The sequence below is a fragment of the Carcharhinus amblyrhynchos genome, chromosome 8 (genome assembly GCF_965287045.1).
Source record: "Carcharhinus amblyrhynchos chromosome 8, sCarAmb.v2.hapA, whole genome shotgun sequence".
Taxonomy (NCBI): domain Eukaryota; kingdom Metazoa; phylum Chordata; class Chondrichthyes; order Carcharhiniformes; family Carcharhinidae; genus Carcharhinus; species Carcharhinus amblyrhynchos.
This window is the reverse complement of record NC_137331.1, coordinates 23,119,722-23,408,079: the sequence shown is the minus strand read 5'-3', so window position 1 is coordinate 23,408,079 and position 288,358 is coordinate 23,119,722. Positions and strand designations below refer to the sequence as shown.

Here is a 288,358-nt window from a genome sequence, read left to right as displayed (position 1 = left end):
AAGGAGCATTCAAAGTGGTGAAAGCCTTACAATATTACAGGCTAACATGCTGAAACTTCTTACATAGAACATAGAACATTACAGCGCAGAACAGGTCCTTCGGCCCACGATGTTGCGCCGACCAGTTTTTTTTAAAAAAAACACTGACCCACAAATCTAAACCAATCCCTTTTCGTCCATAAACCTATCCATAGATCTCTTAAACGCCCCCAAACTAGGCGCATTTACAACCGCAGCAGGTGGGGCATTCCAATCCCTCACCACCCTCTGGGTAAAGAACCTACCCCTGACATCCGTTCTATAACTACCACCCCTTAATTTAAAGCCATGCCCCCTCGTGCTAGCATTCTCCATCCGAGGAAAAAGGCTATCACTATCCACCCTATCTAAACCTCTAATCATCTTATATGTTTCAATAAGATCCCCTCTTAGCCTCCTTCTTTCCAGCGAAAACAACCCCAAATCCCTCAGTCTCTCCTCATATGACCTCCCCTCCATACCAGGCAACATCCTGGTAAACCTCCTCTGCACCCTCTCCAAAGCCTCAACGTCCTTCCTGTAATGTGGGGACCAGAACTGCACACAGTACTCCAAGTGCGGCCGCACCAGAGTTGTGTACAGTTGCAACATGACGCTGCGACTCCTAAATTCAATCCCCCTACCAATAAACGCCAAGACACCGTATGCCTTCTTAACTACCTTATCTACTTGATTCCCAACCTTCAGGGATCTATGTACACATACACCTAGATCCCTCTGCTCCTCCACACTATTCAAAGTCCTCCCGTTAGCCCTATACTCAACACATCTGTTACTCCTACCGAAATGAATTACCTCACACTTCTCCACATTAAACTCCATCCGCCACCTTGCGGCCCAGCTCTGCAACCTATCTAAGTCACCCTGCAAACTATGACACCCTTCCTCACAATCTACCACACCTCTGACTTTGGTGTCATCAGCAAACTTACTAATCCACCCAACTATACCCTCATCCAGATCATTAATAAAAATTACAAACAGCAGTGGCCCCAAAACAGATCCCTGAGGCACACCGCTCGTAACCGAACTCCATGACGAATATTCACCATCAACCACCACCCTCTGTCTCCTATCTGCCAGCCAATTCCTGATCCAAGTACCTAGATTACCCCCAGTCCCATACATCTGCATCTTCTGCAGAAGCCCACCATGGTGAACCTTATCAAACGCCTTACTAAAATCCATATATACCACGTCAACTGCCTTACCCCTATCCACCTCTTTGGTCACTTTCTCAAAGAACTCAATAAGGTTAGTAAGGCACGACCTACCTGCTACAAAACCATGCTGACTGTCTCTAATCAATTCATTACTCTCCAGATAACTATAAATCCTATCCCTAATAATTCTTTCTAAAACCTTGCCCACAACAGAAGTAAGACTCACCGGTCTATAATTCCCGGGGAAGTCTCTGTTCCCCTTCTTAAACAATGGGACAACATTCGCTGTCCTCCAATCTTCCGGTACTATACCAGAGACCAACGATGACCTGAAGATCAGAGCCAGAGGCTCTGCAATCACCTCTCTAGCCTCCCAGAGAATCCTAGGGTAAATCCCATCCGGACCAGGGGACTTATCTATTTTCAAGCCCTCTAGAATACCCAGCACATCCCCGATTTCAACTGCAATACTTTCTATTTTACACCCCTGCACCCCAGTGTCCTCCACAACTACATTCATGTCCCCCTGCGTGAACACCGAAGAGAAATATTCGTTCAATGCCTCTCCAATCTCTTCCGGTTCCACACACAACTTCCCTCTACTGTCTATAACTGGCCCTAATCTTGCCCTAACCAACCTTCTGTTCTTGACATACCTATAGAACGCCTTAGGATTCTCCTTAATCCTATCAGCCAAAGTCATCTCATGTCCTCTTTTAGCCCTTCTTAACTCCCTCTTCAACTCCCTCCTAGCCAATCTAAAGCTTTTTAATGCACTACCTGAGCCCTCAAGCCTCATCCGAACATAAGCCTCCTTTTTCTTCCTAACCAACGAATCAACTTTTTTAGTACACCACGGTTCCCTAGCCCTACCAAATCCTCCTTGCCTGACAGGGACATACCTATTACAGACCCGCAGTAGCTGTTCCTTGAAAAAATTCCACATTTCGGACGTTCCCAGTCCCTGTAATCTCATAGTCCAACCTATGCTTCCTAATTCTCTCCTAATAGCCTCATAATTACCCTTCCCCCAGCTAAAACTACTTACCCGAGGTTCATGCCTATCCCTATCCATCACTAAGGTGAACGTAACCGAATTGTGGTCACTATCACCAAAATGCACACCAACTTCCAAGTCTAGCACCTGGTCTGGCTCATTACCCAGCACCAAATCCAACATAGCCTCACCTCTAGTTGGCCTATCAACATACTGAGTCAAAAAACCTTCCTGCACACTTTGAACAAAAACTGACTCCTCTAACGAGCTAGAGCTATAGCAATTCCAATCAATATTAGTAAAGTTAAAATCCCCCATAACAATTACCCTATTACTTTCACTCCTAACCAGGATCATCTCTGCAATCCTTTCCTCAACCTCTCTCGAACTTTTTGGAGGTCTATAAAAGACTCCCAGCAGGGTGACCTCTCCTCTCCTATTTCTAATCTCCGCCCATACTACCTCAACAGACAAGTCCTCATCAAACTTCCTCTCTGACACTGTAATACAGTCCTTGACCAATAATGCTACCCCACCCCCCCTTCTACCTCCTTCTCTACTCCGACTAAAGCATTTGTACCCCGGGACCTGCAACATCCATTCCTGACCCTGCTCTATCCATGTCTCTGAAATGGCCACAACATCAAAGTCCCAGGTACTGATCCACGCTGCAAGTTCATCCACTTTATTGCGAATACTCCTCGCATTAAAGTATACGCATTTCAAACCCTGCTCCGCCCCACCTCCAGATCATCCACACAAAATTAAACCATGCCTGCTTTGACCGCACTGGGTCTAATGATGTTGATGGATGTTGGGCATCAAGCTTTCTCTGGGATGATACAATGAGATCTGCTGCCATCTAGTGGAACAGTTGAAAATTGCCATGGCTGTGACAAGCACAAATGATACAAGTTGACTTAATAACACAGGTTTACTAGACCTGGTTTTATGAATATATGTCTCAAATGCAGCCAATAGTTAATTTAATGCACGTTCATTATTGTTTGGGTGAAATTTTGATTTTCACCTATTTCTATGTCAAACAGTTCATTGTGTAACGATTTCAACAAGATACATGATGTGGACTTCTTGTAATATGAGCTTCCAATCCAATCAGGGAGCCCTGCATGTGTACATAGGTCCGGGTTACCTGAGCTTATACTCTGTATGAGGAAATGCTCGTCCGAGTGTTGCTTTCCCTGTAAATAAATCTAAATTTGGTGAAGGGACACCGGCCTCGGAGGAGTTATTTCACATAGAACAGTTACAATTACAGAAGACGGCCATTTGGCTTGTTGTACTGGTTGGGTGTATAAACAGCTCAACTAGTCACACTTTCTCACCTATTCCCAGGGGCCTTTCTTTCCTTTGGTTCAATTCCTTTTAAAAAAAACAACAAATGAATCGAGCACCACCTCAGGCAGTGCATTCCAAATCCTAATCACTTGCCAAGTTAAAAAAAAACAAATTTTTCCTCATGTCACTCCACTTCTTTTCTCAATCACCTGAAGTTAGCGTTTTCTGGGTTCTTGATCCTCTCATCAAAGGGAACAGTTTCTCCCGCTACTGTGTCCCAGGCTCATTATGATTTGAATACTATGGACTATTTTTGACCATTTGATTCTAAGTGCTGGGCAGACTTGAAACTGAGAATGTTTCAAATCCAACTTTTAGACCCGTTCTCCAGTGCCTCCATACGCACTCTGTCTGAAAATATATCAACAATTCCAAATCGTGCTGTACAAGCCTGTGGACGGGGCTTAACATGCCTGAAACCCTGTAGTTCTGATTGGTGCCTCCAACTGTGCATGACCAAAAAAAAGGTAGAATAACGATCCCTTGCCACATCGCTCCCAGGCTGGATAATGCCTCCCACTGGCCCCCACAGACATTGCCCTATCACCCACAACATTACTGACCCCGTTATCCCCCAACCCCGCACCAACCAGACCAATCACGGGTCATTCCCCCACTTCTCCCCATCAATCACAAACAAATTGGCAGTGGATCCCTCTTCCCCCACCCCCCACATCCCCCCACCCCCCCACACTGATCTCAGGCAGAGTGGCAGTTGGCCCCCCTTCCTCCCCATTGATCTCAGGCAGAGAGGTCAACCTTCATCCCCTCCACCTTACAGATACCAGGCACAGTGATCCCCCTTACCCCCATGCCAGACCCTCCTGCACAAGGCGCCCATCTCCTCTGGACCCCAATGTCTGTGTGACACCTCTGCCTCTCAAGCACTCACTTGCCTTCCCCTCAATGCTAACAAGCAAACTGCATGGAACTTGCTGGAGTTGTCTGCCAAACTGCCTGCAGCTGATCTGCCCTAAGGAGGGGCAGCTCCCTTAAAAACTCAAGAACGGACAGACAGGTAGTACAAGTCAATGTGTGCACGAGCAGCTCCCCTGTTTTTCTGAGGGCGACCTGGGGAGGCTGGCAGATTAAATGAGATATGGGAGGGCTCAGTTGGAGGCGCCGATCAGTGTTAAGTCCTGCCCACAGGCTTGTGCAGTGTGATTCAGACTCACTGATATTTTTTACCACCAGAGTGCATACGGGGGCACAGGAGAATGGGTCTAAAGGTCTGATCTGAAACACTCCCAGATTCAAGTCCACCCAGCACTTAGAATCAAAATAGGCCCCAATATGTTGGCCTTCCTCACAAGGCGATTTGACAATAGGAATAAAGATGTCTTGCAGCAGTTTTATAAAGCTGTGGAGTGACCTCAGCTGGAGTATTGTGTGGCGTGTTGATCCCCTTATGTAAGTAGGGAGAGAGGGAATGAAACAGAGATACGTCAGATTAACCCTGAGAGGGCAGGATTGTGTAATGAGGAGAGATTAAAGAAGCTGGGTCTGTATTCCCAAGGGTTCCCAAGGGTGCGGGGTGATCTCATTGAAACTTACAAAATTCTTATAGAGAATGATAATATGGATTTAGATAAAATATGTTTCCCTGGCTGATGAATCTAAAAGAGGTGACATAATCAGAGGATAAGGAATAAACCATTTAAAACTTTGATGATGAGCATTAGGAAAGTAAAGGTAGTTTTAAGGGATTTATGTTTGAATGGGTAAACATTAAAAATAAGGTATAGTTTTAGATAGGTTTAATTTAACGTTTCTGTGCCTGGAAGGGAGTTGTAGTTAGCTTTTGTTCTGAAAAAAGTGTTTGTCAGCTTCAGCTAAGATACTATTATGTTTAGAGAGCTATGGCTTGAAGAAAGATAGTTGCTTAGCAACTAGAGGGGCTCTGTAAGGGGAGCAGCAGATTTCCCAGGGAACTGTGACAGAAAGAAGATTTCAGAAAACTGGAGTTAACTCAACGGAGACTAAGATATTATTCAGAAGAATTCAAGGAAGAAGGAACCAAGTGCTTGGAGTTAGACAATCGCATTTAACTGGATTTAAAGTAGAGTTATTTAAAGTAGAGAGCAGACCTTCAGAGGTAACAGAAACATTTGAAGTAATTTTAATAAGATGGGACTTGAAAGTTAAAGCAGTTCTGGTCCATTGAAACAGTGGAAGACAGTTCAGGCAGAGAAACCAAAAGAGGTTGGCCCAGAATGCTGGCATAGACTTATAGTTAAAAGTGGGGCAGAAGCTTTGGTTGAAAAGGGTTGTTTGGAAACCATGAACTACATTGTGGAATGCAAATAGAACATAGAACATAGAACATTACAGCGCAGAACAGGCCCTTCGGCCCACGATGTTGCGCCGACCAGTTACAAAAACAATGACCCACTAGCCTATACCAATCCCTTTTCGTCCATAAACCTATCCAGAGATCTCTTAAACGCCCCCAAACTAGACGCATTTACAACTGCAGCAGGCAGGGCATTCCAATCCCTCACCACCCGCTGGGTAAAGAACCTACCCCTGACATCCGTCCTGTAGCTACCCCCCCTTAATTTAAAGCCATGCCCCCTCGTGCTAGCTTTCTCCATCCGAGGAAAAAGGCTATCACTATCCACCCTATCTAAACCTCTAATCATCTTATATGTTTCAATAAGATCCCCTCTTAGCCGCCTTCTTTCCAACGAAAACAACCCTAAATCCCTCAGTCTCTCCTCATAGGACCTCCCCACCATACCAGGCAACATCCTAGTAAACCTCCTCTGCACCCTCTCCAACGCCTCCACATCCTTCTTGTAATGCGGGGACCAGAACTGCACACAGTACTCCAAGTGCGGCCGCACTAGAGTAGTGTACAGTTGCAACATTACACTGCGACTCCTAAATTCAATCCCCCTACCAATAAACGCCAAGACACCGTACGCCTTCTTAACAACCTTATCTACTTGATTCCCAACTTTCAGGGATCTATGTACACACACACCTAGATCCCTCTGTTCATCCACACTATTCAAAGTCCTCCCGTTAGCCCTATACTCGACACATCTGTTGCTCCTACCAAAGTGAATTACCTCACACTTCTCCGCATTAAATTCCATCCGCCACCTCTCGGCCCAGCTCTGCAACCTATCTAAGTCTCCCTGCAGACTATGACACCCTTCCTCACAATCTACCACACCTCCAATTTTGGTGTCATCAGCAAATTTACTAATCCACCCAACTATACCCTCATCCAGATCATTAATAAAAATTACAAACAACAGTGGCCCCAAAACAGATCCCTGAGGCACACCACTCGTAACTGTACTCCATGATGAATATTTACCATCCACCACCACCCTCTGTCTCCTATCTGATAGCCAATTCCTGATCCAACTTCCTAGATTACCCACAATCCCATACATCTGCATTTTCTGCAGAAGCCTACCATGGTGAACCTTATCAAACGCCTTACTAAAATCCATGTATACCACATCAACTGCCTTGCCCCCATCCACCTCTTTGGTCACCTTCTCAAAAAACTCAATAAGGTTAGTAAGGCACGACCTACCCGCTACAAAACCATGCTGACTATTTCTAATCAATTCATTACACTCCAAATAACTATAAATCCTATCCCTAATAATTTTTTCTAAAACCTTGCCCACAACAGAAGTAAGACTCACCGGTCTATAATTCCCGGCAAAGTCTCTGCTCCCCTTCTTAAACAATGGGACAACATTCGCTATCCTCCAATCCTCCGGGACTACACCAGAGACCAATGACGACCTGAAGATCTGAGCCAGAGGCTCTGCAATCACCTCTCTAGCCTCCCAGAGAATCCTAGGGTAGATCCCATCCGGATCACTAAATCACTAAATCACTAAAGTTTCTAAGTTTATTTATTAGTGTCACCAGGAGGCTTACAATAACACTGCAATGAAGTTACTGTGAAAATTCCCTAGTCACTACACTCCGGCACCTGTTCAGGTACACTGAGGGAGAATTTAGCATGGCCAGTGCACCTAACCAGCACGTCTTTCAGACTGGGGGAGGAAACCAGAGCACCCGGAGGAAACCCACACAGATGCAGGGAGAACATGCTAAGTAAATGAATTACTACAAGAGAAGATTTTAAAATGTATTTTGGGAGTAGAGTTTAGATACTGTCATCTCAGAATCATTTAGGGGGATTCTGAGGAGAAATCTGCAGAACAGGAACTCTATGCGCTGCTGAGACCATTGTGGCTTCAAATGGACAGTTCCTTCTCTGTTAATCTTAAAACCTGTGTGTTGTTGTTAACTTAATGGAGGAGTAAATGTGTCTTACTTGTTGTTACAATGCATTAGCGGCTCTGCAACTCTGTTGCTCCTTGCTTGATAGCAAAAAATGAAAGCCATAGTCCTTTGAGCCAGGGTTCCATTCTGGGACCTTCCCGTCTAATTATAACATCAACTGAGATTGTAACAAGAGGAATTTTGTCCCTCAGAGGGTGGTGAATCTTTGAAATTCTCTACCCAAGAGAAGCTCAATCATTGAGCATGTTCAAAACAGAAATTGATACATTTCAGGAACTAATGATGTGAAGGGACACGGAGATAATGAGGAAAGTGACATTGAAGTTGATGATCAATTATGATCAAACTGAATGGTTTGCTGTGGCTTGATTTGATTTATTATTGTCACATGTAATAACATACAGTGAAAATTATTGTTTCTGGCGCGCTATACAGACAAACCATACCATTCATAGAGAAGGAAATAAAAGAGTGCAGGATATAGTATTACATTCATACCAAGGGTGTAGAGAAAGATCAACTTAATGCAAGGTAGGTCCATTCAAATGTGTAGTGGCAGCAGGGAAGAGGCTGTTATTGAGAGGGTCGGTACACGACCTCGGACTTCTGTATCATTTTCCCAAAGGAAGAAGGTGGAAGAGGAATGTCTGGGGTGTGAGGGATTCTTAATTATGCTGGCTGCTTTGACGAGGCAGTGGGAAGCATAGATAGAGTCAATGGATAGAAAGCTGGTTTGCATAATGGATTGGGCTACATTCATGACCTTTTGTACTTTCTTGCAGGCTTGGGCAGAGCAGGAGCCATTCTACATTGTGATACAACCAGAAAGAATGCTTTCTATGGTGCATCTGTAAAAGTTGGTGAGAATTGTAGCTAACATGCCAAATTTCCTTACTCTTCTGAGAAAATAGAGGCATTGATGGGCTTTCTTAACAATAGTGTTGGCATGGCGGACCAGGATAGACTGTTGGAGCAGCCTTGATGGGTCAGGGGGCCTACCCCTGTTCACGTGTTCCTAAAATCAGATGAAACAGAGACGGGATGCAAATGGGAGGCCGAATGGCCTTCTTCTGCACCATAGGGATTCTATAATTCTATGTCAAGATGTTAGTGCAAGAATGATTCACAAGGATGATGCAGAAATGTGTGGGTATTAAAATAGGAAAGGATTGAGAGGCTGAATCTCTCTCTTGAAAAAATAAGGCTGAAGAGTGATATGAGAGAGAGATTGTTGAATTTATGAAATGTTTGATAGAATGTTTTTTGTGTGGGGAACAGCAGAACTGGAGGTCATTGATATAAGATAGTCATGAGGATATCCAATAAGGAGTTCAGAAAAAATATTTCTTCACCTAAAGAATGGTAAGAATGTGAAATCTGTTATCACATGAAGTGTTGCATCAAATAGTAACAATGCATTGAAGGGGTAATTAGATGAGCATACAGGGGAGAAAGGAATAAATGGTTACAGTGATAGAGATAAGAAAAGATGAGGGGCAAGGTTCTCTGGCCTCCCAGTCGCATGTTTCCTGGCAGTGGAAGGCAGCAGGAAGAGGTTTGTGTAGACCATTGACACAGGGGTGGACTGATTTGGATGAATGACCACTTTCCGTGTCCTATATCATATGTATATCTATACGTACAGAAGTGAAATGTTTGTTGACAAACTGAAGTCCTGAGTCAATCTCAACCAAAATTGGTGGTATAATACCTTATACCAAGCGCCATGTAGGAGGGAGTTAACATCTAACCATCCCCACTGCAGGGGGATTTTGGCAGGGGATCACGAAACCCCATGGACACTAAGACATGCTTTAACCAAAAATTCCACGAAAGTCTGTGATGGATTGATATCATAAATCTCTAACTTTCTTTCATATTTTCACCTGTCCTTCCATTTCAGATTTTACTTTTTTCAATCATGTAATGTCCAGAGGCACTATGTGTTATCACTTGCTAAGGCAAAGCAACAGGAAACATACAGAACCAGGGGAGATGAAGAGGCTCGAGCAAAAGGGTCAAAAGTTGATAGAAAGCAAAGGGCAGTAATTAGAGAAAGGGGAGATGAACTGCCAAAAGCAAGAGAATAAGAGCTTGACAGAGAGCAACACAAACCAAAAAGAAGCAGTATTGTCAGTGAGCAAAATTCTTTAAGGGAAATTTCACTGATGATCCTCATCATAATTATGCGCCATACCCAGAATAGATACTGGCATTAGATCAGAGGCATGTTGAATAGTATGGTGCAACAACATAAGAACATAAGAACATAAGAAATAGGAGCAGGAGTAGGCCATCTGGCCCTTCGAGCCTGCCCCGCCATTCAATAAGATCATGGCTGATCTGTCGTGGCTCAGTTCCACTTTCCCGCCCTCTCCCCATAACCCTTAATCCCCTCTCTTATCAAAAACCCATCAACCCGCTTCTTAAAAATATTTAGCGAGGCAGCCTCCACCACTTCAACGGGCAGAGAATTCCAGATATTCACCACCCTTTGAGTGAAGAAGTTCCTCCTCAACTCCGTTCTAAACCGCCCCCCCTTTATCTTGAGGCTGTGCCCCCTAGTCCTACTGTCTTTTTTGAGCGGGAAGAGTCTCTCCACCTCTATCCTATTCATCCCATTCATCATCTTATACGTCTCAATGAGATCTCCCCTCATTCTTCTAAACTCTAACGAGTACAAGCCTAGTTTATTCAGCCTCTCCTCATAGCTCAACCCCCTCAACTCCGGTATCAGCCTAGTAAACCTCCTCTGCACTCCCTCCAAGGCCAAAATATCCTTGCGCAGGTGCGGCGCCCAAAACTGCACACAGTACTCCAGCTAAAAAGAGCCAACTTCGGTATGTTGAGCAAATAGTAAAGTGTGATTGCCATCATTCTATAAGCCACCTCACCCAGTCAATGTTCCTCTCATGAAAAGAGCAACAAAACCAAAACATTTGTTGAAAAACTTTAGAAAGTATAACAATTGGATAGAATCATCAAGAAATCCTTTTTTCCTTGGATCAAGAAGGAAGGACTTTGAACGTTCTCGATCATGAAATGTTAAGGCCAGAATGTTTTTGGCCATTCACACTGGTGGGATTTTCCCATCCCGCTGCAGTGAACCGAGATTTGGCTGGGTACCAAATTCTCTGAACTCACTATAGCGGAACCATGGTGTGAACAGCTGGTAAAATGGTGGCCAATGTTTCAACAAACATTGAAAATACAAGCAACGACTCCTAAACTGGAGTCTTTGACACTAATGGCAGAATATTCAGAATATTATCAGACATTGAAGAAGTAAGTGATGGAGATGTTGATCCTGAGGGTCTTGAGAGTGGCACTGAGGGTATAGATAATGATTAATAGAAGATATAAAGTAAAATTGTAGATCTAACTAAACTAAAGTCGAGACAAATAAATTAAATTAAAGTAAATCATTGTGAAAATAAATATTTCTTGTCAAATAATATTTTTGATGTGGGAACCACATTTGAGAAAAGATGTGAAGGTTTTATCAATGGTGCAGAAACAGATTCGGGGATGAGAGGTTTCAGTTACTGAGACAGATCAGTGAACCCGAAACTGGTCTAAGAGAAGAGAAGGAGATTTGATCACAGGGCCCGACTTTACCATCGCATTCTGTTCTGTTAACCAATTCTCAACCCATGCTAGTATTTTTCTTCCAATCCTATGGGTTATAATTTTATTTACTAATCACCTGTGAGGGATCTTATCAAATGCCACTTGAAAAGCCAAATTCACCACATCCAGTAGTTATTTTCTCAATGCCACAAGTAATGTCCTGAAAAAAACTCTAACAAGTTTGTCAGAAATGTTTTCCTTTTCATAAATCCGTGTTGACTTTATCAAATTTTGCCATTTTTTCTAACTATACAGTTATTACATCCTTTTATAATAGATCCTGACATTTTCCCTACCGTTAACAGGTCTGTAGTGCTCCATTCTCCTTATCCCCATTATGCTGTTAAATAATGGGGCTACATTTGCTGCTTTCCATTCCCTCAGGACTTTTGCAGAATCTATGGCATCCTGAGAGATATTCGCCAATGCATCAATTAGCTCCGTAACCATCTCCTTTAGCACTTTGGAATGAAGCTAATCTGGTTCAGGGGATTTATCCAGCTGCCTTTCAATTACTACTCCTTTACTATTTTCATTTAGTTCCCTAGTTTCACAAGTTTGTTGGTCACCTAGAATTTCTGGGAGATCTTTTGCATCTTCTTCCGTGAAGTTTAGTTGCTCCACCATCTCCCTGTTCTTCAATACAAATTCTCTTGTCCCCACCTGTAATAGGTCCACTTTTGTTCCAACTAATCTTTTCCTTATCACATACCTAAGAAGCTTTTACAGTCTGCCTTTATGTTCTTCATTAGTTTACATTCACATTCTCTTTTCTCTTTCTTAATCAGTTTTTTGGTTTTCAATTCCTGGGTTCTACGATGTTCCTAATCCTCAAGCTTACCATGTTCTTTGCATCCTTATAAGCCACTTAGTCTGATCTAATGCATAATCAACCATGGTTGACTTACCTTTTTCTTTTCTACCATTTTGACTGCCTAGGGAACTCTGACTTTGCTTGTCTCATTTTTCTCCCTTGTGGGAACTATATTGCCTGTACCAAAGTATCTCCTCTATAAAGGCAATTTAAGTTCAATTAAAGTTTTGACTGATGAGCCCATTTTAACTGGGCCAGAATTGTTTTCGCATGATTGAAATTTTCGCTCAATCATTTCATTGTCTGTGTGGAGTTTACACATTCTCCTCACGTTTCCTCCGAATGCTCCGGTTTCCTCCAACAGTCCAAAGATGTGCGGGTTAAGTGGATTGGCAATGCTAAATTGCCCCTTAGGGTCAGACGGGCCAGCTAGGGTAAGTACATGGGGATAGGACCTGGTAGGACTGTGCAGACTTGATGGGCCAAATGGCCTCCTCCTTCATGTAGGATTCTATGATTATGTTTACTCTCCATTGCTCCTTATAGTTTGTCAAAGCAGGTTAGGTTGATTGGACATGCATGGGGTAGCATGGTGGCACTGGGGTTAGCACTGCTGCCTCACAATTCTAAGAACCTCAGTTCGATTCTCAGCTTGGGTTACTGTCTGTGCGGAGTCTGCACATTCTCCATGTGGCCACGTGGGTTTCCTCTGGGTGTTCGGGTTTCCTCCCATAGTCTGAAAGACATGCTCGTTAGGTGCATTGGCCATGCTAAGTTCTCCCTCAGTGTACCCAAACAGGTACTGGAATGTGGCAACTAGGGGATCTTCACAGTAACTTCATTGCAGTGTTAATGTAAGCCTCCTTGCAACACTAATAAAAAATAAACTTTAATCTTTAAATTGCCCCTTTGTGTTCCAAAGTGTGTAGGTTAGATGGATTAGCTATGATAAATGTGTGGGATTATGGGGGTAAAGTCGGAGAGAGGGCCTGGGTAAGATATTCTGTCGGAGAAGCGGTGAAGACTCAATGGGCCGAATGGCCTCTTCTGCACTGTAGAGATTCTGTGATTCTATGATTGTATGATATATTATTGATAATAAATCATTCACTGTTAAAGCATCAACGAGTTGCTGTCGACTTTACCACAGTTTCCATGTGGCTCCAAATGCAATGCGGTTGACTCTTAAAAATCTCCCTGAAATGACCTCGCAAGCCATTCAATTCAAGGATCATCAGATCGTGGCATCTTATTACCACAGAATGACTAAGAGAGTTAAAAAGCAGAGAACATTTTGTTCATAAAAGGACAATCTTTGACTTTCTAAAACTGTCACATAAAAATATGGAACAAGTGGCTGAACAAGCTGGTTTCCATAGTGAAGCTCATTGGAATTTTTAAGGTCTCTTTTGGCTGTTTTCTTAATTTGCCTTCTCTTTTTGTTTTGCTGTTTATTGAAATGAAGAGAATAAAATTTTAAAAAATAAGCATCCATCTACTCAACTCTGCTACTCATCCCATTTTCTTGCCCATCCTGTTTTCGTTTTAATGCATCAGATTCCTCTTCTGTTCCCATTACTACGCCATAGCCTGTGGCATTATTTCTTTATCTTATGTTTCATTTTATTCTCCCCTCTGCTTCTTTGTCCAGACATCAGCAAGAAAGTCAATGCTTGTTGAAGTATAGCAAATGAATATCATATGGGATCTCTTATGAAATGGCTTTATTCCAAAACCTTGAAATGTAGACACTGGGGTAAATGCATATAATGTCAACAGTATCGAAACAGGATTACTTCAAATGTGACAAAATTAAAATCACTATCTATACAGGGAAAATTACATTTCACCACTCAATTTAACAAATGATAAAAGCAAATCTGTAAATCAAGTTTCCTATAGCCTATAATGAAAATTACAATCCTGTGTGTTATTTGGCTGACAGAATTGTTTTGAAATTCCTTAGTGATATTTATGGTGGCAGTGTTTAGTAATGCTGCCTCACAGTGCCAGGGACCCAGGTTCAATTTTGGCCTTGGATGACTGTGAGGAGTTTCCATGTTCGCCCCATGTCTACATGGGATTTTCCGGCTGCTCTGGTATTTTTTCCCACACTCCAAAGATGTGCAGATTAGGTTGATTGGTCATGTTAAATTGCACCTTTGTGTCAGGGGAATGAGCAGGGTAAATACATGGGGTTATGGGGATCGAGCCTCATTGTTGTTGGTGCAAGCTCAATGGGCCGAATGGCTGCATTCTGCACTGTAGTAATTCTATGTGCGATCTTACATCATTAGCAGCTTTTTAAGATACAAGTGTGAACTTTAACAACACCTTAGAAAAGTTTTTTTTATGATATAATTGTCCTATAATTTGTTAAGCCCCTTAATGGTACTTGAAGATGGTACTTTGATTTAATCAGAAGCTCTGTCTGTTGAATTGCGCCCACTCAGCAAGTAAAGATTTGAACTTCGCCATCAACACTGATGCTTCATTAATCTTGTCTGCTTTCTTGCATCTCTGTAAAAACTTGATGTTCACCTGGTGAAGGGGCAAACCTCAAAAGCTTGTGAGTTTACTATCAAATAAATCGGTTGGACTTAAACCTGGTGTTGTCAGGCTTCTTATTGTATTTACCCCAGTCCAACGCCAGCATCTCCACACCATGGCTTCATTAATGCCAGCCTTTGCCAGCTGGAGTGATGACAGAATTTCAACTCTGCAGTCTCTAAGGCTAAGGTTAGTTTGTTCTGTTGGTTTTCATGAGCCCTGCTGATCTTTTCTGGCTTAATCTGTCTGCCTGAACACAGTAAACCAATGCAAAATATTACAACCAATGCAATTTCAGCACAAAAGGACATGACTGCATCTGCTGGAATATGTTAGCAGCACTCAATGGATCCTAAATGTGATTGATGCAACAATTAAAATGTCTAGTGGTGTTCTGTACAGATTGGTGCTGGGCTCCTTGTTATTTGTAGTACACATTCATGATCTGGGCGTGAATGTAGGAGGTATGAGAAGCAAGTTTGCAGACGATACAAATATTGGTGTTGCAGTCATGGGGAGCAAAGCCTTAGATTGCAGGATGATATAGGCAGGCTGATTAGATGGGCAGAAAAATGGCAAATGGAATTTAACCCTGAAAGCATGGTGGCACAGTGATTAGCACTGCTGCCTCACAGCGCCAGGGACCCAAGTTCAATTCTGTCCTTGGAGAACTGTCCATGTGGAGTTTTCACATTCTCCCCATGTCTGTGTGGGTTTCCTCCACAGTCCAAAGATGTGCGAGTTAGGTTGATTAGCCATGCTAAATTGCCCCTCAATGTCAGAGGGATTAGCAGGGCAAATATCTGGGGTTACAGGGGTTATGGCCTGAGTGGAATTACTGTCGGTGCAGGCTCGATGGGCCAAATGGCCTCCTTCTGCACTGTTAGGGATTCTGTGAGGTAATGCATTTTGGGAAGATCAACAAGGCAAGGGAATATATGCAGAATAATCAAATCCATGGAAGATCAGAGGATGAGAAGGACCTTGGTGCACATATGCATAGATCCCTGAAGACAGCAGGACAGGTAGTTAAGGTGGTTAAGAAGGCAAATGGGATACTTGCCTTTGTTAACCGAGACAACGAATATAAGAACAGGGAGGTTGTGATGGAGCTGTATCAAATACGCATCAGGCCACATCTGGAGTACTGTGTGCCGTTCTGGTCACCACACTATAGGAAGGATGTTAAAAGCAAAATACTGTGGATGTTGGAATCTAAAACAAGAACAGAAAATCTCAGCAGATCTGACAGCATCTGTGGGGAGAGAATAGAGCCAACATTTTGTGTTAAGATGACCCTTTGTCAGAGCTGAGAGCCAAAGAAAGGATATTATTGCACTAGAGAAGATGAAGAGGAGATTCACCAGGATGCTACCTGGATGGAGTATTTCAGCAATGAAGAGAGACTGGATAAGCTGGGGCTGTTTTCCTTGGAGCTGAGTAGGCTGAGAGAGGACCTGATTGAGGTGTATGAAATTATAAAGATACAGAGAGGGCGGATAGAAAGGAAGTTTTCCCCTCCGTAAAGGGGTCACTATCCATGGGGTATAGATTTAAAATAAGGGCTGGAATTCTCTGCCCTACCAGCCAAGCGTTTCACGCTACCAGAAGGTGGTGCTTTGTTTGCTAGTGATAGGATTCTTTGGTCCCACCGCTGTCAATAGGAATTCCCATTGATGTCACCTATCATCAGCGGGAAACCCACAGGCAGGGATGTGCTGCCAATATACTGCTGGCGTGAACGGCTAGAGAATTCCATCTGTCTGCGTCTCTCTCTCTCTCTCTCTGGATGCTACTGTTTGAGACATTCAGAAAACACTCTCTCTCTCTCTACCCGTCTCTGACAAGAAGTGTTCGGAAGGCTCCAGGGCCATTAACGAGTACAAGTATGTAAGCTTCTGTGCTGCTAACTGACTTTGAACAGGGGTTTTAAGTCTGTAAGAAGAATATTGCTTGAATTGGAACTCATAGGGATAGGTTAGTGTTTAAGAACTTTTACTTGTCAAGTTTAAGCATTGTTCAATTGGTAAAATTTGTTGTGGTTAAACTATTGTTAAATTAAGTTTGTTTTGATAAAAGTTTCCTAGTGTGTCAATAGAATGACCCTTGGAGTGTAAGACCCTTCCCTCGCATAAATGTCAAAATAGCAAATAGTTGGGGTCCAGTCTAATTTCATAATATACCTTGGGGTTTCTGATCTTGTGCCGTAATACATGATTGAATGAAAACATTTGCCAAATTTCTTAGGATAAATAATTTGAATCCTGACAAACTCTTCAAATGGTGAGATTGTATCCATGTTTTCCACAAGATTGATGGTGTGAAACTTGTGTTTGCCACTCTTCGTCTCATCATGCACATCGTCGTCATACTCTGGTTTGTCAATCACCTTATTTATATGTTTCCAACAGCATACCAGATGATCTTACTTATTGCTTGAAGGACCGTTTTGTATACAGTATACAGCTCTTAGTAGCTGCATTAGCCACTGCTCTATCACATTACCACTGCCAGTACTACTTTCTGCCTTAAACCTAGCAGAATTGCTGTGAAGCTGGGTAGTTTCTTGATGCGTGCATCAGGCCACAACTTCCACATGTCTCTCTAGATCTTGGTGTTTTAGTAAGTACCTCAACAACTGGAGTTGTACTTATGACTTGTAAGTATCATTGACCTGCTAGTCGTAATTATGTCTATCCTTGAGTATTTCTGTGATGCTCTATAATTTGGGCTTGCCTAGCTTCCATGGGAGTAGATGTAATCACCAACTCTACCTGCTACATCTGCATTTCAGAAATTACATCTGCTGACAAAGTGGTCTATAGATTTTGTAAGCTGTTGTCAAAACGACATGAAGGCTAGTCATTTAATACAGAAGTTGAAGCTGATACCACCATGCCACTGCATCCCTGTTTATTAATTAAAATAAATAAAGATAAATAAAATTAAAATATGTGCAAATAAGAAACATACAACATTTAGTTGTAGGTAGTACTAACTTTGATAACGTGCTGAGGAGGAGGTGGCATAATAGTATTGTCATTAGGACTCAAGGTGATGCTCTGGTTTCTGGGATCGAATCCCGCCATGGTGAAATTTGAAAACAAAATATGGAATCATTGTAGGGTGACATAAAAAAACCTGTCTGGTTCAGCACTGCCTTTTAGGGAAGGAAGGAAATCTGCAAACCTTACCTGGTATGCCCTACAAATGCACAGCAATGTGGTTGCCTCTTAACTGCTGTCTGAAATCACACAGGGATGGGCAATAAGTGTTGGCCCAGCCAATGCTATACACATACATAAAGAGTAAAAGGATAAATAAATTGTAATGCATAAAGAAATTGATCTAAGCTAATTAAGAAAGTCCTTAAACTAAATAGCATCAGTAACAATGGTTGGACAGGTGTTGAATTGCAGATGTGGAATGTGAGAGTTTCTAGACACCAAGGCAATCCAGGACATACATGTCTGCGAAAGTGTAAGCAGCTAAATTATTGATCTGGAAGTTAAATTGCAGACACTGTGCAACATAGAAGAGGGGGAGAAATACCTGGACATTCTGTGACAGGAGACAGCCATCGGTTTTGGACAGAGGCGCGGGCAAGGAGGTTGTGACCTTGACTGAGGCAGGGACAAACACTGAGCAGACAGTAATGGAAGAGCCTCAGATTTGTAAATGTTAAACTGATTTGAAATGTTTACAATCCATGTGGATGAAAGCAAGGTCTGAAAGGAGGATAAGCAGGCTAGCCAAGGCAACATTGAACAGGAAGTTATCCAACCGAGGGGAGAAGCAGAAATGTAGTTGGAATAGGGAGCAATATAGTGAGGTGGAATGATTCTCCATTGCAGCAGGGAGTGAGAATCCGATGCTGCGTGGTCTGTCTGGTGCCAGGGTTCAGGACATGGATTCAGGGATGAAGCAGAACTTACACTTGGGAAGGGGAGGATCAAGTTGTTGTCGTATATGTAGGTGCCAATGAACATAGAAACATACAAAATAAGGCAAGTAGACCACTCGGCCCCCTGAGTCTGATCCTCCATCTGATAAAATTGTGTCCAATCTCTTTGTGTTTTCAAATTCTACATTCCCATCCACCACTGTTAACCTTTGATTCCCTTGTCAAATAAGATCTATCTGCCTCCTGCTTAAAAATACTCAATGACTCCCATCTCCAACTCCTTCTGAGGCAGAGAATTATGAAGTCAGACAACTCTCTGAGAGAAAAAGGTTCCCCTCATCTCTGTCCTAATTTGGAAAGTGTCCCCTAGTTCTGAGCATACATTGGAAAATCATTAGCCATCTCTTCATATCTGAGGATGAAGTCCATAGAGACCTAGAGACTTGTCAGTTGCTAACAGCTCCCAACACCTCTTAACAGCTTGAAGAAGGCCATAAAACATTGTATTCTACTGTTCAGTTTTACCTTTCAAGTCTGCAGTCCATTTCCATGCCAAAGTCACTGGATGGGATTTTTCAGCCACGCTTGTCCCGAAACCTTAAAACTCTGTCCAAGCTCAATGGTCATTTCCATTGTCTGCCCTTGCCTGCTCCCATTCTGGTGGTCCAGTAAAATTCTGTTCACTATTTTTTTGTGTACAGTTTAAGGTAAGCCTTGTAAGGCAGACATAGCTTCACAAAGGCAGTAATACAGTCAAGCAACAACCTCTGGTCAGCTTAGGCTATGGTCACTTATGTTACTACAACTCAGGGAGACAAATTAAGTTTTGAAGCCTAACTATTTGTTCCTGTTCTAAATAATCTTAATAATCCTGCAAAAATCCAAACATGTCAACTGGAAGACCACAGATTCCCCTGCCTGAGTTTACATTGTTCTGAGCGCCATGTTTTTTAACTTCAATATTTCTCTACCAGGCAAGCAAGCTAATGAGATTAAAATAGGTGATGAAAGCCTACACAGACCGAATAAACACTTCAGGTCTGAGAGATGATGACTGTAAAAATATAGACAAAATATGGTCAAAGCTCAAAAATCAATTAAGAGTGAAGCACAACTTTTCAATACAGCCTGGAAGACATCTCGGCCAGAATGTTACCATTCCGCCTGCCATGGAAATTGGAATTGGTGAGGGGTGGACCATGGAACAGTCTGTTGACCTTGGGTGGGATTTCACAGTTTTGGGATGAGTGAAGCCATAAAATCCCGCCCATCTTTTTAATCAGTAACCAGCAGGGATCATTGACCAATTCTTAAGTAGATGCAGAGACAAGCACATGATTGTGACTTTACAGTGTTAGAGTGTACAGAGTAATTGAAATCCATAGCTTACTGGCATGCAGGGATCAAATGCTGTTTATCATCCACAGCGTCAACAATTCAATGATGAAGCCAACAGAACACAAGGGTAATCTCCGTAGACAAATAATATCCCTATACCCAGATGAGTACAATCGGATTAGAAGTTTCAAGAGTGATCCAGAGTTGCACCTATATGTAGATGATACTCCATCCAGCGATCCACTGTAAAAGTGTAATATTCACATCCAAAACAAGATGAAAGCTGAACTGGATAGAATGGAGAAAGATGGCATGGTCCAAAAGACCCAGCACCACACAAATTAGTGTGAAACCAAAAGAGAAAACAATGGAAAATCTCAATAGGTCTGGCAGCATCAGTAAGGAGAGAAAAGAGCTGACGTTCCGAGTCCAGATTTGAGGAAAGGAAATGAAATAAACATAGGTGGCTGGAGCATAAATCCATTCAGGTGTCAATGGAATCTTTTTCAAGCCATTGCACTTGGAATTTATTAGAGATCAAAGTGTTCCATTGAACTGGAGAGGGTTTCAAAGAGCTCAGCTTGCTTGGAAGCTTCAGAAACTTCAAATCAAAGCTGTGTACATACACAGAGGCAGACTAGAACCCAATCACCTGTATCCCACCATTCCCTACACTCCCCAATCCCCCCACCCCCACACCCTCCTCTCCGCCTTGCCCCTGAGCTGAAATTGACATCTCCTCTTTGTCAGAGGGCTTCAGAAGTGTCTGCTCACACCTGCAGCTTCTGACAGGGAGGGAGGAAAATCCCTGCTGTAGTGATTTAAGATCCTTCTAGGTGGCTGGGGATGGGGGTAGGGGTGGGGGGAGCATAGACATTAATCTGACCTGGCCACTTCAATATCTTCACAGCTGATAGGAAGGAATGAAGATGTTGATCACAGAGCTGCCTGTAATCACCATGGGAGGGGTGACCTTCAGGTCTTCCAGGGCTAGAAGGGGCAGTCCATCCAATACAACCCCATCCTGGTGGAGAGTAGCAAAGTCAACCCCTTGTCCAAAGCCCGAGCATACCCAAACCACAGGGACCCCTGAAGTACCCTTCATCTGCAGCCTGGTAGCAGAAGAGGGGCAAATGGCCACTGGACGTACCTTCTTGAGCCTCCTCAGAGCCCAAACCACCAGATATCTCAATGTCAAGGGGAACAGCACCGTGGGCACTGCCAAGGTATATGGTCTATATATAGGGTTAATGTGAACTGAGTGCACTCCTGACCACACAGTGATGTAAGAAGGCACATGACCCAGAGCCAGCTTTAGTGTGCAGTTAGCCAGATGTGTTAAAATCTAGACATGGAGATAGCACCTTGCCTGTAACCTTTACATAAATAGGAGCAGGAGTGGGCCATTCGGTCCTTCTTTGCCACTCAATATGATCATGGCTGATGCCTTAACTCAACAACACACTCTCACATTCTTTCCGTACGCCTTGGTGCCTTTTGAATGTAGAAATCTATTTCCTTCTTAAATATATTCTGTGACTTGACTTCCACAACCTACTGTGGTAGAGAATTCCATAGGTTCACCACCTTCCAAGTAAAGAAGTTTCTCCTCACCACAGAGCTAAACCATCTATCCTGTATCTTGAGATTGTTCTGGACTCCACCACCCAGAGGAAACAATATCAGCCCTGTCAGAACTTTATACCTTACAATTAGATGCCTTCTCATTCTTCTAAATCACATTGAATAGAGGCCTAGACAATCCAATCTCTTCTCATACAACAAGTCTGCCATCCCAGGGATTCGTCTGGTGAATCTTCCCTCTATGGCAAGTATATCCTTTAAGTCAGGAGACCACTTTTAAGTAAGGAGACCAAAACTGCACACAATACTCCAGGTAAGGCCTGTAGAGCTGTAGTAAGACATTCTTGTTCCACTACTCAAAGTCCTCTTGCAATGAAGACCAACATAGCATTTGCCTTCCTAATTGCTTGTTGTGCCAGCATGTGTGTTTTCAGTGACTAGTGTACAAAGACACTCAGGTCCCTTCATACATCAACATTTCCCAATCTATCACTGTTTAAATAACATTGCATTTATTCACGTTATTTTCCACAAATTTACTGTATGTACTGTATGTGGATGCATATTGTTAGTAAAGACTTGTGGCCGACATGCATAAGACTGCAAAGATATCCTTAAGGGACATGTCCTGTACCAACACCGTTACAAGAATCACAGAAATACCAATAGCTTCTGATAATTCAGTGCAAACTCCCTGTAAGAGGGACACACTGCCTTTAAGTACAGAAACTAGCTGCACCACATGAAATTTGCCCACGCTGCTTGGCTCCACATAGAGGCATCCAGCAGCATGGAAAGGCACTACAATCAGATAAATGAGGTGGGAGCACCAATTTTGTGTGTTACTTACCACCATCAGAACTGACATCGGCAAATTGTGAATCGTAACTCTCGCACCCAAGAAATGGAGACCTGCAACTTTAAGAAGTGATCTAAAAGGTACATACAGAGAAAATATTTCTTCCGATGCAGCAATCAAGAAGAAGGGAGTAAAAAAATAAAGCTACGCCATTTAAGAAATAAGGAGGAACTATTTCTCCAATAGTGCATTGAAAATCTGGAACCATCTCCCTGAAAAGTTTACCCCAATTCAAATATTTAAGATAGAGATTGATAAGTTCTTGTTGGGTGAGGATATCAAGGGATATGAATCAAATCTGGGTAGACTGAGATATAGAAAAGCCATGGTTGAATAAAGGAACAGTCTTGTGGGGCAGCATGGTGGCACAGTGGTTAGCACTGCTGTCTCTCAGGGCCAGGGACTAGATTTGATTTCTGGCTTGGGTCATTGCTTGTGTGGAGTTTGCATGTTCTCCACGTGTCTGCGTGGGTTTCCTCTGGGTGCGCCAGTTTCCTCCCACACTCCAAAGATGTGCAGGTTAGGTGCATTGCCCATGCTAAATTGGCTTTGTGTAACTTGCTGCACAGGTAAGAGGGACTAAAAGAGTAAATATATAGGGTTATGGGGATAAATCCTGGGTGGAATTGTTGTTACGTAAGAACTAAGGGCAGGAGTAGGCCATCTGGCCCCTTGAGCCTGCTCTGTCATTCAATAAGATCATGGTTGATCTTTTAGTGGACTCAGCTCCACTTACCTATCCGCTCACCATAACCCTTAACTCCTTTACTGTTCTTCTGCACTGTAGAGATTCTATGAGAAGACGAATTATCTCCAACTGTTTTTATACTCTGAAATACGATGTAACAGCTTCTTTGATTTTGCTAAAAAAAATCAAGTCGTTAAGCAATAATTTAACTATTTATTTCAATTTTCAATAAAAAGCCCAAAGCAATGCAGTAACAAAAGTTTTAACATTTTAACATACATTTTAACAATGATGGTCGGCAGCTTGAGAACAGAATGTCTCGTGTGTAACTGGGAAAAAAACGGCAAAATAAGTTCAGTGAAACATCACATTTTATATTGCAGTTTTCAAATTTCAAAATGGAGCATGTTTGTCCAATTAAAAGACAGCATCTCCCCAATAAATACTTAAGTATGCAGATGTTCTGACATTTTCATGTTAAAGCTCAGAGGAGACAACTGAAATAATTACACACTTCTTTTGGGCATGGAGCAGAACAACAATATCAAATAAGTTTTCACTGGTGCTACTCTGTCCGAACGTGACTGTGAGGATGTTGATTTGGACTAACAAGCAAATTCTTTCTCTGAAAATACAGTTTGGTTTTGAAAATGACAGAAATTGCACTTTTGTCAGTAGAAACTTGCTGTACCTGAAAAAATAATCACAGCAAAAAAGAAGCGAAATATAATCACTCCGGGCTTAGATCACATGCGGTTAGGGTGTGATGGATCAAACCTTATCTTGGGCTGAGATGCCTACAGTTCACATTGTCGTAGTTGCACTGCAAGGAAGTGATTATTTCCAAACCTGAAACTTTCAATTGGTAAACACTCTTCCAGTTATCCAAGCCTTTCGATCTACACATATGGGCTCAGGCACTTAGATTTTGTTTTATTTTCTCTGCATCTATAATGTGCTGCAGAGTGCGATTGGTAATGGTGCTAACAGGAAAGACGTTGAATATTGTGATGAGCCTAAGAATGTGGTACTCATGTTAGTTGGCCAGCGTGGAGGTTGCCATGGGTGGTAATGACATTTTCAACAGTGGTGGAGGAAGTAAGATCCTGTTGGTCTTTCTTGATGTATTTCGCAATCATCACTGTCGTCACTGTCATTCTCTTCCAACCTCAGGGGTATCCCTCTGAAGAAGAGAATAAAAACATAATTAGCATCATGAAAGCAGCATTTGATAAAGTGCTCTCCCAAGAATTCACTAGCTGAAAAGATTGAATTATGAATGAAAGAGTAGCAAAGAATAGTTTGCTGTTGATTGATGTGCTATCTAAATATTGTTCTGCAATCACCTCAAATATCTATGAATCACTGAGAAATAATATTACAGAAACAAGTTCTACAGGAGGGATTGATATGTGGTGGTATCGTGGTTAGCACTGCTGCCTCACAGCGCCAGGGGCCCGGGTTCAATTCCAGCCTTGGGTCACTCTCTGTGTGGAGTTCACATTTTCTCCCCATGTCTGTGTGTGTTTCCTCCAAGTGTTCCAGTTTCCTCCCACAGTCTAAAGATGTGTGGGTTAGGTTGACTGACCGTGCTAAATTGCCCCTTAATGTTAGGGTTATTAGTAAGGTAAATAAATCAGGCTATGGGGATAAGGCCTGGGTGGGATTGTTGTCAGTGCAGACTCAATGTGCCAATTCTATGGTTCTATGATATCTACTTAATAACAGACATAGAGTACATTGCAGCCAATGAACACAATGCTCGAAAAAGTTTGCTGTCTAATAGACAATCCTCCACTCAACTCTCCACTGCAGTTTCCACAGGAATCTGTGCTCTTGCTCCTCATCCTGCTCCACTTACCTGTCTGCATTCAGTTTCACCAAAGCTCAAGATGTACTATTAGACATGCCCTTCCTTCTCTTGAGATCCTTGTGGTTTCTAAATCAAGAGTCATCTCACAGATTCCAACTCATACTCAGTCTTTCTCAGCATTTTTGAATTCTGGAACCCATCCTCATTCTTGACTTTTCTTCCCGCTCAAAATCTGCAGGTTGTTCAACAGACGCTTGGTATCATTTTAATTTACGTTAACTACTCCATCAGTTCCTTTTCATAGAACATAGAACATAGAACATTACAGCGCGGAACAGGCCCTTCGGCCCACAATGTTGCGCCGACCAGTCTTATTTTTTAAAAAAAACATTGACCCACTAATCTAAACCACTCCCTTTTCAGGCCTGAAGGTAACCCAAACAACCAATTCAGGCTCTCCACCTATGTTTTGGAGAATCGAATGGTGTATTTTTCAACGGAATGGGATTTCAACATTCCTGATGGAACTATCACAGTAAAATTCCATTCTGTCTGCTCACAACATATATTGCAGAAATAGGAAGAAAGTTTCTAATGTGTTGGAGCTTCAAATGTGGGTATTGAATTAGTCGCAGTGTGAATTGTTGTGAATGTCTGTAGGACTGATTTCTATTTTCTAAAAGTTTCCTAAATGCCACGACACATTGCTACTTTTTCAATTAAATTTTTCGATGCACAATGCACACAGAGGTCAAAATTAATGGCAAGATTTTCTTTACTACCCACAGGACCTGTGCACAGTTACTTTTTTTTAGTTTATTAGTGTTCCAAGTAGGCTTACATTAACACTGAAATTAAGTTACTATGAAAACCCCCTTGTCATCACAGTCTGGTATCTGTTTGGGTACACTGAGGGAGACTTTAGCATGGTCAATGCACCTAACCAGCACATCTTTCGAACTGTGGGAGAAAACCAGAGCATCTACTCGTGTAGACACAGGGAGAATGTGGAAACTCTGCACAGACAGTAACCCAAGTTGGGTATTGAACCTGGGTCCCTGGTGCAGTGAGGCAGCAGTGCTAACCACTGTGTCACCATGCTGCCCATCATTGTTCAAGCCAAGGTTATTGATCGTTTCAAAAAGAAAATAACAGGAATGTTTAACACAATTGCTTTGTATAAATGATTCTCTGTAAATCAGAGAATCATCCATTTTCATGCTGGAGATTTTAAAAATATTCTTTCATGGAATGTGACATCACTGGCAGCGTTGCATTTGCTGTCCATCCCCAATTGCCCTTGGAATGAATGGCTTGCTAGGTCATTTGGGGAGAGCAATTACAATCAATTACAATGCTGAGGGCCTGGAGTCACATGTGAGCTAAGCAAGGATTTCCTTCCCTAAAAGGGGCATTTGGTTTTTTACAGCATTAATGATAATTAGCATGGCCACCATTAAGAGACCAGCTTTATATTCCAGTTTATTAATTGAATATAAATTCCACCAGTCCACACTGGTGGGATTTGAACCTATGTACCCAGAGCATTTTGGCCTGGGCCTTTAAATTATTAATACAGTGACATTACCGCTGTGCCACCATGTCCTCAGTAGACCACTGAAGGAAAGAAAAACAACATAAGGCACATCTATAGAATAAATCACTGGGGTAACAAATCCTGCTGAAGCTGAAAGAGGTTTTAGGAAGGTTGAGATTGAGATTTGGAGGTAGGAGAATATAGAAATGGTGAGCTCAAGCTTGCTAGTGGGTGCTTAACTAAGTGAGGAGGTGCACAGTTGCAAGCCTTGTTCATTCATCCTAAATTCCATGTTTTCCTCACTGTGACGTCATCAGCATGCACATTCAGCAACTTGCAATGAAAAAATATTCAAATTTTAAATGTGCTCAAACAATTGGGGTGGCATGGTGGCACAATGGTTAGCACTGCTGCCTCACGGTGCCAGGGGCCCAGGTTCAATTCCGGCCTTGGGTTCCTGTGTGGAGTTTGCACATTCTGTGTGTATTTCCTCCAGGTGCTCAGTTTCCTTCTGCAATCTAAAGATGTGCAGTTTAGGTGGATTGGCCATGCTAAATTGCCCCTTATTGTCGGGGAAGGGAGGAGGAAATTAGCAAGGTGAATACATGGGGTTGTGGGGATAGGGTATGGGTGGGGTTGCTGTCAGTGCGGACTTGATATGCCAACTGGCCTCCTTCAGCATTGTAGGGCTTGTATGATGATTCACTGAAGTTAATTATCTCACTAATCCTGCCATGTTTGCAATAGTGTTGAATCCAGGCTAGCGACAGGCTTCCATTAAATATGAAGAATATGGGGATATGGAGACCTAACTAATCTTAACCAGACAGACTCATTGAAGTAAGTGTTTCCAGAGACAAATCCAATAGATCCATTACCTGGCTGGCAGGCAGGAGTGGGAATTTGATGTCAGTAGACCATAGCCAATGACTCTCAGGAAGGCTCCCTGACATTCAGCAGGATTCTATGGTGGTCATATCAGAGGTCATTGTAGGGGCATTTCCTTCAAGGTTAAGGCTGGGGAGGTCCAAGGGCTCCTTGAGGGGTTTGGTCATCTTGGCCCACGTGGAGTTCAAACATTAAACATTTTTTTAGTGATATCTTGACCTCTTCTAGTCAATTGGTTCCACAAAATGATTGCTAGGCAACATGTAAATATTGGACTCCACGGGCCCAATTTTATCATTTTGATTCTAAGTGCTGGGCGGACTTGAAACTGGGAGCGTTTCAAATCCAACTTTTAGACATGTTCTCAGGTGCCCTCATATGCACTCTGCCTTCAAAAATATCAGCGACTCCGGATCACACTGCCCAAGCCTGTAGGCAGCTTAATGTGCCCGAAATCCTGCGGCTCCGATTGGCACCTCCAACTGTGCATGCGCAGAAAAGAAAGATAGAATGCTCCCCTCTCACATCCCTCCTGGGCAGGATAATGCCTCCCCCTGGCCCCCATAGACATTGAACCCCCCGCCCCCACAACATTATTGACTCCCTTATCTCCCCCAAATCCCAGCCACCCAGGCCGATCGCGGGCCCTTCCTCCCTTCACACCCACCAATTTCAGGCAGAATGGCAGCAGACCCCCCCCTTCCCCCCACTGATCACAGGCAGAGTGGAAGCAGACCCCCCTTCTCCCCCACTGATCACAGGCAGAGTGGAAGCAGACCCCCCTTCTCCCCCACTGATCACAGGCAGAGTGGCAGCAGACCCACCATCCCGCTCCCCACCAATCTCAAGCAGAGAGCCATCAGATGTTCAGCACTTACCTCCTCACTAACAGTCACTGATGAGCACCCGAATGATGGAGCATAGTCCCCAGTGTGGCCATTTTCAGGCCTTGGTAAAGGGGGAACTGGCGTGGAGATGGACGTGGGCCGCACTACTCACCTCACGTTTGACTTCATCAAATTTTCACACCCAAAAATGGGCACAACGCAATGGTAAAACCGGGCCCAAGTGTCTGTGTGGGTTTCCTTTGGGTGCTCTGGTTTCCTCCCACAATCCAACGATGTGCAGCTTGGGTTGATTGGCCATGCTCAATTGCCCCTTAATGTCAGGGAAATTAGCAGGGTAAATGTAAGGGGTTACAGCAATAGGTAGAATTGTTGTCAGTGCTTGCTCAATGAGCCAAAAGGCCTCTTTCTGCACTGTAAGAATTCTATATTTCTATGAATGAGAGATAGATAAGGAGAAAAAGTAATGGAAATTAAAAGTTAATAAAATAAAACTTAAAATTGACATTTAAATTATCTATCAATCATTAAGACTTGAAAGAATGAGACTCCACACTTACAATAATTAATTTCCACTGCCAGAATAGTTGATTGGCAGCAATTAACCAATTATCAACCAAAATGATAATTGCAATCATGATGATGTAACTCAAATTTTTTTGACAAACTTAGTTTGCATTTGCCACACGAACTATGGCATCTCGATGCCATGAAATTCATGTCAGCAGTGAAACAAGCAATGAGATGCCGTTTTTCAAAAGTGAGCAGTGAAGTGATACAACTTGGGCAGGCATCTTTTAGATATTGATATTTAACTGTGCAGTGACCTCTTGCCTGATGTTGCTGCGCCTTTTACACACAAATAACATCTAATGCCTTTGGCCTCGACTGTAAGATTTGGCCCCAAAACTTTTTTTTTCCCCCAGAAAGATGTTCAGATGTCATCAGATTTATTAGACATCACAAAATATCCAGTTGAAAGGTTGGTTACGTTCCAGTTCTCAGGATAAAAATGTTCGTCTTAAGCAATGTGTTAGAACATACTTGATGATTTTGGGAATTATTATCTGCTTTTGGTTAAACCAAAGCAATGATTAGTAATGATCCAACTGTTATAAAAGATTGATGGTGAGAATTACAATGCATCTGTGCACTGTTCACCCAAACTAAACAGTTGAAAGCTGACATTAAAGCCATTGTTTATGAATGGCCTTGAGTTATGCCCAGAAGATTGATTATGCCTTCTCGGATGGGTCAAACAGTATGCTCTGATAAGATTTAACCAAAGTGTATTCCACAAATATACTTTAACCACTGGGTCATCTGTAATAATCTTTTATGCAACATGCACTGTAATTTCACTACATGTGTTACAGGTTGCAATCAAGCACGCTGAAATTGCTTATACATCTGCAAAGCAAAATATTCTAATGTTTAGTAAAGAGCTCGAGATTAGTATATCCGTTTTTGTCCCTGAGATGAAAGATCGACCAGTGGTGATTTGACTTAATGAGCCAACCAATCCATCAGGTTAGGAACTAGGGCTTTAGCATGCGGCAGCTCTTTAATTTAATGACCCAGTGAATAGAGACAAGGATAGAGAGCATTGTTGGTGTTAAATCAACATGCAAAGTCTTGTTCCTGGTAGTTTAGACAGAGAATAGAAAACGAAGGCAGATATGTGGAAAGCATCATTATAATGATTTAATGCAACAGGAAGGCATTGATATATGGAACAAGAATACTGGACTGAAGGCAGTAAAACAGGACATGTGCATGGCAAACCATAGAAACATTAAATCTCTACAGTGCAGAATGAGGCCAATCGGCCCACTGAGTCAACACTGACCCTCTAAAAGAGAATCCCACCCAGGCCCTCCCCTCTGCACTATCCTCAAAGCCCCTTGCATTTACAAGAGCTAATCTGCCTAACATACACAATGTTTGAACACCAAGGGGCAATTTAACTTAGCTAATCCAACTAATCTGCACACCTTTGGACTATGGGAAGAAACCAGAGCACCCCAAGGAAACCTATGCAGACACGGGGGCAAATGTACAAGCTCTACACAAAGAGTCACCCAAGGCCGGAATTGAATCCAGGTCCCTGGTGCTGTGAGGCAATAGTGTTAACCACTGTGCCACCCAAGGCGTTGGAAACATTAAAAGTAAAATTATATTTAATTATTCTAATGATGAACGTGAACTTTCTGTCAAAGACAAAAGAGAACTCTATTCCAAATAATTGTGATTCAGCACTGTTCTTAGTTTAATCGATGTTGGGTCATACATTAGTGACTAGTAGACCCATACTTGCCCACCTTATTCCCCAAGTGTTCTTATTCCCATGTTGAATTAATTGATCATTTATTTCACTTCATAATATTTCAATTCACTTTATTCTGTTAAAAGTTTTGTGACATTCAATATTGATAATCGATAATTATTCAATGCAGATTTTAAACGGTGCAGTTTTCATTTTCTTTTGCTTGTTGGTGGTATATTTCTCCACAAGACTAACATGTGCAAAAATAGCTTATTTTTACAAACAAGTTTTATACCTCCAGGTGTCCAAAGTAAGTAGAAATCATTATTACTCAATAGGAAAACTGACAGCAAATTTACATACAGCAAGATTCAATATACAGCAATGAAATTAAACTATTAATCTTTTTTTTGAGGGATTAATTGAAGGACACATGTTGGCCACATTCTTATCCTTTCATAGGACATTTGCATCCCTGGCTTGGCCAGTATTTGCTGTCCATCCCTATTTGCGCTTGACTGCCACCTTCTTGAGTCGCTGCAGTCCAATAGCACTCACAATGTCATAAGGAAAGGAATTCCAGGATTTTGACCCAGCGACAGTGAAGGAACAGTGACATAGTTAAAGTCAGGATGATGAGTGGCTTGGAGGGGAACTTGCAGGTGATGGTGATCCCATGCAACTGCCACTTCTGTCCTTCCAATGGGTAGAGGTTGTGAGCTTTGAAGTTGCTGTTAAAGGAGCCTTGATGAGTTGCTTCAGTGTAAATTGCAGATGGTAAACATTGCTGCCTCTGTGCACCGATTGTGGAGTGAGCGAATTTGAATGGCTGCTTTGTCCTAGTTGATGCTGAGCTTCTTGAGTGTACTTGGAGCTGCACTTATCCAAGCAAGTGGAGGTATTCCATCATACCCCTGACTTATGCATGGTGGATGGCGGGAAGTATTTTCTGAATGAGGAGATGAGTTGCTCTCTGCAGAATTCTCACCTTAGATGCGCTCTTGTAATCACATAAGATGGTCGGTTCGGTTTAATTTCTGATTAACGGTAACCCCCAGAGGATGGTGATTGTAGGGAATTCAGGAATGGTAATGTCATTGAATGTAAGGGGAGATGGTTGGATTCTTTCTTGTTGAAGATGGCCATTGCATGGCCCTCGTGTGGTGAGAATGATATTTGCCACTTATCAGCTTAAACCTGAATGTTATCCAGTTGTTGTTGCATGTGGATATAGATTGCTTCAGTATCCGAAAGGTTGGAAATGGTACTGAGCATTATGCAATCATTCTGATCTTGTGGTGGAGGAATTGTCATTGATGCTGCAGCTGAAGATAGTTGGGCCTAGGACACTATCCTGAAGAACTCCTTCAGTGATGTCTTGGGACGAAGATGATTGACCTCAAATAACCACAGCCAATATCCTGAGTGCAAGATATGACTCAAACCAGAGACATTCTCTTTTATTCACATTGATTCCATTTTCCCAGGGCTCCTTGATCCAATACTCAGTCAAATGCTGCCTTGATGCCAAGAACAGTCTCTCTCACCTCGTCTCTTGAGTTCAACTCTTTTGCTCATATTTAACGAAGGCTGTAATGAGGTCAGGGGCTGAGTGGTCGTAGCCGAATTTAAGCAGCAGTGAGCAGGTTATTGCTGAGTCAGTGTCGCTTGATAGTTCTTTCAATGGCACCTTCTATCAGGTCACTGATGACTGAACGATAATTGGACAGTTTGGATTTGGCCTGCCTTTTGTGGACAGGACATACATAGGTAACTTCCCACATTGCCAGGGAAATGCCAGTGTTGTAGCTATACTGAAGCAGCTTTGTTTTGGAGCACAACTAGTTTTGGTACACAGGTCTTCAATGCTTTGCTGGAGTTTTGTCAGAGCCTATAGATGCTACAGCTGTTGCACATCCAGTGCCTTCAGTTGTTTCTTGATGTCACATGGAGTGAATCATAAGAACATAAGAACATAAGAAATAGGAGCAGGAGTAGGCCACCCTTTGAGTGAAGAAGTTCCTCCTCAACTCCGATCAATCAAATTGATATCTGTGATGCTGGGGACCTCATGAGGCAGTCAAGATCAATCATCTACCAGGCACTTCTGGCTGAAAATGTTTGCAAATGTCTTGTCTTTCGCACTGCACTCCTCCTTCATTGAAGATAGGGATATTTGTGGAGCTTCCTCCTCCAGTGAGTTGTTCAGTTATCCACCAACTTTCATGGTTGGATGTGGCAGGACTGCAGAACTTATACCTGATCCATTGGTTGCGGAATTTCTTAGCTCTATCTATTGTATGCTGTTTTTACTGTTTAGCATGCAAGTAGTCCTATATTGTTGCTTCACCAAGTTGACATTTCATTTTTATGTATGCCCAGTGCTGTTCTGAGCGTGCCTTCCTGCATTCTTCAATGAACTTAGCTTGACGGTAATGGTAAAGTGGGGGATATGCCAGGCCATGATGTTAGAGACAATATGCATACAATTCTGCTGCTGCTGATGGCCCATTGCACTTCATGGAGTCCCAGTTTTGAGTTGCTAGATCTGTTCAAAGTCTATCCTATTCAGCACAATGGTAATGTCATATAACGGAGGGAATCCACAATGTGAAGACGGGACTTAGTCTTTGCAAAGACTGTGCGATGGTCATTCCTGCTAATACTGTCATAGACAAGTAGAGGACGAGGTGAAGTAGGTGTTTCCCTCTGTTGGTTCCCTTACCAGCTGCCACAGACCTAGTCTAGCAGTTATGTCCTTGAGGTAAGCTTGCTCAGTAGTGGTGCTACTGAGCCACTCTTGGTGATGGGCATTGAAGCCCCCTCCCACCCAGAGTACATTCTTTGTTCCTACCACCCTCAAGAAGTGTTCAACATGGAGGAGTACAGATCCATTAGCTGAAAGGGAATGGTAGATGGTTATTAGCAGGAGGTTTCCTTGGCCACCTTTGACCCGATGCCATGAAACTTCATGCGGTCCAGAGTTGAAGTTGGGGACTTCCAGGGCAATTTACTTCTGACTGTACACCACTGTGCTGCCACCCCTGCGAGGTTTGACCTGTTGATGGGACAGAGAATATTCAGGGATGGTGATGGCGGTGTCTGGAACATTATCTGGATTCCATGAGTATGGTTATATCAGGTTGTTGCTTGGCTAGTCTTTGGGACAGATCTCCCAATTTTGGTACAAGCCCCAGACATTAGTAAGGGGGACTCTGCAGGGTCGACTGGGCTGAGTGTGAAGTTAGTTCGATACCAGGTGATCTGCCATTTCAGAGTCAACTGCATCACCATGGGTCTGGAGTCACATGTAGGCCAGACCAGGTTAGGTCAGCGAACGCCCTTCCCTGAAGGGCATTAGTGAACCGGATAGATTTTTATAACCATTAAGGATGGTTCAGGGTCACTACTATGGAGACTGGCATTTTATTTCCAGGGCTGGATTGTTATTTTCCCTTGCCGCCTGGTTTTTAGGCAGGGGAAGAGAGGCAGGGTGTGGGGGTAAGTATAAAATTGAAGAGGCGGGATTCCGTCTAGGAATTTTATGCTGGGATATCCTCAGTTCACACGAGACTTTGAGCGTGGCAAAGCCTTTCTGCCACAGTGCTGCACTGCTTCTGATGTGCTGTACACCACTCCACTGGGACAGACCAGTTTCTGCCCTCCATCTCCATGTCGAGCTAGTCTTCATGGACAGCACCATGCTGCTGGACCCATGGACTCAACATTTCCAAACAGTGCTGCAACTGGGGTGGAGGGCACAGGGGTCACTTCCTTCCCTAGTGCACACAGCAATGTTTATCTGGATAACACTGAGGTCTCACAGGTTGAAGATGCGGTCAAGAAGGCGTATGGTGTGCTAGCCTTCATTAATCGAGGGATTGAGTTCAGGAGTCGGGAGGTAATGCTGCAACTTTATAAAACCCTTGTCAGACCCCACTTGGAGCACTGTGCGCAGTTCTGGTCACCTCACTACAGGAAGGATGTGGAAGCTATTGAGAGGGTGCAGAGGAGATTTACAAAGATGTTGCCTGGATTGGGAGGCATGCCTTATGAAGATAGGTTGAGGGAGCTAAGTCTCTTCTCCCTGTAGAGACGAAGTTTGAGAGGCGACCTGATAGAGGTTTATAAAATGTTGAGAGGTATAGATAGGGTGGATTCTCGGAGGCTATTTCCCAGAGCTGAAATGGTCGCTACGAGAGGACACAGGTTTAAGGTGCTGGGGAGCAGGTACAGAGGAGATGTCAGGGGTAAGTTTTTCACTCAGAGGGTGGTGAGTGAGTGGAATCGGCTGCTGTCGGTGGTGGTAGAGGCGAACTCGCTGGGGTCTTTTAAGAGACTTCTGGATGAGTACATAGGATTTAATGGGATTGAGAGTTATAGATAGCCCTGGTAGGTATGGATATGATTGGCGCAACTTGTGGGCCGAAGGGCCTGTTTGTGCTGTAGTGTTCTATATGGGACTCATACAATCACTGTAACAAAGGCTTGTACTTGTCCAGGAATGGAATGTGAGGTGAGGCCAGGTGGAGAGGAGGTGGGAAGGGAATGGCCTGATGAAGCCAAGGGGGGAGGGGGGGCAATGTAGAAGATGGGCTGTTCAAAAAAGAAGGGGGAAAGGGTCAGAGCACACAATTGACAGGCAGCCGGGCAAGGAGGTGGATGGCGAAGATGAACAATGGAAGGCAGAGGGAAGAAGGGAGGGAAGCTGGACCCCAACAAGGATGCATGAAAAACTTACAAACCAGGGGCGGCATGGTTAGCACTGCTGCCTGACAGGGACCCAGGTTCAATTCTCGGCTTGGGTGACTGTCTGTGTGGAGTTTACACATTCTCCCCGTGTCTGCATAAGTGTCCTCTGGGTGCTCTGGTTTCCTCCCACAGTAAAACACATTCCTCCCACAGTCCAAAGATGTGCGGGGTAGGTTGATGGCCATGCTAAATTGACCCTACTGTCAGGGGAATTAGTAAGGTAAATATGGGGGCGGGGGGGGTGGTAATGGGGATAGAGCCTGTATGGGTTTGTGGCCAGTGCAGACCTGATGGGCTGAATGGTCTCCTTCTGCTCTATAGGGACTCTATGATTCTATCTTTCCAACAAGGTTGAAGGGATACCACATCATTTACTGGAAGGGGATGGATATAGGCAGCATGAAAGTCATGGGCTAGTGGGAGAGTGGTTGAATTGAGGATCAGACTTCTTCATGAAGGTGCAAGGTTTTTCCCTCAGATTTCCTGACAGCTGAACGTTCTGATGAAGGTAGGTAGGTAGGAGAGAGCAATATGAGTGTTGGCCTGGTATTTAAATATGCTAGTCATGACATAGAGATGCCGGTGTTGGACTGGGGTAAACACAGTAAGAAGTCTCACAACACCAAGGTAACCAGGTGTTGTGAGACTTTTTACTTTATTTAAATATGCTGCAGGACCTTTGAACCCTCCAACAGACAGCGGGCAACTGAATCAGCTGCCTGCCCACCAGGTAAATCAGAGAGCAATTTACCTGTGTATGATTAATGAGGTTCCAAGCACATAGTGGCACAGTGGTTAGCACTACTGCCTCACGGTGCCAGGGACCTGGGTTCAGTTCTGGCCTTGAGTGACTGTGAGTGTGGAGTTTGCATGTTCTCCCTATATCTGCACGAGTTCCCTCTGGATGCTCTGGTTTCCTCTCACAATCCAAAGATGTGCAGGTTAGGTGGATTGGCTATGTTACATTCCCTCTTCGTGTCCAAAAATGTTTAGGTTAGGTGGATTTGCCATACTCAATTTTCCCTTAGTGTCCAAATATGTGTAGGTTCAAGGGATTAGCAGGATAACTGTCTCAGGTGTCCTCTTCTACTGTCCAATTCAGCACTGTAGGGACTGAAGCTGGACAATCTGACTGGCTGGCAGCTCTCTAAGAAGGGGCTTCATCCTGACTGAGGGGCAGAAGTCCCACTTGTAGCTACTTTAGCGCTCATTCAAGTGTGAAATGGCTGCAGGAACTCAGAATCACCAAGGTCAACTCTTCAGATCACGGAAAGTGAGACACTGTGAGAAAAATTACGCTCCAGGTTTATTTACTGAATTTACCAGCTGCAGTGTTGGGACTTAAACCCATTTGCCCAAAACATTAGCCTGGGCTTCTGGATTGCTAGTCATTTAATATCACCACTGTGAATATCCTGCATGCTGGGTGCACCGGAAAGGAAAGCAGGTCTATCAAACTGGAATTGTACTTCTGATCAGCATATTCACAAAAAACGTAGAAACATAGAAAATAGAAGTAGGAGGAGGCCATTTGGCCCTTTGAGCCTGCTCCGCCATTCATTTTGATCATGGCTGATCATCAAATTCAATATCCCGATCCTACCTTCCCCCATATCCCTTGTTCCAGTTAGACCCAAGACCTATATCTAATTCCTTCTTGAAAACAGATCTTTGTTTTTTGGAGAGGTTTCAACGAGAAATAGCATATGCCTATAGCACTGAGATAAATGTTGATGCATTGTTTTAAAGGAAATCATGAATAAACACATAGGGGGCAATTTTCCCATCTTGCCTCCCATTGTAGTGGGCAGGGGAGGGGGGTCAGACAATGCAGCACTACTTGGGCAGCGCTAGCTGACAGCTTTTGTTTCAATAGGTATGAAACAGAAATCGCCTGTACCATGCATAAAATAACATCAGGACCTTTCAAGCACCCTTCATAGAATCTCTACAGTGCAGAAGGAGGCCACTTGGCCCATCAAACCTGCACCAACAACAATTCTACATAGGCACTATCCCCATATATTTACCATGCTAAACCCCCTGACACTAAGGGCCCGATTTTGCCAATCGGAGCCTAAGGGCCAGATCCAGGCGAAATATGGATCCGAGCCCGGAATCCCCATTCCAGCGTGCCTCTACGCGTTTTGCCGGCTCCGATCCGATCCACGCTGCGGGCGGGGCTTAGCACTGCCGGACTGTTCGGATCTCTGAACTGCGCATGCGCAATTCAAAAAAAATCGGAGGCCGGTCGCTGGGCTGGAGCGCGTGGCTGTGGCGGTTTGTGCCTTCTGAAAGATTGCTTCCTGCTGTGTATCCTGTGTCAGCGTACCCAGGCGGAACGGTTCCAATACAACATCAGTAGTTCCCTTTGGAAGACAGGTCTCTGCCAGGCTGTATCCTGTTTTGGTGGTTCGACCTGATGGGTCCACTATCAATATCCGATACAAGGAGCCTAAAAAAATTAATATGATGCCAGTCGATGTTTCCCTTCTGCCAGAAGCTGAAAGGAAAGCAAAATTGTGCAAACGTGTTCCCAAAAGAGCTAGAATGAAAGAAGAGCAACTTGAAGATGAATTTAAAGTTGACAATTACAGCAAATTCTAGACGAAGAAGTAGTCTTCAAAATTTTAGATTTTAGAAACAACCATCACTGGACTGCCTGACTGGTGTTTACATCAGTGGGACTTTGATAAATGCACATATTATTGTGATGTCATTAATAAGATGTGTTTTTTATTTATGATCGACTCCATTTATTTTATTAAATTGTGTTTCTACAGGAAGGATACAGGGAATGAAAAAACAGATTCCTGTTTTTATTTCTATTATTACATGGCTTAAATGCAAGGAGAAAATGCTTTGAATGTTAATTAGACAATACCCATTCATGTTAATTCTGTGCCTCCTGTTCCTGACTACATCTGTGTGGATTTGACTGACGTATATTTAGTTGTTTGTGTGATGTATTAATAAAACCAGTTGCAGGAAAAAAAAAGCAGAAAGCAGAGAGAGCGGCTCTCTGACACAGATCATCCTCTGGGTGGGGTTGGGAGGGGAGGTGGTGTGGTGGGGTGGGGGGACCGGGCGCAGAGGGATCTCTGATTGGAGGGGAGGAGGGAGCTCAGATAGATCTCTGGCTTGGGGGGAAGGAGGGGGCGCATATGGATCTCTGGTTGGGGGGAGGAGGGAGCTCAGATGGGTCTCTGTTTGAGGGTGTGGTACGGGGGGTCCCCTGCCACTCTGCGGGCGATCCCTCCTCCCCACCGAAGGAACGAATCCCTCCTCCCGGAGTGGACATGCAGCCACGCCATCCCACCAAACCTTCAGGATCAAGCGATTCCTCGCTAAGAAGATGAAGCAGAACTGGCCAACTTCACAGTGGATCCACATGAAAGCCAGCAGCAAGATCAGGGACAACTCCAAGAGGAGACACTGGAGAAGGACCAAGCTGGGCCTGTAAAGGGATACACCATCACGGTACACTACCAGCCGTAGCCATCTCTCCCGCTCTCTTGCTCCTACCGGGAAGAGTAATCCTAATTTACCAAGGCCTATCAACATAATCCATGCACCTTTGGTGTGCGGGAGGGAACAGGAGCACCTGGAGGAAACCCCACGCAGACACAGGGAGAGCAGGCAAACTCCACACAGACAGTCACTCATGGTCAGAATTGCACCTGGGTCCCTGGCTCTGTGAGGCAGCAGCTCTAACCACTGTGCTATCATGCCACCACATTAAGGAAAGACAAGAAAAAAAAGCTCTGAAGTAATTTTCAAAAGAATTTTGAAAGCTTTTTTATGATTGTATTGCCGTTCCTTACCTATTCAGAAAGCATTCTTACAATTTACCTCAGCAAATTAGAAAAACAGACTTTAAAAAAATCTATTCCTCCATTAAAAGTTTAAAATCAGTTCAGTAAAAAATTAAACAATTTGAGGTGATTAGGAAAGATATTAAGGACATAATTAAAACATGATGACAGTATATAGGCTCAAGCATGGATAAAAACAAAGACATCTGTGAAGTTGACAAGAGGACTCTCTTTTTCAAAACATGATATGAATACATATATTTATACTTATAGCTAGATGAGAATTCCCACAGAAATTCAATAATTCATACTCAAAAAGGGCTTTAACAATATTCTAGATTGCCATTTCATTGGCTGATTGTTGTCAGAGGCAGGTCTTTACTCTTGCCTGAGTCAGTTAACAGCTGATAAATCTCTCTGGGGCCATCACCTTGGGGTAATATTCTGGTTAGAGCATGGTGGCAGCACAGAAGGAGGCTATTTGGCTCATTAACTTGTTGTTATCTCTCTGAAGAAGCAAACTAGCCAATCCCACTTCTTAGCCCTTTTCCAAAAGCCCTTCAGGTCAACTCCCTCCAAGTACTTACCTCATTTATTTTTAAAATTCACAAGCCTCCACCACTCTGTCAAGCAGTGAATTGCAGATTATACCTACCCGCTGCATAAAAATCTTTATCCCACATAGCGCCTTTGGTCCTTTTGACAGTCACCTAACTGTATGATTTGCCACCCTTCCACCTATGGAAATGATCTCTCTCTACTCTGTCTAAGCTTCTGAGCAATGGTGGGCTCCCCATGCTACATCACACCATGGAGACGCACAGAAAATCCCACCCCTTGTTGTAATACAGAATCCAATAAAACTTAAAAGCTGTTTGCACGTTTTGAATAAACCACAGCTGTCATTCAGACTTAGAATCTTTCTAAACATTGGTGGTGGGATCAATGGAAGTACTTGAGATGCATTCAAGCAGGAAGAGAACTAAAATAAACAGCTGACTGGAGTATGAAGAGAAATCCATTAAGCTGTTAATAGAAGCTTCTTTGAAAGCACTGCACATTGTAATTGACAGAGATCAAAGTATTCCAATAGAATTAGAGAGGCTTTATCTCTTGGTAGGAAGATTCTGACTTCAAATCAAAACTTTGCAAATACACTGGGGCTGAGTGCACATGGAAACTTCTACACTCCCCTCAATTAAAGTGACATCTCCTCTCTGTCAGAGGAGTTCAAAGGGATCAGCTCACACCTGATAGAGAAAAAGAGAAATCTCTGCTGTAGAATGAAGTGCTGCAATGATTTAAAACCCTGCTAGGTGACCAGAAGGTAAATTTGAGACAGTAGATTATTTTATTGCAAACATGACTAAATGATCAGGAATAGGCTATAAGAACCAACGCCAGTTTTCAGCTTCTATTAGTAGACCCCCATTTCTATCAGATGAAAAAAAAGCTTTCAAACTGATTACTGGTAGTAATATTGTCAAATACTTTACATGATTTCCATGAGATCAATTGATTGACCAGAATTTTCCAGCCATTCACTCTGGCGGGATTCTCTGGTGGCATGGAGGTTAAAGTGATCTGGCCACTTCTGAATTTTCACATCTGACAGGGAGGAATGCAGATGTTCATCACAAGACTGCCTTAAGTCGCCATGCCAGGAGTGATCTCCAGGTCTGTTAGTGCTAGAAGGGGCAGTCCAGTCATGAGACACACATCCAAGGGGAGAATGGTGGAGGTCACCATGTCCTTCACCCAAGTTCACCCAAACCCCAGAGCCTTGAGGGACTTTTCGTCTGCAGCCCGGCAGTGACAGAGGAGTAAATGGCTACTGGACTTACTTCCTTGACCCCCCCCTCTCAGGGCCCAAATCACCAGGCCAGGGTGTTGTTGCTGGTGCAACATTTGCGCTGTGAGGGCATGTGGCCTGAATTAGGGTCTGCGGATGTAGGCGGGGCTGTGTGTCAGGTCTGAGGGGATGGGAGGGCTGAATAGGGGTCTGAGGGTGAAAGGGACCTGGTTGGTGGGTCTGAGGGTGGAGGGGAGCTGAAGGAGGGTTGGGTCAGTTTACCCTCATCTCTATGTGGTGTGTTGATGGAGTGACCCATGATTTGAGTGTTGTGGGGGAGTGTGACACTCTTTTCTGAGGGATTGGTGGTGCTCCCCAGATCCTCATGGGCCAGCATGCCTTATCCCTACTTGTGATGAGCAACACCAAAGCCCATTCCTGCTGGGGGCCCCGGGTGTACGGCAGGGGGCTGGTGAATGGAGCATCAAGCCAGTGTGCATAATTATCGTACTACCCCGCCTGCTCTGGGTGGGAACCTGACTGGGGCCGGCAGGGTGAGTCAGGTGAATCCCGATCGCCTTTAGGTCTGTCGGAAATCCTGATTTTTGACTGACACCCCATTCTGTGGGGCATCAGGATTTCTGTCAGGCACCTCACAAAGTTGGAGGATCCAGCCCATTATTCCAGCTGAGATTGAACTAGTGTCACCTCATCATCGTTTCATTATTTTTGTACTTCATGCCTCAATTTATAAAGCCCACTTTCTTAACCAGCCCTGTAACCTTCTCAGCTTTGGACCCATATACTCCCAGGTTGCTTTGTTCCTGCACCCACTTTAGAATTGTAATTTTTTCTTATAGTACTTCTCTTTCTTTGAATGAAAATGTTTCACTTTGCATTTCTCTGCATTAAATTTCATCTGTCATCTGCCTATACATAATATATCCCCCTGCATTCTATTACCAACCGCCTCACTGTTCATTACACTTTCAAGTCTTGTGTAACATGTTAATTATGAAGTTCTGTCTTTATACCAGAGCCAAGATAAAAGTTACTCACATTCATCACGAAAAGTTTTAGTGCCAATCTTTGGGAAATCCACTCTGTACCTTCCTCCAGATGAATAGACAACCATTCACCATTACACTCTGATTCATGTCTTTAACTAATTTTGTATCCATGCTGCCATTGTTGCTTTTCTTGGGGATCTTTTACCTCCACCTGAGAGGGCACTCTAATATTTCATCTAAATGCTGGCACCCCTGACAATGCAGCACTCCCTCAGTACTGCACTGGAACGTCAGTTTGGATTTTTGTGCACTTGTCCTGGAGTGGGACTTGAGCCCTCAGTCTTATAACTCAAAGGACAGGAGCACTACCAACTGAGGTACAACTGACATCTGTAGAATAAAAATTCAAATGTAACCATCTATAGTGTGATTTGAACCTGGAACACCAGGTCATTGTTTTCGGTTTGTGGTATATTGGTGCAGCGACCTATACCAAAAGGTCACATGAGGAACTTATTGCTGTTTTTGGAGCTTCATGTACATTATATCAACCAAATTACTCTCATCAAGCATCTTTGTTAACTCATCATGAAAATCCATCAAGGCAGTTAAACACAATTTGATTTTAACAATCCTTAATTAATCCACACATGTCCAAATGACTGTTAACATTATCCCAGATTATCATTTTTAAAATCTTACCCATCACTAAGATTAATTGTAGTCTGGCCAGTGAGCCCGGCTCGGGTGCTGTTTTGCAAGGGTGTCCCGATCTTACTGTGCATTGGGAGACCCTCTCCATCTTCTCAGACACCAGGAACCAACCCCTCCCAGCAACCCCCCCTCCTTCCAATCGATGGCATGTTCCTCATCTCCTCTCTGATGGAATTTTCGGCATCATCCTAGTAGCTGCCCTATCATAAGCCACAACATGCCTCCCCCATCATGACCCCTGACATATCCCCCCAATCACCCTGTCATGCTGCCGGCCACCCAGGAGCATTCTGGGAGGAGGGACAATGGTGTGCTGAACTCACTTATGAGATTGAGATCAGCTGGAAATTTCCTGACGTTCACGCCTTGCCGTTCACACCCCGCTGTCGCTGCAAGTAAGGACGGAGCATTTGGCACTCAGTCAAATGTCCGTTCACTGCAGTGGGACCAGAGAATCCCGCCAGAGTGAATGGCTGGAACATTCTGGTCAATCAATTGATCTCATGAAAATCAGCCTCGCGCCCATCCAGCATCATGGAAAGTATTTGACAATATTAATATTAGTAATCAGTTTGAAAGTTTTTTTTCATCCGATAGAAATGGGGGTATATTAATAGAAGCTGAGAACTGGTGATGGTTCTTATAGTCTATTCCTGATCATTTGGTCATATTTGCAATAAAATAATCCACTGATCAAATTTAGCAATGTAAATAGCAGAATATTAGAATTCAGTGCCGACAAAAATGGATTTAAATTTGAAAATCTGAATAGATCTTTTTGTCACAAATCTTTGACCCACATAACAAATTCAAATCAAGAACATTGTGACTGTGTTGCCAGTATCATCAGGGTAAAGATTTTCATACAAATGAAGCAGGGAATTTCAAAATCTATGAGGCATTTTAGATGATTTAACCATTTTTTTCGATGAAGTATGGATTCCAAAGTAACATATCCATCAGGGATCTGCTGATGGTCTGCCACGGAATATCCATGGAAATCCAAGAGAGGGACTGAAGGCACTGTTGCTAATTTTGTAGAGGGATATGTAGAGGGACAGGTAGTATTGAGAAAGAAGTGGGGGGGGTTGTAGAAGCACTTGGACAGGTTAAGAGAGTGGACAAAGAAGTGGCACATGGAATACAATGTGGAAAAGTGTGAGGTTATGCACTTTGGAAGGAGGAATGGAGACATTGACTATTTACTAAATGAGAAAATGCTTAGGATATCAGAAACACAAAGGGACTTGGAAATCATTGTTCAAGATTCTCTTAAGGTTAATGTACAGGTTCAGTCGGCAAATACAATGTTAGCATTCACGTCGAGAGGGCTAGGATACAAGAGCAGGGATGAACTTCTGAGGCTGTATAAGGCTCTGGTCAGATCCAATTTGGAGTACTGTGTGCAGCTTAAGGCCCCATATCTAAGGAAGGATGTGCTCTCCTTGGAAAGGGTCCAGAGGAGGTTCACAAGAATGATTCCTGGAATGAAGAACTTGTCGAATGAGGAAAGTTTGAGGACTCTGGGTCTGTACTTGTTAGAGTTTAGAAGGATGAAGGGGGATCTTATTGTAACTTATAGGATACTGCAATGTCTGGATAGAGTGGACAAGGAGAGGATGTTTCCACTTGTAAGAAAAATTAGAACAAAGGGGAACAACCTCAGGCTAAAGGGACGATTCTTTAAAACAGAGACAAGGAGGAAGTTCTTCAGCCAGAGAGTGAATCCGTGGAACTCTTTGCCGCAGAAGCCTGTGGAGGCCCGGTCATTGAGTGTCTTTAACACAGAGATAAATAGGTTCTTGATTAATAAGGGGATCATGGGTTATGTAGAAAAGGCAGGAGAATGGAGATGAGAAAAATATCAGCCATGATTGAATGGCGGAACAGACTCAATGGGCTGAGTAGCCTAATTCTGCTCCTATATCTGATGGTCTCATGATCTTATGATTATAAATAAAATGTAAACCTTGTGGTGTTTCGGTGGATCTTATGCCAAAGTTACAGCAGGAACATAGCTAAAAATTCAATCACGAATGATTGAAGAGCATAAGGTTGAGAAAACTCCATTCAACACCGTCCATCAGAGTCAGGTACAGTTCCACTCAAATTATTTTTATCTTCCTATTCTCTTTATATCCTAAACAAACCAGAAACCTATTTTTACATGATCCTTTCAAGTAGATATGCCAGCACCATATTAAGCAGTCTGTTTCATAAGTCAAGCTGTACTGTTACTTCTTTGAGGAAAAGTTAAGTTCAGTGCATCTGAACATTTTTCAAGGTATTGCCCATGCTGTTCATACTACGTCCTATTTTTAATTTTTAAGAAATGTTCTAAGTAATTTTTTGGCTTGATAGTTTTGAAAGTAAAACAATGAAGGATCCATGTATCTTCTTCAACTGAGTCCTTTACGTCACATCCCAGCTGCGGCATCTTTGGATATTGGGGTTACCAACTGTTCATGGACTCATAGAATCCTTACAATGCAGAAACAAGGCATTTGGCTCATTGAGTCTGCATCAATGGCCCAAAACAGCATCTTATCCAGGCCCAATTCCCATATTTACCCCACTAATCCTACTACTCTACACATCTTGGAACTCTAAGAGGTAATTTTGTGTGGCCAATCAACCTAGCCTGCACATGTATGGACTGTGGGAGGAAACTAGAGCACCCAGAGATGTGGGGGGATGTGCAAACTTCACAAAGCCAGAAATTGAACCCATGTCCCTAGCGGTGTGAAACAACACTGCTAACCATCGTGTCACCATGCTACCGATGTTGTTTGGCGTACTTGTGGAGGGTTTCGTCGGCTGAACTCTCACCCCTAATTGTCCTGCCCAGCCACACAGCCTTTTGCTCTCATAGCCAATATGTAAATAAAAAAGTGTTTAAAAAAATTAAAAATAAAACACTATTTTTAATGACTTTCCTCCTGGCTTGCTGTGCCAAGGGGATTATTCTTTAAATCTTGGACACTCCTGGAGGATTGACAACTCCATATGTATCCTTGGGTCTCTAACCTCTTTACATTCCCCTGGAGGATGGGTTAAATCAGGAATACAAAATTACTGGACATGGTGTTGGTGGGCCAGGGTCTTAAACCTACAGAACAGCTCTAGCAACCCTTCCACTTCCTTTGGTGCCAATCTCAGAATATTGCCCCCTGCAGTATCACCAAAATTGCAAAGCAGAAAGTCAAACCCAACTTAATGCCCTTCAAATAGTGTTTAAATCATAACATAACCAAAAGAAGTCTGACAGAGGGCAGAATTTGTTGCCCCCCCCCCCACCCCCAACCTCTCACTCCCCAGCCCGCCATCTTTTTTCCAGTAACACAGGTGGCATATCATGGCCATTGGTGGGCTCTTCTGGCACTATCGATGTCTCTGCTGTTTTGCTTGGCTCACCCTTCCTACCTCCGGGGAACCTCCCCAGGGCAAGCGTTCTTCTGCAGGACTGAAAGATCCCACCGGCCAGAAAAAGCCAGAAAATCACGCCCAGAGAATTTTTTTGATTGAAGAAATGATTTGAACAAACTGGCCCATCTGAATTTAAGGTTTGGTAATTTAGAACTTCTCAGCTCAGAATTCATGGGCAGTATTTTCTCCCCTTAGCCCCTGCTGGAACTGTGGGACTACTTGTAGGTCTGCAACTCGACTGCCTGCACACCACAACTGGCTATTGTGCTTTACCACAGCAAACCAATTGACCTCTGGGCTCCATGGCCAGTTAGGCCAGACAGGCAGCATGCTGCATTCATGATGCGGTCAAAGGAAGGATTTATACTTAATGGCATTGCAACAGTCAGCAAAATTTACCAGCAGTTGGATTTTTAAGGCAGCAGAAGTCACAGGAATGGAGAGGAGATCTATCCCCTACCAGTCTGCAGTGAACTTCGGTGAAGTAAATTCTTTCAAAGAGGGGAGAAAGAGTTTGACAATCAAATAGGAATGAGTGCAAGTGATAAAGGAAATGAGTAGCTGGAGAGTCTTCCCTCCAATCTGAGACAGTACATAGGAGGATCTAGGAACTCAAGAAGGCATGATATGCCACTGTCAGGTGCCAAGCCCCACATTCTGATTTTCTAAGCACCCTCCTGCATGGCATTCCTCAAGTCAACACACTTTGCAGCTCTCTGTGGGCAACTCCCATCTGAAGAGGCAATACTCACCTTCTGCTTATTGCCTCTCAATGCCAAATACCTCATGGTGACCCTCCTCAAGTGGCATCATTCCCTCCTCTCCACACACCCCACTGTGACCACTCACATTGCTCTGTGTCATACCTTGCAGGTGAAGAGAGCACCCAATGCAGCGAGAAGCAGAGATGTGGAGGGAATTGGGTGAAGGGGGGGGGTGGTGGAAGACACTCCTGTGACAAACATCTTGTTGGCCACCCACACCACTGGGTAGGGTGTCATCCAGGAGGCTGCAGATGTGACCTGGTGTGAAATGCATAGAATCTCTGCAGTGCAGAAGGAGGCCATTCAGCCCATCAAGTCTGCACTAACTCTCCTTTACAGCTTTTTATCTGGGTTCACCAGTCTTATCCAACCACTGAACAGGTCATGGTTGGAGTCTTCAGTGATACTGATCAGAAGCTCCTCAGTTTGACAGTTTAACGGACGGAGCATTGCAGGCTTTGTGGCATGGTTTCTATAAGATCTCCCCTCATTCTTCTGATTTCCAATGAGTATAGCCCCAGTTTACTCAGTCTATCCTCATAAGCCAACCCTCTCAATTCTGGAATCAACCTAGTGAATCTCCTTTGCACCCCCTCCAGTGCCAGTATATCCTTTCTCAAGTAAGGAGAACAAAACTGTACTCAGTATTCCAGGTGTGACCACACCAGCACCTTTTACAGCTGCAACATAACCTCGCTGTTTTTAAACTCCATCCCTCTAGCAATGAAGGACACAATTCCATTTGCCTTCCACCTGCAAACTAACTCCTTGAGATTTCTGCACAAGGATAACCGGGTCCCTCTGCACAGCAGCATGCTGCAATTTTTTTTGCCATTTAAATAATAGTCCATTTTGCTGTTATTTCTTACCAAAATGGATGACCTCACATTTTGCAACATTGTACTCCATCGGCCAGACTCTCGCCCACTCACTTAGCCTATTTACATCCCTTTGCAGACTTCCTGCGTCCTCTGCACACTTTGCGCTGCTACTCATCTTAGTGTCATCCGTGAATTTTGACACACTACACTTGGTCCCCAATTCCAAATCATCGATGTAAATTGTAAACAATCGCGGTCCTAACACTGATCCCTGAGGCACTCCACTAGTCACTGATTGCCAACCAGAAAAACACCCATTTACCTCCACTCTTTGCTTTCTGTTAGTTAACCAATCCTCTATCCATGCTAGTATAATATCCGTGCACCTTTATCTTATGTAGAGTCTTTGGTGTGGCTCCTTGTCAAATACTTTCTGGAAATCCAGATGCACACATCCACAGGTTCCCTATTGTCGTTTGCACATGTAATGTTCTCAAAGAATTCCACCAAATTAGTCAAACATGACCTTCCCTTCATGAACCCATGCTGTGTCTTACTAATGAAACAATTTATATCCAAATGTCTCGCTATTTCTTCCCTGACGATAGATTCAAGCATTTTCCCTACTACAGAAGTTAAACTAATCAGCCTATAGTAACCCGACTTTTGTCTACCTTCTTTTTTAAACAGTGGAGTCACGTTTGCTGTTTTCCAATCTGTGGTAATTTACCACTAGTGCATTTGTTATTTGTCCCACCATCTCTTTCAGTACCCTGGGATACATTCCATCAGGTTCAGGAGACTTGTCTACCTTTAGCCCTATTAACTTGCCCAACACTGCCTCTTTTGTGATAATAATAGTTTCTAGGTCCTCACCTCCCAAAGCCTTCCTGTCATCAATTTTTGACATGTTATTTGTATCTTCCACTGTGAAGACCAACACAAAATACCTGTTTAATGCCTCAGCCATTTTCTCATTTCCAGTTATTACAGCCCCCTACTCATCCTCTAAAGGACTAACTTTTACTTTTGCCACTCTTTTTTGTTGTATATATTTATAGAAACCTTTGTTGTCTGTTTTTATATTCTGAGCTAGTTTACTCCCATAATCCATCTTACTTTTCTTTATAGCTTTTCTCGTGGCTTTCAGTTGACCTTTAAAGATTCCCCAATTTTCCAGTTTTCCACTAATCTTTACCACTTTGTATGCATTTTCTTTCAATTTTATATCCTCCTTAATTTCCTTAGATATCCATGGCTGATTATCTCTTTTTCTACTGTCCTTCCTTATCACTGGTATATACTTTTGTTGAGTGTTATGAAAAAATGGTTTGGAAGTTCTCCACTGTTCCTCAATTGTCCCACCATAAAGTTTTTGCTCTCAGTTTACCTTAGCCAACACCACACTTATCACTTTGTAGTCTCCTTTGCTTAACACATGACAGCTAGAAGTCTGCTTTGTCGACAGATAACGATTAATGCATGCTATCAACTTCTGATGTGCAGGAGATCACAACAATGGGAGAACCGGCATTAAGACAGCCAGGCTCCGTATAGTCTAGGGAAGGAATAGTCTTCTGTCACCAAGCAGAGGGGGGGAACAGTTAACACATTGTTGTAAATCGGTTGGACAAATACAATGCTTTGAGATTATAATCAGGTAAACAGAACTGTCCAGAGAACAGATTAACAGAGTTCTACTGAACAATGCATTCTGCATGACAAGATTAGAAGAACCATCTTGAGTCCAACTCAAGGGATTAATACGCTGTTAACCTTTGTGACTTGAAAAAGTATAATACCTTGTACCAATCTAACAGAGTCAGGGAAGAACTCTCAGGCAACCTGGGATTTCAATCCGGAGTCCAGCTCTCCCTCATGCACGTGGAATAAAAACTTTCCTTGAAGTTTGACACTGTCTCCAAAACTCGACTTGTTTTATTTCCCTCCTGCAATGGCACTTAAACAAGCCTGATCCAAGGTCATCACATTTGAAGGAAATGTATAAAATGCTGGGAAAACATTGCATAATTTGCCTTTCGTGGGTTTTCCCCCATCTGAATCAGCAACCAACTGTACGTATTGACTCCCTTAAAGCAGTTGCTTTAGAATACGGGATTAGCACAGTGGCACGATGGTTAGCACTGCTGCCTCACAATGCCAGGGACCTGGGTTCAATTCTGGCCTTGGGTGACTGTGTGGAGTTTGCACATTCTCCCCGTGTCTGTGTGAGTTTCCTCCAGGTGCTCTGGTTTCCTCCCACAGTCCAAAGATGTGTGAGTTAGGTTGATTGGCCACACTAAATTGCCCCTTAATGTCAGGGGGATTAATAGGGTAAATACATGGATAGGGCTTAGGTGGGATTGTTGTCTGTGCAGGCGGGATGAGCAGAATGGTCTCCTTCTGCATTGTGGGGATTCTATGATTTTATCTATTCTATAAATACAAGTCATGGTAATTGAAGTAGAAAACAAATTGTGGACTCTGTGAAGCCACAGAAGTGGTATTATTTTAACAACAGTAAAATGACCTTATATATTGCGCAAATTGACCCGGAGGCTGGAAAACAACCCTCTTTCAATAGCGGTCACACTTCATGACCCCAACCAAGAGACAACATGGGTTAAATTTGAAGGTTCCGAGTGACTTGCATCAGGGAGGCTAGCAGCACATCAAGAATCAGAAAGTTTCCTCAGTATATTTGTTCGTGACTTTTTAACTCAGTCTCAGCATTTGTACCTGGCTGCTGGGGTGTGAAATCATGAGTTTCCTGCAGCACTGATGCAAAGTCCTTTTTTGATTTGATTTATTACAGTCACTTGTATTGCGATACAGTGAAAAGTATTATTTCTTGTGTGCTATACATAATGTTCATCCAGCACATGGGGGACAAGGAAAGGGGAGGGTGCAGAATGTAGTGTTACAGTCATAGCTAGAGAAAGATCAACTTAATATAAGGTAGGTCCATTAAAAGTCAGATGGCAGCAGGGAAAAAGCTGTTCTTGAGTCAGTAGATACATGATCTCAGATTTTTGTACTTTTTTTCTGATGGAAGAAGATTGGAAGAGTATGTCCGGGGTGCATGGGGTCCTTGATTATGCTGGCTGCTTTTCCAAGGCAGTGAGAAGTGTAAACGGAGTCTATGGATGGGAGACTGGTTTGCGTGATTGACTGAGCTATGATCACAACTCTGTGTAGTTTGATGCGGTCTTGGATAGAGCAGGAGCCATACCGAACTGTGATACAACCAGAAAGGATACTTTCTATGATGCATCCTTTCCATCAGTGAAAATTAGTGATAGTCACAGTGGACATGCTGAATTTCCTTAGCCTCTTAACTATAGCATTTATAGGGCAGGTTGTTGGTGGGCCTAGATACCTAGAAACTTGAAGTCTCGACCAGTTTCATTTCATCCCCATTGATGTACTCAGGGACATGTCCTCTATTACGCTTCTTGAAGTCGATGACTATCTCCTTCATTTTGTTGACATTGAGGGACAGATTTTTGTCATTGCACCATTTCACCAGACTCCTTATCTCTTTCCTGTACTCCATCTCATCATTGTTTGAGATCCTGTCCAGATACTAATCCAGTGCCTGTATCTCCCCCCCAATGTGAGCTCTGTGCATGTTTCCCTCTGTCCTGCGAAGGCTGATAGTCGAGGTGAGGGCGGTTGTTTTTACTTCCCTGCCCCACCAGTATCTCATCAGCAATCTAGGGTACAGCTGTATAAGTAACTCCATTGTGGCATTGAAGGCTGACAGTTGGAAAGCACAGATCAAACATAAAACATTCCTAGATAGCAGAAATGTCTTCTAAATGATCAGAAATCACCTCCAAAGGAGTGAAAACTTGCTATTCAAATAAGTTTTGTGAGCAAAAATCTTTCACTAAAGTAAAGAAGCTGCTGAATTCTCAGTTTGCCCCATGACTGATGTAGAATGAATAGAGCCAGGCAGTGGAGGCCAGAAATATCATAGATAAAATGCCAACAGTGCAAAAGGAGGCCATTCAGTCCCGATTCTTATCCAGGCATATACCATAACCCCATGTGTTTACCCCCGCTAACCTACATATCTTGGGGTACTAAGGGATAATTTAGCATGGTCACTCCATCTGACCTGCACATCTTTGGACTCTGTGAGGAAACCTTAGCAAGAGTACGAGAAAGAGTGCAGAAAAGATTTACTAGGATGCTACTGGGGCTTGATGGTTTGAGTTATAAGGAAAGGCTGGAAAGACTGAGACATTTTTCCTCTGGAGTATAGGAGGTTTAAGAGTGATCTTATACAGTCTATAAAATAATGAGGGGCGTAGATCAGCTAGATGGTGAATATCCATTCCCAAAGGTCGAGGAGTTGAAAATTAGACGGCATAGGTTTCAGGTGAGAGGGGAGAAATACGATAGAGTCCAGAGGGGCAACTTTTTCATATGGAAATTGATGAGTATCTGGAACAAGCTGCCAGAGGTAATAGTAGAGGCGGTACAATTTTGTCGTTAAAAAAGCGTTTAGACAGTTACATGGGTAAGATGGATACAGAGGGATATGGGCCAAATGCGGGCAATCGGGACTAGCTTGGGAGTTAAAAAAGGGGTGGCATGGACAAGTTGGGCTGAAGGGCCTATTTCCGTGCTGTAAACCTCTGTGACTCTATGACACCAAGAAACCTACACAAACATGGGGAGAACATACAAAATCTACACAGACAGTCACCCGAGGCTGAAATCAAACCCAGGTCTCTGGCGGTGTGAGACAGTAGTAGTAACCACTGTGCCTCCCTATATTCCCATAGGATCTTGGAAAATACAACACTGGGGCTGTTGTGGGATATGTGAGCTAGCAATAATGGGACTTTGTGTGAAGATGATGAATTTAAAGGATTTTCTATCTATTAATTTGCTCAGTCCTGCTGCCTTCTAGCCGTGTTCAAACTGGTAGGTTCCAGAAATCTGTCCATCACAGTGCTAAAGTCAGGATCCAAGGTTCAAATTCCACTTTGAACATATCTACACAACAGAACCAACTTTTCTTTGATTAACATAAACTCCGATTAACTGTGGGAGTCAGAGGGTTCCTGTCACTCCCTGACATACTGGTCTATTAACCTGCCACCCAAACACAAATCAGTTGACCCTGACAGGTTAAAATTTAACCTTCTAAGTCAATGGTAATTTACTCTATGAAGAACGCTCATCTGGCCAATCAGTCTAAGCATTAACTCTACGGCCAGTTGCACCTACATAGAAACAGTTGCACTCAGACACAATGGGAACTGGGGGCCGCTTAGAGGGGTGGAAGAATTTTATCTGCATTCAAATTACATAGAAAAATAGAAACATAGAAAATAGGAGCAGGGGTAGCTCATTTGGCCTGTCGAGCCTTCTCCACCATTCATTACAATCACAGCTGATCATCCAACTCAGTAAGCTCAGTTCCCACTTTCCTCTTGACCCCTTTAACCCCAAGAACTATATCTGACTCTTTCTTGGAAACATACAGGAGGTGGGCCACCTTACAAAGAAAATTCTAAGTGCCTAACAAATGTGAAAATGGGAAGGAATCACACGCATTTATGGGCGAGCTTCCAGACGCAAAGTACGGCACTTAGAAAAAATGATGCAAAGTGTGATTTTCGCCAGTAGGGAGAGTGGGCGGAGCTGATTCATGCCTGGAAGCTGAATGCTGATGTAGGGCTGCCATTGCGCAGGTGCTCTAATCTCCCAATGCACTGTGCACAAATGGACACATTACACTGGGAGATCTGTCACTCCACCCCACCCACCCCCACAGACATAGTCCCTCGCATCTCTGCTCCCCACCCTGACTGCCCCCGGATATCGCCCCTTCTCACTGATCACTGCCCCGGAGATCACCATCCCAATCCCCCACCCCAGCCGATCATCAGCCCCAATTCCCCCCTCTGGATGAAGAAATTTATCCTCAACACAGATCTAAAAGGTTTACTCTGTATCCTTAGACTGTGACAACTGGGTCTGGGTTCCCCCACCATCGGGAACATCCCTCCTGATCTGCCCTGTCTAGTCATGTTAGAATTTTATAGGTTTCCGTTAAATTCCTCATCAGTCTTCTAAACTCCAGTGAATATAATCCTAATCTGCCCCCCAACCCCCCATTGTAGTAGACCCACTATGGAGCTCCCCCCACACATCTCCCAGTCATGACCCCACCCACTGCTATTAGTCCATCCCGACATGCCCTGCTCCTTCAGGACCCTCCCCTCAGGCCCCTCAGCCTGGCTCTGCCTGATACTGGCCAAGGGGAACTGCCTGATCCTGCCCATGACTCCCCATGGGGCTTCATTGCCCTCTTGTCCCACCAGCAAGGCCATCACATCAGGTCCCTTTTGCTGGGAACCATCCATAATTCTCGCCAGTGAAGACCTCCACCAGCGAGCAGTAAAGGACAAGTGAACCTGGACGATAGCGTCTGGGACTCACTTAACACATTGAAATGAACTACTGAATATTTAAATCAGCCTGATGGTTGTGCCGGCAGAACAGGGTCGGTAATATTGTGAGAGATGAGAAATCTAGTGCGAGCCTAAAATTAACGGCTTGCCATGCCAACCAACTGGCATGACAAACCAGTAAGTTTGCCCCCAAAATGTTTTTGCCTCAATTGCTCTCTGTAGTAGAGAACTCCACAGGCTCATCACCCTCTGGATGAAGAAATTTATCCTCAACTCAGATCTAAAAGGTTTACTCTGCATCCTTAGACTGTGACAACTGGTTCTGGATTCCCCCACCATCGGGAACATCCCTCCTGACCTGCCCTGTCTAGTCATGTTAGAATTTTATAGGTTTCTGTTAAATTCCCCATCAGTCTTCTAAACTCCAATGAATATAATGCTAACCATCTCAATCTTTCCTCATACTTCACACTCACCTTCCCAGCAATCAGTCTGGTAAACATTCACCGTACACACCCCATAGCTATAACATCCTTCCTCAGTTAAGGAGACCAAAACTGCACACAATATTCCAGGTGTGGTCTCAGCAAGGCCCTGTATTATTGTATAAAGACATCCCTGCTCCTGTACTCAAATCTTCTCGCTACGAAGGCCACATTCCATTTGTCTTCTTCACTGCCTGCTGCACCTGCATGCTTACTTTTAATGACTGGTGTATGAGGATATCCAGGTCTTGTTACACATTCCCCTGTCTCAACTTATAGTTAATCAGATATTAATTGCCTTCCTGTTTTTGCTACCAAAGTGGAAAACATTAACTTTATCCCATTATACTCAACTTGCCATGCATTTGTCCACTCTATCAGCTTGTCCAAATCATACTGAGGTGTATTTGCATCCTCTTCACAATAGGATTTGGAGATATTACATTTAGTTCCCTCATCTAAATCATTAATATACATTCTGAATAGCTGGGTTTCTAGCATAATCCTAAGGTACCCCACTAGTTACTGCTTGCCACTTGGAAAAAAAGATCTGTTTATTCCTACTCTTTGTTTCCTGTCTCCCAACCAGTTTTCTATCCATCTCAATACAGTACCCCTAATACCATACACTTTAATTTTGCAAACTAATCTCTTACTGGGGGTCTTGTCGAAAGCCTTCTGGAAGTCCAAATAAACCACATCCACTAGATGTGGATAAACCTCATCAACTCCATTACTTACATCTTCAAATAATTCCAGTACATTTGTCGAGCATGATTTCCCTTTCGCAAATCTATGCTGACTTTGTCCAATCATATCACTGTTTTCCAAGTGCTCTGCTATATATTTTTATAACTCAAGCATTTTTCCCATTACCAGCATTAGGCTTACCAGTCTATAATTCTGTTTCCTCTCTACCTCTCTTTTTAAATAGTAGGGTTACGTTAGCTATCTTCCAATCCCTAGGAACTGTTCAAAGTCTTTTGAATCTTGAAAGATGTTCATTAATGAATCCACTATTTCTAGGTTTTTTTTTGAAGAGATCTGGGATATAGATTATCAGGCCACGGGGATTTATGGCCTTCAATCCAATCAATTTCCCCAACATACTTTCCCTATTAAAACTGATTTAATACCTCTCATTAAGCCTTGTCTTCTGTTACATTTCTGTTGCATTGTTTTCTTTTGTGAAGACGGAACCAAAGTATGTATTTAGTTGGTCAGTTAACTTTCTTTTTCTCCCCATTATAAATTCCCCTGATCCTGACTAAGGGATCTGCACTTGTCTTCACCAATCATTTTTCCTTCACAAACCAACAGAAGGTTTTACAGCCAGTTTTTATGTTTCCCACAAACTTATTCTTGTATTATAACTTCCCTCAACTTAAGCAATCCTTTGGTCCTCCTTTGCTGAATCCTAAACTTCTCCCAATCCTCAGGTCTGCTTTTCTTTTTGGCCAATTTGTATGCCTCTCCCTAGGATGTAATACTATCTCTAAATTGTAAGTTATGGTTTCCTGTTTTACTTTTGCGCTAGATAGGAATGAACAATTGTTGCAGTTCACCCATGCGCTCTTTGAATGTTTGCCATTGCCTACTCAGTGTCAACCAATTGAGTAATGTTTCCCAAATTATCATAGCCAACATGCGCCTCATACTATAATAGTTTTCTTTATTTAGATTCAGAACCCTAGTCTCAGAATAAACTGCATCACTTAATGAAGAATTAGAATGAAGAGAGCCAGCCAATAGAGGGTAGAAATAAGACCATGGTTCTTGGAAAATAGGCTTGTGGTGGGACTTGTGAGGTAGTAATAGTGGAACTTAAGAGTGGGGGTAATGATGGTTAGATTGGGCCCAGAGTTACCAATATGGATTTTCTGCTTGAAAGGCTGATGATAATTAATCTGAAATGAATACATTTGACTTACAATTGGAAATGGTAGCCTAATAAGTTTAGAGCAGGCATAGCAACAGTAGCTGTTAATTACAATCAACTGAAGAGTTTTAATGTGAGGCACAGTTCTCCCTTCTCATTTTACAACGGGTTCAATGATTTAGATGAGTAACCATTGGAAACTTATATGGTTACAGAACTCCTTCATCACATGCACAGGTTTAATAGCATCAAAACATTAAACATTAGCAGTGCATCAATAAAGTAACAGTGCTTTTGAGCCATGTGCGATTCAGAGTCAGAGAACCTCAATCAGTATCCTTCACAATGGACAGCTATGAATTATAGCTAATGTTCAGCCAGTCACATTGATGGCTGCGGTACACAGGTTCCACTTTCAATAGGAAAGGAAATACAGCACCTTTAATCACCTCAAGATGTCCCAAAGTGTTTTACAGACAAATAAGTGTTTTTTTATAGTGTCTGGTAAGGTCACAGCTAATTTGCATAGATTGATTTACAAACAACAATGAGATACATGTCAGACAATGTCAAGAGATAAATATTGGCAAGCATATTTCCCCTGCACTTGTTCAAATATTGCCATGAGATCTTTTTATGTCCACCCAAGAGGCCAGATGGGGCTAACATCTCATCTGAAAGACAGCACCTCTACTGCACTTCACTAAAGTGCCAGCCTGGATAATATGATCAGGTCTCCAAAGTGCACTTTGATCCTTCGACCTTCTGATCTAGAGACTAGAGTGCCACTGCAGAGGCAAGAAAAATTTTATACTTTATTTCCACTTTATTAATGTAAAATTGACACCTTTTTCCCCCACCAGCTACTAATCATTTCTCAATAACATTCATAGACCCCATTAGAACATCACATTAAGATCTATTCTCTCGTTCAAGTACCTGTGTCCTGTAACACAGTCGTTTTAAATGCAGAGTGTGGGACACAGAACGGGGATTTATCAGAACAGGCTCCTTGGGCAAATCCCCAGCCTGTATGTCAATGCAGTTTGCTCACTTGTTAAAGGATCAAGATATAATACCATCAGTCCGTTCTATATCACCCACTTTTCCCCACCATGAAAAATTAAGATGCACAATGAAGTGGACATTGATCTGAACAATTGCAAAGTTCATCAGTCATATGCCTGTATTCACCCAAGTACACAATACTTTGTGCAAAGATTTTAGACAAAAGTAGATATTCATATAAATGCATGCAAAAAAGAGCAGTTTCCGGGATCTGTCATATCATCATTTCATACCGTAGAAACATCATATTGTTTTTTGCCTCGATTAATAAAAATACAACTTTATGCATCTGTCGAAAGAAATGGCTGTAATTACAGTGAAACACTCAGTATACAGCACAGTGTAATTTGTACCTATAGATGAAAACATTTTTGATACATGTCTGACATCCTAGACAATAAACAATTTGCAATAACTTTTGTCAGAAATCAACTGCTTTTGTCTTGTTTTCTTTTTAACTCGTCAATTTGGTTGATTTTGGCCAAAGTTACATTACTGACATAGATGAACTGGTATTTGTGAATATTCCTTAGCAGTTTTTGAAGTAGGTTTCCACTCCTCTCATCAGTCCTGACATAATCCATTCAAAAAAGCAACAGTATGAAAATGGAAGGCTAAAGCACAGATAGGGATGCAGTTAGAAAAATACATTTTTTTTAAGTTGTCTATTACTCCATTATTTTCAATCATCCCTGAAAATATATTAAGATCCCTTCGTAATTAATTGGGATCTCCTATAAGAACTGTCTTAGAATCTCAGGTGTAACAAAATGAGCATAAAGTAAAATCATCTAGGCTACTGTTTTATAGTAATAGGTGCTAGTAAGGAATTAATGTTAGTGAGTCAAGAAACGTTTTAATCTCCAAAAGCTACAAAAACAACCAAACAATTATTGCATATTGTGCATTGAACGCATAAAGAATAATTCGGTAACATAGTTTAAAGAAAAGCGAGTTATATTTATGACCGTATCATTCCCTGGCATAACAAATTAGGGAATTCTTGCAACTACAGGTAACTTTCTTGAAATAAAACTCTCCAAATTTAGATAACACATTATAGCAAGCATTTAAAGGAAGTTTACTAGATATAACTGAAATTTTAAGTAACAATAATTGCAATGAAACAGAAAATGTAAAATGCCTGGATTCTACAGTGCTCCAAGTCTGAACATATTATAGTTTTGCTTATTTTGCATTTGAGGAGTTACTCCCCAGTGCTGAGTAACATTGTTCTGGATCCTTGTCTTCCACCAACGAACTTGATCTTCAGCCTGTATTTGTCTGAAACCCATTCATAGATATCTGCACCATTCTGGATCCAACCGCAGCTTACACAAAAGGCTACACCAAGACTGGTCTTTATAGCATTATTGCACATCTACATTTGGTTCAGGTAACAGGCGATAAATTGATGTCCAAGAGACTCATGCTGGCGTATGTCCAAGGTCCACAATTTCAAAATTCTTGGATGCATGTTCAAAATCATCCAGCAGCACATTATTCTCAAGCAGTCTATATAATGAAAACAATGTAGATGTGATACAATGGTTAAAACCACATTGCTGCTAACACACTATGGAAATGGCTTTGACTAAAATCGCACTGCGCATCAAGTCCACTAAATGTATGTCTTTGAAGCCAGATGCAAATCTCTTATCTGTCATAGAACCTGCCTGATTTGCTTTATTCAATGGATTAAAATCAGGCAGGTTTTATAGCAGGTGGGTGATTTGTTCTATCAGATTATTGGTGAAAACAAGACATCGCCCCATTGAGTCTATTAAATAAATGAGATTCAAAGTATTTTTAAAAATTTCTGACTTAAGAAATCAAAATTATTTCATTTCATGAAATCCGTACTAATAGTTCTTACAATCAGTACAGAAATATTTCATATATCATGTTGATTACACAGCACATGTTAGAGAGTAAAGTTACAGAGCTAAAGAACTGAGTGGTGGTCATACAACTATTACTATGTTTAGATAGGAATTTGCTGTTTAAAATCCAGAAAATATGTTTTTAATTCATTACCTACTGCGCTGTGATTCTAGTGACAGGCTTCACAGTGTAACAATAACATTTGTTTATCTATCACCTAACTCATTCAAGGAATGAATCTGCCTGAATCTTGGTAACAATATAAAATCATAGTTCCCTTATAATTTAGCAGATCAACAGCAACACTGCTTTATTACAAATTTTAGAAATAAATAATATGTTTTTATTTAGAAAAGCATTGGTGATAAAAAAATAAATTTTCATAATAATATCTGTCAATTTCATGATTTCTTAACCGTACAGTTTATATTAGACTTTTCAGGAGCAGATAAGGTTTCGGACTCCCTTCGTTCCTTAATGCAGGACTTAAATTTGGCATTTTACAAAGCCAAATGCTGGTGATTTGTCGATAATGCAAGAGCAGTGGTTCAAATGACTAATTCTATCCCTTCTTCAGAACATGTGCCTATGCTGGATTCCTCAGAAGCTTCTCCTTACAGCTTAAAGTAATGCATTATTGATGTTGAGGGAAGATCTCCTCGGCATGCTATGTATATAAAAACACACGAACCTATTTACTATGAACAAATTTACATTTTGTAACACGGTGGACAAAAGATATCTTCCCCATGATATTTACATAAACACCAGTCTTTGCCCCAAGCTAACAACTAAATAATCAGCAAAAGAATTCCAGACAAACTCATTTAAGCATTCACACTTGAGTATCTACAGGATAATTTCAGGGCCACAGGAAGCTACGAGATTGTGTATTAGGCAAAAGACTGTACTCAAGTTTTCTATTTATTTCTGTTTGATTCTTGAGCAAACTCAGTTTATGACTACAATAATACGAAGGAAAGTCAAATTGTATATTGTGTATAGGCATAGGTCTGCAAAGGAAATTGAATGAGAGCATATACCTCTGCAAAAAGAGCACCATATAATGGAATCATAAGTGAACTAGGTCATTGCCTTCCACAGAGATACATTGTGCCTACTATTGACATTTCTGCTACATGGGTTTTGAGACCCCACTTGAATAGGCAGTCTGAATCTAGTGTAATTGGCCTCTTTATATGCTCAAGGTATAGTGAAGCTGCTTTTATTTATCACCAATGAATTTGCAAATGTAATGCTTTTTTATTGCTTTGTTTCAAATTTGAACCATTTTGTAATTTTTAAGCGTGTGTTGCTGTTTCAAATAGACAGTGCAATTCATGATTCCCTGTTATACGTGATGTGTAAAGTCTTCCTTTACCCAGATTTGTGCAGGTTGTTATCTACATATTTGCAGGTATTTATTTATGATTGATCTAAATATAATATGTAGTTATATATGACAGATAACATATATAGGTATTCATGGATAGATAGAATCCCAGGGGGCGACTCTCCCAAAAGTGCTAATTGGCAGGAAAACTGTTCTAAATCCCGACTATTCTGTCAGTTCAGCTTCTCACCTGAATCTCCACACTCTGTGCACTGAAGAGATTGTTGTCAGGTATCTCATCAAACACGCAGGAGGGCACGCACCGGAGTTTGAAAGTTCTGGAACTCTGTGCATGCACAGTGGCTCCAAGCTGTCAACTTCCCGAATGTTAGACAGCTTGGGACCACCGCAGTGCTGCCCCCCTAACCCTCCCACAGCCCAATCACTGCCCCCACAGCAATTCCCAGGCCAGCCCTGACCCCCTAACCCCCACCCGGCCCGGAGCTTCCCGATGCCCAGGCCCCACGCACCCCCCTTCCCCCCCCCCCCAGCAATGGAGATCCCCCATCCCCTCACCCGGGCAGACCACCCCCCTACTGATCCCCCCAGAGGCAGGCCCCTCACCTGGCAGACTACCCCTCCCTAAAGCCCACCCCAATCGCTTCTCTCCCTCCATCCCAGACCAATCCTGTGTGCAAAGTGGCAGCAGGACTTCCCATCGATCACCCCTAGGCCCCACCCACAACACGTCCCACCCCCTTGGCACTGCCCAGTGCCCCAATGGGCAGTGCCAAGTTGCCCTCTAGGTAGAGGCACTTTGCCCCTCGGGCAGTGCCAAGGGGGAACAGGTTGGCAATAGCAAAGTGCCCATGCCCAGGGGGCACCACCCCCACCGCCCAACACTGGGGGGCCCTGATTGGCCCTCCCTCATTCCAACAGTGTCTCCCACTAGCTCCCCGAACGTGATGTTAGAGGGATTAGCGGGTAAATGTGTAGGGATATGGGGGTAGAGCTTGGGTGGGATTGTGGTCGGTGCAGACTTGATGGACCGAGTGGCCTCTTTCTACACTGTAGGATTCTGTAATTTCTGTGAGGAGCAAGGCTGAGCCCCGCCAGAATGAAGGACTCGTGATGGCGTGGCAGATTCATTCAGGACCTGAAAGGTCCCGATAATTAACTCAAATACATATTTAAAACAGATTAAAAACAGGTTTAAATGACTTATCTGCCTTTCCACTGGTTTCCAGCATGTTCTGACTGGCAACTGTTCACCAGCTCTGGGAGATGCACATGCGTTCTTGGCGCCTGAGCAAATCCCTGTTCAAGACCACAGACATGCGTCTCCCACCACGACCCGACAGAAAAGTTGTGAGTCGCAATGGGAGAATCACGGCTCTACAGTGCAGAAGGAGGCCATTCAGCCCATTGAGTCTGCACCGACTACAATCTGACCCATAACCCCATGCATTTGCCCTAGCTAGTCTCCCTGAGACTAAGGGACAATTTAACATGATCAATCCACCTAACCCGTACATCTTTGGGCTGAGAAACCCACTCAGACACTGGGACAACGTCCAAACTCCACACAGATAGTGACCCAAGCTGGGAATTGAACCCGGGTCCCTGCCGCTGTGAGGCAGCAGTGCTAACCACTGTGCCACCATGCCGCTCATTCATCTCTATTTTGCCATGTATATATACACATGCATAAAGACATATTTACATGGTAACCTGAATCAAATCAGAAAAGTCAACATCCAATTTATAATGTGCAGCAAAACCCAAAAAAGATCCAAACACTGGGAAAAGATATGTTCCAGCTGACAGAGGCAACACATCTCATACTTGCACTGAAAAGTACGTATTTATACCAAAGGAGAAATTGTAGAAATAATGGAAAATGCACAGAAGGTTCCTGATAACCAAGGCTAGCCGATGTAAAACAAAAAGCAATGCACATTTATCAAACAGACATGGTAACACACTCGAAGAAAGAATGCTTGAAAGGTAGAATATTTCTCTGAACCAATTTCCTTTTTTAATTCTTGCTGAAATATCTAAGGTGCAGTATACAATAAAAATAGTTTATTTTTTTTATTAGATTGATTAAAACATTGGTTCATACCATATTTTTCTCCTTTACACTGCAGAATGATTAAATTAGCCTACAGTCATTATTAAAGTAATAATTCTGACTTAGTTGGTAGCATTCTTGCCTGAGTCAGAAGGCTGTGCCTTCAAGTACCATTCCAAAGACATGAGCACAAATTCTAGGCTGACACTCCAGTATAGTACTGATGGAGTGCCGCACTGTTGGAGGTGCTGTCTTTCATGAGAGATTAGCCCAAGGACCAGCCAACTATTCCACGTCCCTGGTATCCTGGCCAACGTTTATTCTTCAATCAGCATCTCTGAAACAAATATCTGGTCGTTTTCACATTGCTTTTTGTAGGAACTTGCTGTGTGTAAATTGGCTGCCACATTTCATACAATAACAATAATATTGACACTACCAAATAATTTAATTGAGTATAAACTGCTTTGGGACATCCTGGGGTTATGAAATATGCTATATAAATGCAAGTCTTTCTTGAATGAATGAATATAACATTTATATGCACTACATATGAATATATCTTGCCATATTATTTCACAACTGTTTGAGTGGCTTATATATCGACAAGATCAGCAAAGGTATGGCTGATGATATCATCACTGTTAATTTGAAAAATATTTATTATCATTGGTCTTGTAGAAAATAAAACAAATTTAAAAAGTAGCCTTGTATTTTTTCTCTCAAAATCAGGGCAACTATTTTACCCTTTAGCTCTTTCATGCACATCATGTGATAGAAAGATCATTTGGTTATACAAATAGCTTGGTCAAAAAGCAACATAGCAGTTTCCTATCCCATTAACATATGTATAACATGCAATCCACCTAGATAGAATTAAAACATACACTACAAAACTTTCTTTGGTTTTAGTGGAAGCTCTGTCTCAACATTATGAAATATTTTTCATTGCGCAGTGGAGCCCTACAAAGCTCACTCCTGTTGTCACTCAGCTGGCTGGACAGTTGGTTTGTGTGCAGAAGGATGCAAAGAGCATGGGTTCAATTCCTGTATGGGCTGAGGGTATTCGTGAAGGCCTGCCTTCTCAACCTTTCCCATCGCCTGAGGTGTGGTGACCCTCAGGTTATATCACCACCAGTCAGCTTTCCCCATCAAAGGGGCGAGGAGCCCATGGTCAACTGGGACTATGGTGGCTTTACCTTACCTTACTCCTTTTGTTACTAAAACCTTGAATTGTTTGATTACTTATATCAAGAGGCTCTTTTGCCTCTTCCTCTCCTTAAAGGTACTGACTCTTGTGGCTACTAACTCGCTGAAGTGTCTCACTGCAGCTTTGACCTTGGTCAGGGAGTGTTGGAAGATTATTTGGATACAGTGATGGGGGGAGTGGGACCTATTATTGCTGAGGTAAATCCCATCTATGTCTGACACCTGCAGCTATGACCTTCCTAAAATGGATCAACTGAGGCAACTGAATGATTATTTTTTCCCTTTCCTAGCTTGGATGCCTTAGAGGTCAGTTACTAGGGTGGCCAAGTGATCTCAGCTAACAGAAATTGGATCCCAATGTATCTGTACCACATTGGGGAGCTCAAACATCCCCTAAAATATTGGGAATGCCAATCGCACACAATACTTATTAGATGACCTTTTCCCCTTCATTTTCTGGTTAATATAACTGCTGACAAAGCTTCTCAAGGTTTCGCAGTGCATGCATGATATGTTAGCCAGAAATGAAAGGGGGAATTGTAAACAGAAAAGAAAGGGGATGTTTGACCCAATGAGTAAATAAGGACAATGCAGTTCTTGATTAAGAATAGCCTTTATCAAAAATCAATTGATACTGACCGCTGGACAGACTTATCATTTCTGGATAGCCTGTGACTCGTCGTCGGGACCTCTTCAATTTCATCAATATCACATGCATCCCCTGCGTCCTGTGAGTAGCTGTGCTTCATGACTAGAATACTCCGCCTGCTTAAGGACTGGACGCTGGGCTTCACCGGCTGTGGCTGTATTTCTGAGAGGATGGTGGCATCACGGGTGCTGAGGTTACTACGGCTACCTTTAATGCTCGATATCTGGGAACCACAGTGATGGTCATGAATGCATTTAGAAGATGATCGCCTCAGTTTATGGTAATTCTCAAAATCATCTACAATGTCACCTAGGTCAGCTGCAGCCCCTTTTCCTTTTAGTGAACAGAGTTCATACTGTGTAGGTTCAAAAACCTCCTGAAAAACTGTTTGGTCAAAGTCTGGTTTTCTTTGGATGAATTTTTTGCGTGGCTGTTTGATCTGAACTATAACAGAGATAACAATGAGAATAATCACAATGAAAGATGTGATCCCGATGATAGTCCCACTAGTGTTGGTAAGCTGGTCCAGCAGGCTAGCCTTTCTTTTCTCTGTATGAGAGAAAGAAAAGTGAAATTAATACAATTTTAAATGCAGAATTCAATAACAAGAACTTGACTTAAAACTGCAGTGTCCCTTTCTTGGACACAGTCTGAACTCAGTGATATTAACAAAACAAAATGCATCAACCACTGTGATCGATTTAAGATCAACTGTCTAGGCTCAATTTGTTTCAAAGAGATGAATTATACTCCAATATTCAGAAGAATTCAAACAATTCAGTATGGTCACATTTTCCCTTGGCTCCTGAGTGACACTGGGTCCAAATCCTTCACTTTTGTTTAGCCAACAATGGGGAAAGCTGTCAGTGGGGCCAAGGGATTTTTTTCTAGCTGCTGTGCCACTTTCCCAAAATATGCGAAAATTCTTGTAGAATCCCTACTATGCTGAAGGAGGCCATTCAACCCATCGAGTCTGCACTGACAACAATCCCACCCAGGCCCTATCCTTGTGACCCCACATATTTACCCTGCTAATCCCTCTGACGTTGAAGGGCAATTTAGCATGGCCAATCCACCTAACCTGCACATCTTTGGAGCATGGGAGGAAACCAGAGCATCCGGGGGGAACCCACGCAGACACAGGGACAATGTGCAAACTCCACACACATTACCCAAGTTTAGAATTGAGCTGAGGTTCCTGGTGCTGTGAGGCAACAGTGCTAACCACTGTGCCACCCTGTTGCCCCAATATCTTTACAGGTCTATAGCTGGGCTTGTATAAGACTGATCAACTGCTAAAGTATTTTGTCCGCTACTCTTTATGGTCATTTGTGAAGTGAATTTAGTGTTTCTATGCAATGTATCATTGGTTCTCAGCAGAAAACTTTATAATTTGGTATGAAGGAATAGGTGAGGGTATGTTACACCAGCTTTCTACAGATATGGAGCATAGGGAAAAAACACACATCCGCTGTTTGACATTTCTCAGTTGCTACAGTTGAAAGATGGAACATTCTAAGCACTGCCTGCAATTTTCAATCATGCACTGGATTTAAGACCCCCATTGACGGTGGGGGTGTGGGGGGGGCTATAAAATCATAAGGGGCATAGATAAGGTGAACAGCCAAGGTCTTTTCTCCTGGTAGGGGAGTCCAAAACTAGAGGAACTAGAGGGCATTGGTTTAAGGAGAGGGCGGAAAGATTTAAAAGGACCTGAAGGGCAACTTTTTTTCTCAGAAGGCGGTGCATGAATGTTGAGCTGCCAGAGGAGATGGTAGAGGTGAGACAATTACAACATTTAAAAGACATTCGGACAGGGGCATGGATGGTAAAGGTTTAGAGGGATATGGGCCAAATGCAAGCAAATGGGACTAGTTCAGTTTAGGAAAGCTGGCCAGCATGGATGAGTTGGGCTGAAGGGCCTGTTTTCGTGCTGTGCATCTCTATGACACAAGCCACTGTTGGGTCTCTTCAAGGAGGATAAAGCACTTCCACTGATTACATTGGCCAGGATTCGAGTGCTGGGCACTGCTCTTGTCAGCCTTTGAATATACTTTTGATCACCTGCCAGGAATACAGATAGCCAATACTGATGACCTTAGCCATCTGTCATTGCCAGAAAGTACACCAGCCTCCCCACCACCATCCCCCCCTCACCTCCCCCCACCTTGCCCCCTCAATGCTGCAAACAATTATCATGGCAATTAATTTCCAAAACACCTTGCCAGTCCTGGTACAGCAGATAAAACTTTGGGCCAGCACACTAAAGGGAGGCAGATATTTGAGATGAGATCCACAACCTCTTATGTTAAGTTGAAAAACTTGACCAGTGCTTCGCATCTCATGGACTTCCGAAAGTGCTTGTTTCAGATAATGGCACAGCTTTTACAAGCATGAAATTTCAAAATGTCATGTTTTCCAATGGGATAAAGCATATCAGAACTGCTCCATATTATCTCTCTTCAAATGGGTTGTCTAAGCGAGCAGTCCAGGCTTTCTTAGCTTGAACAAAACTAAAATAGCCTAATTCCTCTCAGCATATACAACCACCCCGCATTTGACTGCAGGTATATTCCAGCCTAAGCCTGGTATTGTAAAATTTACTGGGGAGTGTATTAACGAGAGATTGCAACCAAAAAAGGAACGATGATTCGATGCAAGATGCCAGATCATTCAAAATAGATAATCCAATCTATGAGAGGAACTTTAGGAATGGGCCAAGTTTTGTTCCAGAATTCTGGTAACGGGCCATTGTGAGATGAGATGGAAGTGCAAGACAGGATTTAGGAAAAATAAGTAGAGCACTTGTGAGGGTGAGAATCATCCCAAGACAGTGACACAGCCTGATTCTTTTGGTAGCAGCTGGAAATGTTATGGCTGCCAAAGAAGTGAAATGTCCAATCAGCCTATGACAGTTGATAGTATTATTCCGACTGAAACAGAGAAGGTTGAAGGGTCAGTACCAGAAGAGAGTCCAAGTGTGACCATTCCTATAGGAAGTTACCCAACGGAGACATCCCATGAGGAAATGGAAGCCATCTGAGGGACTGAATTTTTGATGGACTGATCGAAAACGTTCATTTTGTAATTATGGGGAACTGTATACATTAACTAATATCTTGTGTACAAAAGAACTTAGAGGGGAAAGGATGTGGTGTTTGGCTCCTTCAAGGATGTCCATTTCTTCTGAAACCTTCTGAAAAGGTCACATTACCCAAGCTGGGAGCCGAGTTGGGGCTTCACTCCAACTTGTCTGAGGTTGTCCCCACGTGGGGTGTGGAAAATCCCACTGCCAGCCATTGGCGTGTTGGAAGGATTTGCAGGTTGACACTCAACCTATTTGATGTGTTCTGAGCCTTCCTTGGCCATCGAGTCTAGCGGTGAGACTTGAACCTGAAGCTTCCAACTCAGAGGCAAAAGCACCACCCACTGCACCAAAAAAGCCTCCTGGTATTGTGTACAAGTGCCAATATCAATAAATTAAAATTCATCAAAAGGATAATTCTTGGTAACTATGTTCCCCTGTTCAGGATAAAATAGCATTAAAGCTTTCCTTTTCCTCATTCAACCCCTCAATCAAATTGTAGGAAATGTGTGTTTGTGCAAATCTGGTCCATTAACAGAACTGCAGAATGGGTCATCAAGCACAATGCACCTATTAAAAATCATCTCTAACTCTTCTCCGACAGCTGGCGAGGCACTTAACCAGTATTAATGTTGGAAAGTTCACTGATCCAGCTGCGGTGTACTAAACGATAGAACAAAAATTACACAAGTTCTAAATTACACAGGCGATGGTGCTTATCCAGGCATGCACTCACTGTTTTACAAGCAGTTCCTTAAAATTAACCATACAATCCTCATCTCCACAATGCAATCACTGCACAAAGTATTTGTCCTAGTTTTAATATTGGGGTGCGCAACTCGAAGGTTTACATTTCAGAAAAGCTAATTAAGATTTTCTTATCGGATTCAAATCTCAACCAGAAAAGTTGGGCATGGATCCAGAACACAGCATTCCTACCTACTTTATGCATTGTGCATATGGCTGGGGAGTGGAAAAAGGAGAAGCAGCCAAGAAACACTCAAAGCATGCAGCTGGGAACTGCATTGAAGTATTTAACTGTCACAGTGAATGTCCTTCATGCAACTTTCGAGTGATCACGCCAAGACAATTTGCAGGACTGATAAAGCATTTGAAAAATGGACATCGCAAGTAGCTATCAGGAATCATGGTGAAAAGTGTTTTTAAGCACACAGAAGTAAATTGATTCAGCAATTTTGCAGTCATTTCTAGATTTCATTTTTGCTGCCTCTTAAGTTGAGTGAAACCTTTAAGCCGATTGCTCTGTTTCTTTCTTCTCCAAAACACCCCACCTCCCATCAGCTCCATAATTGACACCCAACAGGAATCACTTAACTAAGGTGCTTAGAGGATCAAGTAGAGCACCAGAAGGATGTCAAGCTGTTCAGTGATCAGTGCCAAGTTGTCAATATGCAGAGAATCACAGCTACAAACAACACAAGGTGTGGAGGTTCACCTGCTCTCCCACCATAAACTTCAATTGCAGGACCCCAGAACAACTGAGCAAACATTGGGCCATAAACTTCCTCAGAGTGGCAAGTGGTAGCAGTTATCTGAGCTAAACTTCTAATAGAGCTTTCTAACCCAACCTTTCTAACTCAGACCAGGGAAGATTCAGGCCACACAGTAGGTCTCTGGCTCCAGTGTTGAAGAGGACAAAAATCAGCGTTCAGTGGAAGCAAAACTGAATAGCAAGGGACGGTGGCCATGTGGGCGATGGGGAGGAGGTGGGAGGGATGGAGGGGGAGGGTTGCATGAATGCATTGGGATAAGCTAAAGGAAATCAAAAAACCAAAGGAGGGAGTCAAACGTCAAAAGGAAGGGAAGTTCACACGTGCAAAGTTGTAGAACTCAATGTTGAGTCCAGAAGACTATAATATGCCTAATCAGAAGATGAATTACTGCTCTTTAAGTTTGCTTGGGCATCATTGGAGTATTGCAGCAGGCCAAGGATGGACATGTGGCATGAAAGCAAGATGTTGAGTTGAAATGGCAAGTGACTGGAAGCTTAGAGTCATGATTGCAGATGGAGGGAAGGTTTTCATATGAACTCGAAGCATTAACTCATTTTCTCTCTTCATAGTTGTTGCCAGACCTGTTACGTTTTTCCAGCATTTCCTGTTTTTATTTCAGATTTCTGACATTAGCAGTATTTTGCTGTTTGAGTATTGGTGAGTTGTCACAGTGCATCATGTTTACGGTGCACACTGCTGCCACTGTGCTCTGATGGATGAATATTTAAGGTGGTTGATTTTGTATCAAACGAATGAGCTGCTGAGTATTGGGTATTGTCAAGTTGCTTGCATATTGTTGGAACTATATTCATCCAGGTGACTGGAGAGCATCGTATCACATTCCTGACTTCCATCTTAGAGATGGTGAATAGGCTTTGGGGAGTCAGGAGGAGATTTACTTGCTGCAGAATTTCCAGTCTCTCAACTGCTTTGGTAGCCACATTATTTATATGGCTGATCCAGTTCAGTTTCTGATGGTATCAAAAGGTATTTTTCAATGGCAACTCCTAGGATATTGATAGTTTGGGGTTTAGCGATGGGAATGCCATTGAACATCAAGACTGTCAATGCATATCATTTAAGTGGCATGAACGTTACTGACTACTTATCAGCCCAAGCCTGAATGTTGTCCAATTCTTGCCCCATACGGACACAAAATGCTTCATTACCTGAGCAGTCACAAATGGTGTTGAATATTGTGCAATCATTAGCGAACATCCTTACTTCAAACTTTTTGATGGAAGGAAGGTGATGCCGCTGATGTCGCTGAAGATGGTTAGACCTCAGTAAGCACCCTATGGAACTCCTGCAGTGATGTCCTGGGACTGAGATGATTGACCTCCAACAGCCATCTTCCTATGTGCAAGATCTGACTCCATTTACATTGCTGGGTAGACTTCAGTGTTGTGGCTTTATTGCAACAGCTCGGTTGGAGGCGTGGCTAGTTCTGGAGTGTATGTCTGCAGTATTATCGCCAGAATATTGTCACAGCCCCTAGCCAATATATGGCAAATCTTTCAACATTGTATTATAAAGGAAGATGATGATTTGTTTTTAATATTCATTCATGGGTTGTGGATGTCACTGGCTAGGCCAGCATTTATTGCTGAATGGTTGGCAAGTAGACTCTGACTGGTAGAGGCATTGCCATGGAGAATGCATCAGTTAATGACTGACAGTTAAACTGCCATCAGCATCCTTTTCATATCCAATATAAAGCTGTTGTTTCCACTGACAGTAGTTTTCTTGTAATTGTCCTGATGTGCGCAGAATCAAAGTTTTGACAGAAATGTCTGTTTCAGCAATACCCAAGATACTTGTGAGCCAGTTATGTTGTTTCTCTGGGGTTTTCACTAGTATTTCAATGAATATATAATCTAGGGCCAGCAGAAGTTTCACAGAAAATGGAAACCAAGGGGCAGAATTTTCCCAACCAAGTGAAGACAGATTTGGGAAGGTGTGGGATGGGAAAGTCCCTGACAGTGACAATGCCTTGGCATCCCAATGTGATTCTGCTTTCCTCTGGCTTCTCTATGGATTGCTTTGAAGGCAACCAGTCCTGCCATTGTGGCAGGGACTATGGCGAGAAGATTCTGCTGGGAGTATGCAAATTTACAGGGGTGGTGCATCTTATGGCATGTCTGATCAGTTAAGTCTTTGTCCTCTATCCTTTAGCTCAAAATGCTTTGTCTTGGAATTTGTTAGAAGTGCAAGCTCATAATGGCACAGGGAAGACATCAGTGTATCAGGGACTTTGGTTAATAATAGGACCAAGGTTGAGAAATGAGTAAGAAACAAATGCATTGTACATTCAACAATGTCAAATCGGATGGAGATAGAACAAAAAAAAGGGGGAAAAGGACTTGATAAAATAAGAATAGACAATTACATTCATAACTAGGTTTATTTTAGAATCTCCAACAGTAATTCACTCCCTGAAGTAATGAGACTCCACACTTTTATTTCTTCCTGTTCTGGACTGGAGCAGTGTCTGAAGTACTTATGCTTAATTGCTAGACTTAGCTTCTAAAGGGTCGGGGGTCGGGGGGATTCTCTGGCACACCAGAGCTGTGTTTCTCAGTGGAGGGAGGTGACACGCTGTTCATTGGCAGCTGGATTCTCTGGTCCTGCCGCTATCAATGGGATTTCCATTGATGACACCCTACACCACTGCAAAATCCATTGGAAAGGATGCATTGCCAGTGGGAAAAGAGAATCCCGCCAGAGGAGGTTTACTAGGCTGATGCCGGGGTTGAAGGGGTTGAGCTATGAGGAGAGGCTGAATAGATTAGGCTTGTACTCGTTAGAGTTTAGAAGAATGAGGGGAGATCTCATTGAGACGTATAAGATGATGAATGGGATGGATAGGATAGAGGTGGAGAGACTCTTCCCGCTCAGAAAGGATAGTAGGACTAGGGGGCATAGCCTCAAGATAAAGGGGGGCGGTTTAGAACAGAGTTGAGGAGGAACTTCTTCACTCAAAGGGTGGTGAATCTCTGGAATTCTCTGCCCGTCGAAGTGGTGGAGGCTGCCTCGCTAAATATTTTTAAGACGCGGGTTGATGGGTTTTTGATGAGAGAGGGGATTAAGGGTTATGGGGAGAGGGCGGGAATGTGGAACTGAGCCACGACAGATCAGCCATGATCTTATTGAATGGCGGGGCAGGCTCGAAGGGCTAGTTGGCCTACTCCTGCTCCTATTTCTTATGTTCTTATGTTCTTATGTGAACAGCTGGCGAATTTCCCCAATGGTGAATTTGACGCGCAGTTGATGTGCAAACATACAGTGCATGATATTCCTAGGAAGGTTAAGACTATGATATCCTTTTCACTAAGTTATTGAATGGAGCAGCAAAAATTACCCATCTGCTTGTAGCAATTCATAATTCACAAGGTATCTCCTCCTTGCCATAAATTGCTGGCCAAACTGCACATTAATAATACACCGTTAATCATTCATACAACATTCTTTTTTTAAGAAACTGCAGCCCAATAGCTCTCAAATGGTTATTGGTTGGATTCAGGGAATTGAAATAGCAACAGGGCTAAAAGCACCATGTCCTCATTCTTGTAGTTGCCTAGATGTCTAGTGTGTGCTTCGGAATAATGCCAACAAGTGCAGGTTCAATTCCCATCCCGGAAAAGCTAGATGTGGGAACTGCCTCCTCATCCTTCCACTGAGAGTGGAAGGCAATGGCAAACCATGACTGAAAAAAAACATACCAAGGAAACAGTTCAGACTAGAGCGATCAGCAGACAATGAGCCAAGACTTGCCTTTGGCTGAGCACATAGATCATACCCTACTTCATTCTTCTGTTCTGCCTCCTCTGGCAAAAGAGAAAGGATATATTTATGGGCTGTTGAGGAACCTGTCACTTCAGTTCAAGGAGTGCGGAAGGTTTTCATGATATAGTTTGCACGCAGATAACGTGGACTAAAACAGGATGAGAAGGAAGGGAAGCAGATGTCAACACAATATGAAGCAGCCCTTAATCAGCCATTTAAATGGTTCAACTGGCCTCCTAGTGAGCATTCCACTGACTTCAAACAGAAGCATTTCCACGGATTAATCTGTGACCCTGGGAATCCTGAGCCCTGCTACAAGTCTCACAGACCTGATGAATGCTCTTGCAGGGAGAAACCTGTGCAAGTAAAATAATTCTAGCAGGCATTGTCCACTGCCAATATCTTGTCAAATTCTGTCCAGCTGCCAAATTGGGTCAGGGTGGTGGGAATAGGCTGGCACCTGGAAATTAAAGTAGCTGGCATTGTGTAATTGATGTTATTCACATGAGAAAGCTTCCAACCAATGACAGCAGCGAGGAAGCACACAGTAAATTAATATAAAGCTACCAAGGATGCCAGTAAGTATGGCATTAAGTGGTTGTACCTGAAGCTGTGAATGTGCTGAATAACCTGATCAATAACCCTTTATTACTTCAAAACTGAATTTCCTTGTCTTTCTCTCTGTCCTTGTTACTTTGCCCTCCACAACATATAGGATAAATCCACATCCAGTTTGAGCCCTACTGATGCTCTGCAATATATTCTGGACCTTTGCTGGTGAGCTGAGCAAAAGTAAGTTTAGAGCTACTCTGGCTTTACAATGGCGGCTAATCAAAACTAATAAAATCAGCTTTGAGTCTGTTATTTCCTCTCATGGTGGCACAGTAGTTAATACTGCTGCCTCGCAGTGCCAGGGACCCGGTTCACTTCTTGTCTTGGATGACTGCGCGGAGTCTGCGTGTTCTCCCCATGTCTGCACGGATTTCCTCCAGGTGCTCCAGTTTCCTCCCACGGTCCAAAGATGTGCTGGATAGGTGCATCAACCATGCTAAATTCTCCTTCAGTGTACCTGAACAGGTGCCAGAGTGTGGTGACTAGGGAATTTTTATAGTCACTTCATTGCACTGTTAATGTAGGTCTACTTGTGACATTATAGGCCGGTTAGTTTAACGTCTGTAGTTGGAAAAATGCTAGAATCCGTCATCAAAAAAGAAATAGTGAGACACCTAGAACAGAATGGTTTGATCGAGCAAATGCAGCACGGATTCGTGGAGGGGAAGTCGTGTTTGACAAATTTATTGGATTTCTATGAGGATGTGACTAGTGCGGTGGACAGAGGGGAACTGGTGAATGTGGTGTTTTTAGATTTCCAAAAGGCATTTGATAAGGTGCCTCATAAAAGGTTACTACAGAAGGTTAGGGTGCGTGGAGTTGGGGGTAAGGTGTTAGCGTAGATAGAGGATTGGCTGTCTAATAGGAAGCAGAGAGTTGGTATCAATGGGTGCTATTCTGGTTGGCGGTTGGTGACTAGTGGAGTGCCGTAGGGATTGGTGCCGGGGCCTCAACTGTTTACCATTTATATAGATGATCGGGAGGAGGGGGTTGAATGTAGGGTGACGAAATTTGCTGATGACACAAAGATAAGCGGAAAAGCAAATTGCGTGGAGGGTGTGGAAAGTCTGCAGAGGGATCTGGATAGGCTGAGCGAGTGGGCGAGGACCTGGCAGATGGAGTATAATATTAGCAAGTGTGAGGTTATCCACTTTGGCAGAAATAATAGTAGGAGGGATTATTATTTAAAAGGCGAAAAGCTGCAGTGTGCTACGGTGCAGAGCGACCTGGGGGTCCTTGTGCACGAGTCGCAAAAACCCAGTCTGCAGGTGCAGCAGGTGATCAAGAAGGCGAATGGAATGTTGGCCTTTATAGCGAGGGGGATAGAATATAAAAGCAGGGAGGTCTTGCTGCAACTGTAGGGTACTGGTGAGGCCACAGCTGGAGTACTTGTGCAGTTTTGGTCACCGCACTTGCGGAAGGATATATTGGCCTTGAAGGGAGTGCAGAGGAGGTTCACTAGGCTGATACCGGAGATGAGGGGGTTAGCCTATGAAGAGAGACTAAATAGACTGGGTCTGTACTCGTTGGAGTTTAGAAGGATAAGGGGGGATCTTATAGAGACGTATAAGATAATGAAGGGGATGGATAGGGTAGAGGTAGAGAGATTCTTCCCACTTTGAAAGGAGAGCAGGGCTAGAGGACACAACGTCAAGATAAGTGGGGGGGGGGGTGCAGTTTAGATCAGAGTTGAGGAGGAACTTCTTCACTCAAAGGGTGGTGAATCTCTGGAATTCTCTGCCCGATGAAGTGGTGGAGGCTACCTTGCGAAATATAGTGAAATCGCGGGTAGATAGGTTTTTGATAGACAGGGGAATTAAGGGTTATGGGGAGAAAGCAGGAAGTGGAACTGATCCACTTCAGATCAGCCATGATCTTATTGAATGGCGGGGCAGGCTCGAACAGCTAGATGGCCTACTCCTGCTCCTATTTCTTATGTTCTTATGTTCTTATTAATAAATAAACTTTTACTTTACTCACATCTATTTTTTTCTTGCAACTTTTCTTGAACAATAGGAAATACAAGTCTAAAGTCAGGTAATAACATAATTACCGCATTCATGCAGTCAACTAAGATAAAATCAGATCTTTACATAAGTGTGATAAATTTATAAATAACAAAGAGAATGCAACTCTGAAAACAGGGTTCATGAGAATGTCTTGGGGCTCGACAGTTCATGTGATGTAGCGATTCTGACGGATAGAATGAAAGGTCATTAATGTAGAAGCCCAAACCACTTCACTGTGTGAAATGATGTATAATGCATGATCAACCCCTGGTGGGTTTCCAATCACCTGGAGAGCACCCAACTCTGAAAAGGTGGCAAGACTTGAAGATACCACTACGTCATCACACAAGCTAGTGAGACATCCCAAAGGAGCAGAGGAGATTTTTTGACAAGATGAAGACTGGTAAATGTTTGGGATTGACTGGAGTATGAACTGAGTTGTTGTGACTCAAAATGGTCTCCAGTGTGTTCCTTACTGTAAGCCTCCACTCTTGGCCATCCACGGCCATCCTTTGTCCTTTCACCTGAAGTTTCCCCTCTTCTGCTGCTTAAGCTCCCCTGGTACTAATCTTGTGTGTATTTTAACCCTGACTACAAGTTAACTGCCCGTTTAAATTGGCATTCCCATCCTCTGTGTTTGATCTTTGTTCTTTTCAACGAGCACTGGATCTTTTCTCAAATTTTGAACGTCTAGATTTCTCTGGATAACAAGAGTCTGGGGAGCGGGGAGCACCATTTTCCACCCCCTGTTTTCGGCAGGCGGAAGTGCCTATAGGGGCAAAGAATCCAACCAGTGTCCCCAAATACCTGTTAGACTGAAGAGATTCCCACTTCAGATTGTCTCCACCACCATCCCCCCCATCCCTCAGACCCAGCCTCTTCCCCCAGCCCCTTCCACCACCTCCCCCCCGCCCATACCCCCCGACCCCCCGCAAATTAAGGATGCAATGGGGTTCTTGCAATGGAAGGTCAGGAATCCCATTTCCATACATATAAAAATCATTAACGAGCTTCCCCGTTGTTTTATCCCTCCACATTAGACATCGTCTCCCCTCCACCACCCCTTCCCCAGACTCCCTGTGCCCCCGCACCCCCTCCCCTCATTAATATGGAGCTGGCAGGGTTTACAACAGGTCCTGACAAATGAGGACCTGGTGAAGACAATCCTCCAGGGGCAAACAAGTAAGTGCAACTCCCCGGTGGTCAAGGGGGTGGTGAGGGAAATCAGCAGGTAGGAGGCTGGCATGGAGTGTCATGCCTGGGAAGTGCCTTAGCACTGCCCCATGGCATTTCCCCTGGAACTGCCCATTGGCATTGCCCCGCCCCTGACAAACAATCATCTTAAACCCTTTTCCCATCTCTTGCACCTTCACCTCCTCTGGCATTATCTGAGTCTGAACAAGACTGTTTAGTAAGTGTAGTAGTTACCCTTGAGGTGAGCTACTGAATGCATATCTGTACAATTACAAGTATCACCTACTTTCACCTCCATAACTTTGCCTGACCCCACTTTGGCTGGGATTTTATGACCTCGCTTGGGCAAGGATGGAAAAACCCCGCTCAAGGCCAACAGAGAATTCCATTCAGTGAGCCACGCCCGCCCTGATTCTGCGGAAACCTTCACCCTTGCCTTAATTTCCCCTACACTTGACTATTCTCATGCACTCCTGGCTGACCTCCCATTAGCCACCTCCACCCCCAAAAAACTGTCCAAAAACCCTGCTGTTCCTACCCTAACTGATATCAATGATCCCTATGCTCACCAAATTAAATCGGATCCCATTAAGCAGCACACGTTGGTTTTAAAATTCCGACCTCTGTTTCAACTTCCCTCCCTGGCCTCACCCCTCCCTATTTTTGAAATCTATTCCAGCTCTACAACTCTTTGAGATCCCTTTGGTCTTCCAAGCCTGGTCTCTTGACCACCTTGATTTAAACTTCTTCATCATTGGTGGTCATGCCTTACAACGGGCAAGGAATGCCAAACACTGTAGGCATTGGTTGGACCAGAAGATCTCACCAGCGGCCAATGGCTCAGCTGCCAGTAAACATGCCGTGATCAGACTGGATCACCTTTGATTCTATGGTTTGCCCCAATATCTTGCTTTTTGACTTAATGTAGTTGGGTAACACTCCTGTGAAGGTCATTCGAGCTATTAACTATGTCAAAAGCACTATATAAAAGTAAGTTGTTCTTTTCTGAGTAGCAAACTTTGCTTTTCTTCCACAGTCAGACATCACAAAAACAGAAAATCCCAGAAATTCTTAGGGTTATAGTTCTTGATGAAGGTCATCGATCTGAAACATTAACTTTGTGTTTCTTTCTCCACTGATGCTGCCAGACCTGCAGAGCGCTTCCAGTGTTCTGTCTTACTGTATAAAGAGGTGAACTTTGCTCCTCCGCAACAGTCAGATATCACCCCTTTATACAATAAGAGAGGCAATTGTAATACTCAGCAGGTCTGGCAGCATCAGTGGAGAGGGAAACACAGAGTCAACATTTCAGGTCAATGATTTTTGTCTTGAACTGCAGCCCAGAGAATTTCTGGGATTTTCTGTTTCTGTTTCAGGCTTCTAGCTTTTCAGATTTTGCTCAAAGTCTTCACAGTCACCTCCTGGAACCTTACTTTGGTGTGGCAGCTCTGGGAATGTTGCGTTGAGGCAGACAGGGGACAAGGTTGTGTGACTCATCTCCCCCTCTCCCCACCGCTGTAGCAAACAGGAATGTGCAGCTAGCAGAAGTTCTGGGAGGATATGAAGAGAGAAGGAATATCTCGGCGGAACAGGTTAGGCTGTGTTAGGCCTCAACACCTGAAAGTTTCCTGTTAAATTCTGACCCTACTTTAACTGCGATGGGAGGATTCCACCCATTCATTACCCGCAGCCCCTCACCCCTGCCCTCCACATCCCCCCCCCCCTCCCCCCCCCCCCCCCCCCACTCCCCATCCTCCCATCGATAATAAACAACGTTGATTTTTCAAATGGGGAAAGCGGGAGAAATTTATCCTCTCCTGCTTCAGTTTTCATGGGGTCTGGATTGTCTTGTGCAATCCTAATATTCAATTTCAAGATCTGACCTTTAATCTCCTAGAGGTGAAATAGCATTTATCACTTTCTTTCAAACCCAGTTTAACCTTGGCACTGCTGTGGATAAAGAGCTGAATACAATAGTGGAGGTGGGAGTAGATTCACACAATGCAGAGTAGCACCAGTCTGTCTGTGGGACTGCAATTTAATTTACATGTCTCTGCTTATCAATCAGTAAATCAAGACAACAAACCACTTTGTTCTATAGATCCAGGTCACTTTCTGCTCTTTAATTAAATGATACAAAAAAAAGTTCAGACTGTTTGATGGATGCATACAACAAATTGTTTTACCATCAACCCTATCTTGTCAGCTGATGTCCATGATCAGTAAATAGCAGTGTTTTTACATTTGAACAGTAAATCAACCACATAACCACTTTCCACATCATTCACAATCTTCCCCTACATTTGAGTCAGTGATCCCATTGGGGAAAAAAACATAGCAAGAGACAAATGGATCTTTTGTAGCCCAAAGTGGATGAGTTGAATATCAACATATTTAACAAACCTACAAACAAAACTTTTCTACATCTCACAGTTCTTCAGAGACACACATCTTGCACGAAGGTGCAGGAAGTTGAAAAAAGGAAGTTAGTGCGCACGTATTTCAGAAAGAAAAGGGAAGAGGCTGTTACCTTTACAATGATTTTCATCCCAGGGGTACACGCAGTTTTGCACACCATTGCAGACCAGTGTATTATTGATGCACATGTTACTGTGGCAAAAGAAAGCGCTACCTTCGCAGGGGGCTGGAAAAGAAACCAGGGTAAACATAGATAAGTTCAAACACATCCGCCTGCTAGGAAAGTGAGACATCAGCTCCACAGCAAACAGTTTTTGACAACTGCTAACCTCTGGCTGCAGGTAGAAATTTATTTTTCACTATGCCCTTTCCTAGATCCCAACCTTGGTTAATATTGATCTGTAAGCTCTATTCCAAGCACGGATGGATTTTCCTTTCATACCTGTTGGGCAACTTACTCATATATTTCCATACAAAGAACAACAGACTTACCAGCTGAAGTGTCCCTTTGGAAACAAAGGATTCCAGCCTATTTTATATGGCCTAATGGTATTATCACGAGAGTACTAATGCAGAAAATCAGCCAATGTTCTGGGGACCTGGGTTCGACTCAAGCCATGGCAGATGGTGGAATTTGAGATCAATAACAAAAAATCTGGAATTAAGACTATTGATGACCACAAAACCATTGTCGATTGTCAGAAAACCCATCTGGTTCACTAATGCCCTTAAGGGAAGGAAATCTGCCAACCTTACATAGTCTGGCCTACGTATGTGTGACTCTAGACCTACAGCAATGTGGTTGACTCTTAACTGCCCTCTGAAATAGCCTAGCAAGCCACTTAGTTCAAGGACAATCAGGGATGGGCAATGAATGCTGGTCTTGCCAGCGATGCCTGCATCCTATTAACAAATACAAAAAAGAAACATTTTTACAACAGTAATAAGGCATAAGTTCAGAAAGTTAGTTACACATTACCGTCAATGTTTCCATGAGAACATTTTTTTCCCCAAACCCAAACCATTTTACACTGGTAAATCAAAATGACAAGTTCATTTTAAGAACATAAAGCAAACAATTATGTTACATTCCTGCATTCCCTTTCAGAAAGCAAAATCATGTTACTTGTGCCTTACAAATACAAAACAATAAATTGCCAGCCCTTTGTATCTATGTGCAGTCTGACAGAATGGCCAGGTGGATGTCAAAGATGGGTGAGATCATTCAGAGGACCAGAGAGTTCTGTAGATGTTCCAGGAGTATTTCTCTGTCTCAGCACCAAAAACAGACAATTCTTTCACCTCACTAATTGCTGTGAGGTCTTGCTTTGTGCAAATCAGCTGCCACGTTTCACAGCACAACAGCCACTGTACCTCAAGATTGATTTTATGTGAAGCATTTTATGATGCCCTGAAGCATTGTTAAGGTGCTCAATAAATAGAAGTAATATTTTCTGTTCTATAACCACTTTCCACCAGATTGCTAGGCACACTCTCAGGCTGAATCAGGCTGTTTGCAAACTTTGCATCCGGTTTGACTCATCGTCATGTTCAATCTCTTCACGGCCTCACTCCTCCCTATTAACCCAATCTTCTTCAGCCTCTCACCCATTCAAACACTCTGTATTCCTCTAATTCAGGTGTCTTGACCATCTGCACTTTCTTCACCCCATGGTGGTGATCATGCTTTCAGCCTAAGTCATCAGCTATGGAATTCCTAAGCAAAATCTCTCCATCTCACTCAACTCCACCAAGATTCAATTAGAAGCTACCTCTTTGGGCAAGCTTTAGGTTAATGACACTGACTCAAATGTAGGGGAAGATTGTGAATGATATGGAAAGTGGTTATGTGGTTGAAAATGCTTTTTCTAGGTTTTAATTATTAGTGTCACAAGAGGGCTAACATTAACACTGCAATTAAGTTAATGTGAAAATCCCCTAGTCGCCAAAGTCCAGCGCCTGTTTGGGTTTAAAGTTTAATGTTTATTTATTAGTGTCACAAAGTAGGCTTACATGAAGTTAGGGTGAAAATCCCCTAGTTGCCACACTCCGGTACCTGTTCGGGTACACTGAGGAAGAATTTAGCATGGCCAATGCGTCTAACCAGCACATCTTTCGGACTGTGGGAGGAAACTGGAGGAAACCCACAGAGACATACAGAAAAAGTGCAAACTCCACACAGTCACCCAAGCCAGGAACTGAACCAGAGTCCCTGACATTGTGAGGCAGCAGTGCTAACCACTGTGTCACCAGAAGAAGGCTGATGTGTGTATGAAAATATCAATGCACAGATGAGCAAAAAGTAGCAAAATGGAATTCAATCCAGAAAAAAAAGAGGGAATAATTTTATCAAGGACAAATACACAAAGTAATATCCAACAGCTGCTAGGTTCTTGTACAGCACAAAGGAAAACAGGGACCTTGGAGAATACGTCCACACATTCCTGAAGGAAGTATGACAGCTAGACAAGGTGGTTTAGAAGGCATATGGGATACTTTCCTTTATTAGCTGAGGCCCAGAGTTTAAGAACAGGAATGTTATGTGTGAACTTTGGTAGTGTTGTCTGGAAATTCTGTTAGTTTTTGCAAGATTTTTCTTGTGGCTCCCATTTTATGCTTGTTGTACAGCTGTACCTAACAGGAGTCGAGAACCATATCAGGAGGAGGTAACACTTGTCACTCAGCAACCAGCTTTCAATTTTGGATCCTGGTTGGGATAAAGGGGGCACGGAGACAGACAGAGAATGAAAGAGTCATGACTGCCTCCAGGACAGCAGAGACAAAGCTGCATGATGCGCTTGCTTGGTTATGGTTGCAGGCTGAGGGGGCCAGAGTTCTTTTCAAGTGATGAACATTCCTGGATTGTGATAAGGAGCATGCATGGCAGTAAATGGCACATTGCATCCTAGGGAAGCTTTCTATGCAGGGCAAATCTTTACATATTCTTGTACTGCTTCACTCTGTCCACAGGGAAGGAGATGTAAGTGTTTCATAGTGCACTGTGCCTGATACAACATTGAAATATGTGCAATACACTAGCAAACACTCCTTCCTACAAAACGATGGTGCACCTTTTGCCAGAAGAATGCACACACATTTTGGATGCAGTTTTGGATCCTTGGGTAGTCGCATTGCACCTGATAAGCAGGTACTATGCAGATTAATTCTGAGGTGAATGCATTCACATGCTTGTATTAAAATAGCAAACCACTAGATGGTGCTCTGATCACACTACAGTCAAGCAACCTCTGACAATGCTCAATTTCCAACTGTAAAAAAAATCCCCCTTGCTTGTCTTTGTAAAATTCCAAGTAAATTCCCCAAATATGCAAGTTGAGTGAAAACTCACAAAGCTGCAACATTGTTTTATAAAGTAAGTTATTATGATTGGCTGCTCTCGAATTCGGTCTAACCGCACTGTTTTTTTTTCCAGAACTGGGTGATGAACATGCTGTTCTAAGCCAATCTCAGTTCTCAGTAATCTTGCCCTACATTTGACATGCTGCAAAACAAGACTTAACATAGGAATATATCACCACTCCAGTCTCAAAAACAATTAAACTCCAGCATCAATCATGCCAGCCATTGCAAGGCAAATAATGACCTTTTGCACACCAACATTCAAGGTTAACATTACTGTGCTGTGGAGTATTCTTTTTATATCTAGTTATGATTAAGTCTTAAGGTCATGCATGCGGAAAGCAAATATGATCCACTCAATGCAGTATTTCCTCTCAACAAGAAATTTCAGAAGTTTGTTCTGAACTGATAATTCCTTCTGCTGTTTACGTGTCCCCATTCACCATGATCATAGATGTCACTGCTCAGGGATTGAATACTTATTGCATTGATTTCCAGCATTGAGGTCTATGGCATCTAGTGATAGGTAACTGGCTGCAATGGAGTGCTGCCACCCAAACTTCAAAATGGCCTTGCATTTGGGCAACATATTGACACAGTGGTTCGCACTGCTGTCTCATAGCGCCAGGGACTCCAGTTTGATTCCAGCCTCAGGTGTGGAGTTTACGTGTTCTTCTCATGTCTGCATGGGTTTCCTCCGGGTGCTCCAGTTTCCTGCCATAGTCCAAAGATGTGCAGGTTAGGTGACTTGGCCATGCTAAATTGTCCGTTAGTGTCTGTCCCAAGATAGGTAGATTAGTGGGGTAAATGCATGGACGGAATGGCCATGGGATTCTAGGATTCAAATGTACCAAAGATAGATTTCTGTTTGTCGTGCCAGTCATCCTATTGTCTCCTACAATTGAGATAACAATTTGTCAGACTCGGTGTCGAATTATGAGCAGTTCTTTTTTAAAAAGATTTTAATTGTAAACTATGATACAGAGCACCAGCACCAAGATCCAAAATGGTTGGATGCAAGTGTTTCGTGCTGGGTGACCAAACCAGCCAATCACATGCCTTCTTGTAACTGACGTATAAGATAATAAGAGGAAATTCTGGGTTTGCGAGTGGAGTATGCACATGGTAACATGTGGCATGCCATTCTGTGCCATGGTAACATGTGGCATGCCATTTTGTGGCATGGTTCCTAAATTGACACATGATCCTGCTTCTTATTAAGCCACAAAATGACAGCTGTGGTACAGAGTGTAATTCATGTCCAGAAGATCAGGATCAATGTATTGTATATGGCAGACATATTAGAATCCCTACAGTGTAGAAGGAGGCCATTCGCCCCATTGATTCTGCGCCTACTCTCTAACAGAGCATTTTACCCTGGCCGTATCCCCATAACTCCACGCATTTACCCCACTAATTCCCCTAACCTACACATCTTGGGACACGAAGGGGCAATTTAGCATGGCCAATCCATCTAACCTACACATCTTTGGAATGTGGGAGGAAACTGGAGCACCCGGAGGAAACTCACGCAAACTCCACACAGTCACCTAAGGGCAGAATTGAACCTGGGTCCCTGGCGCTGTGAGGCAGCAGTGATAACCACTGTAAATAGATAGGTGAGTAGCACCGATGGATTGCCATGAGAATTATTTTGCCAAATCTCATGGGACAGTAGTGGATAACACTGGTAACTCATGTGGCAGAATAAGGATATGGGAGACGAGGGCTCAGGTGCAGAAGGGTCAGATCACGGAAAACTTATACAACCTAGTTTACTTGTGTTTTGCAGGGATGCAGTTCATAGAATCCCTACAGTGCAGAAGGAGGCCATTTGGCCACCGAGACTGCACCAACCACAACCCCACCCAGTCCCTATCCCCGTAACCCCACATGTTTACCCTTCTAATTCTCTGACACTAAGGGGCAATTTAGCATGGCCAATCCACCTAAACTCCACATCTTTGTGGGAGGAAACCAGGGCACCTGGAGGAAACCCATGCAGACACGGGGAGAACTTGCAAACTTCACACAGTCACTTGAGGCTAGAAGCGAACCCAGATCCCTGACACAGTGAGGCCACAGTGCTAACCACTTACCACACTTACAGGCCTTTGGGAAAATCTGTGGGATCGCTGGGAAGGTTATCCGAGCTGGGTGGAACTGGCTAGAGACACCAGGGTGACAACACAATAGGGAGCAAATGGTCAATGATACAGACAGACCGGGAAGTCTTTAAACAGTCAAATTGCACAGCTGGTCAGGCTTCTTTTGAGAGTGTGCTTTCAATGCTTTAGAGGTGATTTCCAACTCCTTGAAAGTAATTTTTCTCAGCTTGGAATTTGTTTATTTTGGTCTGAATGTCCTTCTTGACAGCTTTCAGCCAAGTGCAGGGACAGATTACGTAGCTGTAACATACAGCTCTAATGAGGACAGAGAAGAGATGCAACACCAGAAGCAGGAGGAGGAACAATAGCAACACCAGTGTCTCCAGCAGCAACAACACAACAAGAGTTACCTTTCTCCATAGTCACATTCATCTCAACAGAACAGGAGGATTATGCACATAGCTCCATATCAAAGAAAATGATATTCTCATTAGAGGGCATAAAATCGGAGGATTAGCTTTAGAGGAGGAGGAAGAGGAAGGACCTGAGATGGCCAGAGTTCTACAGCTACTCACCTAGCTGCCAGAGAAGCCCATGATGGATTCACCCAGGCACGGTTGAGATAACCTGAATGTGTGAAGCCATTGTACACAACAAATACACTACCCCTCACCAAACACAACATTTCTACAGTCTCGCCAACTCATTCACACTCATTACTTGTCTTGATAGAATCATAGCATCCATACAGTGCAGAAGGAGGCCTTTCGGCCCATTGACCACAATCCCACCCAGGCCCTATTCTCATAACCTCTCATATTTACCCTGATAATCCCCCTGACACTAGGGTCAATTTATCATGGCCAATCAACCTAACCTGCACATCTTTGGACTGTGGAAGGAAACTGGAGCACTGAGATGAAACCCACGCAGACACTGGGAGAATGTGCAAAGTCCACACAGATAGCAACCCGAGGCCGGAATTGAAACTGAATCCCTATTACTGTGAGGCGGCAGTGCTCATCACTGTGCCATCGTGCCGCCTTGTGTCTTCTAACCTGGTCATATCATTCTCCTCAAGTCTAGACGGAGGCAAGAAAGGAGATGCATGGACAATGGAAATTTGAAATAAAGTGCATGATTCATTTACAATTCACAATAAATTCACATAGTGACATTTTTATCATCAGCCAAGTGAATTCCCTGGTGCAATTATTAAAGCTTTCACTTCTGCGTCTAATTACACTGCGGTTTCGGCAGAGTGGAAGGTAGGCTGCTCAAACCCTCGCTCTGACAGATGAGGTGCTTACGGGGAACATTCTTTTAGTTTTGGAGGTCACGAGTACCCCACTAAAAACCGTCCAATCAGCACCTGTGCAGGGGCAGATTTGGCCATCATGACAGGAGACAACAAGTAGGACTTCTGACTGAGGAATGGAGGGGCAAATGAAAAGAAGTGAGAATATCTTGAATAGAGCCCCAGTACTAAGAGGCATAGAAGATAGGAGCAGGAGGAGACTTTTGAGCCTGCTCCGCCATTCATCAGTCATTGCTGAGCATCCAACTCTAATCCTGCTTTCTCCCATAATCTTTGACCCCGTTCATCCTAAGTGCTATATCTAGCTGCTTCTTGAGTTCCCCACTTCCCTTTCTCCATCTTCCCTCTCTTCCCCCATCCACATTCCCTTACTAACCAAAGTTGAGACAGCACTTCTGTGCACTGTAGTGAGACACAAATGGTGAAGGGAAGGCTTTCTTCCATCCTGCATGAACTGGCAGAGTGAATGTACAAGCCATTGGTCTGGGACAACATGCTCTTGACTGGCTGCTGCAGATGACCACTCCTTTCATGGAGCCAGACATCAGCACATAATACCTGAGAGCCCATAGAATTCACGATTGAGATGGATTCATCCAATCTCTCTCCAGAGGTTCACAATGTCGCTGGAAATGCCAGCAAGAACCGCACGCATCCTTCATCAAGGCTCCAGATTTGTCCTCTTCATGGTTCACATACAAAGCTCAGCACTTACATTCAACCGAGTTTGGAGTGTTCTATCCAGTGGATGGGGGAAGGCCATCTCCGCTGCTGTCCCTGTCCATAACACATGCTCCTGCTCACAAAGGGTGCGTATCTCAAAGCACGACTTGTCACCTCTATCTCCCATGGTGTCTCCACTGAGGTGTGTGTCCCACTTGATGGTGAGCTGATGGAGGACATGGATGAGTCATGTGTTGGTACTTCCTCAGAGGCTGCAGCCCCCTCTGCTGACTGCTCATTCTCCTGTTCCAGCAACTCTGTCACACTTAGACCAATGGTTGATGAAAGAAATGACTTAAACTGACGTATTGGAATGCTAAAATGTCACCACTGTGCAGATTTTCACATTTCAGTTAGTGAAGACAGAATGCAGCATTAATGAGTGAGCTTTCAGTGCCAAGTGGCAGCCCAATTTCTAATTCTATAAGCAGTTATCTGTGACACCCCCACCTGCCCAACACCAATGGCCATTAACTCTGCCACCTTGCCAATCTCCTTGACCTCCTCCTCCACAGTCAGGGTGGCTATTACGGAAGGCCCAGGTTGCCTGCCACTCACCGGAACTCCGACCTCTCCTCCTGCAAGGAGAGAAGGCAGAGAGTTGTGAGTGTGATTAATGAATTGTGTGGAGAGGAGAGAAGGACAATCTTTGTGAAGCGTGTTGGCTGTTCAAATGTGAATGTAAGGAGATGTCTGTCGGGACAGGAATGAGTGGTGCTGCAAGGTACGTTAGACAGTGAAGGGACTGTGGGGAAGGATGATGGAAAAGTTAGAGCGGGAAGGTTAGCTCCTGAAAGTGGGATGCCATTGGCACTTCCTGTTCTCATGAAGTCATTGAAACTTCTGTGGCGCTAAGTCCAGGAGCAAGAGATTGTAATCCTGTTACTCATTTCATCACCCCTTCTTTCCATGCTTGCCTGGTTTGAGAAGCTGCTCTCTTCCACACATCACTGTGGCAACAGCACAATTTCCAGGGAAAAGCTAGAGAATCAGGGGAGAGAGGGTGGGGAGCCACATTCTTCCCATAGCCTGGATTTTTAGGATAGTGGGGGCCGGCCGTTGTCACCTGCAGGGGAAACGCATCCCTGCCTCCCAGCCCATTGCCATTTCACTTTCTAACATGAGTACTGGGCATTTGGGCAGAGGTTTCCCCCCAACCCCCGACTAAGTTGGAGAGCAGTTGGCCAATATGATTGGCTGGCTGCTCTCCAGCTCCTCCAGGTACAGCGTTGCAGTGGTCGGAAGAGGCATTACAACAAAGTGCTTGTAACTAAGTGCAGGGAGCAAAAGTGAAGGAGTGGCAGGGGTTTTGGAGAATTGGAGGGGGAGCAAGGGATGCTGAGGGAGTTGCAGGGGGGCAAGTGGTGTTCTGTGGGGTGCAGTTTGAGAGGATTGGGAGTATCAAAGGTCTTTAGGCCTTGGGGGGAACGGCACCCTCACTTAGAGAAGTTGTAAAATTTTGGCCCACGTCTTGCTTTCCATCCTGTGGTTGAAGAATCCTCTGGAATCAATCACTCTGACCCCTGTGAGAGTTACTTTAAATAGACAACCTTCCACTGTCAGGTACAGTTCATCATCACAAACACAATCTCTGATTGGTCGAGAAACCTCGCGGTGAGATACTGATTCAAGGTTGAGTTGAAGAACAATGGCAAACCTCTTTTCTCTCACTATCAGCTTTATGATATATGGTGCTTCCCCCCCCTTCCACCTCAATATCCCACTTCGCAGTCTAATGCAGTCATTAAACTCTACAAGATCAGCTAAAAGGAAGCAAGGACTCTTCTTTGCTGACTTTAACAATCCAATTATGTTGCTTTCCCTTCTAACTTCAATAGTCTTTTTTTATGTTGGCCTCTTCAACATGACTCTCAACTTTAATCCTGTCCCCTCTCTCCCAACTCCTTGTGGATTTTAATACTTTCCTGATTATACTTCCCACTCTGAATGAAGTACTCCCTTCGCCCTCTGCCTGACTACAGCATTGCTTTTTACTGCTCTCTTCCACTCTTCTCTTGTGCAGTCTCCCTAATTTCCTTCACCCTACTCCTCCTTCAGCCCATTGTTTTTAATATTCCGTACAACACGTAACATTTTTACTGACTTCTAGTACATTTCATTCATCTGACCCCACAATTTCAGTCCCAGCTGTCTCTCCCTATTAATACTACGGGTTGGATGTTAGCTACTGAAGGGCTAAACAGTAACTGGTTCTGTTTTTGCACCAAGAACCCGCCTCTGGCAGAAAACTGACTGAAGTTGAAATTTCCTCAAGGCGAGCTCTTGATTAACATGGAGACAATTCTCCTGTCGAATTAAAGTTCGTGGGAGAACAGGTGGATTTCTGACAGCCCGGGAAGCTTCTGAGGGAGAGAGTTTGTGCCAAAGTCTTCCACTGGGCCAGAGGGAAGCGCAGAGTTACAGCAGCAGCGCAAGGGATTCAGCAGCCATGAGGGAGATGAGAGAAGTCCTCTCTACATACAGTGGCAGGAGAAAGCCAGCCCATCTTGCAATAGGACCACGTCTCTGTTCAGCATCACCTTCCTCTGCCTCCAATTCCTCCTCCTATCTTATCTCCTGCTCCTTCCCTCAATGAGCTGTTTTCCTCCAGGGCCTCATTGTCCTTAAGGTTTACACTTTTCAGGAGGGCCAGGTTATAGAAAGTATAGTGGAGCACCACAATGATAAAGACTGTTACTGGAGGCTATTGCAGGTCACCACTTGACCAATCTACGTCCAAGACCCAGTGCCCTCTGAGGCTGTGATGTCTTGTCATTTGTAAATATGAATTGTTTTCCAACATTGGCTAAAAGGGCTTCCATCGCTTGGATGGCGGACCCTATGCACTCCTGTAAGATGCTGCAGATGTCCGCATCCCTGAGATTGAGGCGCCGTCTTTAAAGGACAGTGTGATCAGCTCTAAAAATAAACTTCTGCCCACCACCACAGACAGGGGAGGCTCCTCCCCCCCAACCCCCACACAAGTATCGACATGCCAGCAAGCCTCCCCAGTTACCACCCCCCCTTCCCCCCAATCCCTCAGGCCTACACAGCCATCAGGGCATCAGCCCTCCTCTCACAGGCATCAAGGTGCCATGTCCCACCATACAGGGATTGGGCTGCCACCCCATCCCCCCCCCACCCACACAAGCATCAATGTTGAACCCCCCCCCCCCCACCCAAGCACGCATTCCCCATGGTTCCCTCCTGACCTCCACAGGCACCCCACAAACATTGGGCCTTCACCACACATGAGGAGAATCACACCACACACCCGCCCACCCATTGCCCCCGCCCTCCCCCCCCCCACCCTAAGGTGCTGCCAGAGGCCCTGTCCCAGCACTGTCTGGTGGGCAGTGTCAGGGTGACAGTGCCAGACCATATTCCCTCACCGCTCAGTGGCTGAACTTACTTGAGTCCCCAGCTTGGTCATCACAACTGGTTTTTATTTTCGAAAACTAATAATGATTCAGGCTAACACGATGTCACAACAACTGGTTGGGGAGGTACATTGAGCAGGGAAGTGTTGAGCCTGCTAGTTGTAAAAATATTCTAATAAATGCCAATTAGGCTCACGCCCTTCTTGGAAGATGCCATCGGTAGGGATTGGTGAAAATCCCGAACCGAAATCTCTTCGGTGCATCCGGATTTTTGGCCTCTAGAGAGATGTAATGGCCAAGATAGGATTTGTGTGCAATCTGGTTAAAGGGCATAGATCTGAAACATTGACCGCATTTTTCCATCCGTTCGTGCCATCAGATCTTCCAGTCCCACTGGAAGATGGCACGAACGGATGGAAAAAAACTGATGGGACTGGAAGATCTGATGGCACGAACGGCTGGAAAAATTCAGTGCCCCACCGTGGGTTCCCGGGAGGCAGGGGGGACAAACAATGAGAAAACCCCTTGACACCGGCAGGACTGGAAGATCCCCCCTGCCAGCCAATGGCGGGCTGCCTCCAATGCTGGAAAATGTGCCATGGGGCAGGGGAAAATTCTCACCCATTAATTCTGCTTTTTTCTCCACAGACCTGCTGTGTATTCCCTGCATCTTCTGTTTTTTAATTTCAGGTTTGCTGCGGCAGGTTGTAAAGGTCATGAGATTTGGCCTGAGATATTATGTGATAATTCACTTCATTTAGCTGTGGGATAATCATGCACTCCTTTCGAACACATAACTTAATCATAAAACCATTTCAATTCACGGTTCATTTTGATGATGTTGGTGTCAGGAGACAAGAACTGCCTCAGATCAGCTTCTGTCATTTCTATTCTGCCTTCTGGGTTGATAGCCCCTGCTTACTCTCACATGCCCTGCGCGATTCTGGGGAAATATCTATATAGTAGGTTCATCCTGTGGTGTAGCAACATGGTGAAAAATAAATTATTGTTAGACTGTTCCTCAGTTACGTGCTGTTTCTTTCCAATATCTCTTTCAGTACTTAAATCTCTCACATTGTTGCATTATTCACTGCAAGAACACTTTGACAGCCTCATTGTTATTCATTGCAAATGATCAAATTGAAAAATTGCAAGGAAAATGTCGCTGTATGACCAGCCTTCGAGATCAGTTTCCTGACTAGCAGCACAGACAAGCCTGATCATTGTCTCTGGCTCCAATGAATGATTTTGAAGGGAAAATGATTGAAGATGCCTCTCAAAGTCTAACCCAAGTAATGGGAAAGTCCACCTCTGTAGCCTCCATTTTACATAGAATGAAACTGTCAGGTACGTAAACATCCACAACGGTCTAAAATTCTCCTTTGTCATTCCTCTACACATGCTGTTCACTTCCCGTATTCTCTCCTGACAGGAAATATCTCCCAGATAATGACATTTGTCACTGAACTAAACACAGCCAAAGGTTTACAGAACAAATCAGGAATTGTTTTGGTGAGATCGGTGTAGCCCAGAATGACTCTTGATGTTATTTCTCAATGGCCCTCTCATAGTATAAATGCACCAAGGGCGGCACGGTAGCACAGTGGTTAGCACTGCTGCTTCACAGGGACCTGGGTTCGATTCCTGGCTCGGGTCACTGTCTGTGGGAGTTTGCACATTCTCCTTGTGTCTGTGTGGGTTTCCTCTGGGTGCCCCGGTTTCTTCCCACAGCCCAAAGATGTGCGGGTTAGGTTGTTTGGCCATGCTAAATTGACCCTTAGTGTCCTGGGCTGCCTAGGTTAGAGGGATTAGTGGGTAAAATATGTAGGGATATGGCGGTAGGGCCTGGGTGGGATTGTGTTCTGTGCAGACTCGATGGGCTGAAGGGCCTCTTTCTGCTCTGTAGGGTTCTATGATTCTATAATGATTGCCCCATGTGGCAGAATAAAGCCATTGCCCTTTTTTATGTATTACATATAACTCCACAGGCCATGGCTTGTTGTCTGCATACAACCTATCATCAAATTGGGACATCATTTAGAAGATTTTCCCTGCAGGAGCAACAGGAAAATTACAGGGAGCCACATCCGGATGGCTCGCACTCACACCACTGGGCAAAATCCACAATGGCAGGACTGACTACTTATTGGTTGCTCGCGAAACAGAGTTGGACAGCCTATTTAAATAATTCGGGTCCTTTTAGGAATAACTTTCCGGGGAAGCTGTCCACATGGGGGAACCAGCAGTATAATGGAGGCAGCCCCCATCATTGCTGGGCTGAACTGCCCCATCACTGCTGGGTGGATCCACTAGAGTTAGTGCTCCACAACCCAAAGAGGGACCATGAGCCCAGCAGGCAGCTCCCTCAGTCATCAAAAGGGACCTGCCCTACAGGCCTGATTTTGCATTCACCTCTCTGAATCATAGAAGAATCATAAAATTCCTACTGTGCAGAAGGAGGGCATTTGGCCCATCGAGTCTGCAACATCTCTCCAACCCCATCCCCAACTATTCCTGTAACCTCATGCGTTTATCCCACTAATTCCCCTAACCCACACAACTTTGGACTCTAAGGTACAAGTCAGTATGGCCATTCCACCAAACCTTATATCTCTATAGTGTGGGAGGAAACACAAGCACACAATGTGCAAACTCCACACAGGGAGTCATCTGGGGCTGGCATTGAATGTGGGGCCATGACGCTGGGGCAACAGTGTTAACCACTCTGCCACCATGTCATAATATTGAGGCACCCTCTCCATCTACAAGCTACCTCAGCTTGACCTTGCTCTGCCAGGCCAGTTCCTAACCTTAATTGGAAGGCCAGCTTGGAGGCAGCCAATTGGGAGGTCACTCAAAGTAAAATTGCTCAGTCAGTCCTGCTGAGGGGGGAGAGGTAGTGGTTGGGGGGGATGCGGGGCTGGGGTGCTGCAACAGACAGAAGTTGGAGGGGTAAGCCTGGAAGTCATGAGGTTTAGAAGCAGGCCAGGAGCCCATTTAAGAAGCTGGTAATCAATGGTGATTTCCCTGCGCCTTGAAGGAGACATCACGATTTTATCAGCTGAGTGGGAAATCTGTAAATGTTGTCTGATAGCTGGCCCATGAGTTTTCCCTATGGGAGAAATCTAGATGCTACGACAACGGATGAATGGACACCGCTTGACAATCACCAGACAAGAGTGTTCTCTTCCTGTTGGGGAACACTTCAGCAATCGAGAACACTCAGCCTCCGATCTTCGAGTAACCGTTCTCCAAGATGGCCTTCAAGACACACAACAACGCAGAATCGCCGAGCAGAAACTGATAGCCAAGTTCCGCACACGAGGGCAGCCTCAACCGGGATCTTGGGTTCATGTCACACTACCTGCAACCCCCACGACTTGTCTGGGCTTGTAAAATCTCACTAACTGTCCTGGCTGGAGATATTTCACACCTCTTTAACCTGTGCTTAACCCTCTCTCCACTCGCATTGTCTGTACCTGTAAAGACTTGATTACCTGTTAAGACTCACATTCCAACCATTATATTGCAATTGAGTCTGTGTCTATGTACGTCCTGTTTGTGAAAACAACTCTTCACTCACCCGATGAAGGGGCAATGCTCCAAAAGCTTGTGCTACCAAATAAACCTGTTGGACTTTAACCTGGTGTTTATTATGGGAGAAACGTCAGTGCTGCTGCCTTTTCAAAATGTATTCCACTGAATGACTGAAAGCAAAGGGCTGATTCTCATGACACAGCATAGAGATGGCATCACCTCGCCATCACTACTGTGTACAGATCTCATGTAGTCATGTAGTTAGCTGCCAACATTCAGTGGGTGGATGAATGATGAACAGTACCATGCTCATTATCCCATCCACTTGCCCTCTTGCCATCTATCTATTAGGATGCGCCCACACTTTTGAACCTTGGCCAGGTCCTTCACAGCTGTCATGGCATAACAATGTGACTGAGAGGGAGTAAGCTAGTAGGGCTGTCAGTGGTCAGGAAGCACAGCATGCTACCTTTGAGTCACAGCTGCATTAACATATGTGGTAGGAAACATTTGCAGAGACATTTTCTCCACCAAACTTTGACAGTAATCACTGATGATGTGATAAAAATAAGCTCACAAAAGTGAATGAGAGCATTGTAATCAAAGTGGCTTACAGCCTTTCATCTTACAGTTTTATTCATAGAATATCACACAGAAGAGACAAGGCACGATAGCTCCAGCAGCCCCACACAACTTTGCCCAGAACCTTCACATTTTGGTGGTGGGGGTGCAGTCCCTTGAACAATTGTGCAGTCAATGTACAAGGTTCTTGAAGTGGAAGCATCCTAATAGACAGGATATCCCACCAGGGATAGGTTGATGGCAATTTCGGTATTGGAGGATCTCATGAGAATCTACACAATTCTGGCGATGGTGATGACCTTGGGGTATTAACTGTCAAAGAGGCATCAACATCATGGTACTATCACTAGACTATTCATCCAGAACTCAGCTAATGCTCGAGGAACCTGGTTCCAACCCTGCATAGCAGATGGTGGAATTTGAATTCTATTTAAAAAAATCTGGAATTAAGAATCTACTGATGACCATGAAATCTTGTTGATTGTCAGAAAAAACCCATCTAATCCACTACCATCCTTACCTGTCTGGCCTACATGGCCTACAGAACTAGGGGTCATAGTTTGAGGATAAGGACCTTTTAGAACAAAGGTGACAAGAAATTTATCCAACCAGTGAATGGTGAATCAATGGAATTTACTACCACCGACCGTAGTTGAAGCCAAAATGTTGTCTGATTTCAGGAAGAAATTAGATATAGCTGTTGGGGATAAAGGGATCAAGGGATACGAGAGGAAGAGGGAAATCAGGATATTGAATTTGATGATCAGCCATGATTAAGGTGACTGGTGGAGCAGGCTCGACAGGCGGAATGGCCTCCTCCTGCTCCTAGTTTGTGTGTGACTGCGGAGCCATAGCAATATGGTTGACTCTAAACTGCTCTCGGGCAATGAGGGATAGGTATTAAATGCTGGCCAGCCAGCGCCGCCCATGTCCCACTAGTGAATTTAAAAAGATGGTCTTCCTGGTTACATCTCCCACTTGTTCTGTCATTGGGAACCTCTTCATCCTCATCCATTTCGCAATCTTCTGAATGGACAGAAATTTTCTCCTCCTCAGGAAATTGTAATGGTATGAAAAAACACAGAAACCCAGTGATTGGGAATGTGCTCTGCTGGGTATATGCTTCTGTTTAATACTTAAAAACGGAAGTGCATAGTGGTGGAGACAGTTTGGTAGGTTGCTGGAACTAGTGCTCTGAGATGCTGATAAGCCTGGAAACTTAATTCTTTATGTAAGACAAGTTGATAACAATGGGGAGTAGAATATCAAAGGATTGGAATAAGATGCTAAAAGTTCAAAAAAGATGAGGTGTAAATTTTATGGTTACATTCTAACAGGTAACCTCACAAAATGAAGGTAAGTAAGAGTGAATTATGAGAAGATTAGTTCAGATAAGGTGAGTTCAAAAGGGGCACTGGTATATCAGGGACAGTTTCAATCTAGGCACGTTTTGAGAACTCAACCCACAGCAGAAAAACGCTGTGCAAACTCCCAGCAAACTGGGTAGAAAAAAGCCCGTTTGAACTATCACTTGGTCTGCCCAACATCAGAAACAACCCAGAGAAAGATTACAGTGCCCAGTGTGGTAACCATTACTGGAATTTGCCTACAGTTTTAAAGATCTATGGGCTGCTGTTTGGGGAGAATAAGCTCTGAAACAAAGGAAATAAAAGGGTTTGGAACTGGGCAGGTTTCGGGATAATGTGCATAGCTATTGACTTAGTTAAGTGTGAATATGGTTGACTTTATTGTTATGTATTTCATTAATTTTATTTAAAATGATCAGAGAGATGCCTGGGGCTTCCTTCTATAGTTTTCACATCTTTCTGCATATATTATAGAATCATGGAATGCCTACCGTAAAGAAGGCGACCATTTGGCCCATTGAGTCTGCACTGACAACAATTCCATCAAGGCCTTATCCCTGTAACCCCATACATTTACTCTGCTAATCCCCCTGACACTGAAGGGCAATTTAGCATGGCCAATCCACCTAATCTGCACATCTTTAAACTGTGGGGGGAAATTGGAGTACCCAAAGGAAACTGAGATGGACGTGGGGAGATTGTGCAAACTCCACACAGACGATCAGCCAAGGGCAGAGTTGAACCTATGTCTTTGACGTTGTGAGGCAGAAATGCTAACCACTTTGCTACCATGTCCATATCTGGAGGAATTCTCTCCAAAAGGTTCAAAGTGTAAAATGGGCGAGAAAACGAGAAGTTTCCTCACCCGTTTTTTCAGCAAGACAAGTAATGGTAATTTATGGTACTCTGTGCAATACAGAGGTTGTAATGTGAATCTCGCCAGTCAGAGGGGTGGGGTTTTAGCCCACCTGTGAGGCCAGCTGCTGAGCTCCAGGGGTATCAGGTGCCCTGATCTCCCAATATATTGTGCACTGTGATATCCGCTCCCCCCACTCCCTCATGAACATTGCCCCCCCCATAAGAACATAAGAAATAGGAGCAGGAGTAGGCCATCGAGCCCCTCGAGCCTGCCCCGCCATTCAATAAGATCATGGCTGATCTGAAGTGGCTCAGTTCCACTTTCCCGCTTTCTCCCCATAACCCTTAATCCCCTTGCCTACCAAAAACCTATCTACCCCTGTCTTAAATATATTCAGCGAGGTAGCCTCCACCACTCCACCTTCCTCCCCCAATTGTTGCCTTGAACATTAACCCCACGCCCCCGATCACAGTCCCAACTGACTGCAAGTGACTGCCTCGCTGGTCATCCACCCCCGCGCTTTCAAAACCCTCTACGGAGCTTCTCCCCACCTCCCACTCAGCGTGGTCCTACGCCCCTCAGGCCCTGTCCCATTTGACCTCACTCCCTCGGGCCCTATCCCATGAGGCTTTGCCCTCTTGGTACTGCCCAGTGCCTGGTGGGCAATGCCAGGGTGCCAGGCTGACAGTGCCAGTGTGTCAGATAGGGGACTTCAACAAGCGAGGGGATGAAGGGAAGTGAGCCCGGACTATATCCCGGATTCGTTAATGACATACTAAGCATAATTGTATAAGAAGGATTATCCTTGTGAAGATGAAGCCAGTGTTGTAGTGATAATGTCACTGAACTATTAATTCAGTGGCACTGTCTACTGCTCTGGGGGAGTGGACTCAAATCTTACCATAGCAGTTATGTAAATGTAATTAGTACATTTAGAATACAAAGGAATACCTGGATTTTAAAACAATCTGGTCTCAGTAATGGTAACCATTACAATTTTCATTGATTGTTGTAAAAATATGTCTGGTTCATTAACTCCTATAGAGGAGGAAACCTGCCACCTTTAACTGATCTGGCCATGTGTGACTCCTGATTCACAGCAATGTGGCTGACTCTTAACTGTCCTCCGAAATGGCCAACCAAACCACTCAGTTCAGGCACAATTAGAGATGGGCAATGAATATTGCCCTTGCCAGTGGCGGTCACATCTCATGAAAGAATTAAGAAGAAAAAGACAAAATCTTGTTCTTACGTCAAGGACGTGTCGCGCAGAATGACTGTTCTGCTAAGTGTAAAATGCTACGCACAGACCAAGCTCCCTAAAACGGAATCTTCATCGGGCATTATAAACTAACAGCAGCAAAACCTTATGCCACCACAACTGTAAATCTGTGACTCAACGCATCCATCATTCTTCCATTACTATCAAGTTTAAAGACTTTCAGTGTTAGGACCAACATTTGTAATACCTTAGGTACTGCTACAACAGAACTATCAGCATATTAAACACAATATTGGGCACATTATAGACAAAGCAATGGATAAGAACAAAGTAGTGATGAATTATTGTGAATAATGAGGTAATCTCTATGATTAACCATATCAGGTCCCAGCATATACGTTCAAGTACAGGGCTAAAACCTTTTTCTCAACAACCTTACACAACACAACACACCTTCACTTTTGCAAGTAACATTACATGTGCGAGGCAATACACAAAAGAGAATGTAATCATCTCCCCACCACATTCAATGGCATTAACATCACCAAATGCGTCGCTATCAATATCTTGGGGGTGACCATCAATCAGAAAGTTAACTGGACGGCACATATACATACTGTGGCTCCAAGAACAGATTAAAGGCAGGGAATTCTGTGAGTCACTCACCTCCTGACTCTCCAAAGCCTGTCCACAGGCACAGGTCAGGAGGGAGACAGAATACTCTCCACTTGACTGAATGACACCAGCTCCAGGACACCATCCAGGACAAAGCAACCTGCTTGGTGTTACCCCACCCAGCAGCTTAAACATTCTCTTGCTCCACCATCGATGCAGAGTAGCAGCACCATGTAGCATCTACAAGATGCACTGCAGCAACTCGCCAAGGCTCCTTCAACAGCACCTATCAAACCCGTTAATCCGACTATCTAGAATGACAAGGGCAGCAGATGCAAGGGAAGGAACACTTGCAAGTTCCCCTCCAACTGTTTTTGATTTATAATTAAATTCCATTAAGATGGATTGTATCCATTATCACTGGTTGAAAACTGCTAATTAGAGTCACTTTTAACAGTAAAAGGGCATATTTAAATATTAAAACAGAAATATCAAAAAGAAATTTCTGCCTGATAATACAATATTACTTCAGCTCTTCTGCGTGAGATTAGGATGTCAGACACACATGGCATTATACATTAGAGGATTCTTCTGATGCCTTTGTCCCAGTAGGCAACCTGAGTTAACCATGCACAACAGGGTCTGATAGTGCCAATCCCAAGAAAACAATCCAAATTTTGCATTTGAAGCTTACGTTCTTGAAAGGATGTGAAAAGCATCTGGAAGTGACTGCTCCGACTCCCCTCATCAGCCCACATGCGAATGACGCCTAACCCTGTGCGAAGCATCAAGTCGTTGGCCACAGTGCTGCAGAACTTAGCTTTCAGGTCCTCCACCGCATTGCTTCCATCGTAGATCGCCACAAAATTGCGCTTACACTCATTTGAATTCTGCATCTCGTAGTCAAGAAATCGCAAGTAAATCTAAGGAAAGAGAAAAAGAAATCATTCACATAAACCTCGTAACTAAAATTCTTCAAATTTCAACCAAGGAACGTGTGTTGGCCTGTGATTAAATAGCTTTGCCCGCACACCAAAAAAATACTGGAGGCAGACTTAAAATGCTTTACTGAACTGAGGAGACTTTGAATGGCTGAAGGAATGGACTAAAGGCTTCTTCCATGAGTCACTCGCTCTATTCTCATGTACCAAAATACTAATTTCAAAATACATTACTCCCATTCAATCACATTTTAAAGATACTAGTTCTACATTTTCCAGTATTTAAATAAGATAATTCCAGTAACCTGCCCTTCAGCAAGAATGTATCGCATTATAGAGGAGCAGACATTAAAGGCCAAGTGACTATACTGCAAAGGCAGTTTACAAATGGGCAATCGTCAGCCGTGGGTCAAGTTTCATATCCCTGGAAGCGACAAGACTTTTAACTGAGCTTTAAAAATAAAACAAGCTCGGAGCTGAACTGAAAATTATTCAGAGACACAGGCATAATGAACTGACTTCATGAATATGTTAGCCAAGAGATAGCTGTTGCAATCAGGCCTCATAATGGTATGCGCTTGTCCAGATTTAAGTGACTGCCTTGACCATTGACCTTACAAGCTAATGGCCGCAGTTTTAAGATGTCAGAGTTGGCACCAATGTCCCTTGGAAATGCAAATTGCAAAACTGTTTCAGACGGTTAAACTCATTCACCAATCTCATGATTCTGATAAATCCAGAATAGCCCCCGTTTGTTCGTTAGTGGGACTGTTCACAAATCCAGGATGAGGAATTGATGCAAGATTGGACATATTACAAGCTAACTTTGTGGTGGTGTGGGGGGCTGGGGTGGGAGGAATGATTGTGTCAATCATTGTCATCGGTATGATTTCTTTCCACTATAAGAAACAAGTGATTAGGGTCAAGGGAATGATTTGTTAGAATGTAACTGATGATAACATTGGATCTACTTTAGTTAATTTGATTTGGTTTATTTGGTTGGTCAACAAGATGGATAACATTGGATCTGTTGCAGTGTGACCAATGGCAACAAGTTATAACGATCAGTTGACCCAATAAAATATATAACCAATGACAAGATGACATGATGGTCAGCTGCTTCAGTATATAAAAAAAATAACCTGTTGGGAATTGTGAAATTGCTTAGAATGGCCCAGGGTGAGGTCTCAAGTGTCAGAGTAATGAAGTTTCTTTATTAAACTTTTTTTATTTATAAGTTGGATTAAGTTTTGTTATATTTTGTTGCCTACATTTGAAGGGTTTCTTCTAAAGGATCAACATGATTTGCAAGAGTACCCTGGATTGATCATCCACACTGATGGGAACATTCTTCTTTGAGTGACTGTCAGAGTGAATATTTTCCAAAATGGAGGAAAGTGTAAGGAAACAATTTTTGTATTGATTGAAAAGGATGTGAGGCTCTAACACTTGTATGTTACTGGTATACAAATAAATAGTTAAATGAATATTGTGTTGTGAGTCTTAACTATCTTACACCATCTGTGTGTGTTCAGTCTAGGCTCTGGAATTACAGCATGAAAGGGAGGTGTGTATTCATCCTCTTACAGTGGCTATTAAGTTCTTCCCATTGATTCTCCTCCCACTCTTCATTGTGAACTGAATCAATGAAATTGTCAAAATGCTGTGAAATCTGCTTAGTGCAGTCACCCAGAGCAACTGACCACATTAACCATCTAATTGCACTAACTCAATGAATTGTTTTGTTAGGCAACTTGTGGTTGCCTAATCTGAAACCACTAATGGCTTAAGACTCTGAATCGAAGGGCAAGATTTTAATTCATTCACAACCTATTTACTTGACATCAACCTTTTTAATGTCTTTCTCTGATTATACACTGTGGCTGAAATTGGCAAAGTGTCAGTTCTGACTGAAAGCTGGCATGTTTCTCCCCAGAAACACAGCCAGGTTTTCACTCCAGCTCTTCTGACTCTTTGTCAAAAAATAGCATTTTGTGCCATCATTTTGGTAGGTTGAGGTCTAATTAGAGCCAGCAAGGCCAGTTCCACTGAGGGGTACCCTTTTTAAAGGACACCCCAATCTCAAAGTTAGATTAAAGCACTCCCACACCCCAATCACTGTCAATAGATATTGGGAACCCCTATCCCCACCCCAGCAGACAATGGGAATACCTCTTAAACTTTGAGCACAGAGAGCCAACTTCCTTCTCCTAACTATTCAATAGTCAGTCACTCCATTCCTCCCCCCCCCCACCCCCCAACATCACTTAGGAATCAGGGTCACCTGAACCCAGGGTGCCAGCATCATGAGCAACCCCATTCACAGCCTCTGCTCCCCTTCCCTTCCATCACTACACAGGCACAAATTTTCACTCCCTCGGTGCCCCACCCCCCCCTCCAAATGTAGGGTCCTGCCCTGGGTGCCCAGCCATATCCCCCACCATTCGGAGGCTATATTCACCTCCATGCCCCATTTTTGGAAAGCAGTGGTGATTCCTGTCTGAATGGGGAAGCACCTGATATTGCCCAAAGCAACAGCGTAGAACCATTTAACCATATTTAAATGCTTTGAATTTAAAGAAATCAGGTTCACGCCCTTTCTGGGCATGAACTGATTACATCATTGGGGAGGGCTGGTAGCACAGTGGTTAGCACTGCTGCTTCACAGCTCCAGGGACCTGGGTTCGATTCCCGGCGCAGGTCACTGTCTGTGTGGAGTTTGCACATTCTCCTCATGTCTGCGTGGGTTTCCTCCAGGTGCTCCGGTTTCCTCCCACAGTCCAAGTATGTGCGGGTTAGGTTGATTGGCCATGCTAAAATTGCCCCTTAGTGTCCTAGATTCTTAGGTTAGAGGGGATTAGTGGGTAAAAGATGTGGGGATGGGAGCTGGATGGGGTTGTGGGTAGGTACAGACTCGATGGGTCAAAGGGTCTCTTTCTGCACTGTAGGGATTCTATGAGTATGAGGGCCTGGGAAGATCATACTCGGTAATTTCGCTGGCTCATTATGGCAGTCTCATGAGAATTAATGGCCAAGATGGTATTTGAAGGCATTTCAAACTGGTCCTGAGAATTGTGCCCTTATGATTGCAATCACTGTTAATGAATTGTTTTCCCTGTTTTAAAGTCTCTTCTTACATCGAAGTGTTGGGTAGCTCAGCTGATTTAGTGCTACTCAGTGTTTTGCATTACTGTCTTTTATACTGTGAGGCCCATAAAGTGAGTATTATATCTTGGGAAATGGAAGAAATACAGTCACAATAATTAGAGTGGGGGTTCGGCATTCAAACATGGATCAGCATCGTACAAAATTGTGTCTGTATCTAATTGAGACCGACTTCTGTGAGCAGTTTCATTCTTTTGCTTAGAATGTCCACAAGCACCGTTTTCTGGTAAACCAAGTGGGGAGATAGCTAAAGATGCAACTGTGTCCCAATTCATTCAACACTGCGTACATCTGACTAAGATCCCAGCAGAGCCTGAAGAATAAACAGCAACCTCGATAGCACGAGCAACTGCCTTGTTTCATTGATACTACTTTCCCCTTGCATTCACACTTAACAACCTTCCCGATGGGGATCATATTGCAGATGTTCCTAGAGTATAAACCTCCTTTATTAGTTGACAATGATATTTGCAACAGCAGCCCTTGTATTTAATGAGCTTTCCGTTATTTAGATTCATTGGAAAGCACAATGATAATAATAAGCATATGAGTTAACAGATGTCTCAAAACCAGCAAACTTGGGCTCAAGTCTGTGCCACTGTTTGGATCTTGCTGGATTTTTGAGAAAGAAATTGGGACTTTAATTCAATGAGAGGCATGGTGACGCAATGGTTAGCACTGCTGCCTCACAGCTCCAGTGTACTGGGTTTGAATCCAGCCTCGGGTTACTCTGGACTTTGCAAGTTCTCCCCCTGACTGCGTGGGTTTCCTCTGGCTTCTCCAGTTTCCTTCCATAGGTCAAAGGTGTGTAGGCTAAATGGAGTGGCCATGGTGAACGTCTGGGGTTGTGGGGTAAGGGCAGGGGTAAGATATTCTGAGACAGTTGGTGCAAATTCAATGGGCCAAATGGCCTCTTCTGCACTGTAGGGACTCTTAAAAATAATAGGAGGACATACATGAAATTGAACCAAACTGGGTTCAGTGGGGTTAAGAGTCACTTGGAACACTTAGTGTGGGAAAAGATAATCCACAAAGCCAACAACTAGTCCAATGTGTCACTGCACCCATGCAGCACCTCGCCACATTTCCCAATACATTTTACTCACTTAATAACAATTCAAAATTATAAGCATAGCAGTTCATAAAAATATTCCGTTCTTGCATAGCTCTGGCTCTCACAGTCGGATTTGACAATTTACCTGTATTTTGCAATAATGAAGAAAGGACATGGAGTGTACCATCCAATTAAACGGATCAATATAATTAAAATAGTCCATCTTTCATAACAATCATCCTAATTAAATAAGCTGCAAATAATTACATGATCAACTGAAATCAACAGGCAAATAAGAGTGCATTCCAAACTGATCAACTGCCAATATTTAAGCATGTATGATTGAAGCTGCAAAGGTTCAGTATTCATTGTGTAAATGACTTTCTTACTGCATGCATTTTATCAGTTGTGTGGTATTCAGAGGGTGGAATTTTCTCATATTTTTCAAATGTGGCAGGGAAAACAGTGTGAAAGCTGCTGTTGGTTAGGTACACAGAAAAATAAATTTCCAAGAGGCGGGTCACATTGACAGGGTAAGCTGTGAATGAGCCCACTCTGCCAGCAATTTGGGTTCTGAAAGATTGGAGCATTGGATCAGATCCCCATTGAACACCCAACACCATCCGTCCTGGCCCCCCACAGAGCACCCTCCCCCTGCCACGCAAACAGAACATTCCCCCACCATGGAACACCCACCCACACAACACCCCCCCAACCTCCTCCACCGCCTCCATCCACTACTACCCCAAGGAACAGCTTCCCCGACACTGCTCCCTAGTGCTCACAATGCCTACAGTGTTGGGATTCCCATTGTATCATTGGCTGGGCACGGGGACAATAGACCAGGAAATCCTGCCAGCATAAATTGTGTTTTGGGATTCTTTCGGATTTCCCACTCCAATCTTGTCCCTCGTGCCCAGGAGCATAAAATACCTCCCAGAGTATCTTTGTCATTATTGTATCGTCCATGGGGTGAATGCTCTCAGCAAAGGACCAATCAGCACTGTGCTGAGGGTGTATAATGTGGCCAACACGCTGCTCTTAAAGGTAGTCTATCTCAAGTTGCAGTGAATAATGTTGCTGGGAATTCAAAGATGCAAACTGGAAAATCAAGGCAGAGAGAGGGCTCCAGGGTGATGGATGTAACATTGGAAGTATTAGTGGCATAGAAGAGCAGGAGGAGAAATGTCACAGGTCAATAAGAGACTGGGGGAATGGGAGAGGTGTGCACTGGGTGCAAGGAGGATAGACAGGAGGTGGTGGTGGTAGAAGGCCCTCTCATACCGCCCTCAGAAAGGAGGAGGAGTAGCTGATAGGGATGCCAACTCCCAACGTCTAGACCTGAAGACCAGGCGGCAGCCTAATAATTCCAGTCAGGCAGTCAAGATCAATGAATGTATCTTCATCACATTTGCACTGCTCCACCAGTCTCTCACATTGCTCAATGTCCTACAACCATTGTCATTCACCCAGCACTGTCTGTCATTCAGGACTCGCACAAATTAGTCAAACACTGCATCTACCCCGCACAAACAAACTACAAATGTTACCAGCCTCGCCTCTTTCTGCCTACAGCTAGTTAGCTAAGGCAGGCACATTAGCTATCAGCTAGACAATGCTAACATGCTGTGCTTTCACAGGACAAGATGGCACAAAAGGATCAGAGAAGATTTAATAAGGGTAAAGGATGCCTGCGTCACATGATCCCTGTGAGGAGATAACACTCAGCATTGTGGGACCAGCAGCAACGGAGCCCATGGGATCAAGCATCTTCAAGAACATTGAGAATGATGTCACGCTCCTGCTTGATGCCCCTAAATCCTACTCACCTTCAATCTGCCACCTAACAAGGTGAGCAATCCGCCAATGGTGCGACCATGGACCTCATGCTTTCCATCCCAACTGCTTTCTCCCACACTAATCTTCCGAACTGCCTACTTTCAGCCTCTGAAACCTGCCATCTAACCGGCCAATGTAGCCACAGGAGGATGAGGGGGTCAATGGCACAGTACTAATGAAGAGGCCCTCTCTCTTACTCTGGTACTCACAGGGGCCAACTCCTATATTGGCAACACATGTATCCTGGAGGCTTAGTACAGAATTGGATCTGCACATGTTGAGTCATGAGGCCATGAGGTTTGTTGCAAAGGGCTTAGATTAGGATTTCAATAGGGTGGAGCATGCTGATAGGTAGGCACATTGATACGCTTGATTGTCTGGCTGGTCTGCCAGACATCCCCTCTTTTCATTAAGGATCATCAGCTCCAAGTTGTCAGAGGATATCACAAACAGCTTTCTGTCTCTGCGGCCTCTGTGCTGTCTCTTCTGCAGACCTATTGTCATTGCTACTGCTGCCCTTGTACCTGCTGCAGCCTCCATGTGGAAATGCCAGCTTCACTCTGCCGCCTCTGGAAAATTCAGAACATAGCCATAACACCTTCAAGCACTGCACGTATTTTGCAACTTAGCTGCCTTTTGAGTACCTGCTCCTTTAAGGAATGCTAGCAAAGGGTCAATCATGGAGACCTTACAGTTCAGAAAGAGGCCATTTGGTCCATCAGGCCCATATAGATCTTTTCTCTGTAACCCTACGTATTTACCCAACTAATGCCCCGACACTAAGAGGCAATTTAGCATGGCCAATGAATCTAACCTGCACATCTTTAGATTCACAGAATACTACAGTGTAGAAGAGGCCCTTCAGCCCATCAAGTCTGCACTGACACATAAAAGGCCCTGATCTGCTTACCTAATCCCACTTGCCAGCACTTGGCCCATAGCCTTGAATGTTATGGCATGCCAAGACCTCGTGTGAGTACTTTTTAAAGGGTATGAGGTGGAAGAAAACTGGAGTACCTGGAGGAAATCCACGCAGACATGAAGAGAATGTGCAAGTTGCCGAGGCTTGTATTTGGTTGAATGATGCAAGAATATGCTTCGATCTACATATTTGGTATGCTGGTTTCCTTCACAGCCTTTTGGCATCATTGATGATACTGTCACTAGCAGCCTCCTCAGAAAGATGAACTATGCCTGCTACAATAGGAGATGGCCAGCAGTGCAGTAGTCCCAGTTAATTGGTATCTCCTGAGTTAGGGAGTGTGTCACAATTGAATTTCTGACCCTTGTGCCAGAATCTTGTTGCCCCCCCCACCCCCGTCTTCCCAGAATGGCAGATTGAGAGGCTGTAAAATTGGACTTTAGGCCAACAACACTGTTCCTAGTGTCAACCCACTACTGCCCATCTTGTTACAATTTTACCAGCAGCAGAGCAGGCATCAGACAGCCCACTTTCTCAATTAGTGCCCACCTACAGTCCTCCATGTTCCACCACCACTGGGATTTTACTCATGATAGGAAAGGCCACACCTGGTCACCAATTCACTCAGATAAAGCCTTGGGACTGGGATAGGGGTGGGGTACCAGCTTGATGGCCATCCCATGTTCAGTGAAGGCTCCACCCTCATCCCAACCCCCATCCATTACCCTCCTTGCTCCTTCCAGGCAGGAACCCCCACACAACAAAGTGTGAATTCATCAAGACAGAACCTGGCCCAGAAACTGTGCTATCTTTTCACTTTGGTAATAGGTTTAAACACAAACAAAACATTGTTTAATGGAGCATGAGAGATGATCGTGTCTCAGATCTTGGTTTAGAACATTTGTTCAGTTTTATTTTTCTTTAAATTCAGTTAAGAAACAGAAAAAGCCTGTTTGACACATCTGCCTCGAGATCGGCACTGCGCTCTGCATGCTTGATGTGATATTAGCTCTGCATGGGTAATGTTGACAACTTGGGGCCAAATCTGTTTCTGTACAATCAACAACATCATTTCTTAGATAAATGCAGGCACACAGCCCATGATTTGGCTCCAATAATATTAACGAATGGGAAAATTTCAAGATATTGCATTTAGAATTTGTTTTCCATTAGGTGATTCCCTGCAGGAAGCACAAAATCCTGGTCAGCTTTCAGAGGGAAATGTGGCAGCATGAAATGACAGTGTGGGGGCTGTGTGAATGGAGCGATTTATTATTTGTTACTATAAACAGAGGTGACTTCTCCGCATTTGTGTTGACTTTCACCGTGCCAGCCCGATGTCTATCACTACTTAATTTTCCTCATGCTCCCACACGTCTAGGTGCTTCCCCAGGATCTGCAGCTAAGGTTGAGGAGCCCTGCTGTCTTCCATGCCCTGTGGCCTGAGATGACCTTGGCGACTGTCCCCTGGGACGGCCTGGACTTTGAGGGCCTTGACCTGCTTTCAGGCAGCACAGGAATTGCAGATAGGCTGGACATTCCCAGCGTCTCCTGGGTGGAAGGGCTGGGATGTGCACCAGATGATCCTCACCCCTTCAAGTGTCCAACAGGCTTGGTAAGGTCCAGTAGCACCCACTGTCCTCTGGTGCTGAAATCTGTTGAATCCCACCAGTGCCTGCACCATGCAGTTGAAGCATGGAGGTCACGAGTTGAGGCACGGTGCAGACACCTCCTGCCATGGAGACCTGCATCAAGGTCTCCACTGTGGACACCAGCTCGCAGTGTTGGCCTCAGTGCACTGAAATGAAGTGCACCATCTCCTCAGAGATAATGCAATGAGATTCCTCCAGTCAGCCTTGCAGTCTGAGGAGATTATATACTCCTGATGCTCATAACACTGCTTTTGCAATTCCATCAGCTCTGGGATGACTGGACCCAGGGGCATATCATTGGCAAGGGTCCCAGCAGAGATCTGGTGCTGGTTCCCTGGGACGTTCCGGCCTCCACCTGCTGTGGATTTTCAGCCATGAAGTGCTCATCAATGAATGACCCAGAAGCCTGCCTACTTAGTGATCCCACTGAGGTGTGAGTATCTGCACTGGTGCTGGGTGTGAGTGACAGCTGTGATGCTTCTTCAGCAGTTGAGTCCAAGACGTCTCCCTCAGAGCTGCTCGAATCCAGTGTGTCCTGGAGCCATGAGGATGGTCTGGTCTGTTTGGCTGCTTTGCCTGCAACAGAAGGGAGATTGCATTAGTGCATTACAGGGGATAAAGGAGGAAACACTGATTACTCACTTGAGACTTGAGGAATGACTGTGTTTTGAGGAGTCTCACGTTTGTCTGCTGCCCCCGTCAGCTCAGGCACACTCTTCCTCCTCCCCTGCCAGCTGGAGGGCTCTCTCCTTGAATGGTGTGAGGGTTCTGAACTCTGGCATTACACCCGCTGGGCGTGCTTGCTCACGCTTGTTGTGGTTGAGTTGGTCCTGCAATAACACAGAGTGCAAACAGCAGTGTTGACATTTACGATGAAGAGATACGGCGGGCGCCAGGCTGGAGTGTGAGGAGCATGACAGCAATAGGGGGGGGAATCACGGTGAATGAGAGAGTGGTGGGAGTGAGGCTCCCTTACAGCTGCTGACAAAGCCCAAAGTGGCTGGCTGTCCTGGCTGAGCACAGAAGGCAGTTCATCTGGCACACTGCTTTTACAGAGAACTGGTGCTCACCAGCACTGCCACTGCATCCCAGGCAGGGATGGTGACCTTGGTGGAGGCCTTCTCCTGGAGCGGGGGTAGAGAAGATCCCACTTCTGCTCCATTTCATTGAAGTCTGAGGGCTCCCTCAGAAACGTGGCGACAGCTTCCTGGCTGTCATCCCCTGTAGTCACTGTAGAACAAGTAGTGGGAGCTGTTTATTTGCCTGGTGTTGTGAGACTTCTTACTGTGTTTACCCCAGTCCAACACCGGCATCTCCACATCATATATGCAGCTCCTCAGTGATTGGTGCGATTTAGTGGAGCTGCGGTGGGTAATTCAAAAGGAGGCCACCGCAGGCACAATGTTATTCTCCAGGCCATATAAATTTTTGTTAATCAGGCTCCGGATCCAAACAGAGATTGTGTCAGGTTATCAGCAGAATTCACTCGACATGTCTCACCAGAACTGACACTCCACCAAATTCTGGTAAGATTGCCCCCAGTGAGTTTAAAACACTCCCTCCTGACAATTCTCAGAATCAGACAGGATTTCCTGCTGAATCCAACTGTGAGTTAATACAAAAGAAAGCAAGGTCTCAGAGTGTCGCTTCAAACCAATATTCCAGGCTTTTCTCATTATCTATACAGTCACAACTGCTCATGTTTGAAAACTGCAATGAAGCCATTGAGCCAATCGCAGCTACCACCACCCCGCATGTGCTGCTGATAGGCAGCCTCACTCAGGAGGTAACAGCCTTTGAAAAATGTGTGACGTTATTCAACTAATCAACCTGCAGGCCTATTGGAAAGTGAAACAGCATTCTGAGCTTGTGACCCCGTTTGACTCTTTCTCCACGTGGGATCTTGCCTTCGACTGTTCCCCGATCTTGTCCTGTATTCCAGCCCAGAATACTTGGCAGCTGGAATGTTTGGCATGAAATTGAAACCTTCACCAATTGGAAATGAAGCAAAATTGAAAGTTGGCTTTGTCTGGAGAGACCAGAAAGGTGAGCAAAATGTCGCCCCGGTATCAGATTCTCCTTTCAAAGAAGGATGGAGGCGGCAGATAAATGTCTGTAATTATGCGGACTGTACAGTAAACAAAAGAAATTAGAATCTGTTTCTACCCTCTGCCAGGAAATCAAGCTCTTCCACAAGTTTAGTTCAGCTATTAATCTAGAACTGGCAGTGGTTAGCACTGCTGCCTCAAAGTACTAGGGACCCAGGTTCAATTCCAGCCTTGGGTCACTGTCTGAGTGGCGGTCGCATTTCCTCTTGTCTACACAGGTTTGCTCCGGTTTCCTCCCACAGTCCAAAGATGTGTAGGTTAGAATGATTGGCCAGGATAAATTAACACTAGTCAGGTGGATTAGCAGGGTAATGAGAATAGGGCCTGGGTGGAAGTGTGGTTGGTACAGACTTGATGGGCTAAATAGCCTTCTGTAGGGATTCTGAGTGCACAGATTCAGTTAGATCAGTGTTAAATGATGTGCTAAAAGGGAGACAGTAAGTTTGCAGGCATCACATTGAGAAACTGGTTGGGCCCTTCCTGTTAGTGGGATCTCTGTTCATAGAGACAAGAATAGGGATATTCAGCAAAGTGATCCCCTAATCCACCTTTGGTCATCCTGTTGAGGAAACCACATTGTGAGCAGCATTCACAGCACACTGGGTACAGCAAAGTACAATAAATCCTACTCTCACCCCCAAGGTGTTTGTGGCCCTGAAAGTTGGAACAGCAGGAGGTGAAACAACAGGAGTTTTGTCACCTGCAATCAAATGGGAAAGTAAGAGATATTCCAGGTGATGGAGCAGTGGACTGGGGTACCATGGTGGGATTGGTAGCTTCAGAATGCTGGAAGGAAGCAGAGGGAAAATATGTTTCGTAGAATTGTGGTAAAGGTGGCAGAGAATTATCTGTCAAATACAGACTTGTGATAGGAGATGATAAGTATATCATAGTAATAATTCTGGGAGAGTGTTATATTTCTTGTCTAGCTATGGATGCATCACATTGCCTTGTAGCTGTCTCTGGAAACAAATCCTTTTGAGACCAGTTTCTGCTCAAATCGTATCAGAAATCTACTTGTCAGTATTTCCTTTAGAAATCCCAATACCAAACTGGCATTGTCTCTGAGGAATTCTCTTCGAGAGAATCTGAGGGGGCCTCAGAACACTTGAGGGCATCCTACTTACAAATACTCTGATCGCCTGTGAGTGATCTGAGAAAGTCATCTGAAGGTTTCCATTTGAGTTCAGCTTGGGGATCTTGAGAAAATGCGTTTAAGCGCAAGTGTTTGGATCCAAGTGGTTCTCATTCAGTAAACGAGTGAGGGAAGTATGTTGTGTTTAAACTGATTACTTCCCGTGGATCTGGATTATTGAGAAAGCAGGCCCAAAAGAATTTGATGAAAGTGAGAGAAGGAATAACTAAGGAGACTGGAGGGGATTGTAGTGATTGGGTTTGAAGGGATGACATTCAGAATAAACCAAAAAAAAGGCACATAATGAATTGTGTTGATTAACTGCGTACAATAAAAGCATGATCCATGTTTGTTCACTTCGTCTCTCAATATTTACAAGAACAAAGAATAACACAGCACGGGAAACAGGCTCTTCGGCCCAATGAGGCCATGCCACCATTTACCATTGTTACCATCATTCAGGCAAGAGATAAGATTGGATTTCTACAAAGCAATTATTCATAGTCATGTCTTTACAAGTCAAGCACTGACCAATCTGACCAGTTCTTCGCTTTAGTCTTTGCATCCCAGCTGAGGAAAGGGGCCCCAGAAATGAAGCTGAGCACAGGACTCCACTAACTATAAATCTGCCGCAGCTTTAGGAAGTGCGTTCCAGTCCCTAACCACCCACTACATGAAACAGATTTTTCTCACGTCACTTTTTTTTTTACCAATTACTTTAAATCTGTGCCCGCTTTTTTCATAAAATCCCTATAGTGCATCAAGTCTGCACTGACTGTCCGACACAGCTTACCACCCAGGCCTTTTCCTGTAACCCCACATTTACCCTGATAATCCTCCTAACCTAAACATCTCAAAATAGTAAGGGGCAATTTAACATAGCCAATCCACCTAACCTGCACATCTTTGGGCTGTGGGAGGAAACCAGAGCGCCTGGAGGAAACCCACACAGGCACTGGGAGAACATGCAAACTGCACACAGACAGTCATCCAAGCCCAGAATGAACCTGGGTCGCTGCCGCTGCGATTGTTCTCAGTCCTTTCATGATTGGGAACAGCTTCTCCCTATCTACTCTATCCAGATCCCTCATGATTTTTAATATCTCAATCGCATCTTTTCTCTGAAGAAAACAGTCCTAATTTCTCCAACTTGTATCTGAAGTTCCTCAACTCAGGAACCATTCTCATGAGTCTTTTCTGCACTCTCTCCAATGCCTTCACATCCTTCCTAAAGTGCGGCGCCCAGAACTGGATGCAACACTTCAGCTGAAGCTGCATTAGTGGTTTATATCAATTCAATATAACCTCCTTGCCCTCCAGCCCAAAAACATCCATTAACCGTTATTCTCTATATCCTGCTGCTCAACCAATTCTGTATCCATGTTACGACCGTCCATTTTATTCTGTGAGCTATAACTTTACTCAAGTCTATTGTGCAGCATTGTATCATACATCTTTTGGAAGTCCCTATACACCACATTGCTCCCATCAATTGTTATGCTTCCAGCTGATGTTACGACTGGACAAACCAGATCCCAGGGTGGGGCCCAGCTTATAGATCTTAGCTTTTATTTTTTGTTTAGATATTGGATGAACAGTATCCCAGGAGGTATAATGAATTAATAGCACATTTATTGACTAATATGCTACTTCTTCAACCCAGCTATACCTTTACAGATATATACAGATTTTTAAAGAAGTTACAAAATGTACATACTCTAATGTTCTAAGTGAATATATAGACCATGTAAACCGATAGGCAAAATGTGGTCAGACAACCACAATCTGAAACCAAGTGACAAATGCCACCCAATACAACTTTAGATTCCTTATCAATTCTCCCTAGACACTTTTCACACTAAGCCGTCTAGTCTCACTGGAACTCTGAATTTCACACAAGGGATTCCAAACTCCGCTCTTGAAAACCACACCTTGGTGTTTCTCACAAACAATGCTCTCTCTCACATGACTTCACCAAGGATCCATATCCAGGATTTCAACTTCTCCTTTCAACATTCCTCTGCCCTGGATCACAACATGCATTCAAACTTCCACACAATCTCTCAGGTACACAATTACATCAACAGACAACCACTGCTTCACAGGCTGTATTAATCTGTCACCAAACTTTTGATCACCTCAGATATCTGACTTCTTGCAGGCCAATGGCCCCAAGTCTGTACTTTGCAACCCTGTATTAACTTTGAGTCTCTCTTTGCTCTTCACTTCAATGAACAGAATCCTCTTTTCCTGATTTGTGCTCTTTGAATTCAGTCTTCCTGGAATTCTCCCCTTCTCTGGATTCTGGAACTTTCCTAATATTACATCTAGCTTTCTGTCCCTGCGCATTGTGCGGCCTGTTCTCGCAGTTTTTGGGAAAGCTGCTTATTCGTGGGCAATCTTCTTTCAACTGTTACTGACCACTTCTGCTTTTCCGTGTGGATCCTTGCTAACACAGCAGCCGCTTAGTTTTTTTTTAAAAAAATCTCGTTTGTTTTAACATTATAAAACTTACATCTTATTCCGAACACCCACAATACAACAATAAATTACGTGAACTCTTCCTATTTTCTAATGCAACCTTCTCTATAACAGCCCTCTATATAATCAAAATGGAACATGATATAGCCGTCAGTCATCCATTGAACTGGATAGTCAACATCCTTAGATTGACTTTGCATTGACAATATTCTCAGATTAAAATTATGTATTCAACATTCATGTATTGAACTATATCGAACCAATGTTCACATTTTGAATTATATATTATCAATATTCAGTCATTGCACTGCATCTAATCAAAATTCATTCATTGAACTGTATACACCATACAACACATCCTTTCTGGATGTATCACAGTTTGATATGGCTCCTGCTCTGACGAAGACCACAAGAAACCACAAAGGATTGTGAATGAAGTCCATCATGCAAACCAGCCTCCCACCCATTGACTCTGTCTACATTTCCCACTGCCTCGGCAAAGCAGCTAGCATAATCAAGGACCCCATGCACTCCAGACATAATGTCTTCCACCATCTTCCCTTGGAGAAAATATACAAAAGCCTGAGGTAATGTACCAACTAAGTTAAGAGTAGCTTCTTCCTTGCTGCCATCAGACTTTTGTTTTATATTAAGTTGATCTTTCTCTACACCCTAGCTATGACTGTAACATTACATTCTACACCTTCACTATGAACAGTATGCTTTGTCTGTATAGCGCACAAGAAACAATACTTTTCATTGTATACCAAGACATGCGACAATGATAAATTCAAAACAGCCAACATTCATGCATTGAGTTGCACGGTCAAGGTTTGCGCATTGAAATGTATGTTCTCAGGTTGAACTTTGCATGGACAATATTTACCGATGAAAGTTACACATTCAAGATTCACAGGTTGAATTTTACATAATCACCACTCATACTGAACAGTATATAATCAATATTCACAATTTGAACTTCATATAATCAACATACTCACACTGAACTACACATAAGAACATAAGAAATAGGAACAGGAGTCGGCCATCTAGCCCTTTGAGCCTGCCCCGCCATTTAATAAGATCATAGCTGATCTGTCGTGTCTCAGTTCCACATTCCCGCCCTCTCCCCATAACCCTTAATCCCCTTGCCTATCAAAAACCTATCAACCCGCATCTTAAATATATTTAGCGAGGCAGCCTCCACCACTTCAACGGGCAGAGAATTCCAGAGATTCACCACCCTTTGAGTGAAGAAGTTCCTCCTCAACTCTGTTCTAAACCGCCCCCCCTTTATCTTGAGGCTGTGCCCTCTAGTCCTACTGTCCTTTCTGAGCGGGAAGAGCCTCTCCACCTCTATCCTATCCATCCCATTCATCATCTTATATGTCTCAATGAGATCTCCCCTCATTCTTCTAAAAACGAGTACAAGCCAAGTTTATTCAGCCTCTCCTCATAGTTCAACCCCCTCAACTCCGGCATCAGCCTAGTAAACCTCCTCTGCACTCCCTCCAAGGCCAAAATATCCTTGCGTAAGTGCGGCAACCAAAACTGCACACAGTACTCCAGCTGCGACCTCACCAGTGCCCTGTACAGTTGCAGCAAGACCTCCCTACTTTTATATTCAATCCCCCTCGCTATGAAGGCCAGCATCCCATTTGCCTTCCTGACCACCTGCTGTACCTGCAGGCTGGGTTTTTGCGACTCATGCACAAGGACCCCGAGGTCCCTCTGCACCGTTGCATGCTGCAGTTTTTCGCCATGTAAGTAATAGTCCTTCCTACCATTCTTCCTACCAAAGTGGACAACTTCACACTTGCCAACATTAAATTCCATTTGCCAGTTCCTGGCCCATTCGCCCAGCCTATCTAGATCCTTCTGCAGACTTTCCACACCCTCCGCACAATTTGCCGTTCCACCAATCTTGGTGTCATCAGCAAATTTTGACACCATACACTCGGTTCCCTCCTCCAGATCATCTATATAAATGGTAAATAGCTGAGGCCCCAGCACCGACCCCTGGGGCACTCCACTAGTCACCAACCGCCAATCCGAATAGCACCCATTGACCCCCACTCTCTGCCTCCTATTTGACAGCCAATCCCCTATCCACGCTAACACCCTACCCCCAACTCCATGCTACCTGACCTTCTGTAATAACCTCTCGTGCGGCACCTTATCAAACGCCTTCTGAAAATCAAGAAACACTACATCCACCAGCTCTCCTCTATCCACCGCCCTAGACACATCCTCATAGAACTCCAATAAATTCGTCAGACATGACTTCCCCTTAACGAAACTGTGCTGCGTCTGCTCTATCAAACAATTCTCCTCAAGATGCCTCGCTATTTTCCCCTTGATCACGGATTCTAACATTTTACCTACAACAGACGTTAAACTAACCGGCCTATAATTCCCTGCCACCCTTCTTAAACAACGGCGTAACATTAGCCGTTTTCCAATCTTCCGGCACTTCCCCGGAATCCAGCAAGAATGATTCCTTACACAGAATGACTACTTAAAAAATGAAGTGCAGAGAATCAGTGTTCACAGATTGAACTGTTTATAATCACCAGCCACAGTGAACTGTTTATGTTCAATGTTCATGAACTGAACTGCATATAAAGAACCTTCACACATTGAACTGCGGATAGTGAATAGTCTCATATCAGACTGCACATAAACAACACAAAACATATAATCAACATTCATACATTAAAATGTTTATAATTAACATTCACAAAATGAACTGTCAACATTCACCATATGAACTGCATATTATCAACATATTTTATGCAACTAATATTTAGCAAATGAACTTCATATAGTCAATATTCACACATTGAGTTGCATGTAATCAACATTCACACACAATCACATTGTTGCAATCCTGCTCAGGACAGTTAATGTTTAACAAAAAAATCCAAATTCCCAGCAATTAACTGACAGAACTTCATCACAAGTTTTTACATTTTTAAAGAAAACAAGTATTATTGTACATTTAATATAATTAAATTAAGAACTATTAACAACACGATAATTTACAACTCTGTACACATTAAGGCAGTTTTACTTTCTAAATCACCTCTCCCAAGAGTTTTCTTACATGTAACAACATTCCTGCATTCTCTTCTTAACACTCACACAAATATATGCCATAGCCTCCCGGAATTCACTTTAATTCTCTTCATTGTTCCAGCTATTCCTGGGAAATGATCCATGGGAGTCCTTCCATTATATTTTTATGTGACAGTCCACCATTTCTTTCTAGACCTTGCAACTGTGGATGCCTTGGCTCCTTGTTTGAATGGCTGCAGATGCCCAATAGCTTTCCAGGTTAACCTTGTTGACTGGCCTCTGCTACAAGACTCTAAGAAGACCACTGTAGGTTTCTTCTACTAGTTGCAAGCCAGAGAAATTCTTCCAGATGCTTTTCCCTCAGGAAATCCAAACTGCAATTGAGTCCCACTGGCATTCCATGCCTGAGTGATGAAGTTACTATTTTTTCTGGTTTAACAGACAGTCTAACTATCTTGTTTTTGGACTTTCTGAGTTCATTGAGATGCAGTCTATACCACATTAAAGCTGTAACTGCCTCTGTCTGTTTCCCCAGATGAACTGTTTATTTCTATCAGCATACACACACAGATGAATTTTAAAAATGGATTTTTCATCTCACAGTCCATTTCTATGACAACCTGGCAGGCTTGGGATGTTCTCAAACAGAGCTCCAAACATATTATTTTACTCTCCATGTTACTCTTTGATTCTGCAAACTATACAAAATTTATATTACTAATAGAGTTTTATGGCTCTTTCCATTGACTCTCTAGCTTCACAAAGAAATGTCATGTTTATAAAACAGCTTTCAGTCACTTTTCACCTGGAAACCATACACATAATTTAAGTCTTTTACTGAAGTAAGGGCAAGCCTTCCACCTCCAATATGTGAAGACTATTGATAATGGTTTGTACACGCTTAACTCTGACATTGATGATAAATATAAATATAATTGTAACCAACTCCATGCTTGTTCAAATTGTGTTTACATCAGTGGTAACACTGGTTTCTCAATTAGTATTTCCCAGTTATCTTATATTTAACACTTCCATTCTGAAAAGTTTAATTCTAAAACATATAGATATAAACTAGATATTTGCAACAATACACTGAGCTGCAGGTAAGCAATATACTTATGTTGAACTGAATGAAGTCAATATTTAGAAAACGAACTGTATATAATCATCACTCACACATTAAACATAATATGATAAACATTCTTTGAACTCTTATGTGTTGGATTTGGCTGCGGGCCTCAGGACACCAACCAAATGGGCATCTCGAATTCACACTCCCCACCATGAAGAGCCATTCAGCAATCTTCCAAGAGACAGCCTCTTAATTTGCCACCTTCATGATCACCATCCTTTTAAGGGTAGTGGGCTGGCTCACAATACTTTTCCCAATCAGAGAACTGACAGTTCTTGGAATCTACATCAGGGGAGGAACAGCCTGCTGAGGGAAGGGATCGACCTTGTGCTACAACATTGAATTACCCTCAGTGGCCTGTGCAGCAATGAACAAGAAAACAAAGCATGGGCCACCTAGTCCTTCAGATGCAGAGTAATCTCCTCCAATGGATTGTTATCAGTCTCAACTGTAGTTATTTGTACCCTCTGAACTGTCAATGGATCACAGAGTCACCGGCTCTGTTGACCTCCTACTCTGGTATCATTCAAACATAGTAGTGGCAACTCCTCTAACAGTAGAAGACTGGCAAGGCTGCAAAATTACACTTAACTGGGGCTTAAATCCACATAATTGACTGCCCATTTCTGTTGAGTGGCCAGAAAATCTGAGTGCTAGCTTGCCCCAGAAAAGTTTCCAAAACAGCCAAAATTCCCCTCCATTTTCCACAACCATGCCTTCAAGACTCTCCTCGCTGCATGGGAAAATGTAACCCTATTTAATCAATGTTCACATACTGAGTTGTATATAATTAACATTTACATGTTTAAACTCTGTATAGTCAATATGTGCATAAATAAACTGTATATAATCAACATTCATACATTGTGAACAATCAAGTATTGTCAAGTACATCATTAATATCCATATATTGACCGGCATATTGTCAATAATCTCTCAGTGAGAAGCACATGGTTAATATTCACATCTTCAAACATGCATTGCCAATACTCACATATTGAGATGAGTATTTTCAACAGGAAGTAGGAGCAGGAACAAGCATTCATCTCCAAGAGCCTACTCTGCCCTTCAACTAGACCATGCCTGATCTTCTACCGCAATGCCTTTTTCCCAAACTATCGCAATACCCCTTGACAGATTTTGAGATATTAAATATATCATTCTGTGCCTTGATGAGACTCAAAAACTGAGCCTCCACTGTCTTTTGAGATAGAGAATTCTAAAGATTCATTACCTTCTGAGTGATAAAATTGCTCCTCATCTCAGTCCTAATGGCTTACCTCTTAGTTTGAGACTGCGTACCCTGGTTCTAGATTTCCCCAGTCAGGTAAAACATTCTTCCTATATATACACTCAGCTGAGCCCTGCAAGAAATCTGAAGTCTGTTTGTTTCAATGGGATTTTTCAAATATTCACAGAATGAACTACACATTGTCAACATTCATAGATTGAGATGAGCATTTGTCAGTATTCACGTATAGTGGTAGCTGTATGGCTGGTTGGTGATGCAGAGGGATGCCAACAGTGCAGGTTCAATTCCCATGTCGACTGAGCTTTTTCATGAAGGCCCCACCTTCTCATCCTTGCCCCTTGCCCGGGGTGTGGTTCAAATCAGGTTAAATCACCACCAGTCAGTTCTCCAACTCAAAGGGGAAAACAGTCTATGGTCATCTGGGATTATGATGACTACCTTTTTATACACTGGCCTCATTCACATACTGTGATGCATATTGTCAATATTGAGCTGTCATTTACTACTTCTTATACACTTGAATCTTATACATTTTATCACCTGTGCCGAGAGTCACGCATGGTGTGCAGTGAGAGGCCCAGATCCTTTCATAAGTCAGGCCTCATTTAAATTGAACAGGATGTCTGTTGACCCAAACAGGTACCTGCTGTGGCACAGTGGTTAGCATTGCTGCCTCACAGCTCCAGGATCCCAAGTTCAATTCCTGGCTTGGTTCGTGGTCATTGCAGAGTGAGTGCTCTGATTTCCTTCCACAGTCCAAAAGACGTGCTGGTTGGGTACACTGGCCATGCTAAATTCTCCCTCCACATACACAAACTAGCGCTGGAGTGTGGTGACTAGGGGATTTTTGCAGTAATTTCCTTGAATTTAGGCTGGCTTGTGACACTAATAAATAAACTTTAAACTGAGTGCAACTTGGTAGAATCAGGCAGCCACATCAGGTAACCAAGACGGTCACATCAGTTAAGTTTGTAGGCGGGTATTGGTAGAATGGCATTTCAGCCCCAATAAAATTATGTCTTCATGGCCAATTAATTCCTACTAGTGGCACATGCAGTGCACTCTCTGCTCAGGTTATATAAACATATAAACATTGGTTTCGGAGCGCTATCTGTTTAGCAGGTTGATTCAAATGTAATCATGGTTCAATCGCTTGTTCAATTAATGGTTGAAAGGTAGCCGTGGGACAAGAGAAACATGCAAAGAGTGTTAATATTCTCCCTTGGGCTTGTATATATATTGAGCTTGTACTTAGTCAACCTTCATACATTGAGCTCTGATGGTCAATATTCAATATTGACAATATTGTGTGAATGGCTAATGTTTAATTTTCTGTGTCATAATTAATCTTCTTTCAATGTGCTGTGCATTGTTAATTCCAACGCACTGCAGTTTACACTTCTCCTTAGATGTTCATTTCATTTCCACATTGCACTCTGTTAATCTCATAGATGTTTATCCCTTGCATTTGACTATATAATAGGATTTTTTCATTTAATAATGTAATGGTGGATTATAAATTGACTCATTCAGTCCCCAGAATCAAATAACTCCTTACGCTGGGCCTGCTTGCTCACAAGTAATTATTCTGCGTCTTTGGAAAAGAAAATGCAAACAAAGTTGAACTTGAACATAGTTAGCAAATTGTCACAATTTCAAACCAAAGAATAAAGAACAAAGAACTGTACAGCACAGGAACAGGCCTTTCGGCCCACCAAGTCTGTGCCAATACAGATGTCTCTCTAATCTAATATTTTCTTGCCTCTAAATGGTCCATATTCCTCTATTCCCTATTTATTCATGAATCCATCCAAATGCCTCTTGAACGTTGTTATAGAATTTGCTTCCACTGCCTCCTCCGGCAGTGCGTTCCAGGCATTGTGTGTGAAAATAACCACCCTCCGTGTGAAAAACCTGCTCCTTACATCTCTTTTAAACTTTTCCCCTCTCACTTTCAGGTTTTAAAAGAGTATATTAAAGGTCAACAGCAGATGGTAGAGAGGCAGAGTGCCCTTGAGTAATTGATCCTTCAACCCTCAGAAAAAGACACTGACAAACCTGATATAATCATATAAACCTCTATCAGGTCCTCCCTTATCCTTTGATGCTTGATATCTCCCCTCCCCCAATTCTGGGCACTTGTGCATTGCTGATTTTCTTTACTCCACCACTGTTGGCTGTACTTTCGGCTGCTTTGACCTTGAGTTCTGAACTTGCCTTCCGATACCACTCTGCCTCTCTACCATCTGCTGTCCACCTTTAATATACTCTTTTACAACCTGCTGTTTTGACAAGCATGTCAGGGGCATTTTCCTTTGTTAAAGGCACTACATAAATGCAGGTTGTTCCTGTTTGTACATGAGTTAACCCTTCCTGCAGAGGGGCATGGCAGTCATTGTAAGTTTTAAAATCTCCCCACAAAAGAAGAAAATCATGAACACAAGCGTAGAAATAACATGCAACATAGATATGTTGGATTGAAACAGATCTGAACCATTTGAGCAATCAATTACATCTGTAATTTGAAATGGTTCTCCAATTATGCTATGTACTTTGTTGCCCATTCTTTGATTTAATTTGATTTAATTTGAAAGATTTTTTTGAGTTGATCAATTATTACATTTTTATTCATTCATAGTGTGAGACTTTGGCTAAGTGATGCATTTGTGTAATTAATAATGCTTAAGTTATCAAATTGTGCATAAGCTTAATGATGGAAAGCCTTAATTTGTGTGAAGTGTTGGAATATTGCTAAGAAGTCTTTAATAGCCAAAACATTGTAACATAGCTTTAAGTCAGAACTTGTGCAGTTATAACTGGGACAAATTTGTGCATTAGGGCTCCAGTGAGTCTAGCATCAGCAGTGAACAGAAGCGGAATTTAGGATGCTGATTGACTAGGAGGATGGCCTGAGGGCTAGAGTTATAATGAAAGGGTACAAGTTAAGGTTAGTTTATTGAAGAAAAACCAGAGGCATACTTCCTATTGTTCAAACAGGGGAGTGGAGACAACCCTGGTAATTATAGATCAGTGAGCCTTACTCCTGTTGTGTGCAAAGTTTTGGAAAGGATTATAGGAGATAGGATTTATAATCATCTAGAAAGGAATAATTTGATTAGGGATAGTCAGCACGGTTTTGTGAAGGGTAGGTCATGCCTCACAAATCTTATTGAGGTCTTTGAGAAGGTGACCAAAGAGGTGGATGAGGGTAAAGCAGTTGATGTGGTGTATACGGATTTCAGTAAAGCGTTTGATAAGGTTCACCACGGTAAGCTATTGTAGAAGATACAGAGCCATGGGATTGAGGGCAATTTCATGGTTTGGATCAGAAATTGGCTAGCTGCAAGAAGACAGAAGGTGGCGGTTGATGGGAAATGTTCATCTTGGAGTTCAGTTACTAGTGGTGTACCACAAGGATCTGTTTTGGGGCCACTGCTGTTTTTCATTTTTATAAATGACCTGGGTGAGGGCATAGAAGGATGGGTCAGTAAAGTTGCGGATGACACTAAAGTCGGTGGAGTTGTGGACAGTGCAAAGGATGTTGCAGGTTACAGAGGAACAGAGTTAAGCTGCAGAGCTGGGCTGAGAGGTGGCAAATGGAGTTTAATGCGGAGAATTGTGAAGTGATTCACTTTGGAAGGAGTAACAGGAACACAGAATATTGGGCTAATGGTAAGTTACTTGGTAGTGTGGACGAACAGAGAGATCTTGGTGTCCATGGGCATAGATCCCTGAAAGTTGGCACCCAGGTTGATAGGGTTGTTAAGAAGGCGTACGGTGTGTTAGCTTTTATTGGTACAGGGATTGAGTTTCGGAGCCATGAGGTCATATTGCAACTGTAACAAAACTCTGGTGCGGCCACACTTCGATATTGCGTACAGTTCTGGTCGCCACAGTATAGGAAGGATGTGGAAACATTGGAAAGGGTGCAGAGGAGATTTACCAGGATGTTGCTTCGTGTGGTGGGAAGGTCTTTTGAGGGACTTGAGGCTGTTTTCGTTAAAGGAAAGAAGGTTAAGAGGTGACTTAATAGAGGCATATAAGATGATCAGAGAATTAGATAGGGTGGACAGTGAGAGCCTTTTTCCTCGGATGGAGATGGCTAGCACGAGAGGACATAGCTTTAAATTGAGAGGTGATATATATTGGACAGATGTCAGAGGTAGGTTCTTTACTCAGAGAGTAGTAAGGGCATGGAATGCCGTGCCTGCAACAGTCGTGGATTTGCCAACATTAAGGGCATTTAAATGGTCATTGGATAAACATATGGATGATATTGGAAAAGCGTAGGTTAGATGGGCTTCAGATTGGTTTCACAGGATGGCACAACATCGAGGGCTGAAGGGCCTCTACTGCGCTGTAATGTTCAATGTTCTATGTTTTATGTAAAGTAAAACCTCGAAGAACATTGTGAGTCGAGACACCAGCTTCAAGGAATCAACAGAAGACTCCATGGTTCCACAGAAAAGACAGTGCACTGGGGCATGCCTCAACTAGTAGAATGTTCAGTATTAATCTTCGTTGTCCTGTAAACTTTGCTAGTTTGCATTCTAAATGAGTTATTGTCCATTTTTGCCCATAAAATTATTCCCCAACAGAAATTTTCTAATTCTGGGATTTAGTTGAGAGTAAAATTCCTAACAATAAAATGCAATAAACCCAGCATTTATTGCCCATCCTTAACTTCCTTCAAGAAAAAGGTGGTCAGACACATTCTTAAAGCACTGCAGAAAGCATGCAGTCCAGCGACATTTTTTAATATCATTAACTTATTAGCCTCATGCGTGAATTGTGGGCCCTTAGGCATGACACCTCATTGAATCATAGAATTCCTACACTGCAGGAGGCCACCATATGGCCCATCAAGGGTGCCACCAACAATAATCCCACCCAGGCCCTATCCCCATAACCCCTTATATTTACTCTACTAGTCCCCCTGACATTAAGGGGCAATTTAGCATGGCCAATCTACCTAACCTGTACATCTTTCGACAGTGGGAGGAAACTGAAGCACCCAGAGGAAACCCACACAGACACAAGGAGAACATGCAGACTCCGCACAGACAGTGACCCAAGGCAGGAATAGAACCCAGGGTCCCTCGTGCTTTGAGGCAGCAATGCTAACCACAATGCCACGATGCCACCCATTGGAGGACTGTCAGAGCTTGTGGTACTAAATGCTAGCAAACGTCACCTCCCTCGGATGAGTTGAGGAAAGCAAAATGAACATAAAAATTAAAAATGAAGATAAATCCAGATGATCAAAGATTTGCAGTGATTTTTACAACGGATCTCAACCAAATAAATTACAAATTTGTTAACAAAAATGAATTGTGTAACGCAAGCTATCTGCTACACCGGTTTCCATTGTTTAAATTGGCTTCTGCTTCCTCATTCCAGTTCAATAGGCTGCTCAATACAGAAGCAAGTCATAGTTGACCAGAATGTCATCAGTATTGGCTATACCTCAATGTGGGGACAATGTCCACTCAGGGCCACAGTGTTCTGCCCTGGGGCTTTCATGTGACTGGACAGGCCAATTATCAACTGGCAGAACTATGGGTACATTGAGGAGGATATCCGAGGAGGAAGTGGATTCTTGAGTGCAGTGTTTTCTCCCTTTCCTTCTCTGCTGCTGGTTAGCTTCATCATTGGGACAACAGGCATTTAACAGCTAAGGGTTATAGCTGTGGGGGCAGGGGAGAGTAATGAGTCAGCTTCACTGACCAAACTCTGTGCTGCTAAAACATCAAAGCTGACTGGGCAGAAACAATGCAATGAGAACATCATAGGTTGGTCAACAATTTACTGGCGCTGAGTGGACTGAAATGTGATAGCTGTGAGTTACCTGTGAATCTGAGGAAAGCACTAAATTGAAGAAAGATCATATATATTTAGGGAGTTTTATTTATTTGCTTATTTTTATTTATTCATTCATGGAATGTGGACATTGCTAGCAATGGCAGCATTTATTGTTCATTCGTAATTGCCCTTGTGAAAGTGATGGTGAATCACCTTCTTGAACCGTTGCATTCCATGTGGGGAACATGCTCACACATCCTGCTCGGGAATTTTACAACTTTGACCAACAATGATGGAGGGGCAGCAATATATTTCCAAGTCAGAATGGCTATGGGTTGGAGTGGAACTTGGAGGTGGTGCTTTTTCAGTTACATACATTAAACATAGAACATAGAACACTACAGCACAAACAGGCCCTTCGGCCCACGAGTTGCACCGATCACATCAACACCTACCAATCTATAGACCTATCTATAACCCCCAATCCCATTAAATCCCATATACTCATCCAGAAGTCTTTTAAAAGACCCCAGCGAGTTCGCCTCCACCACCACTGATGGCAGCCGATTCCATTCACTCACCACCCTCTGAGTGAAAAACTTACCCCTAACATCACTTCTGTACTTTCCTCCCCGCACCTTAAATCTGTGTCCTCTCGTAGCGACCATTTCAACCCGGGGAAATAGCCTCTGAGAATCCACCCTATCTATTCCTCTCAACATTTTATAAACTTCTATCAGGTTGCCTCTCAACCTTCGTCTCTCCAGGGAGAAGAGTCCCAGCTCCCTCAACCTAACTTCATAAGGCATGCCTCCCAGTCCAGGCAACATCCTTGTAAATCTCCTCTGTACCCTTTCAATAGCTTCCACGTCCTTCCTATAGTGAGGCGACCAGAACTGCGCACAGTACTCCAAGTGAGGCCTGACAAGGGTCTTATAAAGTTGCAGCATTACCTCCCGATTCCTAAACTCAATCCTTCGATTAATGAAGGCCAGTACACCATACGCCTTCTTGACCACATCCTCCACCTGCGAGGCCGATTTAAGAGTCCTGTGGACCCGGACCCCAAGATCCTTCCGCTCTTCAACACTACTAAGACTCCTGCCCTTGATAGTGTACTCGTTCATCCCGTTGGTTCTGCCAAAATGGACGACTACACATTTACCCGCGTTGAAGTCCATCTGCCACTTCTCCGCCCAGTCCTGCATCCTATTTATGTCCTGCTGCAACTTTTGACATCCTTCCAGACCATCCACAACACCACCGACCTTCGTGTCATCAGCGAACTTACTAACCCATCCCTCCGCTTCCTCATTCAGGTCATTTATGAAAATGACAAACAGCAAGGGTCCTAGAACAGATCCCTGGGGCACTCCACTGGTGACTGACCTCCATGCCGAAAAAGACCCATCCACAACCACTCTCTGCCTTCTGCAGGCAAGCCAGTTCTGGATCCACAAGGCCAAAGGCCCTTGGATCCCATGCCCTCTCACCTTCTCAAGAAGTCTTGCATGGGGGACCTTATCAAACGCCTTGCTGAAGTCCATGTACACCACGTCCACTGCACTTCCTTCGTCAATGTGTTCAGTCACATTATCGAAGAACTCAACTAGGCTCGTAAGGCACGACCTGCCCTTGACAAATCCATGCTGACTATTCCTGATCATGTCAAACCTCTCTAAATGCTCGTAAATCTTGTCCCTCAGTAGCCTCTCCATCAGCTTACCAACCACTGAGGTCAAACTCACCGGTCGGTAATTTCCCGGGCTATCTCTGTTCCCTTGAGGCTATAAAGGTACAGAAACAGATCAACTGGCCCAACCAGTATGTGCTGGTATTTGTGCTCCTCCCATCTTTCCTCCTATAAGCCAATCATTATAACCTCTACTCTTTTCTCCCTCATATGCTTGGCTAGGTTCCCTTCAGTTGCATTCTGCACTCCCTGTGGTAGCAAGTTCCACATTCTCACCAGCCTTTGGTTACAGGAGTTCCTCCTGACTTCTCTCTTGGATTTCTTGATGGCTACTTTCCCACAAAAGGAAACACACTCTCAGTATCCGAATTATCAAAACTTTTCATAATTTTAAACACTCCAATTAAGTCGGCGCTCAGTCTTCTTTCTCGAAGATCAAAGACATCCAGGCTTTGCTGATGTATACATATCTGACACATTTCTTCTTGTAAATCTCTGCATCCTCCCCAATGCCCCTCTATTAACATACAGCAAACAGAACTGCAAACAAAACTCTACGTATGGCATAACTTTCCAGCTTTTTAAATCTATCCCTAAAGGCTAGTGCTTAGTTTGTTACTTTATGGCCTTTGGCTAATCTGTGGCACCAATTAAATGAAGTGCGGGGGGTGGGGGGGGGCTTGGCTTAAATCACCCAAACATTGGCTGAGAGCAGCAGAGGTGAGGCCACAGAGGCAAGTGGACCTGGATGATTGAGTCTTGGGCTCGCTAATGAAACTAAAATTAGATGTAAATTTTAGTTACATAATTTATTCAGCCTCGCGCCAGAAATGGGTGTGAGGATGATTGCACTAGATATCTGGTGCTGGTAAAATAAGAGGTGAGAAATCGGGCACAAACCTGATTTTTCATTTCTTGCACCATCTTGCTGACTCACACCGCCTATCAGCCAGTGGGGTACAATGGTAAGATCGCCCCCAAAGTGTGGGACTACCCCATGGCAGGAAAGGCTTCAAGGCAGAGACATTTTGGGAGTTAGCTACAGCCATGCAGGTGCTGTTCAATCCAAATTAATAAGGTCTAATAATTTGTGTTCACTACCGAAGCCTGTGAAAGTGCATCTTCACACACAGTGAGAGTTGCACCTTCCAAATAATGTGCAACATTCCTATTCTTGCTACCAAAATGTACGACCAGACAGTTGTTTGTGTCGAAGTCCATTTGCCCAATTTGCAATTTTATTCATGTCATCCTGTGTTGCAGCCCTCCTCAGTACTGAATATCCCTCCAATTAGATTTCATCTGCAAATTTAGTTCTGGAGTTTAGTGGCCCTGGGGAAGCCAAACTGAATAAGAACTCTCACAACACCACGTTAAAGTCCAACAAGTTGATTTAGTAGTAAACCCACAAGCTTTTGGGGTTTGCCCCTTCGTCAGGTGAATGGAGAGTTCTGGTTTACTATCAAATAAACTTGTTGGACTTTAACCTGCTGTTGTGAGACTTCTGACTGTTTACCCCAGTCCAATGCCAGCATCTCCACAGCATGAAGCCAAACTGAGAAGTGGTGCATTGGGTGTTAACGAGAATGGTGTTAGGGAGTCTAGGGAGAGTTCTGTGTGTGAAATCTGATCACAGAGTTGGAGGAAAGAGTTGAGAAGAGCACTGAGTCAACATACTGTGCAGCAGAGCGACACCACGGCAAACTGAAATGCAAAGTAGGGGTAAAAGCAAACAGAAGTTCCAGCTGCAGAGAAAAAAAATAAATATTGAGCTGCTGTCTTTCATTCAAGTTGTTTAAATGGATTATTGAAATAGCTTAATTTAAGAAACCTGTGTACTTTGTGCATCGAGCGAGGAGAAGATGAATATTGCTTTTCAGTTAATTGAACCTCACTGACACAGCAGTGAGGCCGAACACAGAAAAGGCCCAAAATCCACCTTGGTTCCGATGAGTTAGTAATATCCAAATTCCCACAAATTTTAGTGGCTAGAATAACAGGGGTACATTTTTTCCCTTCATGAAAAACTGAAAAAAAAAGTGGATGAGACAGATAATGGATGGAAATTTCTGACTTCACCTGTGGCTGGAATTCTCCAGTTCCGCTTCTTTTAATGAAGTTGTGGCTGAGTGCCAAATTCTCCATTTGTGTTGGCAATGGTGCGACATGGAAGACTTCAGGCCGATTTATTTTTTCCATTATATTTTCAGCAAGCAATGGAGAAGGTGCCACACAGGAGGTTGTTCACAAAGGTTAAAGAGGATAGAATCTGGGTGATGTTAGGTAGCTGAATTAAGACTGGTTTTAAGGCAGGAGTTACTCAGCAAGTTTGATTCAAAAAGCAACATCCACTGTGCGTATCAATGATTTGGATCTCGGGGTTTGGAAAAAGACCAAACTTATAAATGTTGCGAAAACAGGAAGCGTAGGTATTAATTCTGAGCATCAGCAGAAGCTGAAATGCAATATTGATTGGGTGGTTGAACAAGCAAAATAGATAGAAGTCAATGAGCAACAGTTTCATAAAATCCCTACAGTGCAGAAGAAAGACGTTTGGCCCATTGAGTCTGCACCGACCACAATCCCAACCAATCTTCATAACCCCATGCATTTACCCCAGCTGGTCCCCCTGACACTTCAGCATGACCAATCCACCTAACCCGCACATCTTTGGACTGTGGGGGGAAACCAGACATGGGAAGAATGTGTGCAAACTCCACGCAGACAGTAACTCAAATCAGGCATTAAACTCAGGTCCCTGGCATTGTGAGGCAGTAGTGCTAACCACTGTGCCACTGTGCTGCCCTTTCTGGCTCCTTCTGCCAGCAGGATTCTTTCGTCCCATTGATGGTGACCGGCCCCCATCCTCCACTACCGCATTCTACAGCAACGGAAGGTGCTGGACATGCAAAACCCCCATTGACATTGGCAGGACCAGAAGATCCGACTGCTGGCCAATGGTGAGTGCCTCCAACACCAGAAAATGTGAGTGTGTGTGGGTGGGAGGGAAATCATGTTCATAAAAGGTCAAACATTTCTGCATAGAAATTGAATAATAAACTTTGAACAGGAAAAGACTAGGGAATGGAAAAGAGCAGAGGAAATTTGAGATCCATGCTCACAAAAAATAGAATGACTTTCTATCATTTCCCAGGGTCTTAAAGGCCAAACTATTTCACAGGCAACAAGGCACATTGTGAAGCATGGTCACTATTGTTACTTAAAGAAATGCCACAATCAAACTGTGCACAGCAAAATTTCACAATCAGCAATGTGATTTAATGGCCAGAGAATACGCTTTTGATAGTGCTGAAGGAAGGTTACGCATTATATATAGCACAATGTTGAATGTCTCATTTGAAAATTATGGCAGCCCCAATGATGCAGCACTGAAACGTTAGCTTAGGTTGTGCATTTCAATGTCAGGAGAGGGGCTTGAACACACATGGTTATAACTCAGAATGTTATCCACTGAACAACGACTTTAAACATGGCATATCAGGCAAGTTGGAGCATGAACAGACAATGGAATACTGAGGAACAAGCATGAAGTTTGAACCAAGGTGGACACAGACTAAGGAAGCAACAATACAATCAAGGATATTGGAGAGGAAAGGGAGGTTGGAGATTGGGTGGCAGTTTGCAAAAACAGAAGGGTCAAGACTGTGTTTTGTTTGAAGACAGGTTGATGACTGCAGGTTTGAAAGAATGGGAACAGCAATGAGGAGAAGGACCCATTTATGACATCAGCTGGCATGGGCACCAGGGAAACAACGTAAGACAAGAAGAAATGTTAATGGGACATGTCAAGAAACAAAAATGGATGTGCCTGGAGCAGGTACAAATGTGAGAAGCAGAATCTTCACAAACTACTATCATGTAAAAAAAAATTGAAGCAGTGGCTATCATCTGAAATTGTTGAACTCAAATTGAGTTCCAACACCTACCCTTTTACCTCCTCTTTTCTTCTCACCCTCCTGGCCCCCTAAACACTCTTTCTTTCCTGCCTTTTGTTATTGAATCATTCCTGCATCTCACCCTATGACAGACCTATCCTTTTGTTCTTTCATCCCCTCCCTCCGTCCTTTCCCTCAGCTGCTACATCTCTAAGCACGCTCAGTTCTGACCAAAGTTTACTAACCTGAAACGTTATCTGATTCATTCACTACCAATGCTGCCAGACCTGCTAAATATTTCTGACATTTTCTGAGATCATGGAGTAACTTGATAGAGGAGATTATAATTTGGAAAGGATCAGGTAGATATGAAGAATAGACATAACCAGACTGGATTTGATTATTGAATAGTCTAAGAACAAGGAAAGGTAAAAATGAGATTAAATGTAGCTTTTTTTTTAAATTCATTCATGGGATATGGGCATTGTTGGCTGGCCAGCATTTATTGCCCACCCCTAGTTGCTCTTGACAAGGTGTTAGACAGCATTCATACCCAGAGGATTGCAATGCAGTGAAATGGACAATCAGAGGTTTTAATTGAATCAGAGACCATGTCAATGTATTTTTTTTATTCATTGATGGACCACGGGCATCATTGGCTGACCAGTATTTATTACTCTTCCTTAGTTGCCCTGCTCTGATGACAGTTGAGAGTCAACCACATTGCTGTGGTTCTGGATTCATATGTAGGCCAGACCAGGTAAAGACAACAGGTTTCTTTACTTAAAGGACATTAGTGAACCAGATGGGATTTTTCTGACAAATCAACAATGATTTCATGGTCATCAGTAGATTCTTAATTCCAGACTTTTTTTTTAATTGAATTCAAATTCCACCATCTGCCATGGCAGCATTCAAACCCAGGTCCCAGAACATTAGCTGAGTTTCTGGATTAACAATCTGGCAATGATACCACAAGGCCACTGTCTCCCTGAACATGTAAGAGTTGATTAGATAGGTGGTTGAAAGAAAACAGGAATGAAGACACAGAACAACAGGATAGGGAAACGTTGTTAGCAACATTGCTCATGTGAAGTAAATGCACTAATGAAGACTGTAGTCTCAAAGAATCTATGAGTGATATTGGCTAAGTAATTATTACTTTCTGGTCAAGACTGCACGTCACAACTTCTCCCAATTTGATGGTCCAAGTTTTTTTGCTTAGTATTCTGGAGCAACCAACAAGTCATTTTGAAATCTGTCCACACAGATAGTACAAATGAGCATTTTTAGTTATGCAATGCCCCAGTGTTGGCTTTTTCCAAAAAATAATTCCACTTTCAAAGGTGCCACCGCAAAAGCCTTTCACATCAGTGTGACCATCATAAACAAGGAATACGCAAATCAGATTCTCTGGATCTCTGCTTTCCTGCGATTAAAGTTCATATAGATACTCAAATTCATATTCAGTTTTGATGAACTGTAACTGACCTGAACCATTAACTCTAATTCTCCCTCCATAGATGTCCCTGACTTTCAAGACTGTCTTTCCCTTTATCGCCATCAGCTTCGCAAATACCATTTGTTACTTTTACAAATCACTCTACCTAACACTCACTGAATTGATACAAACAATGAGTTGCACTCTAAACGTAGCATTAAATGTAGAATTTAATCCCCTCTCTTGAGGTGAATTTGAAAGCAGAGCACATCACGTAAATGGGGAGGGTAGTGAGGTGAACTGGGTGAGAACCCGTCACCCTCCCAATCCTGCTTCAATTAAGAGGGGGGAGCAGCTGACAGCAGCATACATGCCCTTGCCTCCAAACCTCTTCCTCCCTCACCCACATCACCTACCTTGTGATTCCCATTATGCCATCACTCGCCTTTGGTCTGGGTCCCTCACTAATCCTGCGATTCTTTAGATGGATTACCAACAGTCATCACTGCTCCTCTGGGGCCACTGCCCTCAATGAAAAGCTGAAGCCTCCGTAGCTCTCAGGGAGGGAGCAGTGTTGGGAGAGGGGATGGGATTTATGACTCCAGGCTCCTTGATCCAAGAGAAAGTCCAACGCTCGCCACTTATATACCTGACAGGGAACTTCATTTGGCAGATCTTCCTCAGAGGAGGTTAGGTGGACTCCTACCATATCTCTTTTACTGCATATCTTTCTCAGGCACACCATGGGCCCAGGTGATGGGAGGTTCTCTATGGGTAATAGTTGCACCCATGGTAATCTTATTGCTATGCTTAGCAGCTCCCTCCAACTCTCGCAGGAGTCTGCCTCACTGGTTTCCTTTCCCTAGAAAGTCACAGGTAGTTGCCTGGGATAGGTAAAATGCAGCCAGAGGTCCTGAAAATGGCCAAGGCAGGATTGCCCCAAGCTTTCCCGTCTATCATCGGGAACCACCACCCCTCCCGGCTCTGCTGTAATGACAGTCCTGTCTGTGACCATTTGGTTTTAAAGCTGACGGTGAAGTGATGCTGGGCCATCACTGAATTTATAGGTCCAAACACCAAAGTTGACACAATGATTAGCATTGCTACCTCACAGCACAAGGGACCCAGGTTTGATTGCCTGCTTGGGTCACGGTCTGTGCGGAATCCAAACGTTCTTCCCGTGTCTGATGCCCTGGTTTCCTCTCACAGTCTGAAAGCTGGTTAGGTGCATTGGTCATGTCAAATTCTGTCTCATTGTACGCCAGAGTGTGGTGACGTGAGGATTTTCACAGCAACTTCACTGCAGTGTTAAAGTAAGCCTACATGTGACACTAATAAAAAAATGAAAACAAATGGATGCTTCGTATCACCACAGAAACAGGAATCTCCTTGAAGCTACTTTCATTCCATGATTGTAACTATGTCTGAAAATGTGATCAATATCCTCTTTGTGTGTTTGAATGTGTTTTTCAGTGATGTTGCAGCGTAGAGCGAAAACAAGACAATTCCTGAAGGTGATGCTTCCTTTTTTTTTCAAAACATTACAAGCAATTAGTTTCTTCGCAATTTCAAATAGAAATTGCACAAAAACCTAAATTAGGAGCTCTGGGTTCACACTACACTCGAAATAGACAGATATCAAAATATGCGATGAATGCTTTTTACCAGATTAGAAAAATGTGGACGGCATGGTGGCACAGTTTTGCCAGCCTCGAGTATCTGTCTATATGGAGTTTGCACGTTCTCCCCTTGTCTACATGGGTTTCCTCCAGGTGCTCCGGTTTCCTCCCACAGTCTGAAAGACATGCTGGTTAGGTGCGTTGGCCGTGCTGAATTCTCTTCCGTGTACTCAAACAGGCGCCAGAGTGTGACTGATAAATAAACTTTAAAGTTTTACTTTTAAAAATGTGGTAACTCTATTTTACAGACATAGAGTTCAGAAGCTGCATTTTCATCTCCTCATAGGTCCCTTTACCTATGATTTCTATAATTGTTTTCCAATGTTTAGCGGTAACACATCATCTGAGTCTCTGAAGTCACGGTGCATTCAAGGACAAAAACAAAAACAGCTGGGAAAACTCAGAGGTTTGGCAACACCTGTGAAAGGAGAAACAGAGTTAACATTTCGAGTTGAAGAAGAATCAAATGGATTTGACATATTAACTCTTGCTTCTCACTCCACAGATGCTGCCAGACCTGCTGAGTTTTTCCAGCGTTTGCAGTTTTTCTATTAGATTTCTAGCATCTGCAGTAATTTGCTTTTATATGAGTTCAAAAATCTTGCTCTTTGATGGTAATTGTCAAAAGGTTAACCATCATTGAACAGGACTGCGGCCACAATTTTACCATCATTCACACTGGTGGGATTTTTCCATCCCGCTGCAGGGAACAGATATTTGGCTGGACACTAAATTCTTTGATCTTGTCGCAGCAGTAACATGGTGTGAATGGCTAGTAAGATCATGCCCAGAAAGGGTAAAACAAAGTCAAGGAGTTATATATAAATATCTGGCATTAAGACACAGCCTAGTGAAAGTAAAATGTTTAGCAAACCTATTCTAAATGTCTACCAAAGGTAATCAATTCTAATTTATTTGAGAAGTATTGTTCTTTCACCTAAGCTCCACAATCAAAAATCACCGATAGGTTGATGTTGAGTTGATGACATTGATGGAAGTTTGGCAAGTAGAACCGTGGGACAGGGCTATCACAGCCAAAACAAAAAGTTATACAGCAGTAATGAATCAGCCTTTGCAAACTTCTGACGCATTGAAATATTTGCAATACTTGGCACAACACTGACCTTGGATTTTGGTGGAGCTCGAATGTACCATTTACAGTCGACTGCCTCCGTGGGAGTGGCTTTGCCTTCCTGCACGACTTGCTTTGACTCGACGATCCCCTCGGGTCCTCCCATTTCAAACTCACACACTGAGTTAGACAAAACAAAGCATCAAACGGGGAATATACATGGCATTATCAGTCTGATCAAAAACGAGTCTTGTTCATAGTAAATGCTTATCTCATGTGTTTACTAACCTGGCAATGGTTTCAGGGCACCAAGATGTGCAAATTCAGGATCTTTAAAGATAAAAAAAAAGGTTTACGGTAAAAATCCAACCAAAATTTGGATTGATTTTAATTTAAGAAACTACTAATTCTGCTGAAGCATAAAATGTTACACATTGTTAGAAAGCATATGCACATTTTTCAGGACGCTAATGTACCTTTTGAAAGATAATACTATAGCAATTGTTAAAGGCTAAAGTGTCCTCAAGGCAAGTGCTTCAAAGGATTAAAGGAAGATTGTGACTGATCATTTCTGCATGAGGTGGACCTGCTTATTCTGCAAGAAACCACAACTATATACATTCATTAGCCCTGTGATCAAATACGACAGCAAGTTAGGTTAGGTTAGCATATAAATATCTAAGCAAAACTTTTGTTAATATTTGCTGATACTGAGTTGGACTGCAACAGCAGGATTTAACACTGCTTCACCTTCTCTTCAAGCTGAACTTATTTCTGCAGCTTGTTTCCATGGACATGACACTTGCACATCATAGTTTTCTCCAAACATGCAGTATTTCATATTAAAATGAGTGAATTCTGTTTAATCGCAACCACTTTTTCTGTTGAGTGACCCTAACTTGGATAATTAATGGCATATGTGTACGTTACTGTGTTCAACAAATAAATGAGTTTGCTCTATAAATAATCCCAGGGGCAATCTTGCCTTCTTGCCCCACCAGTCGATGGACAGGGTGAGCCAGTAAGTTTGTGAGAGAGTTGAGAAAATGGATTCTTGCCTGATTTTTCACAGCTCGTGATCTTAGTGGCACCAGATATCCAGAGAAATCAGCTGCCACTTCCCGCTGTAGCCTCAGCCGTGAAGGTTCACTCCAGTGAGGATCACATCTCGTTCCCATCAATGGAGACTTGACGTGATGGCCTTGCCAGGAGGACTGGAGGCCATTAAGGCCCCCCTGGGAGGTTGGCAGCACAGGGGGGTTCCCCTTAGGCAGTAACAGCTTGGCACTGCCCACCAGGCAACCTGGCACTGCCAGCCTGGCACCCTGGCAATGCCCACCAGACACCTGGCAGTGCCAAGGGATGGGGCCTGATGAGGTGAGGCCAGATTGGGCAGGCTGTTCAGGGGGGAACCATTGTCACTCTGCAACAGTTGGATTCGACCATGATTGGTCTGTATGCAGGTGGGGTGGTGATCAGCCATGAAGGTCAGTAATAATTGGGGGAGGCAGTATCAGATCTCTGTGCTTAAGAGCACAGAGACCTACACATGCATAATAGCACCCACTGCTGCTATCAGCCAGCTTTTGGGTCAGCGAGACCAAACCCAGTCACCCTGCTGGCAAGAAACCAATTTGGCCTTTTTTTGACAGAATCAAAATCAATGTTTAATTCACCCAAAAAAACAGTGTGGATTTGTCCTGTTTTCATGCCCGTTTGGCGTGGACTTTTCGGTAAGATCATCCCCAAGGCCCCTCAACTATATTACTGTTCAAGTTATGATTTTAAGCAACTATGTTGAAAATTAAATATTTATCATGTGTACAACAGCCATTATTAAAAAGCTACATATTTCAACATTTGCTGAGGTTTACTCGGAATAATGATTTGTTTAACAGCTCCTCAACAGGGCACTCTGCTGTGGGACAGTCTGTGAGATTTATGATGCTGCTGCTTCTTAGCCTATTCCCTCACGTGTGACTGGAGCTCTGCAAGGAGGCATCAGTGTCCCTGCAGTGACAATCATCTGCTCAATTCCCTTAACAAACAGTGTCTGACATCCCAATTGACTTAGCTTCCTTAAACACTAGCAGAGCAAAGCAAAATGATTACCCCAATTGCATCTGTGATCTTTATGTTACCACATGCTTGTAATTGATTTGATGTAACAGATATAAAAAGTAAACACTAAGGAGCCTAGTACACATTTGAATCAAACAGAGCCTTTGCTACTGTAGCAGCCACAAGGGAGAAGATGGAGGAAATATACAAAGATCACAGCGAGCTCTCCAATTTCAGAACAGTCAAAAGAAGTGAGTGATAGAAACCTATTGTAACCGTATTAGCAAAACAACATAAAAACGCAAACGGACGGGGCGAATCTCAAATAAAAATAGAAAATTCTGGAAATACTCAGCATCTTCTGCTTGAGCTGCTAAGTATTTCTTGCATTTTCTGTTCTTATTTCAAGTTTTTGAATGTTTTAAAGCAGAGTTGCAAAGATTCTTTGTTAACAAGGGGGTGAAAGGTTATCAGGGATTGGCAAGAATGGGGTTAAGGATACAATCCGACCAACCATACTCTTATTGAAGGGTGGAGAAGGCTCGAGGGGCCAAGTGACCTACTCCAACTCCTAGTTTGTATGTTCTACCTCCCACAGCATTCTGCTTTTTGACTAAGGTGAATCTCAAATTGTTTCTATTGTAGTATCCTTGGGTTAGATTGTAGCTTCAAAATCCCTTGCACCTCTTTGTTATTCTTATGTATTTACATCTAAATAAGGTTTAAGCATTTCATTTACCGTATTATTAAACCAATGGAGAAAAACTTTGAGCTACAAGGGCTGAAACTATGAAGATTCCTATTTGCAGTTGGGTGGAGGTACCTCCTTGGATTTGTACTAACAAACCAATTTAAGGATTCTGCTTGCAATTAAAATCAAATGGGTTTTGGCATCTTTGGGGGGGCGATTCTCCTGTTGCACTCTAAGTGCTCCCACCAACAGGAAACCCAGAGTGTTTCCCTCTGGGGTTAGCAGTGCCTATTAGGTGGGATTCACCCATGTTTAGTATTAGAAGATATGCATTGTGCAAAATACGGCATTTAGCCCAGCATCACAGAGATGGTGAATTGAAAGCTGCTTGAGTTAAGAGTGAACTCCTCTTTTCCCAGGTCTAGAAGGGGAAGTGTAGCCACAAAACCCCACCCTGACAAGAATCCCTCTTTGGCCATCACGCCAAAGATGTGTGGGTTAGATTGGTTGGCCATGCTAAATTGCCCTTTAATGTCCCAGAACACATAGGTTAGAGGGTTTAACAGGGTAAATATGTGGGATTCTGGGGATAGGGCCTAGGTGGGATTGTTGTCACTGCAGGCTTGTTGGGCCAAATGGTCTCCTTCTGTGTTGTAGGGATTTTGTAATTCTACGATTCAACGATGATACTGTCTTCAAATAGCAGAGGTGAATTTCCCCCTTCATAATTCCTCTTATTGTTCAAATGTTTGCAGACACCCATAGCATTTACTTGGAAGCTCCATGAACTTCATGATCTTCTGGACCTGGTAACCGGCAACAAAACACTGAACAATGTCTACGGTATTCCTCAGTATCATACAAATCTGTGAGGAGGCTATGTCTTCATTCCTAGCTTGTTAGTGTGGCCTGTTACATCATCAGCTCTGAGTTTGTGCACTTTTCACCTGTATGACAGTGCTGACTGGAAAAGGCCCTTGCCAGGAGTGCACTCCATATAATTTTGAATAATTAAATTTGCAGTTATTTAAGTCATCTACTGAACTATTTCTAAGTGTTCCTAGATGAACAAATTATCATTGTACAGTAATTTTCAAAGGAATATTAAACTTGTTTTGGACATTGCTAATACCAGTCCTCTTGATTGCCAGAGCATCCATCATCTTAAATGTTCAGTCCCTTCACCACGAGCTTACTGTGACTGCACTGTGTACCATATTCAAAATTTCAAAAAATTCTTTCATGGGATGTGGGCGTCATTAGCAAGGTTAGCATTTGCTGCCCTGTTAAAAGTCAACCACATATTGCTCTGTGTCTGGATTCACATATAGGCCAGACCAGGAAAGGACGGCAGATTTCCTTTCCTAAAGGTTATCAGTGAACCAGATGGGTTTTTACGAAAATGGTCTCATGATCATCATTAGACTTTTAATTCCAGGTGTCACTATCTGCCATGGTGGGATTTGAATGCAGGTCCCCAGAGCAGTACGTGGGCCTCTGGATTACTAGCCTGTTGGCAATACCACTACACCACCACCTCCTCTAAAGATCTTTTGTCATAATTTGCAATAGCTTCTGCGACACCACTTTCACTCTGCAACTTCCGTCACCTAGTAACAGTTTCATGGGGATCCTCCAAACATGGTATTCTGACTTGGTCATATCTTGCTGTTCCTTCACTGGTGCTGAGTCAAGATCTTGGAAATCCCTATCTAATTGCACTGTATGAGAATGGACTGCAGTAGCTTAAGTAGAAGGTTCACTGCTACCCTCTGAAAAGTAATTTGGGAAAGCATACTGATCTGGCTTGCAATCTCATATCCCTAAAATGAATATAAATTGTTGCCAAAAATGTGTATTCCCATTATGCATCTATGCGTATGCATGTATATAAAGGAAAGCAATGGTGCCTTCATTCCAACTGGAATAAATTAAAAGATTTTTTTAACCCAAATGACCTTATTTTCACAACATTGTGAAATGTGGAATATTATTTCACAGAAATGTCCTCCCACTCACCCAAAAATTGTAACATGCTAATAGCTACACTTTAGAAGTTTATAAATAGATATTTCACAGAATAGATGACAAAGGTTGTCAAAATACATTTCAGTTTGAATTCTGAGAGATGTCAAAAAAAGTCTCCATACTTCGGTGCCTGTAAAGGATATGATAAAAATGGGGTTTACATGATCTTGATTCAATTTTTAGTCAGCAGGAAAGGTAAAACTTGCATTTCTATAACCACTTCTTGAGTCCTTGGGATATATTCGTATCTAATTAATTGCATGTTGAAGTGTTGACAAGCAATCAGCACCCTTTTCACCTGTAGTATATATTGTTGCGATCATCTGAAATTTGGCATTCTAGTGTTTGTCCTGATGGGTGCAAGACAAAAAACATTGGCAACACACAGCTCTTTTCAGCAATATCCATTTTAAAATGTAGGCACTGTCGTGTCGTGGGCACAACCAGTATCCCAGGAATGTCAAATAATCGGTAAATGAGTTTTGTCCAGTTAATAATAAAATAAATGACCTCCTATTTTGTCATTTGTATTGCTGGCTAAAGGGCAAGTATTGGACAGTTTATGAGTAAATCTTGTGCTCTTTTTTCCAAACTAGGCAACAGTGACTTTTGTGTTCATTTTATCCAGCAACAAGACCTTGGTTTAATGTTTCACTTAAACGATTGCTTCCCCAACTGTGTGTCATTCATACAATCAAAAGGAATATAAGTAGAGGTTGGCTATTTGGCCCATCGAGCTTGTTCAGTCATTCTATAAGATTTTGGCTGATACGCTTGTGGTCTTAGCTCCACTTTGCTGCTTGTGTCTCTCCGTATTTCATTGAAACAATGGTCCAAAAAATGCGCTCTGGTTGTAGAATGTGACTTGAATCCAAGAGCTTTAGACCCTCAGAGACAGGCAAGCTACCAGCTGAGCAAGGCTGAAACTGATGGAACAAGTTGATTGTATGAAAATAAATGTTGACTGTAATTAAGAAGTGATCACAAAATAATGGGTCACAAAGGCTGTCAAAATGTTAAATAAAAATGTCACACAAAAAGAATGATGGTTGAGCCTACACTGTTGTTTTAAAACGCTGTATACAAAGGCTGGGATTTTTGGCCTCCCACACCCCCAGCACGTTACCAGCAGTGGAGGTAGCTCACCACTGGTCCCACCAATGTCTATGCTGTTTTGTGTGGCTCACTCACCCTGTTGCCAGGAAAATCCCACCAAAAGTTTCATATCACATGGAATCTACTCAATTTTGCGCGAGGTGAACTGCAAAGCAAACCAACCAAAATAGGACCATAAATCTCAAAGTTCTAAGTCATGTGATTATGTTTATTTTTCAGATCATTCTTAGACAATGGGTGGGATTTAACGACCTCACTCAACCCAAGACCAAAAAATCCTGCCTGAGGTCAACGGACATTCCACTGTCCGCCCTTCACCTGCTCTGATTCCGTGAAGGGCAGGGTGATAAAATTCCAGCGAATATGTTATTTTTCTCATTAAAATTGCAACTTTTTTTTTATTGACATTGACAGATCAAGAGCAGCCGAGACCTCGGAATCTAATACATTATATGTGCATAAATGAGGGAGCCTCATATAATGACAGGTTTGCTCATGAAGTATTTTAGTAATGTGCTGACTGTGTAACTAAATGGAGTAGTTGAGGCTCAAACCATTACTGTAATTAAAGGAAAACTGGATGTTCAAAGCAGAAAATGATACCAGGTTATGGTGAGCATGGAGCAGTTGGATTAGTTGTTGATTACTCAGCAAGGTGTCTCTACAGGAACAATGGCTGAATGAGCTTCATTTGTGCTGCAATCACAAATAGTTCTAGGATCTCAATGATAGAGGAGTGAGAAGATTGGGTTCTGACAGCAATGTCCATATGGTACGACCATTTTTTCTCACTCTAAGTAAATTGCGATACAATGCTTGATTGATCATTTAAGTCCAATGAAGAGATGCTGACTGGAATTTTCCAGCTGTTTGCCTCTACCACCACTGCAAGCGAGGACAGGGAATTTGGTGCACAGCCAAATCTCCGCTCACGACAGCGGGACCAGATCGTGTGATCGGCCAAAAAATTCAGGCCATTGCCTTTTGATTCAAGTCTCCCTGCAGCACAGAACTCGTAAGAAGTCTCACAACACCAGGTTAAAGTCCAACAGGTTTATTTGTAGCCAATACCACTAGCTTTTGGAACTGGCAGTTCTGAAAGCTAGTGGCATTTGCTACAAATAAACCTGTTGGACTTTGGCCTGGCGTTGAGAGACTTCTTACTGTGTTTACCCCAGTCCAATGCCGGCATCTCCACATCAGCACAGGTCACAGTCAGACATTAAGAGGCTAAAATATTGCTCAGGAACCTGATGGGGAGGGCTGCTGTTTCAAATCAGAGTAGGAGCTATCATACGACAAGGTGCTAGATCAGAGAATTGCTAATATTTCAGGGGTATACAATAATTTAATAGATGGGCTTCAGATTTCAGCAACCAACAATGCTTGAGGGAAAAAAAGAAATAATTTAGTTTGCACCTTTCACAGCCTCTAGAAATCCCAAAGTACTTAACAGCCCTTGGTGGACATTTGAAGCATAGCCACTGGTATAATGTAGGGAATGGGATAGCTAATTTCTATACAGCAAGCTCCCACAAGTAGCAATTTGATGATGACCAGGTAATGTTTTATTTTTCTGTGAGGTGGATTCAGGGGTAACACGGGGGAACAAGTCTCATACTCTACTTCAAAATAGCACCTATCACTGCATCTTTTACATCAACCTTCAAGAGTAGTAGAGGCCTCAGTTCAACAGCTCATCTGAAAGACAGTGGATGGAATTTTCCGGCTGCTCTCGCCCCAAGGTGGGAAAATCTCATCTGAGGTGAATAGATTTGCATGGTCCTCCCCTCACCACCCCCACTCCCCCAAACCCTGCTTGCTTTGATTCTGCCCAGCATGTCTGACAGTGCAGCACTCCACAGGAGTGTCAACCTAGATTTCTGTGGTCAAACCTCTGAATGGAACTTGAAGCCACAACCCTCTGCCTCAAAGTTGAGGATTCCTCTGACTGGGCCATTGCTGACAAAATATATACACAAGTCACAACCATGAACAGTTTGATTAAAGGTAAAAGAATAATGGCTCTCGTTGATTTCACTAATTTGTTGTTTTTTTTTCCCCTCCATCTCGAATTGTAAAGTGCAAACTTGTGCGTAATTGATTTCAACAAGCACCAGCTGTTCCCTGGTACTTTGCATAATACTTCAACCAGTGAGTCTGGGAAGTGAGTGTCAAAAGTCTATAAAACCATTTAGGTATCACACCCAAGCCAAACACTATCCCTATTAGCAGTCCACACATGTTCGTTTCCAGCAGGAATTAAAGAGATGAAAGGTTTCGAGGCTGATTTTTCCTCCAGAAGCTGAGGTTAGCTGCAAACCCCCATTTAATGTCATTGGGTGAGTATGGGTACCTTAGCAGAGAGGAGAGATCAGCCAGAATATTTTTGCTGTGCATGGTGCCATACCAAAATATCCAATAATCAAGGAATAGCAGGACTTTCTTCATTCTTTATTGGATAGCCTAGATTTTTACAAATGTGGAAAAAGGAGACTGTCTTGGCTACTTAAACTTTTCACTTTGATGGGTCGATCTAAACACAATACAAATTGTTGCAATGCTTTGGGTGTGTACGTGGTCAATGAAATACAGTTTGAAGAATTGGTTGCAATAGCCTGTGCATATAACCTGAAGGGCCCTAATTTTCAGATATCAAAATGAATCTTAAGAAGATCAAACAGGTTACTTTAACATTCTGAAAGGGTTTATCCATATGGCCTGCAAGCCATTTTGTTTACATATGCATGATGATACTGCAAGTAAATTAAATTTAACTTACAAAGAGCACTGAAGTATACAAGCCAATCAGAATGTTGTCTTAATTGGCCCTCAGGATGTAAAGCCAGCCAATATAACCTGAACAGATATTGAGTTATTTATGTTTGCATGTGACAACATGGTCCATATATTGGAGATCTGAGGTAAGTGTGGACATTATTGTAGAATAATTTTCATTCACCAGCGGATCCAGCTCAGCAGACAATATGGTTACCAGAAGCTTCCAAACCAAAGAGGCTGCATTCAGATTGACAACTTACTTGAGCATCACTAACAGACAAAATTTAAGGAGGGAGTTTAAATCCTGGCAGACTGGAATGGGGAGTGACACGGGGAATCTTCCTTATGGTTCGTTAGAGGGAAACTTCAAGCTGCAGGACTAAAATAACAGGTTAGATTTCCTCCTTATAATAGTGAGTCTGGAGAATTCTCGACCTTGTGATCACGCCTTCTGCCTATCAGTTCCAGTCCATGCTATTTACATAGTAGAGTGGCAGGAATGGATTGGAGTTAAGGCCATAATTCCCAAGCAGGCCCCAGACTGAAACGAAGGTGGATGGATGTAAAAGTTGGCTGGTTAGAGGTCCTGTCTTTGTTCACTGGGACATCATCCCAGTTCTGTACATGCATATTTGGTATTCTAGACCTCACCCATCACCCCCTCACTTCATACCCAACATAATTCTTTACAACCTTCACCTCCAACACATCCCTCCATACTCGCTGCCCCTCCATACTATCTGCCTCCTCCATACCATCTGCAGCCACAAATCCATAAGGCCCTTATATCCCCCATACTGCCTCCATATCTCCCATGCCTCATATCTCACGTATTCTTCATACACTCTCTGCTCTCTCACCTGATATCCAGTATGAACAGAATGCATGAGCATTATAATAAAACTGGAATGTCTTTGAGGTGTTCAAGGAACTGTCAAAATAAATAAACAGGCATTCAAACTCCATTTGAAAAACTAAATTTGTTTTCCCTTTGGAGCTCGTAATCTTGTCAATTAAACACAGCCATTAAGCTCCGCTTAAGAAAACATAATCATAGTAGGTAAGAAACTGTCAAAATAAGCAAGCAGTTGGCCAAAAACAAAGTATCAAAAAGTTTCTTAGAAGCTCATAAACATGTCAATCTAAACAAAATTCACAGTCTCTTTGATAGCTGTGTAAACAAAACTGCAGGGCTGAATTCATTGGAGGTGCTTCAAGCTTAGCCAAACATTCACAATGAGATTCCATTGCACAATTGCCAACAAAGCCTCAAGAGCTGAACACATTAAAGCTTTTGAAATAGTAGATCAGATGACCATCTGTTATGCTGCTTCAAAGGCTGAACTGTCAATCAAATACTCAGCCACCTGTTGCATTCTTTCAAAGGTTAAACACATGAATGATCTGTTAATCGACAGAAAGTTCAAATCATACAGTACAACTAACTCAGTAAAATTTAAATGTCAATACTGTACAATGCTGAAGTGCACTTTCTCCACTAAATAGGTTAATTAATTTATTTTGTAGGCACATGGAGCACACCAGAATTATAGGGAGTGGGATAGTTTGATCTTGGGTTTAGACATAGCTCGGCACAACATTGAGAGCCGAAGGGCCTGTACTGTGCTGCACTGTTCTACGTTTCTATGTTAAATACTTTTAAACACTTTCCTTTTTCATAATGCTGATCAATTTAATAGTTACTTTTCTAAACAAAGCTTCATAATCAATAATTGCACTGAAACACAATTAGCTTATCACAGAGCATTACATGATGATATATGGGCAAAAATGAATAGTTTTTATGATAACTGAGGACATGTGTCAAAGGAGACTGAGACTCTCTGGGCAGGTCACCACAATCATCAGTGCACTCATTAGTACAGACCTCTGCTGCATCTTGCTGATGGCTGCACACCAGTGCATCATCCAGCCGACAAATGCCTTCTTCAACAAGGCTGGATAACACATTAGATTCACAATGGTAGGGAATCACAAGCTCAGAAGGGAAACAGACTAGTTCAGTGCATGCACCCTGCAATAGCTTCCTGCAAAGGTCTCAGTAATTATGGTGATCTGTTGGACCTATTGGGATGTGTGCACCTTGAGGTCGGTGAGATGCTGGAAGGGAATAATTCAAGGAGGGGGTGGGGGGGGTGGGTGTTGAGGGTGGGAGCAGAAATAAGAGGTGAAACAGGAGGAGGGCTTTTATTCAGAGAGTTGATGTTCAGCAGGTGAATTCCTCCTGTCACCCTCTGGGAGGCAGTTCCCTTTCCTCTTCCTTGTGGGTGTCAGGCTTCCAGCTATCTTGTGCCAGCTCGGGTCCCTATGGTCCATTGGCAGGTTTTGGCTCAAACTCTCTCCCTCAGGGTAGCCTCAGTGATGGATGCCTTGGGTGACTGAAATCCACCTATACTTCTGCCCTTACTGGGTCCAACTGGACAGGAACCCTGTTTCTATATCAATGAACAGCTGGCTTCCATGAAAATCTGAGCTTCAGACAGACCCCTGGTGGAGAAAGTTTTGATCACGTGAACAGTCCTTGCTCTTGTACCTGTTATCAATGGGAAAATCAGGCTCTAGGTGTCCAAAAGCAGCAATCTCATCAAGCAAAGTCAGCAGCCAATCATATTGAAGCATTCTTACAGACACCAAAGCAGGTGTAAAATGTTAAGAGTGATTATCCATCATTCTTAACTAAACTTCATACAGGACAAAACAACCAATGGTGGCATATATTTGGGATTATGATAGAAGCTGAAATATCATACAAACGTTTAGAAAATATGGCCAATCGCACAAGGAAATGTCCAACACACCCTCGCACAATATTTTGGCCGACAGGCACGCATGTAGGTCAGAAATCTGTACACCGACAATCAAGAAGCCAACTTAATTCAAAGCAATTTACTGGGATTTTACACTACTTGTCTGTTTTTATGATTGGTGGGTGGGCTGAATGACAAGGTGGCCTTTATGTTAAAGCTGCAACCGCTATTCCAGGCGGGATGAAAGTCAGAGCACAAATAAAACTGACAAATGCATCTGGGGACCGAGGTCTATGTATGATTGCGTTGCCTAGGCACTCATGGCATAGCTTTTCCACAACTATTTATTTTCTAATGGTTTAACAGCTCCCTAAGGCAGCTCCGCAGTAGCTGTTCCCCTGAAGGAGCACAATGGAAGTGCCAGCTCGCATGATCCCTTTTCTCACTGCCTGCCCTGCTCTCACCCCCTCCTCCAGCAGCACTCAGCCTTTCACAGAATCCATTTTACACTGCGTGGCCACTAAGTGAACATAAAATTCAGGCCTGTGTTGCAAAAACATGCTTTTTTTGTGTCAAAATGGAGAAAGTTAACAGGTCACAATTTGAAAATTACCTTTTTTGTAAAAAGAAATACATGCGATGATATGTTAATTTTCATGACCACCCAATGTCTTGATGCGCTTTACAGCCAATTAACTACTTTTGAAGTGTAGTCACTTGTAAAGTAGGACACATAATGGCCAATGTGTGCAGAGCAACTCCCTACAATCAACAAAGTAAAAAACATCAAGTAGTCTGTTTTTGTGATGACTGAGCAATAAATATTGGACAGGATACTACAATAATTCCACTGCTTTTCTTCAATATATTGTCATGGAGATCTTTTTTATCTGCCTAAACAGGAAGATAAGGCTTTGGTTTAATCGCTTATCATTAATAGCTACGGGCGAGACTTTTCTCCAACTCCATGTTTAGCAGCGGCAGGAGGCAGTGTGCACTCGCTGGAGGCGAGATCTTATGGTTCCGCTGTTGTTAATGGGGTTTCCCATTGAAAGCGCATTGTAAGACCACGCTGGTATGAATAACAGCAAGATTTCAGTGAGTACCTCCAGCAATGTAGTATTCCCTGCAGTTGATTGTCAGCTTTGATATTTTTACTCGAGCCCTGATGACTCATGAGCAAGAATGATACCAACAGAGCCACAGCTGACACTTTGAGGGTGAGAAGTGTATTTCAATAATAATGATGAACCCAGTACATCATTAAATCCTAGCCATATCTCATTCAAAAGGTATAGCTTTTTAATGTTCTCTTTATATAGTGAGACTAACAATATAAAAAGGATGGAAAAGCTTGACAGTTACAAAGTCATTATTAGCACAAAATGCAGGGGGCTCTCATTAAATAAAAATGACATTTTAACTTATTCACCCAGATTTTGTTTGATCGTTCATGGTGAGGCTTGATGTGGAAATGCCAGCGTTGGACTGGGTTAAACATAGTAAGAAGTTTCACAACACCAGGTTAAAGTCCAACAGGTTTATTTGGTAGCAAAAGCTACTAGCTTTCGGAGCGCTCACTGCTCCTTTGTCAGGTGAGGCTGTCAGTGCTCATTGTCATTATTGCATGACACCAACTGCAACTTCTGGCATTTGCAAATGCGCAGTTAAACACAAAAATCTGATTGTTGCTGTCAATGACGTTGCTCCTCCAAAACGAATCCACTGTTTCACACATTGCTGATGGGATCTGTATATCAGTCAATGCCAAGATTTGAAGTCAAACTAGTTGTCCGCTATTATCACAAATAATTCATCATTGTTCAATCAAAAGTAGCTGAGCTGTTAAGGTCAAAGTTATTTATGATAACTGGTGAAAATCTCTCTGCCCTAAAAAATGAACTTTACAAGTGTGGGCTGGCATTCCCTCAGCAGAAAATCAACTTGTACTTTTAAGCTTTTGTGCATTTGTACTTTGGTTTCTCCCTTAATCCCGTGTGCATGTCTAAATTTTATTTTTCTTCCAGTATGATAATTTTAAATATATTTTTGATTTCTTATGATGGGTTGATCAGCCTCCCTGCCACTTGTCCTGTTCACGTACACATAGTCGAGGGCATTGGGTTCAAACTGAGGCTGGAAAAGATGAAATTCAATCTTTTTAAGTTAGCAAAAACTTTGTGGGCTGCTATTATTAAAGTGAAAGGTGAGCACCATGTCTTCACTGCCGAACGCCAAATCTGGGTCACTACTTAATTTCACAATAATTCCATTACAATGTGAATGTAAGCCTATTTGTAACTAATAAATAAACTTTAATTCAAACAAACTCCTCTCAATGGTCGGAAATCCACATTGTGTTTTTTTCTCCCCCCAGAAAGTGTGTGCAATGACTGGAATTTATTCAGGAACCTTTGCATATTGCCAAAGGAGGAAGGTACTGAATCGCTGAACTGTTAAAAACTCTTGATGGTACTGGATTTAATAGCAAGGAAACCTGCCACAGCCAGTTATCAAGTCCCTGTTGATCAATGCTGACACATCCTATGTTACAAGATGAAAGCACTGACATGCAAACAACACAGCCCATTAGGGAACAATACACACACAACAGGGGAGGCAAACCTGCAAGCCATTTAAAACAAATGCATTTTAATTTAGTACACAGCTTTTCCAGAAGGAATGCAAGTCTCGACTACAGGATATTGCATAAAATCATCAGTTTAATACAACGCCATTTACATATCTATCTTCTAAAGCTTCTTTCTGTTTCTGTTTTCAGAAGGCGTACCTTTTGGATTTCTGGCCTCTTTATGAAGAATATGGAGCCTCTCTAAACACTTTAACGTTAATCACTGGGAAAAGAGCTCTGCGTGTGCCCATAAAAGAATGTGCACTGAGTTCTGTGCTCAGCAGGAGAACTGCCATTGCAGCAATGCAGTATAACAAAGTACAGCCTGGATGGATCTGGTACTGCAGTTTCCGGATTCAGCCTGATTACTGCAATATGACTGCAACACAAACATTTCCACTGTACCATATCTTTTGGTGACCTTGGCTGGAAGCAAGCCTAGATTTGTGATTTATTCTCGCATCGATCCCAGGATCTTGTAATCAGCTTGCAGCACTTCAGTACCAACATTTCACTGAACATCCGTCAAGGTTTAAAAAATGTGTACATTTGACTACATCAAAAGGTACTGACCCTCTGGCCTCAGTGGGATGAGGGTAGATGAATCAAAAGTCAACCCCTGTTTCTGCAACTCAAGCACTTCTGGCATAGAATCGCTCAGTTCATGGGCGGAGTGCTAAACACACTAGCACAGTGATTAGCAATGCTATCTCACAGTGCCAGGGAGCCGGGTTCGACTCCTGGCTTGGATCACCATCTGCATGTTCTCCCCGTGTCTGCATGGGTTTCCTCCGGGTACTCCGGTTTCCTCCCACAGTACGAAAGATATGCTGGTTAGGTGCATTGGCCATGCTAAATTCTCCCTCAGTGTACCTGAACAGGTGCCGGCAACCAGGGGATTTTCACAGTAACTTCATTGCAGTGTTAATGCCTACCTGTGACTAATAAATAATGTCGCTGGCTGGGCCAACAACATTTATTGTCCATCTCTAATTGCCCTTGAGGGAGCAGTTAAGAATCAACCACGTTGCTGCGGATCTGGATTCACATATGGACCAGACCAGGCAGATGGCAGATTTTCTTCTTTAAAGGATATTAGTGAATCAGATGGGGCAGACAATGGCTTCATGGTCATCTTTGGACATTTAATTGCATATTTATGTTGAATTCAAACTTCACCATCTTTTTATTTTATTCATTCATGGGATATAGGCATCGCTGGCTGGCCAGCATTTATTGCCCATCCCCAGTTGAGAGTCTGGCCTATATGTGGCTCTGGAGTAGGGTTTGCATGGATGGCCACAATCAGGGTGGATTCATGTGGAGGCAATGGGAGTCTCAACCACCAGCTGGAGATCCAGTGAGACCCTCAATCAACTCCTTTCAGAAAAGCTCTGTGCCAATCAGGCGCTTGACCGACCAGCACCAGATCTTCCCACAGACTCAATGATTCCATGGGCAGATGTCCTGCTCACCAAGAGCTGCTGGCCAACCAGGGGATGGCACCTCTTCTGTACTCAGTGGTGCTAGTGGGCTGCTGCCATTAAAACACAACCTGATGACCCGTGATTCCAAATATACCTGTTGGACTTTAACCTGGCATTGTGAGACTTCATACCATGCTGACCCCAGTCCAACGCCAGCATCTCCACATCGCACAACCTGAGGGTATGGATCAAAGAGGGGCGCAGATGGAAGAGAGTGATGGTGGGAAGGTGGGCATTAAGTAACAATTTAAGAGCATCCATGGGCCTTCCAGCCATAGAATTTATTATAGTGCAGATTGGACAGTGGTAGAGTACCCATCTATCGCTTTCCACCTCACAGATCTGTTCGAATCAGAGAATCCATACAGTGCAGAAGGAGGTCATTTGGCCCATTGAGTCTACACCAGCCACAATCCTACCCAGGCTCTATCCCTACAACTCTGTGTTTACCCTAGCTCGTCCCCCTGACAGTAAGGGGTGATTTAGCATGGCCAATCCATCCTAACCTGTACATCTTTGGACGGTGGGAGGAAACCTGAGCACCCGAGGGAAACCCACACAGACACAGAAAGACCACGTAGACTCTGCATAGACAGTGACCCAAGCCAGGAATCGAACCTGGGTCCCTGGTGCTGTGAGGCAGCAGTGCTAACCACAGTGCTACTGTGCCACCAGGCTGATTAAATGCCCTCCCTACCTCCAAACTAGCCCCTTGAGAGGTCAGAAGATTCTGCCATTTAGATTTCTTTGGATAAAACTTCCTCTGCAATGCTGACCCTATGCTATTTTCCTCTGGCCTTTCTGTGGGTTAGGATGTCTGCAATGTAAAACATGCTCCTGCCCGCGCTGAGCTTGAGTTTCTTAGCGGAATTCCTCTCTGTGGTGATTATCCCTTTACACAGCAGAAGAGGGTCACTTGGCTGCAGGATCCAATTGGGAATGAGAGTGGGTAATCACCCTGGGGGTGGAATCCTCTCTTAGAAGACATGTAGAAGACACATAAGGATTGTGGCAGCTGGTAGGCTGCTTTAGGGCAACTGGTGGGTTGGGGGGAACTGTTAATCTCTGTAGAGGGTTTCCTTATAAATAAATACCCTTTGTGTTCTCAATGAACATGCATCATTCCATTGGCAATGAGCAGGGGGATGGATTATGAGAATACTGTGGCCCAACACCTGTCTGTATCCAGTTTTAATCAAAGTTTGAAGAAAAAAAAATTCATTCCAGTTTTAGGGTAATGGGCAAGAGATGCAGAACAGATTTGGGGAAAAAAAAATCACTCAGAGGTTGTGGGAATCTAGAAGTAACTACCTGGAAAGATAGTCAAGGCTGGAAACCTGACAACCTTTAAAAAAATACTTGGATGAGCACTTGAAATATAATATTCAAGGAGAGGCACATAGTACGAGGGGCCATGGACTTAAGGTGGAGGGGAGAGGTATAACACAGATATTAGAGGGGGGTTTTTCCACACAGAGGGTAGTGGGGGTATGGAATGCTCTGCCAAGTAAGGTGGTGGAGGCAAGCATGCTAGAGTTGTTTAAGAGTAACTTAGACAGGCACATGAGTGGGTTGGAGATGGGTGGATATAGGAGATTGTTTTAAATAAGGTTCGTTAGCATTGGGGTGTCCCTGGTAAGGTAAATGGATATGGTATGATAATAATGTTTTTTCTCTTTTCATTCACAAGTTTTAAGTCAGTCCGCCTTGTTGTCCAACAAGGGGCATACACGCGATGGGTCGTACTGGGGCTGCTCTTGGTTGTTCGAGATTGGCCTACTGCTTCATGTCGTTAGTGTGTGCTTAAACTGGATCAGATGCTGGGCAAGATGACAGCTCAGTGACTATCACTGTTTGCTGTGCAGACACATGGATTTGGGCCAGTGTCTGTGGGAGTTTGCGCATTCTCCCTGTGCTTGCGTGGGTTTTCTCCGGGTGCTCCGGTTTTCTCCCACACCCCAAAGATGTGCTATTAGGCTGATTGGCAGTAATAAATTGTCCCTAAATTAGTTTCCCTCAATGTGGATGGCCATAAAACAATAGATAAGGATCATGGGTGGAGGGGGGACTGGTGGTGTTAAAATGGCGGCGAGGGCTCGTTGGGCCAAAGGGCCTGTTTCCTGGGCTGTTTTGTTCTTTGTTCTTTTATATGGGACAAGTGCAGGAAAATGGGATTAGCATGCCTTTAGAGGTAGATATTGTCGGTGCTGATTCAAATGGGCCAAAGGGTCTTTTCTGCATTGTACGGTAAATGCCTGTCTTTGGGGCAAATTGATCTATTTGAGATGTTGCGATTGTGTCAGACCCTGAGGCTTGGGCATGGACTGAGCCTGGATTTTCCAGTATTGTCAGAAGTTTAGAAATATATTGCAAATAAAAAAAGAAAATAACCCTCAGAAGCGAGAGTTGTGATTTTGAGTCTGGGGGAAAAAAATGAAACTTAAGGAAAAAAAGGGTTGTTGCAAAGAAAAACAGAAAAGAGCACAGAGAACAGAGCTTTGGCTGGAAAAGAGAAATGCGTCCACGAACTGTAGGATCTGTCCCAGAAGCATGAGAAAATGAAAAAGCTGAGATTGCTGGTTAGTGGTTTCTCCACCAAGGGACTGCAAGCAGCAAAAGTTTTGGCATTTTGAAAGGAGATGAAGTCCCTAAACTGATTAAAATAAAGTTAGAAAGCTTTGAAAATGATGACCCCTTGGACCTCGAAAATTCCAGGTCTCTAGTGAAATTGACAGAAAAAAAAAATCACATCAAAAGGAAGAAAAGACCGGGCTCTTCAAATGGCCAGAGGGAAATAAAACAGCAGGGATCGCTTAGGGAGCTTTACATTAGTAAAAAACAGTGAAGTTTTAAAAGGTTAAAAAATGATTCAAAGGAGGCAATGAAAACCTCAAAGAAGAGGCAACATAAAACCTCAGAAAGAGGGCATTGAAAGGATGCAGAAGGGGGGCAGCGAAAGACCCTAGAAGGAGAGCATCAAAATGCACCAAATGATCAAATGCAGGGCAATGAGAGAGTTGCAGATAAGAAGCAAATCAACACTTCATTGGAGACAGACCTGACTCACAGTGATGCCAAAAAGAGTGTGGCAGAAGTTAAGACAAGTGGAATCAAAGATTCCACTTGTGAAATGTAGAAGTCCATTAAGAACATGATGGATTCACCTTGGAAGAAAGGCAGAAATTAAAGACTTCAAAAGAAACTAGGAACCATTGAACATAAAGAGAAGGCTTTAAAAGACAAGATGGAATGGATGATACAAAACGTACACAATGAAAAGTTGCAAAAAATTTTTACTATTACTAATGTTAACAATTACACAATAAAGTTAAGGAGAATTTAATGAGACGATGGAGAATAAGCTGAACTCCATGATAAAGCACCAGGAAATAATAAGTCCAATGAAGAACTGAATCAGGAAAATAAGAGCTTGAAGGAGGAAGCTTGGCAGTGAAAAATTAACTGAAGAGGTAAGAATATTGAAATTGACAGCAGAATCAACAACTCAGACAGGGAAAGAAACTGAGATTATATGCCAGAACAAAATTGTTGAAATGGTCACGTGAATTGAAAAACAGCAAGCCAATAAGGAAGAACTCCATGCAAGACTATATTTGAAAATGTATGTTGTTAAAACCTACCTATCAAGGTGTTTAGGTTTAAAAACACAATAGTCTCAAGATTCTCAAACTGAACAGTGAACCTGATCCTGTTGTGAAAAGACAAAAATGGTCACACATTGGATCCCAAGTTCAGTCTGTGCTGGGGAAGTTTCAGCTTTGATAAAGAGTCATCCATACCAGAAACACTGGTTCCATCCTCTCTCCATAGATGCTGTCAGACCTGCTGAGATTTTCCAGCATTCTCTGTTTTTGTTTCAGAACATGCAGTAAGCGTTTTTTTTTCCTGAGCCCTGGGGAAGATCTAGCATAAAGTATTCAATATTGTGCAGGGAAGATAAAGAACTTTGTGCAGAATCTTCCCATCCCACCCGCCACGGGAACCCGAGTGGGCGAGAGATGGACTATGCAATGGTCTATTAGCCTTAGGCGGGATTTTACTGTTTTGGGGCGAGCATGGCTGGAAAATCCCACATTCTGGCTCAAACCATATCCTAAACTGATCTAATTTCAGTCTGAGGGACAGTCGGTGGGGCAATAGTCTAAACCTGGGACTTTTTAACCTCTGGGACCTTGTTCAAATCCATCCCAGGTTGACAGGATCAGAGTTTTCCACTTAATCATTATCTGGATGCCACATTAAACGTTTGCTTCGTAACAAACGTAAATTCACAGCACAGCACATGAATAGGTAATATGAAGCTTGAATACAGTGGTTAGTTCATGGGGAACAACAAAGCTACTGTCATTAAGCAGAATGATAGTACTACAGCTAAATCAAACAGTCCATGAAGCTTGATGGAGTTTGCAAGGTCAAGCAGCGACTGAGAAATGGAAGTAAAATTCTGGAAATAGATGACAGGTGAGCATGAATGATATGCTAATTGCATAATTAAGGGGAAAAAAATATCCAGAGCACATTTAATCGGTGCTTGAACTCAAACGCTGCACATTTTTTTTCATCTAATTGCCTTGAGTGGATAAGAGGAAACTTTAATACTGTCATTTAAAAAAAAAATCTCCCCTCAAATGTTGCAGCTGTCCCAAACAGATATATTATCCTTGTCACAGATGCATCCAGTCTTACATTTTTCACTGACTATTCCTGCATATCCTCTGGGAGGTGTAGTAAAAGTCACATTAGTAGACTCACAAGGCCTTATCAAAGATATTTCTGACCAAGCTGAATCTTCCAGAGGGGTAGCAAATTCCTCTGCTCAGAGAGCACCATCATTTCTCAGAGTGGCAGTTTTACTGTTCAATTATATATCCAGCAGTTTTTGAATTATCTGCAAAAGTCCATGAATCTAGTAACTAGTAATGTTCCTTTGTTCTTCAAGAGGGTGACTTGTTTTAAATGCAGCAGTTATTCGTTTATAAAATCTTATTTTGACTCGTATGTCTCACAAAGATTTTGGCCGAAATGTCACCACCGTTCATGTCGGCGGGATTTTCCCATCCCACAGAAGTGAACAGAGATTTGCCAGAGTGCCAAATTCTCCAAACTCATGCAATGGAATTGTGGCATGAATGGCCAGTAAGATTGCTCCTGCTAGCTTTAATTCTGCCTGTCCCTCCTGTTTTGTTATGTAGGGGTTTAGGCAAGATGTGGGGATTATCTAGTATCCCAACAATATGCTGCTTGAGTCTATAATCTTTTCCACCAAAACTATCTCTTTGACAGAGGCTAGGAATCCTATAGTTTGTAATTCACTTCCTCGCTCCCCAAAGTCTGTCCATCATCTACAAGGAACATGTATGGAATGCACTACCAAGTAAGGTGGTGGAGGCAGGCACGCTGGACTTGTTTAAGGTTTACATAGATAGGCACATGAGTGAAACAGGGATGGAGGGTTATGGGAGACGGTTTTAAAAAGGGTCAGAGCCGCGGGATGATACTGGAAATGTAATACTACATGTTAATGTTTTGTCTCTTTTAATCCGCAGGTGTGTCGGTCCACCTTGTTGTCTAACGAGGGGCATGCACACGGTGGGTTGTGCGTGGACTGCTCTTGGATGTTTTGAGAGTGGCCTAGTACTTCGCGTCGTTGTGTGTGCTTAAACCTGGACAAGCAGATGGGCACCACAACAGCTCAGTGACTATCACTGCTAGCTGTGCAGATACATGGATTTGGGCCAGTGTCTGTGGGAGTTTGCACGTTCTCCCTATGGTTGCGTGGGTTTCCTCCGGGTGCTCCGGTTTCCTCCCACACCCCAAAGATGTGCTCTTAGGCTGATTGGTGTACCAAATTGTCCCTACACTATTCTCCCCTGAATCTGGTTACAATAGGGGTACCATTCGCATACACACGGGGCAAGGTAGGTGTAGGAAAATGCTTTGTTAAGATGGCGGCGCGGGCTTGTTGGGCCGAAGGGCCTATTTCCCATGCTGCGTTGTTCTTTGTTCTTTATGTCAGGAATTGCCAGGCACTTGCCTGGATGAGTGCAACTCCTATCCACTGTGAATTATAATCAAAAACAATAAAGAAGATTTTCCCCTTAAAGTCAAATAAATAAATTTCCAGAAATCTCATGGTCTTGGCAGCAAAGAAGAAAGTAATTGTGGTCCTTTTCATTCTTGACTGTTTACAGCACAAGACATAAAGTTAGAAATCAGTTTTTTGCATGATGAGTAGTACTTGGTCACAAAACTGGCAGGTGTTCCTCCACATAACACTTTGTAACTCCTAAATGTCCTGGTGAAGTCTCTGAACTATATCAAGCCAAAGGGCTCCCTGTATGACTCATCTTTCATTAAAGACTAATAAATCCTCAATGATAGTGAGATGCTTGCATTGTTCAAAATATAGCATAGTATCACATTACTGAGGATATATTGTGACTATCCTTCCAGACAATATTCTTGGACCTGAAGACATTTTTCAACTTGTTTCTGGGCTTGCTTTATTTCCTGCGAGTGTAAGTGCTGGTAAGTGCTGAGTGACACATATACTTCAACCTCCTCAATGAAGTCTAAATCTTCTTTTGCAGTCCCTTTTGAAAGTGTTCATGACAGTGCGCACAAACTCTGTGATGGAGTCATACCTCATCAATCTTAAACTGAACCCCTAAATTCTGGGTTGCATCCTCACAAATTATTTCATTTTCAGAAGTGTGATTAATGATTTATGGGCTGTTTTGATTTTCAAATGTAATCACATTACATTGTTTGAAAATGTATCACATGCCTGTTTTTTATTGTGACATATCTTTGTCTCATTAATGCCTGTGATAGTAGACTGACCTACATTTGCTATCTTTTTAGACTTGAAATAAGACTGCCTCCAGACCTGTAGATGTTGTATTAGACGCTACTTTAGTCAGTAAGTCTGGGTCATAGCATGCCAATATTTCAAGGGAGGTATTGCCCACCTAGTTCAACATTGCTAGAAATCTATGAAGTTCAGTTATGTTCCTGGGTTATGGAAATTTGCTTACAACTAGCATTTCTTGTGGTAAAACTGTAGTTCCAGTGGCACAAAAACAGAAAGTGCTGGAAAATCTCAGCAGGCATGTGGTAAGAGAATAAAGCTAATGTTTTGAGTCTGGATGATCCCATGTCAGAGCTGAAGGCAAAGAAAATACAACAATATTTATACAGTAAGGGTGGGGTGAGTAATTGACAAAGATGTCGTAGACAAAATAACCAAAGGGAATGTAAATGAGGGTGATGAAGGTCAAAAAGGGAACAGCCCAGGTTCTGCCATTTACACATTCTGATCTCTTAATGGGCTGTTAGTAGCACCCTTGATGTGGATGTGCCGGCGTTGGACTGGGGTAAACACAGTAAAAAGTCTGACAACACCAGGTTTTAGTCCAACCGATTTATTTGATAGTAAACGCACAAGCTTTCGGGTTAGTCCCTTCGTCAGGTGAATGGAGAGTTCTGGCCTCAGACAGAGCATATAAAGCACAGACTGTTTACAGATTACTGATTAGAATGCGAATCTTTACACCTAACCTGCTGTTCAAGTCTTGAAGTGGCCGACAATGTGAGTGGAAGGAGCACTGATCACAGGTTAAAGAGATGTGTATTGTCTCCAGACAGTACAGTAAGTGAGGTTTTGCAAACCCAGGCAAGTGTTGGGGGTTACAGATAGTGCGACATGATAGTAGTCTTCATGACACACGACAGCGCAGAGTCGCTGAACAGAGACAGATAGCCAAGTTCCACACACATGAGGACGGTCTTAACAAGGATCTTGGGTTCATGTCGCACTATCTGTAACTCCCAACACTTGCCTGGGTTTGAAAAACCTCACTCACTGTACTGTCTGGAGACAATACACATCTCTTTAACCTGTGATCAGTGCTCCTTCCACTCACATTGTCGGCCACTTCAAGACTTGAACAGCAGGTTAGGTGTAAAGATTCGCATTCTAATCAGTAATCTGTAAACAGTCTGTGCTTTATATGCTCTGTCTGAGGCCAGAACTCTCCATTCACCTGACGAAGGGACTAACCCGAAAGCTTGTGCGTTTACTATCAAATAAATCGGTTGGACTAAAACCTGGTGTTGTCAGACTTTTTACAGTAGCACCCTTCACAGCCTTTATCACTACTATTTACATCCCTTTCTTTGTCTATGACATCTTTGTCAATTACCGCTCTCCTCCCATCTTTACAGGATAAATCTTGTCCTATTTTCTTTATTTCCAGCTCTAATGCAGGGTTATCCAGACCAGAAACATTGGCGCTATTCTCTCTCCGCAGACGCTATCAGACCTGCTGAGATTCCCCAGCATTTTCTGTTTTTGTTTCAGATTCCAGCATCCAATAATTTGCTTTTACCTTAGTGTAATCCCAGTGGGTTGAACTATGTGGCCTAGAAATATCACCGATATTTTTCATTTAGTATTAGGCCTGCATCCTGTAAGGCTCTTAGGAATGATAAGACCCTGCAATCATGTTCCCCTTTCATGGATTCATGCATAAGCATATCGTCTGTATAGTATATTACTCCTTTTAAAACATTGTTTTCTGGAAAATGTTTGGAGAAGAAGCAATTCCAAAGGACAATCTATTGAAAGAATAATGGCATTGCAATGAGCAATCTGGATTCTTTGGCAAGAGGCAACTGCCAAAATCTACTGTTTGTATCCAATTTGGTAAATAAATTGCTCTTGGCTAGTTTTGCTAGGCTGTCATCCACAGGGGTGGATCTCCCATTCCACTGTTTTGTTTAACTGAGTTAAATCTTAGCAGATTCTTATAGAATCATTTGCTTTCGAACCCTGTAACCATACTTGAACACCATTTAGTTGTCAGGATGACTGGTTAGACAACCACTTGCTACTGCCAAACAGTGGTGCTGCAGACACAATGCGCCGAATGGCTTCCTTCTGCACTGTAGCAATTCCGTGATTCTGCATCTTTTCTATTTTGACCTTGACATTGTGCAAGAGTGGGTGAGGGATTTTCCTTGGGGTAAAGAAACAAACTGATTTGGCATCAACTTGCAGAATGATGTGATACATGATCATAACTTTTCTCAGTCCTGAAAACAACATTAGCAATTTGTTCAGAATGTAGTGTTGTAAATATCATCGACCAGTTCATCCACTTTACAGATTCATTTCAGTTTTAGACATGCCTTTCTGTCCAAGAGACAGCACTACTGACTATGAATGAAGTAGAGAGGTTCAAGGACATTTTGACTTTTATATTTCAACTTCTCCATGGGTTGGGGTTTCACTTTCAGTGTAGCATCTGGTAGTTTGATGGATAAGGGTTGCAATGGAATCTGTTTGATTCATTTCATTTCATCTAATAAAATAGAAACTCCTGCTCCTGTGTCTAATTAAACCTGTGTGGGGTGTCCATCCACTTGAAGTTTTCAGTGTCACTTATCTCCCCTGGAATGGTTAACTTCTGTTTGTGTGGTTCTTCCACTTCCTGTGCCCGGTTCTGTTTTAAAATGTTCATCTTTATTTTACAGTTTTTCAATGTTTTCAAGTGATAGACAGTTTTCAATGGCCTGTATTACCAAAGCTGTGGCACTGCTGGGCATTCTTCTCATTATTGTGGCTTGTTCCTGGCAAATCAAAGCCAGTTTAAAATGGTGATTTGTATGCCTTTTGCCATTTTGATGGGCTTAGGTTGGTGCTTTACATTTTGTGGCCTATGAATTGAATGATCCTGCTCATTCTTCTCCGTGATATTTCTCTTTCCCCTTGAACGAACACTCGATTCTGCTTTCACCAGCATTAAAACCCTTATTTACTCTAAGTAATCTGATAATGCTTATCCAACACTAATTGATTCTGTCATGAATCAGCTTGTCTTATAACATTTCATTGGCTTGGTTCCTTGCCAACCTATACAGATCGTTGATGAATAAATCCATGCTTTCACCTGGCCTTTGTTTTCCTCAGTTACATTTAGCCCTCTCAATTACAAAGTTCCAATGGATGCTCAAGCAGGAGTCCAAAGATGACAGGACTCACTCATCAGAAACTGACACCTCACCAATCCCTTGCTATCGTCTTGCTATCACGTTGTCAGTGATGATTCCTACAGCATAAATTACAGTACTGACCACGTCAAATATATTATGGCATTAGCAGAATATTCTTAGGGTCAGTGGGTTGAATAACAAACCTAAAGGACTGTTAATTGATCATGTTAACATGGCAGATGGGCAGTCAGTTTTGGCATTCATCCGCTCCCCATACTATAGGGTTAACTTGGGGGTGGGGAGGACGGTGGGATGGGGCACCTATCTCATTTTACATGACCATTGTGGGCATGTGAAATTCAGCCCCTCATCTTTCTGGTCTTTTTTGTTATGTAATCCTGAGACAGTTCTGTATCTCATAAACCTTTTTCTCCCACTTCTGAAGCTTCTACACTCAGGTTTATGGAATGGTAGGATGGATTCTGTGCTTCTGCTGCGTGATGAACTTGTTTCTGCATTTGATCCTGCTTTTTAAGCAGCTATTAATTGTCTTGGGTATGTGCTCCCTGCTGTCTGGTCTCCGGGTTTGTATCATTGTTTCCCCTGTTGCCCCATGATGTTCCGCTGTCTCGGTGAGACTTGAAATTTTTCTTTTGTCCTTCCTTTGAGGTTTTTTTTTGTCAGCCCTGTAGCTTCTTTCAGTCTCTGCTGTATCTTTCACTTGCTACCACCATGTTTAGTTGTAAAATAAGAGTTTAGATGGGGTTTGGGGATTATCTAAGTCTGTAAAAAGTGTGTCTCTAATTCATAGCCTTTTAAACCAGAAGTACATATCTACAGCAAGTATTTACACATCTAGCCTCCACACAGGGTAAGCATTTCTATGCTCTACAATATAGACAGGGTGGTGAACAAGGCATTTGGCACACTTGCCTTCATCAGTCAGAGTATTGAGTACAGGAGTTGGGATGTTAGAACTATACAAAACATTGCTAAGACCACATTTGGAGGACTGCGTACAATGCTAGTCACCCTGCTGTCAGAAGCATATTATTAAACTAGAAAAGGTACAAAAAAGATTTACAAGGATGTTCCCTGGGTGAGAAAGGTTTGAATCATAAGGAGAGGTTGGATAGGCTGGTACTTTTGTCCCTGGAGTGCAAGAGGATGAGGGGCAACCTTATAAATGTTTATGAAATCATAAGGTACATAGATAGGTGAAAAGCCAGGGTATTTTCCACAGGGTAGAAGAGTCTAAAACAAGAGGGCATTCGTTTAAGATAAGAAGGGAAAGATTCAAAAGGGACCTGAGGGACAATGTTTTCACACAAAGAGTGGTGTGTATATCGAATGAGCTTCCAGAGGAGCTGGTAGCGGTGGGCACAATTATAATAGTTAAAAGATATTTGGACAGGGACATGAATAGGAAAGATTTAGAGGGATATGGGCCAAATGCAGGCAAATGGGACTAATTTAGTTTGGGATACCTGGTCGGCATGGATGAGTTGGGCCTAAGGGTTTGTTTTATACTGAATGGATGGGATTTTCTGGCTGCCGTTGCTGCAAACCAGAAAATCCTGCCCGAGGTCAATGGATCTTTTCACCTCCAATTCCCGTGGTAGGTGGAACAGGAAAATTCGTCCCTATATCTTTATGGCTCAATAAGAACATAAGAAATAGGAGCAGGAGTAGGCCATCTAGCCCTTCGAGCCTGCCCCGCCATTCAATAAGATCATGGCTGATCTGTCGTGGCTCAGTTCCACATTCCCGCCCTGTCCCCATAACCCTTAATCCCCTCACTTATCAAAAACCTATCTACCCGTGTCTTAAATATATTTAGTGAGGTAGCCTCCACCACTTCAATGGGCAGAGAATTCCAGAGATTCACCACCCTTTGAGTGAAGAAGTTCCTCCTCAACTCCACTGTAAACTGCCCCCCCCTTATCTTGAGGGTGTGCCCTCGAGTCCTGCTATCCTTTCTAAGCGGGAAGAATCTCTCCACCTCTACCCTATCCAACCCCTTCATTATCTTATACGTCTCTATAAGATCCCCCCTCATCCTTCTAAACTCCAACGAGTACAGACCCAGTCTATTTAGTCTCTCTTCATAGTCCAACCCCCTCATCTCCGGTATCAGCCTAGTGAACCTCCTCTGCACTCCCTCCAAGGCCAATATATCCTTCCGCAAGTACGGCGACCAAAACTGCACACAATACTCCAGCTGCGGTCTCACCAGTACCCTATACAGTCTCAGCAAGACCTCCCTACTTTTATATTCTATCCCCCTCGCTATAAAGGCCAACATTCCATTCGCCTTCTTGATCACCTGCTGCACCTGCAGACTGGGTTTTTGCAAATCATGCACAAGGACCCCCAGGTCCCTCTGCACCGTAGCATGGTGCAGCTTTTCGCTTTTTAAATAATAATCCCTCCTACTATTATTTCTGCCAAACTGGATAACCTTACACTTGCTAACATTATACTCCATCTGCCAGGTCCTTGCCCACTCGTTCAGCCTATCCAGATCCCTCTGCAGACATTCCACACCCTCCACGCAATTTGCTTTTCCACTCATCTTCGTGTCATCAGCAAATGTTGTCAGCCTACACTCAGCCCCCTCCTCCAGATCGTCTATATAAATGGTAAATAGCTGAGGCCCCAGCACCGATCCCTGCGGCACTCCACTAGTCACCAACCGCCAATCAGAATAGCACCCATTGATACCGACTCTCTGCTTCCTATTAGACAGCCAATCCTCCATCCACGCTAACACCTTACCCCCAACTCTGTGCACCCTAACCTTCTGTAGCAACCTTTTAGAGTCAATAACTCTATCTCTCTCTGCCACCTAGTCATGTGACCAGATATCATTATTACATTTGCGGCATCTATGCTTCCAACATTAACTATTTACTCTAAACATAAAACATTTACAACTTCCTGCTATACTCGTATTTATGCACTTTAATTACATAATTCTGAGCTACAACATCCCGACATGTGACACAATTTTACACCAATTTTTTGTGTCAGAATTCAGTATTAACTACTTAACAATTTAATTTAATTGACCGACAAATATCATTTTATGCAGCTGAATGGATATTAACCAACTAGAATCACACTTAAGTAATTAGCCATTGTCCACAAGTGACTGTAGACATCTCTCTTCATTAGAGACAGAGTGAGAGAGAGGTAGGAGGTTATAGCACTAGGGGTACCATTGTACATCAAGCCTGGGGCAAAGAAAAGGAGGCAAATCCCAAGTCTATCTCAGTCAGAACAGGAATTGAATCTGTGCTGTTGGCGCTATTCTGAACGACATGCTAGCCATTTAAGCTAACCAGCCCTTTAGCTGGAACACGGAAACATAGAAAGATTTAAACACATGAGGCCATTTGGTCCATTGGGTTTGTATCAACTGCAAAAGAGCTATGCGGTCTAATCTTATTCCGGCTCTCGGTAAGCAACCTTGTGGGTAGCACCACTTAAAATGCATATCCAAATGTGTTCTTTAATGTGATGAAGATTATCTGTCTCTAGTAACCTTTCACACTGAGTTCCAGACCTCCACAAACCTTTTGACAAAATGCCAGATCCTTGGAAGCTCCTTAGTTACACACAACTAAGTTCCCCTCCAACTCTCCTGGCAGGCGGGCAACTAATGCTTGCAGCTGCCTTCAGCTGGTTTATCCAAAGCCATATTGAAATACCAGACCAGTACACTCATGTCACTCTCTCCATTCCACCTGTCTTCAACGGACCCTCCAATATGACCAGAACCCAAAGGAAAAATGTTAGCAGCCTCAAGAGGAAGTCTGCTCCTTGATTCAAACCACCCTCCCCAAATGCCTGCCCATTGCCTGCGAGGCACTCATGATCATCTCCCAACCAGATCTGGCGTCTTCATCCATCCCCTTCCAGTAAATGATGTGGTATCCCTTCATCCCCTTGTTTGTGAGTTTTTCATGCAGCCTTGTTGGGTTCCAGCTTCCTTCCCTTCCATTGTATATCTTCTTCATCCACCTCCTTGCCCTGTAGACAGACAATGGCACAATGCCACTGCTGCCTCACAGCGCCAGGGATCCGGGTTCAATTCCCAGCTTGGGTCACTATCTGCATGGAGTCTGCACATTTTTCCTATGTCTGCATGGGTTTTCTTCACATGCTCCAGTTTCCTCCCACAGTCCAAACGATGTGCTGGTTATGTACATTGGCCATGATAAATTGCCCCTTAGTGTACCTGAACAGGTGCCAGACTGTGGCAACTGGGGGTTTTTCACAGTAACTTCATTGCAGTGTTAAGGTAAGCCTACTTGTGACACTAATAAATAAACATAAAAACTTAAACATAAAACCAAACTTAAACTTTGTATATCATTGTGAGACCTCACCCTACCCACAACTTAAACCGCTCTCCTTTCACATTGTTCCCCTTGTCCTTTTTTAGACCTCAACTCCCTTACTCCCTGGTCTCACCATGCATTGCAAACCCCGGTCTAATTTCAAATCTTTGTTGTGGTAGTCCCTCAGAACAGTCCTGTCCATGGCATCAGTAGCAAGGAGACACCTGTATTTCTCCAGCTAGACACAATACCAATCCAACTCTACTATACAGGAGGGTCCATGGTTCCAGCAACACAGTGCTGTCTACGAAGCTCAGCTCAGCATGGTGACAGAGGACAGGAGACAGTCTGTCCTGGCAGCGTGGTGTACAGCACATCAGGAGCAGTGGAGGGAGTGCAGAGGAGGTTTACTAGGCTGATGCCGGAGTTGAGGGGGTTGAGCTATGAGGAGAGGCTGAATAAACTAGGCTTGTACTTGTTAGAGTTTAGAAGAATGAGGGGAGATCTCATTGAGACGTATAAGATGATGAATGGGATGGATAGGATAGAGGTGGAGAGACTCTTCCCGCTCAGAAAGGACAGTAGGACTAGGGGGCACAGCCTCAAGATAAAGGGGGGGCGGTTTAGAACGGAGTTGAGGAAGAACTTCTTCACTCAAAGGGTGGTGAATCTCTGGAATTCTCTGCCCGTTGAAGTGGTGGAGGCTGCCTCGCTAAATATTTTTAAGACGCGGGTTGATGGGTTTTTGATAAGCGAGGGGATTAAGGGTTATGGGGAGAGGGCAGGAATGTGGAACTGAGCCACGACAGATCAGCCATGATCTTATTGAATGGCGGGGCAGGCTCGAAGGGCTGGATGGCCTACTCCTGCTCCTATTTCTTATGTTCTTATGTGGCAGGAAATTGTTGCACTCACCCCAAAGTCTCTGGCAGACTGAGGATCGCCCTTGTGCACACCATATTTTAGCAGTCAATTTGACACTGACAAAAATTGCCACTGGCGTTCCGCAGGATTGAAGCACCTGATGGGATTATCATAGAAACCCTATAGTGCAGAAGGAGGCCATTCAGTCCACTGAGTCTGCACCAACCAGGCCCAATTCCCTTAACCCCACATATTTACCCTGCTGATCCCCTAACACTAAGGTCAATTTAGCACCTGGAGGAAACCCCATGCAGACACAAGGAGAATGTGCAAACTCCACACGGACAGTGACCCGAATTGAACTGAACCTGAGTCCCTGGCACTGTGCACCACTGTGCCACCCAGAATAGCCACCACTGCCTTGCTGCCATGGAACTTGGCTACTTCCCGGGGGAATTGAACCCCAGTCTCCCCTGTGATAGACGGGAATACTAACCTCTAACTCATGAATTTTGAGAATTGTGACGCGATTTTATGCTGGCGAGGTTCCGACTTTCTAACTCCCACCAAATTCACTGCAGCCGCCCGCCACCAAACCCTCCAGAAGCTTGTTGGGAGAATGCCACCCTTTCCATCTGTGACCCGTGTCCATTGACTGACTGATCTCTCTTCCAATGGACATGGACCTTTTCCATTTCACTCAATTTTATTCTCTTTAATTAAAATCTCTCCTCAGTCTCCTCTGATCCAGAGGAGACAATCCCAGCCTCTCCAATCTTTCCTCAGTGCTAAAATTCTCCATTCCTGGAAACATCCTCATAAAGCTCATCTGCACTCTCTCTAAATGTGATCACATCCTTCCTGTAATGCAGTGACCAGAACTGTACACAATAACCGTGGCTTATTTAGTGTTTTATACAGTTCCAATAGAACCTGTATTTTCTTAAACAATATTGTATGATTTCACCAAAGGAAGGAAGTATCACGTGACCTTCTTGGTTGTCTGAAACATTAAGCTCTTGGCTTTTGACATAAACTTCCTTTTTTGCCTTATTTGATCTTACTCATATACTCTAACATCCTAGATTTGGCCTAGATTTCTGAGTCACATCCTTTCTTTTTGTGGGAATATATTTGTTCTTTAGTTCCGGCTTGGATGGCCCACATTGTCCCAATACTGATTTACCTTTAATAGCTGTTTCCAGTCCAGTTTTGCCAAACTACCTCTTTTTATCACACCCCAAGAGGGTATTCGCAACTATGGACTTCCCTGATAATCTTGCTTTAGATACACGGGATACCCTCCATAATGACTCTTCTTCCAGTTTGAGAAGTTTTTAAAAGGATTGTTTTTTGACTATTGGCCAGCAGCAGGATCTTCTGGTCATGCTGCTGTCAACAGGATTTTCCATTGAATCATAGAAAAATAGAAACCTTACAGTGCAGAAGGAGGGCATTCAGCCATTGCGTCTACACCAACAATCCCACCCAGGCCTTATCCCCGTAATCCCACATATTTACCCCACTAATCCCTCTAGTCTACATATCCTGGGACATGAAGGGACAATTTAGCATGGCCAATGCACCTAACCTGAACATCATCGGACTGTGGGAGGAAATCGGTGCACCCAGAGGAAATCCATGCAGACACAGGGAGAACACGCAAACTCCACACAGACAATGATCTGAGCCAGGAATCAAATTCAGATTCCTGAAGCTGTGAGGCAGCAGCGCTAACCACTGTGCCACCGTGCACCCCTCGCTGTCAGGAAACCCATACCAGGAGTGTGCTGTCAGTGGTACTGGTGTGAGCAGCCAGAAAATCTCACCTATCGAGTGTTGTTGGATCTGCATACAATTGGAGATGTTCCGACACACTCCTGTCTTACTCCTTGGAAATGGTGGACAGACACTGGGGAGTCAGAGGTTGAGTTGGTCACTGCAGAATTCCTAGCTTTTGAACTTGGAGCCACAATATTTGTAAGACTGGTCGAGTTCAGTTTCTAGTCAATGGTAGCCCCAGAATGTTGATAGTGCGAAATTCAGTGATGGTAATGCCACTGCATGCTATGGGGCAATGGGCTTGTTGGAAATGGTCATTGCCCAGCACTTATGTGGCGTGATTGTTACTTGCCATTTGTCAAAGGCTGGATATTATCCAGGTCTTGTTGCATTTGGATATGGACTGCTTCAATATCTGAATAGTACTGAGCATTGTTTGCTTCTGATATGCAGTGACGTCCTTGGAGCTGAGATGATTGACCTTCAAACACCAAGTATGACTCCAACCAACAGAGAGGTTTTCCGGTGAAATCCTTTGATTCTATTTTTGCTTGGACTCCTTGATGCAACACTGTATCAAATGTTGCCTTCCAAAACCAGTCACTCTCAATTCCTGGGTAACAACATTTGTCTACCAGTTTGACCTTTACATCCTTCACTGTGATCTTATATTCTGAGACAAGTTTCTTTCTTGGACACATCCAACTGAGCTGTTTCTTCTCATTTTTATTTTTTATTATTATTCATTCATGAGAGATCGGCATCGCTAGTAGGGCCAACACTTATTACCCTTCCCTAGTCACCCGAGGACAGTTGAGAGTCAACCACATTTCTTTTATCTGGAGTCACAGGTAGAGACGGCCGATTTTCTTCCCGAAAGGACATTAGTGAACCAGATGGGCTTTTATGACAATTGACAATGGTTTCATGATCATCAGTAGATTCTTAATTCCAAATTTTTTTATTGAATTCAAATTCCACCATCTGCTGTGTCGGGATTCGAAACCTGGTCCCCGGAACATTAGCTGAGTTTCTGGATTAATAGTCTAGCGACAATACCACTAGGCCATCGATACTTTATCCAAAATCTTTTTGCAGTTCTCTTCAGAGCCAGCAATAATAAGTCATTGCGTATCTTATATTAGTAAAGTTGTAGGGGGTGATTCTCCCATCCTGTTTCACTGATTTTTTAGTGCAGTGGGCTGGGAAATTTAGGTGACGCCAGATTAGTGCAGTCTTTGCTAGGTGTCCGGCCCTTCCCACATCCCTGAGCGTTGGATTTCCAGCACCGTCAGTTCCCTGCTGGAAATAAGCGTGGAGCTGCATTATAAATGCAGGCCATCATTTTCATCTAATTTCAATGTAATTAGTGGGCCTGGGGCTCAAGTTTCCAGCCTTGCTAGCCTCTACCCCCCACCAGGAGTATTTCATTCCAGTGGGGATTACTATGGCTCCCCACTTGTGGGGAGAAAGCGGCCTAACTCTACTAGAGTGAAGGGGGGTAATCAGGGCCCACTGGAGGGCAACGGGGAGGTGCCTGCTGGGCATTGGAGCCTAATGAGAAGCTGGGCCTGATGGGGGTGGGCCCTGTTGGGGGGCAAGGACTCTCGAGTGTAATCAGTGGGGATACGGGGGTTCATTGCCACTCTGCAGTTGAGATCAGCGGGGCAGGGAGGGAGGTCAGCAATCAGGGCTGGCCGTCGGGGTTGGGAGTGGAGGACAGTCTGCTGGGCAGTCTGGGCCGTGGAGTGGGGGGAGTGAACATAAGAACATAAGAACATAAGAAATAGGAGCAGGAGTAGGCCATCCAGCCCTTCGAGCCTGCCCCGCCATTCAATAAGATCATGGCTGATCTGTCGTGGCTCAGTTCCACTTTCCCGCTTTCTCCCCATAACCCTTAATCCCCTCTCTTATCAAAAACCCATCAACCCGCGTCTTAAAAATATTTAGCGAGGCAGCCTCCACCACTTCAACAGGCAGAGAATTCCAGAGATTCACCACCCTTTGAGTGAAGAAGTTCCTCCTCAACTCCATTCTAAACCACCCCCCCTTTATCTTGAGGCTGTGCCCCCTAGTCCTACTGTCTTTTTTGAGCGGGAAGAGTCTCTCCACCTCTATCCTATCCATCCCATTCATCATCTTATACGTCTCAATGAGATCTCCCCTCATTCTTCTAAACTCTAACGAGTACAAGCCCAGTTTATTCAGCCTCTCCTCATAGCTCAACCCCCTCATCTCCGGTATCAGCCTAGTAAACCTCCTCTGCACTCCCTCCAAGGCCAAAATATCTTTGCGCAGGTGCGGCGCCCAAAAATGCACACAGTACTCCAGCTGCAGCCTCACCAATGCCCTATACAGCCGCAGCGAGACCTCCCTACTTTTATATTCAATCCCCCTCGCTATGAAGGCCAGCATCCCATTCGCCTTCCTGACCACCTGCTGTACCTGCAAGCTGGGTTTTTGCGACTCATGCACAAGGAACCCTAGGTCACTCTGCACCGTCGCCTGCTGCAGTTTTTCGCCACGTAAGTAATAATCCTTCCTACCATTCTTCCTACCAAAGTGGACCACCTCACACTTGCCAACATTAAATTCCATTTGCCATTCCCTGGCCCATTCGCCCAGCCTATCTAGATCCTTCTGCAGACTCTCCACACCCTCCGCACAATTTGCCGTTCCCCCAATCTTGGTGTCATCAGCAAATTTCAACACCCTACACTCGGTTCCCTCCTCCAGATCATCTATATAAATGGTAAAAAGCTAAGGCCCCAGCACCGACCCCTGGGGCACTCCACTAGTCACCATCCGCCAATCCGAATAGCACCCGTTGACCCCCACTCTCTGCCTCCTATTTGACAACCAATCCTCTATCCACGCTAACACCCTACCCCCAACTCCATGTCCCCCGACCTTCTGCAATAACCTCTTGTGAGGCACTTTGTCAAACGCCTTCTGAAAATCTAGAAAGACCACATCCACCGGCTCTCCTCTATCCACTGCCCTAGACACATCCTCATAGAACTCCAGTAAATTTGTCAGACACGACTTCCCTTTAATGAAACCGTGCCGCGTCTGCTCTATCAAGCAATTCCCTTCAAGATGCCTCGCAATTTCCTCCTTAATGACAGATTCTAACATTTTACCTACCACAGACGTTAAACTAACCGGCCTATAATTCCCCGCCTTTTGCCTGGCACCCTTCTTAAACAACGGCGTAACATTAGCCGTTTTCCAATCATCCGGCACTTCCCCGGAATCCAGCGACGTTTGGAAAATAACCACCAAGGCATCCACTATCACCTCCGCCATTTCTTTCAGAACCCTCGGATGCATTCCATCCGGTCCTGGGGACTTGTCCACAATCAGCCCCTCCAGTCTGTCGAGCACCGCCTCTCTAGTGGGTTCAGCACTGTGGGGGAGGTAGCACTGACAATGGAAGGAGGGAATTGGAGGGGTTGGGAGATCAGGCTGAGGGGCGGGCAGGGGGAGGGAGGTCAAGACTGGGCCTGGTCATGCTTGGGGGGGGCCAGCGATTAGGCTGTGGGGGGGAGAGATGGAGAGGGCCGGTATTGTGGGGATCGCGGGGCTGGTGAGCGATCGAGCTGGCCTGCTGTCAAGAGGCCGCCAGACAGGGGCCACTGCATATGCACCGATCTTGGCACTGACAGATCAGTGCGTGTCTACAGAGTGTGGGAGATTCTTCTTTAAACACCCACTGAAAAAAAAACAGCATGATCTGCTCTAGTTTTTATGCAAATTCAACACTTTTTGTTTGGAGAATTGCCCCGTAATCTCCAAGTAACAATCCAGGAAGGTCTTCCCTCTCTCCGAGAATATTTTCACTGCACAAAGACGATAAATCTGGGGAGAAAACATTCCTGGACTGACACCTCTTAATGTTCACTAAATCATTGAGATCATTTTGAACTTTTACAGCTGTTGTTTGCTCCCAGTAAAGATTTCTTAACACTCCTAAAATCTTTGCCATCAATGTCAAGAGACTCTAAAATGTTCATCAGTTCTTCATGTTTCATCTCATCGAATGCCTTCCACTCAACAACAAAACACACGACTACATCCTTTTTTCATCATGATGACATTTTCTGGAAGCATGTACACCATAATGATAGCATGACTTGTTTCTTGACTTTCCACAAAACCACATTGAAAGAGCTGAAATTTCTGCCTTTAACTAGCCTCTGGCCCTATTCATCAGCACTTGAAGACAGAACTTACTCACATGGTTCATCAGGCTAATAATGCGATGGAGATCATATTCAATTGCTTTGAGCTTTTTCAGGGAGTGCACTAAATACTATTTTATGTAATTCATCTGGGACTGCTCCCATGTAGTGAACTTTATTGAAGATGAGAGTCAGGTCTATTCCAAAGTTTTCTCAACTTTTAATTTGTGCAAGTGACTAAAATTGGTCTTTAAAATTTTTACTTTGCTCTATTTTTATTCTTTTTCATAACTACAACAAAATTGAAATATGATCATTAACACCAAGATGCTCTCCCACCGAGACACCTATCTACCAAACTTATTGCCTAAAACAAAGTATAGAATGTTCAGCTCTTGTTGGGCATATTTTTTTTTATTCATTCATGGGACATGGGTATCACTGGCTGGCTAGCATATATTGTCCATCCCTGGTTGACCTTGAGAAGGTGGTGGTGAGCTGTCTTCTCGAATCACTGCAGTCCATGTAATGAGGGTTGACCCACAATGCCATTAGGGGAAGAATTCCAGGATTTTGGCCCAGCGACTATGAAGAAATGGTGATACATTTAAGAACATAAGAACATAAGGAACAGGAGCAGGAGTAGGCCATCTAGCCCTTCGAGCTCACCCCGCCATTCAATAAGATCATGGCTGATCTGAAGTGGATCAGTTCCACTTTCCCACCTGCTCCCTATAACCCTTAATTCCCTTATCTATCAGAAATCTGTCTACCTATGACTTAAACATATTCAATGAGGTAGTCTCCACCACTTCAATGGGCAGAGAATTCCAGAGATTCACCATCCTCTGAGAGAAGAAGTTCCTCCTCAACTCTGTTCTAAACTCCCCTTTATTTTGAGGCTGTGCCCTCTAGTTCTGGTTTCCTTTCTAAGTGGAAAGAATCTCTTTACCTCTGTCCTATCTAGCCCCTTCATTATCTTGTAAGTCTCTATAAGATCCCAAGATTTCCAAGTCAGGAATCTATGTTTATAACTATTAAAGCCACCAAAAAGTTATCCTGGAGACATTTTAACTGTTTTCAAACTACTTGTCATTCTTTTTTACGGTAGTGTGTCTGTAGTGTTTTCAATACTGGTGAGATGCTGGGAACAGTAGCAATGATTAACAACAATCAAAAGAACACAAACCCATTTTCAAAGTACCTTCTATCAAAATAGTTTGGATTTTTAAACAAGAATAAATCACTGTTCTTGCTGCAACAGTTGATCCAATTGTGGCATCACTGTGGAGAGTAACTGTAGAAATTGCTTTACAAAGCACATTGAAATACAGAATCTATCCTGCCACTTAAGGGATAAGTCCCATAAGATGCAGGAGCAGGAGGAGGTCATTCGGCCCATCAAGTCTGTTCTGGCATTCAATGAGATTATGACTAATTTGATATGATAATGCTCAACTCCACTTTCCCACCTTATCCCCGTAACCCTTGATTCCTTTACTGATTAAAAATCTGTCTTTCTCAGCTTTGAACACAGTTAATGATCCAGTTTCTACAACCCTCTGTGGTAAAGTATTCCACAGATTTGTTACCCTCTGAGAGAAGAAATTCCTCCTCATGTCTGTCTTAAATAGAGTCATAGAGGTTTACAGCATGGAAACAGGCCCTTCGGCCCAACTTGTCCATGCTGCCCATTGTCCGCATTTGGCCCATATCCCTCTATACCCATCATACCCATGTAACTATCTAAATGCTTTTTAAAATGCAGAATTGTACCCACCTCTCCTACTGCCTCCCCATATCTGTGTGGGTTTCCTCCTGTAGATGTGTAAGTTAGGTTGATCAGCCATGCTAAATTGCCCCTTGGTGTCAGGGGAACTAGTTAGGATAAATACCTGAGGTTATGGAGATAGAGCCTGGGTGGGATTATTATTGGTGCAGACTCGATGGGCCTCTTTCTGCACTGCAGGGATTCTATGATACGTGACTACTCAGGATCTTTGGACTTTTTTGGGAGGAGGAGTGGAAAAACACTGAGTCTGGGAGAATTGAGAGGGGAGCACCAGATTTCTAGAAGTATCTGGGAGTTGTTTAGAATGTTGGAGCAGGTACAAGGATTTGAGACCAGTGCTATTGGGACTACAGGATATAGGGGGAGAATAGACCTGAAAACATGTGTTGACTGTGGGATCAAAGACAACTAGGAATTTGATCAGGAAAATTGAAAACAATGAAGCATCATTATGGATAATGGGAGCTGGGAGTAATGGCTAGGATTAACGTGAGGATTTTAGGATACAATTGGATTGAAGTTTCAGAGCACAGGAAGTGTGTATCATTACTGAGAGATGATAGGATTTCTGTTATTGATGAAGGAAGAGTGAGTAGTTGAGGAGGAGGGTGGCGGCACACAGGTTGCAATCAGGATCTAACTGTTGCCTGGAAAGGTGGCTTAAAGGAATCAGAATATTGGATGCTCGGAATAGGAATTACCCATCCAGCCCTTTGAGCCCTTCCACCATTCAATCTCATCACGGTTAATCTACACCTCAACTTGTGTCCTCTATTCACCTGTGTTTCTTGATACCCTTGGGTACCCTTAGCTAACAGGAATCAGCCAAAACCACCATCTAAAGAAAGCTCAGGGCACCACTACACCTCTTTCATCCATCAGCCTCTTCTCCAACCCTTTTCCAAGCCTTTTAGCACTTCCAAGTACACCACCACCGCCATCAAGTTTGTAATATGTCAACAGCAACATATTTCTCTACCAATACTTTACAGATTTTAAACATGACAATTCCTGCTTATGTAACAAAACCGTGGAATGGGAATGTGTAACATCCCAGTCTGCACTTGGCATGGAGAAGTGAAAAATTCATGACACTGATGGGTTTGCTGTGTTTCGTACAAGACAAATCATACAATACTTACAGCACAGAAGGAGGCTATTCAGCACATCAAGCCTGTACAGCTCACAGGCCCTATTCCCGTAACCTCACACATTTACCCTGCTAATCCCCCTGACACTAGGGTCAATTTAACATGGCCAATCGACCTGCACAGCTTTGTACTTGTGGGAGGAAACTGGAGCATCCAGTGGAAACCCATGCAGACATGGGGAGAAAGTGCAAACTTCACACAGACAGTGACTCGAGGCTAGAATTGAACATAGGGTCTCTGGCACAATGACGCAGCACTGCTAATAACTGTGCAACAAAAAGCCGTATGAATAACCTGCAGTGAACTGAACAAAGAATCGGTTATTCTGAAAGCTGTGCGAACAACAGGTTACTCCAAGAATCAATCACATGTGACTATTAAAAACCAAGAACAAATATCTTTATTTAGATTGATGCTCAGCAGTGGGCTGGAAGTGTCAACACGCTTTATCTTTACCTTCTCTAAAATCACATTAAATCACTTCGAACAGCTCATCCCAGTGTTAAAAAATTAACTGAAGAAGACCATGAGAAGCCATTTCTTACCGCTGATCAGCCCTATTATTAGAAAGATCTCTCACAATGCAATGAAAAACTCAGTAACATTATCAGGCTTCAAGGTGAGTTAATAAACGCCTTGAGTAGAACCTTCTGGGCAGCAATTCATCCCAGGATGGATTTGAGGATGAAAGTACAGCATCACTCAAAAGTTTTGTCTTTCCATCCAACAGATCCACAACTGCTTGCAGATTAGGGGAAAGAATATGAAGCAATTGATGGTAAAGGGGGAAGAGGAAGAGGAAAATCTGGTGTTTGTGATCAGATAGGCCCCCTAACAGCAATCCATGGCTCAGCACCCCTCAGTCAGTCACACGTACTGTGACACTATACCTAGTAGAAGATGGTAAGAAGTCTCACAACACCAGGTTAAAAATACTGAGAGGACTACAGATCACGAATCTTTAACCTGCTGTTGTGAGACTTCTTACTGTGTTTATCTCAGTCCAACGCTGGCTTCTCCATATCATGACTAGTCGAAGATGAACATACTTCTGACTGTCCATATTGCAGCATTTTCCAGGGCCACAAACACAATCCATATGAGAACACGATGCTCAGGGACATTATCCATTAAGTCAGCCAGCAACATTCCCATCCCTATTGAGAGTCAAGACAAACATCGACCTCACATTCACTCAGTACAGCAGTGGACTCCTTACACTTCCAAACTTCCTGTCCTTATTCAGCATATCAAGCACTGCACAGTGTAATGTGGGTAATGTGGTCATCTCGGCCTTGGGGTGGGAGAAGGGAGGGGAATGGTGTGGGAGGATAGTTGGGGGGGAGGGCGGACAGTGTCTCAGGGCAGCGTCATGATTCTTTTAATTCACCATGTAAATAGTTAACAATGCTATTATTTTTTAAAAAAATAAAACAACCCTGCTTTTTAATCTTTTTAAGAACACAGGATTTTATGGCCTCACTTATCCCGAAATCGTAAAATTCCTTCTGACATCAACAGATCTTTCCATACTCTGCCCTTTGCCCATGGCGGTTGGGTTGGTAAAATTCCAGTCTCTGTCTTGTAAGCAGATTTATTTTAATGGGCTGTCAACTGAAAGTCTTTACACAGTTGTAAATCTTTGCGCAGTTTGATATTCTACAATGTCGTCACTATGTCACAGATGCTGGCCTTTCAGTCCACAACCACTAGCTTGTGACAGTTCATTTGACAGGACTGTCTGAACTTTACCAGTTCACCAGCCCAGCATCACTGCTTCATGTAGAAGGTTATGGACCTCACCATCTGTGTCTTCCAATATGAACACTGTCCAATGTTCTGTCTGAGTTTCTGGTTGAGTATAAATTTTCCTGATATTGTTACAAGTTGAGTGCAGCTGGTTTCCTGGCACATTTTGCAACAATGTTCGCTGGCTGTAAACTTATTTGCACTTGGTTGTTGAATTGGTCTGTTTTGTTTTGGTACGTTATCTTGCCTTTCATTCCTTGTGTTCACAGACCCACCAAGATCAGTCCGCCAAATCAGGTTTCCCAACCACCACATGCAACCCGATTTGATTGATTTAATTTGATGCAGTGAGATTCTATGAGGTTTGAGAGTTATCACTGGCCCAAGGCCTGTTCCACCAGTCAGTCTCTGGTTGCCTTGGCTTGGGAGCCATAAATCACATTGGTGCCAGGTAATTAGGGTCCACTCACAGCCATTATCTCTCAGCCTAAGTTGCTGTGGTGAGAAACCTGGTGCAACTCTAGGAAATTGATTGAGGTGGATCAATGTGAATCAACTTCACTGAAGGCTGAAGCTTCCGATCTTCGGATAAGCGTTCTCCAAGGCAGCCTTGAAGACACACAACAATGCAGAATCACCAAATAGAAACCGATAGCCATGTTCCATACTCATGAGGACAGCCTCACCCGGGATCTTGGGTTCATGTCATATTATGTGTAACCTCCACCATTTGGCCTGAGCTTGCAAATCCTACTAACTATCCTGGTTTGAGACAATTCACATCTCGTTAACCTGTTATTATCCCTCTCTCCACTCACATTGCCTGTACCTATAAAGACTTGATTACCTGAAAAGACTCGCATTCCAGCTATTATCTTGCAACTGTGCCTATATAGGCCCTATCTGTGAACCCAACTCTCCACTCAGGAGCAGCGCTTTGAAAGTTCATAGTACTAAATAAACCTGTTGGACTTTAACCTGGTGTCACGAGGCTTCTTAGTTTGCTTTTGGCAAAGTTGTTGGTTGAGCCCTTGGAAATCAGGGTGTAACACTAAGTCACTCTCACCACAGCCTTTTACAGTATTAGGCAATCCCAATGTCCGAGATGTTATTCAAATGATGTGAGTTATCTGGGACAATACATTTGCTGTTAACAGAATGGGAGTATTTCTGACTTTGGACATTTTTGTAAAATGGTCAATATGGTAATTGCCACCCAGTATATATCACTCTCAATATCAATATACATCAGTTCATACGACTGGCCACAGCTATTCATGTTGATTCTATATGTGAATTCAGACTCTAGGCACTAGATGTCACCATGGAGCAGCTTAAGGTTCTCACTCCCTATCTACTTCAGCCACGGTTATGTGGGTAACATGGTAACATGTTTAAAAAAATGGGCCTTTAAAACAGTTTCTTTGCTAAAACCCTGACAAACTTTCCCACAACCTAGTCCCTGTACGCCCAAGCTGAGAGTGAATACACTCTTAGCAATGATCCAGGGCACCTTCCTTGCCTGCCAAACATATCTTCTTCCACTGTTCTTCTGGACATCCATGTGCAACTTGGACCAACGTCACTGTGAGGTATTATTGGTCTTCAAAGTCAGATTGCCATCTGCTTCCTTGAATCTTTCCCAGCTCGTGATTTCAAATCTAAAGGCTTGGACTTAGGCCAGACTATTGTTGCCACCCCTAAACTCTCCCACCAACCCTCCTGGTTGCTGATACCCCAGTAGCTGTATAATTTACCCTCACAAATGTATGTTTTGGGCCTCAGCCCTCAGCAGTTCCTCTCCCTCTCATTCCACAATCCCTTTTCCTTGACCCCTTCAAAGTTCTTGAGCCTTTTATTCTCCTCCTGGCTGGGCTCTGACTCCTCAAGAGTTCCTTCTTGTCCTATTTCATGTCCTGCCTCTCCCATATTTCAGTTCAGTCCTCTTGAGACCAATAGAACATCCATGATATATTTCCTAGCACCTAGGTCTTGATTTTACATAGATTAACGGGCCATTTTGTGTTTACCAAATGTACATAGTTTTAGTATTTCCTGTGCTTTAAAGAACGTGAAAAAGAAGACCTAGCTAAAGCTGGGACATATATATATGCATGAAGTTTTTTTTTTATACATTCATGGGACATGGGTGTCGCTGGCTGGCCAGTATTTATTGCCCATCCCTAATTGTCTGAGGGCAGTTGAGAGTCAATCACTGTGCTGTGGCTCTGGAGTCACATGGAGGCCGGACCAGGTTAAAACGACAGATGTCCTTCCCTAAATACATAAAGGACATCTTGGTATAATATGGATGAAGGAATTATCTCATAGTTATTTTTGGTGGCCATGTCTAGATACTCAGGTTTAAGAAAAGGTGGGGCAGTCCAACCCTGTGCACAAATAAGAAATATAGCACCATTGTCTCCTCTATACTCCTGGGAGTGACCTAAAGTATTATGGCAATGATTGTGTGTAGATTTTGTTGGTCTGTCTGATGGTTTGATATTCTGAGGCATAATTGATGTAAACTCAAAGAACAAAGAACAAAGAACAACCCAGCACGGGAAACAGGCCCTTCGGCCCAACGAGCCCGCGCCGCCGCATCACCCTACACCTATTCTACCCTGCATGTCTACGAATGGGACCCTACTCAGTCAGATTCAAGGAAGAAATAGTGTCCATAAATTGTTACCGTGAAATTAGTAAACCAGTTCTTATGATCTGACAGAAGCAGATAGAAGCAGACCTGATAGGAATTATTGTGGTGGGCAGTGATATATATTTAACTAGCTGCATGTTTGTTTTAAGAGCAGGTCACATGATTAGATGCTCACAGTACCTTCTGGACAAATACAAGAATTTATTTGAGAGATACTTGTCTCAATAGAAGAAGGTAAAATGAAGCCTAACAGTTAATCATAAAGTTTCAAAGCAAGAGCACTGCCATGCAATTCATTCCAATGTTGAAGAGGAGTTAGTACGACTTCTTAATACTAGTGTGTTAAAACCGGTAACAATGAGTGATTGGGTTACCCTCATCTAACCAGTCATGAAACCAAATGGTTCTGTTCATTTTTATGGTGAGTTTGAATCAAGCATAAATCTGGTTTATGTGCTGATCAATATCTTCTTCCTTTAATTTTGCTGAGCAGAAATTCAGCAAGATTGACCTTACGCAAGCATATTTACAAGTGAATGCAGCCGTTTAAATGCAACCATTGTTTACAATTACTCATTAAGGTATTTTTTGTGATATTATGACATCATGCTATTGGAGTTGGGGAGGACGGTTTGGTGGAATGTCATTTGCGAACATTAAAGGCAAGCCGTTTAAAAACATTCACTAGTAAATCATTTGCGTGGGACAGCTTCTCAGGTTCAGAGGCATATCAGAAATGATACCGTGACGGGGAAGGTGATGGATATGGTATTGAAAGGAATGATAACTGGAACACATTGTACAAAACCTAAAATGAAGCCATCTGTCAAGAAAGCTTGAGTTGACCGTCCAAAGTGGTTGTCTAGTTTGGGGAATCCGATCGATCATTCCTCCTCGTCTGCATGGAAGAGTTCTTGAACAACTACATGAAGGACATTCTGGTATAGTGTGGATGAAGGAATTAGCTCAGTTATTTCTGCTAGCCAGGTCTGGATACTCAGTTGAAGAAAAGGACAATCTCAATCCTGTGCATAAGAAATATAGCGCCATTGTCTCCTTTATACACTTGGGAGTGACTTAAAGTGCTATGGCAATGATTGCATGTCCATGTTACTGATCAGTCAGAGGATTTGATATTCTTAGTCATAATTGATGCGCACTCAAAGTGGCCATAAATTGTTATCATGAGATCGACTAGAACTGAACAAAGCATTGAAAAACTTGTTGAAATTTTTGCAACATCTTGTAAACCAGAACAGATTGTTCATGATAATGGTTCACAGTTTATTTCATAAGAGTTTGAGGAGTATTTCAAATTAAATAGCATTCAGCACACAAAATCCACACATCGTCATCCATTCACCAAGGGATTAGGTGGACAATTCACACAACCCTTGAAATGTTCTTTAAAAACTTCAGGACAGCAAGGTTCATTATCATGTGAATAGCTTTTTGGCATTTTATAGAAACACTACTACCTAAAGGTTATCTGCATTATTACTCTTAAAGAGAAAATTGAGAAATACATTTGATTTGTTATTACCTCAAGAAACTTCAGAGATAATAGAGTTGCAACAACAATCTGAAGTTGCTAGATGAGAAATGAGTGCAAAACATTTCAACAAGGAGATCAAGTGTTAACGTGTAATTATGCTATGAATGAGAAATGGGTTTTGTGCTAGCCATAGTTTTGGAAAAAAAGGTCCAATTTCCTATATGGTTCAAACCGATGATTAACCAGTTTGGCAGCACCATGCTGACCAATTGTCATCGCAAAATAATTTCTCAGAATCATCTCCAGAAGTACCGATTTCTTTCGTCCCCAGTGTTGTGAATACTACTGCAGGAGACTTAATTGAATCTGGATTTCCTAATAATTATGTCCTAGCCAATATACATGTGAGAACGATTCTGAATTATTTCCAAGTGTCTACTGAAGTTCCAATTCATATTTCTAGTGTCAAAGACAGCCAGATTCCCGAACAACATATGATATCAAAGAGGAATGGTTATCCCCTTGATGGACTTTCTTGTTGATTGTGTATAATGATTAATGATGCATAGTATTGTATCTAGAGTATAGTAAGGGCATTATAGGTAGGAATGCAGGAAGTGCCCCCTGAAAAAAAGAGAGAGCAGGGAGTTCAAAGCACATTGCCTTTGTTTCACTCTCAACTCTGCGTCATCTTTGTCTCCTGTCAAAATTGTGAGAATCCACTTCTCCCAATATTGTCAGATCTTAAGACTCCCAGTGCTTACATATTCCCCAAACCCTGCTACCTCCTTACAGGTACATGTCTAAAATTCCTAAAATTTTCAATAGTTCTCACTATTCAAAGTCCATAATGCTCCCTCACACTGCTTATCCATTTTAGGATCACACTAGCATCTTCATGCCGCAATAGTTCGAGACTCCACTATTTGCTTTCAACTATCCCCAGCTACTTCAGTGAAGATTCCTTTAATGTTTCTCTAGCAGCTTTCAGTAACTCTCCCTTCCTCTCCCCTCTTGGAAGCTCCTTACCCTTCCATTGAATCCTAATCTCCTAGGTGCTGCTACATTTCAGAACTCTTTACTCATATCCCTTTCAACACTCCCATTCCAGCTGTGCTGCAGAGTTACTGTTTTGGGCACAAGGGTGCAAATTGAGCTGTTTTTCCTCAGTAAAGAGATGTTTCAAATTTCTGTTCAAACTATTTACATAATTCCAAGCTTAAACTCTTCCATGAACCAGCTAGATTGGTGAAAGTATTAGAATGTAATTTTTTTTTTGCATTGACAAGAATATCTATTGTTATATTTAACAGTGGCAACCTGGTACAGTTTTATTAATACAGCTGAAAAAAAAGGTTTAATCACAAAAGATAAATGTTTTGAATAAAATTGTCATGTGATTGAAACCTGATTTTAAATAAGTGAAAATAAATTTGAACAATTATGCAAAGCTCATTTCATCAAAGTACACTGGTTAGTTCCTTAGTAAGTTAAGCATTCTTAAACATTTAATGTCTGTGTGTCTAAACGAAAGCTTCATTTTAATGGCTGTAAGTTGGTGCGATTGATCACACCCCATTCCGAGGCCTGTTTTGTAACGGGGAATGCGGTCCGCCATTAGCCGCAGGTGGGATCTTCCAGTGCCGTTGCTGTCAATAGGGTTTCCTGTTGTTCGCACCCATCTCTGCCAGGAACCCGGGGCGAGGTTTGCTGTCATCGGAACTGGAAGATCCTGCTGGCGGGAACAGTCAGAAAATCCTGCTTCTGTTTGGGGGCACAGCCAGTTCTTGTGGGAGAGCATGATTCCAGAAAAAATGTTTTTTTAATGCAGTATTAATGATTGCCAAAACTCACTCGGTTGAATTCAATTTTAAAATTCTGCCATCTTTTGCAATGGTTTGTCCAATTTCAGCAGGACGAAGCTAATAAAATCAATGAAGGATAGTGGAAACTCAAGGCCACAAAACCTTCCATCCTCATTCGCAGCTTAGGCTTTCCCGTGCCTCTGAAAGCAAATGGAGCTTTAGCTGGAACGTCACATTTTCCGTTCTCCCTGGCAACGGGTCCTGCCACAGATGAGATGGGAGAATCCCGCCCACTACCAAGAACTATCATCCTGCCACAGCCATAATGTGAATTTATATCCGACTAACACAAGATTCCAAAGATACCTTCCAACTAATTCCCTCACCCACTGTGGAAGATCACCACCATCTCCTTGCAATAATTCCAGGCAGCAGGGACTCGGCAAAACATCCTACAATTTTGAATAATAGTACAAATCATCCATTATTTGTCATTCTGGAAAATACTGCAGGACACTGCAGTACAGAGAGATCTGGGTGTCCAGGAATCACAAAACATTAGCATGTAGGTGCAGCATGTAATTAGGAAGGTAAATTGAATGTTGATTTTTCTTGCAAAGGGGATGGGGTAGAAACAAAGGGAAATCTAGTAACAACTGTATAGGATATTGGTGGGACCTGGGTCTATCTGTGCATAAGTCATTGAAGGAGGAAGGACTGTTAAAGGGAACAGTTAATGAGGAATACAGCTTCATAGGCTTTATTATTGGTGGCATAAAGTACAGACGCAAAGAGGTTATACTGAACTTGTATAAGACATTTGTTAGACCTCAGTTGGAGTACTGAGCGGGATTTCACAGCCTCGCATCCCAATGCCGACCCCTGGGGAACTCCACAACAAACCGTCTTCCAGCCTGAAAAATATTCATTGACTTCTGCTCAATGATTCCTATAACTCAGTCAATTCTGTATCCATATTTCAATTCTCCTTTTTATTTATGAGCTCTAAGTTTTCTCACGGGTCTGTTGTATGGCACTGTTTCAAAAGCCTTTTGGAAGTCCATGTACATCACATTAGTAGCAATACTCTCATCATCCCTCTTGCTACCTCTTCAAAAAACACCAGGAAGTTAGTTAAACATGACTTTCCCCTAAGAAATCCATACTGGCTTAGTAATCAACACATATTTTCTGATGTGATTCTTAATTCTAACTCGAATATGTTTTTCTAGAAGCTTTCCCACCACCAAAGTTAAACTTATTATAATTGCTTACAAGCTTTCTTTGAGCAAGAGCATAATGTTTGCAATTCTCCAGCCCTTTGACACTTGAGCTGAGTCTAGGAAAGACTGAAAGATGTGGCCAGTGCCCTTACAATTTCCACTCTCACCTCCTCCAATATCTTTGAATGCATTTAATCTACTCCTAATGCCTTGCCAACTTGAAGTGACAACAGTTTATCCAATATGCCCTCCTTATCAATTTTGAATCTTCCAACAGAGCTTCTTCCTTTGTCACCATGGCCTGGATGGCATTTGCTTCCTTGGTAAAGACAGATGCAAAGTATTCATTTAACACTTCAGCATTGCCCTCTGCCTGCATCAATCCCCATTTTAATCCCCAGTGCACCCTGCCCCTCCTTTTATCAACTTTTCACCATTTATGTGCCTATAGATTTTGGATTCCCCTTTATGTTGGCTGTCAATCTTTCCTTCATAATCTCCATTTGCCTTTTTTTTCACTTCATCTCTGAACTTACCATAGTCGGCCTAATTCTCAATCATATTTTCTACCTGAGATCTGTCATAGGCACACTTTTTATTCTTCCAATTAATTTCTGTCTCCTTTATCGTCCAGGAAGCTCTGGATTTGTTTGCTCTATCTTTCCCTTTTGAGGGAATATGCCTTATCCTACAGTGTAGAAGGAGGCCATTCAGCCCATCAAATGTGCACCGAACCACAATCCCACCCAGACCCTATACCCGTAACCCCACATATTTACGCTGCTAATCCCTTTAACCTCTGCATCCTGGGACACTAAGGGGCAATTTTGCTTGGCCAATGCACCTAACCCGCATATCTTTTGGACTTCTGGGAGCACCCGGAGCAAACCCATGCTGACATGGGGAAAATGCGCAGACTCCACACAGACTGTTGGACTGCTAAGTGAAATACTGACTGAAATGGGCTCAAGGCAGAAGTCTCTTCGGCAACAGCACATTTTCTTTCAGAAAGCTTTTTAAGATAGAAGAAAAAACACTACATGGGGCAAATGATTAAAATTATTAATTTTGTTTGTTTGTGTCCAAAACGTTTCTTATATGGAAGTAGCCCATTGTCCACCTATAGTTTTTCCCACCAACCTTTGGTCCTTGTCCACTCAGTTAATCTTTGTTCTAGTCTCACTAAAGTTGATTCTTCCCCTGTTAATTATTCCTGTCTAGAAGAACATGACAAAATGAACTGTCTGGCATTTTTGGGGAACCACTCTGGGGAACCACTAACAAGCCCTTGTGGTCGCCACACAGACCAAATTCAAAGAGAGCTATACAAAGGCCATCTGCATTTCAAAATCCAGGCTGGCCAATAGCTGTCTGCTTGTCTGCTAAGACAAGGGCCCGGCAACCTATTAAGACATGTAACAAACTCAGAAACCAAAGCAAGGGATACACATACTTTATCAAAGACAGTATGGACAGGTGGGAGTCATGTAAGATAAGCTTCTGGCTTGAGAAACCAGTAATTTTGCCTTGCTGAACTGCAAATCTCAGTCTGCTGTTTAGCATTTAACTTGCTGCCTCACAGAAAAATAACTTTTCCCCATTCTAATACCTGGCCACACCTACGCTGCTTCAGTTGGAAATTCTATACCATCTCCTGCATTCTGATTCATCTCTGTGTACCTGCCTCACCATATGAAGTCAACACCACCAGAAAAATGTATTATGCAGCTTTGATTTTGAGCACACAGACCTCCATGGAAGAATATCCCATTGGACTTTGATTCTTGAATCTGGAACCCACATAAAACAAATATTCATTTTCTCTGTGACCTCTGTATTTTAAATCTTCCTTTTCTTGATCCTTCTCTTTACTATCTTGATAGGAAGGAGATGTTGCAAGCTCTCTTTCATGTTTCAAGTACGTGCACATAAACTAACCCTTTGAATTCTTCCCACTCAAGATTGCTGTGAGGTTATGAATAGAAAATTTGATTGCAACGAAACTGAGGGTTTGGGAAATATGCCACCACTTATGAAGGGGAAAACAAATCAAAAAGTTATTCTGTTACAGATGGGTGATGAGAGGAGATATTAATACTGCTTATATTAACCCTCACTATTATCTTCCACAGAGAACAGTGAAGTCTGGGTCATAGTTAAACGGGGCATCAAGGTAATGGAGGCATTCAGGAAAGTGGAGTTAAGGCCACAATCAGATAAGCAATGTTGTTATTAAAGGGTGGAGCAGGCTCAATGAGCCAAAAAAAAAACCAACGCCAGCCCCTATTTCCAATGTTCTTATGGTCTTATACTGGATTTGCACATTTCATACAATGATCCAACTTTCGGCAGTTAAGTCTTATAATTGATAGTATAATTAATATGACGTTTATTCATGACAGCCATTCAATGTCCCTCGCCCAGAAAGTGAACAATTTAAACTCTAAAGTCTCATTTCTTTCAGTAGAAAATTGTTGTTGGAAATTTTAAAATTCAAGTCAACCTCTAGGTCTTAAGCACATTCAGCATCATAAAAACAGATTACCAGGTCACTTTTATATCATTATACTGTCAACTCTGCATCAGTTGTGGCATTTTCACCCAATACAGGAGGTCACAAATTCAAGTCCCACTCCAAGACTTCAGTGCAAAGTCAAGGCTGATGATCCCGTGCAGTACTGAGGCATGATTGTGCTGTTGGAGATGCCGTCCTTTGGGTATATCATTAAACTGAGACCTCAAATGCTTTTTCAGATGGACGTAAAACAACTGGTGAGGTGGTGCCATAGTGGTATTGTCACTGGACTTGTGACCCAGAGACTCAGGGTTCTGTTCTTGGGAACTGACATCAAATCCCACCATAACAGACCATGAAATCTGAATTCAAGAAACAAAACCTGAAATTAAACGTCTTATAATAACCGTGAAACCACTGTTGATTATCGTTTTAAAACCCATCTGGTTCACTAACGCCCTTTCGGGAAGGAAATCTGCCATCCTTACCCCATCTGGTGACTCCAGGCCCACAGCAATATTGTTGATTCTCAACTGCCCCTCTGATATGGTCGAGTGAGTCACGCAGCTCAAGAGGCAATTAGGGTGGGCAACATACGCTGGCCCAGCCAACGATATCCACATCCCATGAACAAATGAAAAAAATGCTCCTTAGCACTATTTTAAAGAAGAACAGGGAAGAATGTGATCCATGGCCAGATTATCTGATGCTAGAAATATTAGTTAGGATACTAAAGAGAACCCTTTTCCTTTCCTATGAATAAGCCATGGAATCTTTTACATCGACCTGAGCAGGAAAATATTTCTCAGTTTAGCGTCTCATCTGTAATAGAGCAGCTCAATACTGCAATGACCTGTTAGCCTGAACAGTAACTTGTACCTACAGAGTGCTGCCAATGCAGTAAAATATCCAGGATACTTTCCAGGAAAGTTATCAAACAAAATTTGAGCTGAGCCAGATAAGGAGACATTTGGACAACTGATTTGATTGAATTTACTGATGAGGTTAATGGGGGTAATGCAGTTGAGGTGATGCACATGCACTTCCAAAGGATATTTGATAAAGTGCTGCATAATAGGCTGGCCAGCATGGTTAAATGAATAAAAGGGAAAGTGGCAGCATATATATGTAATTGGCTGAGTGACAGGGAACAGAGAGCAATAACGAATGGCTGTTTTTCAGACTGGAGGAAGGTGCACAGTGGAGTTTCTGAGAATTTGGTGCAAAGGCCATTGCTTCTTTTGATATATATTCATGAACAATTTTGTACGAGCTTGGCACAACCAAAACAGGCAAATCACAGAAAACATGTAAGTATTGTGCACTCTGAGGACGATAGTGATAGACTTCAAAAGGACATCAGCTGGTGGAATGGGTGGACACATGGTTTGCAAAATTTAATGCAGAGGCATGCAAAATGCTACAGTTTGAAAGGAAGAACAAAGTGAGTATATATAAAGTAAAGGGTACAATTCTAAAGGGATTGCCAAAACAGAAAGATCTGTGGGTTAAGGTGCACATATTGTTGAAGGTGACAGGTTAGGTTCTGAAAGTGGTTAAAAAGATATATGAGATCTTGGGTTTTTATAAATTGCGGCATTAGAGTACAAAAGCAAAGCAGTAATGCTTGAACCTTTGTAAAAACTAGTTCAGGCTTAACTAAGGTATTGTGTCAATTCTGGGACTTCAGGGAGGATGTGAAGGCTTTACAGAGTACAGGAAAGATTTACAGGGACAAATCCAAGACTGCAGGAGATTACAAAGGTAGGGAGAGGGAGGTCATGGAAGAATTTGAAGACAAGATCGAAAATTTTAAAGTAGAGAAGTCGCCAGATCTGGAGCAAATGCAGCTTAGAGAGAACAGCGGTGGTGGGCAAACAGGACTTGCAACAAGTTAGGATTTAGGCAGTAAAAGTTCTGAATAAATGTATGTTTATGGCAGGTGGAATTATTGAGAGGCCAGCTGGGAGATCATTTGAACAGTTTTATCGAAAGATAACAAAGGCATAGATGATGGTTTCTGAGATAAGGCAAATGCAGAATCGGGCAGGGTTGCAGAGGTGGAAGCGGATGGTTTGTAATGGAATACACACACATGGTCAGAAACTCTCAGCTGAGGATGAAATAAAACGCTGAGGTTGCAAATATTCTCGTTCCACTTCAAAAGGTTGCCAGACAGAATGGTAGAGTCAGTGGCTATGCACAATGTTTGTGGCGAGGACTGAAGACATTGGCTTTAGTCTTCTCAAAACTGAGCTGGATGGAGGAAATTTCTGGTCACTCGAGAGTGGATGTTAGATGAGCTGCATGACAAAATCAAAGATATTGGAAAGGTTGAGAAAAGGTAGTGCTGAGTATCATCAGCACATGTATGGAACTGAATGATACGTGGGATTTTACTGCCTCATTCAGCCTGAAACTGGAAAATCCCACCCAAGGTCAATGGACTTTTCCATAGACTGCCCAACGCCCGCTCCGAGTCCCATGGTGGGCAAGATGGTAAAATTTGCTACATTGTGTTTTCAGATAATATTCCATTAGGGCAACATGCAAATGAGAGATGGAAAATAGATGAAAAGTAGCGCTTGAACATATGACTTCCTGACTCTCAGGCTGGAGTGTCATTACTGAGTCAAGATGAATACCTTAGTCCAACAAAGATACCATAGTAAGATTGAATTGCCAAACTTTCCTACGTAATTTCATCAATATTTATATTGTAATAAAATAGCTTTTTATCGAATTGCTTTTTATTGAAGCAAGAAAATGGCAAGAAAATTATGAGCAGCGCAAACCCAGTCCCTTATATTTACTCACAGAAGACAGGGCTGTTCATTAGTTTGGAAATGACACTTTGTGCTGCAGTGGGGCCACAGAAAGAGTGCCTATTGATGTGGCAGCCTTCGGGTAAAATAGGAACATAGTAACAGGACATGGCTATTTAACTCACCAAGCCTGTTCCACCATTTGGTGAGATTGTGGCTGATCTGTGACTCAAGTCCATCTAAGTTTAAGTTTATTTATTAGTGCCATAGTAAGCTTAGATTAACACTGCAGTGAAGTTACTGTGAAAACCCCACACTTTGGCACCTGTATAGGTACACTGAAGAAGAATTTGGCATGGCTAATGCACCTAACCAGCACCTCCTTTGGAACTGTGGGAGGAAACCGGAGCACCCGGAGGAAACCCATGCAGACTTGGGGAGAATGCGCAGACTCCACATAGACAGTGACCTGAGCTGGGAATCGAACCAGGGTCTCTGATGAAGTACTAACCACTGTGTCACTTTGTGGAGAAATGTCTTTACTCAAACAAATTCTTTATCCCAGAGGTTTGTGTTTCACCATCTTTGAATATATTTAAGATAGATAGAAGAACTTGATTTAAGGAATGTCATTCCAAATTTATCTACTACGTGAGCAGTTTAAAATGCTTTCAAACCCCATTTTAAATTATAGGTAATAGCTTAAGACTTCCTTATCTTAAAATGACTAAGTAATGTTAAACACTTCTGTCGCTCAATGCACAGATTATCCTTGTTATACCAAATGACAATTTGGTAACTTGGATCACTGGATATGTGACAGGGTATTTGCCAGGTTAATTCATCATAGCTGAACTTAATTCTATCTTCACTCAATGCATGCCCAGTCACCACTGTAGAGTCGTGATCTGGAGCGGAAACTTCGGATGATTTCAAAATGAAGTACTTGAGGCTGTGTGCCCTGCTAGTGATCAGCTGTACGTCTGAGATCTGTAAAAAAAACAAACTCACTGACCTACAGGATTCGCCCTTTTGTTACTTTTAGTGTTCTACATGATGTTCATAGCAAACAAAACATTGCGGGGAGAATTTTCCCATCCTGCCTGCCACAGGAATCGTAGCGGGAGGGGGCAGACCATGCAAAGATCTCGAGTGGGATTTTCTGTCACCCTTGCCCCAAAACCCAGAAATCCTGAGTGAACTAAATTCCATTGGCAGTGTTGCCCATGATATGTGAATGCTTGGTATAGTGCTGCAGTGCTTGAATTCCATTGAGTAATCAAATCTCAGAACCTGTGATCATATCATGCAATGATGTGGAGATGCCAGCGTTGGACTGGGGTAAACACAGAAAGAAGTCTCAAGAACTACTGTGTTAACCCCAGTCCAATGCTGGCATCTCCACAGTGAGACTTCTTATTGCATATCATGCAAAGCAGGGTGGCATAGTGACACAGCGGTTAGCACTGCTGCCTCACAGCGCCAGGGACCCAGGTTCGATTCTCAGCTTGTGTCACTGTCTGTGCAGAGTCTGCACGTCCTCCTTGTGTCTGTGTGGATTTCTTCCAGGTGCTCCGGTTTCCACCCAGAGTCCAAAAGACATGCTAATTTCTCCCTCAGTGTAGCCAAACGCGCACCAGAGTATGGTGATTAGGGGATTTTCATAGTAACTTCAATGCAAGCCTGCTTGTGACACTAATAAATAAACTTTTAAAACTTCAACCACATTGTTGGACTGGAGCCCAGTCTTCTAAATCCATGAGCAATGCCAAGGAGGATCAACTACTGTGGATAAATAGCATTGTCCTGTCTGTGCAGTGTTGTCAAGTTAAATCCACTGAAACCAATGGGTAAGGCAGAGCATATCAGGAACATGTGCCATGCAGAATGTATTTACAGTATGACAAGTTGAGAAGACCCATTTTTGCAATGCAACAGTCATGCAAATTTAGCTCCTAGAATGCTGTTTTATCCAGTTATCACGTATGCCATTCAACTGCATTCAGTTATAGTGTTTTGAATGCACTGCAAAATTGTCAGAAGCCACAATATTATTATCCATTAAAGACAGTGTTTTAACTCAGTCTCATCAGTGGAAACATTGGCAACATTATTACCCACTGTGCTGCATTGTAATTTGATAGTCACCAGGAAGCATTTAAAATATCACAGGTCGATTGTAGTTCTGGGTGGATCATTTTTCCCTTACTTCAAATCTTTTGTTTCTTTCCAATCTTCCCCCTCACCTGAGAAAATTCACACAAATGTTGTGGATCAAGCTTAAATGGTGAATGTTTAGCTTTTTAAACATGGGACATCATAGCAAGCCCATTTCCCTTATCATCTGTTATTTAATTATGCAGACTTCCAAGTATCCTACCTGATTCTTCTCTCTTACTAAAGAGAAACCAAGGCCAATAGCAGGATTCTGGTGAACAGAACGCAGGTTAGGCACCTAACAGAACCCTGGTTAGGCATTTAACTTGGGATCTGTGTTGAGAGTAAGGCCGAATATCCAAATCAAAGGTGCATTGGCCTTTGATGTTGTAGGTAGTTTTTTTTTAAGTACCAGATTTGTATTAGAAGATTAAGGGGTGATCTAATTAAGGTTTACAAGATGTTATAGAGAACAGATAGAGTAGATAGAGATAAACTATTTTTAATTATTGGGGAGTCTAGTCCAAGAAAACAGGTTATATAGGACAAAATATTGGGAGTGAAGTTAGGAAACACTTCTAGACGCAATGGGTGACAGCAGTTTGGAATTCCTTTCCACAAACAGATTTGATACAAGATGAGTATTAATTTTGAAATCTGAGATTGATAGCATTTTGTTAATCAAACCTTTTTTGGGGATAAGAGGCAATAACAGATAGAGGGCGGCATCTGTCCTTTCCTCTACACTCCTTCCCCCTTTGAATTCTCCTTCCCTGTATAACTTCCATCCTGCAGTCAAAATCCAATCCAATATGACAACATTAAATGACAAACACCTTCCAACCCTCTGATGTAATGGGGTATGATGTTTTTATTTTCAATGTGTTATGAAGATGTGCTGTGTAGAATATCAATTTGTAATCTTATCTGCTGGACATACAATATATATACAGAGCCATAACATTTGAAAAATATTTTGCATTAAACAAAGGACCCTGGTCTACAGCAGCTATTATGTTGCATTTATAAATGCTACAACCATTTTACGGAGATACAGGCTGATATTTTACCACCTTACTCCCTCCCCCCCCACCGCCCCACCCCTGGGGAACTGGGACAAGCGAGGCTCACAGAATGTAATTCTCCCTTGGCCTTGGGATCTTACGAGCCTTGTGGGGGGGGACGGGTGGTGGAGGGACTGGTGGGCAGTGGGGGGGAATGAGGCAGTAAAATTCTGGTAATAGAGTCTACAGAGCTCTCAGATACAATGGCTAAAATATACCCCAGACTGAAACCAGAAATAGGTCACGTGAACAATATCCAGCTCTTAGGTGCAAAATATAATTTTCACTAACTGATGGATAATGCCATGGGGCTCCAGTAGGGTCACAGTCTTACACCCCATTTTTTCTCTCTCTGAGATGGCTCACAACAAAACTAAGCCTTGTTCATGATTTGAAAACCCACCAGAAGGTTGCATTGCCGCACACCATGAGGTCTTAAAGGTAGATTCCAAGTAAAGAATGTAGGAACAACTGGCCATATCTGCAGAATGACTACATCAATGAGAAATAAAAGAACCAACAGGTATTGTGGAAAATGACTCTCCAGCTGTGAACAAGTATTCAGACAATCCATGAATAATCTTTTGACTTTACTATTTTTTAACTTAGAATCATAGAATCATAGATTCTCTGCAGTGCAGAAAGAGGCTATTCGGCCCATCAAGCCTGCACTGACCACAATCCCACCCAGGCCCTATCCTCATCACCCTATGCATTTACCCTACCTAGTCCCCCTGACACTAAGGGGCAATTTAGCATGGCCAATCCACCAAGCCTAAGTTCTAATGGTGGAACAGGCAAGCCATGTGAAAGTTCACACATTTGTGGAGAAAATTCCAGGGTGGGATTGGACTTAGCTGTATTGGCCCCTCATGGTTAAAGAAAGGGTCATGGAGAGTGGTTACTTGGACAAGGCATATATCCAGACAAAACAAATGCACGATGATATAGAGCAAAGAACAATACAGCACAGGAACAGACCCACCAAGCCTGTACCAATATGTGGTTTCTATCCCTACGTTCACTTCCCATTTATGTAGCTTTCAAGATACACCTTGAACATTGCTAGCGTGCCTGCTTCCACCACCTTCACTGGCAGTGCATTTCAGGTACCCACCACTTTCTGTGTGAAAACTTTCCCTGCACGTCTCCCCTAAACTTACCACCTCTCACCTTAAACCTGTGCCCTCTTGTAGTTGACCCTTCCACCCTGAGAAAAAGTCTCTAACTGTTTGCCCTATCTATAATTTTGTAGACTTCTATCAGGTTATTCCTCAGTCTCTGTCTTTCCGGTGAGAACAATCCAAGTTTATCCAGCCTCTCCTCATGCCTAAAACCCTCCTGACCAGGCAACATCCTGGTAAACCTTCCTTGCGCCCTCTTGAAAGCATCCACGTCCTTCTGGTCATGTGGCGATCAGAACTGCACACAATATTCTAAATGCAGTCTAACTAAAGTTTTATACAGCTGTAACATAACTTGCCAACTTTTATATTCGATGTCCCGGCTGATGAAGGCAAGCACGCTGTATGCCTTGTTGACCACCTTATCCACCTATGTTACCACTTTGAGTGATCCATAGACCTGTATGCCCAGATCCCTCTGTATGTCAATGCTCCTAAGAGTTCTGCAATTTACTGTATAATTTATACCTGAATTTGACCTTCCAAAATGCATCACATTGCATTTGTCCAGATTAAACTCCATTTCACCACTTCCAATAGAAACAGAATCATGGAGATAAGTTTACTTCATTCTAAATATTATTCAATAGGTAGCAGTAAAAGTGTCAAATATTTCAGGCGCTGTCTCTGATCATGTTTGGGAGTGTGTGCAAGGAGGAAGGTGGAGAAATGGAATGAATCATTAGCAATGTAATATGTAAACGCTTAAGAAATTACAGTAACTGTGACATGTACAAGGATCAAAAATACATGAAGTAAAGGATGCCTGAGTTTGCTGCTAAAATTAAAAGTTAACAAGTGCCACCTTCTCTCATCTTCTCCTTCCTCCGCTGTTGCCAAACAAAAGCTAAACAAAGCTATTTAAGGAAAAAGAGAGGACGTTTGATTAATGAAGTAAGCAAGACAACTTTGTCCCGCCTATCTCCTTTTTGCGCACATTGACTGCTCAGAAAGAAATTGATATTATTTTGTGCTTGCAGAGCTGTTAAAAAGAAGTTAACAGTTGTGAATTAAAGACACGTTGAATGTTTGTTCACATTCCTATTCTCCTTCCCCACCGCCACCCCCAAAATACACAAAGACCAAATCAATATTTGTCCTCCTTTAAAGAAGGGTACTTTGGTTACGGTCTCTGTGTGCCTTTGGTGAACCTCATTTTTTAACAGCTCCAATCTCCGAGAATTAACCACAGATTATGGACCTGTAAGCCCTGAACAATAAATCAGAGCTGGCATCATGAAAGATTAGCAGTCAGCATCAATATTTACCATTATTGTGTTTGTCACTTGTTTAGAGTTAATCTACCAGTACTTCAACCGGACAGGTTCTGAGCACGTGTGTGCACATGATTTCTACAGGTTTCAGCAGTATTTTGGGAGCACTCATCTACGGTAAGCTATTGAGATGGCATTTCTAGTGAAAACATGCCAACGTTAAAAGAGTGGAAAGGTCAATGTGGATAAACTACACAGGCCCCTTTCCCTTTCTCACTGCTTGGCAAACACCTAGTAAACCTTTGCTCTGAAATTCAGATGGGTACACAAAGGAGGTGTACACTGCAAATACTTTCAATCATAGAATCCTACAGTGCAGAAAGAGGCCATTCAGCCCATCGAGTCAGCACCGACCACAATCCCCACCCAGTCCTATCCTCATAACTCCGTGAATTTACCCAAGCTAGTCCCCCTGATATTAATGGGCATTGCCAACCCACCTAACCCGCACATCTTTGGACTGTGGGAGAAAACCCAGAGGAAACTCTCGCAGACACGGGGAGAATGTGCAAACTCCACACAGACAGTGACCCAAGCCAGCAATCGAACCCGAGTCCTTGGTGCCGTGAGGCAGCAGGGCTAACCACTGTGCTACCGTGCCACCTCTCAAGAAATCACAAGAAAATGAACTGCCATTCATACTGATCGCGGTTCAAATACAGAATTAGGATGGAATTTTATCGACACATCCGCCCGAGGTTCTCGGCTAAGTTTTAACATCTGATACCATATAAAGTTTTATTTCTTGTGTGCATGCTTGGGGAAGTTGTCTGTCTGCTGTGTGCTTTTTTTCTGCATCAGTGGGAAGTTGGACATGTTCCGACATTTAAAATCTTTTTGTTAATAATTTCTGTAAATCTACTTGAGTGCATTTTGGTAACAACTCAAGGTTAACTCAAGGAATTCAGCTGGCTTAAGTTTTACACTGAGTTATACACAATGAAGCACATATTGAATTGGCAATTTTTCATCTATTTAGAAATTCAAACTCTGTCATAACCAACCCACGCGTGGACAAAGAGAAGAGTCAGCTCCCCCCTAACCACATTGCGATAAGTGTAAGATGGTGGCATGCCAAAATTTGGAGGGAAATATATTGCAAAATTTCTACCAGTGGCCTGCCTATTGTGGTTTCCAAGTGTACCACAATTTAAACAGTCTCACTTCAAGTAGAAACTGCTCCTTTAAGGCCGATAATGACTTCTTAAAAATCCATGCATGTACATACGCACATACATACATATCCAGGTAACTGGCTGCCTAAATGTAGACTACATTTTGCTCTCAGCACAAACAGCATTCATGGTCCAATCGTTTCATCAGGACATAACTTTGCCATTGAAAGTAGACCATGATTCTTAGCGGTGACTGGCCTTGACATGTTTGAACTCAGGCCCCTTATAAGGGGTGCCAGGACTGTGATAGAAATAGAAATAGCTCCCCGCACTTTCCTTTGCCCCAACCATTGTTGTTCCTGGCTAGTGACAGTCACAGCTTTTGATTTAATGTCAACCAAAGTCAAGCTATGGATTCTTTTGGCCTGGACTCACACTCATTAGGAACTAGTCAGAGATTATGCAGGCTCATTGCATGTGGGAGCTTTGTGAGAAACAGCCTAAAGAAAATTCATCAAAACAGATTGAAATTCAAGATCACAGAACATAATTCTAATCCACCACATGCCAAATCTTTTAAGCATCTTTTATGCAGTTTTTTTTTCTCTTCCTGTCATTTTATAAAGATCACTGTTACCCAAATCCTTTCATTATTTGGATTAATAATGAAACTAAAGCCTCTTCCTAAAGCTTGCTTTTTTTGTGAATTTCTCTAAATACATATCCATTGATCTATTGTCTCAGTCTATTACGTTCTTTTGCTTGACTAATTAATCAGCTATCAAATACAATCAATTTTAATTACATAAAACAGCAATAATATTAACTTTCATTTATCTAGCACCTTTAATGTAATAAAATATCTCCAGTCTCTCCACAGAGGCATTATAAAATAAAATATGATACTGAGCTATGTAAGGAAATATTAGATCAATTGGCCAAAAGTTTGGTCAATGAATCTGGCTTTAAGGGGTCTCATTAAGAAGGAAAGTGGGGTAGGGAGGTGAAGAGGTTTAGGGAGCGAATGCCAGAGCTCAGGGTCCAGGCAGGTAAAGGCATGACCACCAACAGCAAAGTGATTAAATTGAGGATGCTTAGTTTAGAGTGCAGATATTTTGTCGGATTGTGGAACTAAACAAGCAGGCAGAAGATAGGGAGGGGCCAGGCTATGGAGGGATTTGAAAACAGGGGTAGAAATTTTTAAACTGAGGCACTGTTCAACTCTGTGGGTCAGCAAGCACAGGGATTGCAGGCGAATGGCATTTGCTGTGAGTTAGGAACTGGAAAGCAGAATTCTGAATGGCTTCAAGTTAACATGTGAGGCTGGGCTGGTAGTGCATTAGAACTGTCAAAACCACCAAAGACGAGGATGAAAGTTCCAGTAGCTGGTGAGGTGAGGCAGGGGCAAAGACAGGCAAAGTTAGAGAGATGGAAATCGGTGGTCTTAATGATGACACGGACATATGGTTGAAAGCTCACCGTGGGGTCAAATATGACACTGAGGTTGTGAACAATCTGGTCAGCCTCAAATGGTAGCCAGGGAGAGGGATGGCTGTTGGTGGCAGGAATTGAAGACAATTGCTTCAGTCTTCCCAATCTCTGATTGAAGGAAATGTCTGCCACCCAGCACTGGCTGCTTCAGCATCTGTCACAAACATGTACAATCAACCAAGGCAGCATGGTGGCACGTGGTGCCTCACAGTGCCAGGGTCCCAAGTTCAATTCTGGCCTTGGGTCACTATCTGTGTGGAGTTTGCACTTCCGGTGTCTGCGTTGGTTTCCTCCGGGTGCTCCGGTCTCCATCCACAGTTCAAAGATGTGTGGGTTAGGTTGACTGGCCGTGTTAAATTGACCCTAGTATCAGGCGGATTAGCAGGGTAAATGTGTGTGAGTTTATTGGAATAAGGCTTCGGGGGATTCTGGTCCATACAAACTCAATGGGCCAATGGTCTCCTTCTGTACTGTAGAGATTCTATGAAATTCAACTGCCACCTTCAGATTTAGTTGCAGCCATTCCAAAAGTGATGATTGAGCAATGCAAATTATAATACTATCCTTTAACTCTTAACGTCAGACAAAGAAAGTGGCTTTGACTTGGATAACAAGCGGTAAGATATTTCAAAGCCAAATCACAAGATTAAAGATTGCTGTGCAGCTTTGAGCTAAGGTGTAAAGTTTTGTGGGCCTAGAGATCAAAGAAGGGTAACATTCTTTACCAAGCATAATTAATTATGATTAGTTTTAGAAAAACACTGACTGATTTGAGAAAGGTTAAAGAGGTCAGCTACCATGGAGACTCTAATTCAGTTTAAAATACCATATGAAGAAGAAAAATCACAGGGGACAAAAACTGAGTTGCCATGACAGTGAGCATTTGAGTTGGCAATGTTTTTGTATTTGGCAATCAACATGAAATCAATAACATTAATGTCCACTTCACTGTGAGCAAATAGAGACTGTGGAACAGTAAAGATGGTAAACACACAGGGTGGGATTTTATGGCCTCGCTCATTCTGAAATCATAAAACCCCACCCGAGATCAATAGCCTTTCTAATGTCCTCTCCTCACCAGCTTCAATTCCCATGGCAGGAGGGGCAGTAAAATTCCAGCCAAAATCTGAGATGTCTGCGAATAGCTATTGACGGGAGGCTCCAAAATTTGATCAGACCACATAGTTTTGCAGCAGGGACGACTCTTCAGCCCTTTAGTTCCTTGTTAGCTCCTGAATGATATAGTTACGTGCTGTCAAGGAAAGTGTGATTATTACTGTGCCGAATAATTTAGATGGAAGACTGTGTAATAAATATCGGTTCATGATCGGGAACAAAGAGATTACGCGAGAAACAAGGGGTGAGATTCTCTGGCCAGTCATGCCAGTGGGATTCTTCCATCCTGCTGCAGTGAATGGGGATTTGGCTGAGTGCCAAATTCTGAGTCCTCTCTGGCAATGGTGGCAGGGTATGAGTGGCCAGAAAATTTCAGCCAAGGAGTTAGCAGGATTCTTGATAGTTCCAACAATAAGACTGAGGCAAATATTATTGAAATATCTTTACAACGAAAGAGGACAGGATTCAAACAAATCTATGCTGATACTATAGCCAGTCATCTGACATTGGCACTTACAAATTGAAGGCCTTCACTCAATGGCCTCAGACACACCAAGTTGCCTGGTTTATTGTGTAGATGGAGCTCCACTCTTTCTGTTGTTAAATGTTTAATTTTAAAAGTGCTCAGCATGCAGCATTCATTGTGTCTTAATAATAAAAAGACTCAAACCAATATTTCAGAAGTTTCCAAGCAAGGCCCAGTGGATCCAATATGGAGTTCTGCAGATTGGAAAAAGTGCAGGGTGTTCATCCTGTGTCCTGACTACTTTTCTTCTCTCAACACTACACCATCACATGGGCTGGGAGTTTACACTCAGACAGGATACCTACCACGTTGTCCCCCTCAACCACCCTAGCATAAATATTGGGGCTCAAGCCTGAATAAAACTGGTCCCGCTTTGCCAGTGTGCGTCATGGGCATTTATTGTCTTTTAGGTCACTAAGTGTCTTGAAGCTGACCTTCTGCCCCCTCAGGGGAGGTAGTCCCACCTCTCATAGCTGCCAGCCAATCAAAAAGCCAGCAAGCTCTCTTGTCTCAACATCATCACAAGAAGAGGTGATAGCTTCTCGGACTGCATTCAGTCCTCAACAGTGATTGAATGTTAGAGCTATAGGTGAAGGTAAGTATGGAGGAGGATTGTTGTTGAGGTCATGCTGATGGCTGCTAGTGAGGGTCAAGGAGTGTGGGGGCTGGGATGGACAGGACATAGGGAGAGGGGAAATGCTGGGTGAAAATCATGGGAGAGTGGGAGCTCCAATGGATCTGTAGGGACCCATAAAGGAGGTACACACTTCCTGTAGGCCACCTGCCCTGTGTGAGAAAAATTGTGATGGGAAAGGAAGGAACCATTAGTTAGCCACTTAAGGGCAACAATTTGCCCACATGCAGGTGGGCCAACTGAGGCCTTGCACACTGTGCGTAACATTGTGCCAGGGCACAGGTGGGCAGGTAAGTGATGTGAAAAGTACCCATGGTATTATTACACCCAGTTATTTTGAGTCCTTTTCTCCAGCTGCCAACCTCCTCCTGAGGGTGTAAAATTCAGCCACGGGCGCACAACTAATTGATGTTGGTGGAGACCAATTTGATTTGCTTCATGTGATGTCAAGAAATGCCTGAAAGCACTGCATACTGCAAAGGCTATTGGCCCTGACAATATTCCAGCCATAGTACTGAGCACTGCAGAACTAGCTGCGCCCTCCATCAAGCTCTTCCAGTCAAGCTACAACACTGGCATCAGCCCAGCAATGTGAAACATTTTGCAGGTGTAGACACAAAATAGGACAAATAAATTCAGCCAATTACCTCTTTTTTTGATCATCAGCAAAGTGATGGGATACGTCATTGACAGTTCAGTCAATGGACCCTCACACAGACAGCAATAACCTGCTCACTGATGCTCAGTTTGGGTTCCGCCAAGGCTACTCAGCTGCTGGCCTCAATGCCGTCTTAGTCCAAACACGGAAAGAGGAGCTGAACTCAACAGCTGTGGTGAGAATGACTGCACTTGATATTAAGGCAGCATTTGATCGAGTGGCATCTTAGAGCCTTGGCAAAATTAAAGTCAATTTGAATCAGGTGGAAATCTCCCCATCTATTGGAGTCGTAACTAACACAAAGGAATTAGGTTGTAATTGCTGGAAGCTGACCGCTTCAGCTGCAGGACATCACTACAGGAATTCATCAAGATTGTGTCCTCGTGTTAACAAAGAACAACCCAGCACGGGAAACAGGCCCTTCGGCCCAATGAGCCCGCGCCGCCGCATCACCCTACACCTATTCTACCCTGCGTGTTCTGCTCCATCAATGTCTTTCTTTCCATCACAAGGTCAGAAGTGTGAATTTTTGCCGATGATTGCACAATGTTCAGCACCATTTGCAATTTATCAACTGTCCGTGTCTATACACAGCAACACCTGGACAGGTTTGGGCAGATAAGGGGCGAGTGACATTCATGCAAGAGCAAGATGATGACCATCTCCAACAAGAGAGAATCGAACCATCTACCCTTGACATATAATGGTGTTACCATTACTGAATCCAGAAGGTTACCATTGACCAGAAGCTGCTCTGGACCAGCCATACAAATACTATACATTCAAGCACAGGTCAGGGATGAGGAATTCTAGCAATTATGGGATGAGCAATTAAGTCACTTCCTGACCCCCCTCAACGCCTGTCCTCCATCTATAATAAGAAGTCTCACAACACAAGTTAAAGTCCAACAGGCTTATTTACAGGTGAGACTTCTTACTGAGTTTACCCCAGTCCAATGCTGGCATCTCCACATCATGACTCCATCTATAATGCATAAGTCAAAAATATGATGGAATACTCTCCACTTGCCTGGATCAGTGTGCCTCCAATTGCGCTCAAGAAGCTCGACAACATCCAGGACAAAGCATTCTCCTTGGCTGGCACCCAGTCCACTAATTTAAACATTTACCCCCTTTACTAGAAATGCACACTGGCAGCAGTGTGTACCATATGCAAGATGCCCTGCAGTAACCCATCAAGGCTCCATCAACAACACCTTCCACCACAACCTTTGTCACATAGGAGGACAAGGGCATCAGATGAATGAGAACACTACCCCTGCAAGATCCCACCAGGCCACAGGCCATCCTGACTTGAAATTATAATCAATTCCTGCACTGATGCTGGATCAAAATCCTGAATGCCCTTCCTAGGAGCAGTATGGCTGTACCCACAGCAGATGGATGGCAACTGTTTGAGGAGATGGTTCACCCCACCTTCTCAAGGACAATTAGGGATTGACAACAAATGCTGACTGAGCCATCAATGCTCACATCCTGTGAAAGAATTTTTTTTTAAAAAAACTGTATTTTGCACATTACCTGTTACTTTTGCTGAATAATGCTAGTGATTTAAGTTTAGGTGCTGTAAAGCACTGTTACATGCTTTGAGGACATGGTGAGGAGCTGCATACATGTAATTTGTGCCTATTATTTGCACCAAGTTAGATTTATACTTAAAGTGGTCAAAGCTTCGATCAGTTTGAGCAGACAGGAGTTACACATCCACTACTGTGCTTTGGGATGGTCAAACCCAGATCTAGCAAGCATCCTTACATTCTGTGATAAAGCATCTTGGCAAAATACCATGCATGTCCATAAAAATAATATGTATTAAACAGTCTTAAGATCAGATAAAGAAGTATGTGTAAAATTAGTTAAACATTTTAAGTGTTTGTGAAGAAAGCTTTCTTGGTTGGGATTTTACAGATATCTGTATAATCTTAGCTTCATTTCCAAAGGTGAAGGTGACATTATTTGATTGGGAGAGTGATTTTTGCTGAATCTGTGCCTGTCCAAAGTATTTATTAATAGCTACCTAGCTGAAATCTGCAAAGTGCTGAAATCTGTGTACCAGTGGCTACACGAGCAAGTCAGAGGCTAGGAACACTCATCTGCTGACTCCCCAAAGCCCATCCACCATCTACAAGGCACAAGTCAGGAGTGTGCTGGAATAATCCCCACTTGCCTGGATGGGTGCAGCTCCAACAGCACTCAAGAAGCTTGACAGAATCTAGGACTAGCCAGCTTGATGACACCACATCTACAAACATCCACTCCCTCCACCACCAACACTCAATAGCAGTAGTGCGTACTATCTACAAGAAGCACCACACCAATTCACCAAAGTTCCTGAGACAGCACCTTCCAAACCCACAACCACTTCCACCTAGAAGGACAAGGGCAGCAGATACATGGAAACACCAGCACCTGCAAGTTCCCCTCCAAGCCACTCACCACCATGACTTGGAAATCTATCACCATTCCTTCACAGTCGCTGGGTCAACATCCTGGAATTCCCTCCCTAATGGCATCAACCCACAGCACATGGACTGCAGTGATTCAAGAAGGGAGCTCACCACCACCTTCTCAAGGGCAACTAGGGACGGGCAATAAATGCTGACCAGCCAGCACTGCCCATGTCCCGCGAATTAATGAAAAAAAATCTGTCAACTTAACCAGTTATTATGGAGTGAATTCCATCTAAACCAATTCGCATTGGAATCTATGGAGCCACCTCAAATAAATATAGATGTAGAAATGCAGGAGAATGGGATTAAATAGGCTGCTTTTTTAAAAAAATATAAGAGCCAGGATAACATAAAACCCTGCATCCTAAAAGAAGTGGCTGCAGAGATAATGGATGCATGGATTGTAACCTTCTAAAGTTCTCTGGATTCCATATCGGTTCACCAAATGCAAGTGCGATGCCTCCAGTCAGGAACGTAGGCAGATGCAAAGCTAGAAACTATGGGTCAGTCAGTCTATTGTGTGTCTTTGGGGAAAATCCAAAGTCCATTATTATCCAAAGATAAGGGCAAAATACTGCAGATACTGGAATGTGAAACAAAAACAGAAAACGGTGGAAAGTCTCAGCTGATCTCAGCATCTGTGGAGAGAGAATAGAGCCAATGTTTTGAGTCTGGATGATCCTTTGTCAGAGCGAACCCTCTGTCAAAAGTCATCCAGATTCAATACGTTGGCTCTATTTTCTCTCCTCAGATGCTGTCAGACCTGCTGTGATTTTCCACCATTTTCTGTTTTAACTGAAAGATTAGGTGGATTAGCCATGCTGAATTGTCCCTTGGTATCCAAAGAAGTGTAGGTTAGGAGTTAAGGGGATGGAGCGGAGAGAAGTGTCTGGTTAAGGTGCTCGTTCAGAGAGTCAATTCAGATTCAATGGGCTGAATGGCCTCCTTCTGCACTGTCAGGATTCTATGATTCTCCTAGCAAGTCAGAAGTCCTTCATCTGGGCTGGGATTCAGAAATACTGGAGATGATGTACAACATCTTGGCATTCATTGGTAGGGGGATTGAACTTAGGAGTCGCAGCATCATGTTGCAACTGTACACAACTCTGGTGCGGTATATTAAGGGGGGGTAGTTATAGGACGGATGTCAGGGGTTGGTTCTTTACCCAGAGGGTGGTGAGGGACTGGAATGCCCTGCCTGCTGCAGTTGTAAATGCGCCTAGTTTGGGGGCGTTTAAGAGATCTGTGGATAGGTTTATGGACGAAAAGGGATTGGTTTAGATTAGTGGGTCAGTGTTTTTTTTTAAAAACTGGTCGGCGCAACATCGTGGGCCGAAGGGCCTGTTCTGCACTGTAATGTTCTATGTTCTATGTTCTATTAACACATGTGAGCATGGTAGTCATGTTGCAGAATATGGGCTGGATGCTACCTGCCCTATAAATCTGCCTTATTGTAGTAGTTCTTTAAGAGCTGGATTTCCTGGCCCCACTCACCACTGGCATAATCTGAAAGCTGAAAGTAAAAGGATGTCTTTCACAACAGGTCCTGCCATGACTAGGCCAGAAAATCCTAGCCTAAGTGTTGGTTGGGTAAGACATGTGTAGATCATCTTCTTACCCTCCCAATCTTCTTGTCAAGGGGCTAAGTTTCAGGGGTATGTTACAATTACTATGCTACCTCAGCATATTCCTTCCTTTATGTTCCTGTGATATCTCAGGCGAGCTCAGCATTTGAGATCGGCGTGAGTTGAATGGAGATCTCTGACAGCATGGTAACAGCTCCTACAACAGATTGATTATTACTGGAGATGAAATCATCCTGATAGGAACCGAAAAAGTTAGGAGTAAAAGCCTTCTATCTGCTTACATTTTCAGAGGTTCCACTGTGCTTTTCATGGGTGGATTAGTTCAAGTCAATACATCCATTGTTATTCTGCTCTTGCAGTTACTGATAGTCCACTGCTTTCATACAAATGACTCGAATCTATCCCCAGAATCTTTCATGGGTTTCTAGCCTTGTGTGAGAGTACAGTGAGCCCCCAGGAATTCCCAGTGAAATAACTCAGAAAGACTGACTGGAAAGAAACACTATTTATTGGTAAACACAAAGTAAAGCCCCATTATTCTGGGGCAGAGATGCACAAGACCCCACCAGGACAATGGATCCTTCCCAGTGCCTATCTTACAAAAGGCTCAGGTGACAAATCCCACCTGGACAGGCCACTCGCTGTCTGTTACTATGCGAACTCGTATTCAACGAGTCCCACAGGGATATCAATTAGAGATTCCCCATGGAACTTAATGGTGGTTATCGCACCCAGGTCTATGACTTTAAGAAACATTTTTACAGGTGTAAAACTTAGGCTTAACCATCCTAAACACGAAGGCTGGGATTTTCCAGCCATTCACATTCCACCTCCACTGCAAGCGAGGATGGAGAATTTGACGCTCTGTTGACTGCAGCGGGACCTGATAATCCCACCAGTGTGAACTTCCAGAAAATTCCAACAAAAATGTTTATTGTTGAGTACATATACTTTTATAAAATTATGTTGTAGTATCATATAACAATGTTTTCTCTTACAAGAGAAAATTATGGCAGAGGCAGGGTCACTAAAGGACAAGTAAGATAAAAGTATTAAAGAACGTGGAAAACGTATTAAAGAAAATATAGAAAGAAAGATATGGCTGTTCTAGGGCCTAACTCTCTGAAGGTACACGAGCAATGTCCTGAAGCGACAGATGAAACAAATGGAGTGGTTGATACATTAAGAGACAATTATAAGCTAAAGCATACAATTTTGTCCCTGTACAATACTTTGACTGGGTTTCAGTTGGACTATTGTAAGGGTGGGGGGTGGGGTGTTATCCAAAGATGAAAGGTTGGCTTTATTCTCTCTGCACAGATGCTGTCAGATGTGCTGAGTTTTTCCAGCATTTCCTGTCTTTGTTTCATTTTCCAGCATCCGCAGTATTTTGCCTTTATCTTATTAAGTCCCTGCCACTTCTGTTTCAGGAATGCCTTTCCTGAAGAAGTACTGCTCTTCTCTCCGACAGCTCTGACAAAGGGTCATTCAGGCTCGAGACGTTGGCTCAGATCTCCCTCCACAGCTGCTGTCAGGCCCGCTGAGATTTTCCAGTATTTTCTATCTTTGTTTCAGATTCCAGCGTCCGCAGTATTTTGCCTTTTTCCAAGCCTAAGCATTGCTTCCAGCAACCCAGACAGCCAACAATTTACATTTCCCTTGCAATGTGCCCATGTGAAGAACAGACACTTGTGTGAGGCACTGATCAAAGCTAATGACTGTCATGGTCTGCATGTGGGACTGTAAATTCATCAGTGCTTCAATTAAGAGGCACTTTGCACAGAACAGTGATGTCTCCCAGTATGAGGAGGAATTTGTTAGTCGGTAATGAGCACCAGAAAATTCCTTGAATATCAATGCTTTTCCAACTATAATAAATCTTGCTGAGTTCCTTTTCCCCTCTGTTATTCAGTGCTGAATTATCAGCAAAACAAATTTTACCATAAGGCAAATATCAGGGATGCTGAATGAGAAATGAGAAGATGAAGGTGAAGGATGGAATCAGTGAGTACGTGGGCTGTAGGCCCGAGACTAATTCTCAGAATAAAGGCCTTAGCTATCAAGATAAACTGAAAGAATTGGAGCTCTACAATTCCAAGATTGAGGAATAGATGATGTTCCAGGTGACATTTTGTTCCAATTTAATTGGTGAGGTAGAATCGACCTTCGCAATTTTAAATTGTTTGAGACTAGGCCGAGATTAGAATACTTACAGTGCAGAAGGAGGCTATTCAGTCCCTTGAGTCTGCACCAACTCGCCAAAGAGGATTTTACCCTGGCCCGTACCCCACTTTAACCCCATAACTCTATGCATTTACCATAGTTAATCCCCCTAACCTATTCATCTTTGGACACTAAGGAGGCAATTTTACCTTTTTTTTTGAAGTACTGGGCGAGCTTGAAACTGGGAGTGTTTCAGATCCGACTTTTAGACCTGTTTTCAGGCACCCCCATACGCACTCTGCCTGAAAAATAGCAGTGATTCTGAATCGCGCTGCATCAGTCTGTGGGTGGGACTTAATGTGCTCAAAACACAGCAGCTCCGATTGGTGCCTCCGATTGCGCATTCGCAATAAAAAAAGTAGATAAACGCTCCCCTGTCACATCGCTACTGGGCTGGATAATGCCTCCCCCTGGCCGCCACAGACATTACCCCACCCCCACAACATTACTGACTCCCTTATCTCCCCATGCATCCGCTACCCAGACCGATCGCAGTCCCCTGCCCCCTTCTCCCCCATCACACAGAGTGGTAGCTGATCCTCCCTTCCCCCCCCACCAATCACAGCCAGAGAGGCAGCGGCCATCCCTTCCCCCCTCATTGATCACACGCAGAGTGGCACTGGACCCCCCTTCCTTCTCACTGATCACACGCAGAGTGGCACTGGACCCCCCTTCCTTCTCACTGATCACACGCAGAGTGGCACTGGACCCCCCTTCCTTCTCACCGATCACACGCAGAGTGGCACTGGACCCCCCCCCCCTCCCTTTCCCCACCGATCACAGCCAGACAGGCAGCGGACACCCCGTCCCCCTTACTGATCACACGCAGAGTGGCAGCAGAACCCTCCTTCGCCCTCACTAAGCACAGGCCGAGTGGCAGCAAACCCTCCCTGCTCACCCTGCAACCCCCCTGTTCCCCCAATCCCTGACCCCCACCAAGCTGATGCACTGAGGCATCTGGCCTCTCACCCCACCACCGATCTGACGCACAGAGCCATCTGACCCCCCCCCACCCCTTCCCCCCCCAAACTGATCTGACACACAGAGCCATCTGTCTCTCCTGCGCCCCCTCACCAATTTGATGCATTGAGCCATCTGACTGCCTGACCCCCGCCTCCCCCCTCCCCACCAGACGCCTGGAGTCATCTGACCCACCTCTCCCCACACCTCCACTCACCCCAACACATTGAAAGAAGAAAGCCGCCAAAAGCTCGGAACTTATCTCCTCAGTAGCTGGAGCGCCCGAATTGAACCGTGGCAGACCATGTCTGTTTTGTGCTGAATCTGGATAGGTGAACGTGGTGATAAGGGAGGAAATACCGGTAACTTTGAGCATGCAGCCCACTAAGCCAATTTAAATGCATGTCGTCCCGGCGACGGCTATTTTCGACCCTTGGTAAAGGAGGATTCGGCACAGAGGCAGTCGAGGGTTACACTACTCATCTCATGCCCAACTTTATCAAGTGTTTGTCCCTGAAAATGGGCACAGTTTGATGGTAAAATTGAGCCCTAAGGGACAATTCAGCATGAGCAATCCATCTAACCTGCATATCTTTGGATTATGGGAGGAAACATTACAGGAAGGACGTGGAGGCTTTGGAGAGGGTGCAGAGGAGGTTTACCAGGATGTTGCCTGGTATGGAGGGGAGGTCCTATGAGGAGAGACTGAGGGATTTGGGGTTGTTTTCGCTGGAAAGAAGGAGGCTAAGAGGGGATCTTATTGAAACATATAAGATGATTAGAGGTTTAGATAGGGTGGATAGTGATAGCCTTTTTCCTCGGATGGAGAATGCTAGCACGAGGGGGCATGGCTTTAAATTAAGGGGGGGTAGTTATAGGACGGATGTCAGGGGTAGGTTCTTTACCCAGAGGGTGGTGAGGGATTGGAATGCCCTGCCTGCTGTGGTTGTAAATGCGCCTAGTTTGGGGGCGTTTAAGAGATCTGTGGATAGGTTTATGGACGAAAAGGGATTGGTTTAGATTAGTGGGTCAGTGTTTTTTTTTAAAAAACTGGTCGGCGCAACATCGTGGGCCGAAGGGCCTGTTCTGCGCTGTAATGTTCTATGTTCTATGTTCTATGAAACTGGAACACCCGGAGGAAACCCAAGCTGACAACTACCCAAGGCTGGAATTGAACCCAGGTCCCTGGGACTGTGAGGCAGCAACGCTAACCACTGTCCCACTGTGCTGCCCATCTTGCGAGGCCAGGAAGTGGTTCTTTCCCCAAGGAACAGTATTCCTTTTGAACGCGATGTCTTGTTGTATTGAGATTCGCTGAATTCCATCAAGGAAAAACTGAACCTATTTCTGGTTGTCAGGTGGCAACTCTTCGAAAAGATTTGGGGAACACAGGGCTAGAGCTATCTCCTGAACAAGCATAAAGTCTACTGCGTGGTTTGGAGGTGAATTTTCCAGGTCTTTCCCCCATAAATTAGTATGGGTTTTTAATCTGTCTTCTTGACACTCCAAGAACATCATGCAGTTTTGTAAAAAGTTGGAAGTGGGCATATTTTAATACACAGAGGGATCATAATTATGTGGGACAGGCTGGATGAATCTGAAAGTCTTTCTATGTCTGTCATTGCTCATATGGAAGGTTAGGTCAACATTCTTAAAATTCAGGAACACAGGCAGTTGCCGGAACTGTAGCACCTGGTCATGGCTGGTAAGATCCCGCTCGAGGCCAATGGAGAATGCCATTCTGCGAACCTCACCCGCCTCGATTCTGGTGTGGATGAGCTGGTAAGTTCTGGCCAGTGGGTCAATTTGTTTCTTTTTTAACCACTCACTTCTTGGGGTGAAAATGAGACTGACTCATCAATCTAACCTGAGGTGGTCTTCCAACTGGCTCCCTGTGAGTCTGCCGCCATCCTCAGCAGGTTCCTGATGCAGCCAGCTCAATCAGACAGCAGCGAGCTGTTCTGAAATAATGCTGGGGTGGTGGGGGGGGTGGTCGGGGGGGGCTCCGCGGAGGCAGTCAGGTGACCTGGAGGCAACTCAAGATAGAGGTGCCTTCATATCGCTAAGTAAAAATTTAAAAAATTGGATGACTGTGGTCAGTTGGCCACCTCAATTGCAGGGAAAATCCCTCGAGGGGATCATTGGGGCTGTGGGGTTGACCTTTCACATCCTTAACTTCCTCAGCACACACAGACACCATTTCTGATGGCCTCATGAGCTGACACAGGTAAGCTGCCTTTATAAGACCATAAGAACTAGGAACAGGGTAGGCCATTCAGCCTTCGACCCTTCATTAATCTGATGCCCTCTCCATGCCATTGGCAGAGGTGAGGGGGGGGGGATGGGGAGCAGTCTGGCATCAGCCAAATGCCAGTGACACAATAAAATGGCTTCATTTATTCAAATTAGCTACATGCCTCCATGGAGTGGACAACTCATCTGCCTCCTGGCCAATAGCTGGGAAACCTCCCTGCCGCTAAAATTCAGCCAACTGGGACAGTTTGCATGTGGTTACCAAAGAGAAAGTGACAACAGCAGAAGAACAGGAACATTACAATAGCTAAAAGACAGCTACAGTTATAAAAAAAGAGACAAACTAACTAATGTTAAGTAGTAGTTTCAGTGCGAATAGATGACATTCCCAGATATTCAAATAAGCAAGGGAGAAAATAACAGATGCACCATTTTTGACGGAAGACAGGAGAGTGCCAGTGGAGAGGCAGAAAGCAAATGTCATTCCTATTTTTGAAAAGGGAAGTGGAACTAATCCAGAGAACCACAGATCAGTTACCTTTGCATCAGTGTTGGGAACGAAAATGGAATATTGGCTATAAGACTGCAGAGCAAAGCATCTCGAGATGCAAAATACAATAAAACAGGTCAGCATTAAGTTCTGAAAGGAAGGTTCATGATTCAAGTCCATTTATTGAGTTATTTAAGGAAATAATGGAAAGAATAATGCAGTGAATGTCACACACATAGACTTTCAAAGAGGTTTCAAAAAGATACCATAAACCACAATCAGTGTAAAGGTCAAGGGGCATGAAACATCGGAACATAGGAACATCGGAGCAGGAATTGGCCATTTAGCTAACATTCAATAAGATCATGGCTGATCTGGTTGTGGTCCTAGGTGCACTTTCCTATCCATCCCCTCATCAGTAGCCCATCTCTCACCCTCCCACCGCCCCCAATTCCCCCTCCCCCCACCCCACCACCCTAATCCTTGACTTCCTTGCATAACAATCAACCTAACTCAGCCTTGAAGAAGTTCAATGACCCTGCCTCTATAATTTCTGAAGAAAATAATTCCACACAATGACCCTTTGGGAGAAAAAGATTCTCCTCATCTCTATCTTAAAAGTCAATCCAATTATTGGCGAACCATATACCCTTGTTTCAGTCTCCTCCATAACACCCTATCGGGTTCCCTCAGGGTCGTATATATTCAAACAAGATCATCTCTCATGAACTCCAACAGGTCTAGGCCGAACCTATTCGACTGCGTAAGATAACTCCTTCATCCCAGGCATGAGTTCAGTGAACATTCTTTGAACTGCTTCTTTTTTCAGACAGAAGGCACCAAAGAAAGTCAGTAAGGGAAGGTAAGACTGGTGCCTCGATCTTCAGGCTCCTGGCACAGTTGTTAGCGCTGCTGCCTCATATCACTAGGGACCCAAGTTCAATTCCCAGCTTGGGTCACTGTTTCTGCATTTCTTCTCACGGCTGCATGGGTTTCCTCCGGGTACTCCAGTTTCCTCCCACAGTCTGAAAGATGTGTCTGTTAAGTGGATTGACCATGCTAAATTCTCCCTCAGTGTATCCAAACAGGAACCAGAGTGTAGGGACTAGGGGATTTTCACAGTAACTTCACTGCAGTGTTAATGTAAGCCTACTTGTGACACTGATGAATAAGCTGCATAAACTTAAAACTTTTAGCATCAGCAACACCCCCTGCCCCCCACCTCACGAGAAGTGCTGATCATTGCAGGTCCTTCTACCCTATCCCTATTTCTCGCACCAGCACTATTACACGCCTCTGTCTATCCCCATGGACCTCGCCTCCCCATCACATCCTAAGACCCCCAAAACACACCTGTCCTGTACTCCTGGACTTTACACTCAGGGGGCTCCAGTCCACTACAGCTTCTGGCACTGCAAGAACTAGTGAGCCACTGGCCAATTGGCTGGTAGTTTTCTGAGGCACATCTTTTGCCCAAGTGAGAGAATGATGTCCCACCTCCAGCCAATTAGCATTTGCTGGAGCGTTAAATTACTGTGGGACAGACAGTATTGGCGCAAACATGTTCTCTGTTTACACCTCAGAAAAAACAGTAAAAAGTCTGACAACATCAGGTTTAAGTCCAACCGATTTATTTGATAGTAATTTGATTGTCAGTTTACTATCAAATAAATCGGTTGGACTTAAACCAGGTGTTGTCAGGCTTTTTACTGTGTTTACCCCAGTCCAACGCCGGCATATCCACATCATTACACCTCAGAAGACAAGAAGGTAAAACACAGTCATCCTAAAAAATCCTGGCCAGGGAAATGAGTCTGACAGCTAATTTGATACCCATGGCTGGGATTCTCCCAATCTATTGCGCTGCTCGAGTAGTGCAGTGGGCCAGGAGACGTCAGCGGTGTCCATTTTATGGGATTCACAGTGGAAGCCTGAGCCTATGCACAGCTCCCAGGCACTCCTTTTGAGCATAACTAACTCTGCGCCAGATATTGGTGCTGAGTTGATTATTATATTGAAATAAGCATGTCAGTATGATTAGCGGGCCTGGGACAGTATCCAGAAGGCCAGCGATCAGTGGGGAAGGTTGCTGGGCTAGCCAGCGATTAGGAGGCCAGTGATCGGCATGCGCCGATCTCCACTCTGACAGTGGCCCACTCAGTACTATGCTGCCGGCCTCTCAGGCAGGAATAGGCCCCACCCGTTACTTACCAGAGTAAGTCCCACTGAAACACTCTGCAGTTCTCAGTGCGTCGAAGATTCGCTCTGGTTTTCCCGCACGATGAGAACTTAGATTTTTTTTGGGGAGAATCCCGGCCCACATTGGGGTACAGCAAATAATGTGAAAAAGTGTGGCAAAGAAAAGAGTCTGCAAAGCTCTCAGAGAGCAAGTAATATTGAAATATGAGTTGGTTCTTTTTGTAACATAGAATAAGCAGATCACTTACTCCTTGGAAGATACTAAGATGCAGAAAAACAAAGAGATCTGCGACTAGAGTTAAAGAAGCAGCAATACGAATTGATGAGGGCTAAAACAGTGAAATGCACTGGGACTCATTTCTAGATGAACGGAGTACAAAAGCAGAGAGTTAACGTTAAATTTATATGGAATTATGGTTAGATCACCATTGTGTGTTGTGTATTGTTATGGTCTCCATGGTGTAGAAATGGATTTTGACATTACAACAGTGACAACACTTCAAAAGGCTTTAATTGATTGTAATGTGCTTTGGGATGGCCTGAGGTAGCAAAATGTGTTATATAAACATCATCCTTTCCTTTTATGCTACATAAAAGGATGTTGAAGCACTGGAGAAAGTACAAAAAAACAGACATTTATCCTGAATGAAGGGGTGCAGTTATCAGGGAAGATTGGGCGGACATCACTCTGCAAAAGGAAAAAAACCAAGAGGAGACTTACTAAAGACCTTTAAAATTATAATGAGGTTTGATGGGGTGTGTGTGGAGATTTGTGTTCCCCAAAAAAAGGGCATAAATACAATGTAGACCCAAAAAATCAAACAAGGAATTTCAGAGCAATTTCTTTGTACAGAGAGTGCTGAGAATGTGGAACTCACTGCCACATGGAATGGGTGAAGCAGATAGCAATAGCTCATTTAAAAGGAGGCTTAACACATAGAGAAAAGCAGGTGAAACAGTGGGGCCTGAGGAAAGGGTGGGAAGATTCAGGCAATCTGCTCCACCTGATTACTGCTGAGGTAATGGAGATGAAAATCTACACCAATATTGTCGGTGAAGCTGCTGAAGGACAAATACAAGAAGGTTATATCTCTGGAGCCAGGCCTTGCTAAACAAGAAGGTATGAGTCAGAGGTAAGGCTGTTACCATTTCCACTGGCTGCAGGATCTAGGATTAGGGAGCACAGTCTAATGGAGCCAGACCTTTCAGAAGTAAAGTTAGGAAACACTTCTACACCGAAATGGTGGTAGAATTTTGGAATGCAATTCTTCTGCAATTGGCAGTTAATGTTAGGTCAATTGTTAATTTTAAATTTGGGACCGACAGATTTTTGTTAATCGAAGGTACAAGGGGTATGGCCAAAGACAGGTATATGGAGGTATGTTGCATATCAACCTGATCTCCTTGACTACCACAACAGCTTTGTGGGCTACTTCTCTACCCAGATTCCTATGTGGCACAGGAGTTTGGATTTTCTGTCCATCGAACGGGTGAAGGGTCTCAACTTTCAGCCCTGATATTCTGTTCTGCCCCATCAAATAGTGAGAATTCTGATGAAAGATCATTGATTCGACATGTCAAATTTGTTTCTCTCTACACAAATGCTGCTTGACCTGCTGAGTATTCCCACCATTTTCAATTAAAAGGTTGTGTCGTGCTCAACCGAACTGGCTGAAATTTGAGACAGACACTTTAAAACAGTTGGAAACTCAGGAAATTTGCTGAAAAGCAAATTAAAAGCAAATTATTGCGGATGTTGGAATCTGAAACCAAAAGGGAAAATGCTGGAAAATCTCAGCAGGTCTGGCAGCATCTGTAGGAGAGAAAAGAACTGACGTTTCAAGTCCAGGCGACCCTTTGTCAAAGCTAAGAGGCACAGAAAGTGGGAGATATTTATACTGCAGGGGGACGGAATGAAAGATGAGTCATAGGCACAGAAACTAGGGGAAAAGACTGCTAACGGCTGTCCACAGAGAGAATAAAGAGTACGGAATGCCACATGGCTGAGAAGCTATTTTGAGGGTAAGCTGTGACAGATGAAGATGTAGGGAGAGGGGAGGGGAGGGAAATGGTTGGGACAGGAGTAAAATTTCGAAAAGGGGAAGCAAAGGGGGAGAAAAGGTAAGGAAAGGAGGATAATGTAGGGGGAAAGAGTGGGGGGGGTAGAATACTGAAGAAAGACAGTAAAGAAATAAAAGGTAGAGAACAGTAAAAAATTAAATAAAAATAGAATGAAAACAAAGGAGTCAAGGTGGGGTAAAGCAAATCATCTGAAGTTGTTGAATTTGATGTTGAGACAGAAGGCAGTGATGTGCCAAACCGGAAGATGAGATGCTGTTCCTCCAGTTTGCGTTGAGCTTCACTGGGACACTGCAGCAGGCCAAGGACAGATATGTGGGCATGAGAGCAGGATTGTGTGTTAAAATGGCAATCAACCAGAAGGTCAGGGTCCTGATTGCACATAGACTGAAGATGCTCAGCAAAGCGATCACCCAATCTATGCTTTGTCTCTACGATGTAGAGGAGACCACAGCAGTCTTTCCCCCTGGTTTCTGTGGGCTATGACTCAGCTTTCATTCCCGCCCCCTGCAGTATAAATATCTCCCACTTTCTATGCCTTTTAGCTTTGACAAAGGGTCATTTGGACTCAAAACGTCAGCTCTTTTCTCTCCTTACAGATGCTGCCAGATTGGCTGGTATCTTCCAGCATTTTGGTTTCAGGAGATTTGCTTGCAGGCTTTTCAACTTCAGAGTTGAAATCCACAAAATGGTTGTGAGAAAATCTTAAGGTGGTATTTTCTAGCTACAATTGCTCCAAGGCTAGAAAATCCTGCCCGAGGTCAACAGATTTTGCTATGATTCCCGTGGTAGGCAAAAATTTCACCCTAATCTGTCATGATGCTGTGTGAAACTTGGAACCTGTTGATCGGCAATGACCCAGCCATCGGCAACAAGGATAATGGACAGAAGCACTCTTGTCACATGACCAAAACTAGGCTTTGGTAAGGACATTTAATAGAGACATTTTTGGAGCAGAAAAGGAAGAGATATCCAGGCCAGTGAACGAACAAGATTTTGCCTAAGAACAATCAGCAGGGAAGGAATTCAGGCTGGCCTTTACCTCTCCACTTGAGGAACTAAACCAATGTTTCACCACAGGGCTTCGATTGCACCTCAGCTGGAGCAGGAGAGGAGAAATCTGCTACAGCACACAATATATGACAATAAATTTATCTTCCCAAACCTCCAGCCTCTATTCATCAATGCACCAAATATGAAATACAAGCCTGCAACACTTTCAGGCTTCATTTCATACACGTTCACGCACTGAATAAGAAACTTCTATCTTTCTTTTGAAACTTTTGAGAAATCCTGTCATTTGCCTGATTCTGACAATGACCTTTCAGACCTGAACACCCCAAGCTACAGGGCACAAACATACCAGGCGCACATCACTCATTCCTCCCATTTTGTAACTAACTCACCTCAAAATAGACCCAGTACAGATATTTTACAAAATTTAGAATTGCAAGACTATTGTTCAATTTTCTGCTTTCAGTTTCTAAGGGAAATTGCAAATATCCTTAATTTGAAACTTATTAGAAAAATGCATTTATAGGGAAATAGCTGATGTTGATCAATTTACTAAAACAAGTGTTCCAGTCAGGGGAAAGATGATTGGATTTGTTCCCTCTTTTTCACCTCTCAGCTGACCGAAGACAGTTGTGATTTAAAAAGGAGAAAGAAACTGTTTTAATGTGGGACTGGGGAAACAGTATGGTCTACATGATGATGTACAGGGAATCACATGACTAATGTGGAAATAGAAGGATATGGACTTTGTGAGTGTATACGGTTTTAGTTTAGGCAGGCATCATGATCGCGATAGGCTTGGAGGGCTTAAGGGCCTGTTTCTATGCTGTACTGTTCTTTATTTTAATAGTAATCTAGTTGTAGTCTGAATAAAGAAAGCTCATGGCTTGGATTGAAGAAACTTACTGTCTTGTATATCTGTACACTGTTAGGCTCTACAATAAATAGTTACTGTATACTGTTCTATACCTCTGAACCTCTTAGACAACCACAATCACATACAACACAGTAACAGTGGGTCAAGGACCTAGAAATCTCCAAAAACAAAAGTGGAAAAATCTGCATCCTGGCCTGAATAAAATGTGCCAAAATGGAAGTCTTTGAAGAAACAGAGGGAAATGGCAAGAAAGCTCCATTCAGATGTGGAGGCTGGAAGGTAGAGCTGTACAGCTCACATAGGATTCCACCAGAGCATGTGGAGGATCTTTGAAAATCTTGATCAAAGAAGAATCCTGAAAAGCCTAGCGATGAACTAGAAGGAGTGAGTAAACTTTGAAAAAAGTTTTAAAAGGAGCTTCTAAACAAGGTGCAGTAACCAGGCAGCACTCAGCAACAGTTCACTTAAAATTTGAGCCTGGAAACTCACAACGAACTAGGTCCACGTGGTCATCAAAAGAGAGGAGAAAAGAAATCATTGACTAAATATTGTTCCTCCAGCAACAGACTGATCTTAATCAACATTCTGACAACTGTTGCTGAGACTCAGAGGAAGTTTGAAATGGCTCAGGAACCATAGCGGGCACATGAAATAAAACCCAATCAGCCCAGGTAAATCCAAATATTGCAGCAAGATTTTCAAGATTTAAGGCAAAACTCATGGTCTAAAAGCAGCAATGGACTCAAAACTTTCTTTGCCAGAATGATTTGGGCAGCTGGATGGGCCAGACCAAACCAGGTACAGAACTGAACACTATGAAGAAGGATATTTCTAAGATATTGAATTGCATCAGGGTTAAATATTAATCAGGGACTGAAAAGTTAATACAATTTTGTATTCAAACAGTGCAACTGCTGATGATGTAATAGCCAGACCTGTCATTGATGACAATAAAAAGAGAAAATGCTGGAAAATCTCAGCACGTCTGACAACATCTGTGGAGACAGAGAACAGAGCTAATGTTTCGAGCCTGGATGATTCTTCATCAGAGCACTGATGTATCACCTAACAAATTTACAGAGTCATAAAATCCTCTGATTGCTACTTTAACCTGAAGAGTAACACATTTTGGACAGAACAAATTTTAATAAAAGGTTCCAAAAACCTGGAGAACCTTCACCAGTGTGTTTATATTGGTTTATAAGGAAGGCTGATATTGGACTGCATAGTAATTGGGATAATGAATGATAGTCTTTCTGACCTGCCTCAAACCAAAAAAGATCTAACTCTTCAAGAAATTACACAAGTTATCAGAAAATCTACGGCCCATCAGGAGCCTTATTTGGAGGGGATGAAAAGCCCCCAGTGACGGCACAGCTCATTAAAACAATGAAATGGGAAAACCTCCCAGGACAAAAAGTACTGCATAGGGGTAGCACAATGGTATTGTCATTTGATGAGGAATCCAGCGATTTTGGGTAATGCTCTGGGGACCCAGGTTCAAGTCCCATAATAGCAAATGGTGGAATTAAAAACTCAATAAAATATCTGGAATTAAAAGTCGAGTGGTGACCATAAAGCCATTGTCAATAGTGGTTAAAAACCCAACTGGTTCACAAATGTCCTTTAGGGAAGGAAACCCGCCACCATTACCTGGTCTCGCATACATGTGACTCCAGAACCACAGCAATGCGGTTGACTCTGCAATGGCCTAGCAAGCCACTCAGTTGTATTCAATCTCTACAAATGGAATAAAAAGGAATGCAATCCGACGGATCACCCTGCATCAATTGAGGCACCAGAAAAAACACCAGCAAACCCAACCGTGTCAACCCTGCAATACCTGGTGCTAAAACTGGGAGAGCTGTCTTACAGGCTAGTTAAGCAACAGCTCAATATAGTCATTTTCAGAGAACCATAACTTACAGATAATGCCCCAGACACCACCATTACCTATCCTGAATATATTCTGTCCTGCCGGCAGGACAGTCCCAGCAGAGGTGGTGGCACAAAGTGTACTATTGGAAAGGAGTTGCCCTGGGAGTCCTGAATATCGATTTTTGGCTTAGTCAAGCTCTTCCAATACATCTACTACAGTGGCATCTACCAACAATGTGAAAAATTACTCAGGTATATCTTATATATGAGAAACTGGATAAATCCTACCCACCAATTACTGCCCATTCAATCTACTTTTGATCCTCAGTAAAGTGATGGAAGGGGTCATCAACAGTTCTGACTAGCAGCACCTGCCCAGCGATAACCTGCTCAGTGATGCTCAGTTTGGGTTCCACCAGGAAACTCAGCTCCTGACCTCACTGCAGCCTTGGTTCAAACATGGACAAAAGAGCTGAATGCTAAAAATAAGGTGCGAGTGATTGCCCTCGATATCAAGGCAGCAATTGACCATGTGTGGCATCAAGGAGCTCTCGCAAACTTGGAATCAGTGGGAATTGGAGGAAAACTCTCCATTGGTTGACATCATACCTGGCCTTCCAATGGCACCATCCCCATCAGGCCCTACCCCCATTAGGGCCCACCCCTTGGCACTGCTCCATGCCTAGTGGGCAGTGCCAAAGTGCCGTTGGGCATTGGCACTTGGCCCCCTTGGGCAGTGCCAGGGAGCCAGGCTGGCACTGCCAAGGTGCCAATGCCCAAGGGTATTCCCTTGGCGCTTGATTGCCCCCCCTTCACTCCAACGGCTTGGGCCTCTAGCTCCCTGCAAATGGGGAGCGAGAGTAATCCCCATTGGAGTGAACCTAGAGGGCCCAGAGATTTCAGATCCAGGCCCACTAATGCCATTTAAATAATATTGAAATGAAGGGCTGCATAAATTGGTGCAGAGCTGATGGCACCAGAAATCCAGTGCTGGGAGATGCGCTTGGGATCGGGCGCCCAGAGCAGATAGCACGAATCCGGCAGCGCTTAAATCTCCCAGCCTGCTGTGCTAAAACAAAATCACGCAGTGGGATGGGAAAATCACCTTCTTGTGGCACTCTTGTCCGATAGAGGGCAGTCAGTAGCCAACATCTGGCTGTGGACAACAGACATATCAGCCAGGAGGGATTGATCAGACCACCAGTTAAAAGCACGCTTTTAGAATCACTCCACTGTGGGAACAAGCAGATACTTGTGACTCTACATGTAGTCCACAATCAGACTATAAGGCATAAGACCACAAGATAGAGAAGCAGAATTAGGCTGTTCATCGAGTTTGCTCCACCATTCGATCATGGCTGTTATGTTTCTCAAACCTGTTTTTCCCACATAACCTATCAACCTTACCAATCAAGAGTCTATCAATGTCCATTTTAAATCCACTCAATGACCTGGCCTCAGCAGCCTTCCATGGCAATGAATTCCATAGATTCACCCCTCTCTGGCTGAAGAAATTTCTCTTCATCTCAGTTCTATTCTGTGCCCTCTATTCTGTGGCTGTGCCCTCAGATCCTGGTCTCTCCTACTAATGGAAACATCTCCTCCACATCCACTCTATGCAGGCATTTCAGCATCAGGAATTTTCTGTCCTGAGCTGAGACACCTGTGTTGCCCTCAACCTGACTAAAACAGAAGCCAGTGCCAAGGAATAGACAGTCACTATGTGTGCCAGGTTCGAGACCCTCAAACCTTTGAACTATGCTGATGCCCTTGAATGGGGCTTCAGTGCAGAATTCTTGGCACTTTGCTCAGGCAGATAACCCAGCTCCTTTCCAAACCAATGGGCAGCACAGTAGCACAGTGGTTAGCACTGCTGCTTCACAGCTCCAGCATCCTGGGTTCGGTTCCTGGCTTGGGTCACTGTCTGTGTGGAGTTTGCACTTTCTCCTCGTGTCTGTGTGGGTTTCCTCCCGTTTCCTCCCACAGTCCAAAGATGTGCGGGTTAAGTTGATTGGCCATGCTAAGGCATTGTCCCTTAGTGTCCAGGGATGTGTAGGTTAGGGGGATTAGTGGATATAATACGTAGGGAAATGGGGGCAGGGCCTGGGTGGGATTGTGTTCAGTGCAGACATGGTGGGCCAAAGGGCCTCTTTCTGCACTGTAAGGTTCTTTGATCTATGATCTATGAAGGGAACCCTCAGCCCAAAGAGGAGAGGGACCAGCTGGATCAATGAATATTGGAGTGCAACCATGGCTCTTGATCACTCAGCAAGTCATCAGTGAGGATTGAAGTCAAAACTAGAGGTACAACAATGTATTCATCCATCAATACTGACCCCTTCACAAAGATTCATCAACCAGAACTGGTGGTCCAGGGTGCAAATAAGAAAATGGTTTCAGTACTAGAAACAAAACTAGATCAGATGAGGTCCACCTCTTCCCCTGTAGAAAATATTGACCTGCTTCCCATATCAGGATTACGGCAAAACATTAACTAAATGCCTTCCTCAACTCAGGAGACCACAACCTACAATTTCCAAACTCAGGAGCCAGAGTTTACATGGAGTCTTCACTGTCAAGGCAAAACATGCTGGATGAAATTGTTAAAAAGAAACAGTGCCAAATCAATGAACAAGGATAGATGGCATAGTCAATGTGAAAAAAGGAATAAACTCAAGACATCCAACCATATAAGGTAAACTATTGATAGGGAAAAGTACAACAGCAAGGAATGTAAGAAAAGGTGGGATTTCATGGCCTCGCTCATCTCAACCTTTCCATGGTCCGTCCCTTGCCCACTCTGATTCTGGTGGCATGCAAGATGGTAAAAACCATCCACTAAAGCTTCTACTGAAGAGCGGCCAAGTCAGAACAAAGAGATCCATGTTAAGATTACCAATCCTCCAAACTTCAAAAGATCAAGATTAGGGAGAGTTGAAAAACTTCCAGACCAGTTAAACCTCCAAAACAGGGATCTGGAGGGAGAAGGGGTAGCATGTAAATAGATCTGAATGAAAAAGTGTGGGGGAGATGTGGTGTCAGGGTGTTCAGGACTGAAAGGGTTAATGTGGGACGAGAGAAGCAATCTGCTCACATGATGATGTTAAGGGAATCACATGACACATGAATGGAGGTAGCTCATGGCTGGGCCTGAAGAAGCTTACTGTCTTTTATATCTGCACATAGTTACGGCCATCGATAAATAGTTATTATTCAGGCTTGACGCTACTGAACAGCTCCCTTCAACAACCACAACAACATATAACAGATACATGTGTGTATATTGAACATATGTATATGAGTATATCATTTGTAGAGTCCAAATTAAATATTGTATTATATTGATGAAAATCTCCACAGGTATCAATTGTGCATGCGCTCATAATTCTGCTGCCCGTATCTTGAATCATTCCAACAATTCACTGTAATTCTGTACTTGCTGATCTACCCTGCTTCCTGTTCTGGCAATGCCTCTGTTGAGGCTTGTGCTTTGGCTCAACATATGATCTGGTTCAATGATAGAGCTTAAACAAAGGCTCCTAGCTTCAGTGAAGCACACATAGAAGTGTTCCCTGAATGCCTGCAGGGGGTACAGCCCCCTGTATAGTTCCCTCTTCCTCCTCCCTCTTCTCAAAGCTACTGATGTTCTCTACTGCTTTCCTTTTCACTCCCCCTTTTCTATCAGTTACACAGGCAGCTGGACCAACTCACTCATGACTGCTGTTAAAATCTGTTTAAAGCAGCCATTAATAGGTCAACTACAGCAAACTCTTATGTTCAGCAGTGCGTAGCTTTAGATTTATCTAACCTCAGCTTTGTCTACTATTCTTACCTCACTAATTACTTGGTCCAGAAGGCAGGTATAATAACTGAACCAGTGTGAAATGATCTTCTAGAAAGAATCTCAACTGTTATGGCTTTAATATGCTTGGTCATCTCTTGAATTAACCAGTCATTTTTGTATGAATGTGGATCCAAAAGCACTTTGTTTTGACAAATAAAGCTGTAATAAAATTTTGCTTTAAATCTCACCACCAGCCCACATAATTGTGTGTTTCAGTGGATGTTATGAAGCTATTTTTATGTTCTTCATCCTCCATTTCTATCAAGCATTGGGAATCAACAGTGTGTCATTTGAAAATACAGAAAACACTCACTCCGGGTTTTAAATCTCCTCCAGTATAATGTTCAATGGTAGAGCAAAGTTTTCCCAGACAATGGGAGATCGATTTTCTTCTGTGCAGTGAGATAAACCCCCTGAAATTGTTATCGGACTAGGATCCCAACATTACTTTTTTTTTAAAGTATATTTATTAGTGTCACAAGTAGGCTTACGTTAACACTGCAATGAAGTTACTACTAAAATCCCCTAGTTGTCACAGTCCGGCACCTGTTCAGGTACATTAAGGGAGAATTTAGCATGCCCCGTGCACCTAAGCAGAATGTTTTTTGGACTGTGGGAGGAAACACACGCAGATATGGGGAGAATGTGCAGACTCCGCACAGTCAGTGATCCAAGCCAGGAAACAAACCCCTGTCCCTGATGCTATGGAGCAGCAGTACTAACTACTGTGCCACCATGCCACCCTCCCATCCTAGCCTGGGTATCTGCTAGAGTGGGGCGGAGTGGGGTGGGGAAGTTGGGGCGGAGGGGGGTAATGGACAAGCAGGGAAATCCCTCCTCTGGCAAGTAAAGTATCAGTTATGGCAATTAAATACAATTACAACACTTAATTCTAGATTCTTCAGCCATGAGGTGTTTTTGCTGACCTGTCAGCAATTTCTCAAGGTCTCTGAGACAAATGCAGAGCAGGAAAATCTTATTCAGTGAAACTGGGAAAACTTTAATCAATAGAACTGAAGAGGCATGGCCGTTGACAGACTGGTGTTCAAAGTGCATCTTCTCTCAAAGTGTTTTCACTGCTTGACAGGTCATTTTCAACTTGCCTTGCACTTTGCTCACCTTCAACTGCTCTCCCATGTTGCCAGTATTCACTGTGGCTTGGGAGCAGCTCATACATTTCAACCTTCCTCCTCTGCTGAGAAGCAAGACAGAGGCCAAACCCCAACAAGCTGCTCTAGCAGCTGACGGTGCATCACCAGCTGCCTTTGCTTCAGCTGCATGCCTCTCTATGAGGCAGAGGGGCTGGACACCATGATCCATCTGGAGGCGAGATCCCAGTACAGGCAGAGGACTGATTCCCACAGCATGTCTGAGCACTAGTGTCTCAGGAGAGTCAGGCTCTCACGCCAGGTCACCGCTGCCATCTGCATGCTCCTGGAACAGGATCTCCTCCACAGTGGACCAGGCAGGCACACGTTACTAACGGCCATCAAGATGCCTGTCACCAACAGCCAGCCGGACCACCACACTTCCCACTGCTTCCAAGCCTCTTCCCAAACTGTGCAATCTCTTCTGCTAGACAAGAAAGCAGAAAAGGGTGAATTTTTGTAATGGCTTCAATGGAGAGGGCGGAAGGACAGTGCATGTGGAAGATCACAATGGGACGTAGCTACAAGAACATAATATGCTGAGGGTGAGTGAGAGTGTTGGTGGCTTAAAGAGGGGATGTGAGATGCCTGCAGAGAGGGAGAGAGAAAGGAGAACACATGATGCTGCAAAGTGTGGACCTGAGGAGCACTATGTAGGAGAATGCTGGGCAAGTCAGAGTTTGGTAGTTGCAATCCAAAAATGTTCTGCTACTCACCTTCCCAACCCTCGTGAGGTTCTACATCCTCTGGGTGCACTGTTATCAGATTGGATGGGCCACTGCTGGTTCCACTGATCTCTGCCTCAGCCACTATCAATAGCTGCTTGAGTGAAGAGGTTGTCGTCTCCTTCCCATCGTTCAGGGTAACTAAGCCTATGTCCAGTCTAACTTGTAGTCCAAAACAGTCCTGAAAACGACTGACAGCCTCCCCACACATCCTGGTACCTACCTGATGGTCACTGTCACTGATGCAACAGCCCTCAGTTTAAATCTACTTGATCAGAGATTCGCTTGGGGAATGCACAGAAGGCACCATAGCTTGTCAAACTAATAAAAATGAGGCCCAAGGGCCTATATCTGATCTGTTGCCAGCCTACCCAATCTCGTATGAAGATCATAGTGTCCAATTCTTCTGTGTTTGTTTATGAGTCTGTTTACTGGTGGCACAGTGATATTGTTGCTGGATTGGAAATCCAGAGACCCAGGGTATTGCTCTGCGAACTCAGGTTCGAATCCCAACTCAGCAAATGGTGGAATTCAACTTCAATAAAACAATTGGAATTAAAAGTCTAATGATGACCATGTTGATTGTCATTAAAAAAAATCCAACTGGTTCCTTAATGTCCTTTAGGGAATGAAACCTGCCATCCTTACCTGGTCGGGTCTGGCCTACATGTGACTCTAGACCCACAGAAAAGTGATGGTTGACTCTTACATGCCCTCTCAAATGGCCACTCAGTTGTACTCAATTGCTACAAAAAGGAAATAAAAAGAATGAGCCAGATGGACAACTGGCATTGACCCATGCGCTTGAGACAACAATAACAAACCCAGCCCTATCAACCGTGCAAAGTCTGGGGGCTAGTGCCAAAATTGGGAGGGCTGTCCCACAGACTTGTCAAGCAACAGCCTGACATAATCATTCTCACAGAATCATACCTTAAAGATAATGTCCCAGACACCACCATCACCATTCCTGGGTATGTCCTATCTCACTGGTAAGACAGATCCTGGAGAGGTGGAGATGGCACAGTGGCACACTATCAAGAGTGAGTTTCTCTGGAGTCTTCTACATCAACTCTGAATCCCATGGAGTCTCATGGTCCCAGGTTAAACATGGACAAGGACACCTTCTGCTGCTGGCCACATATATTCCTCAGCTAAAGAATCAACACTCCTCCATGTTGAATGCCACTGGGAGGGTGGCGAGGGCACAGAATATACTCTGGGTGGGGAACTTCAATGTCCATCACCAAGACTGGCTCAATAGTACCACCACAGACCAAGCTGGCTAGATCCTAACAGATATAACTCTAGACTTGCAATGCAGCAGCTGGTGAGGGAACCAACAAGAGGAAAAAAACATACATTATCTCTTCCTCACTAATCTGCTTGCTGCAGATGCATCTGTCCATGACAACATCAGTAGGAGTGATCACTGCACGGTCCTTGAGGAGCCAAAGTCCCATCTTCATACTGACCACACCCTCCATCGTGTTGAGTGGCACATACTAAATGGGATAGACTTTGAACACATCGAGCAACTCAACAGTGGACATCTATGAGACGTTGTGGGCCATTAGTAGCAGCAGGATTGTACTCAGGCACAATCTGTAACCTCATATCCTAGCACATCTCCTACTCTAACACAACCAATAAGCAGGGGATCAACCCTGTTTCAAAATAGAGTGCAAGAGGGCATGCCGAGAGCGACACCAGGCATTCCTAAAAATGGGGTGTCAACCTGGTGAAGCTACAACACGAGACTACTTGCCTGCCAAACAGCATTCAGCAGCAAATGATAGAGCAAAACAATTCCACAACTAATGGATCAGATCTAAGCTCTGCAATCCTGTTATGTTCAGCCATGAAAGGTAGTGGATAATTGAACAATTCACCGGAAAAAGAGGTTCCACAAATATCCTCATCCTCAATGCTGGGGAGCCCAGCACGTCAGTGCAATAGATAAGATTGAAGCAATCACAACAATCTGGAGCCAGAAGAATGCAGACTAGCTTGTCCAACCAACTCAAGGGCAAGAATTACAAAGTCTCATCAATACTTGCCCCATTACAGTCAGATACCTTCAAACCTATGCCCAAATTGTGGAGGTGCTCACTGATTCACAATGCTATCTCCAGCTTTAAGGAAAAAGTGTAACACGTTTAAAGGGGAATTATTTTACAAAGATGTGCAGAAGAAGAAGACTGGATTGTTTTGACACATGGAGGAATCGCTTCCTGAGAGTGAGGTACAGCAGACGTATGCTGCCGTGAACAAAAAAGCACTGGGCATTTTAAGGATTGCTCAGTTAAGATCGCAGGCATCTCAGTGTAGTTTCTCATTGATGTTGCCACTCGCGCAAGTATTTTGAGTGATAAACTTCACTCTCGGTACTTTTCGCTACTTTCATTCCTGCGACAGAAGCTCTTCAAGCTTACATTGACTCAATAATTCCAGTTTTGGGAATAGCACAGTTCAAGTATGCCACCCTAGATAGGTTCATATTCTCTTGAAAAAAAGCAGTGGCTGATCTATCACGAAACAAACCGCACAGTGGCAAATGACAGCGGGCTCGAAATATGGCTAAGCACAAGGCCGCAAACTCTAAATCTACCATTGCAGGCAGACCCAACAAACAGAAATAAAGCAGCTGAAATTTTCACAAAGAATTTCAGAGTGGCACATTGTGTTCATCTACACTTATTTGATACGATGATCCATGAGGGCACTTTTCTCTTTCAGTGTACCAAAAAACAATTGAGAATTTACTGTGAAGCAGGCCATGTGGTGGTATGGGGTCACCTGCATACAGGGGCCCACTAACTCTAAATCTGCCACTGGGCAAAAGCCTTACAGGGACATGCCATTTCAATCAGCTTGAATTTAAATTGAAGACCCCACATTAACATGGCTGATGATGGAAACATTGACATTCCCTTTGTTTTTGTCTGTGACATCTTTGTCAATTTCTCTCCAGCCTCTGCTTAGCACTCCCCTCTACCCAGCCCCAACTGTTCTCTGCCACCCACCCCAACAACAGTGCAAATCTCATCCTATTTCCAGTTCTCTTTAGTTGTGATGAAAAATCATCCAGGCTTGAAATGTTGGCTCTGTTCTCTCTCTAAGAAGTCTCACAACACCAGGTTAAAGTCCAATAGGTTTATTTGGTAGCAAACGCCACTATCTTTCGAGCGCTGCTCCTTCGTGATTGGGGAGTTAACCTGGTGTTGTGAGACTTCTTACTGTGTTTACCTCAGTCCAACGCCGGCATCTCCACATCTGTTCTCTCTTCAGGGATGCTGTCAGGCCTGTTGAGATTTTCTAGTATTTCTTGCATTGGTGTCAGATTCCAGCATCCGCTGATATTTGCTTTTATTATTTTTCTGTGTCTCTGAGTTTTAATTGTCACAAATGATCCGGTAGCGATTTTGTAATGGCCAGCTCCTTTTTTTAAAAATGACATCAAATAATTCCCAAATCATAGCATTAACACCCAGCAGACCTGACACAGCTAGGCAAATTTATTTTGTTAGTATTTCCCTTAATGGGCTAATGTTAACAGAAACAAACAGGGTTTCCTTCCTTTTGTGAAGTAACTTTAAATAACTAATAAAATTAAATAGAGTATAATTTCAATGGAGAAAAACTTTAGAAAGCTGAAACACAAAGGGGCTTGGGATATTTGTGCATGAAAAACAGAAAGCTAGCATACAGGCGCAGCAGGTAATCGGGAAGGTAATGGAATCACAGAATCCCTACAGTACAGAAAGGAGGCCATTCAGTCCATCAAACCTGTACCAACCACCATCCCACCCAGGCCCTATTTCTATAAACCACACATTTAACCTGCTAGCCCTCTGACAGTCAATCTGGCATGGCCAAGCAACCTAACCTGCACATCTTTGGGCTATTTCAAAGGACCTGGAGTATAAGAGTATGGAAGTCTTGCTACAGCTGTAGAAGGTGCCAGTGAATTAGTAGTAGTATTAGGAGTAGTATTAACAGCTTTGATCCCCTTATTTGACGGAAGATGTTGGGTGCGTCCGGCAATAGTGCGGTGAGCTGAGAAATTAGCATGCAACACTAAAAGTCCAATTGGTACTGGGCGTCAAACAGTAGTTATGTTCCTGGTCCCTCTCCAATGAAATGAACTGCTTCACACCCAGAAAGAGCATGAAGCCAATTAACATATTTATAGTATTTAAATATGCATATCCCAATCGAAACTCAGCACACGGAATCTTCTGGCCATTGGGCACAGTGCCATGATGGCAAGAATCACTACTCTCCACTAGCACAAACTGGTGCGATGGTCACGCCAGGGGATTTGAAAGCCATTGGCAACCTCTGGGTGATAGTGAAATAGCCTCGCAGTGCCTATTGGACAATGCGCGTAGTGCCCAATATGCGCCAGAGCAGTGGCCACCAGGAACCACGACAATGCCAGTTGAGCACTGCCAGTGTACCAGTTGACACTGCCAATGTGCCAGGAGCAGTTCTGGGAGAGTGAGGGTGGGACCTGGGTGGCAGCCATGATGGGCAGGCTATACGAGTGAGATGGTGCATGAGTGGATTGTGAGGGAATCATGATGGGGGGGGTGGGGGCTGGAAGGTCGTGATGCCCCAATACAGGGGACCCGTGTTGAGTGGGGGTGAAAACATGCCGCCGATGGGAGGGGTGATCTTAATGTCCATGGCAGGTGGGAGGGGAGTCTCCAAGTGCATTGTGAGATTAGGGAGTCTTTGCGAGATGGCGTCCAGGTTTTCTGCAGCCAGCTCATCACCGCTTTTAGGTGTGCAACCCCCCCACACCGGCCACCCCCCTCCCCCACCCCCCTCAGTAACGGCGCAAAACTCACCGCTCTCCAAAAAGATGACTGAGTGTTGCACGATGGGGAGAGGACAGGAAAGTGGAGTGTTGGATCAACCATGATCAATTGAATGGCAGAATGAGTGGCTGAACGTAGAATCATAGAATCCCTATGGTGCAGAAGGAGGCCATTCAGCCCATCGAATCTGCACCGATCATAATCCCATCCAGGCCCTATCCCCATAACCTCACATGTTTACTGTGCTGTATCCCCTGACACCAAGGCTCATCTTATCATGGCCAATCCACTGCCTAATCCTGTTCCCTATTTCTTATGGCCTTATGGGTGTACAACAATCCTGGAGCTGGATTCAAAACCATCAAAATAAACTGTAACCATCTCAATGACTTGGATAAAACAACAGTCATCAATGATGAAGCATCAGAGCTCATATAAAATCAACTAATTTAGCTCACTGCTGCTCTGGTTTCCCAGCTTGTTTTTTTGCTACAGCATTTGACTTGATTTGATTTAACGCAGGGGGGTCACAGATAGGTGTAGCTTGATATCAAATCTAGTCAACCTGATATTGTTCGTGTGCCATGAAATTAGATCATGCAGTGCCAAGAAAATCTGATATGCTAAAGTTGCGCTGTCATATCGTGGTGAGAGAATGATGCATTTAATAATGATAATAATCTAAGAGGATCGTTGGAAAAAGCACAGCCAGAGCGATTGTATGAAACTGTGCCAGCTGAGTGCTGCAGTAACATTTTTCATCAATTCTGCTGTGAACTTTGATATTCCCAATAGGCCGTACTTTATGTACAACCGTTTCCTGCTTGCATGTCAAGAATTGTAGAACAATATGCACTTAATAAAGGATTTGCTGGAGATACAATAATAAAGAGCTGCCTCTCTGTTTTACTGTTAAATATTTGCATAGTTATCCCAGTATGGAGCATTGCAGTCTGCAAAGAAAGACTGCAGTTGGTTTTATTAAAAACAATGATACACTGGGGTCGGACCTGCCATTCCTTGAGATTGAAAGTTCCTTTGATCCACCAGACATACGGGTCTCAAGTCAAATGAGTCCTGCCAATATTAACCCAGTGGAGGAAGGGCAAGAGCCCTGCAGTGCACCTTATTTAGTCTATCCAGACACACTACAATGAAAGGATTCTGTTGTCACTCTCAAAATGTACTGTGGTCATAATTCTATAATTACTGCTTTCAGGTAATGTACAGGATAAACTTACAACATGGTATGTGGTCTTTTTGAACCTAATGTGTTGTTATCGAGCATGATTTTGCTTCTTCTAGATGCTTCATCAATATCTGCAAATGATATTTGCTTATTTTTAGCACCAAATTTGTTAAAGGAGCCTGAGGCTCTCACCAGGCAGGGAGAAGATTGAGAGCTGCACCATATGATTTAGACATTCATGAGGAGGTCATTTTATTGACACAGCAAGGAGTCTCCACCTTTACCAGAGGACGGAAGATAATTGGATGGGGAGAGGATTAAAAATATAATAACTACACCTTAGATGATTGCTCAAATTTATTCAATTAATTTCGCTTTTCATGCCTCTGTTGACAAGGCATTTAAAAACCAATTTCCCTGCCCCCTTTCAACCTTATCAATTAAATGTTTCAACAGTTTACACCAGTTTAAGTCCTCGGTCAGTTTACAATTTAGATTGGCTTATTGCAGACCAACCGGTTTCAATTTTCTGCTGCACTGCATGACTGTTCCTCATGCCAACCCCCCTTTCACTCTTAGCGAACCAAGCCACATCCCTTTTAATCAATTAATAGTCAGTTAAGTGCTTCATCCCATTGCCTCTTGTATTTTATCGGTGAGAGGGGAAGACCCACACCAGATGGGAAGCCCAGCAGTTTAGTTGCACAGGGTGGTAACATGCAAAGTGGGAGAGGGATTTGGGGACAGAACCTGCTTTGTGGGCTTCCTGGGCCTTCTGGAAATTATAGTCTCCACTCCTCACCTCAGAGTCACCATCCCCCATTAAACTCCCCCCGACCCTAGCCTCTCGAACGCAGTCCCCAACACCTCTCATCCACCTCACAAAGGCTATGACCCCAGGACGTACCCAGGTTCCTTGGCATGGTGGGACCGCCTGTAGTACCAGCAGTGGCTATTATATTTGTCTGGCTCCACTGGGACCACAGAGCTCTTAGCTATCTGATTGACAGGCAGCTCTCAAAGGCAGTACCTTCTCCCAAGAAAGGTAGGGAAGACTTGCCTCTTTAAAGGGGTCACGTCTTTGTTATCCTGGTATGCTGTGTTGATTCTGCCTGTGATATCTTTACATGCCTCTGATGTTACATGGGATTGTTAAATGGAGAAGGAGCCCAAACTGCGGGGAGGGCAATATAGAATAAAGGGTTAATATCAGAAGCACCTTATTCTGATGTAAATATGATGCAATGTTAAATGATTGAATAACAGACCTGGAAGGAAGGAAGAAGTCTGACCTCATGTAGAGTTACTGAGACATACACAGAATTGTAAATAAAAAATCATGGTTTTAATTTGCTTTCTTAAGGAAATAACCAAATCCTCTTAAAGTGACAGTGCAACAACACAACAAAGCCTCAAATATATAATACCCCTTCACCTTGACTTCTAAGATCCCATAACAACGAATAACTATAGTGCTGGTACATAATTAACAAAACATATATGCAATGGCAGGCAATGAATGATTAATTACACAGTATTAGTAAAGGGAAAATCACTTTGGTCCCAGATGACAATAGGCTGTGACTGGTGATGATTTAAGCTGAGGATCATCATGCCTCAGGTAAGGGGCAATGTTAAGAAGGTGTACCTTCATGAATAACCTCAGCCAGTACAGGGATTGAACCCATGCTGTTGGCATTGTTCTGCATCATTAACCAACTGTCCAGCCAACTAAGCTAAATTGACTCTCACAGTAATGATATAGCTAATAGGAATGGAAATCAGTTGGGTGTCTCTTCCATACTAGCTGCCTGCGCACTTCAGGGATTTGATTTTTCTTGACCTTAGAGTTAGTCTCCAGCTCTTCAGAGGATGTCCCTACCTTGAAGGCATATCAGTTTCTTTCGTAGAAGGAAGACCAGTAGCAGCAATGGATTCTTCAACAGTCTTGGTTTCTGCTGAATGGCCCGAAATCACAGTCTCAGTATCTGTTAGTATAGATGATGATTCATCCTGAGTTATCTCTGGCACACACGGTACTGGTACATATTTGGTGTGTGTAACTAACAACTGATCTGCATGCTGTCTCCACAGGAGTTCATCTTCATTTTGTACTGTATAGGAGATAGAGCCAGCTTGAACCAATACAGTTGCAGGAACTTTTCACTTTTGGTATGGTTGCACGCCAGAACTTGCTCTTTTTGGCAAAGCACGAGTCTTTTGGAATTACCTTCATTTCTTAAGATTTGTGACTGCTGACTGCATTCTACTATCTCAGATGTCTCCTGCAGTAAGAATAGACCAAAAGTAGCTCTCAACGTTTTCTTCAGTAGTAGTAAAGCTGGAGAACTCTGAGTAGGCGTTGTGATACATCACCAAGAAACTATTTAGGCAGCTGTTTAATGAACATTGGTGCTTGGAAGTTTTCAGTGAGTGCTTGAAGGGCTGGACAAAACTTTCAGCTAACCTACTCCTTGGTGGATGCGATGGCGCTAATTTTATGTGTTAGATACCACTCATCTTTACAGTGTCTTCAAACACTTGCGCCATGAATTATGCTCATTTGTCAGTCAACATTCGTTCTGGTTTCCCAGATCAGGCAAAAATTTAATTGCGCTTTTCAATGGTTTGTTCCACTGTTGTTGACTTCAATAAGACACATTCCAGCCATTTGAAGTGTGCACCCCTCTGGCAAATGTGAACATGAGCTGCTCGTATGGACCAGCAAAGTCAATGTGTAGATGTTGCCAAGATATTTTGTAGGAATCTGTTCACAATATTAAAGACCATTGTAGAAGTCTGCTTGTAGCTAACAATGGAATACCCTCATGTGACCCAAAAACAGCTGTTGAGGAATGGTGGTCTATCAGCAACATGAAATGATGGCCACACAGATATTGGTGAAATTTTCCTCACACCAAAAATAATACACAATCCCTCTTTCTCCAATTGGTTAATTCAGCCCTTGTTAAAATGTGCAATCTGAAAGCTATTGGTCTTTCGTCCTCTGATGTTAGTGTGTGCAACACTACCACTCCAATTCTGTACAGCGAGGCATCGCAGGCAAGTTGTCGTGGTAACTTCAGATTGAAATGTACCAACACTTTTAACTTCTTCAGCACCTCTTTAACTGACTGATATGTTTTTTCACACTCTGATGTCCATTGCCATGCTTGTTTCATGCACAACAAACCAAACAATGGCTTGAGTAGGGCTGATAAATTCAAAACAAATCTGCCATAATAATTGAAGAATGATCTTAACTGTGTTCCATTTGGTGGTCATGCAGTCTCCATGATAGGCTCCACTTCTTAGGTGCCTTATGTAAACCATTACTATCGATCACATGGCCTAAATGTTGTATTGAATTTGAAAGAAGTCACTCTTAACTTTCTCAACTGAAGATCATACATCTAAAAGGGATTCAATGTGGCTTTTCATCTATGTAGGTATTCCTGGCTGTTGGCACCAGAGATCAATATGTCTCAAGGTACCATTGTACCCCATTAAGATTTGGTTCATGGACCACTGGAATAAAGTAGATGCTGATGTTATCTTAGAAGGTAAGCTCTTATAGCAGAATAGGCCTTAACTTAGACTTAACTTCTGTTTAGTTCACAATCTCCACTATATCACCTCACTTCTCAGCCCACAAACTAGACAGTCTTTACTTATATTATCCAGAGAGTCACCAACTTTACAATGCTCTCTGAGGCACTTTAGGCACTATATTTTCGCTTTCTAGCTGATTTCTCTTGAATGACCTAAAATGTTCAACCATAATTAATGGTTTGGCTGAATAATAGACCTCCAGTATCTTGGTATATTAATTCTTGGTATGTTTCTTCCAATTCTTGGATTCTTTCTCATTTGGACCATTGATGCCAAATTGTCCTACTATTTTACAGTGATACTGATATCTGCTTAGCAACATTTCTTCAGAAACTTGTCTTTATCTCAGTGGTCTATCTTATTTTGCAAATCATAATCTGATCCAGCTGTAACAGCTTTTCTTAGATTTGATGCAATGCACAAGATCTCTCTGACTCATTCTACCTCCGCACCTCAATCTAATTGTGTATGTGGCGAGCTCTGTAGCCTGAGCTCCTTGGGGTACTGGTTTTAATTTTCGGTATTGACCTTTCTCTTTTCTGCCCACCAGCCTTACCAGTCTGATGCCAACAGTAATTGGTGTACATGCTGTTGATTCTGCCCCAGTTCGAAAGTTCTAAGGTTTTTGGTTGGTAAGTGCAGCTCCAATATTCTTTTCCTTTAGCTTGAAAATAATTTTATCCAATCCTCTTTGCCGGTGTTCTTTTAAATTCTGTCATATGCTGCACTTGTAGGATAACAGAATGTGAAGTCACACCACATGGGGTTGGGTGCAAACTACATCACAGGCAAACTACATCACAGGCTTATTGAATAGCTGCTAACTCGACAAGGACTAAAGCAAAAGCTCGCAGCCAATGACATATTGAACTATACACGTTACTACACTCTTAAAGTGAATGCAACAACTCAGCAGTAACCCCAGATATATAACACCACAATCCCAAAGCCCAATATAGCTCAACCAAAATCTGTGGACTTGACTCAATTAAACAAATCAGTGCAGAGTGTGGTCTACCTAATGGCATCAATGGGTGAGAGTCTTGCAAAATGAACTAAAAGTACTCTATTAATCAAATTGGGCGCAAACTGCAAATTTGGCACAAAACCAGAAATGGCTGAAAAATCTCAGCATTTGTGCAGAGAGAACAGAGCGAATGTTTCGAGTCTGAATGGTGGCCCACCATCATTGATGGGAAGATAGCTGAGAACACAATTTCCAGGTCTGCAATATAAAAATATAACCTAATCTTATCACGGATGATAGTGGAATAGCTCAAAAAAAAAATGTGAGGAGCGACATAGACACAAACAGATTTGTAACTTTAACTTCAGGCAAAGAGAATGAAACTTAACACTGTCACAGTCCATGGAGAATGTATGGATATGGGACAAACAAATACAGCAGAATAACAGAAAAAGTTCCACAACCAAGATCTTACAGGACTGAGACAGATCGGGGAAATCTCAGAAGAAACTGTAGCATCTTAATATCCTTGGAAAGGAGCCAACAGGGACTTGGAATGACTAATCAGATCCTAACGGAGATAAGGAACAACAAAAAAGATAAAGCTCTACGACAGCCCAAAAGAAGGACACACACTGAGCAAAGAAAGAGTGCAGAATGCCCTCAATACCTGAATGAGATCGGAACAAGATCGGGAAGATTGGTCAAGGCACCTCAGAGACTGAACGCTGTAAAATCTGGGGCTTTAGGGTGAGGGGGTGGTTCAGGAGTATGTAAATAATTGGGAAAAAGATTTGGGGCAACGGGGCAATATAGAATAAAAAGAAGGCATCTGATACTGATGTTAATGTTGTGCAAATTATAAGGTGCATGTTACATGTTAAGTAACAAAGATCTGGAAGGAAGAAAAAGTCCAAACTCGTGTAGAGTTAGAGATGTACATAGAGCTGAATAATTATGGTTTTTACAGACAACAGTCTTAAGTAGCTTTTCTGGGGAAATAGTCAAACTTGAAGAACCCCATCTAGACCTTGTAAATTGAGAGAGGTGGATACTCAGTGAGGTCTTGTTGTTCTTGTGCATTAGTCACTGAAAGTAAGTGCGCAGGTACAGCAGGCAGTAAAGAAGGCAAATGGTATGTTGGCCTTCATAGCGAGAGAATTTGAGTATAGAAATAGAGATGTTTTGCTGCAATTGCATAGGGTGTTGGTGAGGCTAAACCTGGAGTACTACGTACAGCTTTGGTGTCCTTATCTGAGGAAGGATGTGCTTGCTATAGAGGGGGTACAGCAAAGGTTTACTAGGCTAATTCCTCTGATTGCAGGTCTGCCGTACAAGCAGAGATTATGATGGCTAGGATAATATTCATTACAGTTTAGATGAGTGAGGGGGGATTTCATAGAAACTTGTGAAATTCTAACAGGGTTAGATTGGGTAGATTCAGAAAGAATGTTCCCAATGGTGGGGGAATCCAGAACTAGGAGTTATAGTTTGAGGATAAGGGACAAATCTTTTATAACTGAGGTGTGGAGAAATTTCTTCACCCAGAAGGTAGTGAATGTGTGGAATTCACTATCAGAGAAAGTAGCTGAGGCCAAAATGTTGTCTGATTTCAAGAAGAAATTAGATATAGTTCTTGGAGATAAAGAGATCAAAGGATGTGGGAGAAAGAGAGCATCAAGATATTGAATTTGATGAAACTGCAATAATTAAAATGAATGGCAGAGCAGGCTTAAAGGGCCAAATGGCTTGTTCCTGCTTCTAGTTTCTATCTATCTATGACGCCAAACAGAAGATGACACTGACAGGTTCCGTTCTTTCCTGAGTCTTAATTTTTTTTGCTCTTTGTTTTCCCACTCTAATTTTTCCCATTTCATCATTTATAGTTTATCCGTTTCTCAACCGTCAGTCTTTCCTCTTCTACACCCTCTGTTTCCTCTATCCTGCCCTCATTTCACCTCTTAATTTCCCCTCTTCCCCATCTCATGCTGTTTCCTCTCTTAATTTTCCAATCTCAGTTTCCTCTATTCCTGGGACTCATCTTTCCTCCTCTTTACACTATGTTTCCCCGCTTCCCCACCCTCCATTTCCCTTCCTCAGCACCTAAGTAACTTCTCTTTCTCGTGTTCAGTTTCACTCTTCTCCGTCTCAGTGTCCCATCCTCCCCGTCCTCAGGTGCTCCCTTTCCTGCCCTCAGTTTTCCCTTTTTCCCTCCCACTCAACGTCATTTTCCCCTCCCACCCTCAATTTCCTTTCTCACCCAGCTTTCGACACTTTTTGCTCCCTCCCATCCTCCTTCATTTACCCTTCATCCCCTCCCTTAGTTTCCTCTACTCCTTCCCCGCAGTTTCCCCTCATCCCTGCTCATATCAACTTTCAGTTTTCCATAGTCATGGTTCTCGTTTTCCCCTCTTTCCTACTCTTGTTTCTTCCTATTCTTTATCCTCAGTTTTCCCTCATCACTGTTCCTAATTTCCCATGTTCTGCTCCCTCAGTTTTCCCTCTTCACTTGCTCCCGCAAGTGCCCTGGTTCTTGGTGTAAAATCACAAGCAAAAACACTCAACTATACAGGACCTGACCTTTATATGGCAAATGCAGGGACATTTATACAGGTTACATGAACAAATGTCACATGTTCAGGCATTACATAGATGAATGTCATAGGGCGAGAATATCACATGTTCATACCCTCAGAGTTATACTTCCAGGATTTAATGATCGTATTGGCAAGACAAGGACTTCCAATTGAGATTGAAGTTCAGCAGGGTGATTTACTTTGCCATCTGCAATGAAGACTCCCAAGCAGAGGTCAACTTTATTCAGAAGCCAACATATCAAGGCTTTATGGACCTTTGTTTCTAGCTGCTTTCTAAGCTGTACAAAGACATGGGCTCTTTTTATATATTCATTCATGGGGTGTGGGTGTCGCTGGCTAGGCCAATATTTATTACCCATCCCTAATTGCCCTTGAGAATCTGCTGGTTAGTTGCCTTCTTAAATCGTCACAGTCCGTATATTGTAGGAACATCCACAGTACAGTTAGGAAGGGAGTTCCAGGGTTTTGACCCAACGATTGTGAAGGAACGACAATAACAAGGGGTGGCAATGGCCTCATGGTATTATCGCTCGACTATTAATCCAGAAACTCAGCTAATGTTCTTGGGGAACCGGGTTCGAATCCCGCCACGACAAATGGTGAATTTGAATTCAATAAAAAATATCTGGAACTTAGAATCTACTGATGACCATGAAATCATTCTTGACTGTCTGAAAAACCCACCTGGTTCACTAATGTTCTTTAGGGAAGGAAATCTGCGTCCTTATCTGGTCTGACCGGCACGTGACTCCAGAGGCACAGCAATGTGGTTGACTCTTAACTGCCCTCTGAAATGGCCGAGCAAGCCACTCAGTTCAGGGGATGGGTAATAAATACTGGCCAACCAGCAACGCCCACGTCCCAGGGATGAATAAAAAAATATATAGTTTGGAAATTAGGATGGTGCACGTGGATTGGAGGGGAACTTGCAAGTGGTGTGTAGCCTCTCCAATGATTCTGCCTTCACCAATGCAGATGCCAGGCTCTATGACTGTAAACTCAACCCACACAGCAATTCCTGTTACACATCAGACCCCATTTAAATGGAATGCCTTTACTTCCTTGATAGAAAATTCAAAGATATGTTGCGACTGGAAAAGCCTTGGCTTGCCAAATCCCTCTATTTGATTTGACAATTGATAAAACAAACACTGGGAGAAAGAAACATGCAACAAGCAGAACTGGAAACTAGAAAGCATGAGATGAAACATAAAAAAAGAATAAGAGGCAGGAACAGCCAAGCCGGATTCCAGAAGCCTCCCTATTCCCTAAACCTGCCTCAGACATGCAGCTTGATCTCAGAGTAATGTATATCTCCCAACGCAACCCTGCTAGCTTCACCAAGACCTACTATATGTGAAGCTGATTGTTCGCGACACTATATCTGTAACAGCAACACTATATTTTGTACCCTCTCCTTCTACTTCTCCCCATGTACTCTATGAGTGGTATGTTTTGTCTGAATAGCGCACAAGAAACAATACTTCTCACTGTATCCAAATACATGTGACAATCATGTATCAAATCAAATCTAATTTCATCAGGCTCCTCATTGATGTCTTGTGCTTTTACAGCTACAAACCAAGTTCTGGAAAGTGGGATTAGGCTAGATAGCTCTTAGAATCATAGAACCTTCCTAGAATCCCTACTGTACAGAAGGAGGCCATTTGGCTCATCGAGTCTGTCCTGAGCACAATCCCACCCAGGCCCTATTACCGCAGCTGGACATGTTTACACTGCAATCCCTCTGATATTATCTCAATTTAGCATGGCTAATCAACCTAACCCACACAGCTTTGGACTCCGCGAGGAAGCCGGAAGAAGCTCATGCAGACACGGGTAGAAAGTGCAAATTCCACAGACAGTGACCGTAGGCTAGAATTGAAGCTGGATCCCTAGCACTGTGAGGCAGCAATGCTAACCACTGTGCCACCCACAACAATGAAGGGCTGAATGGCCCCTTTCTCTGCTGTAATTTTTTTATGTTTCTACAGTAGACATATCAGTAAAACATTGCTACTCATTGGCTGACACACTTCCGTCTATTCTGAGGACAAAGTAGACCAGAATAGACGGCAACAGCAGCAGACTGCCAATGGCCAGGCGAGACTGTATATGCCAACCCTACGGAGAATGGTGCTAAGGTAACTGGAATGGCTGCCATTGAGGCTGTGGTAAGCAGAGACCCTGAATCCATCCTGAATGATGATAAGTTTCTGCCTTATGTGCCTTCTCAAATGTCACTTTGCCTTCAACCTACTGGCATGATGCACATGCTATGGAGGTATAACCATGGCTAGCTCTGATCCTACTCCACAACCCAACTCTCCCCTTAAGTATTTGTGCTTTCAGCTATCCAATTATTGGTCAGCAAACAGATCTCAGAGGGGGAAACATCGTCACTTGATCTTACATTGATAGCCACTCACTCGAATACTGAAACTGCGCATACTTCAGACGCTGTCAGAGAGGCAGGTTCTGCACATGGTCAGTCATTGTATATGGCTGTAATTCAGGTTGACCAGAGGATAGGAATTCTGCTGCAGAGTACTCAGATGAGACTGAACCTGCCATGCTATAGAAACTGGAATAAAGTTGTGAAGGAGTGCTTGACCAGGCAAAGGCACTTGCAAAGCAGGCACTCATGAAATATCCAAAGGTGATTAGTTGGGTGTTGGATTGAACATTGGATGTTCTTGGATATAGTTCAAATTAGATGGCTGTTCTGTGTTTTTTCAAACTTCAAGATTGTGGTCAAGGACAAACAGAACAGAGGAATGGATGGGAACTCTCCTTCTCCGCTGACCAAATGTTCTGCTATGCAGGTTTAAGAGGGGGCGTTAACACTACCAGTGAAACCCAGAATGTTAGGTCAAGTGTCAAAATTAGTAAGAAACAATGTATAATGTCATAATCTGCTTGTTTTGCATACTTTTGGTGCACATGTAGGGCAGCCTTTCATGGTTCATGCAGGATGGGGATGGGAGCAGCTGCCCAATTATTCTTTATCGCAACCAACCCCCACAGCGCCAAAGTCTATGGTGCTACAGAGTCAAAAGTTGCGGTCAGTGGATTCAAATATTCCAGCACAGCATTGGATAAGAAATCAGAACGGTTGTTTTCCAGCAAATTGATTTGTAATTAAAAGCAGTGACACGTGTTTGATAGCATTTTAAACAAATTCATACATTTGAGGGAGGAAGAGCTGGAGTGACAGTGGAAGCAGCAGGCTAAGTCATCAAGAATCATGGCTGTGTGGTTTCTCAGTGGAGGAAACAGGGGGTGATTGGTGGGGTTGGAAGGGGAGGTGGTGGGGAGCTCTCTTCGTGGGTATCCTGCATTTTCCCATTGGGGATTTGGCATGAAGAGTGTTGATTATCCCATCCAACAATCCCATGCAACAAAATATTAAGTCGGTTCATGGACTCCAGGCTGGCTGTCAAATTTGTGGCTTTGAGGATGCTTGTTCCATGTTTATGTAGAATTAAGAGGTTGCAGACTCTTTTCCAATTCTTGAAGGTGTTTTAGTTTCAATTTTCAATTCAAGTTTTAGTTGCACTTCAGCCCCACATTCCTGATCATTTTGACCCCCCCAAGTGCAGAGGGGAAAGGGGAGGGTTGCCAACCCTTCATAATTGGCCTGGAGTGTCCAGCAATTGAAGTTCAAACTCCAGGACACTGCTGCATTCAACCCCAGGAAAAAAATTATTGGGATATTAAAAGGATTGTTCTTTTTGTTACTAAACGTTTCTCTCTAGCTGATAGAAGTATTGAAAATAGGATTGGGGGGAAGGAGGTGGAGGGCAGAGGCTGTTTGAATGACAGTCAGGCGTCCAATTGGGTAATGTGTCTTTTTGTTTCCAATGTGTATTGGAGCGTAGGGGCAAGTAATGTGAGGGAACCTCCAGGAATATCCTTAATTCCAGCTGACAATCCTAGCACAACTTCCATGTTGATCTGCTCCTGGGACCGATCAATGTTAATCATACATATGTTCCAGCAGCACATGGAACGAGGGATTATTAGCCCGACTGCTGCCTCTCTTCTGTGATTAGATCCATGCCCAGATCTGCATGGAGAGGGAGCAAGTGGTGTCCAATGGTACACTTGAGACCTTCCATGATCAGTGGGTCCCAAACCATCTTCACCAGGAATTATATTTTAATTTGATGAGCTTCCTTTGTTGATTTTGGTTTCAGTCACTGTAATGTATTGACTATGTTAAGGGTCACAGGTTTCAACAAAAAGAAAATATGAGGTTTTGCACATGTAGATTCAAACAAACACACATGACAGGTTTTAATGGAAGGGATGTTCTGTGCTCAGAACACAAACTGAAAGTAAAACAACAGCCTATGGCAACACTCTAATGACATCACCATCAAATCATGTGACCAGCTCTTAAAGCAATGCAATCCTTTTCAGTATATAACTGCCACAATGACTTGAAAGTCCTCTTTAAAAGAGGTTGATCATTTGCTAATTGATCTATTACCAATGGTTTTCAAAAGAGTATAAGGTTAATTGACAGTTTGAAGTCTGCCTGATGTCATCATTATAAGACTATGAATGATAGGGCCCACAGCACAGATGGAACATCTTTTTTTATGCAGGTCTTCACATTTTTGAGTTTCTACATCAGCTATTTCCTTAGGTTCGGTATTACTGATCATTCTCTAAGCACACCTTGCCTCCCCCTACATAACAGAATGTGTCCCTACCCATCCAGTATTTAGTGAACTATTATGAGACCCGGAAGTCAGAGGACCTTTACCACAAAAATGGATACAAAAAAGTAAAAAGAGCTGCAAAAAAGGAACAAAAGATATCAATGCTAAAAACGTTCAAAGACATATTAAGAGAAAGAGAATGCAAAGGGCAAAGCGGGTCTTTTAGAGACGATAATGTAATTGAAAATTGAGAATTGCTAAATATTTAACGAAAAATAAACACTGAAACTGCTAGAAATGCTCAGCAGGTCAGGCAACATGTATGGAGAGAGAAACATTGTTTGTGTTTCAGGTCAAGGTCATCAGAACTGGATATTGCTAAATACTTACTTTATGACAGCCTTCAAGATCAAGAAAAAGTTTAAGTGCCAGAGGTATGAAGAAGAATATAAACTAAAATGAGGAAAAATTTGCTTAATGTATCTAATATAGTATAATAATCATGGAAAAAAAAGTGAGGCTAAAGATAGACAAATCTCCAGGACATGACAGTTTCTACCCCAGGGCAAGTAAATAAGAAAATTGTAGATACTCTAATCATATGTCTCTTCATTCAAAAACTGTCCCTTTCGATTGAAGAGTTGTCAGTGCCACTCAATCCACTATTTAACAAAGGGCTGAGTACTCTGCCAAAGGCAGATTCTTGGTCATTATTTGCTGATCACAACAAAATGCCAAGACTTTTACCATGGGTAAGATGGAGAGGGAAGCCCTGAATCCCAGCCAGAATGCGGAGTGAGTCCCTGTGCGGCTGGCACCAATCTGATCATGATGTGGGTATGCCGGCGTTGGACTGGCGTAAACACAGTAAAAAGTCTGACAACACCAGGTTTTAGTCCAACCTGGACTAAAACCTGGTGTTGTCAGACTTTTTACCAATCTGATCCCCATACACCAGCCATCCAGTCAATTGAACTGTGCAACGCCTCTTGAGAGGGTAAGAGAAAACAATCAGGGAATTATAAGCCTGTTAGTCTGTCCCTGGTGAGGAAGTTATAGGAATCTATTATTAGGGACAGTGACTGAGCACTTAGCCAAACATGAACTGATCAGAGAATGCCAGCATGGATTTATAATAGGTAAATCATGCCTTACAAGCATCATTGAATGCTTTGAGTAAAGAAGATAAGGGAGTGCCATTAGAAGTCATTTACATGGACTGCTAGAAGACATTTAATGAGGCTCCATACAAGAGATTGCGCAGGATGACTGCACATGGAATTAAAGCCAGCCTATTGACATGGGTAAGTAATTGGTTCAAAGGTATGAGACAGGGGCTAGGAATAATAGATATGCACTCTAATTGGCAGGATGGCCCAAGGAATCTTTATTACAATCTTAGTTCACTACATATGCCAGAGTTGATTGGAAAGGGAGTCTAACAGGGAAAACAGTGAAACAGCAATGGCAGGAGTTTTTGGGGGTTACTGGGGAGGCACAACAGAAATACACCCCAAGGAAGAGGAAACATGCTGAGGGAAGGATGAGGCATCCATGGCTGACCAGAGAAGTCAAGGACAGCATAAAGGTAAAAGAGAATGCATACAAAGTGGCGGGGATTCGTGGGAAACCAGAGGATTGGGAAGCCTTTAAAAGCAAGCAGAGGACAACTAAAAACACAATAAAGGGGCAAGGATGAAATACGAGTGTAAGCTAGTGAATAATTTAAAAGAAGATAGGAAGTTTTTTTCAATATACAAGAGGTAAGAGAGAGGCAAAAATAGACACTGGACCATGGAAAATGAGGCTGGGGAAGTAATGACAGGAAACAAAGAAATGGCAGAGAAATTGAATAGTTGCTTTGCATCAGACTTCATGGCGGAAGACACCAGTGGGATGCCAGAGCTCCAGGAGAATCAGGGGCACAGGCGAGTGCAGTGGCCATCACTAAGGAGAAGGTTCTGGGGAAACTGAAAGGTCTGAAGGCAGATAAAATGCCTGAACAGGTCCTTTTAGAACCCCAGGATAAAAGAGATAGCTGACCAAATTGTGGAGACATCAGTGGTGATCTTTCAGGAATTACTGGAGGCAGAGAGGTCCCAGAGGACTGGAAAGTAGCCAATGTAACATTGCTGTTTAAGAAGGGATGGAGGTAGCAGATGGGAAATTATAGGCCAATTAGCCTGACTTTGGTCATTGGCGAGATTTTAGAGTCCATTGTTAAAGATGAGATCGTGAAATACTTGGAAGTGCATGATAAAATGGGACTGAGTCAGCACGGCTTTGTCAAGGGAAGGTCATGTCTGACAAACTTGTTAGAGTTCTTTGGAAATGGTAACAAGGAAGGTAGATAAAGGAGAACAAGTGGATGTGATTTATTTAGATTTCCAAAAGGCCGTTGAGAAGGTGCAGCACAGGAGACTGTTAAATAAGTTAAGGGCTCATGGTGTTAACGGTAAGATCTTAGCATGGATAGAGGATTGGCTGACTGGCAGAAGGCAGAGAGTGGGGATAAAGGGGTCTTTTTCAGGATGGCAGTGGTGATTAGTGGTGTGCCTCAGGGTCAGTGCTAGGACCACAACTTTTCACAATATATATGAATGATTTATAAGAAGGAACTGAAGACACTCTTGCTAAGTTTACAGATGATACAAAGATATGGGTCTGTACCCATTGGATTTTAGAAGGCTGAGGGGTGATCTTATAGAGACATATAAGATAATGAAGGGGCTAGATAGGGTAGAGGCAGAGAGATTCTTTCCACATAGAAGGGAAACAAGAACTAGAGGACACAGTCTCAAAATAAGGGGGGGGTCAGTTTAGAACAGAGTTGAGGAGGAACTTCTTTTCTCAGAGGGTAGTGAATCTCTGGAATTCTCTGCCCATTGAAGCAGTGGCGGCTACCTCCTTGAATATGTTTAAGTCACAGGTAGATAGATTTCTGATCAATAAGGGAATTAAGGGTTATGGGGAGCAGGCGGGTAAGTGGAACTGAACGACTACAAGATCAGCCATGATCTTATTGAATGGTGGGGCAGGCTCGAGGGGCTAGGTGGCCTACTCCTGCTTCTATTTCTTACGTTCTTATGTTCTCATATGTAGAGGCACAGGTAGTATTGAGGAAGCAGGAGGGCTGTAGAAGGACTTGGACAGGCTAGGAGAGTGGGCAAAGAAATGGCAGATGGAATACAATGTGGAAAAGTGTGAGGTTGTCCACTTTAGAAGGAGGAATGGAGGCATAGACTAATTTCTAAATGGGGGACTGCTTAGGAAATCTGAAACACAGAAAGATTTTGGAGTTCTTTTTCAAGATTCTCTTAAGGGTAACGTGCAAGTTCAGTCAGCAATTAGGAAGGCAAATACAATGTTAGCATTCATGTTGAGAGGGCTAGAATACAAGAGTAGGAATGTATTTCTAAAGCTGTATAAGGCTCTGATCAGACACTATTTGGAGTATTGTGAACAGTTTTGGGCCCCATATCTAAGGAAAGATGTGCTGACCTTGTACTCCAAGTACTCCCACTTGGAGTACTGTGCGCAGTTCTGGTCACCTCACTATAGGAAGGATGTGGAAGCTATTGAAAGGGTGCAGAGGAGATTTACAAGGATGTTGCCTGGATTGGGAGGCATGCCTTATGAAGATAGGTTGAGGGAGCTCGGTCTCTTCTCCCTGGAGAGACGAAAGTTGAGAGGCGACCTGATAGAGGTTTATAAGATGTTGAGAGGAATAGATAGGGTGGATTCTCAGAGGCTTATTCCCAGGGCTGAAATGGTCGCTACGAGAGGACACAGATTTAAGGTGCAGGGAAGCAAGTACAGAGGAGATGTTAGGGGTAAGTGTTCACTCAGAGGGTGGTGAGTGAATGGAATTGGCTGCCGTCGGTGGTGGTGGAGGCGAATTCGCTGGGGTCTTTTAAAAGACTTCTGGATGAGTATATGGGATCTAATGGGATTGGGGGTTATAGATAGGTCTATGGCTTAGTCGGTATAGAAGTGATCAGCGCAACTAGTGGGCCGAAGGGCCTGTTTGTGCTGTAGTGTTCTATGTTCTAAAGGGTCCAGAGGAAGTTCAAAAAAAATGATCCCTGTAATGAAGAGCTTGTTGCAAGAGGAACAGTTGAATACTCTGGGTCTGTGCCCGCTGGAGTTTAAAAGGATGAGCAAGGATCTTATTGAAACTTATAGGATACTGCAAGGCCTGCATAGAGTGAATGTGGAGACAATGTTTCCACTTGTATGAAAAACTAGCACCAGAGGGTACAACCTCAGGCTAAAGGAACAATTCTTCAAACAGAAATGAGGAGGAATTTCTTCAGCCAGAGAGTGGTGAATCTGTGGAACTCTTTGCCATAGAAGGCTGTGGAGGCCAGGTCATTGAGTGTCTTTAAGGCAGAGATAGATAGATTCTTGATTAATAAGGGGACCAGGGATTATGGGGAAAAGGCAAGAGAATGGGGATGAGAAAAATATCAGCAATGATTGAATGGTGGAGCAGACTCGATGGGCTGAATAATCCAATTCTGCTCCTATGTCTTGTGGTCTTATGGATTAAGAAGGAATGGAGAATAGTATGTCAAATTTTGAAGATTATACCAAGTTAGGAGACACAGCGACAAGCATGGATAGAAACAGAAAGTTTTAAAAGGACATTAGTAGATGAAGCAAACTGTACCAGAAAAAAAATCAATGCGGAAATATTTAAGGTTACCTGCATAGGACCTATGAAAGATATATCAGAGTATTTTATTACAAAGCCAGGTACAGATAGATTTAGACATCCAAGTACAAAAATCACTAAAATTTATTGGTCAGGTACCAAAGGTGATTGAAAATGCTAATATAATGTGGGCCTTTATGTCAAGAGGTTGAAATATAAATAATTAGAAGCATTGTTGCAGTTAAATAAAACTCTAGTCAGATCTCATTTTATTACTACATCCTAGTTTGAGACAACTCGCCTGAAGAAAGAAATATTGGTCTTTGAATATGCAGAGCAGATTGGCCACACTGATATTGGGTTGAATGTAATACATTATGAGGAATAATTACATAGACCAGGCATACATTTACTTGATATAGAAGATTTAAGTTCTGATCAAGTTAAGGTGCTTAAGATGTCTAATGATTTGCTGGGGTAGATAGAAAATATTTTGTCTGGTGGGGAAGTGCAGAATGAGGAGATATAATCTTAATATTCATGCTTGGACATTCCTGGACAATAGAAGAAAGTACATCTTTACACATGCTGATGAGACCCTGCACTACCTCACCACCATCCTACCATCTTTCTCGACTCCTCCACTGTTGCTAAATCATCGGACTACTTCTCTGACATCCAGTATTGGATGAGTCGAAATTCCCTCCAAGAAACTATTGGGGAGACAGGAACCATTGTTCTCCATCCCTGCTGCAAACTCTGTTCTCTAACTATCGACTATCCCTCTCTCTCGCAACAGTGTGAGAGACCAGATTGTTCGCAATCTTGGTGTCACATTTGACCCCAACATAAGCTTTCTCACCTCATATTATCACCCTCTAAAACATCGACTGACTTTGCCCCTGTATCAATGAATCTGCTGCTGGAAGTTTCTTTCCTATCTCCGTGCATCTAGACAATTTCAATACACTCCGTCATTCTACCCGCTGTAAATCTCAGGTCATTTAAAACTATGCTGCCTGTGTCTTAATTCACACCATGCCCCATTCCCCTATTACCTTAGTTCTTCCTGACCTACACTGACTCCTGGTCAAACAACATTTTGATTTTAAAAATCACATCCTTGTTTTTTAAACTGTCTTACCCTTCCCTATCTCCATAATCTCTAATCTCCTCCAACACCAAACTCTCTGACGTTCTGCAATCCTTTTCCTTCTGGCCACTTGTGCATCCCTAATTATAGTTGCTTCACCATCGGTGGCTGTGCCTGCAGTTGCGTTGGACATAAACACTAGAATTCTCTCCCAAAATTTCTCTGCCCCTCTATCACACCTACCTCCTTTAAAACACTCCGTAAAATCTACCTCTTTGAGCTAGCTTTTTGTCACCTGACTTAATACCTCTTTAAATAGTTTGGTAGCTTCTGTGACGTGCCTTGGAATGCTTTATTATGTTAAAGGCGCCATATAAATATATATTTTTGTTGCTGTTATTGTTGATATCAGGAACCTAGCTGTTCAGCTAGACCAATTGCAAATTTCCAAACTGAGACTGAAGGGTTTTTTAGGCAAGGATATTAAGGGTTCTTGAACCAAAGTAGTGAGATTGAGTTCAGCCACCCATCTGCCATGATTTCACTGAACAGACAAACAGCCTTGAGGGGCTGAATGGTCTACTCCTGATAGGATCACAGGGCAGGAAGATCCCAGTGAGGGTAGTCAGGGGTTGATTTGCGGAGCTGTGCTTGTCTAACAGCTTTAGCTGTTTAGGGACCACTGGTGTGAACACACATAAGAACATAAGAAATAGGAGCAGGAGTAGGCAATCTAGCCCCTCGAGCCTGCCCCACCATTCAATAAGATCATGGCTGACCTGAAGTGGATCAGTTCCACTTACCCACTTTCTCCCCATAACCCTTAATTCCCTTGTCTATCAGAAACCTATCTACCCGTAACTTAAATATATTCAGTGAGGTAGCCTCCACCACTTCAATGAGCAGAGAATTCCAGGGACTCACCACCTTTTGAGTGAAGAAGTTCCTCCTCAACTCTGATCTAAACTGCCCCCCTCTTTATTTTGAGGCTATGCCCTCTAGTTCTGCTATCCTTTCTAAGCGGAAGAATCTCTCTACCTCTACCCTATCTAGCCCCTTCATTATCTTATATGTCTTGTTAAAAATGTTAACAAAGAGAACGTGAATGACGCCTCCGCACTGGAAAAGTAGTGGTTACACATGGTTGCAACAGTTCTCATAATAAGAATAGACAAAAAGTAAATAATTGTGGATTCTACATCAAAGAAGTAGATAGTAGAGCAGCATGGTGGCACAGTGGTTAGCCCTGCCTCATAGCACCAGGGACCTGGGTTTGATTCCTGGCTTGGGTCATAGTCTGTACAGGGTTCACACATTCTCCCTGTGTTTGCATGGGTTTCCTTCGGGTGCTCCGGTTTCCTCCCACAGTCTGAAAGACATACTGTTTAGATGCATTGGCCATGCTAAATTCCCCTCCAGTGCACCTGAACAGGCTCCGGAGTGTGGCGACTAAGGAATTTTCACAGTAACTTGATTGCAGTGTTAATGTAAGCCGACTTGTGATACAAACTAAACTTGAAAATAATAGTTTCTTTGATCGAATCGTGGATGGTATATCCGAGGTGTTAATTTGTGGGACTTCACAGGCGGAATACAGAATGTCCTGTGATCGAAAGTTGAGCAGACAGGAATCTCAGTGTCTCATCATTAATATATAGATATTCTTTGAAAAGGGATAGAATTATATATCCAGGCTTTCAGAATACCTTCAGTTAGGAGGCACAGTAACCTATGTGGAAACTGCAGCAAATTAGAAAAGACATAGACAGACTAATTAATGGGCACAGCAATAGCAAATTAACATGGAGCAATGTTTGAGCTTATCCACAAAAAAAAAGTCAGAATACTTTCTTGATAGTGAGAGACTGCAAGCTGTTGCAGATTTGATGTGTCTAGACATATAAATCATTGTATGTTAGTGCCCTCGTTAAAAAAAATCAAACAGACAAATTAAAGATTGAGCTCCAGGGCGATGAAATTCAGAAGTGAGAAAATAATACTTCAGTTGTATAGACCATACCTGAAGTATTGCATTCAGTTTTGGACACCAAATCTTAGAATGTCTGCACTGCAGAAGGAGGCCATTTGGCCCATCAGCCTGCACCGACAACAATCCCACCCAGGCCCTATCCCCATAAAATCATGTATTTATCCTGCTAATCCCACAAAGGGGTACTTTAGCGTGGCCAATCCATCTAACCCGCACAGCTTTGGAGTGTGGGAGGAAACCAGAGCCGCCCCAGCACAGTGGTTGGCCTCACAGCACCAGGGACTTGGGTTCAATTCCAGCCTCGGGTGACTCTCTGTGTGGAGTTTGCACATTCTCCCCTTTCCTGCATGGGTTTCCTCCTGGTGCTCCAGTTTCTTCCCACAGTCCAAGTATGTGCAGGTTTCATGGATTAGCCATGCTAAATTGCCCATTAATGTCAAAAGGATTATCAGGGTAAATATGTGCGGTTATGGGTGTCGCACTGAGTTGAGATTGTTGCTGGTGCAGGCCTGATGGGCCAAATGGCCTCCTGCTGCACTGTAGACATTTTTCTAAATATTAAGAATGTCATATTGACTTCAGAAAGAATACTTTTTTTTTATTCATTCATGGGTTGCTGGCTGGCCAGCCCAGCCTAGTTGCCCTTGGAGGGCAGTTGAGGGTCAACAACATTGCTGTTGGTCTGGAATCACATGTAGGCCAGACAGGGTAAGGATGACAAATTTCCTTTCCTAAAGTATATTAGAGAACCAGGTGGGTTTTTAACGACAATTGATTCATGATCATTAGTAAATTCTGAGTTCCAGAAATTTTTATTAATTTTTTATTAATTTTTTAAATTTATATTGAATACTTACCAATATTACACCAGAAAGTAAAATATTACATTTTGATTGCAGGTTCCATAAACTCGGTTGTATTCTCTTGAGTTTGATAGGAAGTCTAATAGAGGTATTTAAATTATTAAGATACTGGATAGTGGAGATGCAGAGAAATCATTTCAGCTGATGGGTGCCTCAGGAAGGTGATCTAGGCCAAACTGTTTAGGAGTGAAATCAGAAAACACACATTTATTCAAGGGGTAATGAAACTCAGAAATGTGCCTCTCGAAAGGTCATGCAGACTAGGTCAATTGGTATGTTCAAGTCTAAAATCTGTACATTTACATTAAATAAGGGCATCAAGGGATATGGAACAGAGGCAAGTAAATCAAGTTGTGTCGTGATCTAATTGAAAAACTTGGAGGGGAAAATGGTCAGCTACGACTCCTCGGGTCCAGTGTTTAATTTTGGTAAGCAGAACAATATATCTATCAGATCATGACTCGGGTTATGAACCAACAGGCAGATTTATTGAACATTACCAAGAAAAAAATAACAGTAATTATATTTGCCTTCATTTTGAGCTTTAATTAGGCTGAACTGCCAAGAACAACACAAGGACGGCACAGTGGTACAACGGTTAGCACTGCTGCCTCACAGAGCCAAGGACCCGGGTTCGATTTCAAGCTTGGCTCATTGTGCGTGCGGCATCTACACGTTTTGCAGGCTCCGCACAGTGTCTCATCATTTATGTATTAATATTCTTTAATTAGGCTGAACTAGGCAGACACGACCCCTATGTCTACGTGGGTTTCCTCCAGGTATTCCGGTTTCTAAATTGCCCGTCGATGTACCCAGACAGGTGCCGGAGTGTGGGAACTCGAGGATTTTCACAGTAATTTCACTGGTGTTGATGTAAGCCTACTTGTGAAAATAATACTTAAACTTAAAAATATTATTTTCCCGACCCTCATACATATCATCACCCTGAACCCTAAAAAAAAGGTGCTACCTGAAATGATGGACTGCTCCTTCGACCTTGCATTTGTCCCAAGGTCAAAGGACGACTGTGTAAAAGTAGCATAAATCAATTAATTTTCCTTTATAAATACCACATGATTATCCTTTCCATTAGAGTCCATGAAAGAAAAGAATTGGGTGGAGTGCAAAATAGGCAGGTGCTTACCGGGTATAGATATTTTCCTGAACGTTTTTAAATCTCTTGTCCTCAAGTGTATATATGAGTAAGAATAGGCTGAATATCTTTCATAGTTTTCAGTAATAGTTTTAACCCCAATGAGAAAGAATTCAATAAATAAAACCAATTTAGGCATCATCCTTCATTTTCTTAAAGTAAATCATAGTTTTATCTTAGGTTGCAGGCTGGAGCGTAAATCTTATACACAGATTGCTTTATATTGAAACATATCCAACAGTTACTTTGCTTTGCGTTACCTCTTTTTTCTCACTTTCTTAAGGTGGAAACTTTTGGGTGAGTTCACAGCAGTGGCCCCACCCCCCCAACTCTGGGTTCAAACACCCCCCCCCACCCTGAGGGTTCAAACCTCCCCCTACACTAACAACACTCAGGTTCGAAGACACCCCCACCTCCCTAGGTTCAAAGTCTTCCCCCAGCCAACACTCAAGATGCTTCTGCTTCCCTGGGTTCAAAGTCTTCCACTTCTCCCTCATGTTCAAAGCCCCCCACCTCCCTGGGTTCAAAGCCCTCCCCCCGATTCTCTGGGTTCAAAGTCTTCCCCCTCTCCCCTGGATTCAAAGCCTCTCCCATGCTGCAGGATTGTAACAAAGATGCAGGTTCATTTCACTGTCATATTCAAGGAGCGCTGCATTGTCAGAAATGCCAGTCTTCAGGTGAGAAATTAAAGTCCTGTCTGCCTGTTCTGTGGAGCAGATGGATGTTAAAAATCCCGTGACAGTAATTAAAAATTGGAGAGCCCCCGCAGTGACCCGCCGAGCGCCTTACTCTCAACCAACAGCACCAAAACAAATTAGCTGTTCAGACATTAGATTGTTGTTCAAAGCGTCCAGCTGTATGCAAATTTACTTTTGTATTTCCTTGTGGAGCATTTTAAATCACTTTAAAGTGATTCATTGCATTGTCACTATTTTGTGGCATTTCTAGGAAACATCATAAGACAGTGTATCAATGCGAGTCTTTCTGTGCCTCTCATTCTTTACTCCCCTTTTCTTGTGTCTTAAGTTCTTTGTACTCTTACTTCCCTTCCTATTCTCTGTATTTTTAACTCCCCTTTTCCTTCTCAAAGTACAAATTTCTATGATCTGGAAATTAACATAACTTGGATTTTCAATGACTTGACTGAGGAGGCTTTCCAAAACCTCGTAGATAATATTCAACTTCCACGTATTAGTCTAGTACCTCTCTGAGTATTTTGAAATGCAATGATTTTGAACATTCTCAGTGATTCCCTGTCTATTTCTGTCTTCAATGTGGGAGGCCAATGAAACATAGAGACGCCAAAGTGATATGGGCACTGTAACTTGATGTCTAATTACATTATTCGGAATGAATTGAGATGCCTATGATTTTTCACAAAAGGCTTTTAAAAAATTATAAAGCTCTATCATTTGTCATATCTCATTTGCTTAATTGTCAAGGCAGATGTGACTGCAGAAATCTGGGTTATTAGACCCTGCCTGGGATTCAATTGAAGGTTTAATTCAAACTTAAAAATTGCATTTCAAGAATTTGGGCTTGAATTTTCCAGCCATTCACGCCCCATACAAGTGTGGATGAGAATTTGGCGTTTAGCCAAATCTTCATTCATTGCAGTGGGACCAAAGAATCCCACTGGCATGAACAGGCAGAAAAACCCGGTCTCGGAGTAACATGATGCTAAGATGTTAAAAGATTCTGGCATCAGCAGCTTCTTACCTTTTGAGAAAACTTCATGCTGTAAATAAGTATTTTACCTGCAACATTGCCCAGAAAAAAAAATACTTAGATATTGTTTCTGCAACAAAATACACCTGGAATACTGTGAACAGTTTTGGCCCCCTTATCTAAGGAACAATGTATTGGCATTGGAGGCAGTCCAAACAAGGTTCACTAAGTTGATCCTGGGTGCGGAGTAATTTTCTTAAGAGGAAAGGTTAAATAGCTTGGACCTCCACTCATTGGAATTTAGAAGAATGAGAGGCAACCTTATTGAGCCAAATGGCCTCCTTCTGCACAATAGGAATTATGATTGTACAGAATCAAATAGCAGGGCATATAGGATGATCAAGGAACTTGGACAGGTTGCTGAGAGGTTGTTTCCCCTTGTGAGAGAGTCTAGGACCGGAGGGCATAATCTCAGAGTATGGGGGAGGGCTGAGAGGAGGTGCTCATTTTATACAAAGATGAAGAGGAATTTCTTTCATCAGACAGCAGTGAATCTGTGGAATTCTTTACCGCAGAGAGCTGCAGAGATTGGGTCATTATATATGTTCAAGACTCAGATAGATAGATTTTTAATCAGTAAGGGAATCAAGGGTTATGGGGATAAAGCAGGAAAGTGGAGTTGAGGATCATTACATCAGATCAGTCATGACCTCAATGAATGATGAAGCAGACTAAATGAGCTGAGTGGCTACTTCTGCTCCTTATCTGCTACATCTTGTGGTTTTGTGATCTAAATCTGACTCAGGCACACAGGCTGGAATTCTTCCATTCATGCCTTGCTGCCACTGACAGTGAGAACGGAAAATTTGGCGTTCAGCAAATCTATTAATTTCTCTGCAGTGGGATTGAGGGATTCCAGCCTGTGGGCAAGGTTGGAAAATTCAGCCCCAATTCATTCCACTTACATTGTTTACGATATATGATAATTTAGGGTATGCTTTTAATGCAGAGAAAGTGAATGCATAGAGAGATTCCACACTTGATAGCAGATAGACGGCATCAAGATAAAACCAGTAATTGAATTGTGGTTCTCATGATGTATAAACTACAAGAGTCAAACTCAAGTGGTTTATAATCCTATCATGAGTATGCAATTCAATTATTGTTCTGTATCTGCCAGCTCGGTTTTATTTTTTATACCATACAATGCAGTCTATATTATCCATTGATAATGTTCTTTATTACTGTAAAATATAATCAAAATGTTTTATATATAAATTTAGTGAGTTCATCCTCCTGGCATTGTGCCCCATAGCGAACTGTACACAGAGCTTAATCATTCCAGTCCGAAATGTCCCTGATTTCTCTGTAATAGATTTCAATCATTGCAAAATTGGAATGCTTTGATTTTGGCACGGTGACCTCCACACTTAATTCTCCAACTGTACTCCCCTAAGTAAGACTTTCCGTCAGGAATACTGGAACGGATTTTCCCATTCTACCCGCCTTGAGAATTGGAGCAGGCAAGAGGCAGACAATGGAAAGATCCGTTGACCTCAGGCGGGATTTTCCGGTTTCAGGGCAATCGTGGCCAGAATATCCCACCCACTGTCTCCCTGAATTCACCCTCAAATTACTTTGACAATTCCATATATGCTCCAGATGCACTCATGGATGTAAGAATATTAATGCAAATATGGTATATGACATAACAAAAACAGTAGTTTAGGTGAAAGAGATTGGAAGGCAGTTGAATTCAGAAGGCTGAAGGGTTATATAGAACTAATGGCATATTACAGTGGGTAATAAGTCTTCGGAAGTGGAAGTCGCTTCACCAAAATCCCTTTATTTATCAACTCAAAGAATAGTACACAGAGAGCTAGTGGTTAGTAGTTTACCACTGGAGTGTCAGAGGAACTGACATTCCCAGTTAAGTACAAGGCAAAGACTGCCTGATTGGCCTATCCATTGAATCCTTAATCAATGAGTTCATACTCCAATTGGCCAACCTCAATGGCCTGACTGAAGTCATTACACCCAAAATAGCACTTTTAATGATGTTGAAACTATTAGTTTATGTTGTCATTATTGTGCAATATTAATAAGAACATCTGGTGCCTGCATACATTGAAATCCAGAGGTTACTGGCAATCATACCCTTCTCTACCACTGGGTGCTATTGCAACTTTGTCATTGCAATCAGTATAGAATTTGTGATTTGATACAAACATCAACTTTATATGCATAATTCTCACTACATGTACAACTGGAAACACTTTAAATGAGGTGTAACTTTGAATCTAATGCTGCAATAATAATTGCGGAATCACGTCCCTGGTCCTGAAAAACTAAGTTCATATATGTGGAGTGTCAATCCCTCAAAACATCATTTCAAAATTCCATTCTTTTTTTTAAATGTTAAAAATAATGGGCATTTTTTTGTACAGAGTGCTGGCTGAGGCAAGGAAACCGGCCTGCAGCTCTCGAGCTACATAGTTAGCTTTTCTTGTCATATTGTGCATCATTCTGTGCAAAAACAAATGGTGGTGTGTCACATGTCGTCACGCTGGTGGGTAGGACTGGGAAAAGTTGGCAATGCTGGGAATCCTTTTAAAAATGGCACCCTGATCTCCAATTGAAAAAAACAAAAGAACACCCCCACATGTACATGGTACCCCCACACATGGACAACCACCCCCTCACCCCAGCCTATGCACCCCTTTTCCTCCTCAGGATGTGGAGAAATCTCCAATGATCTCCCCAGAGGAGCCCCCTTGGCACTGCCCCGGCACTGTCCCCTAGCATCTTGACACTATACATGGCATTGTTCCTGTACTACCACCATGGCACTGGGCCCTGGCACCCCCAGTGCTGCTGCCTGGCAGGGAATAGTGCCAGGGTGCAGCTGCCAGGGTGCAATTGCCAGAGCAGTGTCAGGGTGCCAGGAGCAGTGATAGGAAGCTGTGCTTGGTCCAGTGTCAGGACATTGCCAGAGCACTGTCCTGCGATCTTCCACTCCCCCAGGGGTTGTGGCGTGTCGATCGATGAGTCGAGCGCCAAATCCTCTTCTTAAGAGACCATGCCCTCATAATGCCCTCTTATGCCCTCATAAGAACAGGATATGGCACTCGACTCATCGATCGACAGTTCCAACGCGCCATAGCGAAAAACCGCACCAACCTCCTCAGAAGACAAACACGGGACACGGTGGACAGAGTACCCTTCGTCGTCCAGTACTTCCCCGGAGCGGAGAAGCTACAACATCTTCTCTGGGGTCTTCAACAAGTCATTGATGAAGACAAACATCTCGCCGGGTTCATCCCCACACACCCACTTCTTGCCTTCAAACAACTGCACAACCTCAAACAGACCATTGTTCGCAGCAAACTACCCAGCCTTCAGGAGAACAGTGTCCACAACATCACACAACCCTGCCACAGCAACCTCTGCAAGACATGCTGGATCATCAACATGGATGACACCATCTCACATGAGAACACCATCCACCACGTATATACTCTTGCAACTCGGCCAACGTTGTCTACCAGTACGCTGCAGGAAAGGAGGTCCCGAAGCATGGTACATTGGGGAGACCATGCAGACGCTACGACAATGGATGAATGAACATCGCTCGACAATCACCAGGCAAGACTGTTCCCTTCCTATTGGCGAACACTTCAGCAGTCATGGGCATTCGGCTTCTGATCTTCGGGAAAGCGTTCTCCGAGGCAGCTTTCACGACACACGACAGCGCAGAGTCACTGAGCAGAGACTGATAGCCGAGTTCCACACACATGAGGATGGCCTTAACCAGGATCTTGGGCTCATGTCGCACTATCTGTAACCCCCGTGACTTGCCTGAACTTGCAACATCTCACTTACTGTCCTGTCTGGAGACAATACACATTTCTTTAACCTATGCTTAATGCTATCTCCACTCACATTGTCTGCACCTTTAAGATTTGAATCACAGATTATCTGTAAAGAATCGTATTCTAATCAGTATTCTGTAAACTGTGTGTGCCTTTTTATGCCCTTCTCTGATCAGAACTTTCCACTCGCCTGACGAAGGAACAGCGTTGCGAAAGCTTGTGGGTTTGCTATCAAATAAACTTGTTGGACTTTAACCTGGTGTTGTGAGACTTCTTACTGTGTTTACCCCATGATAGCATCTCCACATCATCATGATCAGCACAGGCTTGGAGGGCTGAAGGGCCTGTTTCTGTACTTTTCTTTGTTCTTTGACTGTCAGTGCTGACTGCAAAAGGCAGACTATTAACGTTATGTTCTGTGCTTTGCACAATATGTCACATTAACATGTTTGTATACGTTCATTGCGCACAACCTCATAATAGTGCCTTTAATGACAATGCAGTGGCAAAGTAAATGTACTCATATGGCCCATCTGCCATATTCCACTATAAGCAGTGGTCAACTTAATACAGTTAAGGAACATAACATATTTGGAGCACTGACATCCCTGAAGATCATAACAATTTTGAAGAAGAATTACTTGTTAAAGGACCAAGGGTCAGTTCGAAAAGGGCATAGTCGTAAAGGGGTTGATGAAAGATAGTTATTATATGGAAGAGGTCTGTTATATTAATGCTCAGAATTTCATGGTAAAGCAGACCTTAGCGGTACTATTCAAACACCATCACAGGATGCATGTTTGAAGTTATTTGACATATTTAGGATGCATCAAGATTGCTTCCATTTAGTTTGTCACTGCGTGTGTGGGAAGAGAAGTGACATTTGTATTGGAAACTTCACTTAAGTAGACCATACATTTGTCACTTTTCAATGCTCTCGCTGCTGCAATGGGTTTTGGAGCTTGTTGCATTTCTAGATCTGCTTTGCACAAGCTCACCAGTCTCATACTATACTGGGAAACATAGGTTTGGTTTATTTGCAGATACTATACAGGATGGCTTTAGGGAACTACTCTTCCCTGCTGCCATCAGACTTTTGAATGGACCTACCTTGCATTAAGTTGATTTTTCTCTGCACCCTAGCTATGATTGTAACACCACATTCTCCACTCACACCTTTCCTTCTCTATGTACGGTATGCTTTGTCCACATAGTGTGTCAGAACAATACTTTTCACTGTATACTATTACATGTGACAGTAATAAATCAAATCAAATCAGCAAGCAAATCCACTTGATGGATTCAGCAACCATTGCTTACAAGACAATTTATCTCAATCCCCACACCACATGACTAGCTGGATCACATGCTGCTCTACATCCTGGTTAGTTGCTCATTTGTATATTTACATAAAGTAATAGCAAGTATAGTGTTATCCCCAAGACAGCATCATACGCATTAAGAGTAAATATACATACCCAATAGAATGGTTATGAAGACTATTTATGCAAATCTTTGTTTAAGAGATAAAAACTCCAAGAATCCTGATGATTTATTGGTAGCTTGCTAATCCTTCCAAATCCTGTGATGGTGTGAAATTTTTGAGATCTAGGCATGTCACTTTGGTGTTATCTTAAACGTGCATTGACGTCCTGGGTAATATTGGAGTTTTGATTATTTTCATGGTGGTCTTGCACAATTTCACTTTCCAAGTTCTTTGGTTGTGATTTTGTTGCAGTTGGAGTGTAGGGCAACATACGATTGTACGATTCCCTTAACTGGCTTCTGTTTCTCCTTAACGTCACACTGTTCAGTATCGTGACCTTATTCGATCTGGGCTCACTGCACACTTCTAATACCTCTCTGGGTGGTCTGCCTTCCTGAGCAGGATATATGTGACCAGAACCTTCTGTCCTATGCACAGGCTAGAGAGTTCTGCACCCGCATGTTGGTTGTATGCCTTCTTCATTCTTCGTTGTTTTTTCCAGAAGTTTCTCCCAGATCTCTAAGAACGGGAATAAGCCATGGCTGAGCAATGTTGTCCTTAACTGCTTTATGAACATAATTTCCACTGGTGGTGATAAGGCCATACCTAAAAGTGTTGCTGTCAGGTGTAACATGCACACTGATTGATTTGATCATCTGCACTTCATGATTAATGCCTTAATGGTGCAAACCATTCATTTGACAAGAACACTGGGCTGGGACTAATATGACAGGGCTGCCACATGGTTTAAGCCCCATTTAGCACACATGTACCTAAAAGGTCTGCCAGTACAGTGTGGTCTATTATCTAAAATGATCTCTTTTGGCATATTGAACAAACTGAGCATTGCACACACTGGATGGAATTTTCCCACCCCACCTGCCATGGGAATCGTGCAAGATCAAGCCGTTGATCTTGGACAGAATTTTCCCGTTTTGGGGTAAGCGCAGCTGGAAATTCCTGCCCATTATGTCAGCCATGGATTCCCTTGAGGTGCCCTTCAACTGTCTGAGATTGGAAACTTGGGAAAATAATCAGTGAAATTTGATGAAGCTATAGTGGTTCTTTGTGTTGATGTGGTTGGTGACTCTGGCATGCTTTGTACACTCTCATTACTTCTTAAATCATGGTTGATCCCTGTCCAATAAAATTTCCCTTGCCATATGCCTTGTTGACTCAATGCCCATATGCCCTTGGTGTAACTGTGATAATATGTCCTGGCGAGGAGCTTTAGGTACAAGCAATTGTTTTCCTTTGACAACCAGGCCTTTTGAAAAACCTATTTCATTTCTGTATGGCCAAAAACATCTCAGAGTATCGGGCATGTCTTGTGTCATATCAGGCAGCCTTCTACAACGACTCTCCATAATGACTTCAGTCGTGCATTATTTGTTATCTACTCCTGACATTGGTTGCATTTGTGTTGACCAAATTCATTAGATTGACGTTGATATCTACACCAATCAGTTGCACATACTAATTGCAAGTGAAATTTTCAGATATCCGAAATTGTCGGATTTGGTAACCTGCTCAATGTGTCTGAAGTAACTAGTTTGCCACTCAGTTTGCAACAAAGTTATACCTCTGTATTTTTACCAGCGGATGGTGTAATTTGATGGTGTACTTGTCTGTGGTTTGCACCAAATCATTTCCAATGGTTGGCGGTCAGTTTCCACAATGAATTTTTTGCCAAATAGATACATGTGGAATCATTTGATAGAGATTACCTGGGTGAGTGTCTCGCACTCTATGTTTGAATAATTGGATTTTGATTATGAATGACTTTTGTAGCTAAATGCAATTGGTTTGCTATCTTGCATAGTGCACACTCCAAACCTTTATTGTGATGTGTCAACCCCTAAAACCATCTCTTCTCTTGGGTCACAGTATTGTAGAACACATGTTTCTTCTGACAATGCCTGTTTAAGTGACTTGAAAACATGTTGGTGATTTCTTCTACACATAGTGAACATTCTTCCCTAAGACCTTGCTTTGTGATGGTGTTTTATTGGCAAAGAATGACGCTAAGAAGTTGATAGTTCTGAGGGATCTTTGAAAATTTTCTTTGTCCTGGGAGTAGGTATGTCTCATGCATCTCTGAGTTTAACCGGTTGAGAATGGATCCTGGAATTTGAATAAATAAGGCTGAAAAGTTAATCTGATTTACATTTGGCTGGAATTTCTTGCTGTTGATGATGGGGCCTTTGCAACAAGCTCCTGCCATCAGCAACTGTACATTTTTAGTCATGCTCTTTTTTGGTTTTGCCCATCAACACAGTAGCATCAACGGTGCGTACTCATCCAGGGATATTTTCTGTGATTTTGATCATATGTTGCTCGTACAGTTCCTTACTTATGGAAGAACCAAACGGCAATCTCTAAAAGTAGCATCTTCTAAATGGCAATCTGAAAGCCAAAAGAACCTACCCTAACCTGTGTTGGATTCCAATTTGCAAACCAACTTTGCTCCTGTGAACTTGGAATTCAATTAATCTAATGGCGAAATCATGCATGGGCATCTTGTTGGAGCAATCTTCGACCAAACATGCATGCATGTGATAGAACTATGCCAGTTGGTGCATTGATGCATTTGGTAGATATCCCATTGTGCACCTAACCTGCTGTAAGCTTTTCCTATATGTATACACTGCATTTTCAGGGAGAATTGATTGACGGGATTTCAATTTCTCTGAGGCATAGTACAGAATCATGTCTGAAGCTTCCCATAGCATCAAAATTGATAGATCTACTTGGTGAATTCAGCAAACATTGATCACAAGAACAGCACATTTGCAATTCCTGCACCCACCCTATACATAACCAGCTAATTATTGGTCATATCTGCTTTATATCCTTGTCCGTCCTCATTTGTGTATTTCTTTGACATTCCAAGAGCCATCTTGATCTTGCTTGCCAAGGCAGAAATCATGAGGGTGAATTCAAAAACTTCACAAATTCCAACAACGTGGTGTGGCATGGTGGTTAGCACTGCTGCTTCACAGCTCCAGTGACCCGGGTTCGATTCCTGGCCTGAACTCCTGGTGTGGAGCTTGCATGTTCTCCCTGTGTCTGCGTGGGTTTCCCCTGGGTTCTACGGTTTCCTCCCACAGTCCAAAGATGTGCGGGTTAGATTGATTTGCCACGCTAAATTGCCCATAGTGTCCTGGGTTGTGTAGGTTAGAGTGATTAGCGGGGTAAATGTGTGGAGTTGTGGGCATAGGGCTTGGGGTGAGATTGTTGTTGATGCAGGCTTGATGGGCTGAATGGCTTCCTTCTACACGTAGAGTTTCTATAAAGCTCACTGGGCATTACAAGGATGTTCTTCAATACTGAACAGAGGCTTGGTGTCAAAATGTGGCCCTACATAAGAGATAGTTAATTCTGCCTCAAATAAATCTTAAGCAACTCCCACAAAGGAGATCCTGATTGACACAGATCACAATTATAGAATTGAATAGCAGTTCTTGTGTATCCCAGCTGGCTATAGAAAAAGTGCTACTTTCTTACTGACGGAGCAGTTAGTGGCAGGACACTTTCACAAGCAACACTAAACTTGATATTGTACACAAATGTGGTGATAAAATGTATTAATTGGTGAGAACATAAGTAGTCGAGATGTGATATTATCGGATCGAAACAAATCCATCCTCATTTCTCAGAGCCCATTATACCCTTTGCTCTATTTACAGCCTTTTCATCATGTTGCACAATGATCAATAGCCACTCATCTTTGTGGTAGAAAGTCCTTTTATGTCTTTCCCTTCTATCACCATGGTGGCAACACATTGAAATCTTAATCATTATTAAGTTAATTAATTCCAGATCCGACTTGGAATTGAATAGTTCCTTCTCAATTTTTTCCTGATTGTACAGTATTCAGTTCCATTTGCAACTCCGCTTCAGAAAATGTGGCAAACCCTTATAGTTTTCAGGCTTCGATTCATAAGTGGTAAGTAATGCTTATACCAAACAAGTGCCAAGCAATGATCACATCTAATAAGAAAGGATATAATCCTCTCTCTTTGACATTAAATGCTATTACCATCATTGAATTCCCCAACATCAACATAATGGGGTCACCTTTGACCAGAAACTGAATTGGACCAGCCACACATAAATAGTGCGGCTACAAGAGCAAGTCTTTGGTATTCTGCATCTATTAACTCACCTCCTAACTCCTTAAAACAATTTCCAATATCTACAAGTTACAGTGCAAATTAGTGTTCTCCATTTGCTTGGATGATTGCAACAACTGCAACACTACTCAAAAAGTTCAACACCATCTAGCAAAAAGCACACTTAATTGACATCCCATTCACCATCTTAAATAATCAATCCCTTTACCATGATCACACAATGTTTGCTGTCTGTACGATCTGATGCACAAGATGCACTGCAGTAACTCACCAACATTTCTTTGAAAGCATATCCTAAATGCACAGCTTCTACCTTCTAATAGGACATAGACAGCAGGCACATGAGAACACTTGTACCTCCAAGTTTTCATCCAAATCACACATTAGCCTTAATTAGAAAGACACTGCTGTTCCTTCAACGTCACCTTGTCAGCATCCTGCAAAACTCTATCCAACCACGCTTTGGGAATACATTCAAGGTACAGATTGATGGAATGCAAGAAGGCAGCTGACCACTGCCTTTTCAAAGGCAAATATAGATGGACAATAAATGTCAGCCATGCCAGTAATACTCAAATCCCAAGAATTAATTTTAATAATCTTCCAAAAGCTTAATACCCAAAAATGCTTTTCTTATTCATTTAGATCAACCAAATCTTTGATAGGCGCAATCTTTTAGTAGCATTAAGTTAGAAATGTATTTTGCCTGGAAGGTCATTATTGTTTACATCTGTCTAATTTTGGATAAAAGTACCAAACATGAGAATGTCTTATCCTTGCTTTGTAACTGGAAACAAATTGTACATCAAAATGTTAACCTTTCCTCAACAATAACATGCTGGCCTCTGAAAGTTGGAAGTCCAGATCTTATTCTTATTTTAGGATGAGATTCTCTGGCCTCCCAGCTGCTTGTTCCCTGCTGGCAGGGGGGTGGGCACATTGTTCGCGAGCGGCAGGATTGTCGCTGTCAATGGGAATTTCCACTGACTTCACCCCATGCCAATGTGAAACCTATGGCGTGGGTGCGCTGCTGGCGGGACTGGAGAATCCCACCAGCGTGAATGGCCAGAGAATTCAGGCCATAATTGAAGTTCAAACTTCACTGTTGTACTGAGGTTCAGCTGCACATTGCGTGGCACTACCACCTTAACAAAATGTGAAGGCAAAGCTCCACTGCCCCCTGATTAAAGATACCATGGCACAATTTTGAACAGGAGTAATAGAGATGAGTGCCCTGGCCAATATTACTCTCAATCAACATTACAAGAACATCAGATTGTCTAGTCATTGTCTCATTGCTGTTTGTGGGACTTTACTGTGTTCAAACTGGCTACTGCATTTCCTGTTACAACAGTGACTTCTTTTCAAAAATATCGCATTGATTTTAAAAGCTCTGGAATGATCTAATGTTATAAAAGATGCTTTCTTAATGCAACAGCTTTCTTCTACGTATATAGTAAATATACAATATGATATATTATATATAATTATATTTATGAAATTAAATACATACACATATTTATTCACAAAATATTTCCCCTATATTTCATGTTTCATTCTCCTAGAATAACATGTTCTGCTACATGGCACCACAAATGACATTGGGGCATTATATTCCCTTGAGTAAGGGATAGAGAACATCAGTGCCAGATATGCCATTAATAAACTTGTCTGTGCTTGAAATGTGAAATTTCCCCTCTGCACCAGAAATGAAAAAAAATAATTAACTTAATGGCGAAGAAGAAAGCATTCCGCACTACAAAAGTGGAAGCATGTTCTCCAGCCATTCTGAGGTAATACTTGGAAATCGTGAATCGGCATTTTGCCTTAATAAATAAATAAACCATTTCAAAAGAAAATAAACATTAGCTGCTTGGATTCTATCCCATTGAGAACAATTGAAAACCTCATACAATCACAGAATGGTGCAGCAAAGAAGGAGGGCAGTCAGCCCATCAGCCGGCTCTTTGAAGGAGTTAGTCCCTTGTCCATTCCCAATAGTCATAAAATCATAGAATCTCTACAGTACAGAAGGAGGTCTATCAGGCCTGAACCAACAACAATCCCACCCAATCCTCATAACCCCACGTATTTAATCCCCTGCTAATCCCCCTGAAACTAGGGTCAATTTAGCATTTTTGGACCATGTGGAGAAACCCGAGCACCCAGAGGAAACCCACACAGACACGGGGAGAACATGCAAACTCCACACAGTCACCCAAGGCTGAAATTGAACCTGGATTGCAGTTAACAAGGATTGTCCCAAATTGTTCCAGGATGCAAACTCTTGCCGCTGATATTCCCACTCAGCAACCAGACAGACAGCCTGTTTCTTGGCTGACTACTGGGTGCGGGAAATGGAAGGAAAACTTATATTGAAGTTTTGCCATCAATTTTGGCAAGAGCTGTGCTTTTCTAGCCTTGTCAGATTTCCCTTGCACTTCCTTCCTCTCCCTTTAATTACTGGAGTGCCTGGCGCTGTGAGGCGCAGTGCTAACCACTCTGCCACCGTGCCACTCTATGTCACATGTAGTGTCACATATGGTTTGTTTCTTAATTATCTTAAATCAGAATCATCTAGTTACCAACTCCCCTGCCAGTTTCTCTTTATTTATTCTATCAAAATTCCTCATGATTTTAAACAGCTCTATCAATTCCCTGTTAACCTGCTATGGTGCAAGGAGAAGAATCCCAGCTTCTCTTGTCTCTCCATATAACTGAAATTCTACATCCCTGATAATATTCTAGTGAACCTCCTCTTCACCTGGGGCTTAGACAGTATTTTATTAAACTTTCTTTGTGCTCTAGGCTTTTCTTTATATAAAGTCAGTAGTCCCATGTGCATTTTTAATAGCTTCTCATCTTGTCTCGCCACTTTCAAAGGTCATTGGATACAAAAACCCAGGTCTCTGTTCCTGCACGATCTTTAATATAGTGTAATTTATTTCATGCTAACCTTAGCAATTACTTCACTAAATAGCACTCCAATAATTAAAGGCAGAGGAAGGAAGTTCTAGGGAAATCTGAGCACTTTTGATAGAATAAATAAAGAGACTGGAGAAGTATAGCTCTTGCCAAAATTGATGGCAAGACTTCGATATAAGTTTTCCTTCCATTTCCCGCACCAAGCAGTCAGCCAAGAAACAAACTGTCTGTCTGGTTGCAGAGTGAGAGTATCAGCAGCAAGCATTTGCATCCTGGAGTAATCTGGGACAATCCTTGTTAGCCGCAATCTCAGGACTGGCTCAGCAGAGGCTTGAGAGAGTGTGCAATCAGCAGAGGAGAGGCTTCAGAATTTCTTCAGGGAGCAGGGGGAGCACTCCCCTTGGCCCACAAGAAGTGCTATAAAAAGCAATCACCTTAAGATGGCAGCTCCAACCTCTCTTTTGCTGTCAGGTATCCTAAACCCTGGAAAAGCCAGCCAATAAAGCTGGCTTTGATAAACTCACAGATGATCAGTATCTAATGAATCCTGGTGTAAGTACATGTGCAGGTCAGATGAACTAAGAATCAGGCTTGGCTATGATAATCTCCATTTTCTTTCCTCATAGTGAAAAATGCTTACTGACTCTCACCAGTGGAAAATGGCCTACTCAGTAAAGTGATGATATCTGTTGAGTCATAACCTAGTATTTTTAGGTGCTTTCAAAGAGATGGGGTGAAAGTTGGTAAGTAAAATCCAACAAGGTCATTTCTACCTTTGGGCGGAATTTGCCCATCCTACCTGCCGTGGGAATTGTAGCAGGCGGGATAAAATATTTGGTGGACCATATAAAGGTCTGTTGGCCTTGGCTGGGCACATGCAGCTGGAAAATCCCTTTTATCTTCAATAAGGAATTCATGTCAAATACTTGAAGATGACGAATTTAACAAGATTCTGAGCAAATGACTGTAATGAACATCAAGACATGTGCATAAACCATCAAAAGCTAAGAAGTTTCAAATCACACTATTCAATGACTGTACCAACATTTCAGTGTAGAGAACATTTAATAATAACATGAAAGGAGAAAGGAAGTGGAAAATGATATCAATTGCCTGCTGTACCTTGAAGGAAGAAACAAATTGACATGTCTGAATAATGATGTATATTTTGAACTGCAAATTCCAAATATATCTGACTGCGAGCCATGGTGTCTCTAACAAAATCTGATAATGGGCATAAATAGTTCATTTGCATGACTGTAATTTGGTGAAGTGTTGGGAGCATCTCACCAAAATAAAAACAATTGGGGATATTTCTGAAGTCAAGTCATAGTTCATTGATACAGTATATAATGCTCTCTTGTTCTGTGCCATAGAAAGGTGAGAGTCCTTTTTGGACTTCCACACACAGTAAGGTGCTTATCCCATTCAGGTCAACTAGCTATGTTCCAAACAGAAATGAGGGATCAAAAAATAAAGACCTGGTCAACATGAATTGCTCCTGTGCCCTCTTAACTGCTTGCTATAAAATAACATTGGCAGTCGGCAAGAACAGAAATTCTGGCTGTCTGGCAGATTGAGAAATGATGCATTAGATGGGAGAAAGCATTAGGAATTTGAAGAATGCATAATTCAAAATATCAGGGGGAAAGAAAGTAGAAAAATTAAGCAAAGCTCCTTCCCACTAGGGTCAGTTCAAATGAGCGTAAAATGTACCACTTTTGACTTTTATTTTGATTAAATAAACCATGAAAAGATAGCACCTGCTGGAATTAAAGTCTAAGTGTTTTCATTTGGTATATTAACGCTAAATTAACTTTCATTATAAAACTAAAATAAAAATTGAATGTTGTAAAATGGGCTGCAAATTTCCTTTCACTGCTTTTATATTATGGCAGAATCAAAATCTACTTCAAGATATTAAAATCAAAAAGGTAATATCTTTGTTTAAATAAATGACAGAGCATTCCCATGTGAAAATATTACATTATTACAAAACATATTTTCTAAGTTATAGTGTAAATAAATTCAGTAATGAATATGCATAGCCAACATGTTCATCCACAGAAGTGCCATACAGCACCAATTTGGTGCCAATCTACATTTGTTTTATTTGATGCACCAGATGTTGTCACAAATCTTATGCACTAAAATGCAGTGTATATATTATAAAAATCTTGCTTAGAGTACACACTTCCTGTTCATAAGCCCCACTTCCTGTGCCACAATTTTACATCATGTTTCAGTGTCAACATTTATCATTGCAATTTACAACACTTCCCATGCAATTCTCCTATGTCAACTGTCATACCATGGTTTCATGTTGTGGTCACTAGGTGGCTCTATGAAATGACTTTCTGAAACATTTCTTCCAAATTTGTTGCCATTTTATATTTTAAAAAACTCAATACCTGATTATAGGAAGTGTTGCTGGTGAATTACTTGGAAAGGTATTGGTTCATAATGTATTTGTTTGCAAGGATTTGATGTGATTATCTAAATCATCAAAGCACATCAATAGTTAAGTCAGCAGAACATCATTGTGATGAAAATAATCCTTGCTTTTTCTGCCCTCCTCAAAATATCATTCCTGAACAATTTTAATAAAAATTGTGACCATTTTAATTGCATCCACACAATATTTCAATCACAAGAAACATCCAGTTCCTTGACTTTCCCTTTATCCTCTCCATGAGAAATGACTTCCATGAATAGAACCGAGCAACTCAACAGCAACTGATTAGACTGGAGATTTTTTGTACCTGGAGGGAAATTACTTATAAAGATTTGTCAGCTTAATGTGTGGTACTAATTCAATCTTATTTAAATATTGTAACATGTAAATTAATTTGTTTCTTTTAGTTAAAACATTAATTAGAACCTGCCCTAAGTTAATTCTTAAGATGCAGCCTAATGCAACATGATACACAGCTTTTCAGAGAGTCAGTCTGTAAGAGGTATCATCGGTAATACAATCTCTTCTCAGTGAGACTCAAGCTCACCTGAAAGTAACAGAGTGAAACTTCTTGTTCATTTTCATGGAACGATGATCTACTATCTAATACAATGGGAAAGCAGTGAAAACTGCTGATGCTAATCCACATTCCTACACCAGCAATAAGAGAATTACCGCTGAATAATATGTTTCATACCAGGCTATTTTTTCCCTCATAAAGTTAAAGATTTAATTGGAAGTAAAAACACAAGTGTTAAATAATATATTGAAAAAAAAACTATTGGCTTGCTGGAGATCTACATGATCAATTTAATTAATCAATAATATTAAAACACAAATAAATACAAAAAAAAGGAAATGCCCTGTCAGATTATTAATCTCCCTCTATTTTCATCCACAGTGAAATTCCACATGCAATCATATCCAATTTTAATATATTTTTAACAAGTACTGATGTAACTCTTCTATACTAATGTCAAAACTCCCTATCAAGTACATTATAAGACAGCATTACATTCAGTGTGCCTATTCTGTATCAGCAAGGAATAAAACATAATCTTTCAATTATGAAATAGAATGTGAACATTGTTTTGTAACTAACATTTATTCATAAATAGTGCATTGGGTCAATTTTCCATCACAACGTTAAAAAGGTAATTGATGTGCCAAACATTTTATGCATGCATACACCATTAATGAGAAAATGCAGAAGACAGAAATACCCACTTGACTCCAGTTACTATTATTCTGAAGAGAAAATAAATTGTGAATTACCTGGTATAAAGTTGTATCTTGCCAGAAATCCAATAGATTCGAGCTCACCATCAGCAACAAATTTAATCCATAAATATCTGCCCGATGATGTTATAAAAGGTGGAATATTTTGACCACAATAACGTCCAATCTCGGTAGAAAACCCAAAAGGTCCATCCCGCACCTCGATGTGGTCAAATTTACATTCCCAAGAAGGTTCAACGGAGTATTTTTCATCAAAGTAAAGTTCAATGCTTTGTCTTGGAGCAGCTAAGTGGTAACATCAAACAATTAGTTCAAAGACAACGAAGAAATATTCATATTATGTTGCAAGTGTGTAGTGTGCTGAAGAAGGAGGGTGTGTTTGGATGACACAAGACATGACATCCAGGCTAACTCAGTGCAAATAATGGCATTGGTACCTTGAATGTAAAATGTAATCTGATAACACGTAATGTAAATATTTCAAATAACACCAATATTAATGAATTATGAATCAACGCTTCCTAAACATGTTCGCACTTTACCCCATTTTGAGGCTTGAAAATTGATGTGACCCCAAAATGAAAGCCAGGCGGGGGTTGGAATTGTGGAGGGGGGAGAGAGTTGTGGGAGTAGTAGTGGAGGTGCATTGGGAATGGTGGGGCGGGGGGGCGGGGGCAGTGAGGAGTGTTTGAGGTGGAGAACGGATAGAGCTGTGGAAGCAGGGGGCGAAGACAAAGATATGGGACTGGGGATGTTAAACTACTGAGGTTTTTTTTTCAACAAAATCACCTACCTCTTCATTTTTTTGGAGTAAGAGTCAGTCAGACGGTTAGGCCGTACCTACCACTGGGGAAAAAGAAATGCTAATGCCTCATATCTGTTAGCTCTCAGTCCAAGCTCCACAGCAGCCTCAGAGCTCATGACCCCAAAGTCTCATCTTGCAAACCCATTGGTATTGCAAGCCCAAGTTTGGAAAGCTCAGTTATAAAGGACATACACTGTTACTATCTGTTGCTTTTACAAGTTGAAATATGTTGCATGTTTATTTCATGTTGCGTCAAACTGATGATCAATTGCCAATAATAAGCCCATGACGTGGATGCAATATGGGAAATATTCTCACATTAATTAGCCTGTAATGAGGATATGATCAATTTAATTTATATATTCAATTCCTTTCAGTGTAAAATAATCTTGTAAAAGAGAGCTGCTTTCACTCAACTCCTGAAAACCTTAATAAAGATATTGTGGAATACAGAAAGAATCTTTTTTAGGTTGTAAAAATGTATTTTAATTATGAGTATGATTAAAAATGCTTTGCTTTGTTGCAAAATACTTGGTAAGTGTTGTGAAAGTGCATACTGATTCTATGTCAGAAAATTAGATCAGTTTTAATCTAAGGTTTAAAGCTGCCCTCACTGTAGAAATAGCTGGATTTGTTCAAGACAAAAAAAAAGGGGTTTTTTTATGTTCTGATTAAATTTCTTGTGAGAATTTTATCAGTAACAATCCATACATTCTCATATTACTTTAGCTGCAGCATGTATTATGTGAAATTCATACCTTCAATGATGTATATGCACTCTCTGTCAGGAGGATACTTGTTTGGATAATTGGGAGATGTGAAGAAGCCACCATCTGGATTCTTGATCCAAGAGCCACATTGCACTGACTTTGAAGAAGTTGATTTGTCTGTAAACAGATCAGAGTCAGTGTCAAACTGGTACTCAGTAAAACTTATTTATCGACAGCACTAATGAATCTCGCATACTTTGATCAGAAGAGGTGAGTCATCAACCTATTAGAGCCAGGTATAGGGTGTACATCAGTGCAGGGTTAGGGTTTTGTCTGAAGTGCACAGGTGAGTCAAGGGTGGGGGAGAACACAGGCTCACCAAATATGAAGCAGGGCTGAGGCAAAATAGGAGATATCAAGAACAAATTTATATGACAGCTTATTGCGTCCTAGGGAAGCTCCAAAGTACAATTAATTACTTTTTGAAGTGCAATCAATTGCTATGTCAACAAACACAACTATAATTTTTCATCAAGCCATGTCTAATAAACACTAAATAAATCTAGTTGAGGGTACTGCAGTACTGTGGTTATATTACTAGACTCGAAATTCAGAGACCTGGATTAATGATCTAGAGACATGAGTTTAAATCCCATCATGGCAGCAGAGGAATTTCAATTAACAAAAACAAATCTGGAATTAAAAGCTGGAATCATTAATGCTGACCATGAAACTCCCGGAATGTCATAAAAATTGATCTGGTTCACAAGTGTCCTACAAGGAAGAAAAATCTCAATCTTTACTCTGATCTGGTTGCTGTATGATTCCTTAAATGTCCTCAAAAATGCCTAACAAGCCAATCAAGAAGATAGTGGCATGGTGGCACAATGGTTAGCACTGTTGCCTCACAATGCCGGGTTCGATTCCAGTATTAGGTAACTCTGTGGAGTTTGCATGTTCTCCCCCTTCTGCGTGGGTTTCCCCCTGCGGTCCAAAGATGTGCAGGTAAGGTAGATTGGTCATGCTAAATTGCCTCTCAGTGACCAAAGATGCATAGATTAAGTGGATGGTTTTGCTAAATTGCCCCTTAGTGTTCAAAAATTGTGTAGGTTAGGTAGATCAGCCACAGTAAATGTGAGAGTAATGGGGATAGGGCAGAGGGGAGGGCCTGGATGGGATGTTCTTTTGAAGAATCAGTGCAGAATTGATGGGCCAAATGGTCTCTTTCTGCACTGTAGTGATTCTATGGTGTGGTTCTAGAGCTCACCTACTCAATAGTAATTAGGGGTGGGCAATAAATTCTGATCTTGGCACGGATGCCCACATCCTGTGAATTCATTAAACAAATCAGATAATTAAGTTTTTATAGTATTGAATAAGGGAGCAATATTAGGCAGACTCTGTAGATAACTGATGGAGCAGTGGGCATCCCCATATCAAATTATGGCACACAGTTATATCAAAATCAACATACTGTAAGCAAGATTACAGATTTATACAGGTAATTGGTATGCCATTTTATTTATAGGATTAGTGAAAGTAATTCACTTCAAAACTCACAGGGGACAATTTTTGGCAGCTCATTCAGATACCTCTGAGGTGGTCTTGTGCTTGAAATGCTAATTTCGCTCTGGTTTAACATAAAAAGTCATCTTTGTAAAGGAGTTGAAGTCTGTGTGAGAAATTGCCACCCAAAGACTTGTTAACAACATAAAATGCTTCATTGAAAAGTGTACATGGAACTTTGCTAGCTAGTACTTGTCCCAACAGTTTAGGAGTAAGCATGGTGTTGAAGTGGATTCCATTTGCTACTTAAAGGAATATTCATCATTTTACCTTCACTTCCTATTGGAACTTTGTAGAAGACTTCTGAAATACAATGGGCATGTTGTCAAGCTTTCACCAACACTCTAGCAACCCATATCCAGAAATTCCATAAGAACGTCACCTAATAATTGCTGTGCTGCACTACCTTAGCGGAGAATCTAAAGGAGCTTCCAGGCGAAAGGGAATGCTTGGTCATGGGCATCTTGCTCTGGATACTATTTAGTCTGGGTGAGGAATGATAGTTTAGTCTTATTTATTAATGTTACAAGCAGGCTTACATTAACACTGCAATGAATCTGCTAGTCACCACACTCCAATCGGTGCATGTTCCCACAGAAGGGGAATTTTAGCATAGCCAAAGCATTTGACCAGCATGTCTTTTGGACTGTGGAAGGAAACTGGGGTACCCACCTGAAACCATGCAGACCCGGGGAGGAAGTACAGACATTGCACGGACAGTGACCCAAGCTGGGAATCAAACCCGGGTCCCTGGCACTGTGAGACGGCAGTGCTAACCATTGTGCCACCATAACGACAAGAAACAAGACACAGCAGTAACTAGTTGCAGCAGGAAGGGAAGGACAGGAAGGCAAGATGGTGTCATTCTCTTTCAAGGCTGCAGGGCACACCTTCTCCTTTGGACTTCCCCCTAAAGGACCTCCAGTGCCTCATCTGAGAACACTTCCTTGGTCCCTGAGAGCCAATACGCTACTGTGTGTGGGCCAATACACTCCACACCTTCAGAGTTAAGTTTGGAAGTGGAGCTCACATGTGCTGCCCCCTGAAAATAGGGTCTGCTCAGCCCCTGAGAGCTAAACATGCAAGTTTCTGGTTTAGCATCTCCAGACAAACTATAATGAACAATTGGGATCAAAATTGTGTGCTAAACTCAGGCTTTCAAACCTATATGTTTGATTAGCACAGCAAAGACTTAGCACCTACTTTGGTCTTCTGAGCAAACATATTCCCATAATAGCTCCTCCACCATTCATATTGAAAGGTTTTGTCCAATTACAAGTGTTCAGGTGGCAATATTACATAGACATACATACTGCTGTATCAAGTTTGGGCAAAGATTTTGCTGGAACATGATGAGGAGAACCTGTTAACGGATTATGATGAGAAAATAGTTACATTTGGGGATAATAGTTCAGGGAATATCAAGGGTAAGAAATAACCAATTGAAGGTTCGACCAATGAGCAAGTGGAAAATTAATATTCAAAATGGCATGTGCAGGCAGAAGGAATTTATCAAGAGAATACATGCTTGTCTCCACACCACCCCCTCTCCCCCCGCCACCACCACTTCCCACTCTGACTAATTTCTGTAGTCGACTCTGGCAGACAGTGAACTGCAGTGTCTGCTTCATGCAGTAACTATGGCTGGGCAAAGCATTTCGAAAAATGTTGTAGCCATTTCGAACTATATGAGTCATTTCAATGCTCGACAGGTCACTGCAGTAAACTCTGAAAAAAAAAGTGACATTATCTGCTGCCAGTGATTACAATCATAATTAAAACAGCGGGGAGAAAACACGGTTAAGAAAGAAAGGGCAAAGTGATAAATATTACCTGATGTCTTTTTTGTTGACACACACAATCCTAGTAGGATGAGATTTGACACAACTGCGAAAGGAGGGAAAAAAAGACACATTTATCGCGGGGATTTTTGTTCTGCTGCTTGCATTAATATGGGTAAATAGTTACCTACAACCATTAACTGGAAGCTCTGTTCAAGAAAATAGTTTTAATACAGCAGGTGGAAGTTCATGTCACTTCTACGACGAGCGTTTTAAAAATGTCTCACCTGCAGTGTTAATGCTGTAATTATATTTATCATTCACGCAAATGGGAGATTTCATGTGTTTATGTCAGAAAGGTCCCCGGAGTACAATTACATTAAAAAACACACACACGCATAAACTATGTTCATTTCTCCCTCCCCACATCAGTTTTTTTTAATTTGCTCACAGCTTATAACCAGAAGTTAATAATGATAATCCAGTTCAAAAGTTCTAACTCATAGCTTTGCTGGGGAGCTACGGGGGGGGGGGGGGATCTTCGAGAGTTTGAGAGCAGGTGGAATAGAGGAAGTTGAGATCCAATTTGATCTGGTAAATAAATGGGTGACTAGGTCCCAAGGGAAGTAAACGGCTAAACTGTAAGTCTTTTGGGAGACAGTTGGTTTTCTGAGTGAGCACTGGTCAGAAGAGTGTCTGAAATCACCCTCCTGTTCTCTCTCTCTCCACTCCCCATCCTGTGGCCCTTCCTCGATGCTAGCTACATCTATTACCGAGTGTCCAGTTGGGGTTTCTACCGCGTCTACGAGGGTCCCTTCTTATTTACATAGTTCAAAGTCTACAGTCGCTTAACCATCCAGATATCGACTGTCACAGCGTCTCCGGGAAATGCATAGGCAGAACTTACCGTGAAACAATCTGAGCCGATGCCCATGTACCATGTCTGATTCTTATGCACGGGGCTCCAATCCAAACTAATTCCATTTAAGCAATGCGTGGCTGACAGGATGACGGAAGATGGATGGATGGATGGATGGATTCAGGAACAAAGCTGGGAACACAAGACCATCCACATTCCAACTCCGTTTGCAACACTATACATGCATGGACATATGTGTGTCTTCAAAAAAAAACTCAACCAAAACTAATCCCCAGCAGTTTCGCACAGAATCCCAGCCCGATCAGAATATCTCCATGATTTCCACACCAATGTCGCCACGATTCTTGCCTTCTTTTCATTCATCAAAGGGATTAATAGGTCCGTCATCAGCCCTCTGACCGCTCCACCTTTGCAATCTTCTGGGAAAGAGCCGCCCAACCAGAACTACTCTTTCTCAAAAGCGTATTTAACACACAATCCGTGAAAAAACAAACAGAAACACAACGCGATCAGATTCCGTGCAGAACAATCCCGGGTATCAAAAGATTTCGCTCCAACTTGGACTGGATTCTTCCCTCTCGGCAATGATTCTTGCTGGTGCTCAGATAGCTCGTGTGTTTTTTTTTCCTCCTCTTCTGCTTTCTTTTTTGCTGGACGTGTTTTGCATTAGATTTCGACTTCTCTCTCTCTCTCTGGCCTGTGACAATCCAGACGAAGCGATATCTCTCTCTCTCAGTCAGCCGGTGTATCCGAGAAATCAAAAGTTGATCCCCCCACCCCCTGTTTTTTTTTATATATCCCTGGTAGGGAAGTAATGCGACCACATGCCAAGAATCCAATCTTAAAAGGTGGGCATTCGGTAGAGATGTGGCCACTCCAGCCAGACCCGGGGGACAAAGATCACCCCAGCTCTGAAGCACAGGGGAAGCGGGGAGGGAAGATGAGGCATCGGTCAAGCCAGGTCCAGAGGTAAAGGTGGAATTTCAACAACACAGCCAGGAAGGAGGGGGAGATGACAAGGCACCAGTTAAGTTGCTGCAGTCGGGGAACATGGCGGGAACCTCAGCAACTGCAAATGTCTTTTTTTGCTTTTTGAAATTTATGATTCAGACGCGCAGTGTTCACTCCAGGCAGGGAAAAAAAAAGGTTGGGCAATGACTTGCCGGAGACAGGCAGGGTTTTCCTTGTACCAACCCAGCATCAAGTTGCCAGCTGCGAATTTCTCACTCACACTCTCTCCCTGTCCAACTCCCTCACCCCCCAAAGCATTCAAATCTTCATAGATGTGTGTGTGTGTGAAAAGGGGAATACTAAACCATCACCCCCCCCCTCCACCATCAGCACCAATCATCCAGTCACATCAATGCTGCCTCGCACTCACTGGCCATTCCTTCTGGCTGGCGAGGAGACTGCAGTTGTTCCAAATCAGAGAGAGAGAGAAAAAAACTTCTGGGCTTTGATATATATATGCGCGCCCACACAATGGACAATATTTCCTCTCTCACTCTGACTCAGGAATCTGGCTATAGGAAGAGAGAAAAACAGCCCGCAGTCCTCTCTGCTGGCTGAATTGCAATTGGAGAGTGTAATTACTGGGTTTAGAGATTGATTAAACTTGTCTCCTGATTTACTTGTGTGCGTATATTGTATATACATGCATACATATACAAATATTCATACATGTATATTACATGTATTTACATCACACACACACATATATAGTGTGTGTGTGTATATAGTGTGTGTGTGTCCTGTCCAATGGTGCAGAGTTGGGAGAACACGGTTTGCTGCTGTTTAGTCTCGAACTACTTCCCGGCTCTGGCTCCACACAATTGCATCTTTCAGTCGGTCAAAGCGCTCAGTTCAGCATCTCACCGCAGCGAAAGCAACTCCACCATCCTTCTCGGGGGTGGCAGTGGAGGAGAATGCCGAGGAGCTGATCTCTGCCGCCTGGTTAAATGTTGATGCACAACACCACTGAGTGAGCCCCAGAGCCAGACAACGGGAGTAACGCTCCTGCAGAAGGGCAGGCGACTTCGCAACTTCTCCTGAGGTTTGAGCTCCTAACGGATCTGTAGCGCAACTTCCCCCCCCCCCAACCCCCCGAGATTAAGCAGCTTCCATCACCCTACATTGCTTCAAATGAAGGAAAGTCCCCCTTCACCCTCTCCATCATTTTTAATGCAGCATTTGCACATAGACTTCCTTCTACAGGCTTTTCTACAGGAGTTTCAGTAGGTGTTGCCCACCCCACTTCAGGCTCAGTGAGATCCAGGGACCAGCAATGAGGAAGGAGGATCCCGGGAGTCACCCTAGAACCTTACCGTCCAACTATCACTCCTCAGTCCGCCCTCACCACCCCTCCCCCCCTCCGCTGACTGATATTTTCAAGATGTTTCCTTGTGACAGATTGCACTAATGTGCAGTTAAAAGAAAATGAAACGTGGACAATCTGTGCCAGACAAAGATGTCTGGAAGAAGATCAACAGGGGGAAAAAAAACCCGACCATTTTCACTACTATCTCCCTCTTTTTTTTAAAAGCCGTGGGTTACTGAGATTGTATGGTGCAACCCAGATTGCCATTTCTTCCTACTTTATTTAGAACACTAGATGGAATAAATCCTGCCATTCCAGGTCACATTTGGACTGTACACATTTTATAAGCACCCCCAAGCCCCAGGGTTATCAAACCCCAGTGGGCACAGCAATCTGGGCCACTGTGGGTTAGGAACGAGAGCACTAAGTCACAGGCAGATTGTATTTGCAACCCCAGGTCTTGAGTTCACAATGACATGAATTTCCTCATTTCTGGGAGGACACCGAGAAATGATTTCAGTGGCTGCTAGATTTTGATAAAATAAAATGCAGGTCAGCCAAAAAATCCTAATCTTCTCACAATCTCTCATTGTCTCCCAATACTCTGACAAAACACCACAAGCAAGTAAACTAATGGGTGAACCTATTGGTGATGAATGATGTGTTGCCTGTCTCTACGCCATCTGCAAGCCACAACGATTGTAGGGGCTCTCACTCGCACCCCTGAAAAAATGACAAAAACCAGTAATGTCATTTACGAAGGCAAGACACCTGAAAAATTTCCCATGTCATACGCCATCCTGACATCATTGGATTCAACCAACAGCATAATGGCAGCACCAGCACCACTGTAAGTTTCCTGCTGTTTCATAGTCACCTTATTTGGGCAAAAAAGAATGAACAGTAAATGTAGCCTTGCCAGCATCCAAAGAGGCATTCATAAATAGTCATGGCTGTTTTACACCAAAAAGCCAGGTGGTGAAGGATGCAATTGGAGCCAATATTCAGACGCTTGTTTAAGTATTTATAAAGATTCACAGATATGAATGTGGGGGCATGTTCAGTAATTACACAGATGACACAAAAATTGGCGGTGTGACAAATAGAGAGCAAAGAACAACACAGCACAGGAAACAGGCCCCTCGGCCCAACGAGTCCGCGCCGCCATTTCAACATTGTGAGTCCCCTCTCCACCCATGACCCTTGTCTACGCTTATAGCACTCCACATTGGAAACCAGATTGAAGGGAGACTAATTTAGGGACAATTTGTTACACTAATCAGCCTAAGAGCACATCTTTGGGGTGTGGGAGGAAACCGGAGCACCCGGAGAAAACCCACACAAGCACGGGGAGAATGTGCAAACTCCCACAGACACTGGCCCAAATCCATGTATCTGCACAGCAAACAGTGATAGTCACTGAGCTGTCGTCTTGCCCAACAGCTGGTCCAGTTTAAACGTACACTAATGACGTGAAGCACTAGGCTACTCTCGAAACATCCAAGAGCAGCCCTCGCACGACCCACTGCGTGTATGCCCCTTGTTGGACAACAAGGTGGACCAAAGCACCTGTGGATTAAAAGAGAAAAACATCAATAACATGCACTTCTCATGCAAACATTCAAGGGAATCCCCAGAAGCTCAAATGTAAAACAAGTGAGCCAGAAAATATGTTGGAAGGTCCATAGGAATCAATTGATTCCCAGGGATGTCCCAAGGCTCCTGATCCTTATTTAAAACAGTCTCCTGTATCCCTCCGTCTCCATCCCACTCATGTGCCTAAGTATCCCTTGAACAACTGCAGCGTGCGTGCCTGCCTCCACCACCTTACTTGGTCGAGCATTCCATACCCCCACAACCCTCTGTGTGAAAAACCTCCCTCTAACATCTGAATTATACCTCGCCCCCCTCACCCTAAGCTCATGGCCCCTCATAATATGTGTTTCCAATCTAGGAAAAAGCTCACCACTGTTTACTCTATCTATACCCTTCATAATCTTATATACCTCTATTAGATCTCCCCTCATTCTCCGTCTTTCTAAGGAAAACAGCCCCAATTTGCCCAATCTTTCCTCATAACCCAGTCCTTCCATACCAGGCAGCATCCTGGTTAAACGAGAGGAAAGCTATAGATTATAGGACAATACAGACAGGCTGATCAGATGAGCAGATGGAGATTGAGAAGCAGAAGTATTTTACTCCCACCAACAGAAAAAAAGGAGAACAATGTGAATTAAGACAGTTTGATGAAATGGTACCATCCTTCAAAATGAACCGCTGGGATAATTCATCGATACAGCTTGCACAGACATGGATACCCAGATAAACAGCATTGTTCATAGCTGATGATCAAGTAAATTATGATGGTTTACACAACAGCATTACCTGTCACCATAATTATAATGATCTGCCACCATAATTACAGCAAATCTTGACACCAAAGAAGCTAATCGGCTATATATCTTTGTCAAAGAATATGCAGAAAATGAAGATCTAGAACAAACAAAGAAATTGATAAACTACCTTGGAACAGAAAGATACACAATTGGAGACTCTGCAAAGTATGTTCGGCGTACCATTTTGAAACAGAAGGTGGAGTTGGACTACTTGACAAAAGAACTAAGGCCAGTTAACAAGAAAGGAGATAGAGATAAAGTTACCGTTCTGGATGGCTTTGAACACATACATGTAGGTTGAGTAAACATGCAAAGGGATTGGTTCCCTTTGTCCAAGTCTGTGAGCAGCTCAACCTTCTGAAAAATATTTATTTGTTTTGATATTTCGTGACTCTGAAACTGGTTGCACTCAGCAAAGGAAATTTTAAAAGAAGCAAATCCAAAGTGATTTGTGCTAATTTGCATTCAATGTAATGTGTTATGCTCCTGATTCTGCCCAGATCTCTGAGGACATTACCAGAACAAATTTACAATCAGGAGAAACAAATTGGGCTCGGACTCAGAATTAAAGCAGGATGAAGAACTGAAGGAGGCTTTTGAAAAGCAAGAGTATGCAGCTGAAAAACAGCAGCATGTCAAGAAAAAAAAGAGAGAACATGATTGCCAATGCTTGATCATGACTTGGTGAAAGAGGACAGAATGTTTAATGTTGGAAAATAAGAATTGAACTGGACAGTACTCCTGCTATACTTGCATGCCTAGATTCAATAAAATGCAAACATGTATTATTAAGTACTAATGGCGTGAAATAAGGTTTATTAAAATGAAGTAATCTGGTCATATTGTTGGTTCATATTTTAAGAGGGACGCATGATGATACTGTACCTTTAAGAAATGTATTTACAACGTTTTTTGTAAGGGTTATATTTAAAATTCAGCTCTCTTTTACATGATGCCGATTTGTCTGCAAAACAGGCAGCTCACATGGTGAGAATGCAGGCTAATGATTGATTTTAGCTAGGGATGTGTTTGTCTTAATCTGAGTTAATGCATTATTGCTTATTTGTTTTTTTTTTATCCCTGGGGTTTCAGAATCTGCTTTGATTAGATTAATTGACAGAGTCATGTCCTGAAGAAGAGGAGCTAAGTTGACAGGAAAATGCAGGCAGTTGCTGCTGGGTTCTAACAGAAGCAAGCGGTCTCGCTCTCTCTCTCCAGAGGTGCTCTTGAGGCTTGAGCACTGGGCAGCCAAATACTAGCACTTAAGCCTGTGTGTCGCTAACTGATTTTGAAGAGAAATTAAAATCTTTAAGAGGAATATTCATTGAATTTCAACTAATAGAGATAGATTAGCAGTTAAGAATTTTATCTTGCCATTTTTATGTACTCCAGTTGGTAACAGTGAAGCTAATTCATTTGAAATTAGTAAGCTATATTGTTATATAAGACAAAGATAAAAGCTTCTTCCTGTGTTAATAGAATCATATCTGGAGTGAAACACTCTAACCTCACATTAATACCAAAGTAGAAAATCTGTTGGGGTGTGTTTGGGCTTCATAACATACTTTGGGGATTCTGCTCGGAACCCTAACAACGGGTGTTTGGTATTTGATGGCTGGTGCAAACACAATGGGCCAATGAGTCTCTTTCTGTACTGTAATGTTCTATGACTCTATGAGAGACAATATGAACGTGTATCTGCTGATCCAACAACCGCAGTTCCACCCTTTTCCTATTTAAAGGAGCAAAAGTCAATCCCAGTTAATACCCATTATTGAAACACATTTTACAAATTCACTTCTTTCACTTTAGCTGACATGTACAGCCAAAATTTCAAAACAACTAAAATCAAATACCTCCATCACACCCCTCTACAATCTCAATCAGACAATTAATAACAAGATAGCAAGGTCAATCGTAACCTTTATCTTCACTCAGTTTTCATAGAATGTACATTATGCCACAATAGATGATTAATTAATTCAATGAGAATGCAATTTTCAGTGTGCCAATTGTACAGAAAATCACTTTACAAATAACATTCCATGTCCTCTGCTTCCACAAGAGCCAGTGTTTCAGCAGCCAAAGTAATATTTACAACCTTTTTTTAAAATCTCTTTAACTTCCCAAGCTCAAGGATATTTCCCATTCTCATCCACAAAAAATACTATGAAAGCAGCTTCACTCAGAATACTCCTTGGCAAGATTTACATGTGAAACAATTCTATAAAATTTCACGTTCCTTGAGTCACCTAAAAATAGAACTTAAGTACACATTTATCTAGGCATGTTTTATTTAAAGTTGTAAGTCTGGGTATTACCTGACCTCTAGAAATGAGCAAGGAGGCAGGAGGACTGGTAAAATAGCAAAAGGACGTGTCAGAGATGGACAGGTAATTTTACCAATTAATTGGCCACTTCCCATCCTTGTCAGCATTTCACTGGGGCCCACGCGGCAAACCGGTGGCAGCTTCCCAGGGTAGGGGTGGTGGCGGGGGGAGCAGAGACTACTCCACAGCCCACAGAAATTCCTCTAGGGACACTGGCCACTCCCATGGCTTACAGGCAACTGCTAAAGCACTGACCCCTCTGATTGTTGGGGCCTGCCTTGCGTAGCCTCATGGCTGTTAAAAAAAAACTCCTGCCTGGCCTTTGAGCACACCTCAATATCAAGGTTGCCTTTCTCTCGCAGCCTCAGCAATGGTCATGTCTATTGGTGGTGGTGCTACTGACATTGCTGTAACAATCCATTATAACTTCCTGACTCCCCAGTGTCGGATTTTGGGGGTTACCCCAAAGGTGTGTTGGGGAATCCGTCATTGCCAGGTAAAGGATTGTGCTGCAATTGTCCAGAAGCACTAACTTCCCCGAGATAAATGTGTTGTGCTGGGAACTATCTGACAAAGTGATTTCAATCACTATCTTCGGATGGTTCTTCCAGTTTAATCCCCATCGTTACGCTGAAAGAATTAGGAGGGAAAAAATATACTTATAACTTCAGAGTAACTATTAGAAAATCCAAAGCCAATCCCCACTTCCCCCATAAGGGAATCCCCAAAACTTCTCCAACTCTGCCATGGTATTCCCCAACCAAACCCCCAGCACCCCCAACTCAAATTGTCCCAGCAACTGACCTGAACAACTCTTCCATCAACTTGAATCCCCTTCATGCACTCTGATCTAATGTATGACTTTCCCCCATTGATGTGGACATCCCTCACTGCCCCAACCCCTTCTATGTCCAACATGTCCCCTGATATCTGACACATCCCCCAAAATCTGAGACTCCCCGCCGTGCAATGTTTGAAAAGCCTGCCCCCAAGGTCCAGTACTACTACTCCCCAATGCACAGAACCCCCACACTGACGATGTCCACCTCCCTACCTCTCCCAATGTCTGAACCCCCCCCTACCTTCCCACTCCCATACTTGGCTCCCCCCACTGATATCTGGGATCCCCCCCCTCCCCCACCCCCGGCTGGCCAATGTCTGAACACAGTAAAAAGTCTGACAACACCAGGCTTTAGTCCAACCTATTTATTTGATAATATTCTCACAAGCTTTCGAGGGGTTGTTGAACCCCAGCATTCCATTGACTTACTTCAGGAACTTACTTTCTTCCTTATAATGGGACCTTTAAGCTCACCTGCTTAATGGCGGCTGGTAGTGCAAAAAAGAAACATCTCCTTCACTCCTCCCCTGTTGCATTTTGTGTCTGGCACTGTGGGTACACCTCACTGTTTCAGTCTCACCTAGCCTGAATCAGAAAGGTTGGGCGAGACAGGCACTTTGCAACTTAAGAACAGACAAGTGGATATGAATGTCAATCTACCACTTACTGCAACTTTGAGTAAGCTAGCAGCCAATTTATTTTTAAGTTTATTTAAATTTGCTGTGGAGTTAAATTAATAATTGTCAGAACACGTTACCATGCAAGCAGATACCAATCAGATACTGATTGAATCAGGCCAGTCAGATACAGCCAATCGAGTGGCTCAAGTGGGTTGAGTATGAAAGCAGTTGCCATGCAGTTGAGACCATCAACTTTGATTTGATTTGATTTACTAGTGTCACATGTATTAACATAAAGTGAAAAGTATTGTTTCTTGTGTGCTATACAGACAAAACATACTGTTCACAGAGAAGGAAACGAGAGAGTGCAGACTGTAGTGTTACAGTCATACGAGGGTGTAGAGAAAGATCAACTTAATGCAAGGTAAGTCCATTCAAAATCTGGCAACAGCAGGGAAGAAGCTGTTCTTGAGTTGGTTGCTATGTGACCTCAGACTTTTATATCTTTTTCTTGAAGGAAGAAGATGGAAGAGAGAATTTCCAGGGTGCATCAGGTCCTTAATTATGCTGGCTGTTTTGCTGAGGCAGCAGGAAGTATAGACAGAGTCAATGGATGGGAAGGTGGTTTGCATTATGGTTTGGGTTACATTCACAACGGTTTGTAGTTCTTTGCGGTCTTGGGCAGAGCAAGAGCCATACCAAGCTGCGATAAAACCAGAGAGAATGTTTTCTATGGTGCTTCTGTAAAAGTTGGTGAGAGTCGTAGCTGACATGCCAAATTTCCTTAGTCTTCTGAAAAGGTGGAGGTGTTGGTGGGCTTTCTTAGCTATAGTGTCAGCATTGGGGACCATACAGGTTGTTGGTGATCTGGACACTAAAAACTTAAAGCTCTTGATCCTTTCTACTTTGTCCCTGTTGATGTAGACAGGTGCATGCTCTCCTTTTTGCTTCCTGAAGTCGATGACAATCTCCTTCATTTTGTTGACAGTGGGGAGAGATTATTGTTGCAACACCAGTTCGCCAGATTCTCTATTTCATTCTTGTACTTTGTCTCATCGTTGTTTGAGATCTGACCCGTTAGAGTGGTGTTGTCAGCAAACTTGAAAATCAGAGGGGATTTGACCACACAGTCATTGGTGCATAAAGAGTATAGTAGTGGGCTGAGAGCTGATGTTGAGGATGATCGTGAGGAGGTGCTGTTGCCTATCCTTACTGATTGTGGTCTATGAGTTAGGAAGTTCAGGATGCAGAGGCCCAGACCACGGAGTTTGGAGATGAGTTTCATGAGAATAATAGTGTTGAATACTGAGCTGTAGTCAATAAATAGGAGTGTGACATAGATGTCCTTGTAATCTAAGTGTTCCAGGGTTGGAGCACAGGGCCAGGGAAATAGCATCTGCAGTGGACCCGTTGCAAACTATAATGGATGCAATGGGAGAAGATTCATGTATAAGTGGATTGCTTTTACTCAGATCGGATACAATGGGAAGTATTTTCCGGCTACGCATGCCCCGAAACCAGAAAATTCCCCCCCCCCCCCCCAAGCCAGGTCAACGGACCGGACCTTTCCGTGATCTGCCCCTCGCCAGTGACAATTCCTGTAGCAGGCAGAATGAGAAAGCTTGCCCCAGTCAGTCTGCAGTTAATACAGTCCGACTAACTGGAGGGTAACGGCGGAGGGTGATTTTCCAGCTCTTCCCACCGGCAAGACCTTCTGGTCACTCCGACGGCGACCTCCCTTTGCTATGGGTTTCCGAGTGGCTAGAAATGGATCAATGGGAAATCCCACCGAAAGCAGCAGGACCAGAAGATCCCACTGCCAGACAATAGGGGGGTTGCCCCCCACCACCAAGAAACACACCACGGCAGCAGAAAAATCCTCTGCCACGTGCTTTATTCACTGTACTGTTTCCAAGTTTAGATTTTGGCAATACAGCTGGTGGATTCATGGTGAAATTGTGTTAGTTGTAATTCCCAATCTCTCAGATGTTAAACTGCCAGTCCTCTCACTGGCCATCACTGGTAAAATCCTATTCAGGATCTATTTTTGCTTCTGGGTGCAGGACAGCATAAGAGTTGGAAAACCTCAGGCCACTGAGTCAATACAACACACAGGGGAAAATTGGACCCATTGAGTCCATGCTCTCTCTGTGGAACAATCCAATCAGTCCCATTCCCCCTTCTTTATCCCCATAGCCCCGCAAGTGCCCACCCAATTGCCTTTCATAAGCTTTGATCATTATTAATGTAAGCATACTTGTGACACTGATAAATAAATTTTGAGGCGGCATGGTAGCACAGTGATTAGTACTGCTGCCTCACAGTGCCAGGGACCTGGGTTCAATTCCCTGCTCGGGTCACTGCCTGTGTGTCTGCATGGATTTCCTCCAGGTGCTCTGGTTTCCTCCCACAGTCCAAAAACGTGCTGGTTAGATTGATTGGTTATGCCCATTTAACCCTAGTATGGGAATAGTGCCTGGGTGGGATTGTGGTTGGTACAGACTTGACGGGCCAAATGGCCTCCTTCTGCACTGTACGGATTTTTATGTTCTATATTCTATTTCTGCTTCTAGCATCCTTGTTGGCAGTGAGTTTGTGGTCTTTACCATTTACTGCATAAAAAGTTCTTCCTCACTTCCTTGCATCTATTTGTCCAAACCTTAAAGCTCCATTCTATAATCTTTGTACAATCAACTAGTGGGAAGAGCTTTTATCTGGTTATCTTATCCAAACATGTCATGATTTTGTGTACCTCCATTAATCATCACTCAATCTCCTTTACCTCAAGGAGGACAAACTTGAGCTTCTTCAACCTAACCTCATAGGCAAAATGCCTAATCCCTACAATCATTCAGGCAAATCTCCTCTGCACCCTCACAAGAGTGGTCATATCCTTCCAACGGTCTGGTAGGTATAACTGGATGGAATACTCTAGATATGGCCAACTCAGAGTTTTGCTCCGAAATCATGTTCTAGTTCATCGTATTTAACTCCAAAATATTAAAAGTAGCATCTGGTCTCATCTGACCATCCGACTAAAGTTGAATTGACTGATCAAGATTTGCAATTATTCAGTTTCTTCTTTACATACAACATCATCCTTCTGTGAGGAACTGGTATGATTCCTAGGGTGTGAGTAACACTCTTGAAATAGGATTGTTGATTTAGAATTATTTCAAACATAACTTGCTTAGTATCTAAACCATTACATTCAAAGCTCCCACAAAGTTGAATTCCAATTTTAAGTTGTGCTCGAAAACTAACACATTTCTCAAATTATGCAGTACCATCCAATATGAATTCATCAACATGTATCATAAAGATGTCTGAATGTTTTCCTTTATAGTGCAAACAAAATATTTCAGATTTACCTTTGATTGAACCCAATCTATTTTCAGCAAAGCAGATATTTCTCTGCAAAATGAAATGGTCTGAATTTTACCCTCAGGATGCACCTGAAGTCAGCATGGGTGGGAATGGATGTGAAGGCTTCCAAGGGTTTTGGGGAAAGCTGAGGATGTATGTAGTTAAGGCCAGTAATTTATCTGCTGTACAGCCATGTTATCAAACCCAAGAGACAATGGAAGATGGGAGGGCAAGTTTAATGTGCTAAATGTCCCCCGTTTCACAGAAGAGTGCTTCTCTGTGCAGAAGGTCAGTGCCAGACGCAACATCCCACAGATGGGAAGAGAGGCCCCAAGATCTGACTAAGGAAGTAGCTGCTGAGGTCAGTGGCCATGACTTTATGTGCTCCCTGGGCTGTAGTTTTGCAAAATGATCTGTTAGCAAGGGTAAGTGCAGAGATGCATGGACCTGTGTGGAGAGAAGTAGATTTGTGCCCCTTCCCCTGTGTGTAAGCCAACTGGCACTGAAGCCTGTACTGTCAAAGCTGGCAGTGCATTGAACAGAGGAACAGTGAAATGGCTTGCTAAATGCCTGTATGGGGAGAGGGGGCATTTGAAATGGCCATCATAAAAGATGGAACATTAATAAGCCATTCTATGGTCCATAATTAGGAGAAGCCAAGCCACAATAATGTGGAGCACTGGTGGGGAAATCCCCAATCTGCTGGTCCTGACTCAGAATGAGACATGCGCTCTTGAGTTGGATTGCCACTAGCTAACTTGCTCTTGCGGTCCTTGTACTGGGATGAAGGTAAGTGTGCGGTTTCCCAATGCCACAGGTATTGGAGAGTTCACATTCCCTCTTACCAGAAAGTGAGCCATCACAACCAGAATGCCCATTGAATCTCCAATGCAGATGTCACCACGCAGCATCTTTCCACAGTGTCAGGCAACCAACTAGCATGTGCAATGACGATGACAATCAAATTCACAGATGTTTTACCTTCCTTCTGCAAGTGAGCCAACCACAGGTGACCCCGAGGACCTCGGAATCAGGCACCCAGGAGAACCTTATTCCTGCTCCTGCATAACAATGTCTTTCTGTACCAGGCACTGGAGCAGATACGTTGGTGGGCATTTGGCCATTGCCTTGGCATGTAGTGCACAGTGGTGAGGGCACATCACACTCACTTAAGGAGGTGGCAGAGACAGAGAGATTCCAGGGCATTAACAGCGGGAGTGCTGCTGGAGACTACGATCGTGCTGAATTTGAGGCAGATGATGAGCCTCTGGAGGTGTCCATCAGGTAGAAATGTTGGATGTCCAATGGGATGCACAGGAAGATCTGGTAGAGATCTAAGAGAGTCGGTTTGTCATGATATCTGTCTTCGAGGAGTCCACGTACACCCAGAATACCAAATGCACAGTTCCTCCACTGAGCAAGGTGAAGTGGCAGCTTCAGGGTCACATTCTGGGTTTCAGGGATCATGCTTTGCAGGTCACTGCCAGTGTGACAGACGGATGGGACAATCAGTCTCTGCTAGGTGCCTGTCTATCAATAATGAAGAAGGAGGTGCAAATCCACCTCACACAGGCAGACAAGCTGTTCTGGTCTACATGGGCTCCTCTCGGGGTGCTCTGAATGAGGATACCAATTCCGCTGCCCCTCTGCCAGTGGCCACTGCATCTGATGATGCCATGATGTCCATGGACAGATCAGTCACGGGGTTGGGTGTTCCTTCCCAGCTGGAAGCAACTCAAGCACCGATTGCAAGAGAGCACCTGCCGAGGCTAGCAC

The 288,358-nt window shown here is 43.0% G+C and overlaps 2 protein-coding genes across 3 annotated transcripts; one reads left to right on the top strand and one right to left on the bottom strand.

Annotated features, from left to right (window-relative positions):
* Positions 1-28,982: 28,982 nt before the first annotated feature.
* Positions 28,983-38,770, top strand: LOC145346932 (large ribosomal subunit protein eL39-like). Its single transcript, XM_080194809.1, has 2 exons — positions 28,983-29,049; positions 38,580-38,770. The coding sequence occupies exons 1-2, from the start codon at positions 28,983-28,985 to the stop codon at positions 38,768-38,770; spliced, it is 258 nt and encodes an 85-aa protein (XP_080050935.1).
* A 17,627-nt stretch (positions 38,771-56,397) lies between these two features.
* neto1l (neuropilin (NRP) and tolloid (TLL)-like 1, like) lies at positions 56,398-275,480 on the bottom strand. Of its 2 annotated transcripts, XM_080193774.1 has the most exons (10): positions 274,740-275,480; positions 273,885-273,938; positions 270,534-270,662; positions 269,007-269,255; positions 134,984-135,025; positions 134,748-134,875; positions 99,048-99,276; positions 79,395-79,508; positions 64,655-65,213; positions 56,398-59,030 (listed from the first exon to the last, which is right to left on the bottom strand). In XM_080193774.1, exons 1-10 carry the CDS (start codon positions 274,771-274,773, stop codon positions 58,943-58,945), a joined length of 1,626 nt encoding a protein of 541 aa, XP_080049900.1. In that variant the 5' UTR covers positions 274,774-275,480; the 3' UTR covers positions 56,398-58,942. The 2 variants fall into 2 exon arrangements, with proteins under 2 accessions (XP_080049900.1, XP_080049901.1); XM_080193775.1 differs by lacking the exons at positions 56,398-59,030; positions 64,655-65,213; positions 79,395-79,508; positions 134,748-134,875; positions 134,984-135,025 and having other exon boundaries at positions 99,180-99,276.
* Between the last annotated feature and the right edge of the window lie 12,878 nt (positions 275,481-288,358).

Excerpts from the sequence above, each read along its gene's own strand:
- LOC145346932 (XM_080194809.1), top strand. The coding sequence starts at position 28,983 with ATGGCATCTCGATGCCATGAAATTCATGTCAGCAGTGAAACAAGCAAT. Across the intron at positions 29,050-38,579 it reads TGAGATGCCGTTTTTCAAAA|GAACGAATCCCTCCTCCCGG; the intron begins GTGAGCAGTGAA and ends TCCCCACCGAAG.
- neto1l (XM_080193774.1), bottom strand. The coding sequence starts at position 274,773 with ATGGTACATGGGCATCGGCTCAGATTGTTTCACG. Across the intron at positions 99,277-134,747 it reads GAGCTCCACCAAAATCCAAG|ATTTACTTGCGATTTCTTGA; the intron begins GTCAGTGTTGTG and ends CTCTTTCCTTAG. Across the intron at positions 59,031-64,654 it reads AATGATAAGTCTGTCCAGCG|ACTGCTTGAGAATAATGTGC; the intron begins GTCAGTATCAAT and ends TTCATTATATAG.